Here is a 250,878-nt window from a genome sequence, read left to right on the forward strand (position 1 = left end):
TGTGTGTGTGTGTATAAAAAATATGTATACTAGAATATAAACGCGCGTTACGCGCCATTTATTTTATGTATATGTGTATATAATTACTTACATATTAATTCTAGTTTTCTACTTTTTCAAAATAAATTAAATAAAAATTACACACCCACTTAATATTTAGACTATCAAATGTGTCGCTCATTGTCAGTTATGACAAGCTTTTATTAATATAAAGTAATGTTTAGTGCATCGTCGAGATAACCAATCAGCGAAAAAGAGGTAACAATATTGCCAGTATATAATAAACTCCGTGTATTAATTGATATATTAATTGATAATTTAATAATTGATTTATAATTTAAAATACATGTATAATTTAATATTCCCTTTGTATATACGTCATAGCACGGAAAATATTTCGGCAATGAATAATCAAAACATAACATAGTATACGGCCTTGACGATTAGCGCGCTAGTGTTATGGCTTTATTATTCTCACGGCGACACTCGAACAGTCAGGAACGCGAAACACTCCGCAAAATTTCTCAACGCGATCACGACAAGTATCGGGAAATAATTTGATATCATAAATAATTAATTATCTTTCACACACTTTAAATTTTGAATAATACGTAATTATATCATAATGGATAAATTCCGAAGCGCGTATTTTGCGTGACGTTTTAATCGAGAATCGAAATGATTAGAATCAAAATTGTAAATTATTGTTTTATCGCAATCTTTCTCTCTCTTTCTCTCTTTATAAACAATAATTACTTCTTTAAAAATACTTGATTTTTAATTATATTTCATATTTTCTTCTTATTCGATTTTTTGATAATTTAAATATAATTTGGTTTGAGAACGCGTAATAAAATATTCAAATTGTAGACTCGAATAATGATTAACATAATAATAAGCTCCATGATATATTAATCGTTTATTAAATAATTCGTTTATTAATTAATCTATAATTTAAATAATTCGTTGATTAATCTATAATTTAAAATACTTGTGTTATTTAATATTCGACACCGTATATACGTCATAGCACGCAACATATTTTCGGCCGCGAAAACAATAACATTGTATTCGGCCTTGGCGATGTAAACATTAGCGGCGCTATTGTTAACGTTTTACGATTTATAGCCTTGTTATCAGTCATACAACAACGCTCAAGCAATAAAGTGGTACATGTCGACTCGCAGTACGATTCACGCGTGAAACGGGATTCGGATCGTGCCGAAGTTTGAAAGTGCGGGAGTGTCGTACAAGTGAGGAAGTATCTTTTAATAAAAGTGCGAAAGTGCCGTTTAAAATATCGCGCGTGTGAATCAACCTGAGAGGAGGAGGAGGCCTAGGAAAGGCATCCTGCACCGGCGGAGCAACCCAAGGGTGAGTGAGTTTATATTAATTATTATAAATCCCGCACACGCATTAATTCGATTCGATCATTGTTTGAATAGTTTAAACAAGAGAGACTCATACTATAAAAGTTTTTATTTAAAATAGTTTTCTTTTTTAGAATTTATAAAATTATTTCATATTTGTATACCTTATTATTATACGTATCGGATATAAAATTCGATGCGCACAATAATAATTTTTTGAAATATTAATAATTATTTTAAACGTTGCTATAATTTGGACTTTATATTTATGTGTTGCAGACAACGTAGCCTCAAGACCAAATCTCCGCTGTTGCGCATCAGTGCCGGTGAGTGATAAATTTTATTTTATTTTGAGGTGACGGATCCGTAGATATTGTAGATGCAAATGTAGATTGTAGATTATAAATAAATCCGTTGCCTCAAAATGGATGGGCTAGAATAAATGCAATCAAATAACTTTTAATAGACTTTTTAAATATATATTAAAACACATTAGAAATTTAATTTAAAATATAAATTAAAACAAAAAAATTGAAAAAATATAAAATATTTTTTTCAATAGAAATTTTATTTAATTTTATTTAATGTAGAAGACGCTAATAACTTTATTTCTTATATGAAATATTGATAATTATTGTGATGTTGCGCCAATTTTGTCATAATTTTTCATAGCCCATCCATTTTTATTATCATAGCAATGAAAGCTTAGACAGTTTGTCACGCATCGTTTTAATATAGTTTTACTTTAGTCAATCTAATACCAAGTTATCAATCAAATTTAATCATTGTTTGAAGTAATAATCTTATTTAATCTTATAATAATATATAATATTTATAATATGTAATTTATATTAAAATAAATTAATAAAACATTTATATGTCATATAATTTGAATAATTTGACTGAAAGTCAATTATTCATATGTCAAATTTTGCATATATAAAAATATATCAACTTATATTATATTATTATTTTATATTATATTATATTATTTATTAATTTTATTTTATATATTTTTACAATTTAATTTAATTTTATTTTATTACGATTAAATATTATTACTTCACAATCAATTATTAAATTTGATTGATAATTTGACTTTCAGTCAAATTATTCATATGTCAAATTTTGCAATTTATTGAAACGATGCATGAAAAAACTGTCATGTCATAAATGAGCATAAAATTATGCTCGTACCTGGCGACAATAATTAGTCGGCAACGGAAGGAATTTTTTTTCCTTCATTTCGACCTTTGATAAGAGGTCGAAGCTACATCTCTGGCTAGACGTAGCCAGAATTAATATGGCCAGGATCAACGATAGGTAAGTCCAACTGGCCCAACGCAAACAGCCTACGTGCATTATATTAGGGTCTTTAGGGCTATTAGGGCACGCGGTTAGGGCACGCGATTAGGGCACGCAACTATTATAAAATATATATATAAAATTACTATTATAAACTATTATAAAATTAATTATATGTAATAAAATAATATGTATAATTAATATGTATTATCTGATTTTTCCAAAATCAATTAAATCAAAATTATATATATATATATATATATATATATATATATATATATAATATTTGAATTGTCAAATATGCAGCCATGACAGATTTTTATTAATATAAAGTAATGTACAGCGTAATAACCAATCAACATTGAGGAAAAGAAACAACAATACTTGCGAGTATCGATTTAACATGTCTTTTTTAAGAATGGAAAATTATATGTGTAAAATTTATTTGCGAGAAAAATGTAGAAGCAAATCAAAGATATTTTTCTTTTTTGTAATTATAAAAAAATAATGCCTTTTTTAACTTTTAAATCACAGATAATACCTTTTTTAAGTCGCGCAATTTCTTCATCGTGCGATTATCGCACTCTTATTGTTTTATTATGACGATTCGAAAATTTTTAATTTATGAAATAAGGAAGATGAATTCTTTAAATTCTCAAAATTATCTCGTTTTATAGTCAAAGTGCATCATCGTTTAGCGACAGTTAACTATGCGTCCGTGTAAAATTACGGTGTTTTGAAACAGCGCGAGTTACTCGCCTCTAGGAGCAGCTTTTATGGACAGTTTTGAGTTTAACAACCAAGAGTAGTCGACCCGTGCTCCGTCTGTATCCACTTATAGACGAAATGCGGCTAGACGCGGCGCTTTTGTAGCTTCCCTCATCTCGACTCTATTATGGTAATAATAGCGACGAGGCCGGGGGGGTTAACCGACGCTACAAAATTATCCGGCGACGGAAGCTCGGATAAAGACTTACTTTTGGTTTTTAGCTTTGGAGCTCCAAACCTTTTTCTCAACTAGGTTCACTTTTTAGCCAGCGACGAGCAGATTGAGGGATTTAACTCGCATTCATGACATTTATTGTTTCGCGTTAGGACTTGCTGAAAAATTGAACAAATATGATAAGGGAGAGTTAAATTTTTATTTTACATTTATTATATAAGGATAGACAATACATAAGATGAAAGTGAAATTAATATAATTAAATTAAATTTATTACTAATTATTATTAATAGATTAATTCATTTTTAATTATTACTCTTTATATAATTAAAGGACTTGACGATTGTGAAATAATAGATATTTATTAAGTATAATAATGATAATGACTTATACGTTAAATCGGTATATTTACTTAAAAATTTTGTAATTTAACTCATTTTTTGCGAGCACATTTACTGTTGCACTATGTATGTATATATCTATATTTGGCAATCACTTGAAAGCTCGAACGAATTCGTTTTACTACGGCTTTTTGTTTCACTCCAACAATTTGATTGGGCGATAGAGGAAATTTAGCGTGATTGGGATTCATTCAAACCACTTAAGTGAACAATGGCACGAGTGCCTTTGTGCTCGCCGGCGCTTGTCGAATAAACGTGTAACATATATTTGGCGTATTTTGGCGATGGAATTTACATTGTCGCGTGTATACCATGTTCCGAAATTAATTTGGTCGGAAATTTTATTAATGTCAAGTGCTACGTGATAACAGTGATAGTGACTGAGGTTGTACTCCCGATTATTAAAATCAATTTATACGGTACTTAATATAATTTTATGATAATATTATCATAAAATACGGAGATTAATTGTTTCTTTATTTTATACAAGAATGCATTTGCGATAATTTTAATAATGTCATGACACTTTTATATATGTGTTTGTCTAACTCTTATGTAATTCCCTAACAAATTGGCAGAAATCCTTTAGAAACGTTGAAACGGGAATTCCTCTACGATATTCCGCGGCGATCTTTACATTCCTTCCGCGAAGAATCCGCAATAATCGATGCGATATATCGACATTTCGAACTTATTGACGCGTGGCCTTAAAGAGAACAAGGATATGAGTAAACTTATTTTAGCGTTTTCTCTTCCCAATAAAGTACACTTTGATTTTACGAAAATATATCTTTTAAATAGCAATTCGGATTTAGCAATTCGCAATTCGATACGGATAATTTTTTTTTTTGAAGTGAAAATACATAGAGAGGAAATGTGCGCATATCTCGAACCAGATAATTCCAGTTTAGGTGAAAGATCCGATAAATTATTGCGATGATATTGTAACGCGGTAAATACTCTCAATATCTTAAAAAATTATTAATTGAAATCTCATCTTGGCAGCGATAAATTAATTATGGTAATCGGGAATTAAGTATTAGATCTCTTTCTTCGATCGTTCATACGTACGATTTAGGGAGAAGGGGGATTTTTCATTGCAATTTTCCGTCGTTGATACTAATTGTCCGTTCGCTTCCTCATTCACGTTCCAACGAGCATTAAATCCGGCGGTTTTCAAGCGGAGTCGTGAGCAAAGTTGCGGAAGAAATCCGTTCGCGGACTGTCACGGCCAAGCGCCGGCGATAATCCGGGCGGATTTCGAGTGTAATGATGAAGTTTCGTTCACGGATCCGCGAGAAACTTCATCGCGAGCCGACCGGCGAAAGTTTGGCGAATTTCGCCAGTCTGTGGACGTGCATCGTCGGCCGAAAGGAAGAGCGGTGTAGAGCGAACGCGACGCCTGGAAATTAAAGTAAAATAGAAGCAAGGAGGAGAAGCGAATTGTTTACAACGATGCGACACTCGCGCCGAGCCCGTCCGAGGTAAATCGCGACGGAATAAATACTCGCCGTGCGATTAAATAAAATTAAGTTACAACGGCGCTCAACATGACGCTATTTAATTTCTCGCTGCATTTTAATCCGTTAAACATTCAAGAGACTGGTGCATCGAACAAGCTTACGATTTCTAAAGATTCGCTTGCGAGTTTCTAGGGATTTAAAGTTGCATTTATTGTTTTAATTTGTGATTTAAATGCGAAATCAAGTATTATCGTATTTATAAAAAATTAATTTCTATTGTATATATAAGAGTGGCGGAATGCCATATTAGATTCAATTCTCATAAAGAAAAATTCAATTGTTTTACAAGGAAAAAGTGCTAGTAAATTCATGATATTCCATAGCTGTCATCTGCGATATCGATGTCCGGATCTTGAAACTCTTGCGACACCCGATCGACGCGGTGATTGTAATAAACGCGACAAAAACAAATAGTTATCAGTGATTGAGATTATTTTCGGAAACTTGGCTCAACGAGTGAAGTCTCGAAACAAAATCGTCGATGCAAAGAGCGAAAAATTCTGCTACGAATATGTGGTGGAAGGTACAGTATGAAATTTTAGGTTTTAGGATGGTTTTGGTCGTGCGTTGGTTAAAACAACTTCGGTCGTAATTCTCCGCCATAAAAGGGAAGCCTGTTGGACAAGTTTGATAACGAGATCCATGCTGAATCACGAGCGACAGAAGATTTATGAGCCAACGCGTGGTAGGCTACGTTAGGCTGCGGAGAAAGCTAACGGAGGATTCGGCCGTCACGAGATATCACGTGGAGGCGCTTAAAGGCGCTCCTCTCGGATTAAAGGCGATTTCATTATTTCGGGGTTTGATTAATCCGTCGGACCTTTGTGTCGGTCGTGATGGGGGCGAGATCGGCGATTAACGGAGTATATCGAACGATCGTTTTGCTGGTTTTGCGAATTCCAGATGAATTTTCAATTTCACAGCAACAATCACGAGGAGCACCGACGCTAATGTATATTCCGCGGTTACTCTGCAAATTACAAATAAAGCAAAAATAACGTAAAGCGTATGAAATTAAATTTATGCCGTTACACGCTAACTTTGTGAACACAGAAAATCGGTTTTAAATTCAGTTTCCCGATCATGCTTTTATTGCTTTATTCGCATGCATAATTACTACGACCTATGCTTGAATTCGTTGAATTCTGCAAACTCGCTCTTTTGCACGAGTAAAATACGTACATGGTAATTTGATTATTAATAGAAAGGTAATATGTTTTAAAATTCGCATAATAGGTTTTGAAAATTTTGAAATATTTTTTAGTAGATAATAAAAATCCTCAAAATTAAAAAAAAAGCAGTTGTTTTAAACTCGAACTATATCGAGGTCATTTAAATCGATTGAATCTTCGAAATGAGTTTGACACGACAGCTTGTATTGCGAGAGCTTTTCATAATTGTAATTTCCAGATAGTTTGGATCCAAAGTGACATTTGGATGACAGTTACTAGAAATTTTGTGAAATAACGCGATCGCGTTGATTTTGGGGAGCACACGATAGTGGACCACAATACAAACGTAAAATCGCACGTGAAAGAAATAAAAATGTTACTGCGAATCGAACGATTCGCTCGTCGGATCAACGAGCGAAAATTCACGTCGAATTAATAATTGCTCGCGCTTCAAGAACAGGTGTCTATTGTGTTTAAAACTTTCAAAAAAAAAAAAAAAATTATACGCGCAGAGAGGGAGAGAGAGAAAGAGAGGGAGAGCCGCTTTTTTTCCTCTGGGTGCGAAAATACACGGAAAAAAACGTGCGACAGCAGCGGCCGCGATCAGGTTGCACGTTGACACGATGTGTAATTTCATTATCTTCTTCCGCCTTGAATCTCACGCGGCGCGAAAAAATTTCGAATTGGTTTCCGCTCTCTTTCACAGCAAATTCGTGGCACGCTGGAAGGAATTTAATGAATTTTTGCGAAGTGTCAGCGGAATCACGGGAATTGGCATTCTCTTTGCCCGTCCCCTTTTTTAAACGGCGAAAGTTGTCTGTCCACTTTTTTGCTTGTTCTTTTGCTCTCTAATTGGTGTAAAAGTGATATAAATTTTAATTATGATATCAATTTTAATCGGATAATGCAGCTATCTTTAATCATTGATGGTCGATTTTAAAACGTAACGTAAGTCTATCGCGTTTAATTTTTATTACTCTTTGAATAATTTTGATTGTGCGTGCTGTGAAAAAAAAAAACAATCAAATTTAAAATAAAATTACAAACAATTCTCTCGACGAGAATCTTGATCTCGTTATTATTATTTGTTATTTATCAGCGTTAAAGAATCTATAATTTCGAACGAGTAATAATCGAAGTGGAAGTAGAGTTAGCAAAGTATCATTATACACATACATTGTAATTGTACGAGCGGTCGTTGTTCGTTCGCGAAATAGTAGCAAATTGTTGCAAATACGAGAATTTAATAATTACACGCGCGGTTGGAAAACAAAGCTGCATACGTCATTTAAAAATAACGCCGCGTTACTTCTGCGCCGAGCAAGTATTTTGTAACTTTGTAAAAAAAAAAAAGCTTGTGTTACTTTTTTTTTTCTCATCGAAAGAGCAACGCGAATCAGGCGCGCATGATCGTACCATCGATTTGTAATTCTCCGCAGTATTTTTTGCTTTATCCTTTTTATTAGAGTTATCGTGTGTATCTTTTTGTTCGCAAATTTGAGCAACTATTATGTTTCTGATGCGAAATATTAATCTTTTTTACGATTTAAGTTAATCTCGATAAGCTCTTTACTTTGTCGCGTTAACACGATAGCCTCACGATAGCCACACGTAGTCACACGATAATAATGGATCTCTGAAATGTAAATATTGTTTGTTTACACGGATATGTGCATCTGCTGGTTCATATTTATCCTTATTTAGATTTTTCCACAAACACATGAGCCTCAATATTGATTTTTATTCTTTATATTAAATGTTATTTTAACCTGTTTGTAACTGTATTAATTAATTTTTGTTTCACGCGGATATTTTAATGATCCATCAGCTATGACCATTTCCTGCTCTCGGAAAGAAATGCGCAGATGTTGTTATATACTTTATAAAGTTATATACTTTGGAACTAATTTAAACTTTATCGAGTTCATCTTTCGGTATAAGATCGTAAAGAGTTAATTACATCGTTAATCACACTCGATTTCCGGCAGTACTTCGTATCGTCGATCGTTGTAGGCTTCATTCTTCCTCGCAGTTGGAATTATTCAAACGCGAGAATGGACACTTTTGCACATGCCACGCGGACGAGTTACGTCCTGCCGTTACGTAAAGTTTCATGTTGACATATTTATGGTCCACGTGCGTTCAAACGCGATTTAACGGATGCGAGGCGTGCGACCGTGACTCAGCTGATGCGACGGCACAACAGAAATTTTTATTAGCGACCATGTCGACAATATTCAATTCAACGTTTCATTTTGAACGTTCGCCGCGTATGTGATCTTTATAGATAAAAATACAGAGAGAGAGAGAGAGAGAGAAGGAGATAGTCTGTTTTTTTTTAATTTTTTTTATCGCCCTTTTTTATTGCCCGTAACGCACATGTTTTTAGTTTTTATTACAAGCGTTAAAAAAATGTAAAAAATTAATACACTTTTTCAGATATTTTTTTTTTACATGCAACTTTTTTAAATATAACTTTCTAGTGAATCTATCTATGAAATCTCCCATCTCGCTATTACCATCACTCAAACGAGACCTTGTCTAACGATATGATTTTGCGAATGAGGAAAATTAACTCGTTCGAGGGGATTCGCCGATGGTTGTAAATATGAAACTTACCGATCCAGCGTCGTTAAAAGCGACGGGGTCCATTCATTCTCCGGCTCGCTTGAATAAGAAGAGGAGCAGATCGATGAGAGTTTGCGCGAGAAGGGCCTTTTACCGCTTCGACACGTAAATAATGACGCGCCATGGAGCGAATCCACCACGTTTCTCTAGGATTTCCGTCATTTATCACGCCCGGCGTCTTTCAAAAACCATCAAAAGTGTCAAGAGCTGTGGAGGCGCACCTGTAATCGAATTCCTTTAACGAAGAACCCAGGTGGTTATTCTCGGGCGTCGGCTTAAATTGTATCGCGACCGAAGGAAACAGCGCAGAGAGTTCGTTATTAGTCTCTAAAATCTTCAGGAAACGAGTCTTTCGCATTTTACGAGATTGTAAAGAAATCTCTTTTCCATTGTCGAGGTCAATGAAGTTAGTAGAAGAGGAATAAAAGTAAGATGAGCTCATTTCTACTTGTTTCGAAAATAACCATTAATCAATTTGCCGATAATTGGAACGTTCATAAATTACAAAGAGAACGTAGTATAAATTTTTATATTATATTACATTATCTGTACTAAATATAAAAGAAAATCGAAATTTACTATTGTTTAAACTAGAGATTGCTATATAATATTATAATCGCAATTGAATAATTTTTTTTTTTTATCTCTGCGTCAATATATGTTTCATGTAAGAAAGACAGTGAATAGAAGAGAGAAAGACGTGACTATTCATTGATAGACGTTTGAAATTTTGGATGATGAGATTACGGGGAGCAGTGAGTAATCGGAGGTCATTATGCAATATAGTAGATTACGCGAAAACGAGGAATCATTTCGAGGAGAATGCTCGAGTTTTCGAGTGATGTGTATTTATTACGGTTGCTTATCTCGATCTTGCTGATTGATTGCGCCATAGGCCGTAAATTCCCTCCACGGATTGCAAAATTGCACGGATCGAGGGGCGAGTCCTTTGCGCGGATTATGCGATAGGATGGAAGGAGACGACAGGGAGAAACGACCCGCGCGAGGTGGTTTCTCTTGAATAATTCCTCAATTAGACGAGATTACGGATCTGCAGTCTGGTCGCCGTCATCGGCTTCCATTGGAAGAGCTGACTGACTTTTGCATTCTCCCGATTCTTTCGGCGATTTTATTACATGAATTGAAAAAAAAAAAAAAAGAGGAGAGATGCACGCGGAACGCGCGAGACCAATTGGACAGGAAAAGTTTTCAACTTGTTCATGCTCCCTTCCCCTCCCCCCCCCCTCCTCCCCTCTCATCGCAACTCTCCGGTTTTTCTTCGGTATCCTCGGACCTGATCGTCCTTCTTTCCAGTTTCCTCCACCCTGGACGACTCGATTTTCTCTTTACTTGTTGGCATGAAACTTTCCACTCTTTGAGGATTGAAAGGATTGTCGGTGGCTCGTGAAAGGAGTGGCCGATCGAGTATGCAACTGCAGGCTGTCGATGCAATTTGTATCGAGATGCAATTGTTCGTCGATCGTTTGCGCGCGATGCATTCGAAGTCTTCGTAGAAATTCGTTTCTTTTTTCCCCCTTTTTTTTTTTTTTTTTAGAGATACCAAGACACCCGTGGATGGGTTCTTGTACAACAGAATAAAGATAAGAAAGAGAGAAAAAAATTGATTCTTCTTTCAGATTAATTAATAAATCGCGGATTTAAAAGGACTGCGTTGTTTCCGCAATTTTCGATCTCACGTTCTGCATTTCTCTGAATATTATCGGACTTAAAATGATTTTGCGGTCGTAAAGTCGCGTTAGCCGAGGGAAAACGAGCTCACGTGCAGCCACAAAGTCGTGTAAATTGGTACGTCAAAAGAATTACGCGTTTTTTTAAGCACCAGCATCGTCGTGTCGGGAATATATTTTTCGTTGACAATACTTGAAATTGCTTTTCCGTCTTTATGGCTCTTTGTAAAATTATAGCCTTTACAAAAATTTTTATCAGCAGCCTGCGTCGTCCACTATTATGTGTCGATTGTACGAAGTATTAATGTACGTTCAACGTTCATTTACGAACTCTGACTTGCTCTCCGCGCAAGTCGACGAGAGTGGCGCGCGACTCCCAGCCTGTTTCATTAATTATTTTTCCTAATTGGAATTTCCCTCCCTTTCGTTGCGCAGTAATTATGCCAGAGCGAACGAGCGGCGAGTGTTTGCGCGCGTTTACTGTTAACGCTCGTTCCATCCTCCTCTCCCCTTTTTTTCTCTCCCTTTAGCTGTTTTTTCCCGTTTGCTCGCGCATTTGCTCGCGAATCGTGTTTTACCTGTCACATTTGCTAGATTTTGCTCGCGAAAATGTCGCCGCACGCGGCAGAACGAATCTGTCGCGTAAGCCGTGGCTCACGAAAATTACGTCATGTATTAAGCATCTCGGCGCCGTTTCAAAAATATGTTGTATCCTTTTTTTTTTGACAATACTTGACATTTTATTTTTGTCATTGTACTTTTTGCAAAATTATCGTAATTTATAATCGAAAGTAGCATTCACGAAGGATATTTTTGAAGCGTATCGTAAAATCTCTAGTTTTACTCGAAATGTGATAGGAAAAAAAGGATAAGAATGACTCTATCGTGGTACTCGAAATCCTGCGTCGTGACCCTCGGCTTTAACGTCGGCGAGTTCCGTCACGACGTTGCCGTCGCGACGCGCCTACAAATGAGCTCGCAAAGCGCCGGCCGCTTTAAGGTTAATAACCTCATCTTCGAGCGTTGAGCGAAATTAAATTGGAGCTTTTCTTGCCGCTAAGCTGCGACACGTGCGCATGGTCGAAAGGATCGGCGAATAAGCCTGGCATAAGAGGTAGAGAGAGAAAGGAAGAATCTGTCGCTTCGTCAAGTTCGATCGAGTAACCATCCGTTCTTATTCTATCCAGCCTCTTTCCTTCTCACGAGGCGAAACTTCGACGATACGTGCTTGTGATATTGAGCTTTTCCTAGACGCGATCCGGATTCGCAGGGAATGATTAAATAAATTTTTTTTTCTCATTCGATCCTAGGCTACTTCCAGTAATTAGAATTTCTTTGTTTGGCGTTTCTTCGTTACTCATGGAAAATATCATTTTATTATCTTGCACTCATCATAAGAAAAGAATCTGTGACTCGCGATTTTTGCAAACTAATATACCGAATGTCTTAAATGGCTGGAGAAGAGTTTTCTGCAATTCTGATTTTCCAAGTTTTAAAAAAAAAGTCCAAAAATCATGAAGGAAATATTCCACGCCGTATCGACGTAGTGACACACCGGGGTTAGTGGGACCAATTTTCGTGACACCGATAACAGACTGCGACAACGTGGCGAATGTTGGGAATTCGGTGCGGTTCGTTGTCTAACCGTGTTTTGCCACAGTCCTTTGTCCTCTCCATTTTTCAATCGGCTGTCGTCGGGGCGTCGCTCTGTCCGAGCGAATTTTTTTTTTTTTCTTTTTTTTTTCCCGCGCCCCTTTGCGAGAGCGGAATCCCGACTATCGGCGCCATCCATCCATCGGCGAATGCCACGGGGGATTTGTCTCGTAAGTCCCCGTGGGATTGAGCACGCGTATTCGACGTCTATCGGCGGATCCGTATAACGTGTTACCTGCTAGGTCGTCCCGTGTTACACGGCCGGGGTTACATTACCGCGAAAATGAATTTCCCCGAGCGTCGGATTCACCGGGGACGACTAATCTTAATAATCGCCAGTTGGATTCTTACACATGGCACGTGTGTGCGACCTATTTCTAAAGAGACCGCATATCTCGTGTAATACACGTGAGACTTTTGCTTGACGAAAATGTAACTATAGTTGGGAAAATTATTTAATATAAGCAATTAAAGAGCTTGTACTCTGCTAAAGCTATTACGGGATGAAGATGAAAATTTATACGAGTCGGGCTTTTCTACATGCAGCGTATATCCGAGACAAAATTTTCTTCCTATTTTTGACCACAATTTTCTCACGTTTATGGATTCTAGAGGATAGGTTTAATTTGTATAAGAATTGATTCTATTTTATACTTTAAATAGGTAGAGTAAACGAATAGAGATTCTCGCTTAGAGGTTTAAAAAAGAAACTTTAATAATATTACAGATTAAATAGTTTAAAAAAATGTAAAACCTGATTGTTTAATTATTAAAGCAGATATTAAATTGAAAATTGAAATTGAAAGTAGAAGAAAAATTTTGATTCTATTAGCAACTTGCTGAAAACTTTGCAAGTATTCTCTAAATTTTTTTATTAGAAAACAACATTCAATAAATAAGAAAATAATAAGAGAGTATAAGAAAATATATCAATTATTTTAATATACTTGTATTTTAAGATATTTGTAACTTTTATTTTAAATTAATTCTAAAAGATTTCTTGATTTCTATTTTTCTCTGCCATATATACAGAGAGAAATAAAGTTTTGCGAGGAGTTGTCATTGAGGTGACGATGTGCCGATAAGTAAATTTATCACTGTCGCTTGCAAACGGTAATAACTAGTAAACTATTCGACGTATATCCGCATAGGATATATTGGAATCTATAATTACATTCATTCCACCTGTCAGCTGCCTTCGATACGAATGACGTCTGTTGTCAGGCAACTGTTGTCAGATTTATAGTATTCGGAAATTGACACCGTGGAATTAGCTAAGCGTATAAACTTATAACAACAATATGAATATTACTCTGTCGTGTCGTTATATTCGTGTAATTTTACTAAACAATAGAAGAGAAATAGAGAAAAACGGTTGTCGCAAAATTTTCAGTAATAACGTGACTGAGCACAGAAGGTTTTATAGAACATTATTCCCCACCACAAGCTTCCCATATTCAGTAATTAAGTATCTTGATAATTTAAACAGTTTTTAATTAAGATCCCGTTGAAATAAAGTCCTCGTAAACTTAATTAAAGAACAAAATTTGTGGCCGCCGTATATTTTCTCGCGCGAATGAAAAAAAAAAAAGAAAAGAAACGAGAAGACTGTGACAGCTGTATTAATATATTCGATGCTTACAAATCAGACTGATTATCATTCGATTCATGAATATTTTGATGCGCGTCTCGGGATACATTATAATCACACTGTATGTTTATGTATATCTTGCCACGCCGTTATTATATTTCGGCTTCGCTCGTCGTTCAGCCAAATGCTGTATCTGACTATTACACTTGAATATACTAGAACGCCGAGTGGCACACGCCCCGCGTCTGTCCTAAATGCTAATAACAAAAAGTTGAACCATATGCTCGCAAAGTTTGCCAGGGGATAATGAAACGGATTAATCAGAGAGCGAGAGAAGAGACGGGAGAAGAAGGGGGCGGTGCGCGTGGAAACGAAACAATGGCGAAGGTGTTGCTGAGGAAGAGAGATACTTAGACGACGACGATAAATAGCTTCTGATGCAGAATTATTCGAGTGCCGATAAATTTAACGATGAGAGGCTTATCTCGCGCGCGTACACGCGCTAGAGAAAGTGAGTTGGCGCTTACACACGTGCTTTAGCCAAAGTTCGTCGGAAATTATTTACCGAGTTTAAGTAGCTCGTGATCTCTATGAGGAAAGTTTCGTTTTTGTAAATTTCATTAAAGCCGTACGGAAATACGTAACGCATTTTCTCGTATTTTCGCAGTGTAAAAAGGAGATATAATTCTGCTAACTGTAATGAATGATGCATTTTATAAATAAATATGTTTTACTTTTATATAAATTTCATATAGAAAATATACAAGAATATGTTACATTTTTTTTGATGTGAGATATTTTTCTTAATAATAAATTAAAAAATTCCTAAAGTGTGTCAAAATTATAAGGCACGTATATTTTGCAACTGCCGATAGAAAGAGAATCGCGTTTTTATATATTAATTAAATTAAGCCACGCTAAAATTGCTAGAGGATTATTCTAGATCAATTCTTCAAGATCTTTCTCAAAATATGGAAGTTTTATTTTGCTCCTATTAACGCGCTGTTTCGTATTATCTTCGCGCAATTGCGCGCGAGAAAAAGGGTGAAAAGGGTGGTGTTAAACCAGTCGACCTACCGTCCGACTCGTCATCATACATTTACATACGCAAAGCCGGCTTGTACATTCGCGTGGAGTGGTAGACCCCTGGTGTTTTGAGTGAGTGCAAATGCACGGCTGATGCGCGCGCGAGAGTGCAGAAACAGCAGCGGTTACGCGAATAACATTCTGACCTAACGCCGAGCGTGAATAAATCCGAGGGGATTCGCGTGAACTCGTTCTCTCTCGTGGATTCGCATTCACCTTTCCCCGTGGAAACTAATTACCGAAACAACATTTGCGTACGTTATTTAGGAAAAGCTAGACACGAAGACAATGCGCTGTTTTACATTCGCGGCATAGTTGTTTTCGCAAATAATAATGTAAATTTGAAAATGAAAAGCAGAATGGTAATTTTGAATTTTCCTTTAGCGAAAGTTACATTGTATTACTCTGTGAAAGATGGTAGGAATGGCGGATTATACCAGAGTTTACAACTGTTTAAATTTTGCTTGTGTCGCGATATTGAGAATTGGCATAATATATCTCAAGATTATTTAACAATTTATATTTATTCAATAGTTAATAGCATTCTGCTATTATTTAACAATTTGCTATTTGTTTAAATTGCAAATTATTGGCGACTTATATTATTTATTTTTTGTTAAAATACGATAAATTTGTTTGATATGTTACTTTACATGTTTGCAATACGTTAATAGAAAAATCCGTATTGTACATTGAAGCTTTTTCGCTAATTATAAGATTTATTTTTCTCGTTTTCATTTTTGTCAACATTTCTGGTCGATTGCTTGTATTTTCTATGAGACGCTCGTAATACCGTCTCTTTCCCAAGATAACGGACGATAAAAAGAAAAGCGCGAAGAAGTCCGAGCGTTGTATTTTCCTCCGCAATTTTAGCGGGCTCGCTGCGCGCACTGATGTACTCGGAAATTATTCATGAAATTTTCCATAGGACAATGTAAACTTTCCAAGACTCCCCGGCCGATTCTTCGAAAGGTTTTGAAAATACATGCGCTACGTTTCTATACACGAAAATCAAAAGAAAACTTTTCGCCGTAAATTCACCGTCGACCTATTTATTCGTTTCTTCGTCTTAATATCTTAACGAACCGGTTCATTAATTTTTAATTTGGTACGCATTTTATCATTTATATATTTCAGTCACATTTAATTACTATGAAACGAATGAATTTATGTGGTCTATTGAATGATATGAATTCGGCATTTATATAGATCGAAATTTAATAATAAATTTTATACGACTATTTAATGTAATTACAAAATATAAGTTCAACGCGATGTCAGAATTTAATGGATTAATTCTGATTTTATATACACACACATATCGCATTTTCTTTATGTATTCTTAAATATAGAATTTGCATATTTAATTAAACTTTTCTACAAAGAGAGAAAGAGAAAGAGAAAGAGAGAGCATTATGTATCTCAAACAATGTTTACATTCGAAACTATGTGTGGAACTTCAGCGTCTATTTTCTATTTTGTTTACGTTTTGATGGCTCTTGGCGGAGTGGGGATATATCATAGATTATACTTAAACATCTATGTTTATAGTCGTCTGTGGGATGGAAAGGAGGAAACATTTTGTCCGCGAGCCCGAATCTGGGCAGATCTGTTTTAGATGACACACGCGCATAGTCGACTAAATCATCATCCTCGTTGTCATCCGGTCGCGCTGCTTTCTGCTTTAATATTACAAGGCACCCACGGCTATGGAACTATGTATCTCGAGTTACACTTGTAAGTAGAGCCCATTATTGTACACGGGGTGTCCCGAGAGTCGCCCGCTTTTTTTCTCTTAAAAACTTAGTAAATAATTCGATATCGAGACGTCGGCAACTTTTAGTCGAAAGCGATGAAAGAAATATTCAACAAGATACCGCGTAATTTTCACCAATCATTTTTCTAAAGTTTGAAAGTTAAGATTGATTTAAAGTTAAGATTGAAAATTAAAGAATCACAAGAAAGAATGATGACTAATTAGGTTCTCGTTTTTAAGATTTTTTTTTTTTTTCTTTTTTTAAATTAATTGCGAAAATAGTTTTTTAAAATTTATCAGAAAACCTACAATGGCGACAAAGTGCGCGATTTTCGGGACACCTTGTATTCATATAATTTTCGTTCGTGGGCAAAAGAGAGAAGAGGAGCGAGTTTGCGGAAATCGGGTGAGTTGCTGTCAGCGAGAGCGTACGTGCTCTCGGTGGGAAGGGTTGGTCGTTGTAGTTAGGTTACCGGCCCTCCGGTCTCCGCTCACAGAAGATGAGTCCGAGCGAAGTAGAAAGAGCGCTCTTCGGGGAGAGATTTCAGGTGGAAACTCGGGATTTCTAGTCGGACGGCAGTTACGTTGCTGTCGTATACAAAAGCGTGAGAGCGGCTCATATCAAAGATGATACCAAAATTGTTGGTGAAATAAATATAATCGTAAATAAGCAGAATACTTTTATAAAAACAGGATAAAAACAAAACAGTCGTATATACGAAAATTTATTTATTTCTTTACGAATATAAATCGATAAAATAGATGCGCGTTTATTTATTTGTGAATTTTTTCCATCATTTTTGAGTTAATAGAATAAAAATTGTTGTCAAATTGAATTACTTGAATTAGCGCAACGTGGAGTAAATATAAGCGTAAATAAGGGTGCATGGAAAAGCTTGATTCTCACATCAATCGCGCTTTTATTCGCGAAAGCTAATTACATCGAAATAATATGCGCGATGCACATGACACGATATTTACATTTTACAACAAATTTAATCAAATAAATTTACTCAAATAAAGATACTCGGTAAATGAGAAAGATGAATAAATTATTATATATCTTAAAAAGATGGATTAGGATCGAGTATAATTATATTTTTTGCGAATAGACAAATCGAGAGTGAATTATAGAAACGAAGAGACAAACTGTCACTTTTATTTAATTAACTTTCGCGTCATCTACAGAGAAGCGTCGCCAGACATAACACAAACGATTTTCCTGATTAATTTTGCGATTAAATTTCATGGTAAAAGAGGAAAAGGAGGGGAAGGGGGGTATTTAACGCCTCTATAAAATCGCGAAAGAAATAAAGTCTTGCAAGTCTCCGAAGGAAAGTAATTGAAAGGAAAGAAACGAGGACAATGAGATGGAAGATAGGAAAAGGTGAGAAAGAGATAGGGTCGGACAGAGGCTGGAAAAGGCATGGCACAATCGCTGCAATGAAAACACTGTACGGAGAATATTAAAGAGCTGAGTGCTCGGAACGCGCGACTGAATGCTCTTGTCCTACGAGGATGTTTCCTGTAAAGTTTGCCGAGCGCGAGCAGACAGGAGAGGAAAAGAGCTGGTTTCTACCGGCATACGGAACTCTTCTGAAACGACTGAGAGCAATAAAAGCTGCGGGAGGAACGGCGAGCGGATATAATGAACGTCGGTGAATTTAAGGCTTCGCTTAAAACAAGTTGCCTATTACTAGTCTTGCTGGGATGCGTCGTTGTTTCCGGCGATAAGCCGCAAGCAGCATTCTTTGCGGTGGTCGATTTTATCGGAGGCCGACAAGTAAATTGTAGATTGGCTGATTTCTACGCGAAATACCAAGCGATTCAAACAAGCGGAGATGTTTTAATAGTTGGACATTGATTGACTGATCGCGACGTTAGGATGCTATTTTATTTGACGGAAAGATTTCGAAAAGGAATTCTTTTGAATCAAATTTCTCTATTTAGAATATAGAATTTTACAAATTTATATATATATATATATATATATATATATATATTCGGGATTTTAAAATTATTACTATAATTGCTGTGAGATCAAACACTATTGTTTATTTAAGAAATTGTTAGGAATTATAAGAAAAAATTAGTGAATTGGAAGATAAATTTAAATATTGATAAAACATGCGATAAATAAAAATAATAGTATGCCTGATCAGTTAATTCAGAAATACAAGGCAATAAGCAATAAAGATACTCGTCGCGGAGTGTATTTTCGTTATCATCGGGTGGAATCTAAGGGTGGTAGCATCGCTTGTTGTCCGGATTCCACGCCGGTAGAACAACCGCCGCTATTCTCTGTCCTCGACGAGAGTAATAATGTCTGCAGCGAGGGCGAGGGAGGAAGAGAGAGGTGGCAGGATAGCAAAATTGACAGAGAGCAAGGGCCGGTGGCGAGAGCGCCGACCGAGATGAAAGCTGAAAAGGGATGAGAGAAAGGATGGTAAGAGCTAACGTGGTCTCCTAATGGACGCCAAACAGGACAATGTTATACTAAAGCACAACACACACACATCCATAGTGTATACAAGCTATCTTCGCCAGCCCTTCTCCCTTTTCTCCTTTCGGAGATCAACGTTTCCGCTTCCCTCGTAGAATCTGACGTCACTTTATGATTCTACAAATGATTCGCAAACAAGTGCATAGAAAGATGCGTCCAAAAATCGCTGTATAAGCGAACTCCTAAAGATTTCCGTCGGGATCTGAAAATCCTAAAAGCCAGAACGTGATACGATTAGCGTGCGACACGAATTAATTCGACTACTTTGAAGCAATGATAGTAATAGGATAAGTGAAAAAAAAAAAAATTATAAAGATAAGAAAATATCAACATATAAAAACAAAGAAATTATTAAGAAGAGAATACAAATTAAAAGGAAAAAAAAAGAAATATATATTATGTGGGAAAATATTTTATTTAGAAACAAAAATAAACAAATTTTACAGATATAAATTAAAAACAAACAAAATAAATCGTTAGATGAACTAAATTATTTAAAATTAAAACATGGGAGAAGAAAAATAAAGACCTGCGTAGAAACAAGAAAACGGACTAAATTTGAAGCGATAATTTTCTTTTGAAGGAAATCTTCACAATCGCGAGTACTTGGATACGTTAAATGCTCTTGGACGTGCTTCGAGGGAGGCGAGAGTTTTAATCTCGCGTTGGAAATAAATTTGGCTGATTTCATGGAACGCGAGCCAAAGTCTAGTCTGGTCGTTTCGAGGTAATAATGTCATTTCGAGTAGGTTCTCCTTATCGAGGGTGCAGGACATCCGGCCACTCAAAGTCGAGTTACACGCAGCCCCTTTGCCGACTCTCACAGCCGGCGCCCCGACCCTGAAAAAGACGCCGACGAAGGACTCGGAAATACGTAGGGCGAGAAAGCATTCCCCGAGACGAGGAAACGAGGGAAAGAGCGGACGAGAACGACGCGAGGATTATCGCGCCGGTCGAATTTAAATGGGCGAATTGGGTGCGCGCGCGGAGGTGAGAGAGGGTGAGTTTAATCGAATCAATCGAATCCAATTAAAGACACCCTCGAGTGCGAGACTCCGACTCCGCTGCTTTTCGCCCTGAGCCTCGTAAAGCGTAACGGCCAACCATTCCGACGCTCTCGATCCTAAACGGAGGCGAAGGTATGACGGTACGAGGAAACGTGAGGCGGGCAAAGGGGGCAGAAGACAGAGAGAGGGATGGAGTTTCCTGCTTAGAGGAGAGCTTTCCCTGTCTCGAGAGACACGACGCTCGCACATCCGGGCTTTTCTCTCCAGGATTCGCGATAGAACGTGACGGTGACGGAGAATGGTTCCGCTGCAATAGACGCCGGAATTACAGTCACAATGATGCAATGAAATGACGATATCGACACCGCAAACTAACGGAAAAATTATCCCGATCTTTGTTTCTTTAATTATTGTTAGTGTTTATTTTGCAAATTGTTAATGCTGTGCGCTATCACTTTATCGGAGAACTCTGTGGATAAAAGTCACTATTCCCTTTCATTCCTTTATTTTGTTTCTATCGGAAATTATTTGATTTATATTTTATATTTACTTCTATAAAAATTATTTCATTGTTTTTAATCTTTTTACAAGTTATTTAATTTGCCGCACGAAAAAAGGTTTCCACTTCTCTCTGACGTTCCATCTCTTAAAGTTTCCACCACGCTCTGTTGTGTCTCAACAAATCCTTTCCTTGCCGTATCCTATAGCCACTTAACGTTGTCTGTGATTATCCGCCGTGTGTAGCCGGAATGTGCACTTTCTTAAATTACTTTCGTTTTATCAGAGTTACATTTCATCACCGGCCGTCTGCCGGTTTCTGTTTGCTACCGCCCTTATTTTATCATTTTTTTTACACAACGAGAGAGAACATTTTTTTACCAAATCGTCAACGATTTTCCTGTTGCTTCCATCCCCTGCAATCATAATATTAGAATAAAAATTTTTAACAAAACTCTAATTTTTCTTTCAGTCTCTCTTATTTAATATATTAAATATATTTTCTTTAATTACCTGTTTTTTCTTTTTCTTTCTTTTTTTTTTAAAACAATGATTCAATAAAATTTCAATCTAACGTTTGCTAAAATACACTTGCTTTGCTCAACATCGACTTCTAATAAATCATCATTTATTAATTTTCACGATTAATGTGCGCTTTGCTCTTTGAATCATATAAAATTCTTTTCCTTTTTCTTGCTTGATATGAATGGGGGTAGGCGTAAAACTTAAAGGCGCCGGTGCATTTTTGATTATTAATTAACGCCGCACGGAGAGTAATACCGTGGCTTAAAAGTTTTGCCGCGCGTAAACTCGCGGGAACGCTGTTGGTGCACTTGCGAAAGCACAGGGCCTACTGTAAAGACCTCATTAATCGTACGACGCGCCCGTTTCAACCATTAAGCCCGTTAGACGTATATTTTTTTCTTTCAACTTGCATCTAAAACTTTTTCTACTGTATCGCTCGTTTTCTCGTTGCCTTTGATCTCGGCGTATTCTTTAATTTGTTGTGAGTGATCTAATATTATTATTATTGTTTAATTTAATTTTAGAATGTAAGAGAAGAGATTTTATTTTAAAAAATAATATTTATATCCGCGCGACGTTAGAAAAATTTATGAATACTTATCAAGATTACATGAATGTTATAAAAAAGAACAGATTAAGAATGTTTTAAGTTTAAAGAGAAAAAGAGAGAGAGAGAGAGAGAGAGAAAGAGAGAAAACAAAGTTATATCATTATTAAGATAAGTTGTGATGCTTCTTTCAAACTTCTCATCTTAAATTTGATGATAAAATCTTTGATTTAGTATGTTAATGAGGTAAAAAATATGATTCCTTATAAAATATTTTATTAAGAAGAAATTAAATTAAAAATTTAATTAAATTAATATTTGTAAATAAAATAATAAATGGTAGAGAAAAAGAAAGGTAGTTTCTTCTTTTGAAATAGGCTCTTAAGCATTGTTGCATTGTATCATTACTATTGGCAAATAATTAGATGATAAGAATAATAACGCGGGCGTGTCTAAATAATGTCATCATATCGTCATATCGACGTGTCAAGAATCGAAGTAGAGCTTAATCTCAGATGTAATTCGTGGCTTATTCTCTGCGCGCTCGATCGAGATCACCTGAAGTTGCGACACGGATTAGTCCTCCGTGTGTAATCAGAGGATGAGGGGATGGGGAAAATTACAACATGAGGATTCCGTGACCGCTTCGGTCAGTATGTAAGTGACTTGGTCAGCGGCTATTTCGATCCTTGATGGTGTCGGAGATTCGAGAAATCTGTTCGTGGCAAATGCTTTGTATGAACCGTTTGCACGCTTCCACGCAATTTACATACCTTGATCAGATTAGAGATGAGCCGGATTCAACAATTTGCGATTGCTTGCTTATTTCTGGCGCCACCCTTTCACTTGTCGGAAATTGACAAATTTGTTTGTAATGGAATTGATATCAGTTAAAAGTTTGATGAACGAATGTTTTTGCGATGAAGAAATAGACGTTATTAAGTACAAAAAATACAATTCTATATAAATTAAAATATTAAATAGAAATTGTTAACATAAAATATTGTATATACAAAACACTCGACTATAATAAAAATGTAAAAACTATACAATATTTTTATTTGTATTTGAAACAGTATTAATTTTTATTGACTTGAGATAAATTAAATTTTATGATGAAAAAATGATCGCTCCAGTCGATATTGCAACTTAGAATTTAATAAATATAATAAATATATCGGATATAATAAATTTGTATCGCTTTTAAAGGAACTTTTAAAGGAACTCAAAATGTGACGAAAGCAAAAGTGCAGAGGCTCTCCTCTGATTGCGCTTAGTAAAGAGGAAGCTTTTTAATAACGTGATACGCGGAGAGGAATTTTGTATCAAGAACTTGAAGATCTTTATCGATTCGCGGAGAAAAAAGGATATTAACATTTCATAAAGCGACTAGTAAGTGGATGATGGGTTTTTATTCGTGAAACGAGAAAGCAACAGAACATCGCTTTTAGCATTAGCCGCGCTATGAACGCAAGATAATATTGAAAAAAAATTCTTCGATAATATTATAAGAATTAATATATATATATATATATATATATATATATATATATATATATATATTTTTAATAACGTGAATTCTTTTTTTATTGCTTTAAAATTATTGTTTTAGCTAAAATTATTTTTTTTATTTATTTTATTTTATTTATTTTTTCTTTCTTCGTGTTAATCATATATTTCCTTCTCTTTTTTATTTTTATATTCCTTATTTATTTTTATAATCATTTATTTTGCATGTGACTTATATTCTGGAAGGATTTTCAAAATGCGTCCATGTCTCTTGAGATTCTTAGACATAGTTTCCGAAGTAACCACTATAGTGCGCTGTAAGTAATTTGTTTTTCCGTAATTAAGATTCGTCTAAATAGCTTGAAATACGGTGAAGCTACGAGAGATAAGCATACTTACCTGACGTAGAGGTTACCGTGATCAACAAGACGGTTCCTCCAGGGAGAGGCCTTGTCCATTGCACTAGGGTTTGAGGCTGACCTCTGCGAATGTCCCTAATGTGGACATCTCGAACGTATAATTTTTGGTAGTCGGGACTGCGTACGCGCTTTCCCGTTATAATATAATCACAAAAATAATATATAATTGTAATAAATAAAAATCTATTTTTGAAGGATTTATATATAAAATTTATATTATATGTAAATCCTTCAAAAATAGATTTTTATTAATCAGAGGAGAGCCTCTGCGCTTTTGCTTTCGTCACATTTTGCGTTCAAGTTCCTTTAAAAGCGATACAAATTTATTATATCCGATATATTTATTATATTTATTAAATTCTAAGTTGCAATATCGACTGGAGCGATCATTTTTTCATCATAAAATTTAATTTATCTCAAGTCAATAAAAATTAATACTGTTTCAAATACAAATAAAAATATTGTATAGTTTTTACATTTTTATTATAGTCGAGTGTTTTGTATATACAATATTTTATGTTAACAATTTCTATTTAGTCTATTTAATTTATATAGAATTGTATTTTTTGTACTTAATAACGTCTATTTCTTCATCGCAAAAACATTCGTTCATCAAACTTTTAACTGATATCAATTTCATTACAAACAAATTTGTCAATTTCCGACAATAATATTTTATATGCAATTTGAGAGATAGAAATATATATAATTTTGAATATATAATATGATATGATATATGATAAATATATATGTATCACGATACACGTCATTAATATAATTATAAAGAATGATTCTTTAGTAATATGATATAAATTAGCTATTTTAGCTGTCGCAAAGTTCATAGCCGGGTTATACTTGCAAAATATCAGATATCCATGCCGGAGTACGAGAAAATAACGTTATCAAAAGTACAGGTCTTCAAGAAGTTTCGCATCCAAGTGGAAAGCGAGAGGGTGGGTATGTTTTACACGGAGCGCCCAAAATCTACTTCCGGCACTTTCGACTTTCCACAAAATGTACAACACAAACTTATCCCCCGCTATATACCGCGAGTCACGAAGTGAGATATGGATGACACTGCCTGCGCAATCCTGCGTCTTTCGTGTGCGGTGGAATGTAAACTTGAAAAATCGCATTTTGAAAAGGCAGATGCGAAAGGAGGAAGTTTTCTCCTCCTAAAAATTCTTGAAATTCTTACACCTAGAGTAGATAACATTAACTATGATGATAGGCGCGTAAAGTTAATTAATGCATTGAATCTATTAGTCAAAGAGTCATCTAAATTATGTTCATTATTTTTTTCCATTGTTTTTTCAGCAAAAGTTTTTTTAATTTGTTACATTTATTGAGCGATCTCTCTTTCTTTTCTTCTGATAAATTTCTGATTCATTAAGGATTCTTGAAAAGTTCTTGGAGTTTTTTATAAATCTGATGCTTTATATGATATCGCGAAGGAGGCTTCGCTTAAATAGATACTTGGAGTCGCTCGCGTCAAGCCACTATCGACGCATCGCATCGCCCGTATGTTCCGCGTTCACGCATTAAATTCTCTCGATCCGTCGAGCAGAATCATCCGATAGGCATTGAAGCGTGCAATGTTCAACTTCACGTTCGCGTGTTTTTGCGAAAATATAAAGATTCGTTATTTTTATGCATTGCGTTCCGCGAATCTTAAAAGATCAATGACAAACGGAAAAGCAAAAATATTAGAGGCAACATTATTGAATTTTATAAAAACGTACATTGATTACATTTTGCTATCGTCAAAGTTTGTTGTAAATCATATTGCATGTAAGTATCATTCATTAATAAGAAATGAAAATATGATAAATATATGTTTATAAGTTAACGCAATGCGTTCTCGTTTGCCTTATCACGTGCCTTAAAAACGTGCGGCTTTGGCTTTGCTTGCTGCTTCGTTCTAGTTGCATCGATGCAAGGCAGTTACATTGCCAGAGTTTGGTGCTTGCAAGTTCGCGTATTGCGATGTACGCGTTAAGTTTGTACGCCAACGACATAGTAGTAAGATTGCAGTAAGCTTGCGTAAGAACCATACACAACGGCATCGCACCGACGTTACGACGCTAATCTCCGCGCGGGAAATGGCACTTTACACCTTTCTTACCTGCGGGAGAGAACGGACGTGTCGTAAAGATTTTTTGCTATAAATATCGCGCGAGCGCAGGTGATCGACCTCACCTCTTCCGTTGTCGCGCTCTATTTTTAATTCACGCAGAAACACCTCGATGCTTCATGCTGGGATCTCCGTTGTTGTTATGACATTAGCGCTTTTTAACGTCAACAGCAACGATTCCGCAAACGATTATTATTATTCTCCATTCCGCGAAATGGTTAAGACCGTGCGCGATGCAAATTACTTTTAGGATTACGTCCAATTGAGATAATGCTCTTGTAACGCGACGCATATGTTCTTTATCCGAAAGGAAAGGATCATCTTCCTGTGTTTTTATTATTTCCAATATTTTGAAGAAATAATATTTTCTTCACGTTTGTGAAAAAAGAAATATAATTTTGTGAAAGTAAGCAAACGAAAGAGTGCTAAAAACATTTTATTATAATTTTGTATTATTTTGCCAATATTATTTTAATAATTAATTTTAAAACTGATCAGAATTGCGATATTTTACACAATATTATTATGTTCACAGTATATATAGTACTAATTTTATCCCTCTATAGAGGGATAAAATACTATATATACGTGTAATGATGCGAATTAATCGTATGTTTCAATACATGGCGTCGAGTCTCTGTCAGGAAATTCGCGCGGATTTCATCGATAATATTTACACTGCGTCGACTCGTTGCTTATTTACACGTTTGCCTGCATAATTGATAGCATTTATAAACTACGGGTCTCCGCATAAAATATATCACGCGCGCGGTTGAACTGCCGGGGTTACGTTAAGTATTAATTAACGAGAGACTGTGCAAAACTTGCCACATCGTTTGCCATCGGTCGCGCCGTTGGAAAATGAGATTCTAACGCGATCATTATGCGAAAGGAAAACACAGCACGGCCGTTTTAGCTCCGTCCTTTTCCCTTCTAGTATTATCAGCGGAACATCAAATTTACAACGACTTAAATATTGTAATAAGCGGAAACGAAGGCGCGCGCGCAAGAGCCAGCTAGCGAAGCAATTTCCGTACGTGTTCGGCGCAGACTGCTTTTCATATAGAAACGCCGTTTTCATGTGCTGGCAAAGTTTCGATTTCTCCTCATAGAGGTGCAACATGCAACCCTTTTCCTTTCTCCCGCTCCCGCTCCCCGCATCGATGATTACCTTTTCCTTCTCTTTTCTAAGCTCGAGCTTGGATCGAGAACACGAAGAGTAGCCAACAGGAGTTGTAACGGCGAAAACTTGTACTTAGAAGCTGTACGAGTGTGAAAGAAGATAGTAAAAGGGAAAAAGGGAACAGAGAGAGAGAAACTGTGTTGAAAATAGAGAAGAGCTTGTTATAGAAAAAGTATAACAGGAGTAAGCAAAGATTATAGGAATTCTCGTGAACATAGAGAGCTCGCGACTTTTTGTCGATATCGCAGGAAGCTGGAGAGAGGAAATGTAGCATAAATTTTTAAGTAACAATTTCTTTTAAATATTAAGCCAATTGCTAAAGTGTATTAGAAGCTTGTTTAATTGCACGTTTGTTTCTTAGGATCTTTAGTTCTTTAGAAACATTATCTAAAATTATTTAAAATTATATTAAATTAATAGGAAAGAGTCTGCAAAAATCATTCAAGCCTTTATTTCCGTCGGTCTATAGTTGAGAGTTTGATTAAATCTTCGAAGTGAATAAACAAAAGAAACGGGAAATCAATGAAGGCAGAAAACAAAAAGAATACGATAGCCTCCGCCATCAAGTTACAAAATAAATACACCGCAGGGTGTGTTAGAAGCGAATATCGAGAAAAGTAAGAAGTTGGGGCAGCGATTTCGTCATCGGTACACTTGGCAATTCCTTTGCATTGGATACCCTATAACGGGTATCTGAGTAATGGCGACGTAGGTTGCACCGTTCGCCTCTTTGGCAACAACGAAACGATACGTCAAGTATGCGAAATTTCTTTGTGGATGTGAACTTACTCAGCAATAGAATCGGACAATTGAATGCTCAAAATAAAAGCGCGTTAAGGTCACGTATTCGAGAGTTTCGATATTTCTAAATTTGCATTGAAAATGATTTATATCGCAATATTTTATTTCAAGAATTAATGTTTTTGATTTTTAAACTATCTTTATCTATTTATTGAAAAATACTCAAGAATATTAATTTTTTTGTGGAAAATAATTGTAATTTGTTAATATTGAACGCTCTTTTTCCCTCCGCGAAATTACGATCATGTCTATTAAAAGACATAATATATTTTTATCGAATTAAACTGCAATTAATTGTGAAGAAAGGGACACAAAGAAATATATTTAATAAAATATTTTAATGGTTGAATGCATTTTTTATATTAATAAATAAATTCAATTTAAATTTATTTAAAGCGCTTTTCTTTATGTTGCAATTTTAATTGCAAAAGATAATAGCTTTTATTGTATTATGTTACAAACATATACTGGCGATACCCTCAATATCGTATAATATCGTATTATTTATAGTAGTCACACAAAGGATCGTTTACTTAATTGACCATGTTGAATTTTATGAATTGCGCTATAATTGCGTTCACACGGTACGTTTAAATAGGACGTCCCTTTTCTCTTCGACAAGCTTGCGTGTCTATACGATGCTTTGCGTGTTTCGAAAAACACGCGAAATCGCGATTGTCGTTATTGATGAGAATTATTAAGAAACTTGCTTTTGAGTTCTATCAACGTACTTTTCAAATTAATGCCATTAATAAGTTCATATAAAATTAACACATATTATATCTCGCTTCAAAAATAACTTGCAAACTCTGCCAAATATTGAACTAGAGGATATTCCAGTGAGATGAAATTAATAATTATCATGAAACTTGTAAGCATGGATTTTATTACCGAAAAATTTTTATTATATTTATTTTTTTAATATTTTTAAGGATTATAATATAGTATTAATATATAGTATTAATATATAGTATAGATAATGTAGTATTTTTTTTAACTATATCACAGAATATCGGCATTCCATCCCATTTTTCAGATTTGTATACAAACATAAAAAAAAAAAATCATGTGCCGTGAGTATAATATCGCACTCGAAGCACTCCAATCGTAACTCAGAGCATGTCAGAGGACCTCTCGAGCCTTGTAATTTGCCGGATATATCGTATCTTTCCCGGAGAGTTGCCGCTTGTTTAGTTTGTTTCCTCCCTCGAGTGTCCACTCTGGCGTTCACTGCCTACGTAGTAATTATCCTTTCGATATATCTTCAATTATTGTGCAGCTTGCGATCCGTTCGAAGGCTATCCACTTAACCTTGCGAATAATCTACCCCCAGGTGGATTCCCCTGACTTTGCTCCTTTCAATCTTTTAATTATTGTTCGTTATCGAAACTTCCGACCATATTCGCGGATTAACAATACCGCTAAACGTAAATTTTCTTTGGCTTTTCAATATATTAATTTTTTTATTAATATTCATATTTTTCATCTCTCTAGTCTAATACATCAAGATTCGTGTTTGTATTGTATTCGTCAAAATATTAATAAGAATTGACAGAAAATTTTTCTTCGTTTCGGAATGCGAGGTTCCATCCTCCTGATGGAAAGGTTTTCTCCTGATTTTCGAGAAGCTATGCTCATTGCCGCTACCTTTGTGCAGTCACTTTATAATTGTCCGTCAGGGTCTTCCTCATTTCGCGAGCTCGTCGAAAGCTCTCGACCGACCACCATCGGCTGACATAACGAGCTCGCCAATGTGCACCGGCATCGTTCAGCTCTCCATCTACGACCGCCGAACGATCACGTCGAGGTATGTACCAAATACAATAGTCCATCCACGTGCTTCCACGTGCAAAGAGCGTTCCATCGAGCGTCCACGATACGCGAGTGCGTCAACATTCGTTATCGGCTCGCCTTCTTCGTTCTCGTTTTCGGTCTCTCGCGTGCTTTTTGCGCTACACGGGTAATTGCAGGGCCTGCCTACTACCCTCCGCTCGCTCCCTTCTCTTTTGCAACGGGGCGTTGGATTTTTATCGGTAACGTATCTTTACCCGAGAGACACGACGTGGGTTCCACTCTCGCCCTGTCCCGCTCGCACGCGGTACGTTTAATTAATCCCGGTTTATCTTTGAACCCTTTGGACGCAAGCCGCGGACCGGAGTACGTTCAATTAATGATTTTTGATATAAGCTCTCGGCCGTGCTGCGACCGCAGACGACAGTGCATTATATTGTCGGTGCGGTGGGTGTGCACGGCCCCGATTAATTCGATTGCACCGCGTTCGCGCCGCGAATTTCAAAGCGCCCGTCGCTCTTTTGCGAATGCGTGACAAAAAGCGCGGATCGGGCAAGTTATGAACTCCCTTTTCGATCCCTCTGATTTTTAGTTTCGTTAGACGCGAGCTGAGTTTCTCATACAGATTCGAGCGCAATCAGGGAACCTCTCGTATTTGAAATATATTTTGAATGTAAGGCTATTTTTTTTTTTTTTTTATTTTCTCGCGCTCGGAAGAGAATGCAGTCCATTAGGTATAAAATAAGAATGTGAGAAAATTCTTCGCCCGATGTCTCTTTACACGCTATGGAGTCGACTGTCTAGATTTAATAAAACTCGTAGTCGACTCTTTGTAATTCGGAATTAATGCGGTGACATTCGAGGGCCTGCTATTACGTAACTTTTGCGACGAATCCGTTACGCGATAGTGTGAGTGCATGAATAATTCAATCCTTTTACAAATCGCTTCTTATTCGTAGAATTTTGCGATCGATTTTATTATACCGTGAGTCGCAAGAGCCATCATATTCGTTAAATTACATTCGATTATTTCTCTCAAATATGCAAAAATTATTGAATAGAATAGATACAGTGATAACCAGTGACGATTAACTTTATATTAAATAAAACCTGTGGTATCCTGTCTTCATTTTTGAAAAACATTATATTATATTGCGTAAGAATGTAATGATTAGAAATTTATAGTACAATTAATTGTTTGTTTTTTTTTTTCGAGGCAATGTTTATAATAATATTATCTCATATAATTTTTTTTATAACATGTTTTTAATGATCATAAATAAGGATCAATTTAATGTATACATCCATTGGTGAGTCGCAATTTTTCATCTACGCAAAAATGCACTTACCACTAAGTGTACAAAAAGCGTAAAGTATCACGCTTCGTTGAAGCAACATCTTTACGCCGATCTCCTTCGCGCTCGATAAACAGCGTTAATTTATTTGAACGAGACAGGAAAGGATTACGATCGATCGCGAAGGGACACGTGCGGTAGGGCGAAACGCGGGCGTAACTTTTGTTAAGTATATGCTGCGCAGCCGACTCGAATTCTTTTTTTCTCACACGAGACCCTTGTCTCGTCGTCGCTTATTTACGGTTGCGGCGGTCATTCTCGGTCGTATACGAAATTACGGGGAGCTACGCTCGGCCGTCGCCACGGTATCGTAAATAAATTCGTTTTCGAAGATCGTCGCGAGACATGTGAAAGCACTTCCAGCCCGGAAGTGCGACTCGCGCCACTTAATTTCCCGTTTCTGCGCGCCGCTTTTATTCTAATAAGGTTGAGCCGGTAGCAGAGAAAAGTAGCTCCCGCAAACGCATTTAAACCTCTCGTTTATTTCTGAGCTACTTATGTTTACACTCTGGAATAATTAGTTTAGAATTCTCTGAAGCTTGTTCGGAGACTTAAATCATTAAGATACGTTCTTCATACAATTTGGTTAATAAAAAGATTCTTTGTGCGACAATAATAATGTGTAAAATTTTTGTTTATTTAAAAAATATATAAGTAGGTTATTTATCAAATCTTTTATGAGAGGGAAATCGAGTTTCAATATTTTAATAACGTGTCCGAGAAAGTGTTGTTAAAATACTTTTTGATATATCGATAGAGAGGAAGAAAAGAGACAGATCTATAATATTATTATGAGGAGATTTTTAATCTTCGATGCGAGACATATCAGAATTATTTGCTATATATTATTGCGACAATCCATGATTACGTCTGTCCCGAAGGATGAGAAAAACGCGTAGCATTCTGAAAGAGATTTATTATGCGATGTCCGGTACCGCGGCGTTTTTTTTTTCTTTTTCATAGCGTGGACTCCAATGAGAGTAAAATCTCTTTGACATTCTTCGACATTCATTCGCGTTATCCGCCATACGTAAAATTACACCTTGTTTTTCGCAAAAAGTGCTTGTTTAAACTTGTTTTCTTAAACAAAAATTTACTTTTTTTCATGTGCAATTTTTTTATAAAATTAAAATAAGAACTTTAAAAAATGTTTTCTTTAAAATTAATTATAAACTTATTTGTGTAAATTTGAATGTTATAAAAAATTGGAAAGAAGTATTGAGTTTTTGCTATGAAAAGATTGACTCAAAAAATTCTGTCCTTAAAACTAATGTCGTTAATTTTAGGATCCGATATATGTATATATAAAAACATATCGCATTCTAACGATGTTAGAAAAATTTTTTACAACAACATTTACAATGTTGTTGCAACCGACATTATGATTGTTAATCGCGAGCTCGAATTCGCGGTGAAGCAATGTTAGTTTGTTATTGCTTTCGTTATTGTTCGAAAATCTCCATTTCCTTGCAACTCGTTCGATGTTGTTTCGCCATTTAAAGACGAACGATCACCATGCGAACTTTCAGCCCTCTTTTAAAAGCAGCCGTTTGTCTTGCTGAACTTTGGCGCGACAGCTGGCTCCTCGCGGGTCAGCGAATGACGGAAGTATCTTCATGGCGAACGAGAAGATATCCGCGTCGAATCTCATTGTGTGATACTCGCAGTAAGCATCTGCCGCGCCAAATTCGCATTGGACTTTATGCGACTTTTGCCATTTGTGAAATTCGACGAGCAACTTTGTTCGTCTGAAAAGTCTACGAAAACTCGCTACGAGATTCTTCACGTGGAACGACGGAGTCTAACAGCAACATTGTGAAAGATAAACTTATTTAAACGCTAAATATCTATGTGAGATCTGAGAAATGATATCCACCTGCTCCTGATATAAGACTATGTTTGAATTATTTTTTATGTTGTTATGGCGTTGTAAATAAGTTCCGAAGCTCGCACACGTGTCAAAAAATTATTTTTATTTTATTTTATAATACTTATTGAATTATAAATTCTGATATTTTGTAGAAAATGTATTTTGAACAAAATTATATAAAATTTTTAAAGATATATTTAAATTATAGAGATGTATAATTTAATCAAATCAACGCGCTATCTGCATGCCGATGATGAAAGATCAACGCTTAATTATTACAATATCATAATATATGAGCTCGTTATCAATTAGCAATTTAAAATACGGCCGCTCTAATTACACGCTGATTGCTTGTTGGAAAATTTATTATAATTGCTATTATGTGTGTGCGACCATAATACATCTCGACATGAGCGTTAATGACGATTTCAAAAATCGTTTGATAATATATCCTGTTAATACATAATAAGTTTTGATGCATTTCTTAACATTAAAAAATAAAAATATCAAAGTGGTTGATCTTTTACATCGTTGCAGTACAAGCGAAAAATCTAGGCGAAGGACTTCCACATATATATACACACGCGGTTCTGAAAAATGTATCGCCATTAAAGTTGTAGCAATGTTGCTACGTTGCATGTGAATACGCGTCACGACGAATAAATTCGCACGTGATAAATATATCTAATTCGATCTGATTAAAATAACTGGCAGTATATCTTCAAAAGAGATTGCAATTTGTCGGTTGCCATCTCTTAGATTTGTTGGCTCTGTTTTATAGAAATTTTTAACTAAAATATTTTTAGAACTGGAGAGCTGTAATAAAAAATTTAACAACGCTTTTTTTATATATATATAAAATTTATTGTTATTATTTTTGGATTAAGGAGGAATGAAATAATACACAAATCACCGAATAATTCAAGTAACGGGAAACATTTAAATATAGAACGTAGATAGAATATGTGAAGCATTCGATTGAATAATTTGGATAATGGAATGCTGTTATTAACCAATACGTTTATTAATAATTAATCACGATGATGAGAAAGAGACTATTTGATATGAAATTATTTCATAAAGCGACAACAAATCAGCTGATACGGTCTTTTGTTTATGCGCGATGTAAAATATGTGATATTGCCATTGAATTGTAATTGCTCTATATATTGGTGGCCTATGTATCATGTCTTAAAAAATACTTAAAAAGAATAGGTTTTTTGAGAATTACATAATTATTTCATTTGATATAAAATCTGTTATTATTAATCTGGGATTAATAATATCAGTAAACTATTATTTTCATAGATTTGAAATTTGAAATGCATTATTTTATTCCATTCACAAATTAATCGCAGAATGTAAATCGATGTCGCGCGCGTAGAACTCTTTCGTATTTGTCGAAGTCGATTTCAAGATATAAAGTCGACATAGAAAGACTCGAAAATGCTCTCCTCGTCGCTTTCCGTGAGATGCATAGCGATATGCGCTTTTGAAGGCGGAAGCCATACACTTCTGAAGAGTCACTATAAATTTGCGTTTGGATCACGGTAGAAATCCGTTATTTTCTGAGTGATCTATTGGATTTATATAAATTGCCAATTTTTGCGAAATATACAGCGAAAGACGCATCTTTTTCTCTTGCCATTTTCCATCGTTCATTCATAAAATTTGCCTTTATAAGTAAAACGCATTATTCCTTATGTAATATCGTAAATTAATAATCGGTCTTTCTTTTTCTTTCTCCCTATGCAATTATCAATACATTTAATGATATGACGCTGTGGCATAATTATATATTATTTGTATGAAAAATTCTCGCATTGCGAAATATATTGAGTCAATTCGAAATATTTTCCATTTCCGTACACTTCGCAGAATGACACGTAATTGGCTATTAGCGAGTTGACGAAACTTGTTAAAGAGCGCCTGGCCAAATCAAATATAAAGTAGATAAAAATTGGCGACTTCGTTTCTTCGCCATATCGTAGATCGCGCGCGGAAATAGTTGTTAATTAGCTTTTTATTAGCCACATCGTTGATAGATGTCTCCATTCGAAATAATATTGCCGGCCGGTTATTTGCGGCCATTACTGATGCGTTTTAATTCGCATTAAAATCTTACATGCGCATTATTATTTGTAAATATTATTTACGTGACCATTTGATTAGAAAATAATTGATGCGCGTAATTAAATGCGATATTTACAAATTTTCAGCGATTTACACGCCGCATTGGCCAACGGATGTACGTGATCGTATTAAACGATTAAATTAAATTAACGATAAAATAACCGGACGCAATTAAATTTATTAATGCGCGATTTTATAATTAATGTTAGACATGTGGACATAATATGAAGAGCCTAATAGCATCATGCAATTCAAATATCACGATTTAAGAGTATTTCGAGTCAAAAACTTTGCTAAATTAAAAACACCGAAAGCGTTTCGTCTTCGTTGAAAAATTACTTCGCAAAAATTCCATTATATTCGAATAAAAGAAAAGAAGTGATTCTCGCAACGATAAGCGCGAGAAAGTAGTGTTCGTGAAGCTCACTTTGCGCTCGATTGGCGTTGGTGCGAAGTCTTTTGAAGTTGCAGACAAAACTTGAACGGGGCGCGCGTTCTCCCTTCTTCCCTTGTAAAGGATTCCTGAGAGATCCTTAAGTTATTCAGAATCGATCGTCGCACCTTTCGCAAAGTTATATTGCGCGTTTTTCTCGCCTCGACAGTTGATTATGTCTACGCGAATCGTGCAACGACGTGTAACTTTTGAACTTTTAGCGTCGTGACGCACCTTTCGTCGACCGAGTTTACGCGTCGTATAAAAATCTCATGCGCGCATTTTCTTTCACTTTTGCGAAAAAGGAAGAGAAATTCCTGGGTTTTTACTTTGTGCTCGTTGTTGTTAAAAAAAGTTGAAAAAAAATTATCTATTCTATCATCGTCACACATTTTCTTGACTTTTACAACCGTTGATATTTTAGTTATTTTAGTACATTCAAAATTTAAGGCAAGCACCTAACTTTCGCGCGTCTAATATATTATACAAGATATTCAACAGATTCATCGTTATTTTATTTAATCATAAATTATCCGAGAAATTTGATGAATCAATTAAATTTTTTTTTCTTTTACAAGATAAAAGTACGGACAAGTGAAAACAGAATAAAGTCAGTCATATGATGAATAAAGATATTTGACTAGAAACAAAAAATATTGGCGAAAATATTAGATTAATATTTGACAAATATAGATACTAAAAAGAAAAATCTGACAGCTATAAATATTAATCTGTCCAAAAGAGCGTTTTGCTCTAATACATTAAAAAAAAAATTCATTATAAAGTAAAGAATGTTATATGTATCGATGTGAACGAATTGGATGAGAGAGCGGTGTGTATGCGTGTTTATGACGGCATGCTTTTTCGGCCACGATATTCGTTGTCCGTTCAATCTACGGCCGTAGTTATACTCTCGTATAATGTATTTCATTCCTCTTTTCTATGCTCCGCGGAGACTGCCGCGGCATCTCCACGACAGGTACGACGGCGTGAATTAACGTTTCCCACGGCACGGCGGAAACGGACAACACGCATTAACCTCTAGTAAAGCATACATGTCCCCGAGTTTTGATTTTTCGTGAGATCGGATGTCGTTCCAGGTATATCCCGAAATACAGAGTATTTCAAGAGTCGCACGATATTTCTTTAAAAACTTATTCTCGAATCTTAGTCTTAAAATTTTTCACTTAATAATTTTCCTTTCATTTTCTCTCATCAAATACATTGAAACTTTTGAGATATTTGTTAAAAATATCTTGATAAACTTCAAATATATATCAAAGAATAGTCCTAATTCTAAAATTTTGATTAAAGAATGTAGATTATTTTTTATTACTTATTTTTCCCTTTAAAGTTTTCTGATGACATTTTTTAATCGCTTATAATTAAAAAAAAAAAATAATAATAATAATAATCGTTGACTCAACAATGAAATAGTCGAGTTTTCCTGACTTTAAATTTTGTTTGTTTAATTTAGAGAAATTAGAATATGAAATTTCTGACGCAGCCCGTATGCGCTGTCAGCGTTTGTTCTGTTCTTTCGGTTCTGCGCTCGCGACCGCAATGCTTGTCGCATGCGGACAAAGCTTTAATGCACTGGCCGAGACGGCGGTTTCGCAAGTTCGCGTTACCATTGGACTAATTGGACGCTTTAATATTTGAAATGGTAACAAACGACATGGGAATCATTTTCAATGTTTTCTCGTCCAGAGAGAATTATTAGAGAACTCGTCTTATTTGTTTAGAAATATATTCAGAATTGACAAATATATTTGCGCTGTACGTTAGTAAAATTTTTTTTCCTTGATTCGTCAATGATCTCTCATCTACTCGCTAAAAAAGTAAAGTACTTAATTGAAAAACAAAACAAATTAGAGCTCAACAATTCTCTCACTTTGTCGCCGTTATTTTATGAAAATATTTATATAACAGATACCTAAATAATTAACTTACAGTAAATCTAAGTATTTACATAATTAAATTTATTTTAAAGATAAGAATATATATATATAATATCGGGCTGATAACATTTCAAATCTCTCTTTTTTTTTACAAATTATTGATATACGAAAAATATGGAATACAAATATATTCAAAGAACAAGTCAGTCTATTTAAAAAATGTGTCACACACAGTCGACATTTAACACTTGCGATTGATGTAGCTTATTACGAGACATTCAACTCATGTTCATAATCGCTCATACGAACGTTGTTTACCCATGCTCGAACTCGAGACGCGAATCACGGAGCGAAATTAGTGATCTATCCGCTATCCGTCCGATCCATGTCAACATTGCAGTGTATACACGATGACTACGCGTGAACGTTCGTAGGCAGACGTGATTGTCGATTGAACAGATACCGATAATCCGATTTCGATCGTTCCCTGATTACTCCCTCGTTGCTTTTTCGGTTGACGCTGTGATATCGTTATCACGGATGTCAGTAAAAATTACGCGAGTGCGTAGGCTCTCTCGAACGGCCATCAATAGTTATCGAATCTGTCATGGATGGCGCATCGTCTCATTTTCCACTTTTTGCATCTGTCATGTATTTAATTAGCATTTCTGTTGAGTTTATCAATTCGAATATCATTAATTAAAAATATGGTATTAAAAATAATATTAATCTCTCAACTTTGTTATACGGACAATTCTGTCGCGGAAGGGAAGAGGGACTGTTGTCAATCGCGTTAAAAGGTATCCGATGTAACAATCGTTGCCATCAAATTACTCGGTAATTTTCTATGCGGCTAACATTGTTGTGCATCAATATTGCTCATGTGAGCCGGTTTTCGATCGAAAATTCCGCTCACGAGTGAAAATAATAATATGTGAAACAATCACGGGGCTTGTATGCGCGCGAATGCCATGCATTCTGGCGAATTTACGTAACATTGTTCACAAAACATAAAGCGATCCATCTCTCGATTCGTTAATCCGCTTCTAACCGAATTGTTTGTTTTCAAAGCGTTATACGGTGCACGAATAGGAAAATTTTTTCTAAACGTACAGCGCGTTGCTTTATATCGTTTCGCAAGCGGGAATAAAATAGAGAGCGAAGAGTTTGCTAATTATCCCAGGATCAAATTCCTTAGAAGCAATAAGCAGAGAACAATACGAATGATAACAGGCACGTAACAGAAAGAAGAAAATAGCGAGCAACAAATATATAAGGAAGAACACGAGAACGGAACAAGCCACATGAGTAATATAAATAATTTTACGCATGAAATAAAATAAAATTAAACCCGAGAGAAAATAAAACTCCATATATATATATATATATATATATATATATATATATATATATATAAACAAAGAGGAGAGCGCGGTAAAATAGGCAAAGGAGTGCGAAAGAGAGAGAGAGAGAGAGAGAGAGAGAAAGAGAAGAAAAAAGAGAAAGAGAGAGCAGAACCGGAGAGAGACGAGAGCATCCGATGAGGCGCGCTGTGCTACCATCAGCCCTCTGCGCTGGGTCTTCTCCCACCTCCCATCTACCACCCGACCTCGCATAACGGCAGCAACCCCCGAACGGGCTTACTCCTTCACCTCAGTAGCGCCGGGCGTCTCGACGCGGCAGCACGTTGCGTTGGGAGATTCATCACGCGGCTTCGGTCGCGTTCTCAGAATACAGTATACATTCTCAAACTCATCATCTTTCTTTCTCTTTCTCTCTCTATCCGTATTGTTTGAGCAATTGTCACTCGCATCTCTCGTTTCACCGTTCTCCAATCATCGTTCCAACCACCCCCCCGCGCAGCTCTTATCAACCTTCTCGAGAATTTGCGGTGGGATCCGCCCACGCGCGTGAGTGACTTTTTCCTCCCCCTCCGACGCTGATATCCTCCCCTCCCCACCCTTTCCTTGTCTCCTCCATCGCGCAGGAAAATAGCGTCGCGACGCGTGCAGTCGCGTTCGCCGAAGCCCCGAAACCGGGAGCGCTTTTTGGGGATCAGTGAGACCCGCGAGAGGAAAGCTGATCTTTTTTTCGCTTTTTTTCTCTCTTTTTATCTCTGTTTTTTTCGCACGTCGCACCCTGTTCGATCGCGCGCCAAGGTACGGCGAGACCTGTCGTTATGGGGGAGGACCTGCCCTCCGGAGACGCCCGGCGCGGTTAGTTCCAGGTGGAACCGAGCGGATTTGCGAAGGCGCGCCAGGTATCGCTCCACGCCGCGGGGGATTTGCGAATGTGAGGGTTGAATTTGAGGCGTTTTTTTTCTTTCGACCAACGCACGATCTGTCATCCCTGATCATCGGAATCGGTTTGGAAGACTTATCTGTCTATTCTCTGTACTGCCTGCTGTGTCAGCCGCAGCTTGTCGATTGTGACAGTTGAGGGTGTCGCGCATCCTTTCACAGTGCGGGCTGCAGTGTACATGTGATTTATCCGATTGTGTGACTGTGTCGATGATCGCATCTGTGACGATTGCGAGTCAGCCGATTACTGCGAAGTGTCGTGTGTCGGATTTCTCTGTCGCATCGTTGATTTCCGAGTGATTCCGAGTGACATTGTGCAGTGACGTTGTCTCGAGCGAAACATTCTAATCGGAAAGTAGAATTTTGAAAGCGATCGCGGTTATGGCTGTGACGAGAACGACAGATTGCGATGACGGCCGAGGGCGAAGGTGCAATCCTCGAATGGGAACGAGAGCCGGTGGTCGCCGAGCGTCAAAGGGATCATTTGGCGTCAAAAGTGGATCGGTTGCGGCAAAACGCGGCGGTTCCGGCAAGTTCCTTCTGGTCGGCGCTGTCCTGGCCGTACAATTTGTCGGTGCGGCGGCGATATCCAGCAAGGGTGAGTGTTTTTCCTTTTGAATAAGTGCTTCGATCGAAAGGACATTCATAAATCTCTCGAGTTGCGAATTGTGTGTTCATGTATGTGTGTGTGTGTGTGTGTGTGTGCACGTACGCGTTTATTTTCTTAGTCGGAATTCAATGGATAGAATGGCTTGGGGGGAACAGCGATATGATTGATAAATAGCCTCAGGCTCTGACACGCCGTTTCCACACCAGAAATTTGGAATGTAAATAAGGTATTTTAATATTAGGATTTGGAGATTTTACGTTTAATTCGAAGGATCTCGTTATTTGTTCGTGAAGAGAGAAACTAAGCTCTTACACGATTTGTATGTTGTAGATATAACATTATTATAATAAACATTGACAAAAAATATATAATAGAAGAGATTATCAAAACAAAATTTGACATTAAAATGACAATATAAATTTTTTTTTTAAATTTTTGCGAAAATTCTCGTCATAGTTTTTGATATAAATATACAATTTTTCTATTTTGATAAAACGTTATCTTTTACCAGCTTAATTCAGTGTAAAGGTCGCGCTCTCAATTTTGACGCGAGACAAAGGGTGAAGCTATCTATAGTTTTTGTACTCGGATGCGCGCCTTCAAAGACCGTCTCCTATTTTCTAAATTTTGCCGATACCTCCTAACCCAATATCGCTCCTTCGATTTTCCAACTTTGGTCGTTAATACTCGAGTTGAGAGAGGAACGTGTCCATCGGCGAATTCTCCAAGTTTGATCCGCGAAATATTCCGCCGCGAGTCCCTCGCAGGGGGCTCGTGGGGAGGGAATATTTTAAGGATTCGGTTCTCGCTCTATGAAAAATCGGCTTCCAATTTTTCTGATTATCGAACTGCGCGAAAAGGAGCGACGGATACCCCGTGGCGTATGCGACCCGGTCGATTTCGTATTCGAGATGCCCGACCGCCGTAACTGCGTACGGGATTTAAGAGATCGTCCGAGTAATGGCGAGAGACGGAGACGCATACTAAGCGGCGAGAAGCTACGCGATCCAATCGGTTCTCATCTCCGGAGCTAACTAGCGCGATTCTCGCCTCTCATACCCGAATTGTATCGACGTCAGAACGACGAGCTTCGGGCAATCGTGAAGCGGTGACGGGCGGGAATAACTGCAACCGGAATATTCTATCTCGTTGTGCATATATTCGTAAAATTGTAGCGAGTGGTCACGCTTCGAGATTCGCGATGATCGACGTAATTTCAAAATATACAGGGAATACTTTTTGTATTCTCTCTTTTTCTCACATGTCTTTGAATTCTTTGATAAATATTTTTCATTAATATTGATACGAACCATGTGATTATTTCTTTTTTTAATTTTTTTTTTTATTAATACTGACATGCGTCAAAGAATGAATGCGCATGATCGATAATAAAATCGCAATATTGTTTGAGCGCGCTTCGATTAATAATATTATGCGATGCGTTACGATCATACGTTGTGTGCATACGGAGTAAACTAAAAGATGTTAATGTAAATTTCCTGCACGACGCAATATCGCGGGCAAACTTTTCTCGTGTGCTCATCTCAAGTAGCTGCATTATATAAGACAAAGAACAATATGGTTATCTAATCAATAGACGTAGCTTAATACTTGCGTACTCGTGTAACATGCACAACTCATGATAAAATCATAAACGATTACCGACTTCACCGGAAGTCATTGGTAAATTATTATTCTATAAAATTATTATTCTACATTAAAATTATATCAATAATTATTATTCTATAATTACCTAACATTTTGTTTTATTATTGATATTATGCAGAAAATAATGGAAATGCATTACATCCATTCTCTTCTATTTATATAATGTTGCACGGTGAACATGAATTGTGTAATTTTATAATCGGTATGATATTAAACTAAAAAATTCACATGCAAAAATCCAAATAAAAAATGTCATCGAGCCATATCGGATGTGGGCATATCGAAAATTATAGGATTTACACACGATATGTTTGTCAGCACATACATGTGGAATAATGAAAAAAATTTCTTGATATTTCAAAGCATTCAGTTATATTGAAAAAATGCATACAATTTTTACTATTTTATTTTATACAAGTCATTACTACCTTATTTCACTTGATTGAAACGCAAAAGACTGCAGGACGTATATTTATTTCTGCTCTCGTAACATATGTTCGCAATACTTTTGGACGAGGCGAAGAGAGAGCCTTGCGAGTTCTTTCTTAACGTTCATGGGATGTCGAATTGCGTCAGCGCCGATCGCCATCGTATCGGCGTATCGGTCGACAAGACCGACATTGAATTAATTGAAAGTCGTCGTCATTGAAACGCCGTCGCGCGGGCTTCGCGTCATTTTGATCTGGTTTTAATTAAAACAACGGACGTTGCACGCCGAGAAGAGAGACTCGAGAAGATCGGGCCCGCGCGTGTATGTATTCGATGAACGGAAAGTGTACGAGGAACAGACGAGGGGATAAGCGGGAGAGGGGAAGACTGACATGTGGAAGCTGGATGATTGAGGACAACGATGGTACGTTTAACGCGATTAAAAAACGTCGCATGGTCGATCAAAGGTAACGATCGCTCGTGGCACATGCGAAATTCATCGATTGTCGGCAAAAGGGCGACGATCGTCGCGTACAATGTCGCTCGAAAACGTCGGTTAAATGTTCGCCGTGTCTAAAAGTGCAATGTAACTAACCGAGCGAAAAACTTCTCATCGACTAAATATTTACGTACAAACGAAGCTGAAATGAAGTTTATGTTTTTATTGCGTGAAAAGTAATATCATTTAGTGGATGCGTTTCTCGATTTATGATTTTTATTCATCTTGCGTAATGATGAATAAAAAAGGTGCAATAAATTACTCATTCTGTATATTTTAATAAAAGTTCATATTTACTTTATGAAGGAAAAAGTGCGAGAAGTAATTTACTTTTTAAATTTACTGTTTCTCGTACAAAGAAAAAAAAAAAAATCTTATATTTTATCTGATCATCTATAATAATGAAATCTAATATTTAATCTAGTATATTTATAATATTTAAATTTTAAAATTTTACATTTGTTTCTCCAAAAATTTTTGTTAATTCTATTGAATAATTTACCAAAATTTGGCACGAGCTAGTAATAATAATTAAAATAATTGTTGGTAATATTAGTAAAGCTTCGCACAGTGACCGAAATTTAGGTGAATGACTCGGCAATGGATTAGCGATACACTGCGTCAAGCCGGATATTTGTACGAAGTTCGTCGGTCGGTTATTATAACTAGTTAGCGCTTTTGAAATGTGACGAGCACACGCGTCGTTGAGCCGATGCCATAATATGAATCATGCAAATTGTCGCAGCGGAACAAAGATCAGTGGCAACCAAATTTATGATAATCCTTCTCTTCACAAAATAAAATTATTGTAGATTACGAAATATATAATTAATATTATATTATAATATGTTATTACATCATGTGTTACATTGGAATATAATATTCTTTAATAAATATAATTTAACAAATATATATATAAATCAGTTTATGCAAATTTATATATATTACTCTATATTATTACAAATTAGAGGAAATTGATATGTTTCTATACATGTATTCTACATAAATTTATTGTTATATCGCGATCTCTGACAGAAATAGTAGAAAAATTTGGGAATGAAATATATATATATATACAATTGATATGAAACGATTAATCATGTCTTATATAGTTGATTTTACGATTTTCCCAAAATGTTTATGAATTTACTCTATTAACTTCATTTCTATCATATTATATTATATTACATTATGTATTGTCTCGTAATTTTATGCACGATAGCACGATGTGCGCTACGTGATTATCCTTCGTATGAATCAAGTGTACGCATCATCCTCAGAAATATGATTTAAGGGAAGACTCACGAATTACCGGCGTATATAAACGCGTATTCACGGAGCGGCTTTCATGAGCCGCCAAACTCAGGCATATCATTAAAATTAACACCGCGTCGCGTCTGACGATGAGTGGAGCTTTAGGCGAAAGTGGTTACGGGGATCTCCGAATGCGGAAACTGCAAAAGCAAGCGCGCCGCAAGATTTCCGGGGGAGCGTGTATGGAAGCTGTTATCTGTACGGGAGTCACGTAACGCCACGGGTATACTTTCTTATCCCGCGTGCGAGAAGCGATCTGTGATTCTCGTCGGCGCTTCCGCGGCTAGAATTATACGTGGGCGTTTTATCAATTTTCATTCGCGATCCATACATATATGAGATAAGTCTGTATCGCGACAAAGCTTCGCTCTTTGATAGTAAGGAGATATTGGATGCTTTGGACAGTTCGAGATAGCTATAATTTATTATTTATTATTATTATCGTAGAACTGTCCCGGTATAGATTTATATCTAAGCTTCTCAAAAACTAAACTGATCGACTTAATTTTTTATATAATATTTCTTGATTTTAAAAATATGCCCTTGATTTTAGCATATAATTCATGCTCCGATATTAGAACGAAGAAATTTACGAGAAGTAAATAAAGAAGCAATTGATCAATTTTCCATAGACTCATATATGTTCACTATAGTTCTCTCTCCCATTTCTCACGTCATGGACATTTTGTAGAGGGAAACGACTTGCCATAGCATTATAGGGAAGAGCGTCTGCGGTGGCTCTAAAATTGGGCGGACGGCGCGATGCGGTCGCGTATTGAGTTTCCTGTGTCTAAAGTCTATAACGTCAAGAGCCATTCGGCGATGTACGGGGGATGCGTATCAATAATGCCCGATAGCGTGCGGCGGAGTTCACGGAATTGAAACGCGATACGATCGAGCGAGTGGTCCGGCGGTCTTCCCGATGGGGCTGCGCTTCTGTGCGAGGTATTTTTATGGAAAATTTATTAGCCTGCGGAGAGACGTCACATGAGATATGTCGCGAAACTATAAATTAAAAAGCATCTGTAACGCGATGTATATCTCATCGCGTATGTCATTGGAATAAAGTGGATTACAAAATGGATCGCGAGAAGTGGCTTGCGAAATTTTCGAGTATTATTGACGAAGTTTCTGGGGATATAAGATGAGAATGATTCAGCGTGCTAGACTAATCAAATATAGTTTTATGGTAGTGGACTTTTATGACGTGGATTCAATGACATTTACTTGATGAATAATCTTCTTTTATATATATATATATATATATATATATATATATTTTGTACAACAAAGTTTATAATATTATAAATATTTGTGTTGCTAATTTTTTTCATATATAAAACAAAAAAAATGTACGATATTTTATTAAATTTTATAATATCATATTCTATAATTAAAAATTTATTATTGAAAAATGTGAAATCGAAGAATAATATACAAGTAAAAGATTATAGGAGACCAATTTTTATTAAAAAAATACTCGTCAAGCCAGCACAACAGTCTATAATTAGACAGAGCGGTATACATTTTGTGAACGCGGAATATTGTCTATTTTCGCTGTCTGAATCGGAGAAACTCGCAAGAGAATTGCAAGGGAAAACGCGTCCGTGCGACTCACAATATGTTGCCGTTAATATTACAAACGGCGGACGGGACAATGGCACGGTGTGTTTACTATTTCGCGACGTTCGTGTCTCCGCAGTAATAGTAGTACGATCGCAGTTTGCTCAGACGGCAGGCCGTCGCCGCCGCCGCTTCCTCGCGCGTTGCACAAAGTGACTCGCTAGGATTACACGGGAGATTAAGACGCAACCAAGGCGCGGCGACACCGTGTACGTTACAAGTTCCAAGCATCTCGTCTAAACAGTCTCTTAGCGACAGGCAAACGGACTAAACGCGTCGAAATTATTTCCGTCACGACGGCGACGCCGGATATTGCAAGACGCGCGCTACGATTGAGAGAGTTTACGGCACGGGTGTTGTAATGAACTTCGCGATAACTAACTTATCTTTATACGCGTAATCCTTGCACGCTTTCGCCGTGTGCAATCCCTACTCGCTGTGAATTTAAAGTGAATTTTACTATGGCACGAGCGAAACGGTAGACGTTACATGTCCTGGGAAATACAATCATATATGGATAAAAGAGAAGTCATTTTTTTCACTATACTGATTTTTTTTTACGCTAACAATCTAATATCACGGTTTTATTTTAAGATTTGATAAATTTTAAAAAATTTTTTAAAATGTCCACAATTTTGAAAATTGCAGAATTAAACGCATAGCATACCGATATTATGAAATATCACAACCGTAACCTTGATATGATAGAATACGTAGCAACTTGTACGTCGCTCTCGTGCGCCAATTAAATTGGAATTTAGTTTATTCTCCGCGAAAGCGGATGCTCTTCTTTCTCTTTGTCTGCGAGAATACGATACAATCGTGCAGTACTTTACGCGGTCGGAATTCTTATGAAGTCCGCGTTATTAATATAATAAATTGTTATACCCAGTTTCGCTTGAATCAGCTTATCGATTCTTACGTGCGCGAATGTATATATTGTTTGATATCTTTGCTTTCTTTCGCTCGTATTGCGTTTACAATGATATAATTTTGCGATTCGTAATTCTAGTTGCCGGCCAAACCGGGAAATGTCGATATGCAATTTCCATCGCTTTTTAACGGCCGAGCGATATTTTCTTGCGGCCATCTGGAAGAGTTCGTTAACAGTAACGGCGATTGGGCCCTCACTCTATTCGCGGCGTCGTTAGCTGATTGAACCAGATAACTAACGGACCGCGGCTCGTTAAAATGTCGCCGATCGCAAAAAATGTTAGACAGACCGACCGGCGAAAAGTATCCACCGACCTGTATAAAGTACGGAATTCGAATCTGATGTGTATAATTAAATCCGCGACTTCTCTGCGTCAAGTACATGATCGTTTGAATAATTAATGCATTTTGTCATGATCGTTTTTGCCACTGTATTTTAGTAAATTTACTGCCTGATTTTTTTATTAATTCGCCGATTAAATTTTTATTATTTATTAATATTTATTAATCTTATTAATATTTATTATTTATTAATATTTAATATTTATTAATTTTATTAATAAATATTATTTACAAGCGTATATCAAGCAGATAATATTATTTAATAATTTTAATTGATTTTCTAATTAATTCTGTCTCAATCTTTTAATTTTTTTATTATTGCCTAGATAATTATCTGACCAATTTCCTGGGCAATTTTCTAATCGATCTTACGACTAATGTGCGTCGTAAATCATCTAATTAATTTTTTAATTGCTTTTCCGAGGAATCAATATTTTCTGATAAATTCTCTCATTAATTTTTTAAAAGAAAAAATATGATCGGCATAAGGTGAGATACGATAACAGTTTCAAATGGCGCGACATTGTTTCCATTTAGCGAACAACCTCCATTCGGTTCGAGAGCCAGCTGGAAATCGTTAACACCGCAGAAATGTGCCGGCGTGATTAAACAAGGCGCAAAATAAACCAACGAGCGCGACGAATTGTATGTATACGCGATACGACGCCACGGTCGCATTTACGAGACCGATTAATCACGATTGGCTTATCCGCTTTAATTGCGCACAACGGATCGCGAAGAGTCATGAACGTCCAATGTAAACGGCATTAATATTCGTCACGCAAAGTGGATACGGATCGGGGTGCCAGCGATATACGCCCGCCGATCGGCCATTGTTCCGCGAATTCAAAGTGGCATCTATACATGTGTCTATATATGTGCCTCTGTGTGTATACGCGCGTACCTGTTTACGCTAAACCCCCTGGGCACTCTTGTGTGCCGCAGATAGCATCCAGGAACACGCTACTCATGATATTTGTGCATGTACTCGCTCGCCTATCCAACCATCGCGCTATGAATTTATTTATACGCTCATGAAATTACTCCAAGTCTCCCGCAATTCACACGCTTTTATATGTGTGTGTGTGTGTGTATGTCTATGTATAGTTCAGCCTGGTGTAGCGGGGGGAGGGGAGAAAAGAGGGAAAGGGGAGAGCATGTCGCTCCCTTCGTTCCATTCATAGGCAGGCAGTGTTCTTCTGTCGAAAGCACTCTATGTGCATAAATGAACCAGAATCGTGTTGTAGTCGACGATGTGTTAACGGCCATTTGCATGTGGAATTATCTAATGACACTTGACATCATGACGTTATACGTAAAATCTATCGTTTGGCATGCGAAGGAAATAATTAAAGAGATTGAAAAAAAAAAAAATACGAAAATAGAAAAAAAGATAATATTTTACATCGAATGGCATAGACTCTAAGATTTGTTTCTCCCGTTAAATAAATTGATCAAGAATCGCTGAAAGCTACTCTCACGCAACGTGATGTCTATTTGCGAGCTCGTCGGCGTTTCGGGCGTAATTTTGCTTGGAAGGCAGCACGAAGAACATCATTTGCCCTTGCCCTTTCACCAACGGCGTTATCGCCAGCTAGGATTCACCTCTTCCACATCCACGTACACGCAACATACACCTATACGTAGCCGAGGTCAATATTGAATATACCCAGACCAATATTGAATATAATATAGCTGATTAAATACTGAGACGGACGGTAGCGCGGAGGGGGAAAGGGCGGTGTCTCCCCCTCCCCTGTTCGTACTCTACGTGCGAAATGAATTTAATCCGCGACACATGTAAACCCTCAAAGCACACGTGCGGCCTGTCTATGATATATGCAAATTCGCGGCCCTTCTTCTATTTTGAGAATTTCTCATTGTTTCGCGTCATCGGCACTTTAAATGTCGGCTTATGACAGACTTGGAACGTTCAACGAATGATTCATCCCGCATCGAAGGCCGGAATTTTTGCGATGGGACGAAGTATGTAGTAAAACGATCGCTTGAGACGAGATATTTTAATGGACGCAATAATCCATGGACGGAAGTGTGATAGCCGAAGGCTATAGGCTAAATTTTTTCATCAGAGATATGACACGACACAATTAATTTAATATAAAAAATTACGCAGCATAAATACAATACGAATGATGATTCTCTGAATTCAGTGGCCTTTGTGCGAGAGAGTATAATTATTGGAGCAACACGTAGAAGAATTTTTTTGTTCGCATTATCTCTCATATTTTTATCGGATGGCATTTTATTAGATTCGCGATCATTGATCGAAATTAATAATTGCCTTCATTTTATAATTGTCTCTAACTTTCTTTTTAAATAAGTTTTAATTTAAAAAGACACGCGTGATCTATAATTCTTCTTTGTGTCTTGAGGCGCAGCTATTTTAAAAATTGCTATATTAAATTATCGTGTGATATATTATATAATCTTTATATATTTAAAGAGAGAGATTCTCCTCCAGAATGAATGCGAATTAGAGTATTAAATAATTTGAAATTAATGACAGCAACTCTGTTTTAAGGCAACTATCTTTATTAATCGATTAGCATAATCGTTGACAATGGTATATTTGAGTAGAAAGATATGGGATAAGTATTTTTTTATCGATCGTTAAAGATGCATCGAGCAATATTTGTAGGCTGACGATGTCCGAAGGTAGACTCAACAAGTAGTCAAAGGGATGTCCTAATCCGCGAATAACTAGCAGGTAAATGTTCGACCCGGACGATCCCTCGAGTAATGTCCGCACGTCAATATCAAAAAAAAGTCTCGCATTAGCATCTAACATGTCAGATTAATGTTGGAAAAATTAAGGTTGACCGCGAGCGATTATTCGAGGGTGACTGACTGTGCCTTTAATTGCGACTCGCGGATGTTGAAGAAGAACGGCGTGGGATCGCTTTCCCGATAATAGAGATTTATTTCGCACGCTACACGTCGCGGCGAATTGCCCCTAAATAAAGACGCATCGTTCGAGATGAAATCTTTTTTTTCACAATTGTGCGATTCTGAAATAGTGTTGATAAACGTCAGAAAAGTGGAATAAAAGTGATTGCCGAAAATATTCAAAAGTATTCCATAATAAATTCATTCATTTCGACAATATTCGCGCAAAGAAAGTATTTCTTTGAGAGCAATGCATTTCTCTCTCTTTTCTACAAAGTATTATTTCAAATTTGATCATTTTAAAGAGAAGTTGAAAAGAGAGAGAGAGAGAGAGAGAGAGAGAGAGAGAGAGAGAAAAGTAGAAAAGATAGCGGGAAATATAATTGTATTATTCTTTGAATATCGGATATCTGTCATTTGTAATAAATGATAAGTACAATATTTACCGCTCATATTAAATCCTTAAATAAGTGAAAGACCTCGCGGAGGCGAAATAACGCGGGGATCATACGACAATGGCCGATAAAAGTGGAGTATCACAAGGGATGTATTATATATGCGGGATGTCGGACACATTTTTTTTTCTTCTTTCTCTTTTTCCTTTATTTCAGATATATACGACTTGCCCAGGCGGTTACGTCGCGCGAGACTCTTAAAGCACACGATCCACCAGGGAATCGAGGGAACGAGGAACTCTTTTTCTCTCTCTCTTTCTCACCAGGGCGAAAAAGGGAAAACGTACATATATTGCGTTTAGATCGAAATAGTTCGACAGCCCGTGGTTGAACGTGTTAAAGAGTGGGTCATTCGCCTGCGAAAGTTTGGAAATAAGGTGTGTACCTCGTACTTTTTTCATTTATGAATTTTTTAATTGATTTGGAAAGGATTTTTCTCTTGATGAAAATAAGGAAAATTACTCTTAAGGGAAATTACTTTAAATAAATGAAACAATTTATAAAAAAAATTGATAGAAAAAAAACTTTATAAAGTTTTAAAAATTATCTATGTATTTATATTGCGAAAACAATAACATTAATTCTCTTTACGTTGTTTAAGAAGCTACTCTGAATATTAACAGAGAAAGTGCGTTTCTTATATCTAAATAAAGTACCGCATGTAGGAGAGTTATATTGCTCACATCAGTACAAAGCGAGCGCTTTGCACATGGGAAAGACACATTATCGTCCTATTTACATCGCGCATCATATGACGTGCACAAAGCAAACGAGCTGGCGTAAGCCAGCTCTCGCGAGAGCTTACAAGGCACAGAAACAGTCGACTGCACGAGAGGCATCACGTCTCGTAGCAACCGTAAAACGCATCTCCGACCACATATGTACGAGGACGGTAATCTTGAACGAAGAGATAGAGGAAGAAGCCGAGAGACAACGACGATCTGGTGAGAGTACACCAGATATGGGGCAAAGATAAAGACGGCAGGATACGCAGTGTCGCTGAAATGTGAACGAGCGGAGGGAGGGCGTGTAGATGAACAACCATAACTTCATTTGCGCAATGGTCCTAGCCGAGCATGCTAGGAGGGGGGCGCCTTTCCGACACATAACCACCCCGCGTGAAAGCCCCATAATTCTCCGTGGCGCAGCCGGTCGAGTTTCACCTCTTCGCGCGGGTTAAGTCAATTAGGGTGCGGCGCATATATGAGCGCGATAACGCAGAAGATGAAGAGGGGAAGGGCCTAAAGACGAGAGAGCGAACATCGTCGCCCGGAGATTTTTCACCATCTTCCTTCCTCCTCGGGCGGTTTTTGCTCCTTGCGCGCGCGCTTTTCCGCTACCCTCGCGGGAGGGAAACTTTATTTCTGCTCATCGATCGCGCGTCGTTTGTGAGCGGTGGTCTCCGCGCGCGCGGGGAATACCTTCGTTTTAGTTCCGTCGGCGAGGTCTGTCAATTATACTTAAACTACGCGCATTGATCGGAAATCAAAGTTCTTGACCTCTTGGGGATCGCGCCCTCTTTCTCTTCTTCTCTTCATGTTACCATTGCGGAAATATCGCGAGTTTCTCAATAAACTGAACATTCGACCGATCAGAGTTCTTCCTGGAAAAGATACTTTTGAAATTCTATTTATATTTTAATATTTTGATTATTACATTGTATTCTTTTTCTCGGAAAAAAAGAATTTAAAAAAAGTTTCCATTGTGTTCTCTCTCAAATAAAAATCTCCATTGTCTTGTCACACAGATGTCTCTAAACAAAACGCGGTTCAGTTGTTGTACAATAAAATTGGATCACGCTCTTTTTTTTTGAGGATTAATCGACCATTCTCGCGTTACCAGAGTTTTTAATTCCAGTATTCGGACACGCCCTTGGCAGTGCGGAAGGATTGAAGCCGTTCTACACACACACACACATATAGATTCGGTGAGCACGCGAGCGTGTACATGGGACTTTTGAACAGAAACGTTTACTTTGCGCTTTTCCGTTTTTGGATAAAGACATATACAAACGACTTTTCAATGCCACCGCGCCTTTGTGAGAGAATGTCGTGGATGTTTTACGGTTCGATAAATTTCAGCGGCGCGCAACCGTGTGTATGTAGACCAAGGCATAACAATGTCATCAATGTCTTCCAGTCGACAAGGCACTTGCTGCTCTCGTTTTTCTGATGCAGGCTAAATCGCATGACGGGGTTTCAGAAACGACACCAGCCAAACATACGGCAAACCTTATCGCGCATCGATGTATCGTTTCTCCACATAGTACATTTTTCTTATCGTATTATATTTAAACGTGTAATCGCATTTTTTGGAAAATATTTTAAATGAAAATGCTTGTTATATGTATATATTTTAGCGCTATGAAACAGACGGTTGTGAAAAGTTGATGAAATTGAAAATTAATTTAAATGGAAAAAATATTTCCGGAGAGAAATATAAACCCATTTTAAACATAATTTATATTTATTACTTTATTATTCCATAGAATTTCATATCGAGAACCCCATATTGTTATATACTTAAAATTTATTGCATTGTTTGACGTTGAACAAAATGCAAATTAGCAATCGGGGTTTTAATCTTCAAATTAGATTGCGCGCAACTTTAACATTTAATTTCGCAAATCGGGAGAAAAGGAGGGGCGGAGAAAGGGTAAGGGGTGAGGAATTTCGCTGGAAACGGCAAACCATGCTTTGCAACGACGTAAAAAAAAAACTTGCTACGTTATTTTTTCCGTTTGCAACTCTGACATAGGTGTGTATCCTTATCTTCACCGGTTAAAATACAAAAACCAGGTGACGCCGGAGCGAGAGAACTGTTCTCTCATCTTCCGCACGGATACGACCGCGATTTCTCTTCATTTTTGGCGCTACACACATTATTTACCCGCACTTTATCACCATTTCCGCCGGTCTCTGGTGGTCGCGGCAACAACCGGCGGCCGCCGTTTTATCTCTTGCTTCCTCTCTTTCACGCTATCCCACGCTTCTTCGCCGTTAACTTCGATTTCGCGGTGCGCATATGCACGCTCAGCCGACGACACGCGCTTTGCCAGGCTCAAACTTTTCTTTAAACTTTATGCTTTTAACTTTAATCCCCTTTAATCTTTATCTTTCTTGAATGAAATATTTCTACAAACTGATAATGAGCATATAGTAAATATTTGATGAACTTTTTAATAAAGAATTATTTAAAAATTTGCATTTTATATAGTAGCAATTATTTAAAAATATTGAAGCTTTTAATATATGTGTGTAATCTAGGATTCAATTGTGGAGATATTTAGTAACAAAAATTAAAAATAAATAAAAATTAATTTCATAAACCTACTAAAGAAAAATTTTAAAAATCAAAAATATAGAAGATAAAAATATATGAGAGAATTATGCGAACACATAATTGACTTTTGCCATGTGCATTGGAGAGACTAATTAAATAAATTCTATGCATAGAAAGGTAATCACGATATTGTGGATAATTACAGTGAGCAAACACATTGATGTTACGTAAATGTTATGTAAATTACACGATGCCGCGTCAGACATGTTATTTTGCAGCGCGCGCGCGCTGCGTTTCCATTTACAACCGTAGATTTTTCACGCCAAAATTGCGTTGGAAATTTCGGAGTACACGGAAAATATTCCCTCGGAGTCTCTCGCTCCTCGCTCCTCTACGTTAACGTCGAAAGCGCGTCGAAATTAAACGATTTTACTTCTGTAATGGACGCGCAAAGAGCTTTACTCGACAGGATCCGGCAAGTTGCCTGTGGGTCTTGTACCGTCGCGGAGTACAAAGGATCGAGGAGTACTTGGCCGGGAGTCACACGTGACGGGGCGCAGAAGAGACTAGGGTGCGTGTCTTTGCCAGGATGTTCGTCACGGAATTAATGGCCGGTTTGGGGAGGGGGGAGGGGGGGAGGACCGGTACGGGAAGCATTATTCCGGCGGAAAGGCGACGAGGCAAGAAATTATGGTTTCGCGTTCGTCAGAGGTCGGCCAGAGGGTCCATATCTCCCGAGGATGGGAAGGGCGTCTGGTTTATTGGGGATTATGCCGGGGATATTGGAACATATGCTTTCTGCCTCATACTCGCGGCAAGACCTCGACGAAAGTTATCGACTGCTTGATCATCCCGAAAAATATGAGAATGGCTTTATTGTCCGAGTTACCGTTCAAATAATTGTGCGAGGGAGAAAGTCAATTGTAATAAATTTATCTCTTGACCGATAGACAGAATACTCGCGAAAAGGAATTTACGCAATTTCGCGCAGGAGAAATGGAAACTTGGGAATAGATTTTGACTTGAGGTTTTTAATCAAAATCTCATTTGTCAGTTAACTTAAAATAAACCAAATTTCGAGAGGGAATTTCACATTCTAAGATATTCAACACGGGAAATTAAGAGTCGCGAGTAGTTTGCAAAGTTACCAGGCGGATATCCCACGTGTAATTTTTATCCAGAAAACTTTGACTGCGAAAACTCGTTAAGGAGTAACGCGTGCCGCATCGTTGAGATTTAGAGTTGCCGTTGCATGAAACCGACGATGATCGACTCGTCGCGCCCTGGATACGAGTGTATCCCGGAATAATTAATCGCGTGGCACGAAAATCGCATAATGCATTTCCGTCGCGTCTCCCCGCGACTCTCTCGAGATAGAATGGAAACGCGCATACGTATTCGGGTATCCACGATACCGCGATGAGCGCGATGGCCGTCGAAAGATCGTCGACCGTGTGTCCCGGGTGCGATTTGCTGACTGGCTTCCATACCTGTCTGCGAAGTTAATCGGCCCCGAGATAAGGGATGACGCCTCACTTCCGCGGTAATTAGGTTGTGCGGTTCAGCAACAATGGTGATAGAGCGCGATAACGAGCGGCCTCCGACGTGCCCGCGGAAATGCGCCGGCGAAATGCTGGATTTATTGTTGCGACGTTCTCCGAGCACGATTTCTCCACACCACCCGAGAATTCTTGATGATGTTCGCGCATGGTTGTTCCAGCGCGGCAATGATATTTGCCACGTCGAAACTCTGTTGCATCTAATTAAATTTCATTCTAATCGGCATTTCGCAAAGATACGTGTTCGCTTTGCGATTAACACTGTAACTCTTTTCAGATGCACAATGAGAGATAAATGCGTGTAAAAAATAATTTTCTCTTTTAATTCCGAGAAAAGATAATGTATATATATAAGTGTATTTAATTTATCTATAAAACAAATGTGTCAATTTTATTTTAATTTTATTAAATTTAATACAATTTTTATTATGAAAGTAAGAAGAATATAATTATCAGCGACGATTGTTTTTTTGTTCTACTTTAAGTCGTTATAGCGACGATTCGAACTGACATCGATAACAAGCAGTATTGAAGCGCCATTGAATTGCGGTATCGTTATATCCAATCGATGCATTATACACAGCGACATACACAGTAACCTTATTTCTCGATTTGAGAGTCCTCTGTCTCTCTGTTTAATGCGCCACTTAAAGGGGCATTCGCGTAAGACCGCGTACATATTTCCGGGGAAATAAGATAAAAGTGCGACGCTGCCGCTTTCACTGGAATTGGATCGTGTAACCCAGTAATAATAATGATATAGTGTCTCCGCGGAGCCCTATTATTACCTCATATATATTACGGAGACAGTTCTAAGGTAATAAAACGACGGACGAAACTGCGGAACGCGGCTTTGTCGCTATCAATAATCTGTTAACTCTTAACAAAATAGAAGCCGTCGTCGGCTTAGCGGAAATGATAATTCATCGTATCGGTTTAACTATAAAATTCGCACCTTGCAAGATTGCGTAACATTTTGTCGAATATCGAAATATCGACTTTAAAGTTCTTCATTAATTCTGTTCACTCATTAATATGCTTACTCAAAGATAGGTATTATTGAAGATATCTTCAATTTTGTAAATAAATATCCCAGAGAATATTTATTTTCTCGTCCGGCCGATCTATCCGACGAGTACGGAGGCAATGATCGAATTATGAATAACTTTGAATATCGAAGTGAATGATTCTACAGAAACTTTTATGAAAAGAGGAGGAATCGCTGTTTTGAATTAATTAAATTTCTCAGCTCAATAGCGATGATTACGTAATTAGCGGATAGCTGACAGCTCAATGCGTGCCACTGTATCTTCAGCTTTACTGCGTACGGTTTTGCGATTGTTTTCTAGGTGGAGATATTGGATTGGCTATTCAATGCGTAATCATGCGTAAATCAAAACGTAACAATTTTCAATTATTTACATATTAACGTTTCATACAATTATATCGACGTATTTTTCCATCTTAAACATTTATGTAAGATATAATTGCGAGTTCTCCAGCTTGTCTGACTATATCGCGACCATTTCTACTTATATGTACTACTGAATATGTTCATCATTAATATTCTTGCGCGAAGTATTGTTGTAATTTTTTTTTGTATGCATAATCTTATTAAAATTTTGAGTAGAACAATTAACTCACTCTTTCAAAAAGTTTCAAAAGTCATAAATCATATTTGTTATCTGCGTTGTAAAATACCCGTTACAACATCACGTTCAGCATTCTCGCGCTCGCCAAGGGCAATTTTTCCGGTAGCATGCTTTTTCGCGCAGATTCACGCTGGCAACGGTTTTATTCGGTATATATACACGAAATTCCCTTTTTGTTGCTGACGGATATGCATAATTATGCAATAAAGTTATAATTTAACGCGAACGTCAAAGTATCGATTACAATATCGCATCCGATAGTTTCACGATCGCTCGAGGCGACTCGTCTCGCTGCTATTAAATCAGCGTTATATCAAAAGCGTGTTGAGAAAAAAGGCATACTCAACTTTCTAGCCGAATATCTCGATTTGAGTACCACGATAAAAACCTTAATGAAAGAACGAGTCTTGCGATGAAATCTTTAGCCATAATAAGCAATCCATAATAACGATAACTCTAATTGACGCCTATCTAATTCGCGCGAATTAGAGACAACAATTTATCCGCGATATCCGTGGAATCCGCATCATCGTCGCATCGACAGCCGCATACGAATGAACGACCTTGTTATTCGGCGATATTATAATCGTCGAACGGGATAAGGGCCCGACGGCTGCGTCACGCGGCAATTAGGTTACGTGACGCAATAACGATAACGATGACAATTATAACCGTGTCGACGAGGTGATAATCCCGCGCGTTCCCGCCTGCTTGTCGAGAGAGAGAGAGAGAGAGAGAGAGAGAGGGCGCCGAACTGTTTCACGCCTTCTCGTTCATCGACCCATCGCTCACCGTGATAATCTTGGCCGGACAATGGACTCGATAACTCGTTATCCCATCCGGCGACGACACGACTAGGATGATGACGATATTTGAGCCGTCGAATCTTGCACGCGGTTATTTATTAACGGTCCGTGATGCTCTCGCGCGCGCACGCGTGAGTTATCGCCACGCGCGAATAAAACGAGAGCAATTTTTACTACGTGTCTCTGTTGGCGCGAGCGAATCTCGCAGTTTTCGCTTTTTTCATCGCGGCCGATTGATCGCGTCGCGTCGCACTCGCTTTATTTATTTCCCTCGGTTTCGACCAGCGCGATTTTTCTCGTGACGCTCTACAACGTCGTTTAGATGCCTCGATAGGGAACGTACTATACGATGATATAGGTATTTTTTTCCCAGTACTTTTTTTCTCCAGTTCACTGTACGATATCAAAATAGCTTTTTAAACGCCGCGCTAAATCTAATATTAACAATTTACATTGTATATCGATTGCATTGACGAGTTTACGCTGTAATAATATCTATAACATTGTTGGTGTTTTTGCTTGGCTTTTCTTCACAGATAATAATTACGGTAAAACTAATTTTGTCTAGTGCTTAAAATTTAATTGATTAATTAATCTCAATGTCAAATAGAATTACGTAAAAGTAAAGAAAGCGAGTCACCGACCTTTGAAGCTTATCGCGCGACGTATTTCATAACTTTGTATTCTTATAAATTTTCAAACGAAGCGCGTTGTGCGTAAATATCTACATTGATGCATCCCTCGGGGGCAACAAAAATGTTAATAATGCTTCGTTTCATTATCTTACCCCATCCACGCGGTCAGATCAAAATACAATGAAGATCCCCAAGAAGAATACCCCGTGGGTACAATAAAAATCTCCGGCAAGGCAACATTCTCCTTAATTACTTCATGACGTATATAGTTTGTACGAGAATGCGGGAAAACAACATCGATGCACAATATAATATTTTATTCGCAAAGAAATACAATGTCACTCCTAGTTATTTAGTTATCGTGATTATAATGTCATCACACATCCACACATACATCCAATCATTTTCACAATTAATCTCTTAACGAAGCAATCACTATGATATTGAAACATATTTCTATGTTACTTAATGACATTATAGTGGAATATTTACTTTGTTTGTCATCTCCTCGCTCGAGGCATTTCCGCGCGATTTCACGCGAATTCGAGTCAACACGAGCAATCACGGGACTCGGCCTAATTACTCGCCAAGCTATCAAATACGCGCGCAATACATGCGAATGGTGATCGCGCATTGAATCGAGTTCGCGCTTTTCCATTTAATGCGCGTTTTTTTTTTTTTTTTTTGTTTTATCCCACTCGACATTTTATTCGCGTGTCATATTTGCGTTCGCTATCGCACCGCGCGCTTCGTTCGTTACACATTCCCCGCGAGGGGTGGGGAAATCGCGTTTCATGAATCGCAAATTTTGCGGCGCATTTTTAAACACCATCATCGGTATCCTCGACGCGCTCACGTTCGATTCCAGGGGGGGTTGGGGAGGCGGGGCCGGGAGGATATTTTAGTGCGACGGGGACGAGCGAAATCTATCGCGATGCATGTGACGCTGCGATGGTGATGGTTTGCATCCAAATGCGAGTCTTGCTCTTGCCCCCATCTCCCTTTCCGAATGTTGATTACCGGCGTATCTTTGATTACGTCGACTCGACCCTTTATTTCGGGATCGGGAATTAACGGCCTGAAGTCGGTATTACGAGGCGGTCGAGTTGGTTTATGGCATGCCGTAAGTACATCGCGCGTATACGGGAGCATAAATTCGCCGGTAACAATGCGCCGTGTCCGCGCGAACTTTGGCCGTGTCCAACTTTCGATGTTAACCCTCTGATGCGCGCCGCGCAATTAATGTGTCGCCGCCTGCAAGCTGTGGACAATTTTTTTTCTTCTATCGACATTTTCGAGATATCGGATTTGTGGTTTAAATATAAAATAATGGTGCGTATGTTCAGCGTTCGCATTAAAAAAAAAAAAAAGAAAAATGAAATCTAAATAAAATAAAATTTAATGGCGAGAAAAGTGTATCGCGCGATACTCTCGAAGTACCGCGCGAAATGATTTTAAAGACGTTGAAATTGTTACTTTGTTCTGCACTTAGCAAATTACGCTTGACGAGCGATATGAAAATTTAGCCGACACTTTAAAGTTTATTATGTAAAACTTTAGATAAGGCGCAAATTGAATAGGGCATCGGAGGGTTAATGTCCGCTGCAACTGGGACAGAGTAGATCCACGATAATTAATAAAATTAGGGTCGATCGAGGCGCAACTTGAAAGTTGCTACTCTCGATCGTGTATAGTTCAGATTGATCCAGATATTAATCTACTACGATGTCTGCCGTTATATAAGAGAGATTTATTATATTTGTATTGCATTATTATTTATAATATATATTTGCAATATTATGTTATAATTAATATTGTCTTAATATTACTATATATTTATATATAATATTTATGTGTATAGATAAAGAATTTATTAAATTATATAAGACATTATTTATTGTGAGAATTAATGGCAAGAGAATGAGATAACATTAGAATAACATTAATCGATAGAATAATTGATCATCATTACTAAAAGGAAATTCTAAACGGTCCCTTGAATTGCTAAATCCATTTGTCAATATAGTGAATTTGAAAGATCTTGAATCGGAAAATTTATGCAACGACATTTTTAGATAAATGCGCAAACAACAACACATTTCTTTGGTGTACACAAATATACTGCGAATGAAATAATCGCTCTAATTTGCATGCTCGACGAGCGAACCAATATCATCAGTGCAGTAAACTCGCGCCGTAATCGTGACCATAAACGTGATTACTCGCGGAACAGGCATAAAACTCCATTCACAGCTGAAACTGCGACGCGCATCGACACTCGTCTGACACATAACGGGCTGGCGTTCGCCATTTATACGAGCGTCGTGTCGGTGCGAATGGATTCGAGTGGGGTATCGGCGCATAGAAGTATCGTGTATAGAGGGGTCACCCATCGTGCGCCGTTCGATGGGGGAGGATGGAACGAGGGGGATGAAAGAGGACGGGGAGGAAGGGAGGGGATGTTACGAGGAAGCGGAACGTACGGGTAGGGTGAAATGGAGTGACAGTCGTCGAGTAGTTACGAACCAAAGAGGGGAGTAGATAACGTTAAGTGCATTACGTTGTTGCACCGGCTTCGTGCTTACAAAATGACTGTCTCTGCGTCCTCTATTTCACACATACACACGTGACTAGTCGCGGTGCATGCGTACTTTCGTATTCGTCTCTCTCTCTCTCTTTTTCTCATATGCCTCCATCTCCCTTCTTCCGTTTTTATAGCCTCTCGTCCCGTCTCGTTTATCGCTCTCCATTGGTTTCTGTTTGCCTCTTTTTTTTCCCGGAATCCGCTGGGGCGGTTCTCTGGAGCAGCGTTAACTTTGCTGGGGCCTTTTACGTATCATTACCCGGTCGAATCGACCGAACGGCTCTCTATCGGTCTCTACCTGGATGCTCTCCATTTGCCGGACCGTGTTGAGTTTGAAAACAAACGAGCTACCTAGAGCTACTGACGACGGCGGCTCGTTGTCATTGCTCTATACTCTATCTACTATCTATATACGGCAGTTTCGACGAGTTCTAACGAGATTCTCACACGCGGTGGATTCATCGTCGCTTCTATTTCCTTTCGCTTTTACAGTCGGTTTTCCCAGCTTCCGCGACGAATGTTTGTCTATTCCCCGCATCGTTCGTCTCTTCCGTCAGTTTTTGCCCTCGTGTTCGTACGCCGTTTGTCCGGCAATTTGCGAGTTCATTTATTCTCCAACGTATATAAATGCAAATATTAACATCGGTGAAAAAGAAAGAATAATTAGAAAATAATGTTACATGATAATGAAACGATGTTTCGAAGAGATATATTATTAATGTTTCGATAAAGTATATATAAAATACTAGAATATTATTAATATTAAATAAATGACTCACTTGAGGTGTTTGCAAAATTGATCAAGTGCATCGGATTGAAACGGAGACGTCTTTTATACTGTCTTTTACCGCGAATAAAGGAGCGCGCCGTTTGGCACGTTCCGACGTAGCGAGAAGAGGAGAAAACGAGAGAGAGAGAGAGAGAGGCAGATTTCCGTTTGACTTGATGGCGCGTGAATTATAAAGCAACCAAGATCCGATGGTATCGCCCTTCCCGCGGGAGAGCGAAACTTTGCCGAGGAGGAAGCGAGCGAGACGTGGTCCCAGGTCGGTGATGGCCTGATGGCGAAGCAGCACGTCTCTCGGAGGAAAAGCACGGCGAAAGTTTCGGTATGCTGATAGAGCCACGCTGACGAATTCCTCCGCGAACACGTCCGTGGAAGCGTTTGCGATTTCTGAAGTCGTCGACGGGATTTTGTAACGCGTACTCCGCGGGGATTCGACGAATTTCGTCGACGTCTGCGGAAAGGAATCTCGCGCGTTTCGCCTTTCACGAAAACATCACGCTGTCCGGTGTTATCCCACGGAAAGTCAAAGATACGTTAAAAGTTTTTGACGGCGAGCAGAACCTCGGTAAGGAGGTACGGATCTGCGGGATTTATCAGCGCGAGAGAAACGTCAACCGAACATCCGCGACGATCCCGGAAGCGGCGAGATCGTCTTTATGAAATTTCGACCCTTGTCATTTGCGTTATACTATTATTATCTTTCCCTTATACTTTATTGGGAGCACCTGTGGATCGAAATTTATTCTCGTCGCGAGATTTCGAGGATTCAGCCGGTCGTGAAATAGCGCGCAATTATTCACGCGTGTTCAACCGCGAAACACACACGCTTATCACATTGATAGGGAGAAACATGGCGGTTGGATTTGCCGCGGCTCACATTCGCGAAGCGCATCCATGTATCTATCCGCCATACAAGTTCGAGCGCGGTATTTTAACGACGCATTTGATGCACGTAACCCGACCACCATCCCACTTGAGACTAACGGCGAATGTGTACGTGCGATAACCCGGCCTAGTCGCGAATCGACTGTCGTAAGATGAAATAAACGACGAGGGGAAAGAAGGGCGAGGAAGTATCGGGGAAATTTCCGATTTAACTTCTATGCATACCAATCGACCGCGGATTTCGCCTATCGTTTATTTTTCCCGTCCAGAAACTCGATCAATATTGGATAAACGATCGGTATTGGATTCTACTGATATCGTTGCATGTGTTGTATATTTTTTGCGAGTTATTTATGATTTACGGGGAAAGAGACACAATTATTCGGGCGGCTTTTAGCGACATTAAATTGCATTCTCGTCGCGATATCTATTTATAAATTTTTACATCTCGATTGTGTACGCGCGACGCGAATTTTGTTTGTTCTCTGAAAATCTCGATCGAAAAATTGAATGTGATAGAATTAAATTTTTTTTTTTTAAAGTTATTGATTATGCGATATTGTAATTTCTCGTAATGTCTCATATTTTGAAATGTAAATATGCATTAGTGCAGAGATGCGCGTTCTTCGTCGCAACGAATGCGCGGAACGATAAATCTAATTCCGCGTACGAAATGCATCGGAGAACATTACCCACAATTGAGAACTGGGTGGACTAGTTGCGCGTGGAGTAGTAATCTCTGTATGATAGGGAGATTAAACGGACATGAAGTTCCAACTGTTGCCTCTGGAGATAGATGCATTATCAAAGCGCGGGCGTTCTATCTCTCATAGATCATGCGCGAAGCATACCGCAATAATGACCTCACTTTGTAAATTACAGTTGGATTGATATTTCGAGAGTGAATGCAAGATATTTGGATATAGTTGCAGCCACAATATCCATAATTCGAGATCGATTTGTGGCGCACCACGTTATTCTATCATTAAACATCTCGATTCGATTAATCGATGCAGGTTAAATACAATATTAAACTCCTCATATCTGGAAGGAAAAAAATTTCGTCAAAAAATTACGTTACGACGCGAGAGAAACGAGACTATTCTCGTGCAAATTGTTAGAATTTAATTTCAATTTTGTTCTCTCGTGGTGTGATTTTCAATTATAATAAACGGAGGGAGCGATAAAGGCCAATTAATTCCTTTCACACGTTAGCCGATCGAAAGGATCGCTCACAAAGAGATTGAGACTTTGGTATCTTTGGCAAGGGTTAAAGCTCGCGAAAGTGGTAGGTAACAGCGGTTCCCATGGTGGTGGTGTACAATCTTGCCGCGTCAGATCAAAGCCACGTCGTAAAGTTGAAGCACGCTGCAAAAGTTAGTGAGAGAGTCGGTGAGAGAGGAAGCGCCGGGAAAGGGGAAGGGAGGAATCTGGTAACGGGCGTTATTCATGGCGCGCCGAATACAAAGTAACGAGAGCAATTTGGCGCTCACTTGTCGCCGTTGGCTAGAATAGGACGCCATACTGTTGCCGTACCGTACCGAGTTATGGTCCCCCACATCATCGTGTTTCCCTTCGACCGATGGTGATACCGCCAGAAGATCTAGCCTATCCATGACTTTCTCTCTCTTTCTTTATCTCTCTCTCTCTCTCTCTCTCTCTCTCTCTCTATCTTTCTCTCTTTTACCCAAGCGCGAGAGACGAAGTTTGGCCGGCTTAAGAGCTGAAAGCCATCGAGTATTAGCGAGAAAAGTCTTTCGCTTTCATAACTAGAAAGAGAGTTAAGGAGAGAGAGAGAGAGAGAGACAGAGATGTCCGAAGGAAATTTTCCAACGTCATTCCCGTTCGCACATTGTTGGAACAGGAGATGTAAAAATAGAGAAAGAGAGTGTGCACGTAAGAGGAGGGGTGGAAATGGAGGTCGGGCACAAAACGAGAAAAAAAGTGAAGCGGAAACTAGCGAGAAGCTTGCGGGAAGATCGAGTTGGATCGTCGATCCGTCGTCGCTACCGACGACGAAGAAGACGAAGACGAAGACGACGATGGCGGTGGCGGCGGCTAAAAAGTTGTGCTTGCTCGGCGAACTGCTGAGCAGCCTGTCATTCGCACGCTTCCGCAAACGCCCTGGAACTGATTTAAAGACGAATGAAGGTCCACTCTTCTCGCGCGTCGAGACTCCGGATTAAGGAAACGGCTAGCTGCGCGTCATTAATTGCATGGCGAACGTCGTCCTTTGATCTGGCGAAAAAGCCTGAACCGATCGATGGAAATGAGGGGTGATCGGTAGTTGACTTTTATATACAGAAAATATACGAATAGAGGGTGATAAGTAATTCCAACGTTGCGACAGTATCTGATTTATGAAGAAGGTTCGACAGGACAGATCTTTGATAGGACGACAGAGGCGGCTCATTCTCATTAATAAAAATTGACAAACTCTCTTTGCGGGCTCTTCTTTTTTACGATCTTAATTTTAACGATTGATAAATTTCTTATCTGATGCAGATAATTTCTTATCTAAAATTGCGAAAGTACAAATAATTTAAATTATATAAGCTTTATGTAAACTTGTTAATAAATTTTATTGTTTTTTTTTTTTTCATATTTTTTTGTCGCAGACTAATTCTTCCTTTATTTCCATTTTGCGTAATCCAGTTTTACGTGACAGACGTGCCCGATAACGGCAAGAACTAACCGTATTATCGATATAACGCAAGGCGCCTCGGTTTTATTACAGCAAGACACCCAAATATTTTACGTCTGCAAATTGTGGCATTGCTGAGTGGAAGACTTTCGCGCGAGTGGAATATTACAGTGGCGGGCCAGCGTCGTTATTTGCATAGAATTCCGTGCGAGCTCCTAAAAAGCGGCCGCGCGCGCTCGCGTTTTCGCAAAAACAGTGAAACCGTCGCAAAATGAGAAAACAGAATGAGAAATCGGTTCTACGTTTCCAGACGGCTAAATGACGACCTCGTTGTAAGGAGGAGCCCGTCATTAATGAAGTAAGAGCCTTTCATCCCTCGAGACGACGCGTTCGCCGGGACTAAAGTCTCGAGCGCGCGTGGGCTTTTAATTAAATTCGTTCCTCGCCGAGCGCGAGGCGGTATGCTTAAGCAGCTCGCGAATACAGAGTCCGTATTTGAGATTACAAACAGTGTCCACGCAAGCGCACGCCAATGAATCGCAGCTATGTAAAAATGTTGTGCCAAGAATTCTAAGGGAATGCCGGCTCGTCGCTGAGTACAAGATGTATCGCTGACTCGCGTTAAGAACCACGAATCTGCAACTCATTCCATCTCCTCATTCTTTTCTTGTAAAAAATTTAAATAGTAATCTAACACATCAAACGAAAATCTAATTTATTATTAAGGCTATTTACAACACAATATCTTACATTTCTCAACAAATATTTCGCATAGAATTTACTTGAGCGAAAACTCAATTTATCAAAAAGCACTTTTATTTGACGCTGCCCGTCCAGCAATTTCGAGAAATGCTTCTGCTTCATCGCGCATCGAAAGTCTCGGTTTGTCCCATGTAGGCGACGCGCGAGACGAGAGAGAGAGAGAGACGCAATATTCAAATACCTCGGGAACTCGCGTCGCGACGCGATGCACCAGGTCGAGCAGACGCGGTCGCGTTGCCTGGATGCCCCCTTTCGCTGTCAGAGGTAGGAAGGGGGGGGGGAGGGGAGGGAGGGCACCCTTTCACCCGTTAAATTACGAAATATCCCACGGGAAATTCTTCAGCCCGTGCGCCGGAAGTTCGGGCACTATCCAGGACACGGCCGCCGTTACGTTGCGAACAACGAAGATAGATGACACGGACTTTGGCGGCCGGATACTGTTCCGCATCTCCTTATCAGGCGCATAAATCAACGATTTCACCCTGCGGCGCCTCATCCCGTCTTTCGATTTTTGCCGCTCTTCCTCTTCTTGTCCTTGGGAGAGCGAGAACTTTTTCGTTGCATGTTCGATCTGCCTTCGACGGGACGGTGATGAGCGTCTCGACGCGTTTTACTGCCGTTCTCGTCATGTCTTAATTTAATATCTTGGCCGCACGTATGCACACGCGCGATAACGAGTTAACTTTTCGTCGTCGATAATCGACGCGACGATTAGTAACGATTAGCGACGTGAGTCTGGGTAACTGCATCATATTATCACGCTGAGAGACCCTTATCTTGTACAGTGAATACCGGATGAGAATGAGCTCTGTAGATTTTTATAATTAACATGAAAATAATTTTGAATAATTAAAAAATATTATTTTACGCTTATTTTTTTTTTTATACACGAATACGTACGTCTATTCTCTCTTGAAAAAAAAAGTATTATATAAAAATATTTTATACACGCACGCGCACATAGGGATATATTTATTTCTATACAGTAAAAAAATACATAGACTATAACGAAACTAAACTAATTTTTTTTTTCCTTTTTTTAGGAGAAATATTTTTTATTTAAATTAAAAAAAAATATTTTTTTACGACAACATGTTTAGCTTTGTTTTCAAAGCCATGACAGATGTCTAACGATATCTCGCATAAACGAATTGAATGCCATGAGATTTTTATTATTCGTTGCAGAGAAAGCAGTGAAAATGGTATTTAAAAATGTGATTTATTGTTGCGCGCATTCTCATTAAATGTGTCTCTTTCCCTTTCTCGCGAAATATTAAAATCCCACTTGATTTTGCGATATATCGCAATTTAACGCCATATTTTTCAGCGATACACAAAGATGAAAAGTGCGACTTACACTTATAGTATTGGAAGTGAGAGCGAATTTCTTTCAAAATGATGGACGACGGAGCAGCTTTTTTCCGCAGAACTTTATTATTTTTTTTTTTTTTGACACATTAAATTTGCTCTCTTTCGGGTGACATGTGCGCGTTTCACTTTTTCAGTAGAAACCAGATATTGTTAAGATATGTAATATGTAATGTTCGTAAAATTTGGATAATTTGTTATTTGAGTGAATTTCGTGACAGCGAGATATTCATAACTTTATTTATCCTTTCCCGAAGTCTGATATTTAATTAGTGTTTTCTTATAATGCCGTCAAGACTCGCACAGACGGGAATTAAAGTCTTTGCCTGCTATTAATTGAAATTCCTTTTTTCCTTCCGCGAATTGATTCCTTTACGAAAATAACTCCATGTATATTATTGAATCATAACACATTTCACTATTTGAGATATTTTAATTTACGCGAATTTTCCTTTTAACCTCTCAACTTTAAAAATAATTCTGATGTTCTTAATAACTTTGTTATGACATAAAATACTTTCTTGCATCTATTTTATAGTTTTTTTTATTTTTATTGTATTTTATTATTTTATTTTTATTGTATTTTGTTTTATACTTCTATTAGGATTAACGCAAAAGAATTAATGGCGGATTTTTTTTTCTTTCTTTTTTTGGGCTATGCAACAAGCCCGTGGTACACTCGACGAACATTTCGCTGTTTCTGTCTAAACGTCTCACGGGCGACACTAGTTTTGAATGATCACCTAATCGAGAGGAGGGATTGTCACGCTCGAGATGAGTCCCCGGGTTTCGTTACGCTTTGCCGATTTCAACCGACCGGTCGATTTATCCCCTTGGCTGGTTTAACCCTCGCGGGATTTTCCGCAAATTATCAAAATCTGCCTGCCGACGCTGACTTTCCTCGCGCAACAGATTTCAATTATTCTGATGAAAAGCGGGCGGGGATCGTGCAGGAAATTCATATGGACGGAGTTTAGTTGTATCTGCAGTTTGCAATGTGCGCGCGCGGACGGATTGTCAACCGTAGATTTTACGAAGAACGCATATAAAGATGATCTTAGAAGTTTGCGTTACAATTTCCAAAGCAAACATTGGGTTCGACCTCCTTATTAAATTATCAAAATTTTATTATTCGATTGTGAATAATTATTTTTATACATAACTTTTTATACGATTATATATATATATTCAATTGCTAGATTCGGTACTTTTCCCAGTTAAAATTTACTATCTGTATTATCATCAATATATGCAAGTTAAATACGAGTGTTAAATTGGAATATTAACACGCTCTACTTAGTCATAGGCGCCTTTATTGTCCTAAGAGCTTATTTTGAGAATGATGGATTGTTCACGTAGATGCCATGGTGGCAAACAAACGGCGACGTTAAGGAAGCTCTTTCAAGGAAAACCTTTTCAAGATCTTGGTTAATCCTTCGCTTCTAGTTATTTAGCGAACTTAAAATTATTTGACCGAATGTCTTGCGAAGAAAAGGTTTCTTATCTTGAGAAATGCGTTTGATAATGACGGAAGCGACATTTATTAATTTCACCGTGAGAAAATGGAAAGCTATATCTAGCAGGAGGTGACTCTTTCGTCACGCAGTCGGTTCTTCGCCGTTGGTTGCGCAAATATTTGTGCGACGGAATGGCAATAGGAGGAAGTGCTATTTAAATTGCAGATGAAACGCGCGCCGGCGCCGCGATTAGAGTTATTAAATTTGAGTGGTTAATTAAACGAGCGCGGTCCACATCGCGCCGCCACGCCTTTATACGTCTCTTCGAATGGGCGATAGAGCCGGTTGATGAGTCGGGGGAATCTAAATTTCCGAGGGGACTGGAATCGCGACTTTCGCTATAACGTCCTTATATTCACTTCTCGCGGAAAATTTCCGACAAATCAATCGGGAGAGTTACAAATGCGGATAAAAATCAGCGATACCGATTTTAATCGGTGGCTTTTAATTTGCATGCGATGTCGAGAGATGATAGATATTCCTTCTATATGACGGCACGCCCGGCTCTATTATTTAACGCGGAAATCGTTGAACCGTACGCCACCGTTTATTGACAGCGAGGTGCGTGTGCTGCTCGAGATCGGAAATCACAAACGGCGGAAGGAATTTTTTATCCGTCGTACGTGCAGAGCACAATTGTGTTTCGCCCGGTTCATCGGAGGAAATGCGTTATTGGAAAGCTGCCACGCGATGGAAACTTTGTTGAAAACATCATTTAATATATGTCCTCCTTCTGATATATATATATATATATATATCTCAAGAATACATCGAGAGGACGTGAAACAGCTGCGATAATTCCGTTTACTTTCCTAGCCTGACAAGCGAAGTTTCGCGGAAGCTTAATAAAGGTCAGAGAACTTCGATACTTGATGCACTCGTTCTATAATTTTCAAAATTAGGTAACTGTTGCCAGTGATGAGATATTATTACACGGTAAATAATTACATATTGTTAATATCAATGTATTACGAAAACAAGTAGGTGTAAAAATTTTTGTTCAAATATCATGTAAATTATTGCAGATTAGTTCAAAAGAAATAAATGCGAGGTAATCTTCGTCTGTGATATATAACGGAAATGAAATAATTAGCTACTGAGGCAAATTGTTTTGTGCAAACAAGTTCTTACGTCACACTTGTGCAGAAGTGCCGGATACATACTTGAAGAATAGCTCAAAGTGTCTTGTTTGAAGCGTGCGCTGTTTAGAGGAATCTATGAATTGTTTCGAGGGTGACATTTCTCACAAATAATCGAGAGAGAAAGAGAAAGAGAGAGAGAGAGAGAGAGAGAGAGAGAGAGAGATAGGGAGAGAAACGGATGGGTGATACGGAACGTAATAATTTCATGTCTGTTCTTATCGTTAAGCGCTCTCGTATTGTACGGTTACGCCACGAATATGCTGTTAGAATTTAATATTATATATGCGACAATAATTTAAGCGAGTCTCGCAACCTATATTCGCATTTTAGACCAGGTCATTGTGTTCGGTAGTAGCAAGTTTTCCGTTGGTCCAGCGAGAATTGTGCTCGCGAAAAATCAGTTCTACAAATTTGCATTATAGAAGTTTTAAAAGTGTAATATAACGCGGAAACACGAGTTTTCACACAGTATCTTTCTTCCGATAGAAACTCTTCGATAATCTTCACTAGCCATGTACTTAGCGGAAATCCACTTCTGGATATGCATTATAATTCGCATACATAATGGAACCGAGTGGAATTCGAGTGGAATTTAATTAAACGAATTACCATCTATCCACCGCGTGTCCTTCCAATTAACGTCACCCGCCGTCCGGATACGAGCGAAATTCGATGGACTCGCGGTGGCGAAACGAGTCCTCGGGGGAATCCTCTCTCGGATACTCGCGCGAGAAAATTACTTCTTTGACCGAAGAGGCGGCGCGAGATCGAGTCGAAAGATCGGGTCGAGTCTCACCGAGGGGATTTCGTGTAACAAAGCCGAGTTGTACACTACCCGTTTACGTTTCAACTTATTCGTATACGCGCGCGTGCAGATCCGCCGCGGCAATTCAAAGGGAGCTTGGCGAACGACGTTTCTCCCTCCTCCGCATCTGTAACCCACCCAGGATGAGGCTTGCCTTACGAGGCTGAGTCGCGACGGGATTGTCCCAATGGCCTTGTGAAGTCTCTGGGAATCTTGCACGGAGATCATACGAGAGATAGCGTCACGCTTCACGCATGCCTCTCCTCCGTCAGCGTGATTTCACGCTGTAATCGCGGCTCTGCATAATATCACAAGATCTGAATAGCGACTGAGAGAGTAATATACGACTATGCACGTTATATACTGGCAGAATTATAACACGTTAGTAGACTGCGCGATGTGTATTCAATATTATATCGTTGAAGCTGGAGTAACTAATATTTCGAAGTGTGCAGAAGAAAGAGAATGATATTAAAACTTATTCTCTTTAGTTGTGTTAAATTGCATTATTATTTACGTGATATATCAATAGCTTGAAGGTAAGACTTAAAAAAAAAGTCAATATAATCTTTTTCTTTCACGCAGTAGAATGAAATAAATATGTTATTATACGTATAGATCTTATTATTAAATATTTTCAATAGATCTACAGCTCCAAATTGTAGAACAATATTATTTCACTCTTTAGATATAGAAGGAGCAACAGAATGAGGATTGAAAATATGCGAAAAAAGTGGCGCACAATCAATTTTCTAAAAAAAAAACGCGTTCAAAATCGATAGTGGAAAGTATGATTACGCTTTATCGCCACTTATCGACTTTCAAACTGTATATATCATCTTACACGCGAATACTTTTCACATTTATTTTAATTTTTTCCAAATTCTCCTTTAAATTTTCCCTTATTATCCTCGTACAGTCGACAATATCTTTATTCAACATTCCGAAGCAATAGTGAAAAGTACATTCATGCGCGTTTGTGAGAGACTGAATTATGATTAATTATTAAATATATATCACAGCTGCATTTCTGACACGATTGCATCGTTATCTTTGCGGCAGATCAAAACCATCAACAATCGCGATTATATCGATATACATACGTCACATGGTCGTGTTCGACGTTTTGCGCGTTAATTATAGATTAACTATTCGATGAGCCATTCCTGTCCGATCGTTGTTGCGGTGATGGGCAACGCCCTTTAGCTCCTTTTAACGGGACCATGGTTTGTGTTACGATTGGCGACAAACGGACGCCCGTTTCGACATACAAAGAGACGAGAAACGTCCGTAGCTCTCTAATTATGAAATTTCGCCTGCGCCAAATCTTCAATTATACGCTAATTGGATCGGATCGGGTGATCAGCGACGAACGGATTCCGAATTCGAATTCGACGAATGGTTTGCACGAATCCGTTCGTGCAAAAAAAAAAGAAAAAAAATGCATGGCATCGCCTGGATTAATTTTGATCGGGTGCACGTCGGTGTCGAGTATCGCGCTGCGCATTTTTTTCCCGCCCTTGGGCGGGACGCATAGTTACGCATAGTATGTTGGAATGAAGTTGATTACACATTGATTGACGTGTTGATTAATCTCTCAACAATGTTATATTAACTATCTTTACTGAAAATATAGCCTGTGATAAATTGTGATGAATCCGGTTAGTTTTTACATCAAAATTAATGAAAATAAATTATATATAAATAATATATGAATAATATATAAATAATATATAAATAAAGTGTTATAGAATCATAATTTCAATTTAATATAAAAGTTAAAAAAAAAAAAGAAGTAGGATGCAAATAAGAAGAATTGCTTTCGCGTTGATTGAGAAAATATATGAGACGCGAGGAAAAAAACCTAAAAGTAGCATTAGAAAAACGTTGAAGCACGTGAAAAAAATTGTCTAAAAGACAGCAGCAACCGCAAAAGCCATTCGCTGATGAATCCAAACGGAATAACAATGTTGCAAAAAATCAAATACGAATATCTCTGCCTTTTGAGAAACGGAAAAAAGGATCGAGCCCTTGGTCAAGCCACATGCAATTCGATGGAAGTGCTGGCTCTCGGTCGCAGAAAGGCTAGTCTGTGTAAACAGCACGCGAGAAGAGGGTCGGGTGAGAGGAAAGCAAGAGAGAGAAAGAGAGAGAGAGAGAGAGAGAGAGATAGCAGGGATGAAAACCGCGAAAATAACCCGGAGGTAAATCGAACCTTTGCCTCGAAGGGATTTACCGCGATGAGAAACACGCGCGATTTTCGACTCTCACGTTTCTCGATGCGCAAAATAATAAAAGCCGGTAATGCCGAGTTGGCCGGAGAGTTGGCCGACGAAGAAAAATGGACGGGGAGAATCGTTGGGCGAGTAATTACGCGTTGCCGCGGAGATGGGGACGAAATTCCCGGTAATGAGAAATTCTCGTTTTTCTCGTCGCGGAAACGACGGCTATTTATTTTTATAAATGAAGTCGGCTTGAAAGAGAAAGAGCAAGAAAGAGAAGCGGGGGAAGCAGGAAAGAGTGCGAAAGAATGGCATGCTGATAGAAAATTAGGCACTTTTATGGCATAGTTAAGTGCAAAAATATTATATACGGTCTTTTTATTTTATCTTCCGCTCTCTCGTTTCTTTTGTCAATTCTCGATACTGAGGATTTTGCGTGTCGAATGATTGCGCGTTCGCTTGTGATTTATTCTATTTCGAAACATCGGTCCGCTGTAACTGCGGCCGGGAATGCGAAATCAATTTGCGCACAATTTCTTTTGGAGAGAAAAAAATAATAATAAAGCTTTTTTCCCCAGAGCTTTCAAATCGAATCAACATTTTTCGAGATGAAATATTCTGTATATACTTGTATTCTATTAATAAAAACTTAGCAATAATATATATTTTGTATTAATTTGATAATAGAATTGATAATTGAATTAAAATTAATTAAAATAGTGTATCAATAATGTCGAATATAGAAAATAAGAATATATTTTTATAAAATATACTACTGAAGAGAATAACTTTTGTCTCTTTTCTCGAAATAAAGTCGGATTCTTCTAAGCTCTTTAACTTTCTTCGTTTTGACTGTACTAATAGTGAGTTCGATAATCTACGATTATCACAGATAACTACTATCACTTGTAGATAAATCACCCACTCGCGCAAAATTTTTAACTGGAAGTCCCACAAAAGCAGGATACCTTTATATGCGAGCCAGAGGCGCAATCCGGAAAGCAATCGGAGCTTCGTAAGGATACGCGCTCGACATTCGCGGAGGGGGAATATCCGGGGGGGATTGGCAAGGGGGGAGGATGAGCGAGATGGGGTGGATTGAGCGTCTGCCAAACGGAGGAGCGGCGCGGATACGCTATTACGTCTTAATGTTCTGGCGATGCCAACGGGCGGCCATATCGACGCGTCGTAACTTGCTCGAAACGTGCCAGAACTAGACAGATGCCTTATTAATAAAACCATATACCATAGTCCTCCGTTCGGATCCAATGTCGCGCGGATGAACCACAGGCCCGCGACGAGCAGAATGGGACCCATGAACGGGACGGCTGAATAACGGACCGCTGTTTTTATCGCTTTTCGGGATAAGTGCCAAGAGAGCCATTGATCTTATTTTGCGCACTCGTGATCCAATTGTTACGATAGATATTTGATAATCCTAGGATATAATGTTTTTTAAATAGATTCGCGAGTACAAATTAATTTTAATTCTTCTGTGTATAGCCACAATAACTTTCTCTCTCTTTTTTTCTCTTGAAAAGAATGCATAACTCTGGGAAATTTGACAGTATATATATTTTTATATGATAATACTGTCTAATTTCTGTTAATTTGATTCGACGGATAATTAAAGCAGAAATAGGTGATTTTGAGTCTTTTATTAAATATACAAATAGGATTTATTTCTCTATTATTGATATCGACACGGAAACATTTTAATGAGGATTGAGAAGTGTTATCCGTTGACCGTACCTGTTGCGCTCTTTTTGAGACATTTAGATATATTGCCTTCGCATCTGTTTGCCGTCAATTATCATTATTTGCGAAAAAGCTTGTTTATATTGCGATAATTATACTGGATAATTGTCTTTGGTCCTTGTAAATGTTCCTCCGCAATTATAATATTCTAAATGTGAATATAACTGATATGATAATGAAAATTATATCCATATTTTCGTTAAAATACTGAGAACAAAATCTATAAATTTTTATAAAATATTATTAGGCAGCTGTGAAATATACTTTTGTGGTAATTAATAACTAATTAAAAACTGTGATTTTATTTTTAATAGATTATTATAATAATTTATTAAAGTACGTTTATAAGCCCCGCTGTTTGAGACGTCAAGTTCAAGTGCGCGGCGTCAATGCATATAACAAAGCCTCGTAAAAAGAAATTTGCTTTTTTTTCCAATCCGCTTGTTCCTCCCGCTTCCTTCTTTTTTAAATATCAGGGACCATCAATCCTCTTCTTTAGCGCGGACGGACTCGACCGCGCCGCATGATATTGACAAGCGAAAATTCGCCAGACAAAGAAGACGTAGGGGTGCGGAAAGACGAGAGATTGGAAGGGAGGTGGATATCGAAAAGAGGAGGCAACGGGTTGAGGTTGTCCTCGGCATCCACGATGCCAGTCGTACTTCACTGTCCTGCTAGCCGTCATTCTTGATACGGGACATTAAAATCGCGTAAATTCGCACGGGGATGGAAAATGAGCTGGAAATATGCAGCGTTTGACACGAATCTTTAACCTTTTGAAATACGAGAGAATGCGCAGGAAGATCATATTGAAAAAATGCAAAGTATGGGATTTTAAGGAGCAAAAAGATTTTTTTTTTTTTTTTATTATTATATATATGATATTTATTTTAATTTTATACATCGATAACATTTATGGTACTTATTACTGCAATTGATCGTATTATAGTTTGTGATAAAGTATATTACAAAGTTATCATGTTATAAACTTGGAATATTCAACTTTATATTATTTTTCTTTCATATTGAATAATTATTTTTACGTTTTTCTTTGACACTTTAAAATAGATATACGAATTGAAAATGAGAACATCTTGAGATGTCCAATAGAGACACGGACATTGCCAATAAGAACTTTTGGCAAATAGGTAAACTTCAGTGATGTTGCCATTTCCATCACAAAGAAGAAGGGAAATGAAATGACTGGAATTCTCCGCTTTTATCTCCGTAACCTTTGATTCGGTTGAAACGATTGTTTCACGGTCGCGAACGACCGCAATAACGACGACGGGTCCGTCGATAAAAGTATTTCTCGCCAGCGGTCATTCCCGGCCCTTCCTCAGCCCTTTTTCACAATCGCGACCCGTGGCGATCTCTAGGATTTCCTTCCCTTTTCCCAGATCTCGTTGATGACGCGGCCGATAGTGAGTTATAATCCACGTAGGGGCCGCACACACAAAGTGGATAGTTGCACCAGAGGGAGAAAAGGGAAACAGAGAGAGAGAGAGAGAGAGATAGAGCGGAAACGGAGAGAAAGAGACGCAAAGGGCAACGGATGGGGCAGCGAGTGGCAAGAAAGGTAGAGGCCAGTGTTCAGCGGCCGTTATAATCCGTTCATTGTGATCGACACAATGAACGGTCGAGGCTCAATTCCGCGTGAAGTATGGCTCCATAAACGGCGAACCGCTATAACTGTGTAATAGATATCGCGTATCGAATATATACGACCTCTCTCTTGGTTCCCTCCCACGACTTTCCCCGGCTTGACCGTCTTTCACGCCTTTCTCGATATCGTCGTTCCTCGATCGCGATTGTGGCGGAGACGACAACGATTTAAGGTCCCCAACGCCGGCACCAGAGGAGAGAGAATTTTCTCTGATCTGGGATACATCGAGTATCGCATTGCGAGACGTTAATCGATTGAAATTGCAGATTTTCGCGTCAGCGAAATTTTAATTGGATATTCTTATACAATAATTGATCGAAAAGTAGGATTTCGATCTTCATACATGGATTCTTTTCGACGTACTAATAATTATTTACTTCTGACTCCTCTGCTTTGTTTTAAAATATATTATTTTTTAATAGTTATTTTTTCCTACAAAATTTCGCACTCTGTCGCACTGTATTTCTAAACCACTCAAGATATTTTATGCATAATAAACGTGAAAATGCTGATCGCGCGCGCGATATTATTCCTATAGCTGCGCAGCGATTTAAAACAGCAAAAAGCTTGCCGCTACATTTTTCATGATACTCCCCGTATTTAATACGTCATTATCGAGTTACTGTTTGCGTGGCGTGAAAATGCGAACTTTGTATCACGATAAAAATGCGCCGCGTCTATTAACCGCGGCCTCGGTGAATACAGGAAGGAGCGCGCGTGCATAAAAATTGACGGTTATATGCGTGTCGATAAATTTTTCATACGTCGTCGGAAAATGCGCAGGTGACGTTGCCGGTGTAAGCCCGGGTTACATCCATTTTACGTCGCGCAACTACCGCACCGCATAATTTGAATAATAAGCGGGTCCAGCGTCTTCCCCCTCTCCCCCCTTTCTCCTCTCCGTTCTCGTCGTGTGATACGCGTCCGAGGCTCTCTCATTATACCGATTCGGTGTTTTCTAAACGCAAAGAGGCCAACTGTACGAAGTGTACATGAGATGCGCGCTATTCCGTTTCGCGCCGCGTTCGCATTGTCACGTGTTTTTCGTTTTTTTTTTTTTCCCCTCTCCCGCATTCTCTTTTTTTTCCCCAGGCTGACACATATACCCAAGCGCGGAAAATAAGTTACGGGGTCGCGCAGAATGTGTAGCGCGGAGTTGGACAGAAAAATGTTGCCATATACATGTCGAGACATATTACTTCGCCTATATATGGAGAGGTTGCTCCAGAATTCTCGGTTTGAATTTAAATCACGCTAAATCATTTTGCCGACCGACGTAGAGTCAATTTTTTCCCAAACTAGAATATCTTCGGAGCTGTCGTTTATTTTCAAGTTATGGAGGAATTGAAAATCTTGTTGCGGGGAAAATGGTTGTCCACTCATTTTTGAGCTCTGCCTCAGATATATTTTGAATATTATTATATATATAATTATATTATTAAGTATTATTCGCTGGAATTATGAATATAATTGTATCTCATTTTCCTGTCGGATGTCGTTAAAAATAATTGCAAGAAAAATATATTTTTCCTCTATTTAGAGTGACTCGAAATTTTACATTCATTTAATCTTCAAAGTTTCAAAGTAAGGCAACTTGCGAAGTTCGCTTTATTGTAGATCTTGAAGGAAAAGGTGCGGTCGCGCCGTTAACTACTTAAGACTAATTCAAAATATTCTGCAGCTACCGCAGTTTCAAACTCACAGACTTGTATTGCTTAAAGACTACTGTAAAAGGTATATCGATCAAATTTATAGTCGGTAATATTGTCACGTAAAATATAGTCTGCGACTTCAATAATTTTAAAATGTTTTCGCGCACAAATTTTCGAGTTTTATCAGTGACATTTTGTAGGGCGGCACATAATAAAAGGTATCATCAAAGTCGGTATAAATGAACGTAGCTGAAAAAAAAAAAAAAAAAATATTAATTGCCTATTAAAAAGTTCTCTCCACGCAACGTACGCGAATCCTTTCATTTCGCGTCTTTTATGTTCGCCCACGCTCCTTCCTCCTATTCACATCGTCGTAACATTTACGACGATATACCGCTTTTAAGGCTGGAAAACGCGGTATATCATGGAACGCGACAGAAGGAGGGGATCGGTGAGGAGAGAAAGGAGGAGGTCAGCACGGCGAAGCAACGAGATTTACAAGACTCCCCTTTACTTTATTCCGCCTTACCGTTTATGAATTATGAAATCATTCGAAACGTCGCGCCGCGTGTTTCGCAGGTCGCGCATTAAAATAGAAATATTCCTTCTTCCGCAATTACGCTTCATAAGGTCCCGCGCGCGATAATGTCTCGTAAAGTGCCCTTTCGCGTAATGGGAGTCCGCGTGTAACCGCGGCTTCGCGAGAGAAATTGCTCTCGTGTTCGTTTGAAATTAATTTTCGAAATTAATCACTTTTCTTTATGACACGTTCCGTGACATTCCAAAATTATCTGCATTTCAGAAGCCTGGGAAATATCTAAAATTTCTTAAAGATTCTCTACAACTTACAGTATATCAAACTCGAAACATATGTTCTAAATTTCGATATTAATATTTATCGTTCATGTTAATATTGCTTCAAAGTGTTCGACAATGAATAATTAGAATTAAAGATATATAATGGAGAAAAGATTGGCCATTTCTAAATGATTGTGATTGATTGAACGGAGAAATGACGGGGAATTCGTCGCGGAATCGTTACGGTAAAATTGCACACTTCCTACTTTACTTACTTTACGTCGCTAAATTTTCTCTCTCATCCCTCCGTCGCTATTTCGCGACGAAAGAACGCCGAGAGAAGTGCATTCTCGAGGATATTCGCTATCATTATTCTAACGACAGCATAAATGACACTTGAGGCGTCCGATATAGTTTCGAGTCGTCGATTATCCGATGTTCAGATTTGCGCTTATTTCAGAATCTACGCTTCACCAAAGTCGGAAAAAGGCACTCGCGGCACGGGAGAAAAACTCGAATCATCACGGAATTTCCGTGCAGAGCCGCGGGTAATGAAAGAATAATGACCGGCTCTTGTACGAATGGAAACCGGAGGTGGAAGAAAAACGAGATTGCGAGAAGGGCTGGTCGAAGAGAAAAGCGCAGATCCGCCGAAGGAATAAACGAGAGCGACAGATCGCACGAGATATTTTCGTTGCGAGATAGGTAAACTTCCACAGTTAGCGATAGAAACGGAGAGATCTTTCCGTGTTTCTTTTTTTTACGGCGGGCTCTCGATTGCCGTGTCTGACCCGCACCGTTCTTTTTCCACTGCCGGCTCTTCGTGTCCCTCGTCGTGATCGCCTCGCAGTCACGACATCGACATTAGCTAGCTGTGTAGGTATGTGAAAAAAGATGTGTGCACAGTTTGCATTTGACGCGTTTCACTTAGCAATGTTTGCTTTTGATAAAAAAATAATAATACAGTTAATATTAGAATGTGTATATTTAGTTTAATCGATTAATCGAAGATGTTGAATGGTGAATTAAAATATAGTAATCGATTTTTCTTCTTGTTATATATTTTGTATATTTTGTATTTAAAATATATAACCTTTCAAAAATGTAATAAAATATTGAAATATATATACACATTATAATCCTAATAATCAAGACATTAATATTAAATTGCATAAGTACTTATTTAATATTCAATAGAAATATGCCATTATTATTCTTTGATATCGAGAACAGATTTGTAGTTTTTTATACATTTTTCTAATATTTATTAAAACGTTTAAACGATGGAGAAAAACGTTTATAACAAGATTTTTTATAAAAATTGATTGTTTTACCAAAGACAGAATTTTCTTCGATTTACGTTATCATTTCCGCGAAATATCTTGATAATAAACATGCGTAATAATTTCATTAAATTCAATATTATTATCAAGAATAAATCGTAATATATGAACAAATTATTATAAACAAAATCGAAGATAAATCGTCCGCGGAGCAAACAAATATTAGGCGTATCAGTAAATACATCGCAGTTGGGAATTCCTCATGTTTTGAAACTTGCGTGTTAAGTTCTGACTCCATATTCACATTGAACGATTTCACACGTTTAGGAACACGTTGCGCGCACACGGTCGGCAATTCGTTGATAAACATACATATGTAACAAACTGCATATTGCGCCCGATTAAATTGCAATTAGCGCAAGGCGTTTACCTACGACATGCAAAATGCGGCACCGCATAATATTAGCAATGCTCGGAGCACCTGTCGGAGGTGATCCCGGGCACAAGTGCTACAGACGCGCAGTCAATCTTGCCCTCATCCCTGACTTACGTCAACGTCAACCCCCTCGCCCGTACTCGGGCCCTCTCTCGCGAGCCCCTCCGGGCTGTTTCCCCTGAATAATACCGGTCCGGATGATGGAACAGACTGGGTGAATATCGATGGAGCTTAACCCAGCAATCAGGCGGTAGTTTCCCCCCAACTATCCGAATATCTGACGAGGCAACCAAGAGCTCCATTCGATGATCTAAAGAAGCGTGAAAAGCCGCAATGCCGTATATTTTGGCTCTCAGGATTTATGGTGGAAATGATGAGGTGATTTTCTATTAGGGTCGGTAAGGCGAATGGTAAAAAAATCTCTGAATACAGATACAGTGATATTCTCCGATAAAGTTAATTATTGTCACTTGGAATATATGTATTTTTTTTTTTTTTTTTTTTTAAATCAACGCTTTATCATATTCCTTAATTTTTTATCGCTACAATATTATTGGGTGTTATCTAGATGTAAGTAGATTATTATTTTTCTTTACTGTACTTTACTAAAACTTTTTACGCAATTAAATGTCCGCGAAATAATAATCTGCTTTGTTAATAATTTTATTTTACTACAATTCAACCATCAACGCATTATTGGATGCATCCGAGGATAATTAGTGATAAACATCGAGAATTTACGACAGGTTATATACGATAGGATTTTACGGCTAATGTTCCACAGTTTTGGCAATCTCGAATATACGCTCTCCCTGTGACGTTCATTGCATAACCGATCCTCCAGCGTGTTTACGAATATAATTAATTACTGTCGCATATCTGAACAAATAGCGTTTATAATTATCGCTTGCTGATTCCGCATATAGAAATAGAATTTTAAGCGTTACACACAATCCGTAATAAGAGAGAAAAAGAGAAAGAGAGAGAGGGAGACACTTAATTTAAACGTTTCAAAATCAACGCATCACTGTCCGATCGTGAACAAGCAAATATACACATAAAAAGTAGCACGAATAATTATTGTTTAATTTAATCGATCATATTGATATATTATTTAGAAATTTTCAGCATGTAACCTATTTTATTATTATTATTTGCAAAAGTATATATTTGATGCAGAATTCGACGAAATGTTAGAAAATTGTTACTGCGAAATAATAACGAAAAGTTGAAAGATTCACTTTGGATGTGACGTGAATGACATTTCGTGACGTTTGCAATAATTATTGCATTTCATAACATAGTGCGTTGCATTATCTTTTGCAAAGTCATATTTCATATAATTAAATATTGTTAACTTTTTGAATTTTTTTTTAAGGAATAATCGACCATACGCATTGATAAAAAAATTCGATGTTTGAAAGGAACATCGGTTTGAGGATTCGAGAATCCGTTTTCTAATAAACCGCTTCTGTATTCCGCGCGACTTTCTCGCGCACATTTTTGGCGCGAGCAATTTTTCAGACGGGGATGTAATCGCGATGGAACGGGAGGGAGTGGATAAAATAACACGTGCCAGGAAAATGTTGGAGGAACGTTTGCCATGCGGGAGAGAAGCAACGGCAAGTGTCGAGGGATCGGATATCGGTTGGTAGGCCGAGCGGGGGTGAGGAGAATTGGAGGGATCGAGGTATGTTCGATTTGCGAAAACGAGATTTGCGCGTTTGATTTGCGGGCTGGGGCAGCCGTCGGGTCGATCATGGATACAGCTATGAAAAAGTAAAGCTTATCCAATTCGATGCTTGATCCCCCCTTCACCCCCGACGTGGATTTCGCGCCACGAAACATGTACTCATCCGGATGATTTAATTCTTCTTAGATGGGGTGCGTAATGAAGGATATAGGACGAACGTGATTAGCTATCGTTAGCCGTCATTCGATATTGTTGCTTCATTCATCACCGAAAAAAATATATATACATTTTACTTCTATTAGAAAGAATTTTTCATTGACTGTAAATTGATTTAGAAAAATCCAAGCTTGACAGTCTTGAAAATATTATTTTTATATTTTTATATTTTATATATTGCTTTTGGATATTTTATATATTACTTATTTAAATACACGCTTCTAAATGTGATCGACAATTGAGCATATTACCTCTTGAATTTATGAAATTATATGTATATAAGAAGATTAAATACTCAGATAAAGAATATTAAAAATATATAAATGGAATATAATTCTGCATATGACATTTACATAATATGTTTGATTCTGAGTATAATTATAATTATTCGTATAATATTTGCGCGCACGTTTTATTTAATTTTTTACTTGCGAAATCGTATTTTCACATTCAATCCAACGAAGCAAAAAATATATACTCATACCAGACGGATTATTAAAAAACATGATATCGTTAGTTATGTACGGCGTAAAGTAATATCTATGATGGCTCTATTCGATTGATCTTCGATAATTTAAATACGATAGATGCGAATAATAAATCCAATTTCAGTTGATGCGATACGATTCCAAACCGAATGGCGATTTCGCGAAATGATTTCATTCCATCAAATATTGCATCACGTATATATCGACAGCGACGAGACTGGCGAAAATCGCTACGCGTGAAAAATTCCGCTTTTTTTCTTATACGTCTTTTATTTTTGTCATTTGTATTATTCTTTCCGACAAAGTACACATTTTATTTTGTTTTTTAAATCGTCGCTATTATTAAAATTTATTAGTATTGCGAGCTATTATATAATTTTGTAATTATAATACTACACATAATGATATTACATAATTTATTTCAACAATATAATTTTTTTTTGGTTTAATTTTATTTTTAATTATCTGTCTCTTTATACTCATATAACATTGATTTTATATAATAGCTATCAATAATTGAAAATCATTAAGAACGAGAAATTAAATAGAATTCTTTTGCAGGAAATATGAATTACAAATAATACTCGTGGAATTCGGTGATATTTTGACAAAGTTGTGTAGTGGGATTGTCATGAAACGCCATCAATTGTGTAAGGCCAAATATTGTAATCTTTGCAAATCCATGAAATTGAACGGGGATTACATGGATTGGCGGGCGCGAGGCTTTATTCCGATGATAGACGATGTGTACGTGTGTATATTTGTGTAAAAAGGGAAATGATTATCCTATGCGATTCGATCAGATATCGAATCCAATCGCGATTCCAGGAGATGATTTAATTCCGCCCTAAACAACGCATATCGAATGCAGCGCGGCTGGCGAAAATCGTTTTGCGCGAAAGTCACCTATTTGTAACTGCACACGTTGTTATCGGGAAACGCTGTTACGATATATTAAGATAACGTCGTGCAATTCATGTTGTTGGGTGGCTCGCACATTACGTGCGAGATTGTAAAAGGAGGAACCGACAGAATTTAAAACGCGTATCATCTACTTTTAATAGTAATAAAATCGTAATTAATATAGTTGAATTTTTGTTTAATAAAAGTGTTTAATAATAGTATATAATAGTATATATGCAATTTTTTAATTATTTTAATTTAATTAATTTTTAAATTATAATTCATTAATTGATTAATTTTTAAAATGTAATTTTTGAATTATTAAAAAAAGATACCATAAGAAAGTACCAAGTCTATATACATGATTTAGAAAATATTTTTGTAATTAATTTTAATTTAAATTATAGCAGATTTTTTAAGAACCTTAGGGAATTAAAAATGACTATCTTAAATTAAGACAGTTCTAATACTCCTAACAATCCTACTTTTGCTGGCTAGATCAGCGGGAAGCTAGGGTCACTGAAATTTCAGGGAGTGTGTCCTAATCGCATGTCCTACTCGCGCATCCTAGTCGCGTACTTTAAATAGAATGCACCGTGGGCTTCCGTTGGGCCAGTTGGACCTATCTTTCGTTGATCCTGGCTATATTCTTCTATTATACATGAAATATACATTCTGGCTACATTTAGCCAGAAATGTAGCTTCGATCTCGATCAGAGATTAATGAAAGAGAGCCTTCCGTTGCAGCTAATTATTGGCGGTACATAAGCGTAATTTTACGCTCGTTTATGAAACGCTCGGTTGTGAAACATTACAGCCGTTTGTCATGGATTATTTTAATATAACTTTATTTTAATTAATGTAATGCCAAGTTATTAATTAAAATTAACTGATTAGAGAGAGAGAGAGAGAGAGAGAGAGAAAATTTTTATAATAATATAATATTAATTATAATAATATATAATTTATATTCAAATAAAAATAATAAAACATTTATATTTCAATAGGTCGATATATTTTAAATCGATAATTTGGCTTAACATCAATTAAAAATTTGTTTTAATTTTTAATTGATAGGATAATATGGATGAATGGGCTACAAAATTAGTATAAAATCGGCGCGATACATGAATAAATTATTATTATTTTATTAAATTAATAAAATTATTCTAGCGCCTTCTTCATTAAACAAAATAAAATAAAATTTATTAATTAAAAAAGATATTTTCAAATTTTTCTTTTTAAATTTTTGTTTTAATTCATAATTTATATTATATCTGTAATATGTTGCAATGCAGATTTAAAAAATCTATTTAAAATTATTTGATTTAATTTATTCTAGCCCATCCATTTTGAGGCAACGGATCTATAATTTATAATCTACAATCTACATTTACATTTACGAGAATCTGTTTTGCCTCAAAATAAAATTAATTTAATTAAATTCATCACTCACCAGCACTGATGCGCAACAGCGGAGTTGTTGGCCTTGAGGCTACGTTGTCTGTAACATACAAATATAAGATCCAAATTATAACAGCGTGCGAAATATAATTAATATTTTGTACAGAATATTTTAAATATTAAAAAGCCTTATATGATATGGAACAATTTTAAAAATTATAAAGACTTTGTTTTCAAATAGAAACTTTTATAGGTTTTATGTAAAAGTCTTTCTTTCTAATTTTTTCATGTTTAATTCATTGAAATAAAGTGATCGAATTAATATGGGTACGCGATTTTAAAAACTGATATGCACATAATAAATATTCACCCTAGGGTTGCTCCACTGATTCTCGATGCCCCTCCTAGACCTCCTCCTCTTCTCAGGTTGATTCACACGCGATACTTTAAACTCCCGCACTTTTATTAAAAAATATTACTTCCGCATAATTAAGATAATATTTTACGTATTATGAGATAAACAAAATATTAAATTTTATACAAATATTTTAAATTAATTTTAAATATACATATGTATATTATTTACATGTTTTAATCATAGTTCAGTTTTTTCAAAAAAGCAATTAAATAAAAATTATACAGACACAATATTTTATATATATATATATTGTGTCTGTATAATTTTTATTTAATTGCTTTTTTGAAAAAATAAGCGTGTGTTATGCACACAATAAATAACGCGCGCGTAACACACACGCTTATAATGTTGCAGTGAATTATAAATCGTAACTGCTACACAGTGATGCGTAAATGTTTGCGAATTAACTCGCGAAAAAGATATTTGCGCAACGGCAATAGCATACGCGAATGCAATAACGGTCACTGACATTACCACTGCATTTTCCCGTATGCAAAGAAGGATTTTTTGTCAGCCTTTACCTTGCATTTCTCGCAACGATGTTATGTCCGCACGTAAAGGGAACGCATGCGAATTACACTACGCGGACGCGGTAAAATGCAAGCGGTGTGCGTAATGTTTTTTTTTTCTTTTATTTTATTTTAGTACGCGCGCGCACGACGGACCAAATATACGGGCATTGTTTCCCTTGAGGCGAGATCCACGCTCCGGAAACTATATATATTTTTCTCCAGGCTATAAATCTCTCGTTGAATTTGGAGCGGATTTTTCATTAACAAAAATTTGGCCGGAAACCGCATTTCTCTCTCGAAACACTGCGCATCTTGAGCGATCAATTAAAATACTTGAACTCAAGTACACTTGAAATTAAGGGAAAGAGTAAAGTGAGAGAAATCTTTCCTAATTTATATCTTTAAGACTTATTATTCATCGCAACGCTTTAATGAAAATTATCATAAAATGACGAGAGATTTTGCAATAAAAAGAAAAGTATTTATGAAGGAAATATATAATAATATTTATTAATGCGCCACAAAATTACTTTAATTTTTTCTCAATTGATTCGCTTGCGATGCCAGGAGCGTTATCTGCACAAAGATCTTATACGTAGTTGTAACACGGTACACACGCGAAAAGCCCTTCGGGCTGCAAAATTTCCGAATCTCGAGCTGCTCTGCGAGTTTCGTTTGTCTTTTCCGTTGCGGAGGCGGAAGCTCCGTTAAATTTTCTCAAAGTCTCGCCTTTTACCCGCGCTTCCGTACGCGGAAATATGCGAAGCACACGCGAAAATCGTATAAAACGTCACCGTGAAATTCGCAATCCCCGAGTCATAACGTTCGTTCGTCGACCGATTTATGCGCGTACACTCGAGGTAACAAATTTCCGGGATAAACCTACCCCTGAAACTTATCTCGAAATTCCTCCGAGTTTCGTTTCGCTTCTCGTCGAAGCGTATAACTCCCGCTTCTGCTTTTAACTCACATCGTTCGCTGTTCGTTCTCATCTTCTCGTTCGTGAAAATAATGATTTGTAGAACATGATTTTTCATTAGAATCGAAAATCGAAATATAACGTATATTTCGATCAAAAAGAGAGAGGCTCTCGCATTCTCATTCTCGCACTCTCACATGCTATCGCGATAAATTCTTCTGCTTTAAATCGGTTGAGAGGATTTAAAAATTCACAGCTGATCTTAAAGACGAGAACAGAAAGTGATGATAAGAGGGAGAGAAAATTTTTATTGGCTGTAAATTTCCCGGTACCTGGTACACGTGAAAAATCGCTATAGCGTTGAGATCGTGAGGACGCGATCCGCTATGAGAAAGAGAGAGATAGAGAGAGAGAGAGAGAGGAGAGAGGGCGAGAGAGAGAGAGAGAGAGAAAGTGTGCATGTGTGTGATGTAATGGCGAAAACAACATTTTATTTGCCATAAAATCGATTTCCAATTGCGTTCACGGACTTTCGGTACGCGCGTTTCGATACATAGAAGCGCTGAGTCAAATCGACGCGCGCGGGCGGTAAAACGACGGAATGATGAAACAGTTTATTTGCTATAAATTCAAGTTAGATCAGTGATTCGCATTGCTTCCGCGCCCGATCGCGTTTAAAAAAAGTTCTCGAAACTCGTCCGAGGAAATTTCTCCAAGATAATCAGGAATAAGCCGATCGGAAAAACTCTCGCATCGCGGAAGAAATAAATACCAGGAGTGATAGAAGAATTCGAAACAATAATATGCTAAATATAATAAATAAAAAATATGTAAAAGTGTAATAAATCACAGAGATAGTAATAAAATAAAAAGTTTCTGATTGCTGTCTATTTTCAAAACAGAAAATATAAATTACGTATATATTTATATTCTTAAAAAATAAATAAGTAAATATGTCTTAATTCGTTAATTTATAGATTTATATATTATATATCTTGTTCACGTTGATTTATTATATCGTTAAAATACTAACTGAAAAATATGGATCATAAAATATTCGTTATAAATATCAAAAAGTTTGTATTAAACATATTAATAATTATATAATATATTTTTTTATCTCAAAACTCATCGACGATATATTCTATATTATTTTTAAACTAAAAATGTTAGAGTTTCGAAAATGCGTCTCGGTTAAAAGCATAAGCTTTTTTGTTTCGAAATGGACAGGCTATCACCTTCGTAGCATCACTCTGTCACCGTCTGTTTGTAAACCATTAGCAGCCAGGAGTTGGGGGCTAGTCGTGCTCAGACGGAGGCTTCCTCCATCAACGCGCTTCTATTTTTCTCATCTTTTTCTCTTTTTCTCTCTCTTTCTTTATCCTACTTCCGCCTCTAGTACCCATATTTACTCTTTCCTTCTTCACATCTATTTCCAACCGCCATTTCCGTTCGAGACTTCTCGTAAGGATGCACGCGGCATTCACAAGGTTCGACTTTCAAAAGTTTGCATTTATGTTTTTTCTAATTGCCTCATAACGCGACGGTTTCGCAATCATGTCAGAAAAATAGGAAAGACTTCAAATTTGAAAGAATTTATAGAAATAGATCGATATCTATATCTATACATATACCTAAATTTTTCGTTTAATAGAGATAATATAGTCTCACACTTTTCCTTTGCACATGTACATTAAATTTTTATATTCCTTAACTATTACGTTAACAAAAAAAGTATATATATATATATATATATATATATATATATATATATATATATTATGTACACGATTTATCCTTTCTGTTCGGAAAAGATTGCGATTCCATATTTCCGGTGCTGTCTTATGACTGTCTGGAAAAGACTCGTTTGCGATTTTAATGTTCCTCGTGTCGTCGACGTAGTCGGATCGATGTGTATCCCTTTAAACAGCCGCAGTATCTCTTCGTCGCTCCGCCACAATGCATCTCGCTGCACTTCACCCGGCGCGCCGCAACCCGATCGCACAAATCCCGGCAACCACCGTCCGATTCTGCCGTCGAAAGCTCGGGGATGAATTTCCAAGTCCGATAACATCAATTTTTCATAGGTATCGTCGCTCGTCGTACCGCCTCTCGGAATCTTCGACCAGCTCTCGATGTATTCCCGCGCAGAGAGCCGGACATCTCCAGCTTCGTCGTCGAATCCATCCCCAAGAGCCATTCCTTCGCCGAGAGTTTCGAGACGCGGTGCAAGAGAAGATTCGTATCCTATGAGGTCTGTTCCGCGATAGGCGTGAGGGACACGGAGGGATTAGTGCGCGAGAGGGGTAAATGCAAAGGCGAGAGGGGAGGCCAACGAGAGGGACGGAAGAAGAGAGGAGACGCGAGTAGAGGGTGGTAAAGCTGCCAGAAGTGCATTAACCTCTCTACCGACTAGTTGCAGCGCGAAAGGGAGGGAGGAGGGGGAGGGAAAGGGGGGGTTGGTGGAGGCGGGTCGCGAAAATTTATTATGAACCCCGTCCTTCTTCTTCTTCTACTTTTTTTTTTGCAGTTCCTTTCTCTGTTTTCCGTTCCCCTTTTCGTGTCCGTGTTCTTTCTGGCTGACGTTTTTTCGCATATTTTTTTAAAGAAATAACAGGAATTTGTTCCGCGAAGAGTCTTTCTTTCTTTCCCTTTAAATGATCGCGAATCGCTTGATTCGATTAATTTTAAAGGAGCTCGCGATTTTTGTCTCCCTCGAATCTTTCTCGGTCGCCCTTTCGCTCTCTACCTTTTTCTCCCCGATCGATGAGATCTCGCTTTGACGGACGGTGGTTCATTTTTTTCGGGAGATTTTTCATGCGATTTTTTTTTTGTTTTCTGAAAGTAGAAGGGACAGAGGGGACGAAGGAGAGAGATGAAGGATGCAGGGATGCAGGCATGCAAGCACGACTCATCGCTGTTTTGTTTCCCGCTCATCTTTTGTCGCGCGCCGGTGAGTGAGTTTTTCGGGCGTGAGCTTTTTTGTCGGGCGTGCTAAGCTTTGTCCCGCTTGTTTTCCGGCACACTGCTCGCCGCGTGTGTGTCCACTTTTTTTTTTTCGACAGGCCGAGAGGAAAGCACACTGGTTCTCTCGCTGTCTCTCTCTCTCTCTCTCTCTCTCTCTCTCTCTCTCTCTCTCTATCTTTTTCTGTTTTCGTTTCTATCTCACTCCTTTTTTTCTCGAATGAGATATCGTTCAGTAAATACTTTTCGTCAAGATTTGCGACAAAACTTTTTAATTTTAATAACTTTGTAAGAATATATAATATACATAGTCTGTATTATTGTTAATATAAATGAATAGCTCAATTACAGAACGACTGATTTTATTTTACGACTTTGAAGCAAGACAAAGAAATGTGTGCACAAATAGATTTTATTTTTTTTTTTATCAGTACTCTTTTCTATATTGAATAAAATAATTCTTCTTATTTCAAGATAGTTTATTATTATAAAACATGAAAATATTTCGTATATTTTCTTTTACTATTTCTCAGGAATTTTATTCGTTTGGGATTTAGCGACTTTACGTGCAAGAATTTTACAGACATCGCGAAGCGCTATAAAATTGTCTATAACCGTCCTGAATCTCGGAAGGCCGTGGAACATCTATGAAATCTGCATAAGCCCGTAAAAAGGATCTCTTTTCGCAGAGAGTCTTGGGAGGAATCTTTAACCCCTCGAGAAACCATGTGCGAGTCGAGACAGAGAGAGAGAGAAAGAGAGAGAGAGAGAGAGAGAGAGGCGATTGCCTGCCGCGATCATGTCGCTTGTGAGTTTCGTCGTGAAAATAAGTTTTTCCAAGCTTTTTCCACGAGAACATTTCGTGTCGCCATATAGCCTCTGGCTGAAGTTCTAACGAAATAGATATTTGATTTGTGTTTGAGTATATCGTCAACATTAATCATCCACATTAATATATTTTTTCTATCGTCTCACATTCACGTGACAATTAAAAGTTATATCAAATTTAAAAAATAAATAATGATAAATTTAGAGCCAGCAGAGATTTATCTCCCAGCAGACATTTAATAATGTTAAACAATTTTTTTATTTAATCGTTAATACGACGAGAGATTCAGAGAGATGCAGGATAGTACGTATAAATATTTTGTAACAACTCAGGAATTAATTATCATCGGGATGCTTTATCCACTCGTCAGCGATGAAAAAATGACAAGGAAATAATTCCGTTATCTCTGAATAAAACATTAATCTACTTAACATTGTTTCATGGCTCCGTAAAATAACGGAGAGATGCGCGAGCGATTATTAATTTATTATAACTATTTGCACAGAAATACGCTGAAACGATGCCGTGAACGCGCGGTCCTTTTTTTATATCTGGCACCTTGTAATTAGAACGTCGGCCCGGGGTTAATTACTCGCCGTCCGAGATCGGCGGGCCGATTACGAAATAGTAGATATTTTCTCAAGTACCGTAATGAGCCGGTTACGTAAATTAATATCGGATTATGCGTCGTCCGTGTAGCTGGCGGACCCCAGCCCCGGAAGGAGGGGAAGGGACGTCGACTGGATTATCGATTAATTATGCTCGTTAGGCGGGTACCGGAATCACCGTTGGCCGCAATTAAAGCAATGCACTTCCTGTTCGCGTATTTAGGATTCGCGACGGCATGCGCGACGTCCATTAATATATCGCGAGGCTATATCGACGGCTTAGTTGAATCCCCAACACGCGATTAAAATCCTGTAATTCCGCGCCAAGCGGGCCTCTGTTATTACCGCCGCTACTGCTGCTGTTATTATTGTTGGCGTTGTTGTTGTTGTTGTTGTTGTTGTCGCTGATGCTGTTCCTGCCGCTGTTGTCTCTCGGATTCTGCTTGCGTTAATTTATCGATTATCCCCGGCCAGCCGTTTCCTTTTTTTTTTTCGTTTTCGCGATGCTTTGTTCTCGCTTGGATTATTTTGCGCTATATAGGAGGACGGTCGATCGATAATCGGCGAATGTAATTAGCGCCAACTATCGATGAACTATTTCCTCGCGGTGTAAAGATCTCAAATTTCCGGACGAAACGATGCTTTTGTTCGATGTTGAAGTCTGGCGCGAGAAATTTCGAAGAAACAATGGGCGTTTACGATGACGGCGATAATTTGAAGGAAGCGTTTGTATACCACTCGAAAGTTTCAAATATTTGTCATCGAAAATTAAAGAATAAGAAAATCGTTATACTTAAATTTTTAATTTGTAAAAACAGATATTACATGTACGTATAAAAGAAAAAGAGAAAGACAGAGGAAGAGAAAATAAACTCGAAAATTTGAGAAAATTTTTTGTATCTGGTAAGATATAGACGAAAGATTAATATTTTCACACAATGATACCACGTATTGAGAAAAATGCCAAATAATATTACGAGATCCGGCGAACTGGTGACGAGAATGCTTTCGCTGCTACGACGCGAGACGCTGTTGACGTTCGCTTCCGATCTGTTGCTACCCGCGAGCTTCCCTCGAGAAAGGCGACCACGCTCTATTTCCGGCCGCGCCGGAAGCCAGCCGTTACCCGGGCTCACTGACACCGGAGAAAATCTCCGGTCGACGCAAGCTGTCGTCATATAGCCGCGCGTTCTTTAACGGTTCTATCGCTTGCACCGCCACGCGTGCAACTGACAATCTCGGTAATCTGTGCATAAAAGCGTGCATTTACCTATTTGTGCAACGGTCATTTCGTGCGGATAATTAACCTCGCGGCGTCGATTTCTCTGTAATAAACTCTGCAACAACCGTCTCGATGCTATCCAGCTTTCCTTCATTGAAAATACGTGAGATTCCAAGAAACTCGTTTCGCTTCTCGTAAAACATTGAGTATTGCAAGAATTACATTTTATTTAGAAATCAAGATTTTGAGAGAAAACGCAATAATAAAAATTCAAATTCCTAAAAGAATATTAATCGGTGAAAATTCGACTCCTAATTTGAGAATATTCTGCATATTCGCTTTGACCGATAACTCGCTTTTAACGATAAGGTTTTTCGATAAAGTCTGCCTTTTGACGAGCATCGTGATACCATTAGCATTGAAAGCCGGTCTCTATAGCATCCTGCGCAATGCATAATCGCCGTTATATATATATATATATATATATATATATATATATATATATATGTATATTATAGTATGAAGGTAATAGATGCATAGAGCTCGGGGCACGTAACCGAACGCATTGACATTGACCAAATCCAGACCTTTGCGGAGCGAAAAAAAGAAGTCTTATTAAATCAAATGACATTATTCGTCAACCGTCAAACGACGCAACGACGTCATATAACACGAATTTCTGCATTGCGAGCGCTCGCGAATGAAAATTTTAATAATCTGCTCTCTCTCTCTCTCTTCCTCTCTTAAAAAACATCTCTTTGTTCGGCGACACGCGTTGGCTGTTTGCGCCATGGCTGGACGCACGTTGGAAAACAGCTTTCCGCGCCAGGGAGATTTTCCGTGGCGCGCCCTGCTTTTCTTTTTTTATCCCTTTTACGCGGGATATGCGCGCCGCGTCCGAGCGTGAGCCGGAGCGCGAACACAATGAATCTTATTACGGAGTCCTGACCCCGGGCGGCGCACCGGATTCTATTGTGACTCTCTAATCCTGTTTAGCATAGACCAGCCCGCGGATTATACCGAGGCTACCTATGTCGCGAGTTAACGAGCGAAAAAAGCGGCGCCGCGAAAGCGGGCGTATTATCCGATCTGCTGTAATTCAATCGATCTGCGGAAGCTGCCAATCCATGGTTGATGAATGGAATTTGGAAGCGCGATGCTTCGTTTCATAGAGGAGCAGTTCGACAAAAAGAAAAGAAAAAGAAATGAAAATTGCGAGGCAAGTGAATTAAAAAGGAAATGGAAAAATTTATGATTTCTATATTAATAAGTGAAAATTTTTTTAACATATTAATATAATTTTATCGAAAGTTTTATCTTATTTTGAAATATGTTATTAAATTATGTCGCATAACCCAGATAAGAGTTCAATCATTTAGATATGTTAAATTACATTACATATATTTAGAAAGTATTTTATAGCTTGTTATTGATATTTATATCATTCTCCGTAATTGTAAACTCTTGTTTCATATATATTTTTCACAAAACTTTTACAAATATGTTTACAATACACGTATTGTATTAACATATTGATGTTAATATTTAAATCAAGTAATATTGAACAGCCCATCATGAAGTTAATATTAATGTCACTGTTCTTGATGTGAAGGTAACATAATTTTCTGCTGTCATGGCATGCGAGTGTCGTTGTCGCACTGCATTCCAGTGACAGGACTAAATGGCGCGCGAATTAATGTTCATGCAAATTCACACGATTATCCATATTAATGCCGCTGTTCTGTTAATCTATTTCTTCTCGTTTAATATACGCCGGCTCCGGCAGGATGTGACGCACACTTGGGACTTGCATGAATCCACATAAAACAGCACGGCAGGGTACGGTTAACAAAATGTTTCGTTCTCCAACGAGCGTCACGCGAATCCCTCAGGATAACGGTACAGCAAATATCGTATGCGATCGATGGTTCCGAAGGGACATCAGCGCGTCAAAAAATAAACTGGTTCTTGTAGCAAAAAGCATATTTTCAAGCACACATCTCGCATATTTATTTTATTTTTTGTAGTTTCAATAACATCGACATTTCCCTGTTTTTAGATCGTATGCTAATGTGATATTTATGTTTGAGTCACGATTTTATTATTTATGCTTCGTTTTATTGTCGAGAAGTAAATTTTTATATGAAAAAAAATTAATATTACATGTAAAGAAAATATTCGCAAACTAAAATATCTATAGTTTTCTTTAGAGGACATATTTTTTAACAATCAACCTCGGAAAAAGGAATCGCGGCAAAAATACACGTTTATCGCGGCCACAATGCTAATAAAAATCAACCCTATACATCTCTAGGATGGTAACGCGCGCGAGCGCGCCGTGAGATTAAATAGAGATAAAATATTTCCACCGTCGCTCGCGCGTTTGCGAATCCGGGGATTTAGAAGTGAAGAATAGCGGTTCGTATCTCGACGAAGCGCGTGGCGGTGGCATATAAATTCCATGTACGATTTCGGTCTCGTTGTTATGAGGGCCGAAGCGACCTCACTTTCTTGCCTTGCGAAGAAAAACGAAGAAACGAGCGGAAAGGAACGAATGAAGGAGATGAGAGAAAGAGAGAAAGAGACGGAAGAGAGATCGAAAGGGAAGTAGAAAAAGACGACGACGTGTCAGACGCGCGGAGAAGAACGACGTCGGCGCGACAAAGTAGAAAAGGACGACGTCGGGCCCGACGACACTCGTCATCGTCACATTAAGTCGACTTTATCGAAATATACAATCATCTTTATTACTCCCGCGCGAGATCTCGCTCGCTCGGAATACCAAGCACGGAATACCGTGACGAACAGCGGTTACGCCGCTCCTCGTAGTAAATTTTGACTCGCCTTTTTATTGCGTCCCTTCGTCTTCATCAGTCAGGCTCGACAACGTGCAGCGCGACGATAAAGTTTCGCACTTTTGATGGAATTCGCGCGATGGTTCTCCTTTTGCGTTGATAACAATATCGCCAAGAGAACCGCATATATGCGAAAGCACACATGAAAACTCGTTCAGTTACTCGCTGATCTAGAGAGTTTAGTTGTTAAAGAAAAAAGAAATATATTTAATAAAAGAAAGATATATTTGCAATAAAGATAAGAAGTAATATAAAAGTTTTTCCATTTGTCTACTGTGTTATCTATGCGTGACGCACTTTTTTCCTTTCATTTTTATGGAACATAAATATATTACGTTGTAACTGTCGCGATTTGCAATATTTAATATGTTTTTATATTATTAGATAAAAATTTGAAGTTTACAGAGTGGACATTTTTGCTTTGCATTTTACTGAGAGTATTAAAATCCAATTCAAAGTGGTTAAACTTAGAAATTAGTTTTAAGATGAAAATGTTTCTGATTTTTTTTTTCAGAGCTTTACTTTATCGAAAATTAGAATAAAAAATAATGCGAATCTTATGAAATATTTGTCGCGAAAATTTTATTCGCAAAATGAAATTCTAGTCATCATAAATTATCATGGATTGCGAGGGGAAACGGAAGAAAAATTCGCTTTCTGTACAGAGCGACCTCGCCACCCTCGTTTAGGATCTACTCCCTTTTGCTATAAGATTTGCATGTAATATACGAATTCCCTTAGACTTCTGAGTGTAAAATTCCTTTCCTTGAATTTCGATTTTGCGTGTCGCTGTTTGCATCACAAATTTATGAAATGACATCGAAAGTTGTCGCTTTTGCGACGATGCGAGAAAAAAAACGGCCACAAAATATAATTGCGTGTACATACAATTTATTGCAATATTGAATTTTTTAGATTACAGTGCATATTTTTATAATGCAAATTCAATATAGGTGCTTAATTTTTATGGCTTTGTTAGGAATTTCGTTATTATGTAAATGAGATTTATAATTTAGTCGTTTTAGATAAATTTCTTATCTAAAAAATATACCATATCCTTGTTCTTTTATGTAACAATGTAAAAGAAATATAAGATATACAATATTAATAATACATTAATTATATAAAAATATATAATAATAAATGATTTTTTTAATCACAATGAATTATAATATAATTTCTTAATAATGTGTCTGTATCTCTTCTAGTTTTATTAAGTTTTGTGTTTTAATATTTCTAATTTAATATTTTTAATATTTCTTTACGTTACCTTCCTTCAATTTTTGTTAATTGAATAGTGAAAATTTAGATTATGTACCCGCAGTTATAACATTAATTTGGTGATAGTAATATAACCGGACACACACATGCACTCATTAGTTGAGCAACAAATCGTGAGAATTTTGCCCGTCCGTTGATGCGCCGTTCATGTATTTATAATTGCACGAGACGTTAATTAAGCCGTTATCGATGCCACTGATTATTTTGTCAAATACAGCGGTAAGTGTATTATGATGGACCGAAAATCAATATAAGCCGCTTACAGTAATCGCTCATTAATTACAACAACGCACAATCGCATAACGGAGTGACAATATAATCGTTGTTACATGTCATTCGTTTTCCCGATGACGGAAATTGCGAGCAACTGTTTTCTATACGTGCGATTATGAAACGCAATAAAAGTAATCCATAAAAAAGATTGATTATCCCGTTTTTCAATATTAATATTGTTTTTCAGCAGATTGCGCTCAAAAAATTACAAAAACCATGAAATCTTTTCTCTAATTTGGACAAAAAGATCTTTTGCATTAGAAAACGGAAATTAAGTTGTTGACAACATTTCACAATTACAATTGTTGTTAATTTAAACATAAGAAACTCTCTTACAAGCATGATATCTTTTTAACATAATTTTTTTTTTAATTGTGTTAAGAAAAATAGTCATCTTTAATTTCTTTCTTTCTGCAAAATGCAATATAAAAGGCGATAAAGTATTCAATGCCTGTGACAGATGAAAGTGCGATCGATTGCCCGGAGGGACTTAATCACCCCCTCTTAAATTATTTCTTCTACCGAGACTCCATCCTTTCAGCCGCCATATATCTTAAATATAGTGGCCACTGACATGGCACGTCCACCAAGCGGTAATGGCGGCTCATCACGCTTCACTATACATATAACCGAGAAAAGATCCTGCCAGCAGCCTCCTTTCCTTCCTTCCTTCCTCTCTCTCTCTCTCCCGTCTCTCTCGTCGAAGGAAAGCTGCTTCCAGTACTCCGGCAACACCAGCTCCGTCGTGTAATAATTTCATTTATTTGCTAAATCCCGCCACGTACGTGTCACGAATGATTAACGGCGGTGCGAAGATCTTCGCGCCTCGGCAATATCCCTTCGAATGAAGGGGAACCAGCTACCTACTGCTTTTTCACAAGGTGTGGGCGAGAAAAAGGCAAGCGAAACGGCGGGATATTCCCGGATTGTAATTTGTTGGAATCCGGCTTGCGTACCTAATGGCCTTTCTCCTTTTATTTTAGTTATTCTCAGATTTTTAAAAAGGCATTTATGTAATTTGGATTTTTTTTATTTATTTATTTATTTTTTTTTTTTTTTTGAATATTTAACGCATCGCGGAAGAAGTGTGTTTTTTAGAATTACACTTGTTCAATTTTTGATCAGTTATGCACGTTTAATTTGATTTTAGTTTAGACAAAATCATCTTAAACTTCTCGTCAGCCCTTACGTAGATTTTTTGAAATATCCTAATTTCTCAAATTTTGCTTAATATCTCCAAACACTTTACTTTTTCTTTTATTCAATAGAATCAATTGTTCGGAAAGAGTTAAAAGTACCTGCGAAAATCTCCGGAATGTACCAATTATCTAATACTCGAGTAAATATTGTCCCTTTCCCTCAGGGGACAAATTTGCTCTGAGATTTTCTCGGTAGCGACTATGTCGACTTTCCCGGAAATTCTTAGCGCTTCCTCTTTCTCTTTCTCTCTTGCGTTACCGACGATGGAACCTGCGGAATAACTATCAGCGTTAATCAAGCAATTTAATTACCGACTTCTCGCGGCAGAGTATCCTGTTCGCGCGCGAATAATCGAAAGCAGTACCTTAATGCGGAAACGGATAACTTTCCGACGCGCAAGAGGATCTTAAATATATTAGCCGGTTCCGCGGATAAAAGGAGGAACTTTTAATTTCTTTTAGAGTATCTATCTTTCGATAGCGCGTGCACTTGAAGGTAAGTGCAATTCTTTTTACGTCGCCGACATGCGAGAACAAACTATAAATGGCGAGAGTTCGCGCGGAGATGAAATGGAATCGTAACATCCATTCGACAATGTTTAACGAACCAAAACACGAAACAAACCAATTTTCTCAATGTATATTCTCTAACTACATATAATTATTAATCGATTTGATACAATATAATAATAAATCGGCATAGTTAGTTACAGCAAACTGCTCATATTAATTCAAATATGATTGATGAATATGGTACATTATACAAAACATTAACCTATATGAACTGTTGAATTTTATAATTACTTTATCATTTATTGAATGATGATATTTTTAATTAATTTATTATATATATAAAATAAAATGTATGAATAAACATTTTGTATTGGTTTGGTTCGAAAGTATATTTTCTTTTTTACTGAAAATAAAAAAACAGAATGAACTTTTACACCAACCCAATAGATACGTATTATATTATGCTCTCAATGAGATGTAAGTATAAATGAAATATTAATGTCAAATATTATCGTAGACCAACGCGTCATGTTTTGCGAGAAATTAAATTTTCGAATATATGATAATTGTCCAGAGTAAGCCCTGAGAAAAGTAATTTTTCCTCTAGGTTATATATATATATGTGTGTGTGTGTGTGTGTGTGTATGTGTGACCAACTCAAGACTGATTATGCCAAAATATCGTTAATGATGACTTTTATCATAAATTTAACGTAAATTGATTTAAAATGATGCGTTATAGGCCTCATTATTTTTTCATGTTAATAATAAATTAATAATGAACTATATCACGTTTGAAACTTGTTGATGTAATTGCATAAATAAAAATTACAATAAATTAATAATGAATTATATCACGGTTGAAACTCGTTGATGTAATTGCATGAATAAAAATGTGAATAACAGATATGCGAGAGATTCATTGTTTTTGTAAAATATAGCAGTTTAATTTTTAATTATTTTAACTTTTTTAATATTTTTTATTTTTTATGCCAGATATTCATCTTAATAAGCCGATAAAAAATATAAAGAATAATATAAATTATGTAATAAAATAAATTCAAATATCAAATGCAATTTATAAGACATGTTTGTCATAAATAGAGATTCTTAAATAGAGATTCTTAAATAGAGATTTATAAGACATGTTTGTCATAAATAGAGCAAAAAGGGCAAAGGTTATAATCACAGCAACATAAAGGATTTGCAAAATTACATTCGCTACCAAGAAGGATGAAAAGCAGCTTACCGAACAACAATTAAATTCCGTGTCGCACTTAAATTAATAATATATTAAGCTTGGGATAATTGAAATTTTTTACGCGCCATCTCGATACGTCAGCGGATCAGTTTTGAAAATAATTCTCGATGGAATTGGAGACTCCGGCATCACAAATTTCAAAGAGTAAATTTATCTATCCTATAAAGCAACAATAAGTATCTTATATATATAACTCGTACATGAAGTTTATAAAGACTGATATAGAACTGTAGCGTGATATTATATGTTCGAAATTCTTATTGCTTCGCTAGCTGAATATCCGAAAGAATTATCTGCAGTTCCATCGTCGCGTTATTGCGCAGGATGCGCTCCAGCTATTATCGAAATATTATCGGCTTGCGGATGTATATCCAAAGATGTATATACTCTCGATCCTCGCAGCGGAATACTATACCTGCGATATTCAATAAGCTGTACCAGATGCGTCAGTACAATCATATCCTTTCAACTTTAACTCAGCTTCGGCGAAACTAAATTCGACAGTTAATTTACGAAATATCGACATTGCGATAAGCAGCTTTACCGTCTGTAAGAGATGAGACCATGAATCAGAGATATTTCCCACGCTATTCACGCTATTTCACGTTTCCATTTAAACTGCCAATATAGTTGGCTCTCTCGTATACGGAATATTCCAGAGCCAAATCATTCAATATATTATAAATTAAATAAATCTAAAATTTCTCTTTTTCTATCAAAGTTATAAATATATTGATGCAATATTTGAAAGAGTTTCTTAATTCCAGTTAAATTTTATTCCAACTAACAATAAGATTTAATTATCCTTACTAATTGTAAGTTTTATCAAAATATTTAACTTTATAACAAAAGTTTATAATTAAAATCTCCGCTAAGATCTATTTGAAAGATCGGCTCCTCAATTTTCCGCAGGATTCGAAATGTCAGAATACACATTCTCTACTGAGTACACTTTTATTCAAGCGAAACTCGAATTGCGAAGATTTCGGCGTGAGTTTGACTTTCTAAAGCTCGCTTTTCGGAATTTATATAAAATAGAAACTCAACTCGCATCCACACAGTATCGTTACACATGTACGTGTGCGTGTGTATGTGTGTGTGTATTGTATATATATGTATGTATGTATATATACAGATTCCCATGTTGGAAAATCGTACGATTTACGAGTATTAGGAAAATCCACGGGGCAGCGGCGGCGCGTCTCGCCGAATGAAAGGGAATAAACGTCTGCGTCGTTTCGCGTTCGCGCTCACGCCAATTCGCAAAGTTCGGCCGTCCCTTTTCTAATGCGAAAGGTAATTTCGTGCCGATCCGAAGGCCTTTGAACTACTTATTTACCGGGAATAGAAGCGAGACGTAGCAACGATCGGGGCGGCGACCAGAGAGAACGTTGCTAAAGACGTCTGGGACATTAGCATGGCTCCTGGAAACGTCGTCCTATAAATCGGCGAGATTTCTCCGTTGCCGTAACGTTTATCGAACCACCCTTTCGACGCCAGCAGAAATTGGAGAATCGGAGGTTAAGAAGAAAACGATTCAAGTTCCTTGGAGACGACAGGGTGAGCGAGAGAGGAGCCGATCGATCGATCGATCGAATGCAATTGGTCGGCTCCAGTTTTTATTACGTAATGAAACACTCGGGCTACTCCAATCGAGTTACATCATGAGATATTGTGTGTATCCTATAAATCGTTACATAATTCCCAAACGAGTAGTTGGACTTGCTTCAGATTGTATTCGCTTTCTGAGATTAAAGTTGCGAGAAAATTAATATTTCGAAAATTATCGAAAATGAAAATAGTGGAGAAAAAAATGTAAAAAGTTTTAAAAGAATTAATCTCATTATAAAAAAATAAAATGTTATTAGATTTATTAATAATCTTGACTCATAGATTTATAAAAAAATCTTTAAAAGCAGAGGGTGTTTTGCATACTCTGAAATGTAATATGTTTAACATTATCGAAGTTTATCTTAGATATTTTTCTGCAAGAAACTGAGTAATTGCTGAGTAATTAAAAAAAATATCATTTACCTACGCGACCAGTATACTTTTCCTCATGTTACGCGATATCCTCTTCGCTAACATCGAGAGAAGTTTAATTTTTCAAGCCGATTATACTATTATTCATTTCTACATACCGGAAATAATTCTCAATTTCTCGACGAAAGGTCAAATAAGACAATGATGACTCGCTATTACAAGAGCGATGGTTAGTGCGCTTCTGAGCGATGAATACGCGGTCGGTTTTGCACGGGAAAAGATATGGGACAAGAAATAAAGTCCTTTCTAGCGCTTGATGTCCCGTAATTAGGTCGACGAAGGTTTGTCATTCTTTCTAACAAACCACGCTAGGATGCAGGAGACGAGAGGAAGCATCCTCACTATCCTTCAACGAGATGACGAGAGATTCTCTACCATCATTTTATTCCATTTTTCTCATTACTATATTAGCGATTTATAATATAGTAATGTTTCTAATCACGTAAATTAAAAATCTTGTGTACAAAAATTTTTAATCAAGTTCAATACACATCTAAAGATGATTATTGCGCAATTTTTCTAATTTATTTATCGTTCAAGAGAAAAAGGTTAAAAGTCCAAAAATAATGTTATATTAAAAATTTGTTAAATTTGTCTTCTTTATTTCGCAAAATGTCGTCCATTGTGAATTAATTCCATTCTTAATTTCAATTTCTCGATTCTCATCGTTTTTTCTTCCTCTATCTTTATAGACGCATCATAACATCCGCAATCCGTGAAAATGTCCGTCGTTTGCTCGTAAACAATGGGGGAAAGAACGAGAAGCAGGGAGGGATAATAAGCGACGGTGGAAAACCGCCGCGACATGGGGAAGGGACGTCCGGTTCAATCAAAGGGCGCGAAGGTGCTAAAACGACCGTCGTCACCCGCTCGTGTTTGCTCCCCGTCGTGTGAACGACAACAATCACCGACACCGCCGCATCGTTGGTCCTCCGGCACGTCGGCACCCCATGGCTTTTTTCATTCGACCCACGTCGGCGCATCCCGTGGAAAATAATATCCTGTGTAAATGGACGACTCGTGCTCCACGGGGCTTCTTCGCGCATTTTTCCTTTTTGCCGTCGACCTTCGCCATCCTTCTTCTTCCCGCTCTTTATCGGGCAGCCAGCCACCCATTCGAAGGGTGACTGTTTTTTCTTAATCCTCCCGGTCGTTTTCTGCGGTAGAATAACGACCTCGTTTTGTTTGCAAAATTTTTCTCCACGCTTAAAAGATATTTTCTTATACGGGATAACACGACGCGATATGTACCGAGATAAAAAGCAACGGTAACAAAAACGCGGATATTGGCAGATAACGCGGACGGCTACAGCTTACTTTATTAGCAGAATGTTAATTATAAGTCATATAAAGGCGAAATTTTTTGCGCGCTTGCGACGGTGAATTTAGAATTGCGTAAACATACGCCAATGAACAAACGTAGTGCCTGTGTTTGTTTTGGAAAATATTTTCTTTGTTTTGTTGTTAATGGCGCGGCCCGAAGACGTTGATTTATCGAGACGATAGTATCGGTCGCCGCGCACTTTGTTCTTTCTCTCGCTGTTATTTTTTTTTCTTTTTTTTTTTTGCAACTTCCAATTTGTCTCACGATCGGCCGCCTTATGTCGCAGCTCACTGCGATGATTTATATCCGGCTCGTCGAACGCGACGGATATTTTTCGGCGTTTATTAAGCCGCGAGAGCGCCGGGATTTTGATAAATTGGCGCGAGAATAGCGCGTGTGAAGAGAGCGTGATTTTAAAGCTGCTCGAAATTTCAAGTGTCGTCGAGATCTAATTTACTGCTTAGCAAATAATAATTAATCATTAATTTAATGCGAAATGAGTATTCTCAAATTATATTTTTCTATCATTAAAAGCATCTAATTGATCATACAATTCAGTATGTTTCAGATTTGTCACAATGAGATCCGGCCATAGTATTCATATGTCATAGTATTCATATGTCACAGTACTTTGGTCTTTGTTACGAGAATAAAAGATTTTTCGTGGCGATACAATATCATTCGATTTAAAATCGGCTTGGTACGATTTGCGATGCAGCACGTAACGTTTATTGCCATCGGGGAGCGGGAACCCGATGAGCGGGGAGTCTCTAATCCAGGAAACGAATGTAATTACATACTTCTGTCGCCAAGTCATTAACAATGTATGCATTTAGCCATTTACGAACTTTTCGGCGTTCGGTTGATATCGCACTCTCGCTATCCTCCTCGTTTATTACGCGCTCCATTCGTTTTTTTTACGCATTTGAGAGAAAAAGATATCCACGTAAAATGTTCATTTTCTCTCCTGCAGATTATTACGATATATACGATGCTGCAGCTCGTTTAGAAACGTGCTGTATATTTTTTGTTACCTCTCAGTGTTCAGATGTGTTAACACAGTAGACTAAAGTATAAAGCAAATTTCATTTAAATTGCACAATAAAGACGATGAAAAAATTATAAAAAAAAAAACAAACAATATTTTTCTTATGAAAATTGTTCTGTATCATCTGGAATTAAGAAATAAAACTTGATATGTACTATCTTGCCTAAAAATAATTATTTCTATTACAGATTTTTATTTCTAATATAATAATTTTATTTGCAAAATATTTGATATAAATTATCTGGAAGAAACTTTTATATAAACAATGTCATATGATATTTATTAAAATCAACGACGGAAAATATATATATTTATTGTAGAAATCATAAAATGATTATAAAAATCAATCAAAACAATGTCTTAATTACTAATGGAACGCAATATTCCTTCCAACGGTCACCACATCACCAATGATACACACTCTTCTTAACATCGAGAAAATTAACGTTTTATGAAAAATATTTCCATATGTATAGATAGTCAGTTGATGCGATGAATATATGTAAAATAAAGATTTTATTTAACATATATTTGATTCATCGGGGAAAAAAAGAGGGAGAGATTTTCGCGGGTGAACCAATCCATACGCCAAAGTTTTATACGTGCGGCTAGGATAAAAAATATTTTCGACTTTAGTGCATCCGGTCGGTTTATACGTCCGCGATGTGGAAGGGGGTCATATATATTTCTCTTTTTTATGCCAGTCCCTGAATTTATACGACGGCATCGAAGGACAGAGGAGCGCAAATTCCCGACGCGAAATCATAACGCGTACCGGACACAGATCGTTCATCACTAAAGTATTATTTTTTTATTCGTTGATGTAGAGAGGGAGAAAGAGCAAGCCTGATGCATCGCGCGTCGGATGTAACCCCCATTTTTCCCTGTTATTTTTGTCCTTCTTTCTTCCGGCAGGAGGCAACGATGCGAAAGTCGTGACGCGACGAATTACGCAAATACGCGTTTTGACGTGGCGACATCAATATCGCCGGATCGCAATAATATTTACGACCGTAAAAACTTCAAAAACGAAATAACGGTAGTACATTACGTGACTACGACAAAATGCGATAGTGCTTATCGCGCGATCTTTATATAGTTTATAAAGAAAAATGGCATAAGAATTATGATTATAATTCTTCTTCAATATCATATCCTTTTTTTTTCTGCGAAACATCGAAAGCTCGCGCGAAGCGGCGCTAAAAAAAAATCTCATGACGCAGCTGTAATTAAATATTCTTTTTTCCTTTTGCTCGAAAGTTCAACTTCCTCCTCGCGATCGCCTACGTTCGCAATAATCTACACTGTCCGGTGGTGCGATTGCACGGCATTAAGCTGGAGCACCGTCTGCCTAAGCCGAAAATAATTGTGGTAGAAAATCCCCTGGCACTCTCGGAGTACGTGAGCCGAGTGTTCGCCGGCAAGTTCTTCGGCTCCGTGACGAGATGATGCCATCGTGACCTCCTCTCACTCGGCTCTCAGGAAAAGCGATCGTACGGTGTAAAGGGCGCGTCCTTTTCTCGTTAACGCTCCCGCTTTTGCGGTGGCGGCGAAAGCCGCAATCCTTCTAATAACGACGTCGCTCTCGCCGCTTTTTGAATTCAGGCCAGGTCGCGCGTATGTGGTCGAGCTTTTTATAAAAGTCTCACGATTCGGCCGCAGCCAATCGACCGGCCGGCCGGAAAGTGCGAAGAGTTCGATATGGCGGAACCGCCGATGGAATTATATCGGGGGACGATATCCTAGCGTATCAAACGAGCAAAGGCTACGTATCGGAAAAAGCAAGGACAGGGTGAATCAGGTGTATCGAAAAAAAATAATACCTTTTCTATAAAATTGTACATTTTAAACATGGAACCGTAAAAATAATATCACTTTAACGGAGACTGAGTTTAAGTTGAAAATTATGGAATAAAAAATTTTACATATAATAATGTATTATATTATAAAATAATATAATAATTTTTAATTGATTTAAAATTTTAATTTAAAGAATTTTTTAAGAATTTTTTTTCATTTTTTTTTACATACGAGAAAAGAAAAACGAACAAATTGTCTAAACTAATTATCACGAGAGTTAACGCAGTGTGACTGTCTTATACAATTATATATGCGATATACTATATGAGATTATACATACTAATTGAAAGTACCATATAATTATATAACTATCGATATACTAAAACTACCGGTAATAAAAGTGCAAGATGAAGTAAGATAAAAGCAAACCACATAAAATGAAAAAAAAAAGGATTTCACAATACGTATAAATATTTGCCGCCAATAATATTCGATTTTATCGAGAAAACATGAGAGGCAGCGGGACTCTGGCAACCGAAGAAATTAGAACGCGTGTAGAAAATAACATCTGATTTTTACGGTAGTGCCGGCGCCACTATAATGCCGGGGCGTAACTGTTACCGGGACGATCAATGTTCGAGATATACGTATATATCGGGCGCATTGTCGAGGGCCACACACGCAGATTCATTGCATTTAGCGATGCGTGTACGGGAAGGAGAGAGCGCAGGATTTTTTTATCAGACGCGGAAAGCCAGCGTTCGCGCGAGAGGCGGTATCGAGGAGTATTCTCGCCTGGCTTTTTTCCACGCGGTGCTCTTTTGCGCGGCGCAATCGGATTAATCAGCGGGATAGAGAGCCGAGAGCGATATCGTCAAAGTGCGTTTGGATCGCGATGGACGCGCGCATTGAGCCGATATTATTTGCTCAAATGGGGGATTTCTAAAGCTAACTGCTTTCTGAAGCAGCGTTACTCGTTGCCAGCAGAACCATTTGTAATCGTCGATGCGTTTGTTTCCACTTGGCCGTTCGATTATTAAATTAGCAATCCGACTTGAATCGCTGTCGCATGTAAGATTATTCCGGATGATGAGAGTAAGAATGAATATGTGAACGAAAATTATTAATTATGCAAATGTATTTGCTTGAGATCTTCCCTATCTCGATAAATTTCTTCAAATATCAATGTTTAATATAAACGATAGCTGTCTTTTTTGTTTTCCATTAACATCGCATTGACCGTTTATCCAATAATTTTAATGTTGATTTAAATGTTGTTTCATTAATCCACTTATATTCTATAAAAAAAAAATTTGCTATTTTTGCGTGACATATTTGACAAAATCACCGTCAGTGGGACGGAAAGTACGCTTTATCCCACGCACAATTTTTGCGAAGCAGTGCGGAACAATCGGATAAATGGTGCAGCCCACATTGTTCCAGCGGACCGGTATTGCGAGATCGCAACCGGCTGATACCTTGGCGACGTCGCTGAAGTTTACATCGATGTATCACGCGCCGGGTTGTACAGCTGCCCGCGGACGTCTGTATTGTCGATTTAGCCGAGGTAATTCCTGTAAACATACTGCACCGTGGAATACAGTGCGAGTACGCGGACAATGCTGACGCGTAATAGCCAATCAACGGGTAGCGGCCCGTACCATTTTGACAGCTGAGGTTAGTGCACGCTTCACACTGTATGGAAAGCAAATCGTCACGGTCAGTTGTGTTGGAGCTTTAACGAGAATCGCCCGCCGGGTCTTGTTTAAGCGCGAGCAAGTGGATCAGCCGCGATATTGGTCAGACGGATAAAAAAAAAGAAAAAAATTAGTTTCACACTCCGTATATAATGCGACACACGTCGAATGAGTCTTTTTTAATTTTTCTTAAATTTTTTTCACATCATCATATGTCAATCTTTAATTACTTTTACTTGATTTTGAGCGTAACAGTGTAATTTCTCTATCCAACGAAAAGAATTTAATCTGTGGAAAAATATATTACAAGCGTAACACGCGCGCGATGTAGAATAAATGCAAAATAAATATTGCAGCAAAATTAAAAGTCATTCGAGAATTCATATTCGTCGAGCTATCAAAATTTTTGACAGCAATGTCGATACATTTTTAGTAGTAAATTTTTGCTTAAAATTTCTGTTACACGCGCGTTTCTCCGCGTCTCTATTTGGAGCGCGATGGCAATTTTTATCGAATATTGATCCGCATATACATATTTCGAACTCTCCATTTGCGTTGATTCACTATGATTCGAGAGAAGTATGTTCTGCGATCTCTAACAATATTTAAATGCATTTTTAACACTACAACTCATTGAATTCGCGTTAAATTTAGGTCGCTTCGAATTTGACAAGAAATTATCTATCCGTCATTATCACGTGAGCAATTATTTATCAAACGATATACAAATATAATATAGACGAGAATTTATCTTGATTTATTGTTGAATAAATGCTTTAACACATCCACAGCACATATATGATATACAAGGCATAATCAATATACTGGGTGTCGCGCTGATTTTCAACTTTAATGCATATTTTACTCCGATTATAGTAAGTTTATAATGTGAGCTTGTAATTAAGATTGCGTGGATTAAATATTTGACTTAATGCCCATAGAAATTATTCATTAAGTTTACCCCTTCCGATTTCTTCTTAAATATAACTCATCGCCGATGATCACATTTTTTCCGAGGATAATTATACAACGCGCCACGGAGACGCAGATTTTATCTGAAATGACGCGAGGCATACAATGGAAGCTGGGCGATTAATTTCGCGTTAATCTCTCCGAATGACTCCCGATTGAAAATGCAGCCGGTCGTTATAAAAATGCACTCGACGTTGACATTCATACCGCGCGACTAATTTAGCGTCAATCGACGACGTCACGCTTTCAACCTGAAATCATCTCCTGAAATCATCGGCCATTCGCACGCACGCTATGACATAAATCGTCTTTCCGCTATGAAATCGTACGACGAATGTGACGCTTCGGATTCATATCTCGATCGAGCCATCGTTTGTTTCTCGTCGACTTGCCCGAGAAAAGCCGTCGGCGATATCCATCGCTGGGCCGCGATTTTATCCGGCCTTTCCGGGTCATAAAATGTTTCTCGAGTGGGGAGGGTAGATTACCCTCTAAGAGAGAAACTCCATTGAGCGGCTTTCGTTGGATCTCGCGGAGAGGGAGAAGGAAGGATGTGAGCGGCAAAATATACTCCGTAGCTGAATGCAGATGCATCCTAAAAGGATCATAAAATCCGAGATAAGGATCGCGCTCGACGATAAGGCAGCCGCTTATTCGTAAGGTCGCACAGCCGCTCGTGTGTCCCTCTTATCCCGAGTTACACGGTAAACTGTAATTAGATATACGATCGGATACGTTTTCTCGCGTCAATTCCCATCTTATCGAGAACTTATCAAGATGGATATATATATATATATACGTCCGCCGTACTTTCTCGAAGTAGAGGAGAGAGAATAGGAGGCGATAAAGTCCTCGGCGATACGCTGTGTGTAAAGTTGATATTACCGAGGGAGGGAGCGAATATTATTCGCGTAAGAATGGCGTTATCCAGAATATTCCGACGGAGGAGAGGCGCGATACCGTGCGACGTTCGCACCGACGTGCATCATTTTGCGAGATCTCTCGGACATACTTTTTGTTTAAGCTCGCGCCGGTGTATTTGCGGCACGAGCGCTCGCGAGCCCGCAAGCGCGCGCTTCTATTGCGCGTCACGTTTGCTTTATGTATCATGAAAGCAAAATGGCTCCGTTTATCGGGAAAGAGCGATGGTGAAATGTCGAATATATTACTTTCGCTAGCGTCCGAGAGGATTCCTCGTCCTCCGAATCGCGATTGCAACGGCTTCTTTATCGAGATTGCGTCAACGATCGATAAAGGCACCCTCCAATAGGAAGGTCAAATACGTTTTCGGCATTGCTTTTGAGAAAATGGGCGGAATAATGCGCCATAAATCATATCCCTTTTCCTGCTTATTATGTAGTATTCTTTTTTATGATACTATAAAGAGGAGAATCGGAAAGATTTCGCGTTGAATAATTAACATATATTTTGCGTTAACTTCAAAGTTTTATGTCACGCTGTGAACTCGATTCCGCGTGAAAACTGGTATCTGTCAAAGTTTTATTTTTATTAGCTTGCAGCCCCAAAGGTCCGCGTGTTGCGTATATATCGTATAACGTTCGCAGAAGAACCCTTCTCGTTTCGTGCTTGTAAACTTCTGTGAAAGTCGCGTATTCCCTACGCTGCGCCCTCGGGACAGGGAGAAATGTATTTAAAGTCAGATATTTTGTGCTCTAAAAAGCGCCTTTTACTTAGTACTTTGTATCGTATTATCGAAGTGATGGGAAAATATTGTACATATTTTAGGTCCCCGAATTAATACTTATCGTCAAGAACTTTAATTTAAATGGGACAGACTAATTTCGATGTTATAAATGTCGACACATTATAAATGAAGAGAAAAGTAGATTCCCGTAATTAGAGCTCTTTGCCAGGAATGAAGACTAATGAAAGAAAAAAAGAGGGGCGACAGGGCTAAATTAGACAGCCGTTAACAACTCTGCCGCTGCCTCGAAAGGAGGGAGCAAAGTTGAATTTCCGCCCCCTCCCTCCCGCCCTTCCCACCATGCGATGATCTGTGAGGAAAATAAAAGAGGGAACGGACACGGGTGGTTGCGCGAAAACAGTAGGGCTGTTTGTTAAGATCCCTTTGTAGCATCCAAGGGTCTTCAACCGATCCTGACTCCCCATTTGCCTTAAATCCAAATGTCTTTCTTTCTTTCTCTTGCTCAATGTAGAAACGAGTGAGAGCGTTCTCCTCCTTTTGTCTCGGGGATGGTTGAAAGCTCGGGAAACGCCCTATCGAAGGTCACGCTGTAAGACAAACGTCTGTCTCTTAGCAAAGCTCTACCCGGGACGAACAGGAGGCCGCTCTCCCTTCCTTAGAGAGCAATAGCAAAGTATAATCGCGAGTTCAGTTCTGCATGATTTTCCCTAGTGCGTGATAATGAATTCAAGCATGAAACATAATATAAGTGATAATATGAAGAGAGAAAAGTTAAAGTAAGATAATTAATAAACGCGATAAGTATTGAATATGTCAAATTTTCGTCCAATTTTGCATCTTTTTATTTGTGATTTATACTCATCGATCCCAAGTTGAAATTGAAGAATGATCTGAAAGATAAAAAATAAAAATATTATTCACAAGCATTACCTTAATTTTATTATCAATGTAGCGTTACATGTTGCTGCATATTTGTCAGATTACGGTGCACTACAAGCAATCTAAATATTTCGTCGCCGTTTTGAATATATGTATATACAAAATATCCTTTCGGTAAGCTGAGAGTGGAATATAGTGCATCAGGGGATTAATATACGACCACACGGTCGCGTCCGCACATTCATTCGTCTTTCTCCATGCAAATTCCGCACGCGAGCATCAACAACGAGTGCGGGAGAGTGCGCGGTCGTGTACATACTTCATTATTTCGACATCGTACATTTCAATCCCGCCGGCGATTATGAAGAATTGTTCGCGCGTGCACGAGCGCTATGTGCACGAGTGATCCCTTTCGGCTCGACAATTTCAAAAAGATCGTTTCGCGTCGAAACGTACCACGACGCCAGATCCATCTCGCTGATATCGCGCGTTTCGTGTCGGCCGCATACATGACGAACGATATACTTTCATTAAACGGGCAAAAAAATTGGACGAAGCTCTGTTTGATATGATGTGGAAGGATAATATTTGTATTATTCATTTATTAGCGTTTCTCGCACTATTGCCATCAGTCTTTTTAAATATTATTTTTTTATATTACGCAGAAATTGACTCAAAAATATAGTTAGAGAGAGTGAAAATTTCTAGATGTTAAATTGAAAAAAAATTTTTTTATATTTTTTATTTCCTCTTTATATTACATTATTTATATTACAAAATTTTTATTTCTCATTTGTACCTATTATACTCCCTTTACTTTTATTATCTGTTATTTTTCCATTTTTTTCTGATAATCATCATGGTTTTAGAATAAATTTAATTTTATTCTCTAAAGAAGGTCTCCTTAGGCTAAATGTAAAAATGGAATCGTCATAATTTTTACGATTCACCGTAGAACGGCTACGATCTACGAAATCAATGGCAATCAATTTACGTGCGATATCGCTCTGTCCGTCGCAGAACTTTGCCGAGCAGGAAAGACCAGGCGACACGGAAGAAAACGAGCGAATCTGGACGCGGTCCAGACTCGGAACTCAAATGCATCCCGAACGAGAGTGTCCGCCCCCCATCGTCGGCCGGTGCCGGTACCGCGTCGGAAGTCGACCGAGGAAAATCGTGAAAACTGCGAGCGTTCAATTAAAGGCATGGGGAGGTGTCGCGAGGAGACTGGGAACAGACGGAGGACCGGAGAACGGTGGAACAATTGAAAACGCGTTAATGGCTCGCTGTGAGATTAGTAATTAGCGCCCGGTAATTCACGGTTACCTGTCGTTCGCTTTCCACCGCTCGAGTATATTGCAGAAGGGCGAAAACGACTATTTCGAACGGCGAAATTTCTTCCCAAAATACAAGAGAAAGAGCATCGAGCTTCTCAGCGTTATTAATCTGAAAAATGCAAGAAAATTATAAAACGTTAGAATAATATATTGATATTTTACATTTATATAATTTCTGAATTTCTTAATGAAATCTTTTTTTTCTAAATAATAGAGCGTCAAATTTTAAAAATTAAGCAAGAACAAAATTTATTTCGCTTCTAATATCGTCATTGATAATTTGACTAATCTTTTTTCAATTTTTGCGAAGAGAAAAACTCCAAGCTTTTCTCGATTTTCCGGAAGAGCTACAATTTTAAATTAAATTTTAAGTATAATTATAAGTATAATGATTATTTGCAATTCGTTGTTTTAAACATATATTATAGCTATGGCAATGCTCGAATTTCATCATTTTCGACGCGCTAATATAGTCGGTAATCTCTCTTCATAATATGTGTATAAAGTCGTGCGAGGAGGAATGTCCTGGAGCAATGGACGTGGTCGTCTAAAAATGAGATCCAGAACGAAATAGAACGCGGAGGAGAATCTTCGCGATGGAGATATAAATGAATATCGCGACAGGAGAATCGCCACTGGTGTGGTCGTGGCAATCATCTTCCCCCGTGTTCCCGCATTCCTCCCCTCCATGCTCCGTATAGTTTAGCATTTTTCTACCTTTTCCCTCTAATCCTGCTCCGTTTCTCCCAACTTCCTCAGGGGAAGTGGTTCTCGCCTCATGAATAAAGATGGCGGATTCCGCGAGGAAGAAGAGGACGAGCTAGGAGAAAGTGGGAAAGATCACTGCGAGGGGGTGAACGAAGCGAAAGATTAAGGGGAAACGAGACTTCGTGGTTTGAACAACGGAAGCAGAGGCAGGAATTATCGACGAGTCCTTCAGGAATCTCGACTTCGAGGCGGGGTCGTCTTTGAATAGAATGAATACCAGTCGAACCGTCGTACGCAGGATTTTCGGGGGCTCTGGCTGAGAGGTGTTATCCTCTTGCCCGCGGGAACAAGTTTTCGCAGTATCGATTATCCCCCTGTGTCGCATAGAAAAGAACCTGATGACGACAGCGGAAGAAGGGCCAAATATTTTCGTTTGTTTTAAGTGAATATCGTCGAGGAAGAAAACGGAGAACGAACGGAGATGTCGGGATATTCACGAAGAATCCCTCGGGGACTCGCTGGCTAACGGAAGTACGTGGTTTCGTAACAATATCGGGTACACTACTGCCCATAAGTTCGAAAACATGAAGAAATTTTGCGAGCGAATTTCGAGACGGACATATAAATAAAAGATAATATATATACATTTTTATTTTTATTATTTTAAAATCCGATTCTTTTGTAGAAAATTCAGAATATTTAACTGATTTGTTTTGGCTTTATTTGATTAATCCAGCTTCAATAAAAATTAAATATTAACTAATATGTTGATTAAACCGTTGTAAAATTTTATTTGGAAAAAGCATTTTAAATATTCTGCTTAATTACAATGTTAAATGGAAATGAGAAATGAATGTTGAGAGAACATTAGAGAAAGCAAATAGGATTTATTTAAGTTTCTCGCTTTAAAACATTACACTTTTAATTGAACTTTTAAACATTTTTTAACCAAAAGTCATGATTATTTTAGGAATTTCTAACTAGATTTTAATTAAATTGCAGAAATTAATTTTTTGCGGGTAGTTTTTTAACCGAAAGAAATTTAAAAGATGAAAATATTGATCTATATAAATTCCATTTCTCCCTGGACCTTATTATTTAGGGAACTTATCTTTTTGGTGTCACAGATCATCTTCTCACGTAGGATAAATCGTTTGCAAGAACAATTGTTCGGATTAATGCGATCGCCCACTTCCTTAACCCGGAGCATAATTGTATACCTCCACGGTTCGTTCTACTCGAGAGAATGCTATACGCGCGAATCTTGCACTTTCACTCGTCTGTTTGCCTGCTTCCTTTCTCGCGAGGGGAAGGAGAAGATGGATTTCGCGATTATGCGGAATTTATATACGGCGTGAATGGGACGCCGGTACAGCCGTAACAATATCTCGGATTCGCGCGTCTACGATAAATAAGGATGCCGGTACAGGAAGCGCTTTATAAATTGGATGGCTTTTATATAAAAGGAACCGGACGTTAGTTGCTATTATTTTGGGAGAGATGAAGATACTTTTGAAAATTTTCGTAAAAATTTCTCGGTATAAATGTTATTAATTACTTAAATAAAATCTATAAACTTATATGTGATAAGAATTATATTATTCTAATGAGACGCAACAACACATACTGTAATATTTTTTTCTGTCGAACGCTTTGAATGCCTATTTCTCTCAATTTCGATGTAAAAATATTTCTATAATTGCTTCTACATAAAAATTATCCAATCGACAAGCGGAAATGAAAGTAGAATGGAAGTCAAGTTGCATAAACGTTTACGAGCTTCTTTCAACGCGAGAGAAAGAGAGCGATGTAAATTGTGAGGCACACGAAGAAACATGATGACGTTACGATCCTATCTTCTTCTTCTTTTCACACATGCATTTACAGAGGTGGGGAAAGAGATAAATCATCCGATTACAGGAAATGGATATAGCACTGGAAACGAATGAGACGAAAGAAGGTGAGACGGCACATCGAAATGGATAAAAAATGTCTAAGCAAGATACATCGTCGCATTTAATACAAGTGTAAACTTGGAGCGAGACTTGAATATCGTAGCGATACTAAGATAAGCGATGAAAATTTCCTTCCTCCCGATTCTTCGCTATCTTCGCACGCAAAGAGAAAGATGAGGCTATCGCACGAGCAAAATTTACTTTTTATATATTTCAAATAGAGACTATACAGAGAGGAAGAGAAACAAAATTATTAACGCTCACGAAAAAATGCTATACGATGTCGCGATGATCTCCTTTTCTCTCTCCCCCTATTTCTATCTCTTATTTCCTTCCGTCTCCTCTTTTAACTTTAACCTTATTCTTTCCTCTTAGCAAATGCCCCGTCGAGAAGATGGATCTACCGATTATGGGGGGGAAACGGTATGAAGACGGGGGTTGTTTGTATAGTAACATCTGAGATCTGTGCGCGGGTAAATAGGAATACACCCGCCCACACGGAGAATTATAAAGAGAGGGAAAGAGAGAGAGAGAGACAGCGAGGGGGAGAGGGAAATGTGGATGGTGACGGTAGTACGGATGTGAGATGCGGAATGCGGGGATGGTAGACGGCGTACAAGTTCGCGAACAGTATATATCTGTCACGAAGCGTCGCGTGATAAAGGGTGGTGTTGCCGGTAGGTCCAGGTTAATTTATGGCTGCCCGACGAAATATTGTTCCCACAGCAGAGATTAGTATAGCAGCCACTGTCGTTGACCCATCCTTGTTACTCTACGTTTCTTTCTTCTCTCTCTCTCTCTCTCTCTCTCTCTCTCTCTTTCTTTTTTCTTCTCTCCTTTTTATTACGGAAATGCCGGAATGCGTCTGACGAAAAGCGAAGATTACTCAACGCGCCGAGTGAAAGCGCTAATTGAGCCTGACTAATTAGTCAGGCTACTTTGCAATGCCGAGCGATTTTCAATGTGAAAGACGTCTAGTTTTAACTTTCGCAGCGTCATTAAATTTGGAAAGAGAGAAAGAGAGAGAGAGAGACAGAGAAAGAAAGATGAAGTTCCTATATGTGTGTATTGTGTATATTTAAAAAATTATTAAGCACAGATTACACATTTTAATCCTCATCAACCCAGTGCTTTGATCTTTAAAAAGCGCAATGTTGTGCGTAATCAGTCAAAGCGAAATATTAATGAGGAAATTGTAGCAAAATTCGACCAGCAAAATTTACCAAAAGCACGATAAATTTTCGAATTAAGCTGCATAATCGATCGTTGGTGGTACATTTCCATTTGGCTTTCCGCGAATCGCAGCGCGGTCCCCGAGACGCGCATTAAATTATCAAGAATGGCAGATGAGAGTTTCGCGAAGTGGTCGAAAATTTGTCTTGGACACCGCTGAAAAATAGTCGGCACGTTCCCCGATAACACTGCGGAAATGGCGGGCTCTCTCCACGGTCAATTAACGTGTCGCTGGCTCGGTCAGGAGTAATTGCGGATTTAATTAAGCGACAGGGGAGTTGGTCCTAGGGAATATACATCACACGAAAAATGCAAACAACTCTCGTCGCTATTGCTCATTCCTATGACAGCTCATTCTCAATGGATATACGCATGGAGTGTCCGCAGTTGACACTTCACAATATTGTAAATGATAAAAAGATACAATGTCAAAAATAATTCAAAAATAATTAATTATATGAGGATAAAATTGGCTTTTTTCATGTATATAGTAGGAAAAAAAAATGCGCAATTTTTATGAAAACAATGATCAGATAAGATATAATACGTCGCGAAATTGTATAACAAAAAATATGCTAATAAATGATGATGTATAAAAATACAAGAAACTAAAGAAATCAATTTTTACATTTTAATTGTGTTTAAATTTAATATTGATTAGTGATGTAGAAAGACTATATGTTTAATATATAACCACTCGATGAAAGATGATCGAAACGAATAATGAATTGTATAATTAAATGCACATTTAAAGGTTCTTCGGAGAAAACATGTTGGGAAATTATTAAATACCATAGATGTATTAAAAGATATTTATAATTGAGAATGTTTATGTATTACAGTTGATGCAATTCTAAAGTTTTATTACATTCAGTAATGATTTTGATATCTGACATATATTTTAATAATATTTAAAATATATGTCAGATATCAAAATCATTACTGAATGTAATAAAACTTTAGAATTGCATTAACTGTAATACATAAACATTCTCAATTATAAATATCTTTTAATACATCTATGGTATTTAATAATTTCCCAACATTTTTTCTCCGAAGAACCTTTAAATGTGCATTTAATTATACAATTCATTATTCGTTTCGATCATTTGTATCTCCTGCTACGAGGAAAAGAAACAAACGACTGAAATGTGATGACTCATCGTGACGTAAAACCGATCTCGGGGTGTGAATTCAGTTGAACAATCGAGAGAAGGGACGAAGAACGAGAAAGAAAGAGAAAGAGAGAGAAACGAGTTGAGGAGAAGAATAGAAAGACGCAAACATCAAGTGTGGTTGTACGGAGGCGACTGTACGGTGGTGGACAGTAATGTTTGACGAGGGTGGGCCGGGGGAAGGTTACTACAGCTACAGATAACGCAGGACCAACGGACGATACCCCGGGGAACGTTATCCAGGAGCACATCCGTAGATAGGATCCGGCGACCCGGCTGGCAACCTCATCCTGAGGACGCGTGGCAATCCTGCCAACTGTCGCTCCTTCATGCTCTTCGTGGCTACGGCGGGATATTGTCGAACGTGGTTCTCGTCCCAAATGAACGATAAGCCTCGCTTCAAGACTTCAGAGAACAAAATAAAGAGAGAGAGAGAGAGAGAGAGAGAGAGAGAGAGAGAGGAGAGAGAAAGACAATTTGTGTAGACGAAAAGGTAAACGCTCTGAATGCCCGTCGGCGAATACCTTGCAAATCATTGAGATGACTTTTTTTCGAAAGTTAATTTTGTGTGTGTAAATGTAAGGTATATTATGGATAGAAATTATGTTAATTTAATGATTTAATCCAAATTTAATTTCTAAGTTAATTCTTTTCGTTAGTTTATTTTTTAAGAGTTAAATTCTTTAGTTTACTATTCCTACATTAATTCTGTCTCTTTTCCTTCTTTGCACATAATGCTAGATAAAGAATATTTTTTACAAGTATATCCCTTATAGTTATTTTGAACGATAAAATTATATTGCGTAATAAGAGAAGTGAGATAAAATAATTCCCGTATTTAATACGTTATTCAAAGTTGATGGCATTATGGACTTACTGAAAAAGTTAAGTCGTTTTCGCGACTCAATCTGAAGCTCGATTATCCGAGATTTCATTCCTAATTTTCCACGATATTAAGTAGCGATATCGCGAGAAGAGGCTGTTCTGTTGTGGATCGCGCCGGTGAGCATCGGCATTCTCGAATCTACCCATAAATCCTGCTTCGACGGTTTGAGAGGCGATTCATCCACTTAGAAGCGGAAAGGAACTTTCGAGTACAATGAGTGAAACGATTCATCGGCTTTCAAGCACAACCCGCGTATAACGCACTCGATAATAATTAAACGCTCAATAATCATCAGCAGAAATTTTAATATTTTCAGTAAATATCGTGTTCTCTAAACATTATGAATTGTGAATAATTAATTAATTATTTTTAAAAAAGTCAAACTGTCAAAATCACATTAAGCTATAACAATGCAATTAATCAATGAAGCTTTTAATCTTTTATTTAAATGAATTACGAATTTGAATATAGATTATTTTTTAATCGTCGAGAAATTGTGACAAATAATTTCTGCTATCAAAAATATTCCTTGGAAAAAAAAAAAAAAAATATTTGCTCGATCTACGCGTAAGAATCTATTATTGCAGTTTCACGCAGTAACAGTGGCAAATACTTTACACATGTAGTGTTGCGAGTTATGAATAATTCTACATATATAATGGCCGTCACATAATTAGAGTGCGAGTTTAATCGCGAGCCGGCAAAGCGCGAGATGCACTCGCACGTATTAAATTACACGCAGCTCACAGATTGCATTACCGGCTGCTTTTCGAAATTCAGACGCGCATGTAACTGACGTAACGAAAATATTGATATTTCGAAGATGCCGGAGGGATGTTAGCATGAAAAGCAATCCTGGCAAGACTGGCAAGGTTATCCTCGAATCGCTTTTGACTGACCTTTTGCCGTCGGCTACGATTAGCAACTTTCGAGACACCCTGTGTAAATGAATATATCGTATCGAATTAATGGCATCCAAGTGAATCAATATTTAATTTACAGTGGACATGGAAAGAGAAGATGGGGATTGAAAATTGTGTTTATCATTGATAATGTCGTGCATATAATTTATGATAATTAAATATAGTATATAAATTTATATTTAGATATTTAATGAATATATATATATATATATTGCCCTTTCCCTTCTTTTAAATAGATTATTAATTAATTTTTCATGATGTTAATTTAAGTATGTTCTATAACATTTTTCTTGCCCAATTTCTCTTTCTTCCATATTACCACATTTATATGTAACATTAATGTTTAAAAACATTCAATGAATTTTGTAATAAATGCTTAAAATTTTGATTGCATAAACTTATGAATTTTAGTTATACTTTACAGAACTGCAACGAACCCATAATGCGAAATGTCTTTTTACGTCTGTTCGCTGCAGAATCATAATTGGTGAGCAGCTCGCGCTTGCGACACAAAGTGGCCCACTTCCAAAAGTGGCTCTTCGCAGTAAAGTGAAAAATTACGACTGTCGCTCGCGCAAGCAACGCGCAATTCTGTTGGAATCGTAAAAAATGAGATTTCCCTTCATATGGTCAATAAAAATGGTTATATTCGTACATTGTGATGAATGCGATAACGTGTATTCAAGAAATAAAAAACAAAGTTGTTCCTCTTCTTCGTACATTTAATTAAACTGAGTCATCCTTCTAAACAAAACAAACCACAATTACTAATTTACTAATTACAGTCGATATTTACTTATTCAAATAACTTGTAGCAGAAAATTACACCTAATAATTCTTAATATTAATATTCAGAAAAGTGGATAAAATATAAAAATTCGTTTGCGGATTTAACCTCAAGATAAACGCGCGACAAAGAAGAGTGTCTTTTTTTTACAGATCAGCTTATTTATATTATACAAAAGGGAACAAAGAATTTCGCTTCGAGGGATCCGAATCGTCATTTCCCACGCGGAAGAATTTTCGATATCCCGCGTAAAGCTCGAGAAAATATATAACGGTTCCCATTCCTACAGGTACAGGATGTAAAGTTTTCTTCGAAGAAGGGCTGAGAAAGATCGGGATGATGAAGGACAAGGGCGAGAAAAATTCATAATCTCGCAGCGCCGTGGAATGAGATATAAGCCACGGACGAAGAGAGAGAAGGGTACAAGCGAAGCGCGAATATATACAGGGATCTCTATAGTTAACTGCGAAGAAGGCTGCCACGGTATAAAGCGCGCGGAGAGATGAAATTTGAAATCTAATATTTGCACCGTGAAATTAAATCCGCGACAAATTCTCTCGTCGTGTCGATCCGAAATTTACGCCTACGTCGTCATCCCCATTGTCTTTGCCTTTAACGCTTTCAAATTTATAGGTTTAGAAAATATAATATCTTATCTTTCTATGGAATAATAAATGTGGAAGAGATAAAAATTTATTGAAAAATTATCCGAGAATTTTTTGTATCATTTAATAAAAAATTCACATCCCTCTCTCTCTCTCTCTCTCTCGAAAAAAAAAAGAAATTCAATTTCGGAGGATTCAAAAGGTCGCGAGCTCGCGTTAGCGTTCGCCGATCGATCTCTCGCCTTTAATCGGGATTTATCGGCCATGAGTTCTTCGGGGCCATTGTCGAACGCGCTTGACGCACCAGGCGGTAAATCGTGCGGAAGTTACCGCGGGTGGCGAGACTATCGGGTACACATACTCGGCCAAGTTCCCTCCAGCTCGGGTTCGATGGCGACCACGGTCGATCAGTTCCCGATGCGGTTCGATCCTCGGCCTGCCCGATATCCGTCGTGGCCTTGCATCTCGTTAATTCTTGATGACTACATCGAGGCGGTCGTAAAGTCGATCGAGGAAGGCCCCGCGAGCTCGCAGTTCTCGCTTAATAGTAACACCTATATTACTAATATATCGACCGTGAAACCAACCCAAATTTGTCGATCGGTTTCCGCGTTATCGTGACAGAGGAATAGTTAAATCTGAATCTTCTACAATCATCGATTATTATTTATGAATAACAATTAAATTATTATATACTTGTTTTCGATTTTAATTTTTTTTACACGAGAATTTATTTCACTTGTACTTCTCTCTCATTTCCCGATCCATCTAATATAAATAAATCAATTAAATTTTTACATAGATAAATTCAATATATATTTTATATCCACATTTAATGGATCATGTCTGACAGTTTGCTGAAAATTCCGCGCGATACTAATATTTTTGAAACTTGATGTATCGATATCTTTTAAACTATCATCTGCAAACACAATTTGTTTGCTTGGAGATTGGTTCGAGAGTCATCATTGTTATGGAAGGACGAGATCAACGAAATGGCGATTCGCAAGTAGAAAAAAAAAAAAACCAGAGCGCGATACTGTAACCTCGTGGCAACCCGAATTTACGAGGATCGCGCACAGTAAAAGCTCGGCCGAGAACTCTTTTACCGTTTAGAGCGGGGAGAGGGGAGGGCGGTACACGTTTTTATGGTTTTCGAATTTCGGCTTGCACGCGGCTACGGTTTTACTCTACCATAACCGCAGACTGACTCGACACGGCTACTCGATCGAATGTCGGTGTTATTGCTTCGTGGCGTTCGAGGGGTCTTCTATATCACAAGCAATACGAAAAGGAAGAAGCGGAAATAACGACAATAATAGCGCTGAACTTTGAAAACGCTGCGTCAGCGATTTTGGTCGTGTTGTGCCGGATATATGTTCGTGTTGGAAGATTCTTTGTTTCACGAAATTCTCGTCCTATCACAAAATTTAATTATTATTTTGCACGATCTTTATATTACTTGATAATTATTATTCTTATTATCCGCCGTATCAATATAAGCCTCTCATCAATTCACAAGCGATCAATCTGAAAAAATATCAAAGAGCACAATTTTACTTTCCCTGATTGTCGCAAGGTGATCACAACTCTCGTGTAAGCATTTCGCTTAGTTAAAACATATAAACTTAATAAATTTCCACGAGTCCACGCCTTTGGCAACTTTCCTTCGTTACGGGAGTCGCGTCATCGCGCTAACAAAGGAGGTAACGCGATCAACGCGATCTAATTAATCTGCCGCGCGCGCTTTCAACAAAATTCGATCGCGACTTGCCTCCCTAATTAGCCTTTTCAACGGAAGTTTACGAGATGTTCCTGCCTTCGTGCAACTCTCTTGAACGTTATAAAAATCTATCTACGGAGATATATAAACAGCACAAACTCTTCCATTGAATAATTCCTATTGTTGCTGCCAAAATACTCAACGTATATCATCCCGACCGGAAGTTGATAATTGATTTGACTCAAGAGCACGATAACGCAGGAGAGAAGGCCGCATCGAGGACTCACGAAACTCTCGAAAAGCTGCGGGACAACTTTCGAGAGAGAGAGAGAGAGAGAGATTGCCTTCTCTTCGGCTTCTAGCGATTAAACACGCCGCTATAAAGCGCAACAAACGGGCGCTGGCGGAATACGTAACGCGATTAGCGATGATCCAATTAATCCGTCATTGTGTCATCTATTTGGGCGCTTCGAGAGATCGGGATCTGATCGAGCGTGCGTCCTAATTAGCCTCGTCGTCGGCTAAGTTTGCGAAACGCGGCGATACGGAAAGTGCATCGTCTATGCGAACGATGCTATACGATTACGTCGTACGCACTGTGTGTACACGAGTGTGTCTATATATCTCCCGAGGTAATGTATATGTGGCGCCCGAGATCTCTCCTGGGTCCAACGTCGCGCACATTCACGAACCTCGGAACTTCGATTCATATCCGGCGCGCAGTATTGTAGCCTAGCTTAACATAGCAGCGCGCGCGTCGTTCCATCATCGTGATAACGATATCGCGAGATCTCATCGGCGACGTCGTAATCTCCACGCGCGACGTGAACAAATTTTGCATGGAAATTACGGCTACTTGCCTTGGCTTGAATTTTTATAATATTGTTCTTTATTTTTTTTTTTTTTTTGCAACTCATATCAAATCAAAAACGGAATCATGATTTTCAGATCGCATACGTGTATAGTTGCACAACTAGTCTAGTTTGAAAACATTTTTCTAAGACAGATAAATTTATTATTTATTTATTATTGATTATTGATAACTAATAAATTATATATAATTATATATAACTATATATATATATATATATATATATATATATATATATATATATATATATAAATTATATATAAATAATTACATAAAAAAATTTATTATTTATATAAATAATAAATTTATTATATATATATTATATAATTCTTTTTGAAGAATTATTGTCAAAATTTACGAAAAAATACGGAACATGGAGAAATATTTAGAATCGTAAAAGACGAAAGCTTCGCTTCGTTTGCAGGATCATTATCCAGTGCTACGCATCGAGACGTGTTGCCTTTCTATCCGTCGAGGTTATCGAAGCGCTGAACTCATTAGAAAGTTCCTTCATTAACCTGCTTGTAACGCGAAAGCTCTTAATCCTCGGAGCAGCGGATAAAAACGGCGCGGCCTTACGCAAGTTACACCCGATATCGTTGATGTTATTACGTTCGATATTACCGCGAAATTGCGCGGCCGCGGCTGTAAACTTATTAATCTCGCGGTATATGAACAACGAAGACGGCTCGCAGTCGGCGAAAGCACTGACATGATCAATGCGATCTAATTAAACCACTGTCACGCGGCTTGATTACATCTGGTTTAATTAGATCTAACAGTTCTCTATATAAGTCCTCTATATAACGCCATTCTCTATACTGTGCCAAGAGATTCCATCGATTATGTCGCGCGTGGTTTATATACACTCACGTATCCCGTCGTTCTTCGTCGAGCGCGTATAATAAATCAACGTTTTAACAAACTCGCGACGTGATTAATTTACATTTTGCATTTAATGAACACGCCCGGTATAATTACGCGTAAACATCTGAAAATTGGTACGATTCCCTCGAATAATACCGCGATGTATCGGCGGGGATCAAATTTCCCTACATTATTATTTATATTCACAAATACAAATATTAATTTGTGATTCAGTGAGCTTTCCACATTTGCATGAAAAGGGGAAAGAAAAAAGAGAATTTTATAAATTATTATTAAAATCAGCTTACTGTTGTTATACAACGCCATATATGTATATAATTTATTGTATTCTTCCTTACATTTTTATGTAAGGCTAGAAAATAATTTGCGCGGACGTTGATCCAGCGATTTTTCCCGCGAGGGGGTTAAATTACTGCCGACAAGACGGATGACGGTAATTCCGCAGGAGCGACTTAGGGGCTAACGAGCCCACGGGAAGACGTCAATTATGGACAGCCATTTTTGACCAAGATGCAGATGCACGCATTATACTCGGTCGAATTAAATTACCGTCATGGCAGCACACATCTCTCTCTCTCTCTCTCTCTCTCTCTTTCTCTGTCTCTCCCCGAAGCGGGATTCGTTACAGGCGTCCCATAATTGTCTCATCAGGCGAGTTTGCGGATTACAGATGCCGTGGCGCGTACCTATGCCACGTATTAACTACCGCATACGCTTAATTCCTGTACACGTATGACGTGCATATATACCTTACAGGCATACAGTCGCGACGTATATGCCTGCCGCGAACAACCGTGAACTCCGTTTCCCGTATCCAGACGACGTGTAGTCGGCCGTATAACTCCGCGGCTCTGTATAATTTCTCTAACCTCGTTCTGCCATGGGATACTACTGCCGATTATATTGTACCCGCAGATGCGTTTCTGTGTACTCCCCCGACGGTACAGTCAAGGTACAACCCGCGTAAATCATCCGCCTCTAATTTTCGAGAGGAATTAATATCCGCTGCGCTGGGATTAACAACGCCGATGTTCGCGCTACTACCCCACGAACTCTTAAGTAACACGCTCTCGTTTCCGCGTTTAACTCATGTGGTGCATCCTAGATGTATGTGAAACCTTTCTTCATTGTAAAAGAAACTACTTTATCAAAGTAAAATTATATCTTATTAATTGTGTGTATTTTATTAAGTTGTTCAAAAGTAGGTATAAAGATTTAAAAGATTGATTAAAAACAGATCTAATTTCATTAATTACGTATTTTATGTAAAAATAAAATTAATTACGCAATAAGTCTAAAATATATTTCGTTTTTCAAATATATAAATAAATTCTATTTATATATTATACGACACGAAATGCATCTAAAGTATATACATAACGACTCTATAATCGTGTTTTGTAAGAATCGGGTCTGTAATTTTTTTCTCGAACGAATAGAATCGTGAGTAACAAACTTTACAATATTAATTATTCCATCTTCAACACGAAAATCATTCATTCTAACGCAGTTTTTCGTCGTATCGTGACATAACGTGTAAGTTGATCTCTTCAATGAATACCATTTTCGCGATATCGTCCTTCTCTTTGTCGTATTATAAATTATTCATAGCGCGCCATTTGTTGTTCAGCTATACCGTTACATTAGTCGAGTCTCGTAATTGCTCGCGGCGAACTATCCTGGTGTTCCAGCGTCCTCGATCCAAGTTCTAATTAATCCAGCAGCCAAGTACGAAACACGATCGGCGATCGCGTCCGTCCTTTAATTGGTCATCCAAGTAGGTCTCCCGTTCTCACAGGCGCGTTCTCCATGCAACGAGTAACGAACGATGCATCTCGTCTCTCGCGTAAGCACGAAGTGACGGGTATGTTTCGCCGGATATATCGAATCCGAACTCGCTTCGTCGAGACGTTGCTGCCGTCGCGCTCGGACATAAATCAGCAACGTCTAATTTCCTATCCACGTCGTACTTGTAAGGGGAGAGAGAGAGAGAGAGAGAGAGAGAGAGAGAGAGAGTGTGTGTGTGTGTGTGTGTGTGTGTGTGTGAGGGGGAAAAGGAGAAGAGGATGGCGAGAAGGGGGGTTTTTGCACTGATTCAATTGCAACGCTACGCTGGGACACGTACGCGCGTATTAGAACCGACTCGAGACGTAAATCACCGGCATCTAATTTCCTAAGGATAACGGAGAGCGCTGTAAATGCGCCTTCTGTAAAAGGGCCAATGGCCGAGTGAGGATTCCGCGAATGCAACCGGATTGTAAAACGATATATTGCAGCTAATCAAAGCTGGTCTCGTTGAAAGGAAGCAAAACGATTTATACATTAATAGAGAAACCTAATTAAGTACAGAGATTGATCCTGAAATATCCATTTTAAAATTCTTTTCTAATTATATAATTAATAATTTTAATTGATAACAATTTTATAGTTATTATATACAACAATATCAGCACACACTATTATCATTTTCATTTTGTATCACTGTATAGTTTAAGCCATCTGGAATTTTGTGCTATTAATTAACTGTTAAAGAGCGCGACTATTCATAATAATGAGATAGATATTAATTAATTACATAAAATATGTCATATACATACATATAACAAATGTGCTTTTATGAGCTCTTACTCATAAAATGCAGAGTTGTTATTGCTGCTACGCAACATTCAACAAATGTTATTGTAATTATACTTTGCTTAATGTTACAAACTCAAAGAAAGGAAACGAACAAGATAAAATTAATATCGTAAAATTATTTTTCCGTTTTATTATCATATCACTTTATCTTCCATTGTTATTTATTTCTCCATGAGACAACGAAAATGTTCCGTTTGGTTAAACGTTACTTTTTCATTTACATTTAACAGTGAATTTATCGAGATAACATCGTCGTGTATGCGAATAAAGGTTAATGGTCATGTTTATTTTTGCTAAAGCGGAAAAAGATGATCGATACTGTACTCGTGAGGAAGAAAAAAATAGATCACGCGAGGAAGGTCCGTGAAAGACGATAAAGACGGAGCTGTCTCTTCATTAAAAGCTCGGTAATCGATACCACGAACTCGGAGCGATTTCTCATTTATCAGAATCCGGCTATAGATTCCTCGGCGAGATCATCGTACAAGATCCCTCCTGTGCTAAGGTGGGATCGATTGCAGGCGAGGCAAGAATTTCTCACCGGATGGACGATCGCCTCGTGCCCGGTAACTGACCCCTAAGGAAAGGATAATCCTCACTCGCAGGATAAGGATCACGCTAGTCCGATTCGAGCACCAAGTTTGCGCTAATAAAGCGAGAGACTAGATCCGGAGACTAAAGAAGGATATAGGTGTAGGATAAGAAAAAAAAAGAGAATGTCGAAGGAGCGAAGAGAAAAGCGCAAGTGAAGAAAGACAACGTGGATCGGGCGGTGGGAATGAGAATAAACAGCAAAGCTAACCCGAAGGAAACAAACAGAGAAATAGGAAACCGCAGATAGTAAGGAATGAAGTGAAGGAGAGAATAGGGATTTGTACGTGTGTGTATATGTTTGGAGGAGAGAAAGAGGCTAGGATTGAGATGGATGCGGGCGAGAAAAGGTAGCGGGTGGTTGTTCGAAAGTGGAAGACGACACGGCGGGTGGTCGGCTAGGGAGCCGCTGCTGTGATTTAACCCGGTTTCGTGTCCCAAGCTAAGGCAATGATATCCGCGTGCGCGGAGAAACTGCGAAGTTTCTCTCGCGCTCGAAACTTTTATGATACATCGCGCGCGGCCGGAAACTCTGTAATTAAAACTGGCGTGTCAGCGTGACCGGCGTAACGAAACGGAGACGGCGTCACGAAGACGGTTACGTGTGTGTAACGACGAGACGATAGCGACAAGCCAATTTAAACTTATTCGCGGTGCAATCTCAACAACGAAAAGTACCTCGACAAATGTCTATGCAATTCATTGATACATTGTATGTACGAAAATATATTTAATTTTTTTACTATCGATTTTTTATCTAGATTTCTTTAAAAAATATCTATAATACATCTTAAGAAATCTAGAAACTTATCCTTTATAAAAAAAAGAATTGTCATTTTTGTTTTATAATTTCGTACACGTTAAAGATTTATCAGATTGGTATGAGTTTTTGCTTATCAAGTTCGAGTGATAACAAGAACGATAAAATTCCGCAGCGAGTCAAGAGACAGACGGACGATTTAGTGGAAGAAGAAACCCACACAGTCCCGGAAGCGAGCTGAATCCTGAGGGCGGGGACCTCTCGGTCTCCTTCCTCATAACGCGACGATTCATCGGAACCGCTCGAATCACAGGATTGAATGCGACGTGAGCGCGCGAAAGGAGATCTCGACGAGGAATCCGGAGAGCAGTTCGCGCGTTAGTTTTGGAGCTAATATTTGAAGTTCCTGAAATAGTTACACGCTCGGTCGCATAATGAGCCGAGCACTCCGGCGGCGATAATCATTCCTCGCGAGAGAACAGACGAGAGGGCGCGCCGCTACGCGAATCTTCACGAATCTCTGTGAATCGACGTCGCGATCTTACTGCGGGAAAAGGACAGACTCCGAGAGACAAAGAGCGGCAAGTTTAATAAGCTCGCGTCCCTATGGGTAGAAAGAGAGAGAGAGAGACAGAGGAAGAGAGACGAGGCAGAGCTTTCATTCGTCGAATGCAGCTTGGTGTAGCGACATCCGATAGACGAGCAATGTTACGAGCTATGCATCGTCGTCGTCGTCGTCATCATCCGTCTACTGCTTCTCGCGATGTTCGCTTCATCGTGATTCCACTGGCTATACATTAGACTTCGGGATTTCGGGACGATGTTACCGGGAGTTGACACGAACGTCTCATTGATTTCGCGATCTCCGGAATACTCGGCGCGTCCGTTATGACGTCCCAGTCACGAATTATGCATTAGATCTCGACCGCCAAGTCCTGACGGGGAGGTGGAGGCGAAATCTTCGAGGAAATGTCAGAGAGACGAGCGTAAGAAAGAGAGGGAGAAGATAATGGAATAAGGATGCTGTTAACCATTCATCGTTACATCGAATATCTATTTGAAATTACGCTGAAAAGAATGTGCTGAGATGTGCTTTTATTTCAGTGATGGAAAATAAAATTCTATATCTGTATCTACTAAATTAATTAAAACATATATAAGCCTGCTAAATTTCGCTCGAATTAAAATCAATATTCGATAAAATTTATTTTAATAATAGAAAAATATGAAATAAATTCAATATTACTTTTAATTATACTTATAATATATACTTTTAATAATATTGAAATGACCTGATATTACTTTCATCAACATTATATATGTATATTGAAAATGTTACTTTTATTAATTTATAATTAAATTAACTTTTATATTAAAAGGAACTTATTCTTCTATAAATTGAACTTCGATTTGGAACGTAACTGAAATTGTGCAATTCGACGAAAGTTGTCGGACGTGATGTATCCGAGAATCAGACATCGCGTAACTTTGACGAGGATGTTACAACTGGCGGTGCTTAATTGAAATATTAACTCTCGGCCGTCTTCGGGCACAAAGCTTAACTTAAGGGCAGGTGGTTCTAAGCTCGGGGGACAGCGATTGCTCGACTCAAATCGAACTGTACGAACGGCGGCAAACGACCGGTGACAGGGTAGGAGGAGAGGGGCAAGTTCCGACCAAATTGTAATCCGGTGATCCCCTGCCTGTACAGCCAATCCCGCGGCCGAACTTCGACGGCAACTCCGGACATAACTCCGGGAGAAACTTCCGAGTCCCGGAAACGGGATTAAGAGGCGCAACGTGAAAGCTCATCGCCTCGCCAAAGGAATCGCGCCAGTCTTCGTCGGCGGGCGTTGCTTATTAACTCGCAGCGAACTCATTTATTTCGCCTTACCTCCACTTTGTCCATTAGTGTTCATAACTGCCCCTGATTTCCGCCCGCCAACAATATACACACACACACACACACACACACTTAACGGGAAGAAATTTGCAGTTCTTCGAGAGAACGCCGGTCGCACAACGGTAGCAAGATTAGTTTCACAGACTGTTAACCGCAAAATATTTTTGTTTATTGAATTATTGTTTAAGGAATTTAAACAGAAATTTGATTCTTTTTTTTAATGAGAATTTAATAAATTCCCCTCTTCTCATTTATTCAAACCTTTTGATTATTACTTTAATAAAAGTTTTCTCTGCAGCTGCGTAAATTAAAAATTATTGATAATGAAGGAAAGTTTTAGATAAGAAATACAATATCTTAATAAGTGATTAGATATAGTAATTTTATTCAATTTTTATCACTTGTCTCGTTTTATTTATATTGAGATCCAATTCGTTCGAAAAGTCGTTACTATCGAATAAAAGGATTGAAAGACTCTCGTGAAAGGATCTTGTAATCAGGTAAACTTATTAACCAGTCTCGTTGAACACCCTGCGGTTCGCTGAATCATGCACACACCTATTATCGATTTGACGATATCTATAGCTATAAAGCAGTAACGTAACATTTGTAGAGATGAATAAACATGAGAAATTAATGTTATTATTTGATATCTCAAGTATCAACATCTTCTTATAACTCAGAAAAAAAGTATGCAAACTATTTTTTTATTAAATATTAATATTTATGAAATTCTTTATTCATTTATGAAAGTTTTAAATGTTTGAAGCTTTAAACTTTATATTATTTTATTGCAAAATATAGACTGATTAAAAACATACACAACGTGACCCAAATGTAGCATATGCATGTGATTCACATCATGTTAAAAAGTATGTTAAAAAAATAATCGCATTTCTTTTTTTGTCTGAGAAGTATGATATAAATACTATTAAGAGAAGGTTCTTTTTCTCTATATGTTTTCTATATTCCTCTTTGATATATCTGCGTTACATCTGTTATCAATTCACATTCAAAATGTGTTATGTATCACCCGTTATATATCGCCTTGGCAAAGACACATCAAACTGAAAGCTATGGATTAATTTTGCGAACATCTTACTTACTTTGCGCATAAAGTATCGGTGGTTTCCGAGCACCAAGGCATCGGGAGCTGCATTCCTAATCGCCACCCCATGGCGGGCGCGCCACTTTTGGGACCGGATGAGCCAGCGTCGAGTTCCCTTAGGAAGGGCGCGAATGGAAATTGAATCGTATTATCAGTCTCAGCACGCTCGCCTGCTTGCCTGTCTTCCCCGTGCGAGAAAGAGACGAGGGAGAAAGAGAGAGAGAGAGAGAGAGAGAGAGAGAGAGGGAGGGAGAGACAGGAGATAGAGCGCGTGACAGGCCTCGTGTGTCGTGTCTAGTTATTCCCTGTTACCAGACCGCGCGCACTACGTAGACGCGATGTTCATTATGGGAAGTGTGCGGTGTTTTAGGATGTCTCCTCGTTCTGAAACGCGCCACAACTCTCCTATATTTGGCGATAGCTTAGGCGAACGCGCGCTTTGCTTCCTCGCTTTGTCTCATGTTAGATTTACATCTAATGTAAAGAGATTTTGTCGTTAACTCCTTATTACGTATCGGTTGAGTAGCTTTCACTGGATTATGACTGTTTGCCGTTATCAACGTTAACGAATCGTATTAATTATACACGGCATTAAATATTTCAGAATTTTGCTTTGAAACTTTTCATTACATCGCAGGATCTGCTGAAACTTACTTTCTTTCTGCAATTGTTTCTCTTCTCATAGATTTTTATTTCTAGAATTAACAAGCTTCTCTTCCTCTCTTTTTCCTTCAAAATTAAATTTTCTCGACATTAACTTTATTAATGTAACAGTCATAACGATTTTAAAATAATATCCTTCATTCCATCTTTACCCTCCTACGATATCATGTATTACTGCTTTTCTCCGCTCATAATTATTCGCATATTATAGCTGTCTCGCATCGTTATTATATTTATGCATTGCGAATAGTAGGATTCATCTGTGCATGCACTCGAGTGGAAACATTCTGTCTGAACGCGTAATAAATGCTACTTTCCCTCGCTCTTTCACTCCCGCGCGTATCTAACTTACGCTTCATTTTCCAGTCATGTCGCATATATCTCGCACTCGTACTACTGCCGCGCCCGCCGGGCTGAGTTGCGCCGTACGCTAGCGGCGGCGTAGTCCTCTGCAAATTGTAGGCAAGCTCTCGGCGGGTTGTGTACATATCCCTAGGATTTAACTCACAGCTCCTCTCCAACGTACCCGAGGACTCGGACAGACGTGGCGAAATGGAAATCCGCAAGCCCCGACTATACGCCGCGCGCTCACAATAATTGTTATTGCACCGAGGACGAAGAAGCCGAATACACGACGACGACGACGACGACGACGTCAACGTCGACGACAACGATAACGAAATCCGAATGTGCACGTATACACGGTGCACAGTTGACACATCGCAGTTTCGCCGAATCCACACGAACGCGGAAATGTGATTGAAGTCCGGATTTTAGCTTAGATCAGGTGCCGCGGGCACTTACAGACTGTTATTATACGAATGGCGGAGACCCGACGCGGTTTCCATTCAAAACCGCAAACGGTATATTATTATTTGTTTTCCTTTTGCTGGAGAGAAAAGGACGGATATTTAGAAAGGTCGTTTCTCTTTGCGCAAAGTTTTCACTTGTCGTTAAGTCATCAACCGTTAGATTTTTCGATTCAATAGCGCGAAATTATTTTATTATCAAATATAAATGTAGTATAAAAGCATAAAACTGCTTCTCATATAATTTTACATTTTTGAGATTTTGCAAAAACAGACGGAAATTATCTAAAACTTATTGTAATTATTAAGTTACAGCTGTCTCTATCATATGATATAATTTAATATATTTTAAAAGGTGAAATCATTTAGATAAGATTCCCTTATGAAGATTCCCAATTTTTCTTTATCCATAAAATATTACTTTATATATAATTTAGATAATATATAAGTATTTATAAAATAACTCTTTGAATCTTTGAAACATTCCGGCTCCGACATTGTTGTGACAAACGTAAAAAAGTTCCATTAATCTTTCCGCGATGGAAAATAATCGAACCTCCTCGTTTCTCTCTTCTCGGTCCTTTTCTTCTCGACATTAGACTCTCCCTGGAACACGGGCGGCGCTTTTATTTTCGTGGTAATATGGCGTTGCTCGTCCTAAAATCTTTTCGATTGCGGTACGACCTCAGCATTGTCTTACGCTCGCTTAAAGCTCGCCTCGTGAAAGCGTCCCGTTAGACGGATAGCGGATATCCGGATTCGAATTAATTTGAACTCGATGCGATATTCGCTTGCAAAAACTTGTGATTTCTATACCGTCCAATTTAAATGTCGGGAAAAGAAACGGACGGAAAGTACGTATCGATGCGAAAAATTTTCAGGAATGTGTAAATATGTTTTATCTGAAATACAATATAATACATTCTAACAAGAAAATCATGTTATATGCTCGTTAGAGTTTGATACGTTCGAATGTTTGAGTTATGTTTGATCTATTTTCCGCTACTAATTAGTTGACGAGAGTTACGGATATATATATTGAGTGCTAACTTTGTTCAAAGCTCAAAGCAACCAAACCAGCGAAATGTAAGCGCAATTAAATAAATTACGGAATTGTTATCCGCGTAATTTGTTAAATTTAGTTAAGCTTGTTACTTCGATTGTTTGTGCCAATTTCTTGTATTATAAATTATAAACAAATTATTTTTATTAATATATATAATTTATATTTTTCATTAAAAAATAGAAACATATTTTATATTATTTTCTAATTTTTAAAATATATCTATAAAACGATTAATTGTATTAAAAATAAAAATTATATCATTAATTTAATGAAAACAACTAACATCACTCTGCAAACTGAAGACAGAATGACAAACATTTTACACCCACCAAATGCGATATCATCTCATTTCCATGCCATAAGATTAATCATTATTTTCGAATAAAGATGAACACAAAAGCGCGGTATATCGACGTTTGCCGTTCCAATCATGAAAGTAATAATGTCAAAAAATTTACGCTATTCGCACGCTTTATTAACTGCGAACAATATTGACCAACCTTAATTCCGTCGAGCGTGTAACAGATAGCTGGTGCGCGCTAAACACGCATGAATTCGTGATTAACATGCGACAAAATGTCCAAACGCGTCATGACGTGTCTGTAAAAACGAAATCTGATTATGTAAAATTAAAATCGATTCTATATATGGATGACGGATTCACCAGTTAACTCTCTCACTTGTCATGTTTAATATAAATCAGATTTTAGGAATTTTAGGAAAATGTTTGCAAATTTAAAGATACTTAAATAAAAAATAAGACTTAGAGGATATACTTATATAAAGATGGAGATATTTATAGAAATATTTAATATAAAGGATAAAAATGAAGCAAACTAATATTAGTGATTTAATAAATAAAGCGAGGATGAAAAAAATGAAATAAAACTAGAGGGAGAAAAAGAGGGAAACATCTGCGGTTAATTCGGAAGGTAAATTGTATAAATATTGAAGCAAACGAAGGAGATGTTTGATTCTTTTTACACGGGCTTTCGTTCCTTTTCTTCAATAGAACTTTATCAAAAGGAGCTTTATTACGAAAATAAAATATAAAACATTTCAATTGCACGCATAAATCAAAGGATACATTCCAGTTATTTTACATATACTTTGCATATTAAAAAGATACATTATATTTCAAGAAAAAATTAGCGTAGCCTCTAATAGTATAATTGATGATTTTTAAATAATACAACATTAATTAGAATAAAAATTAATCTAGGTAAAGGAATGAAATTTCATATTGTGAAGAAACCATTTTAAAAATTAATATTATAATAATTTATCAAGAAAATATAAACTAAATATAAATATGTTATTATGTTCATCGTCGAAGCGCCGCCATATTCGTTCGTCGAATTAATTCTGCTGAATTTTGTTTAATTAGTGAGCTCATCTACTGCACCGCTCACAATTCATTGTTTACCACCCGCCCGTATGCGCGCGCGGCCTAACACGGGACATTAATGTCCCGCGGATTATTACCGCGCGATAAATTACGGTTGTCCTGGACTGCGCGACACGACGCGACGGCTTCCCTTTAACGTATGACCAAAGCCGTGCGGTTTAATGGCTATCCGATTCCAGCATGAGCTTATTTATTCGCGCGAGCAATGTTCTTTCTCTTACTACGTCGAGTCCTACATCAGAATTTTCAAGAAAAAATCAATTGAAATTAAAAAAAAAATATTTCACATAAATAAATACGAATTTATGACGGATAGCAACTGTCGAGACAATTTTCACGTAATTTCAAATTGTAACACATTAAAGCTGTAAATAAAAAAGGTAGCTTGGAAAATATAGTCGAGTACTGTGATGAAAAGATGATTACGAGTTTTCAATTATATACATCGCTAAAACTTTGTCGCAGAAATTAATGCATTCTTGGTTCAAATAGTGAGACCGATTCTACATTGACTACTTCCGGTTAGAATTATGCTGAAGGAGAAGTTGGTGAGACTTATCGATCAGAGTTTTGCTTCGGTAACTTCTTAGACAAATTGGCCAACGAGAAGAATTAATGATGCCGCCGGCATAGGGCGGAAACGCGAGACAATAAAGCGGTGCGAAACTTTGTTTGATGTATAAATAATGGAGCGTAGATCCAATTACTTGTTACAGAAACTACTGTAATAAAGTTACGTAGTATTATAAAGGATACTATAAAAATTGTAAGTTGTATCGTGAGATTAAACACGATATGTCTTTCTACTGTCACGCGATTCTTGCCAACTTTTTCACAGATTTATACAGAGTAAATCATTTAATTTTAGACCTCGTCTAATAAGTCTTATCACTTTTCCTCGCAGAGGAAAACTGTGCGGAGTACTTATTTCGTTTTATAGCGTCAAATAAATTTCCATTTTCCATTTGCCTAAAAAGAAGTGTCAAAATTATATTCAAATTTGCACATCATACATTTCTACTTCTCTTTGTCTAAAGTTCTTATCACGCCGATACCTTCGACATATTTCCTCGTTAATTACCCGAGAATCGCGAACACGCGCGTCTACGTGACTCGTGAATTTTCCTGTTTTCTCGCACCGGCCACGTGTACGATGATGCACGGTGGATTATGCGGGCAAGCGATAAATTACGGTAGACGGGAATGGCTTTCGCGAGGGCGCCGCCAATGATACGAAAGGTGGCACACAGTGTATACATATATACGGTCGAAGCACAAGTCAGTCGCGCGTGACTCGCGGCCTGAGCGAAAATGTCACGGAAGCGCGTTAATCTCATCCTGGCGTATAATTCAATTCCGGTTTAACCTCGTTATCCGCCGGCTACGTTTGCTCGTTAAACACGACAGGAACGAGTCCGCGGCTTTCGGAACGAATCATAAACACGCGCCCAGTTCCTCGAATCATTCCCTCATCCTCGCCTCTGGATACACAGTGCGGGTAAACATTTTTTTCGTCCCGCCCGCAGTTGAAATTTTATTCGTTATAAATTTCATTCGTTTTACGCAAAAAAAAAGATATCAGCCATATCGATTCGTTTCAATTAAGTGGGATAGAATCCCTGACGTGAAAATTGCGTGCTTTCCGGCAACGTAGAGAGCAAAATAAATACGAATCGATGAATGAGATTATCGAGAGAAATAATGTAATAAATAATTTAATAAATTTTATAACACACTGCTTTGTCATATTATTTCCCGCAAGTACCCATCAAATTCGCTGCGTTATTAACTTATCGTAAAAGTTTCTCCCCTTAAAAATAATAACGAAAAAAATATGTTGAAGTGAATACGTAATAATTAAAAATAATATTATATATATTTTGAATAAAAATGTAATTAAAAAGATGCACTTTTTAGACACGATTGAACATATTATAGCAGGATCGAGATGTAATCTCTCCCCTTGTATGAATATATTAGAAATTCAATTACATTACTTCATAGAAGTACTTCGCTGGATTAACTGGTGCGCATCTATCTTATCCTTTTTGTAGAGAATGTAAAAAAAAACGTCGGAATTACCATCATTCGCATATTGGAGTATCGCAAATGTGATTGCGAACGATGTTGAACGACAACAACGACGATGACGACAATGAGACCACGAAAAAGCGGCGCGGGATGGGTTTATCAAAAACTTCGATCACCGGCAAATGGAATCGAGAATGAAGGCGCTTGTATATAGCGGGACACACGATAAAGAGGAAAGGGAGACAGAGAAAATAAAGGAGAAAAAAAAAAGAGAGAGAGAAAGAGGAAAGAGAGGGAGATTCCGTGGGTGGAGAAACTGCAATGCAACGACCGCTGAAACTTTTAGCAATCTATCTTAGAAACTCTTCTCTCTTTACGGATCTTTGGCTCTACGCGTTTCTCTATAGGGTGTATCAGAATGTAAAGAATATAATATTCTTCGACGAATTCAAAGTCGTTTTCGTTTTGGAGAAAATTTACAAGCTATAATTTTTTGCACTTTTTAAATTTATTATTTTTGTTATTTCGAGAGAGTTAATATTCACATTTGAATAATTGATGATTTAATATCTGTTTAGAGTACAATATCATCATATATATTTAAAACTTTTAATACGATCTATAAATGTTGTAGTTTTTAATATTAGATAAATTAATTGATTGAGTTTCGATCTTAGGTTGAAAAAATTTGCCCCAAAAATTTACGCTGTTTGCCGAGCACTCTGTATATACGCGCTATGTCTTCGGTGATCATATATACGTGAAAATAAGCAGCCTGTTCTCGCGTTGATGTAAGGGGGACCGTCAGCCTCCTATGCTACGCCGCGCACATAGATTTTAATTATGCGACCACGTCGACCGCGTTTCAACCGCGTTGACACAGTAAATACAGCAGGCTTAAAACTTTATGGATCGCCATTCGTTGGAGCGAGCACTGATTACAGCCGTCGTACGGGATGAAGGCTTTGCACGTAGATTGATTAAAAATTTCTTATATGAAACTTTAATCTCCGATGATATTTGTTCTAAAGAAGCGCGACGTTGCACGCTTTTATTCTCGTAGAATATGTGATGTGGAAGTGATTTAGAGTGTAGTCAGCTAGGAAAACTATGATAAAAAAAAGACGGCATAAAGATTTATAAGTATTAATAATAATAAGCTGAGAAAAAATATATATAATTCAATGTTTAAAAGAGATAAAGAGTTGATTATATTAAAAAAAAAACTCTAATAATAATCTCGAAAGGAAAAAAAAAAGATTTAAGAAAGCTTCAATAAGAGACTGATTTTACTATTCAAATACTGCAGAAAAATTTTACAATATCCCATTTTAATTTCCGCAACAGTTTGAATTTATACATTTAAATGCAGAACACTTTACTTTCCGCGTCAAGATACGACTGTGATGGAAACCTGCTATTGATATTATTTTTCCTGACAGATCGAACGATACTCAATATTCGGGAAATTCGTTTCGTCGGAAATTTTCACACGTCCCGCGTCTCGACGATATGAATATCAAAAATTCACCCGAATAAATTACAAGACTATGTCTTCGGCGTCAGAGGACATGAGAAACTTTCATCACAGGAGAGTCAACTTTCGCATTATCGAAATTAAATCGTGAACTTTAAGCGGTATGTTTTAGCGCGGCTGAAGGCGCGAGAGTTATCGCGAAGGAATTCGTCGGTGCATGCTCGAAAGCGCGAGATCAAAAGCGCAATTTCGCTTTAAGGCGAAACAAGTTTCCTCTCTTATATCCGGCGGAACAATCCGACTCAATGACCAATAAAGGCTCCACGACGAACTTTCATGAACCTGCAACATCAATGAAAGTTGCGACGTAAATATGACTTAACACTGCGGGGCATCTTCTATCTTGCGTGAAAATCGTTTGGCGAAAAAATACAAATTGTGCTATATTATTTAAACATGCTGACGATATAAAACATTCAATTCGGTTTCCTAAATGATAAAGCGATTTATTAAAATATAAAAATATGCTAACAAAAAAAAAAAAGAAAAAATAAATAACAATGAGAGAGGAACATAAAGGGAGAGCATGGTAATAGAATTGAAGAAATACTACAAACGTAATAAGATCGCAAATATTAAATTTTCTGTAATTATTATTATAATCTTGAAAGTTTAATAAATAACGGTCTACTGGAGGCTATGGCGTGATAGCAGTTTTCATCTTCCGATTCCCCTAATCGGATTCGCGTGACCAAGAATGCAGTTACCAACCGCCGACCTAACCGGGGCAGACGTGAAATAAAAAAGGCGGTTAATCCGTTTTAAGCTCTTCCGGTTCTTCGTGGTAATAACAACAAGTTAAATTCACGATCGCCGGTTGGCAACCGGCATGGGATGGAAACCATAATGTAAACCAGAGGTGAACCGCATCGTGAGTTTAGTGTCGCTGCGACAATTATCAAGCTTCCGGTGAAAGCTTCTTGGATTAAAAAAAAAAGGCTCTTTCTCATTTGTTCTCTCTCTCTCTCTCTCTCTCTCTCTCTCTCTCTCTCTCTCTCTCTCTCTCTCTCTCTCTCTCTCTCTCTTTCTCGGAACGGAAAGAAGAATAAAATGTTAGAGGCAACAAAGATGCGAGGCGTAAAAAGATCTTTTACGATCTTCGCTTTTTCTCATCAATTGAAAAATAAATCGGGACGGTAACGCGTGAGAGGAAGTTATAACGCGAGAAAAGAGAGAAGAGAGGAGAAGGGAGGATAACATGGAAATGCGCGGAACGAGCCGCGCTTTTCCGCGGCAATCTCGTTACCTCGGAGCGTCTGAAGTCTTGCTTCTTTCCGATCGCGATACAAACAGGATTACGTAAATCCGATTTACTAATTACGCGCGCACGGCCCGTTCCTCATTACGGTGCACTTTAATGGCACCTCAACGCTTTCCGGATGTTACGCACCGTTGATTTTATTTCTCGCTGCAAATGATGCCGCGCGCGTGCTTTGTCGTGGAAAATTTTTATGACTCATGGAAACATGAAACATATACGTTACGTGTCTCAATTCCGATACTAGCTCTTTTGATAAGGAATTGCGACGAAAAAAAAAAAATTTAATAGGCGAATATATAGGATAAATTTCAAAATAAAATAGTGTAATAATTTTTTCATTGTTACAATAATTTTAATTCGCAAAGAAATTTTCTTAAATTATTGTTCATAAAATTTGTGTGACGCTATGGGATATTTTTTATAAAAATGAAAAATATACCGCACGCTACTTGATTCCATGTTAATCAGGAAAAATGCCATAACTTGATTATACGGGTTTCATCAGAGCGCTATGAAAAATGATGCTGCAGTCTTAATGTATATGCTTGAAAAGAAAACGGGCAAGAAGAATTAAAAGAGACACCCTGCGTCAGTGCAACAGTTTGTGTTTGAGTTAAGCGCTTCATTTATGATTCAAGTTCGCGCGATGACGGATAATAACTAACGCACTTTGAGGTAATGCAACTCTCAAAAGCATGCAACGCTTAGGGAGGATTCCGTTTTGCATGCCGTTATATCCGGTGCACAATGTTCGTCACATACTTTGCGTTGACCCTCCGGAAAAGAGAATTTTATCGTTAACGGATCAAATAAAGGGTGGCGAAACTTCTAGTGGGTAAAAGAGAACTACAAGTTTCATCTTTTACATTATGACGCGAAAGGAGATTGCATATTTCATTCCAGAAGAAGGCTTTATCTACCGTCTTCTCTTCGCGTGGCGACGATATTACTCGGGGGCTCGATCAAAAGGGGAGAAGTAAAGCCGTACCTTCTTGTATAAAGGTGCTTCACTTCTCTACAGAACGTCATATAATATCCGCGAAATAACCACGCTATAGTCGCGGTGCGACGTGAATTTTCGCAAGAACGGGCGCGCGCGTAATAATTCTCACGGATTATTGAATATTCTTGAAAAAAAAAAAAAAATCAGCAAAATTCTCTAAAGAGTTCCCTTCAATCTGTCGTCGATGGAAAACGTTTGCGTATCTTTCCCGAGGATAACACGGAACATTTCTTCGTTGTATTTCTGGGTCAATCAACAAGATTCCTGCGAGTGCAGCCGAACAGAATCGAACGAAATTTACAATGAGAGAACAGCAGGAAAAACATTTTCCGAAGAAGTTTTTTCACGCGCGCGGGCGCGCTCGCTATCTTAAAAAGGACATTCACGTTTACATCCACTTGAAAGAGCAGCTCTTTCGCGAAATTGCAAGAGCGTCTAGAGGCTTCCCGCTGCATCGACCTATCGAAAGAAAGCGATGTTGTCGCGTTTGCATAATCCGGAGACAAAGGGAAACATCCCGAAGTAGCCGTCTTGTGTCTCTGCGAAAAGAACTTAAAAACGACGAAGCGCTTTTATTTATCCCATAATCGCGCGAGAATCCGTCCGTCCCCATCGTCGCTGCCTCTTCGGAGAAAGGGTGTTCAATTCTCGAGCGGTAATGAGGTTTCAACTGGCGGCGAGTTAACCGGAAGTCGTTTTCCCGAATCAGGGGTGTTGCGGGCTTTCGCGAGCGCGCGCGTCAGGCAGAAATTGGTTGCGGGCAACGACTGGCCGAATCGGAAAAACGAGCTCTCGCAATCAGAGCCCCGTAAACTCGTGCTGCCGTCGAGCCGTTCGCGCGCCGTTAACGAGCACCGATTATGAGCAAGGAGAATGCCGGAGAAATGGACGAGCTTGTTATCCCGCGACTTGTTATGCGCCACGTGACCGTACGTTTCCGAATCCGAAAGAATTTGCCGGATACTCAACGCGCTAATGATGATTGCCGAAATAATTCAGCGTCGATTTTTATTTAGCCGAACTGAGTCAACAATCTTCTCTGTGTATATACAAACGCGTAAACACACGTTTTGGAAATTAAATATATTGGAATTTAAAAATTAAATTTCTATTGTGCGATTACATGTTACTGTTGTCAAGTTGATTTGCTTCTTTGTAAAATTTAAATTCAAGGTTTAATTGCGCTGGAATTTCAATGTCGAATATGTTAGAAAATTGCGTACGGAAAGATATAAAGTGGCGCACTTGAATTTGCGTTTAATAAAATAGTGAATATTGAATGAAATATACTTTATACATTCACATGTATGTGTGTGTTGCATATTTTATATACGCAGGTATATTATATATACGATCAAAAAGTCGGAGCAATAATGCTCCAACGTTGGTAAAACGATAAAGCGAAATACACACGAGAACGCTTTTCTCTCTTGTCAGAAATATTATTTCGCTTCGCCAAGCGAGACAAAGAAAAGTTCGCATCGACAAACGTTTTTGATTTGGCGCAAACGTTTCCGCTTCGCGGATGAGATATCGCAAATCTATGCGCGCGGTAAGACGTCTACCTTGTTTAGACGCCTAAATTTCAAGGCAGATGAAGGGAGAGGGGAGAATGAAGAAAAATGGACGCGAGACGAGGGTCATCGCAAAGGCGAGGAGATAACCCCCAGCCATTCGATTTCAATTCGCGGGAAGAAGTCTTGCATGACTTGAATGGAATCCGGTGGAGAGATCAGACACTCTAAAGAAAACGCCTGAAAAGATCTCGGACAGTTTGAAAGACTTAGCTTTAACGTCGGCGATGAGCAAGAAATATTCCCGCCCGTTGCATCGAGAATGCGGAGGGAAGTCTCGACGGCAATAGCGAGAGAGGACTCGTGAGAGCGGTTCCGATCGAGACAATTGGACAAATTCCTTTGCGTGAAGTGCTGTCTTTGTCGCGGGATAGTAACGAATAGTAGAGAGAAACGATAAGATTTATAGGAAAGAACGCGGATAACGGACTGCCGTCACTTTGAGCGTATTTTAAGGAAGCTTTTCTGTCGCCGTTTCTTCTCTCTGGCGACTTTATTTTACGCGGGATTGCGGCAAGATGTCTGCCTAATAAAAATACAATCATAATACATGTATATGTTATGTGAATTAATTTCAAGTAGACTATTTCAATGGATTCTTAATATTATCGACGAGTTTTCCCTTAATGATCTTATGAAGAAAGCAAAATAATTACATAATCAATATTAATATTAAGTTAATATATATATACTTGAGAAAATTGATATAAATTTTTATATTCTTAAGAGAAGATTATCCAAATCTTTTTACTTTTTTACATAATTGTTATAAAAGTAAACGACACTTACATCACGCGTGATTAAAGTTTGTAAAGCTTTGATTGAAATGTATCGTGACTAAAATCGATGGTGGCAAATACTTTCGACGTTTTTTCTTTTCAAACGTCCCATCGCAGCAAAACAGTTTTCAATACGCCAGGTGCCGTTGATAAATGGCACGGAAACGTCCGTAATGCAGTCTCAGCTATGAGATGTCAAACTCCATTGGCAAGTTAACGACTCGGTCGTTGTAACGACGGAAATTGACGACGCGCAGACGAGATACGGAAGGAGAGAGAGAGAGAGAGAGAGAGAAAGAGAAAGCGATGATGGAGAGACGCGTTCGAAAATGCATCGCGAAATGCAAACCGCGGCGTTGGAAGCAACTGCAACTGACATCGACGGTTAGGCCAATTTCGTGGAATGTCAACGCAGTGTTCTAGATTCTACAATAGTCTATACATATATGCATATATTCACATGCATATATATTAGTCATCGAACTAGAGATGAGCTTCTCTAATTGAAACAATTTTTATAAAACATATATTATTTAGCTTTTTCCATTAAAAAAAGTGCGTCCTTCTTTTTTTTATAAAAATATTAATTAAATAATTGCTCTTGGAGAATATTTTTAAGTATCTTGATATCTTATATGCATAATGGAGCGAGACATAATAAACGGTCGTACAATTGTATCGCTTTACAGTGACATTTTAATATTTCGTACGGCTTTCCCGTTTGGGATAAAAAATCGAGACTTTACTTCTCGACTGGTGAATTTATCCCGGGATAAATATCATAATTCACTGACATAAACACTGCGAGAACTTTACGAGAGGCTTTACCCCAGAGTCACCTTGACTCGCAAGCCGAAATTCGCGCGTCATTAAATCTTAACACGCGCGACTGTAAATTGCGGACACTGACCGGGCGATGCGGAGAGCAATCGAGGAGGTCTCCTCCACATTCCGCTCGATGGACCTTTAACGGCAACGACCTGCGCACTTAAACCCAACACGTTTCGTGATCTCTCACCACCGCCTTTTGCCCCCAGCCACCTTCTCCCCCTTCCAAATTAACCCGATACCTGCCGTATTATGAGCCGTCCGGCAGAATTAATGCGTAATGCGCTCGTTACCAGCTTGGAATAAATTCTCTCACCGCACACGGCCGGCATTCCGACATGACTAAACAAGTTCACCTGCTGTGATATAACGTTATGAAATTTACAGAAACGATTTAGACAAAATTGATGGTTAATTACCGGTATACATTACGGCATAATTATTACTATATGAACAAGGTGATTAATTATGTTAGTAAGATATTTAACAATATAACGATATTGCACTAAAAAAAAAATTAAGAATTAAAAATCAATTATTATTGCGTGCTAAGTAGATTGCAATACAATTGTGCAGATTAATCATATATATATTACGTCACTTGTGTCTTTTTTCTCTTCATTAATTATTTTTGACTGCTTATAAATATGTACACGACTTTTTGTACTTCCTCTAACTTTCTATTAAACTTAGAAACTTCAATCCGATCGAGAAACGTTATTCTACAATATCGTAATAACTCGTGCAAGTTCTACTATCTATGTATGCACAGCGAAGTGCGTTCGTTTCGAGTTTCGGAGGAAACTTGGGGCACGAAACTCGCAATGGCATTTGCCCCGAACCCGCCTCCTAACCACCCCTCCGCTAACCGCGTATTTATTCTCGCGCTTAACACACGCCATCCTTTTAACGTCCCGTGCCCGCACGCTCGGCTGACAGACGCGGGCGGTAATTGCGAGACGTCTGCGGATTCTAAACGTCGTCTCTCGCGTCCACGGATTAACGAAATAGGAGTCTGAAATTGCGCGCCGCGCGAGATTAGGAACTCTATTCGTGATCAAGAATTAGAGCGAGCTTGATAACGCGATTCGCGAAAGCTGGATTGCGCTTTCGAAACTTGGGCGGAATCGTTCTCGATCTCGAGATTGGAGAATACCATGACAATGTAACAGACGAAATCATTCTAGTCGAGAAGAAGAAAAACTTGAAAATAAAATTTCTAAAAGAGAATTGCTCTCCGTTATCTTAATTAACAAATCTTTGATGCGCATAAAAATATTTCATAATGTTTAAAATATGCACTGATTCTTGTGATATTAAATTAAAATTTATCTTCTTTGATCGGGATCAATAATATTTCATTAATTATCGAGATTATTAATTATTATTCCTTATTTACGAATACTTAAAGTGGATATGCTTATGTTTCAGCGGGCGGTGATATCCAAGTGGACTTTAAAATGCCAAAAGAGGCTGTGGTGGGTTCCACGATCGATTTGAAATGCGAATGGCGAATATTGGGTGGCAGTGGTCTTTACTCGGTCAAATGGTACAAGGATGATCACGAATTCTTTCGATTTCTGCCAGACAGCAGTCAAAGGATCCAGATATTTCCTCGGCCCGGTGTGAAGGTCGAGGTATGTTTCTATGTTTGCTATGTTGAAATTTGTATTATTATTTGTGTATCATTAATCTTAATGTGTCGCGACGTTAATTAACACTTATCTATCGAAATAATCTATAAATACGTAGATAGGTAAGGAGTTGAAATATTTTTTCGCCTAACATCCATTTTTCTTACAACACACCTCGTAATATTTGCTAAAAAATGTATTGAGAAAAATGGATGATGAATCAGCAGAAGTAGAATAGAAGAGACGGCAAATTTAACGATGATCAGAACGAAGACATTATCGCAAATTCGATTTTCTCCGATTAACGGAGCACTCTCGCAAAATTCTCTCGCTCGGTGGAGCGTCGAAGAGGGAACAAGCGATCGCTCACATCGAGCGTATCCGAAGCGATTCGAAATGTTCATCCCTATTCATGCGTTTCGAGGTCGGAGGAATCCTCCTTTCGCCATGCAAGCGAAATTCCTTAAAACGCTGCTCAGAAACTCCGGGTTCTTTCGTCGTACGCGGGATTCGATGCAATCAATCTTCCCCCATCGCCATTCCCTTTTCCTCCCTCCCTCTCTCTCTCTCTCTTTATTTCCCGCTCCGGAGCATCGAGACACGAAGAACCGGAGGAGCACGCGAGCCCTCGATAAGACGAACGCAAGGTGGAAAGCTCCTGAGGGGTCGGAGAGCTGCCGACGTGTGTCGGGATCTGTATACAAGTTTCCGTGATTCCGATCGGTGGCGCTACCCTGAAGCAGAAGGCACCATCACGTCCCGATGTAATTCATCTTCCCGGGTCTAGCTAGCTCGCTGGCTGGCTAGCTGACTGGCCGGCAAAACGTGCCGTGCAGTAGGTAGTGCATCCAACGTTCTTACGCTGGTACAAACGAGGCGCGAGTTCATCGCCGCCGCGATGCTACATCATCTTTCCCGTAACTCCTCCGCACAAGCTGTCAATCGCTATCTTCACCAGGAGTTGGTAAAAGGAAGGCGAGGCCGTGGTAAACGGTGAATAGTCTTCTGCACGTGTTACACTGATGGTACCGCGTATAATCGAGACCGGATCGATGAAAAGGATTATGTCGGGATATATCGAGGAACGAGAAAAGCAACGTATAGATAAAAATAACTATTAGATGTTTTGTACATGTAATATTTTATATTGAGTAATATTAAATAATATGATAGAATACGAACGCGTTTTTAATTAATTGTATATTAATTTTAATTTCTACTCCCCGTTTTGTCTGACCGTAAATTGATTCTTTTCACTTGCGTTCCCTTTGATCATGTATAACCGCTTCTACGTGCATCCCATGTTGTCTGCTTATACTGTAGTTATTACTACTTACGAAACGCACAAATGCTGTAAGAATTTTAATTAAATTTACAGATAGCTGTGCAACTTTTAATCAAAGTAGAATCTTTTTTAGAAAATGCAATTAACTATGTACTATATTTATTATATTTAGTTTTAAATGTAAATGCAATTCTTAAAGGATTTCTTATACTTATAAATTTGTCGATGACGTTTATCGATTTAATTTATGTTTGGCGAAGAGGCTAGAAGGCGGTCTATAATTTAAAGACGCTTCGAGAGCCGGATTATTCTGCAGAAATGCGCTTGTAATGTAAAATTCAATTACCGGTATATAATTACGGTAGCTTCTATCAACAATGGTTAAGCGCATACTTCTTTCGCCCGTCGTTAACATCCTTGACAGAATCGATTCCGGACGCAATGCATTCACCGCATCTTTCTGCCGATATCAACGAGACAGGAGCTTGTTCGCTGAATCTGAGAATACGTCATTTTCTCTAGAATTCTCGATATATACTGATGGATTCGCCTGTCGGCATTCTCCGCAGGAAACGAGATCTCGCTAGAGTGAGGAAGAGCGTGAAAAGACGTTGAATAGCATATCGACACGATAGCACAGATATTTCCTATATACGTGCGGAATTATGTTTTATTTTTCAGTAAAGTACTTTTGCATGATTTATATCTGTGTGCTTCTTTCAGGGTAGCGATATCTGTCAATTTGCGTTTTGCATGCGTTTGTTTGTTTCCAGAATATCGTGTCCATAAAAAAGATGCAGAGATAAAATTCTTTTTATAATTATAAAACTACTCAATTAAAAATTTAAGAGCTTTGTTTTGAATAACAATCTTCTTGATTAACAAGGCAAATCTTCAACTCTATATTATTGGAAAATGAATAATGTAAGCGCAATATTAATATATATACGATAAATTTATAATTAAATTAACATAATATAATAAATTAATATTTATTTGTGAGTTTTTCTCGACAAAAAATCCTACAATAATTTGATATTAAGTGCTATATCAGAAACACGAACAAGTTTAGAATCCATTTCTGAGTGCCATGGTATGTTATCTTTTCCTGAGAAATCTCCACCGGTCTTCGATTCTCTCTCGCTTTCTCGTATTTCTGGTCCCTTCTCCGACATTGGAGGATCGAATGTTTCAAAGAATGCAATCCACCAGATTGTACTCTAGTATTCTACAAATGACGTTCCCCGATTCACCGTCCTCTTCTCTCAACATCACGTTATAGGTACTATTGTATTTGTGAGACATAACACACACACATATACATATACATACAAAGTCTTTCCGCGAGTAATAAAGGAAATTGTGATGGATATTCCTACAAGGAACGAATTTTACATTTAGATACGACTGAATTGAGTCGTTTATTTTGAAGATACTATATAATTTTAGTTTCAAAAATTTAACTACATGTAAGCAAATATTTTACTAAATTACTTTTAATCACTTATTAATCGTTTGAATTATGTACGTCATTTATTTTTAAAAGTAGCATAAGTCAAATTTTTTAAGTTCTGCTAAAATTCATGCATTAAATTATCTTTGCATTTCATTGAAATTCATAAAAAAATTTTCACGTATATTTTCAAGATAAATGAATCTATTAAACTTTTACGCCATACATACGTGTAAATGCATAAAATCAAAACCCGAATGAGAGAAGATGCAAAAAAGCGTTGTCGACACACGCTATCAATTTTTTGTTAATTTTCGCGGCACACGCTATCATCGATCGGTGGTAATCCGTATCAGCAAAAACGAGCTTGCAGTATTGTGAAATAAAAATGTAAATCCTCACTTTTAAAATATTATCGATATGGTGGCAGCAAATATTTTTTTGACTTACAATTTTTTTTGACTTACAAATAATTGACGAGAATTTTAAGCATCAATTTGTCAAACACTCATCCATGATAATCTAAAGAGAGACATGAAGAGCTAAAATTTTATTATATATTTTGAGGGTCATTCTTAATTTATTTTTTGAAAAATTCAATGTCTCTACTTAATGAAGCAAACCGGGGACAAAGTCGTAGTATTCGACATGATGCAGCAGCTAAAGCAAACAGAACTATTAAAATGGAAATTTCATTGTGCGAATGCACACATTTGCGAGAAGGAAGGACTAACTTCCGCACAAGATTTTCGGCACGTCGTATACTCGAGACGCGGCTCGAAAACAAGGTCAGTAGCAACGATAGTTTGACGATAGTTTAAGGATAGTTTCGGGCGAGATCACCCTCGACGCGAAACTTTTCGACGATTCGCGAGCCGGATAATACCCTTTCCTCGCGCTTTTTTTTTCTTTTTCTCTCTCTCTTTTACCCCACCTCCCCCTCTCTCTAGTCATTTTTTAAACTTTCCTCCGCCGGGAGAGCCGAGTTTTACCCGCGTGCGCGCGCGCGGTCGTTTGCGCAGAAATTTAAATGATTTAGCTCCCATCCCGGGGGAACACGCGAATTTTTGATGTTCCAGCAGAACTTCGCCTCGCGAGATATATCTCTCGATGCGAGGAAATGGCTGGATAATGGTGGCACAGAAATGATGCTTGATACGCTTTACATTACAATCTGATACGTGATTTTAAATTTAGGCATCTAGCCTTTTCAAAGAGGTCTCAATCTCAATTTACAAAGAAATACTCGTGAATTCTTCATCAATCAATTTATATATAATTAATTTATTATATTTCTGAGAAAGTCTACTAAAATGTGAATATTTATATTTTGATACTTAAAAAAGAGATTATAATATATATAAAAATTACAGAATTAAAATTTGATTGTTTTTTTTTTTTTCGTGGATAGATTGCGTGTGAGAGAGAAAGAGGGAAAAATTGTTTTTTTATATATTTTTAGCAACGCGAATCGATGCGATAAATTGTAGATAAAAACATGATTATATAGCGGCTTAAGACTTAAATAAATATGGCGTGTGAAAATGATAAAAATGGATTATTATAATACCGATTCTGTTTTATGTAGCGAGTGCGAGTACATCGCAAACGCATTTAATATCCTTGGATAACATTACATAACCGCAGCTTTATGGTTTTCGCGGATTGAATATCATGGGAAACCGTAACTACATTAATTATCCGTGCGATTCATCTAATGGAAAGCCGTTTTAAGCCGTAACGCATTCCTGCTTTCAAAATTCCTCATTTGTATGCAGTAGCTATTTCGCATTACCGTTCTTTCGACCGTGTCATATATCGAGATACTACCGCGGCCGTTCATCGAGAAAATGAGAAAGAAAAAAAAAAAAGGAGAAGCAAGAGGAGATAGAGAAAGAGAAACGTGGCATTTAATCTTGATAAGATCGCTCGAGATATTTAAGCGCATAAAAATACCGATAGCACAAGGGTGTGTGATAGTAAAAATGAGCGTAATATTTATCAGGCTGTAGCAGAAAATAAAACGTATTTATTTTGCATTTTGTATTGTATTTTTAATCCGTCAAAATCTCAGCATACGTCAATCGCAAAGGAATTTTCCAAGCATGATAAGACAGTCACGCAGATATATCGCCAGCAATTTAAAAGCAATTTAAATTAAAAATTTTATCGTAATTCATTTGCTATAACGTAATGTTGAACGGTGGGCCGTTTATCGTTTCGCTGAAAAATTTAGATCAAATTATAGAAATTAAAATTAAAAGAAATGCCATGGATCTAATTCAAGCAAAATATTATTTGATTAAGCTTGAAATCGCTATGGCTGTTTTTAAACTCGTGAGAGGAAATCAGAGATTGTCTAGACTACATTAGAGCACCCGGTCGAAAAGTATCTCATACAGAAACACACACATACATATCGATACATGGCCCAGGTAAGGAATATAAATCAACGAGGAACAGCGTTGACATGGCGCCACCGTGTTTCTTCGGCTCCTTCTTCATTCGTTCGTTCTTTTATCGCCCGATATTTGCATGTGCTTCGCGTGCGACTCGAAGCGGCTCGTAAATAGAGCTCGACGACTTTTCGAGCAATCGCTACGTGGGCAGGAAGCGACCGAAAGCTCGCTCGTCTAGAGTACAGCTCGGGGGTCGCCGCGACGAGGTCGGTTGGCAGGAAACCAACGAAAATTTCCAAACAATCTGACTAATCTGCCGCGAGCCGCGATCTTCCGCCTCATAAATCGCCGCTCCACTCTCTTCTCGAGGGCCGTAAAATCTAACAACGTGATCGCGCGCGGCCTATATTATTCACGAGCTCCCTACGTCGGGATGCACGATCAACGTGAGACGGCATGTCGCGTATTACGGCATAATAGTATAGCCATCTTACGTTTGTGTCCACGAACAGCACGGCAATATTAGCGATGATAGCACAGCGAAATGAGACGTTACATTAACGAGAAATTACTGATGCTTCTCTGACTGATCGATGAAACGTCAGATTTTTATCTTATTTTAATGGAATATAGCGCGAGACGAGATTACCTACCTATCTACTATCTCTAAAGTGCACAAAGTTTTGCCCGTCGCAATTTTTCTGCTTCGCGAGAAGGGAATGCAAAGGAATGCCGCGCGCGTCGCGTCTCACCGTCTCTCCAATCTCTCCATCGCGAGAACGGATAGAACCAACAACATCCATTACACGTCCGTATCCATCCATTAAGCGACGAGTCTATGGACGTCATTTTGAACGCGCTTAATGGATTCCGCAGGAAGGTTAATTCAACGCAGATGAAAGTGAATGATGGAGGAGGGAGAAGGAGATGAAACATCTCTGGCGGCCGGCACCGCGCACGAATTTCACGAACGTGTTATCTCTCATAACTTTTTACCGATCGCGAATTAAAGGACGAAAGATTACTTATTGTTAGCCGTTTATCATTTTTATCGCCAGTTTTACATAAACATTCTGCTATAAGAATAATTTTAATTAAATTATGTAGTGTAGAATGTTGGATCAGACATTGGATTAATATATTTAACATAATAAACCGATTTCAGAATGGGAGATATGCATATCACTTAATCTCCTTCTTCTACATTTCTCCACTGTGTTTTTTGAAGATTTTACAGAATTGTTGAATCTCTCATTAAATATAAATCGACTTTTCATCCGAACAATCGCGCTCCCGCAACAATCGCGATGCGTTTAACGTCCGTCTATCGCGATCTAACAAGACAATTATACGTTATTGTCGGCCACGGGGTTTTAACGGCCATAATCGTTGTGACGTTTTTTATTCGTGCGCGACTTTTATTCCCGGAAACTCATCGCGTCGAATAAAGATTCTAAGAGAAGGCGGCTTACAGGTTATTCAAAGTTAACGCGCCATATAACCTGGCAGTTTTCGTGGTTCGCCGGATAAGACGGGTAAGTACATTTTAAAAGACAGCCCTTGGAAAAAGAGAGAAAAAGGAGATCTCTCTCTCTCTCTCTCTCTCTCTCCCGTATTAATGCCGGTGGAAAACACATTGGCTACGACAATAAAAAGAATTGAATATAAAGCCGGGTGTATATACGCAGGCATTAGAAGCGCGCAGAAAAGGAATTTGAGTTTACGGTCAACTAACTGTAATTATCCTATGCTGCAATAAGAGTAGGATAGCGTTATGGTATTACAAACGCTAGCTCAAGAACGAGAGATTACTCTGCTGGAGGTAAAATAAAAATATAATGAAAATACTTAATCATACACATTCGCGTATATCAATATAATTTTATGTTTAAAATTTGTCTCTTTTAACTTTTAATTATTTTTAATTTAAAAAAATTGTAATTTAAAGATAGATAATTTTAATGTAAATATCTGAGAAGGATAACTGCAATAGAACAAATGCTAGAGTAGAATCGAAAATAACGACGAATAGCTATTAAAGCGCAATTCCATTCGTCTCGCGTCCGTGTTTACTTCCGCTTTAATAACGTCTTTCTTGCGGCCGAAAGACAAATTACCATGGCACTCGCGTTTTCCGGAAAGTACCTAGGAGAGCGTCTTTCCTGTATCGAATGAACCAAAGTTCCATTCGACGACGTAGATGAGCGAAGACGTCAAGCTACTCGTGCGCGCGTGCAAGGTTTACTCTCTCTCTCTCTCTCTTTCCCTCCCTCTCTTTCGTCCCTTACTCAAGTATTATACTTGCAGTCGCGGTAAGAAGTTGCGAATCAACATCTCGTTATCCGGGATTCGAAAACTTTCGCGTCTGTAGCCAGCTAACTTCCGGACACCGCTTCTCCTCTCATCACTCACCTACGTTTCTACTCTCGCACATTGCCGAGAAGAGTCTGATTGCTACGCGACCTTTTGTATAATTTCCGTCTATCTCTCGATTGAAGTCTCCTCTTTCGAGGTCACAACAAAAGTAAGTAGACGAAGTTGAGAAATCCAATTGGTGAAACAGCGGATTGTTGGCCGATACAAAGAAGAGACTCGCGAGAGATACTCAACAACATCGATAACAAGGCAAACCTCTTTCGCTCCCTCCTGCCTTTCCTGCCCTTTCCCTCTCCTTCTTTTTCTCTCTCTGATTTTCGATTTTTCAAATAATGATTTCGATGACATCGAAAAAATGCCATACGATGCGGTAAATGAAGATGAAATAGAGAAGCTAAGAAATATTTGTTTTTCTAAGACTATAATCTTATTCTTAACTTCTATGAAATATCTGACTTAAGAAAAATAATTAAATAAAATCCTGGCTTTCAAATATGGAGGTAATTAACATAATATAATTGGCTTATTTATAAATGCCGACAGCACATTTTTAATAATAATTTTCATAATCATTTTCAGAAATCTCATTTTCAGATTATTAATTAATCAATGATCATTGACAAGAAGACATAATTGAGACGGGTTGATTATCGCCGGTGATATCTTCGTCATCCACAAAGTATGCCATTAAATCTCGCTCCGCGCGATTAATTTTACAGCTCAGTGTCATCAAGGGAGTCGAAAACTTTGAGAGACACGGGTCTCCTCTTCTCCTCGTATCCTATTTCAGCGAGATCTGGTCTGGCGTAGTTTCCCTCATGCCCTTCCTCTCTCTCTCTCTCTCTCTCTCTCCCCCCCCCCTTCCCACTGGGATCTCTTAATACACGAACGGTGTACAATTTCGAAACTTAAAGGACGAAGTCAAGAAGGGCTCCGAGCGAATTTGCTTAAGTTCCTTGACTTCGCTTCCTCGTTCGTCCCCCGAATTATTTCGAGCTTCTATCCGCCGGTATAAAAGTAATTTTGTTCCCGAGCATAGAGAGAACGAGTGAGATCGGTGCCCTGCCGAAGTCGAGCCGAGCAGGGTCGAGTCGAGCCCGGTCGAGATGGCGGCAGATTCGGTGGAAAGGCAACCGGGGAAAGATGCTTTTAGTTTATTACCTCGAGGAAATTACACCGGCGAGAGAGTCTCCGGTCGGCTGTTATTTTTTTTTCTTCTCTTTTTTGCTGCTCTTACGCCAGAAGGTACCAAGCGTCGCGACGCCGCGCCGACCCCGCGCGGGGCGGATTTAAAATCCGCCGCTCTCCGAAATGTGTAAGCTCCACCGCGCATTTTGAGGAATTACATTGGGTCTTATGTTCGTACTATACCGTGCTATCTCGCTCCGGCCGTGTTTCCATGATGCGTGTAAAATCGCTGCGCTTTTATATCCGAGAGGATTTTATCCTCGGCAAAGTGCGGCGCGATTTCTTCCTCGGAAGAAGAGAGAATTAAACAGAGGACGTATATATTAAAAATGAACTTGATATTTTTGACTCGTGCTTATTAAAGAAACGCAGAATGCATTATTTCTACACTTTTCTAGAAATTTTCTTTTTCTGAAATTTAAAATTTTTCTTTTAGTATTAAATGAATTACTTTCGATTTAGGACCGTCAATCTTCTTTGCGATTATTGAAACAATTCAACAAAACGGAGTTGAAACGACTGATATAAATATTGACGTCATTTTGATAAAATATTCCTCCCTCTTGCGATCATAGTGAGTTCTCCTTCCACGTCGATTTACATGAGCATAATCTATTGCGCCGCGTCATCGGGGCTGCTACATTACTAACTTTAAAACTTAAACTTTTTTACGCGTTAGGCGCTTTTCGTAAATGTGCAAAGCGGAAAGTTCCAAACGAAATTAAACAAGGGCTTGCGTGTACTTCCGCGCTTTCGTAAAACTCACGAAGATTGTAAAAAAATTGCAATTGTTGCGAATCTTGGATATGTGGTCTTTTATTTTCGAGCTATGAAACACTAATTGTTATGTTCCTGCATATATTCCATTAACGCTATAAACTAAAAAAATCTAATCTTTATTATTTTTAGATATTTCTCGCAATGAATATATTAAATAAATATAGATTTATAATTAATATTATGTATAATTAATAAATTGTTTAATAAACTATTATCATTGAGTTTAGTTACAAAATAAAATATGTATCAATTATTTTAATTATACGATTGCGATTGCATATTTCACATGAACACGTTAAATTGATCAAAGTTTCCGCTATCTTCTCTAGCGAGGATAGAACGAACGAAAGTTTCTAATTCACTTTAATTAACCGTCACCGCGACTCATCCGGATCGTCGATTGAGAGAGCGGCACGCCTGTTACTATCAACGGCAATTTTCCTTAGCGTCTGATATCACATGGATTATCAGAATATCGGAAGATCGACGACGCAGCCCGCCGGAGATGCCTTTAATGTAGCCGGAAATTACGAAAGAGACGGCTTTTATCGGATGCGCGGCAACGAGGCCAGATGCGGTGCAGCTTCGCGCGGGCGTCTCGACGCCTCTCGACGACCAAATTGAAAGCGGCCGCGTCAATAATAATCCGCTTTTCCTTCGCGCGTTGCTCTGCGAGAGTTATCTCTAATCCTACGTCGATGAATCTAAAATCTTGATGCAGTTATGACACAACTAAATTAATGTATCGAATCTAAAAATGTATTTATTATTTATATTTAAGAAAATGAAAAGATTTAGAATCCTAAATCAGTCCATATAATTTGTGAAATATTCGATCTTAATTAGATTTGATCCTCAATTATTATAGTCAAATTTGGGTAATATAATTATATTACATTCTCTTGCGATTAGATTGGACCTCGGATCAGAGCGGGCGTCGTGAGGATTAAACAGAGATTTTAGAATTGGGAGTTAATTAGATTTTCGGCCCTTCATACGCCACGATATTAAATATTCATCATCCAACAAACGAAGTCGCGAATCGATCAAAGCCACATCAGGACTCGCAAGTATCGGAATATCGGCGAAAATGTATGCGAAATCTTGAGATCGGTGTTCGGTGATCGATACGGATGCTCGATTTCCCATAAATGTTAACGGCGGGGACCCACCTCGGCTTCCTCGTCGCATACGTGGAAAGCTAATTGGACCGCGGATGTACCTAATCGAACCTAATGCGAGCAGCCGAGGCCATGTCTCGGGCTCCGGTAACGGGCCATGAATTATCGATAAGCCGCAAACGCCCCCCGTACCTTCCACCCCGCTATCAATGAAGTCGCACGTGGAGGATGACGATGCATGCCGCCCCGCGAAGACAATACAATCGCTATTCTGATAGCGGCAACATGACTCTTCGAGTAACGGCGAGCTAACGTGACAGATAGAGACACACGGTAGGCAGGATCTAATTAAACCTAACAAGATGTCGAAATGATGCGACATGCATGACTGCTTGGACAATGGAATGGAACAATGATATAAATTACATCTTCCTATATAAACTTCATTTTTTTTTAATTATAATTTTGATATTGAATATTTGGAAAATGTACGTATATTACAAACTTTATTATAACTATTCTCGATTTGAAAAATTGAATTCTGCGTTATTTCCGGAAATTCCATTACGCTCGCAAATACAATCAAGCGTTGATTGTCTCGGAAATAATATTGGTTGCGCGCAAAATACGTTTATACGTATACAATCGCGTGAGGTAAGCCCTAACTTCGAATGGAATTCGAGTGTAGATCCGTCGCTAGGCGATGACATCACGTCTCTACTCGCTACAAAAATCCTCCATTAGCAAAGCAAATACATTTCTGTTCATTCTTTCTGCCCACAGACAAGATCGAACAACGAAAAGAAATCGATTAAATTGAAAGATCTCATCCTCGAGAGCTCGGGTCAATACAAATGCGAAGTTTCCACCGAGGCGCCATCCTTTGCTACTACTTATGAGACGGCCAATCTGACGGTGATTCGTAAGTATTCTATTTCTATTATATTAATCTATATTAATTTATCTCTATTATATTAATCTATTATGTTTAATTTTAAAAATGTCGCCAGTAAATAAATTAATAAACAAGTGTTAATACGACCAAACTGGCAATTTATTGTTTGATTATTATATCACGACGTTTCGACCATATGGTTTTGGTCCTTATCAAGTGAAACTAAAATTACAATACAACAAATAATGATAGTCATGTTACAAAGAAAAAAATAGGATTAAGCAACTTACGTTATAATTAAAAAGTAGAAAGAGAAAAATCGAAATGTCAAACTGACATTGTGTCAACCACTATGTTTGGAATACTGAGATCAACTAAACGACCTTTATTAATTTATCGTATATGTTGTTTAAATTCTCTGTATCTTTTTTTTTATTTTTTATTTTTTATTAATTCCCAAAAAGATACAGAGAATTTAAACAACATATACGATAAATTAATAAAGGTCGTTTAGTTGATCTCAGTATTCCAAACATAGTGGTTGACACAATGTCAGTTTGACATTTCGATTTTCTCTTTCTACTTTTAATTATAACTTTCACTTGATAAGGACCAAAACCATATGGTCGAAACGTCGTGATATAATAATCAAACAATAAATTGCCAGTTTGGTCGTATTAACACTTGTATATTAATCTATATTAATTTATCTCTATTATATTAATCTATATTATTTATATTAATAATATTGGGTAACTAAAAAGATTTACATTGCGTATTTTCAATATTAAAAATACAAGAAAATTAAGTGATAAAAGCCGTACATAGTCAGCCCAATTTTTCCGCTCCCAGTTATCGTTAAATCTGTACGTTCCAATTAACAGTCTAATTTCTCTTACGTTCCATTGCAGCTTTACCTTTACAAATATACCAATTTGATCTTTTATTTACATGTATAAATTTTCTTTTATATTATTTAAATATATTTTTATCGAAATTTTGCAACAAACTTCGTTGAGTTACTTATTAAGTTTGCACTTGATAGTTTTTAAATTAATTTTATCTCAAATCTTATCTAGATTTTCTAAATTTTTGGCAATAAATTGATAATTATGCGATATTATTGTCTCGTTACACAAAAAAATCCAGGTGTCCCGTTAATTCACAAACATCCAATAGAGAATCTCGTCTGCCTATTCGTGTTACCGCCAACAATATCTGCCATTATGGGATATTTATGTATAGCAGCGTGCGATAAACTATTTCGGTAACGCCCGCGTGGCGTGCTGTTTTATTGTAAAATAGTTGTCCACCGGCAACCATTTCGCACATCCTCGGGCCATTAATTCGTGTCTTGTGGGTGCGCTCTCGAATATACTTTTTAATTATATCCGCATTCAGTTCTATGTTTTATTGTTCTGCGCACATATGAATAATGATATTACATGGCATGTATCTCCAATTATAATATTTTACAATATTTTTCAATATTTTGTTATACGTAAACTAATATGTACGCTCGCAGAAAAAACATGCGAAATTTATTTCTCTAATGAAAATATGTGATCACCGTTTTTAAAATTTATATTTTTTTTTTATTTGTAACAAAAGATATATTCGAAAGATGGATTATATTGAAAATTATATTTCTCAAAGTAATATCTGTTTGAAAAAATTTAATATAATTTATAATTATTATTCTCTGCCTTTTTTGTAATCAATCGACGAATTTCATTATTAATTACAAATATATTTAGAAAAATATATTTAGAAAAGTTAAATATTATTTACGCCAAAAATTACCGCTCATGTATACATTTTTTCGAACAATCTTCATAATTTGTACGTTAATAAGCAATTAAGTGATAAAAACCGCGCTTGGATCAGCCCAACCTTTTACGATAACACACTTGCTGATTTCGTGCACGTTTCTGCCGCTCCTGCCGTCACCATTAAATCTGTATGTTTTAATTAACGGTTTAATTATGTGCATTTTAATCCATACACGAATCACGTAAAATACGCGTTTATCAGGTTTTGCCTCGCTGAAATGGCATGAGCGACACTAATTTGCCCGATTCAGCAATCCCAACAAAATTGTTCGCAATTCGATCGACGATTTTATAAATCGGCAAAATGCTCATGCTTTGTCGGGCCATAAAAGAAAAATAGCATTATTACTGGAGGCATCGTTATTGTATACTGCTGAAAATATATTGACATCGAAACAGCAACTTTCAATAAGCACCTCCGTTTGCGATCCGCGAGATGAATTAAATGGTCATCATATGAATGCGATCTTCTTTCTCTAGCTTTTCCCTTTTTTCGGTGATGGGGAAGCTGGTTTCAGGACGACACACGCCACGATATGAATAGATTCTCCCGAAAAAATAACGCATCCGCAATTCTGGTTATCGCTCGCGGCTTTCGATTCTTGGCCGGAACGTGTGAATCGTTCGCGAGTGACGAGACATGTCCAGAATAAAACACTGCATACCTATCGAAACAGACAAAACTGCCATATCATGGATTGGACGATGAGATCACAAATCTGCGAAACAATAAATGCTCGGGGAATGACTTCGGAAATAACTTTTCTTCTTTATTTAAAAATCAAATTTTGATATATTGATATTACTGCGTCAATTTACCCTCTTTCAAAGATATTTTTAATTATTAAAAATAAATTATGATAGATATATTGATTGAAATTATACAACTTAAGATTGCCAAAACTTAACCGAATCATGTAATGTGATACAGCAGAGCAAGTTATTATTTTAAATAAATATTTTTTAAAAAATTGAGATGCGCGCGAGAACATGGTTGTTTGATCTGTTTGATGTATGTAACGTTTTAAACCAGGAGAACGAGACAAAAGAGGGAAAAAAGAAACTGGAAACTTGTCGGAGAGTAAAAAGGGAAACTGCAAAGAGAATCCCCCGGACTGTCCAGTTTTTCGAGCCCGGCGTGTCGACCACGTGAAATTTGTTTCTGCCGTGGCGAAGGTGCCGCGGGAACTACCTCTTTCCCTCTTCCTCTATCAAAAAAAAATTTACATCGTTTATCACTATACATCATCACAGAAAAAAAAAGAAGCGAGAAAAAACGTATTCGCCTATCCCGTCCAATATTTTCGCGGATGCGAGCCTATCTCCGCTTTCGATTTGTTCGTGTCTGAATTTGCTATCGAAGTGTTACGATCGTCCCGATCAAACGCAAGTTTTGTATAGCCCGTGATCGCATTTACTTGAAAGCTATTTTCTCACAAACATTGTTGTTTCACATTGCACTTGAAGTGGAATTAATCGAATCGTTCATCGAGAGAGATGACGTCTGAATAAAAATAACATCTTTCTCGCGTAAGGCTTGTTTTTTTTTCTTTTTTTTTTTTTTTAATTACAACATTGATTTTTTCAAAATGCAATTCGTTGTGGTTTGATGAAGATAGCAAATGTAGATTGTAACAAGAAAAGAGTTTTCGTAAACACACACGAGAGCGGTTGTGTTGATCGATACGGGCGGAAAATTACGGAATCGCGACGTTTGCATAAAATAATTGAAATTGTTCGCCGAGCGTTCCTGAAATACAATGAAAAAATTCGAGAGCACTGGAACACTTTCGTGTGCCATTCCGCGTCGAATTAATTTCGCGCTGAATGAAAGACGCGTAATTCGTAAATTCCCCGCTGTAGGCTTTTGTGTTCGCACGATATTGAAAAAAAGCGAAGCGTGAAATAAAAATATTATTCGACGATGAATTCCGCGGATACCGTTGAGATGTTGTTGAGAGATTATTGTGTACGTCAGCCCGATTAATGAAATCTGGCGCGAAAAAATCGGGAAAATGGTATCAAAATATCTTTCAGTCTTCAGGGAAAAACACACGTAACGATACGCAATATTGTGGAATTATTGGAGACATGAAAATCGATCGAGTGTTTCATTTTGTTAACAATTGTGGATATGAATTTAATTTCGTAGATGGCAATAAATTTTTATACCGAGGCAAGCGGACACATAATTTATTCAGTTGCGAAAAGCGCAACGCTCGTAAAACTGCGTTGGCGCTTTATATCCTTTTGGTCGCTGATATTTCTCATAATGAAGAGTACATACGGTCACATGTCGTATTTGAACAACGTATGAAAGAGGCGCATTTGGAAAATGCATATAAAACGCTCGGAAATACATATATTCTCGCGAGAGCGAGCGGTTTAATGAAGCGTCTTTCTGTCTGTTTTACTAGCAGCTATTCTACACGTTTCTACGAACATAAAAAGTCATCAGAGCGAAAACATTGCGAGCAAATGTTCTTTTTAGTGCTTTTATTGTTAAATATAGTAAGCAGCGACGACCCACCTCGCCTTATTGTTACAACAGCCATTAATGTCAAGTTAATTAATGACACGAATGGCTTTTTGCGAGATGTATACATATTAGAGAAAAATAAAAGATTAAAAAATTATTGTAATAATCATACGAAAACAAGTTACAACACATTACTTTTTTATCCAAGATAATAAACAACTAAATTGACAAAGTTATATCAATATTTCGTTGCGTTCCGTAACTCAATTTTAAATTCTGTGTGTAACACAATTTTCATCGTACAAGACGCTATCTTGATCGCATTGTTCTAGAAATAGAGCTAGAATATTGCGATGTCAAAGTATCCTACAGATGCAGAAACAAAAATATCTACCTAATCTGGGAAGCTCGGGCAGGACGGCATTCTCGAGAATACAAACTCCTGGATTATGCATAAGAGACGTCGTCGAGGATTTGGTCTCCTCTCGATCGTCCGTCCTGCTACGATATCCTGCTTGTCAGTTCCTTCGCGTCTTTTCGACAATATAAATCGACTGACGAACGAAGCAAGTCAGATAAAAACCAAAACTTCCTTCCGCTCAACTCGAGGCACTTAAATTCATTTACTGATATCAAAATGCGCTATTTTTTCATGTTGTATTTTTTAGTATCACCGTTTTCCGATTAATTTTTATTCAAATATAGTATCAATATTTTATAAAATTTTGTACATTTACAATTATTTTTTTAGATTGAAATAATATTCCGATATTTACAACATTTTTGTCACAAAATTTTTCCTATTATGCAAACGCATAAACATCATTGAAAATTATTATATCGCGTATTCATACATTATATAATAGTATCTAATTAGCGATATATTTCTAAAGCATATGCAGTAATGATGTCAGCCGCTTATAATTATCAAAAATCTTTCGTATTATGCAAAAGAATAAAAATCATTGTAAATTATTATATATTGTGTGTTTATAGATTATGTAACAGTATCTAATTAGCGATATATTCCTGTAGCATACGTAATAATATCAGCACATAATGCGGTCAATCGATAACTCGCAGATACAATCCTGCAAATAGATCACTTTTGTTACAGAACGCAATTCCCCATTATGTCAACAAATCAGTTCTCTATTCTGAAATAATATTATATATTATAATTCAATATATGCAATAAATATTTCAAATTTTCATGCATTTCCGATACAATATAGAGAATTTTGATTATTGGAATTAATTAGATGAATATTGAGAGAGAAAAGAAGAGGGAGGAGAGAATAAAATAAAATAAAATAAATTTTTCTAGAAAAACAAAATTGCTTTAAAAGAAAAATAGTCCACTTTTCGTGGATCAGATTTCAAGATCTCAAAAATAATTGCAGAACGATTTTATTCAAATTCATCGCAATCGAAAGCTTATATCAAAATCAGATCTTCTATTATACACACGACTCTAACTCTAGAAACATCTTAATTAAAAACACATTTTTTAAATTTTGGATAAATTATTAGGATCTCGATGATATGCCGTGAATATAATAGCTTTTATGAATATAGAAGCTTTTTACGAATTTGACGTCGCGACGTTAGTGCTGCTCGATCTGTTATTTTTTAATTTTTATTCATATTTACATGATTATTTCTATTGTTAAAATGTCTATTTTTTTTAACTAAAAAAAAAAATAATAAAATTACACATGTATCGCTATGTATTCGGGTATTTAAGCGTTCTATTAAATAATATTTAGACAATCGAGCTTTTGGTTAAATGACGTTTGGTTATAATCGGAGAATCTGAAAACGTGGACACAATCGATACGGTGGCCGCATCAAAACTATTATTGCACCCAATAACAGACTTACGATAGGCACTTTGATTCAATGGTTTGGTTTTAACTCTATGCGGTTCGGCGTTAAATCTCCGCGTAACAAGCCGACGGTGAACGGAAAATCGGACGAGAATATCGAATATGCACGCTCGCGTCGAACGATATCGAGTATAATTCCGGCAAAGTGTATAATTGGGATGTAACAAACGGTAGCATATGGATCGTGACGAGCCCGCATGCATTTACGAATTGATTACAGGTATACTCGATTGGCGGAGGCTGCACCCTAATGAAAATCAGCCGCGATCAAAAAGGCGGGGGAGCGGAACGAATTGGCGGGAGGGGGGGGGAAATGGAGAACTTGCCCTCGCGGATTGATCATTTGCGGCTGACGCGCGATTGCTTAATTAAACTCGATAGTACTTCTGCGAGAGTACAATGCAGCGAGCGATTTCGTTTCGGTAAATGTCAATTTAACTCTCCCCATAATTTAATCTCGTTGTTTCATCGCCAAAAAGTTATTATTGCGGCACGATAGAGCCATCGAACGTGAATCGTTTACAACAAAAATCACATTACTATCTATAAATTAAAAAATTGGCACACTACGCATCGTCAATTGTAGCGTTTTCATATCGCGTATTGAAATTGTCGAGTTTATTTAATCGGTGTTATGCATAAGTGTAATTATAAAAATGTAACATTCGCCTCCCGAGGACCATCAGCCTTTTTATTTCGTGTAAAAGATCGCGAATATACTGAGGTGTTATGTAAATGTAAAACGCTTCTACTACGCCGGCTGCTTTTTCCATCACGATAAATATCATATAATAATAAAAGATCTTTTTCTCGAATGTTTTGTTTACAAACATACAAGCTACAGCAATAACAACACCAGCATAACAAGAATAATAGTAATGAAACTAATGATTATAATAATTATCGTAATATATTTCTTGTAAAAACGAGATGGGGTGGAGAAAAAAACGCGGACAAGATTCGAGGACGATACTCTGCGCGAGGAGAAATGGGAGAGGAAAAAGAATTTCCCGACTAAACTGCGAGTGAATATCGTCCGTTTAGCCAGGTATGCTTTTATGATCCCGTCGCTATTTTGTAATTATTTCAAACAAGTTAATTTGTGCGGCGTGTGTTCAACCTCTTTTCGGCGTCGTCATACCCGCGCGCGCGCACATACGATCCTCTCGCGCTGTTTACCCAGTTCCCATCCCCTCCCCTCGGCTCTATTCCTAATTGTTAATTACAAAGTAGCTTCCGCCGGTCCTTATTAAACGTTGTGCCGTTGCCGGACCACGTGGCACGCATAACGGTGGCATGAAACAACAACTCCCGGTCTCGTATATATAATTAAGCGTATCTGCGCTACGTGTAAGTAAACGCCGAATTCCGAAAGTCGTGAAACAGCGGGCGCGGAAACACGGGCTTCTGGAATTGAAAATAATTGGTATGGGCGCGCGCGCGCGCGCGCGCGCGCGAGAGAGAGAGAGAGAGAGAGAGAGAGAGAGAGAGAGAACGGGATTCTACTTACCGGATATGCGGCGCGCGATCTACAATATTCGCGAGGATATTGCATTTGCTGTTTCCTCTCTCGTCGTCATCCATTATGAAGATTTTCGCTTCTTGAATACTTGCGGAAAATGTACATGAGCTTTTGCGGACAATCCTATACCTTTTATTCGCGGCATGCAAGACGTGCTTCTTTCAGATTCCATTTATTCGAGAAACGGCATTCGAGCGTTATTTTACTTGATAAATTAGCGAGAGATAAATTGATAATGATAAAATTTTTTTTCATGAAAATATTGCCAATTATTATTGACTATATCTGATCATCAGACAATATTATCTCGTAACAAAGAATCCAACACATTGCACATCACAATTAATTTATAAATGTCACATGATTTTTAGGAGAATTATAAAAGCTTAATGTATATCTAATTTGTTTTTCAGTTTTCGCTACTAATCTTTTTTTATATATATATATAAAAAAAGTGCTCCAAAAAACTTATTGTTATATAAATGTTATGTAAAATATTTTTTTTCCATTATTATATATTGAAAAAAAGATTTATTTTATATCGGAAATGTATGCTTACTTTTTCCAATAGTAATTTTTTTGTACATAGTATGGCTATAGAATTCGAATTAAATAAATGGTATGCTTGGCTATAAAAAATATTTTGAAATTATTACTCTAATATACTATGTTATTTTAAGCATAATCTCTCAACGCAAATATTACGTTTAATTGTTGCATCACAGCAACTTGAAATTTTATAAATAAGTCGCAGGAATAAGTGCCCACTCAAGAACTCGCGTAAAAACATGTGCGCTCGTTTATACAAACGTACACACACACACACACATGATTAAATATTCATCCTGAAAAAGAATATACGCCGTATATACGGGTAGGTACCGAGTGTGCATACCGTAGATTTTTGCCATTTACTTGCAAGCGCATTTACACGATGCCGCGGACGTCTTCCGGGCTTTTCACGGAACTCACGTAGAAACTCCGAGTCGGGCGGATTTATTTAACGAGAGTATAAACGCGGGATACGCTACAATGCCGCGTTCTTTCGCCGCTTTATCCACCGCGTATCACCGCGATAAATTAAACCGGCGTGCGCCATTAATTAGTTTTACGCTCCGACAAATATTGCCCGGCTGTGCCTTCTCGCTGTCTCGAGTGGCTTCGTACTTTCTTCCGGAGGATATTTAAATCCCCGCGATAAATATGAAAACTATACGCAGGGATTAAGAACTGAATTAATTTAGCGACGATTACATGTATCGTGAATGTTACATCAGTTCTGTTCACTAGCGTAATAATTGTTAAATATATATTGAAACGATATTGAATGTAAATCGCGTGTAGTAATGCAGTATCGAAAATGTATCGACGTTGTAATGAGACGTTTGGCTTGTTGCGCGAGCGGCTTTGTATAATTTAATAATCGATACACGATATTGATTCGCAAACGTAACACGCAATTGTTACGTCATTATCCCCGCATAATCAGACCAGATAAACCGGATATTGCATGTAACTTGTAATTATCGTCGGATTAAATCTCTCGTAGGATTAAATCAATAAGGTTGGAGTTATATGTATAAGGACGCTTAATGTAGATACTTCGAGATAATAAGTGACGCAATTAAATTATCGGCGCGACGCGATCGATACGTACATTGCATAATTGCCAACACTTGAATATGCATCGTGAAATTGAAATTTTTTTTTAAAGTCCCAACACAAATGCAGATTTATTATCTGCAATTTTTCTTCATATATCTCTATATTATGAAATTAAATTTTTTGGCAAATTATTTTATTCTTTCTTTATTGACAGTTTGTAACAAATTATTATATTTTAGTACATCATATAATTATTATGGTTAAAAAAGTTTTATCTTAATAATAAACGAACAGAATTCCCTTTTTGTTGATGATAGGGAAGTAATTAATCACGGTTAGCTCCAATCGATTGAACGCAGTATCTTGACGGCATTTCAAGAGAACGCAACCATAAACAAGTTGCGAAAAATGAAGGACGCTAAAGAAACGATAGGAGTTACGCGAAAAGTCTTGACCGTTATCGATGCATCCTGACCGGCAGACTCTGTCAGAGTATCCTTGCGGCTTTGAGCGATGAGTAGAAAAAGTAGATGAGTCTCTAGCACGAGTTCTCTCTTCGTGAGACCATCCACAGACGGCAGTGAAATGTGGGTGGTAAAAGAAATTTAGATCTTAAACAACAAGCTCAAGAAGGATCACCGGCGCCTCGAAGCGGGTTCATTACATCGCTCGGTTTTGATGATAAAACAAGAATTTATTTATTATCCGTATTTTGTATAACGAAGATGAGAACTTCAGCGAAAAACGAAACAAATACATGTTTTAATCCTGCAGTAATATTTATTTTTTATTAATATTTACTTTTTGCTATTTTATAAAAATAAAATTAAATAAAAATAAAAAAGTTATAATATAAATGTCAATTTGAAATCTTCCGAGAATACTCATGAACGAAGAGAACAGCGGATTTGTTCGAACTAAAAGAAATGTAAAGGTTCTCGAGACAAAATTACAAGAGAGGAGAGGAGACAAAGAGAAAAATAAAGAGGGTAGAGGAGAAGAAAGAGCATCAGTCAAATACAGCGCGAGATGACAAAGCGAACGCATCGGAACAACAAAGGAAGAAAAGACACCAGTAATGGCGGTACGTTTAGGATTGTAGGAAGAAACGAGGACGGTGTGTAAAAGGTGTAAGAAATGAAAAAAGAAAATAGAAAGAGACAGATAAAAGGAGACCGCGCGAGGATGGCCGAAAGGATTTGGCGTGATTCCAGAACCGGTCAATCGACACTAGATAACCTCCAGGCTCATCCCGCGCGACGAAAATTCTGCGAGTAAAAAGCTTACGTCGCGGAAGAAAAGAGAACGAGAAGATAGGTCGTGGGAAGGGGTGGAGGGGCAGCGATATCAAAGGCAAGCCAGCTCGCAAGTCACGCTGATCGTGAGCTTCAGCGTCGATTCGTCTTGAGCTGATTTCTAGACGGTTGTATTAAAACCTGGCAAGGAACACTGGCCAAACTTTGCGAAGTGCAAAGTTCCATTTCCGATATCTACGCGACTAATGATATTTTGCAGCGCTGTCATTGTAATTTAATGTCATCGATTAAAAAATATTGTAAATGGCAACGAATATAAGATCGAAAAATGAAATTTAAACGCAGCGAGAAATATTCAATGAAACTTTTTAAGGATTTATATTCAAAGAACAATTATGTTAAAATTAATAATGATTAATCCTATGTTTTAAAAGAGAGCTGAAAAAGCTAAAAAAAGAAAAGCTAGCTCAGACAAGCAGATATAAATTACTGTAAAATAATTTCTGAAAATATTGACGATACGTTATGAAACTATATATAAAATATATAAATATATGTTAAATTGATATGAGATTTAAAATACGTTAAATTAAATTTTCTCGCAATATTCCTTTCATGTAAAATCATATTGTTTTTCTACTTTAATATAATATCCGCGCAAGTTTTCGACGAAGATGGAGAAAAGGCCTTTTGAAGTAGTAAAAATGTCGAACAACACATACAGTCAAAGATTGAATTTTCGACCGGAGGGCTGCAGACTACACATAAGAAAGATATTTCCCTTGGAGCTTCAGTACGTCGGATAAGTAAGTGGATAAATTTCTACCAAGGGAAGCAAGGTCGGCGGAAAGAAAAGTTCGACAAGGTGGAGTCTGAAGAAACCGACTGTATAACCAACTGCGAGAATAAAAACGTAAAATTACAATTTGCACGCCATTAACTCTTGGATTCTTTCCGAGTCTATTGTTTTTCCTTCTTTTATGTTATTCTAACAATAGATAAAGAGAGAGAGAGAGAGAGAGAGGCTTGAAATATTTTTTATGAAATAATATCATATACAGAACATTAAACATCCTTTAAAAAATTATATTATTTAATATTTTAGCATAAAATATACATGTCACAAAATCTGATTAAAAGTAAACGTAAGAGAGCTAAAGATTATATATAAATCATTCACGTTATTTATTATAAATGAAAAGTTTATCATCGTTCAAACGATAAAAAAAGGAGGATCTGTTCGCCGATGCGAGACACACTTTGAGAAAAAAATGCGAAGTGTAATCTAGCGTGCTCGGAACGAGAACAGAGGGAAGGACGTAAAAAAGAAAGCGCGAGCTTCGAATCGCGGCAGCGATCAAGCGTGGAGGAAGCTCTTGAATCTGAAATGTCGACGGTGAAACGGTAGAATCGTAAAGACGGCAAACCGGTCAAAGATCGAACTCTCGAGCCCCTTTGGGGCGAAAGGATAAAGGGGAAGAAAAAGAAAGAGGCACAGACAAAGAGGGGATGGGGACGATAGAGGAAAAGAGAGAGAGAGAGAGAGAGAAAAAAAACGGAAAAGACGGCTGGAAATCCAGGAGTTACGAGGACACGGCCGATATCTGAGTGGATAAATTTCCGACAAAAGAGCCGCCGCCGCCGTTATTATAGAAGAAAAGAGGAGGGGAGAGATGTAAAAAGGTGTTCGAGACACGTAGGGAAAGTCGGCGGGGTTGCGCGAGTGGATGAGGGGTGATATGAGCGTGGAGAAGGATGAAAACGATGAAATCCGGCGAGCGTCTCTCCGGCTTCCTGCTTACTAATACAGCTCGACCATACGGCGCGTAATGTCGCGATTTCTATGATAACGACACCTATTCTCTCTCTCTCTCTCTCTCTCTCTCTCTATCTTTCTCTTTCGCTCTCTCGCGAAGAAGAAACTAGAAGCTCATTCGAATGAGGGAAGAGATTCGGGGAGGAGGGGGGCAGGGGGCAGGGGATCGGAGATTATGTACTCGGCGGCGGATAAGTGTACTCCTGGCACACTTATCTCGATCTAAGGGGGATATTCACTAGTCGCGGTACACTTGTATTTACCTTCGCGCTTATTTATCATGCTGATGAAGAAAGGCGCCTGCCTGGCTTATCGCGCAAGCACGACGGGATTTTGTTGTGTGCAACTCGCGCTTTCGCGGTTCTCCCGATTTTAGCGCTCTAAAATTCCTCAGGATTACGATTGGAATCCTTATTTAGAATTCTACCACTTTAATACGTTAACTAGGATTATGAGAAACGCGTTCATATCGATATCACTATATACGCAAATGTATTATATAACGCATATTCATAAGTAACGCTTCTTTAAATTTCGATAAAACGTGTTATATATAGATGATTAATGCGTAAAAATATGCATCAAGACATGCATATATCTCTCTTTAATTTGAATAGAAAATAGCAGTGTGAATCGAATTTAATTCTGTACACGCGACATTACATAGGAACATAGGTTACATAGATTGAGATGATTGAATTAGGCGCGAAGCGCAGTTTCCCAATATTAATTCGATTTGCAGACACAAGGTGTATTCCGTGAATTTATTGTCATAGAGAAACAATGAGTATTCAGAGGAAAACAAGGCCAAATATGACTATAAATGTGATGAAAAGTATGAATTTCTGCTTTATAAATTATACGACACGTAACACGAGCCCAAATTACTTTTTAATGTCATATTAGCTTAATCTTTGTTAATAATCGTGCTCATTAAATTGGAAATAAAGATTTAGTTTTTTTGTTCGATTATAGTCCAGGTACTGATTGAAAAATAATAAAACAATAATAATTAAATTATATTTTGTTAGTAACACTTGATTTTGATATTTATTTATTGCGCCTTGAAATTTATCATGCCTCTTAATTTGATCGAACAGTTTATTAATGTAACTGCTAATGTTTCGATCTTGTGAATGCAGGCTGTAATTTACCTTTCGCCGAATGCAAAGAGAGATGGAGCGCATACTCGCCCTGTCTTTTTGTAACAGTTCGACGGAGCATTTCGTGAAAATTTAGCCTTCGCCCTCATTCCGCCGCACTTTGCAACTTCCCTTGAAACTGCGGCGGCTCGCGAAAAGACTCCCGAGATATTCGCGCGCCAAAGACTCGTTCGCGACTTCGTCTCTCTTTTTTCTTTCTTTCTTTTTCTCGGACAAATAGTAAAAGGAGATACTCGGAGAATAGCGGAGAGAGATCGGACCGAATCCCTTCGAAGCGTACCACGATTGAACGCGATGTTTCCGCACGAGTAAACCGCAAGGCTGACTCACAATCTTAGATAGAAATCCGTAACTCCGAATACATCGGCGAACGTACTCTCTTTCGCGCGAAAATTTGCGAGAGCTCGAGAATCCTCGCGGACATTTTCGGAAGCAATTTTTACAAATAGACGCAATTAACGTTGTAAAGTCTAGATCTGATCTGGTGAGTTTTACCAATTTTCAAGACCGTTTCTAAAAACCGAGGTAAAAGCATGTGTAACACAGAGATCACAGAATTTTTGAATAAAGCTTTAAGATATAAAAATTGATTGAAATTTAAAAGATTTGTTTAATTCTTTCACACTTAATCACATTAAATAGGCAAAATAAATTATATAAACAAAATTTTCTTTATACGTAATGTGTGTGAATTTGAAATAATTTATTTTTAATAATTTAAAAAATTTTTCAATAATCCCAATGCTTTAGATGTGGCAAATTCAATAGATGATGAACATACGATATTTTCATGAGGAACATTAAGCGGAAATGTATATATGTACGACTGTGTAGATCAAACTATTTAATCGTATATGTAACATTGCTTCCCATGATTAAGAGCGGCTCTCGCAGGGTCAAAGGGACAGTCCGTAACGTAATCAGCAGCTATGTACGCAAAGCTGCATCATTGCCTACTGGAATATTAAGATCCACGATATGAGATAGTCGTTCAATAATCTGTCAGAGTCGATGATTTGAAACGTTCAAAGGGATCAGCGTCAATATTATTTACCGTTCCAAGTTCCGGTAAGTTAATTCACGCATAGCTAATTAACAAATATATCTCACAATGCGATTATTGTAACGAATTAATTCGACTATCTCGAACGTGATACAAAATTTGTTATATAAAATAAAATACGTAAAATATATAATGATAAAATATAAAATGAGTAAAAAATTGTAATGTCAAACGTAATAAAAGTATATTTTTAAAAATCATGGATATAAAGTATAAATTTCTCCGAGTACCTAATATATTTAATAATGTATAGGATGTTGTTATACTGGTTTTCTCGATATGAAGTGGAGTGGGAAAATTAATTTCATCGAAACGTTGCGCGAGAAACGCTTGCCGGGAAATTGAAATGATTGAACAATCAATTGGTACGCTTGAAGTTGCTCTTGAAAGAAAGAAAATGTATCGTGTTCTTCGTAGTTGTAATATTGCGCGTTCTATATTTCTGCGTTATATAAAGCAAGCGTTATATATATATATATGTAAGAGAATATTTCAATTAAAATTAAATATTTCAAGTAAATATCTTATCTTTGCCAAGTTAATAAACTTTGATATAATAAAATTTTGTGATATAATAACGTTCTGATCTTTTTCCTCGAAAAATTTTAAAATTTCTCGATATACGCTTAAAATATTAAATGTAAAGAATAAGGAAGGCGTTAAAATTTTTTATTTACCTTTTTATTATACGTAAAATAAAAATTTTTTTATTTTGATTAGGATCGATTTGGATCTTCATGCTTGTTGATAGAAATCCTAAATTATTATCTTGCGTTATTATCGTTCCGATGAAATACGATTTACTGCGAGTAAAGCAGCGAAGAAGAAAACCAGAACGGTGTAAATGCCAAGCAGCAACTACTTGAAAAGAAAATTTATATGTTTCTCTACTTAGAGCTTGAAAATAGTACGCACACACAGAAACGGTAGACTATCTGAAACATGAGTAAGTAAATCACAGAGATAATAGTACTAACATAAAACATCTCGTACTTTCCCTAGAATTCTCATTTCATTCGAACTATGACTATCGCTGTTCCTGGAAACTTCTGACTGAATTGTGTACTGGTATTAATTAACATATATATGTTGCAATATAATAAATAAATTATTAATTGATATACAAATTAAATTATATTACTTTTTACGTTATAAAGAGCTAAATTTTTTATGCAATAAAATATTCGATATTGTGTTTTCTAATCGGAGTGTCCTATATTTGATCAGAATTGGTAGAATATTATTATTTGATAATTACTGTCCTTAAAATGAAAGTGTCAGGGAAAACATAATTAACAGATATATTTATTCGGATTTAATGGAATAATATAAATGCCTTTTCTTAAAAATTACTTTGTAGTTTTCTATAAATAAAGTACGCACGCGCTCTTTATGAATAAATCGTTTAAATATGTAATACGTTGTGTAATGACGGAAAGAAAAAGTATGAGACGTTTTGCAAACGTAAGACGTGCAATTTCACCGATTGCATCAAACGATACCGCGCCAACACATTAATCTTAGGCATTTTCACAAAACGCCGAAGTATTTCCATTTTCTGGCTAATACGCGTGTACATACGTATCTATGCACATACGTTATAACAGCGTACCAGCATGCACCTACCTTAGAGTATCATAAATATTCATGAGGCCATAAATATTCATGCCAACCCCGCTCAAAGGGAATCGTTTAAAGAAGGAAAAACCGAGAGAGAAACGACATTGGGCTTCTTCCAGGGATATATCTCCCTCTTATCTGATGCCACTCGAGATGGAGAAACTTCTACATCTCGAAGGTGAATCCAGATGATACGATATATTTTTGACGTATTACTACTGTGTGTTGCGATAAAAATCTTATCGCTTGCTCACCGATATGTCATACATTGTTAAATCGTGACAAATTATTTAAATTATTACGATAAGTGCGGGTTATTAATTATACTTGTATAACATCTGAGATAATTTGCTAACAGACTTCTACTATAACTTATTAAAATGTATTTTAAGAAAATATTTTCTTATTTATAAATTTAAAATCAATTATTTTCTTAACCAAAAAATCAGTCTAAATGCCTCATGAATTTTTAATTTATATTATTAAATTAATGTTTTAAATTAATCCTTTAAATTGATCCTTTAAATAAATATTTTATATATATATATATATATATATTATATATATTTATATTAATAAAATTTTTCAAATGTTTCAAAGATTCGGAAAATTAAAAAATTTCTAATAAATGAGCCTAATCATTAGCGATATTTGATAAATATTATAATTTAACTTTATTTAATAAATATTATAATTTAACTTTATTTTTAAGACATAAAATCCGAAAATTACGATAATCGTCGAGCCCTACTGAAGATGTGGTTTTGTGATTTACGATCATTTCTTACATGAGACTCGAGAGGACGATTCTGCGAGGAAAAAATTAAAGGAGAACGAACGTTCTAGATCTTACCAACCATAAACCATGAACTATAAATATACTTCATAAATATACCGTGAAGATTTCATAAAGCTAGAGATTCCTCCATCCATTTACACATCTCATTACTGTCATCGTGATTCTCCTTACTATTTTATCATTGCTTTTTTTATATCGCGTATAATATCGTTTATATCGATCGATCGTGCATCGCGTATCAGATCGATGCCAGTTTGAAAAGCAAGAGAAATATGTTTTTATAATTACATTATGATATAATATATATTAGACGAGCTAATTAATTAGAGAATATTCTTTACTGAAAACATAACAATGAAAGATATAATTCTCTTCGTATTAAAGTTACTCATTACGTTATAATTTCATTATCGATACCATATAACAGTCATCAAAATTACGGAAGATGGCTTTTATACCAAAGGACAAAATTTTATGTTACAATAAAGGTAAACGTTTGCCGCATTACGTTTTTCGTCTCATCGATTATCTCGTTAAGTGGCGCGGTCGTTGTTACGACCGCGCCGAATGTAATAGAAGAAAGTCAAGCTTAGAACCCGGGGGAGGAAGTTCCTCGTCCTTCTTTCGCTGTCCTACACGTTTCATCTAAGAAGCGTAAGGGATCCCTGGAAGACCTTGTTGAAGAAAATTCATTTCCTCGGCAACGATCGTACGAGCATGTTACAACCAAGTTTGCGGAATAGCGGGCCGAATGTTGACGCGAGAAGGAAGGTTGCAAGGAAAACAAGTTGCTGCAACTACTGGCCGCAACATGCAGCATTGGGAATACGAATTTAACCGCCGTTGGCCGCGAATTTCACGAAACAGAAGCCAACTTCGAAACTCGCAAGATAAGATAGATATTTCACGATAGACATTGTCGGGAGAATTCGTAAATAAAAAAAATATTACGCATTTGAAATACGAAAGAAAGAAAGAGAGAAAAGAGTTAGTTTTGATTACAAACATATAGATATGTAAAAATAAAAAAGTATAAATTTAAAACATAAATGAAAAAAGAGAATTTAAGTCCATAGTCTTGAAATTTTTTCGCGTTCTCATTAATAAGAAAAATCATCATCTTTACAGAAATTGTAGATTCATTATTTATATTAAAACAAATACGACAAATACAGATATCGGAATCTCAATTAATAGTACGTCATTGATTGTCATAATATAAATCAGTATTGTATTAATATTGTAATCATCAGGATAATGAGCAAAGCTGCGATTCATTCTAGGATTGGAAACAAGAGGAACGTGTAATCATATACGCGACCCTTTTCTCTTGGTGTTCCCGTAAAGTTTTAATTGCTAATTAAGTCAATGTGTGTCAGTGAGTTATATACTATTGAGAATGCGTCGCTTCGCAGACCTAATTCAACGGCAATTAGTTGCGTGTCACGTATTGTGCGTCCGACATATGATACGCACTTCCTGATTACGACTATTTTGATATATATTTTTTAATTTAATGTTAGTCTTCGATCTTATTTCAGCAAACTAGATATAAGAACGCTGAGAAGCGCTACCTTTATTGTAACATAAAATTTTGTTCTCTGGTATAAAAGCCATCTTCCGTAATTTCGATGACTGTTATATGGTATCGATAATGAAATTATAGCGTAATGAGTAACTTTAATACGAAGAGAATTATATCTTTCATTGTTATGTTTTCAGTAAAGAATATTCTCTAATTAATTAGTTTGTCTAATATATATTATATCATAATGTAATTATAATATTATAATATTATATATATAAGAAAAAAAAATTATTATAATTATACTTTTTTTATGCAAAAATATATTATATGATAAGTATCGTTCAATATCAGCATATCTTCAATATAAGAAATAATTGATATTCAATATTAATTCAATCTTAATTGATATTAAATCTTGACAAATTCGTACTGTCCCGCGTTATACAGATTATATACATATAGAAAATGTGCAAATCAACACGGAATAAATTATCCTCATCGGTAACATTTCCCAATATTTTTCATCATATATGCATTCACACAGATTTACGCTGACAGTAGTGTACGTCAACGAATTAATTGAATTAAATCGCCCGCAGTTTAATATTCATTTCATGCCTTATAGAGATGCCGCGAAGCTCGCAATTCGTATAAATTGCAGTGCCTTCAAAAAGCAATTTCATTTTGTACGTGAAGTTACCGCGGAATATGAAAGCAGGCTATCTTCTCCCGACAACCCTCTCAATTAGGAACCTAACTCTCGCAGAAATTATTACGCCAGAAAATATTTGGAACGATGTAATACCGGAATTACTATGTAAACCGCCACGTAAAAAGCAAATTTTGGCAAAAAGTCAGATTTTTCGACTTACCGCGATGCGTCCAAAAATCCTTGCGTCTCTCATCAGCATAGCTTGTTGCGATTAGAATTTGCCGTTATGTCACTTTACGATGCAATCCAACACATTTTCTGTAAAAGAAAGCAAAATTTGACATGTAAAAATACGCGAAGTCAATTATCTCTCCTTTATTTATTTTATATACAATTTGATTACAGTTTTTTTTATTACATTTAATTAATTATTTATATTATCAAACCATTGCATTGGTTATCTATATCTGTAATCGATCGTAGCTCGTGCGAGGAGAGCGAGTAATTTTTAACGCGGCGCACAAGATTTTTATGCATATTAAATTTCTACAAAAAAAAAAAAAGGGCAGAAGTATAAAGAGCACGCCGCTGTGCTTGCAATAACCCTCGTAATTACGCGCTTAAATCACTGTCGGCGGAGTTATTGCAGTGGAATACTTTCCGCGCGGCCGAATGCGCTAGCATAGCGAATGCTCGAATTCTGGCAGAGCGTCAGGTTATCCAACTTTCCGCAATCCTGACAAATTTCTTCTTCTCTCCCTTCCCCCTCTTTCCCCGCCTTTCTGATTTCACTTCGTGTACCCTGTAGTAAGCGTGTAATTTCTCCACGAAAATCGATGATGCGGTTACTTTCGCGATGTTTGAATGAAGAAAAAAAAAAAATTTAATCCTTCACAGATATACAGTCGAAGAACTCGTTTATCAAGTAAATAATAACAGAATTATTTTTACTTGCATTAATTCTTATAAAATTTTCGATACCAATAGATTTTATAAGTTTTCGAAAAAATAAAACTTTCCTCTTGTATGATTCTTAATATGCTTTCGATTCTATTAAAGTATAATGACCTAGCAGCATATCCGTATCGCTTGTTTTGCTTTAATAACTGCTTCTTGATGTGAAAACGCTATTGATGAGCGTCATTGCGAGAACGAAATTCCACAGAAGGAAATCTCCACAAAATAATCGGCACTATCACAAGCTTAATGTGCGGCAAAATTATCCGCGGCGGCACATGCTCGCAAACGCGTCTCCATTTCGCACAGCATGCTTTTCCGCAATCTCTCGAAAATTTTCCTACACTCGCACGCTTTCTACGTGGTGCTCTCAGATGCTGCGGCTCTTTTACATTTCCCAGTTTCCGTTCGTTCGCGTTTTACTCGAGCAGACGGCGATATCGACGGCGACGCCGATGGCGCCGGTCGGGGATTTCTGGGCGAGAAATTCTGAGTTTTAAATGCACCCAGGATATTTCGAGGGCGGAAGGCATTAATGGACCATATCCCGGGTCGGAGCTGCACCAACGTTGCAATGTGCGACCTCGGACACGAGGGTGAATGTTTAATTGAGCATTTGGTCGCGCCCATCCGAACGCGAATGTCTCTCATAATCCGGCGTGCCAATTAACGCTATTAGAGACATCGAGCGCACCGGCGCACACCGGCCGATAGCGATAAATCCGGTAATTGATTGTGGATCGACACACATGTGCGGCAGTCCATATCGAAAGGGCCGCGACGAAAAATCGGAGGCTTACGATTACGGTGGAAAATCGCTGTTAGCGAATGCGATAAGAATTATTAACAACAATCTTTTTAAAAAGATTATTGTAGAAATAAAAAATTCAACGTTACGATAAAAAAAAAGATTTGTAATATTTAATTAAGTATATATATATCGAATGACGGAAGAGACAAAAGATATTATTAATATTACAATACTTTTTTTTTCAATTTACAGAAAAGATATACATATTTGTTATAGATAATTGTTCCTAAATGTTATTTTGCAAACAAATATAAACAGATAGTGTGCTGTTAAAAATATAGTTTTGATACTCTATAAAATGATATTAAATATTATTTGAATAATAAGCTGTGCAAGCTTTGTTTACAAATCACACGGTACAAATCATGTTACTTGGAAAGCATAACAGTTACCGCACGTTTGATCTAATTATTAGTTCACCGTGCGATTAATTAGCCAGGGAATTATGGCTCTTGGCTATTGTCCCACACATAATCGCAGTATTATATGTCGAATGCGAGTAAAATTTATTAATTCTTCGCTTCGGCGATCGCGAATGCAACCATTTCAATCGATTCTGCCGTAATTGTATTCGTCACGTAAAGTGAATATACAATGTTTTTGTCCCAATTATTGCTCGCGATTTTCCAATCTACATAACTATTGTTCCTAAATATTACTTGATAACATTTACGCTATCCTAAACTATTTTTTTATACCGAAAATACGCAGGTCCTTATATGATTCTCGTAACAAGAAAGAATTCGCGATACCCGCGAAAGAGTCGATATCTTTACGTAGGTCGACGCGCTCCCTCGTTTAATCGCCAACGAAGAGAGTCACGTGCCCGAGCTAATTGAAAATTAATTCTCTTCGTGCTGAAAGCGACGTAGTCGCGACAACGTGCAAAACTTAACCCGGGTTCGTCGCCGATCGGCCGGAAATTGTTTCAGCAAAGTAGATTCAAATCGCACGGATTGCATCGCGCGAAGGAAAAACGCGAATGAGAAAAGATACGAGCGAAACGCTAGTCGAAATTTTCCACTTAAATAATATGAAAAAATAAAATCCGACGCAATGTCATCATTTACTATTTGACACATATATATAGATTCACTAAATTATTTATCTGAATTTGATTTATTTGTCATTTTCTTTTTGCTCTCATTCATCTCATCATTAACAACTCGCAACCTATTACTCAAGAGTTAAGTTTATTGAAGAACTATTTTAATCATTTATAAATTATTAGTAAGTACACCGTTTATCTCACATTATTATTTGCTTCTTAAGTGGCTACATTAAATACATATATTTTATTTATTTTCTTGATTTTTATCTCATTATAATATTAAATTCATTTTATTTACTTAATTTTTTAATATTAATTATCGCTTATGAGTGCACGTTGATAATGTGTGCTTAATGCAACTTGTGATGTAAGAAAACATTTAGTTGGGGAGAAAGCGAGGGGAAAGGTTGATACGCATCCGGAAAATTCATGTCGCGTCGCATTTCCGCGACTCGCGTCTTGCAAAGTGAGAAAACCCACTCTCTCTCCCCTTGTTCCATTTTCTCGACGAGGATAGAACGGACGAACGAACGAACGGGCTCGGGCACGGAGAACTCCGGGTAATAGTCGAAAGTTTATAGAGTCTAACCGGAGGAAAGTAACTGGTTTATGGGGAAACTTTCGCCACGTTCTCACACGGAAAATTTACGTTCGCAGAGCCTCCGACGAACAACCCGGAAATCACAGGCCTGTCCCAGAACTACGCCGTTGGCGAGAACGTGACTGCCACCTGCATCGCCTGGCCGTCCGTGCCTAAGGCCAATCTACATTGGACCATCAACGACGATCCGGTAAAGTAGCCCTTCATTTCCTCCGTACGAACCAACTTCCCCGAGGCTGCATCGCTATATTGCATCGGCCATGCATACGCGTTTGCCCGATCGCGTGAAATGATTTTGTTTATTCTTTCAACTGAGACTCAAAAATAGAGATTTGTCTTCATTTTGAGAAATCGCAAATAGCAATGCAATTATACTCTTAGTTATACTTATTCATCGTTAAACATGAAATTAACATGTATCTACGAAGGCCTTAAATAGAAAAACGTAAAACCCCAATTATAGGAAAGTATAGTTTAAAACATTGCTCTCTTTCACTGAAACTCAATCTATAAAAGCGTACAAACTCGATATCCCAATATTAGAAAAATTATAATTAAAATGAGAAAAAATTTAAAGCATGTAAAAAATAAATTCTGAAATAAAGGAAAACTTAAACAAGATTGTACTATATTTTATTAAATATGAAAAAGTGTTAATTTTTAACGTTGATTAACTGAATGATTGTGTTCCACGATCTATCTTTAAAAAAAGTTTATTTAATTATATGCTCTAAACATTTCGCTAAAATATTTAAAATTCTCACATATTAAACATAGTTCTCTGATAACATAGTTGAATTTCGCGTCACGTTTTTCTTCGGGAAGAATCGGCTTCAGTTTCGCCGACGGATCGATTGTCTAACGAGAAAGCTGAAACATCCTATACACCTATACATGAGATGAAATTGATTTGATAGGTACACGCGTATACACTCCGATCTCTCGCCGATAAGCTGCTTTCACGGCGGAATCTGATTTCGACGTAAAGCGATAGTGTCCGCGCACGAGGACACCGACACGGCAGGGAAAGCGCGTTGTTGAGAGAAAATCTTATTTTCTTCCGTAACGGTGAAGTCAAGCCCGAGGCTAATCCAGGACCTGATTAATATATTTGCCATTTCACGCGACGGATTCAAGAGCGCTCGACTCTCGAGAAAATTTTCACCCCGTCCGGTCTCTGACGAGATGAACGATCTGAGGAGATTCAACCGCCACATGTTCGAAATCCTACGCGAAATTTGCATCGCTCGCAGCGAGCGAGCAGCAGAAATTTAATCCCATGATAATTTAAAATTTTTTTTTTCTTTTCTTAATTTCGATGTATAAATTCAATTCATTTTCACAATTTACACGGACCTAGATTTTTTACTTCACTCAAACACAATCTTTCTAATTATAATACATTTCTTCATATATGAATACGATTACATGCAGACATATTTTTTACGTACATGGAAAACTGTGAAAAATAATCTTTCTGGAATTAAATCGAATTCAAACCTCGCTATGGAGGTTCTTTTCACGAGGAAGATTAAAATTTATGCAAAGTGGATTTAAATTTATTCATTTTTCGGTTGCGTAAAATGTATATGTATATGTACGTATGCTTCATACGTTAGTGATCACAACACAAGGTATGTGTTCTTGTTTTTTAACAAATTTTTCGTAGTGCCACGATAACTTTATGTTCGCGCGCACATTATGATTAGATTTAATTTTTAATTTAAATTCTCCACGAGCGAGCTACGAAATAATACGACAAACGAATATTGCCTATATAGTTGTTATTCATTAAAGTATACTGGATATAACAAGATTAGTGAGCCAAAACGTGCAGTATCCTTTGATCAATTTAGAGTCAATTTCACTTTAACAAAAATTCGATTGATCTCTCGTCGTACCCTTTTTGTTAATTTTTTTTTTTTTTTTTGTAAGTCTCAAGATCAAACATTTCAGTTATTCAGAAAAGCATCTCAAATAAAAATTTTCCTACGCTAAAGTCAATTTGAAATTAAATGAACAAGAAAATTTTATTACACATTTGCGTTTTCTGAAGCCCCCTTTATTTCTTTCTGCTTTCTAAATTTCCAAGTCGCAATTTCAAAGTTGAATTTTTTCACTTTATCGCCACTTGCATATCGTGAGGGAATAGTCGGTGCACGCAATTTCCCGCTTCATTATGTGTTTGCAACTGAAAAATATTAATACCGGGAAGAGGAAACGTTACCGGGAACAACGCGAAGCGTAGTAATATTCGCGGAATACTACGGCGTAAGAGAAAAAAAAAAAAAAACGGACGGTTTGCTGAACGAGCTCGGCGTAACGTAAAAGATTGTCGTGCAATGTGCAAAATGTGTTCCTCAGAAAAGCGTAATTTCGCGCCAAATTGATCGCCGTCGTCGGAGCCAAAGCAAATCTCCGTTGAACCGTCAACAAAGCGGCGGGCAAAGTACATTTCCCTCCTTTCGCCCGGAGCGCTCTCGGTACTTTGATTGTCGCGGGCGTACCTGTAAATTAGAACGAACTGCGCGCCTCGAGAAAAACGGTAAATTGCTCGCAGCATCGTTCACGTTTTGTATGCAGGTTGATTAACCCTCGCGAGACTAACTTCTAGATTGTAATACGACGGATTATAGCTAGTTCAATTATCCTGCAATCGTCCGAAAATATGTTTCTTTGTCAGATATTGGAGATTTTTTTCTTTCTATAATTAAGATATTTCTTTTTTAATATGTTATTTTAAATTGTTAAAGCTTAAATGTAAGCTATTTTAAATTTTTCTTAAAGCTAACGAGATAAAAAAGATATCCGCATTAGTAATTTAGAAAACAGTGCATTTATTAAACAAATATTAATAATAGTTAAGTTAATAATCATTAATAATGATAAGTGACGCCTCCATTTATCAGTGAATAAGATAAGCTATATGTGTCGTGAATAATGATTATAGTTCTATTATGTACAAAATTTTATATTTAATTTAATTATTGGCAACATGTACATATTAATGAATAAACGCAATATATGTACATACATGTTTATGAGTTTATTACAACGGTATTTTATTTTTCAGTAAAAAAAGAACAGTAAAAGAAAACTACATTGCAAGTTTTTATTGCATCTTTTTTTATTTCTTCCTTCCGTCAATCGATGTAAATTTTGTTGAGTCCATTCGCGCAAGTGAATGAGCGAAATATACAAAGTTGGCGACATGCTTCTAATAAGTTTTCTTTTATCTACTCCATTCGTTCTACTTCGTTCGATCTCATTTCGCAATCGTACACGGTATTACTTTGCGAATAATTCGAGTTTACGATTTCGTAGGGATGGAAACGATCTGAACTTTCGTTCTCATTCAATGAAAAAAAAAAAAAAATGCATAAGGAAAATTGAGACTTTTTCATATATCTCACATATACTTATATCGATCGATCGTGAATTACACGCACATCCTGCCGATCTACATTTGTTACGGGAATTTTATTTCACGAGCGCTCGATATAAGTTGGCAAATATTACGAATTTACGATACCTGTATAAAATAGAGGAAAGGTATCGATGTGAACGAACTTTATCGCTCGTCCGAATGCGAAAAAGTGGAAACAAGATTTTTTTGCATCCTGCCGTAGGGCGCGATGGATAGATCGTAAGTCATCCGGCATTGTACGATAAAGCCAGCCGACACAATGGCTGGGTGCGTGCCTTTTTATTAACATACGAGCCGAAACTGCGATCGCGGTCGATATAGTGACATATGGCAGCGCTGAAAACCGCCCAGACGCCACTTTTTACAAGTAATGGCTCGAATCCGACGTCGGTCGCACGTCTTTTTTTTCCCTGATGCAGAGTGATATACGGGCGGCTGGCATCGGCGAGATGGGAATTTAATGCGAGCCCATATTTGAATGATACGACGCTTTTTCAGCGACTAACGCGAGAGATGGTAATAGTCTTTCTTTATTATTACGCTTCTCTCCTACGCGCACAAGTTTCGGCCATTTTTCAAACGAATCGCTCCAAAGTGGCGCGTGAAGTCTCCAACTATCGCGAATAATTTCTCCGCTTCGATTCGGACCAATCCGTAAAATGATCTATTATATTCTTATCTGCGTAACGATGCATGAAATAATTAAATTATTATCCTGCTCCTCATTTTCTTCCAATAACTGCTAATTTTTTATAGTAAGTTCAACATATTTATTGTTAATATTATTTCTTTTAATCAATGCATTAATATTTTTCTGAAATTGTAAAACATGATTACTTTCACGTGCAAGATTTTATATAATATTAAAGAGTGTGGTGCAATATTTATTTTTCTTTATGTTTCTCTTTTTCTTTGCACGTAATCTCTTTGAGGAACAATTTATACTCTTTGCCGAACGTATTTGAACCCGTAATAAAATGGGCGTCTTTATGTGAAAGGGGATCTCTACTTGAACGTGATCCCGAAGAAATCTCGTAAAATCGTTTGCCGCTCGTGAATTCTAGGATTCTCGCGAATTTCATATGAAATCGCCACAGATATAACGTCAGGACAAATTTTGAAGGGACTATAACGAATCATTCGCGAGAGACGTAACAAAAATTGAACAGAGTTAAAGAGTCGTCTCTTTGCCGGGATACGAATGAAGCAAACCCCGCTTTTCGGACAATTTCCCGAATTATTGGAAGAATCCCTCTCGGAAACCTATATCCCATTTTTGGGAAAGGATGCGATCGTAATGCTGCTCGCTCCTCACATTTTTTCCTTTCTCCTCTCCTCCCCCCTGACCTCTTACTCCTCGTCATTGCCGGAGGGCTCACGCACTTTAAGATTCTTGAACAGACTCATCGTAAAGGGACGCCGTCGTTCATGCTCCAAAGTTATCAGGAATTCTCTTAGAACGTCATTAAAATTCACGTGGAATCCGCAACGCTTCGAATTTAAATTATCTCATTCTGGGACATATGTCTAAGAACCTCACGTAGAACGTGCGCGTCGAGAACAGTCTTATCGTATATCAATTCTGCAATATGCTATGAGAATTTTCTTGGTGAATTTTCAGAGCTGTACGTCTCAAAATGAAACAATTTAAATTCTTTGTATATATCTATTTTTTTTTTTTTTTTTTTTTTTTTAAGAGAAGATGTATATCGCGAAAATGTGCCCGATATCATATTTTCCTTTAACAAATAGCAAATTTTTCAAAAATTACCAAAACAATTTTTCAGAATTATGGAAAAGTTAAACACACCAGATCATCGATGAAAACATTACGATTCCTACCATTGCTTCTTGAGAAATAAAGGCTTCTTTAGTACCGGCTCGATTTTTGACGTTAACTCGTAACTCCGCACGCGCTTCTAGGGAAGAGATCCCAGAGGATTCTGCAAGTCTGGCAGACCGACACGATCGCACTGAACGAGCCAGATCGAATTCAGGCATTCAACAGAATTAGATGATCGACCAGCAGCCTATGATACCCGCGGGATCACCGGCAGAAAAAAATGCCCGCGAGTCCGCCCGTCATTTTCGTTATATGTCGAGCCTCATATTAATCTGACAAACGTTAACACACACACACACGCACATTGTCGATTGCTATTAATGGTGCTTATATATAAAATGTTTATGCTATTTTTTAGTAAATAAATCTTTTTCTCTCTTCTTTTTCACATTGTTAATATAAATGAAACAATGAAAATAAATATAAAAATTTTATATAAATTTTTATTTAACTTAATTTCTTTAATTACCCTTAAAATTAACTTTTTTTCTCATAAATTCAATTCATTTCTTATCTAACCCATAAATTTCAACTCCAATATTTAAAAACGGTCGATAAATTCATAAATATATATAATTTAAAAATCATATTGAACTAAAAAAAACTCTATAAAAATATAAATTTATTAAATTTTTAAAATAAACAAAATATCCTAAAATTATTCCTATCAATAATATTGTTATTTACATCACAAGGAAAACTGTAATTTAAAAAGAACCGAATACATATATAAATTTCAGAAATTGCTCATAATAATTCGTTTTTATTAAATTACAGTTTTATTTATGATATAAACTTATGTAATATGCAAAAAAGATTGGCGTACCTAAGCTTACAATTGTAAGCGCGATCTCAATGCAATCCGTCTCATAAGTTGCACACAAAAAAATTCATCACTTACATTAACAAAGTTATCTATCGCGGGAATTGTTCTCTTCTCCAAGAAAAACGATATACGCGGATTCGTGGACTTGGCGAGAAAATTGTCTCCGATATCCCCAAGTTCGATTACTTCGTAGATAACACGAAGTTCGTCTTGGCGCCGGGATCGTCGCACATGTGTGCGCTCCGTGTACATCACCGATCGGACCCACGGGAACTCTGCAATATAGTATATACTATACGTTGACACCACGCCTGTATCTACGTATTACATATATTGTTCCGGCGAGCGCGAGCGGTCGATATTCCGCATTTCATCGAAAGTCCTGACATCAGGATCAAAACACCGCTGGGAGATCTCCCGATAAACAACGGACAAGTCGATTTGTACAAGTTGCACGTATGCAAGGCCATCCGTAGAATCACGCTTTTTGAAACAGCGATTTTTAACCATCGCTGTGTAAAATTCACCGAATATGATATATACGCGCAGAATTTGCATTTGTAGAAGCGGCCTGGAAATCTAGCAGTTTTGCCGTAAAAAAAATATGTACATGAAAATAATATAAATAATAATTATAAAATAACGTAAAAATAAAGTAGAAGAGAAAAAAATATACAACAGATACAGAGAGGATTGGAAGTATGAAATAGCACGGTATTTTTCATTATTTAGAAGTCTTTCCGATCGCCGCTGGGAAATCATCGATAAACATAGTATTCGATACAAGCAAGAAGATAAAATAGTGCAGTTTTACAATCCAGATATCAAGAGAGAGTGCATTTTTATCGATTGTGTCATTGTTTTTATTTCAATTATATGATTTTCATCGTTTTTAGCACTGTCTAGCGACCTGAATTTTTAACGTCAAATATAGCAAAAATATATCTCATATTTTTCGCGAGGACATGATGCAACGTCCAGAAATAGCGACTGACGCATCCAGATATAATTTAAAAGTTTTTTTTTAAATACATCTTTCATTGTACGTTGTTTTTCATGATTTCACCATTATTATTCTGTCTCGGGAAAATTGCGACAGAACTTGTTTCATTACATTACACAAGTGTCTTTCGAATAATCGCGCTCTTAAAAAAAAAAAGAAGAAAAAAGAGATAACCATTCAAAATTCATTATCATCGAGAGCGACGAGAAGAGGTGAGCTCTCGAAGAGAAAGGGCGAAATGAGAATTGTGAATCGGAAAGGGCGCGAGAGGATCGGATAGTAAGGGCGAGGTGCCTCTCGAGGGGCCTCTTTGCCTGGGACAGCTTTGATCGTGTCTTCGTCGATGGGGAAAATTCGAAACGCTTTCGCGAGAAACGCGTTTCGTTTTCCCGCCTAAGCTACGACACATTCCCTTCGTTGCTGGAGAAATAAAGCGAACTGAAAAGATCACACGTGTGCATAGCTCGAGCTATGCAGCTAGTTCCCTCTCGACTCATCCTGTCTCTCCCTTTTATTTTTTCACGCCCGCCCTTTGCCTTTCGCTCCAATTTCTTGTATGTCGAGCAGTTCGTGTCTGTGCGCGATGCGTGTTAGTTTTTTAGGTTCATTAGCAAACGTCAAAGTTAAAACTCGATGTTGTATAAAGTAGTAAAAGTTGTTATTGGTGTTTGCGTAAAAAGTTTCGGGAAAAATGCCCTGCTATTTTTGGACCGCGTACATTTAAACCGCAATACTTTATGCGGGAAAACTCAATTTCAAACTAGTCAAAGAATCTGTAGAAAGAGAAACGCAGCAACGTGGCAACTTGCGAAACGTTTCTTCTGACACAATAATTACATGTTGTGTGATTACATTGTTAGATATTATATATAAAAAATATATACTTAACATTTAGATATCGTATTTAACTCTTCATCCTTTACATTTACATGATATTAATGTAACATTTATATGCACTGATGAAAATTGTGTTCATTAAATTGATATAATCGAATGAAAAATTTGAAAATCTTTATTCTTATTTGTCGCTAATAATGGAATAAGATTTTGAACATTACCGTGTCTCTTTTAGATTATATAAAGACCCAAATTGTAAATTTGTAAAAAGTCACAATTTGTAAATTCTTACAAGACTTAATGAAAGACGAAACGTATGCGTGCTCGATTTGTCATACTTCGCAAATCCAATTTAATGGTGAAGTGAGTGAATATAAAGGACGGCTAATCTTCTTATCAGAAAATACGGCACCCCTCTGCTCAGAGGATAAAAGCAATCTACACGAGGACAACTAGGAAACAATTTATTCGGTATCGAATGGCCGCATTCTCTTGTTTTCCTCGAACTTGATTACGTGTCCGACCGATCGGTCGATCGAATCACTACCATCGTCTGCCTGTAGTAGTCTCGTGTTGCAGTAAGTCTCCCCTCTTTAATTTCTATCACGAGACTCGATGACAAATAGCGCGCTATAGAGAAAGAAAAAGCAATAGGCTCTGCGATTGGACGGCAAATGAAATTATTAATATCTTGCTATCTGCGGAATCGTGACGCCATGAGATTCATCAGAGACGGAAAATCGCGCGAGCAAATATACTTCTTTGATTCATCAAAGATACGGTAAACTAAAATATTTGATTCGTTAATTTGACGACAAAAAAAAACAAATAGTGGTAGAAATCTATGTAATTGAATTATCTAGTCTTCGAAGATTTATAGAAACGTGTTCTATATACGTATCTATATACAGGAGAAATACAATACATAAAAATCGTTATTATTAATGAAACATTACCTATCAGATGTAATTTATGTCCAAATAGAGCATCCATGTAATTGTTATACATTGCAATATTTAACAGTTTTTAATCTAGCTATTGTATTAGATAGATTACAAGTTTCAATGTATATATATATATATATATATATATATATATATATATATATATATAGTACATATTATGGACAATCTAACAATTAAATTCAATATTCTCCTAATAACGATCGATTAACTATAATAAACACTTATTATATACGATGTTTTTTTTTAACAGATATTTCGATGAATAAAAATTTATAGCATCGAGATTTATCGATTATATAATCATATATACAATCAGACATGACAAAAATTAATTTAACATGTAAAATCTAATATAAAAAATTACTGTGAAATTCACACACACAATCTCTCGCTTGTGTTAAGATTTCGCTCATATTTTTTTTCATAATGCTCTATTACATTTGTTGGAATAGGAAACGCTGTATATAGATATATCCTACGTCTTTCGCTTTTCCCATGAGACCACATTGGTCCATCTAAGCGGTAATCCGGTGGGTATAATCTTCATCGCGACACGTTAACGGATTCCTATTAATAGCCCCGGTCACATACATTTGAGCACTGCAGATTATCAACTAATTGGATTAGCGATATTAATGCCGGCATGGGGGCGTACCCCTCATTAGATTCACTCAATATTGCACGGCAATATTACTCATTGCGGACCGTGCACACAAACGCGCATACACCCACATATGTGTTTTGCACACATTGTCGTAAGCCCCGCTGTCATATATAGCCGCCCGTATAATGGCAGCTTACGTAGAGACGCGCAGCGAACAAGAATACACGCGCGAGTAGGCGTGCACGTGCCCGAGACGGCAAATTCGGCGATCCGGCGCACGTGACCGGAAGTAAACACGAAATCATGAATCTCGGACACTCGTTAACGTCGAAGGAAGGATCCGGTCTGATTATTGCATTGATTCGCCTTCGCGCGCGTGCGCTGATTATTATCGTCATTCGTGATACCCGCGCGGGAATGCTAATGATTCCATGTGTGGGTGTTCCGCATGCTAGCATTGTCTTCGACGGATATGATACATATTTGATATAGAGCCACGTGTACTGAATATTACATCGAATTATATCATATCTCTCTCGCCTCGCTATAACATATAATAGATCCCCCTTTAAATGCTGATAATAAAGCATAATCTATGCGCGCGTAGTCGTATAGTGTATGCAACATACGCATCGTATTATTGCTCTAATATATGAATTAATATTCATATAGTAATAAAGAGTAATAATGTACGGAAATTATAATATAAGTGCGGCATTTTTTTTTGCAACAAAAAAATATTATTTAAAAAGACTGAAAATTATGCAACAATTAAAATATTGTTATTATCCCGATCATTGCAACGCATTATGACATGCATTATGGAAGAATGCTGCTGCAAAATTACGTTCCAATCTGAAAGTCGAATAGATTTTGGAAACAAGCTCTTCTCGCGTCTCATTGAACATTTCGATTAAATGTAACTGTCTTTCTCATGGAACATTAGTTCCAGCTGTAAGTCTGTTGGGAAACCGTGCGATAATCAATTCGTGCAAAGAGGGCAAGATTCGTTTTATCTGAATAATGTTGATCTCTTAAGGAATAATATATTTGGGTCGAAGGATAGCATCGAGAAAAAAGATTTACGCGCATTTGAATTGAAAGGATAATAACTTTAATTTATTAATTTTTTTTTGTGAAGAATCTCTCTCTATTTTACTGTATTACATTAAACATTAAATGGTTTTTAGTGAATAGATAAATGGTTAATTTAATGTTTTGGAAAAAAGAAAAATGAGAATATCATACAATTTTCATTATCTAAATGCACTCTAATGCACTCTAATAATTAATTGATTATTCCGAGTTTGTAGTTAATTCGCGTGCAATAAAAAGATATTAAACTTGAGAGTAGTAACAATGGGATCAAGTAACGTTTCACGTCAAGCAACTTTGCGCTTATTTAATATTGCGGAGGGATGCTCTGTAGCCTCTCTGGAAAATTTCCTCGACACTCAATTCCAAAAGTTCTTGTTATGCAAATATACTTTCCGCGGCTCGCAGCGAGTATTTATGTTAACTTCATTGCAACTGACCTCGTAACTTCGGCTATGCCGTACTTACAGCCGCGCGACTTTGCTTCTGGGAATAAGCAATCTGCCGCGAAAGGAAAGAAAACATTGATTGTGCAGAGGATCTGGCGGAAGAGTTTAATAAAGTTTCTCGAATCATTCCGCTCTAATTCCCCCGTATAAAATATCTCGACGCGGTTACAAGAAAGCTACATTTGAATAGCGGTCACACAGTTAAGTAAATACGATAAATTAAGTACGAAATATGCTGAGGCGAACGTATGCAGTTCCAAATATAATTTTAGAATAACTTTCTGGAAGAAACACGGCCATATGCGATAACTTTATGCAATCGCAATCTCGAAGAATAGCTCTTCTTCATTTTTCTGTTATTCCAAAACTGGTTTCGCAGGGAACTGCTTGTGCTCTGTTCGCTGAATACCTAATGGCTAAAGGATACCATTCGCGAATTTTAAAAGCAGAACGAGAAACGCTAAACGACCATCGCATTCCGTATGCGATAGCGCGATCGCTTCAGAGACGACAACAATCCGTTTCCGATATTCACCAAGCTTCAAAATTGGCAATTGCAGTCGAAATTATTTCGCAAAACCTGATAATACGCGACATAAAAAAAAAATAGCTCGATGCAGCGATTCGATAGTAAAAAAAAAAGTTCCAGCGGTTCGCAAAGTATCCTTGACCCCGCGTCTGTTTATCCCGCAGTTCGAACGAGCAATGAATTTTTACGCGGAACGTCGATAAGGCCTCGCGCGCACTGCATGGGAAGCGGAAAATCTCCGATAGGAAACGCGCAACCGGTGGGTTGGCGCGAAAAAAAAAAAAAAGAAAGAAGAGAAGGAAAAAAACGGCGCGCGAAAGATTTATTCCGCTCGTATCCGCGCGGCCGATACCGGTCATCGATTTTCCGACCGCGTGCCTATCGCGCGCTGATTTCGCCCGCCACAAGAACGTGTCGCTTTTGTACAAAACGAGCTCATCTCTCTCTCTCTCTCTCTCTCTCTCTCTCTCTCTCTCGATTGTATTGTATTTTATCTTCGGTGTGCAACGGTGCAACGGATACAATCGCGAAGCGACGAGGATTGCCGCTCCCGACGCTTAATCTCGCTTTCCTCGTTAGAACGACAGGTTCGAAACCTGACACGCCTCCGTTTCAATAAATGACATGCCATTTTATTGCGAATGTCACACCGGAAATCTTGAGATATGTATCCGCATCATACATCGTTACGTCATCGTTTGACAAGGTTGTTATGTTGTCAAAAAAATGTCATGTATATTTTTACGCAAGAAGATTTATTTAATGAATTTATTTTGATTGTCTCGCATTAAATTCTCGATGAATTTAATTATTAAGAATATTATATATATATATCGGTTTATGTATAAAATAAAATTTATTTTACCGAGATGGCAATGTTTTTATACGGGTCACGTAAATACGCATCACAAATACCTTATAATCTCTCGGGCAAATATATTGCATAAAATGAATTATTCATTAGCGAGATTTAACCGCAATTTCTCGCAGTTCGGTAAAATCATTCATTCCTTTTTTTTTATGTGCTTTACAAAAAATATGACGTTTTTCACTCTTCCGATGCATCGCAGGTATGTAATAAACGTTCCCTTCGTTATATAGCCTGACAAAATTTAAATCTCGAATATTCCATTATTCCTCCATCATGATATTCGTGCATGTATGTGTGCGCGTATATATATATATATATATATATATATATATATATATGTATTGCAGAATGCACGGGTCAGCACGACATATCATTCTAAAGCTCAAAGAAGGATCCATTTAACGATCTCGTCGTCTCGTTAGAACCGCTTCATACGGACGTATAATTCACTAACGATGCGATAAGCCTGTCCACTTGCGACATCGATCTCGTGTTAAGTGAAATATAAAATCACACAATTTAATATATAATTCCAGAGAAGCATGAATTGAATAAAAGAAGAAATAAAAAGGTCAAAGTTAAAAAGAGTATCGTCAATTCACTCTACATATCCATATTTACTTTACGCTTTAAAATTTTTTTGAATATTATTAATTAATAAATACATTTATTAGTCATAATATTAATAATAATAGTATTGATATTATTAATAATAATACTAATTACTATTATATAATATAAATACGTTTTTTTTTTAAATATGACTAATAAATATCAATAATTCAAGTAAAGGATATTTTTTGCAAAGGAAAATCTGATTTTTTGTCAGTTTCATTTCCGATAAATAATTTCTCAATTTGCATTGTACATATATTATTGTATTACACTTATTATATCGCTTATCGTGTCTCTATATTCTTTTTCCGCCGAAGAAACAATATGAGAAAGAAGAAATGCCGAAGAATGATCGACGAGACGCGGTTCAATCATTAATCCGATCCTCTCAGAATGAAGCAGGATGCCGAAAGGGAGGAAGGGACGGAATCGGGGAAAAGGGAAAGCTTGAGGAGAATCTCGTCCCAGTGTATGTGGCATCCGAGGGATACGTGACGCGCCGTACGTGGTGCTCCCACGGGAGATTTTCTTCTCTTCGAGTTCTCTCGCGCGACTCCCTCTGTTCATCGCGATATCCACTTATCGACATCCCTCGTCAGGAGATGCGTTACCGCGGAAATGATACGTACGTGTCAGAACGGCGATGCCGCTCTTCGATGGCTAACCCGCCATTGCCGACCAATGGATCACGCACGGATCTATTTCCTCGAGATTCCCCACACGAATTTCGAGGTAAGAATGCGCGTGTACCAGATTTTTCTGGCGGAATGTATCGAAACGTGTTTGACATTATATATTTTCAATGATTAAGGAAAAAGTTTTTTGAGAATTACAGACTACGGGACTATAAGAGAGAAAAGGGAGTTGCAAGTTTTACGAGAGTTGAATATTAACATAATTGAGAGCTGCAAACTTAAAAGTTAAAAAAATTCAAATTATATATATGCAGGTACATCCGAAATTATTGTATTTATATCATTTGCATTAAAGACGTTTAAAAGTTTGTTCTCTCTCGCGAGAAAATGTCAACGTCTATGTTGAAAATAAATATCTCAGAGTATACTACAGAGAGTTGAATAGCATCAAAAACTGGCTCCAATATAAGATCCAGAGAATAACAAGTCAGAAAAATGTTTTCAACGTCGCAGAATCTATTATTCAAAGCTTGTTTCGACTTTTCTGTAATGATATATACAGTGCGCGCCGCCAAAGTAAAACTCTATAGCGCTTATCCACGGACATTTTCATAAATTTCCTATAGACTTTCTTATAGACTTTTCCTATATCATGTGCGCGTAGAAAGTTGCAACAACGATCTCGTAGAAATATCAGGACAAGCGGCTAGGAATAGCACTTCATCTCCATGCAAATATGTAAACACATAAACATACATATATGTAAATACTAATAATATCCACAGCATACGCTTCAAACAATATGCATTTTTTCAACAATTTCTATTGTCCTTGTAAAAGAAAACTTGGACATGCTCAATCGACACGGAGCAATTTTTTTGAATTTCAAATTTTCTCTAAGACCTCAAATAAATTCGAAAAAAATGAGATTTCTTAAAATTCCTATCTTAAAAAAAAAAACAGTATTTTTGAATTGATTTGTATCCACATACGTGGGTTTTACCAATTAATCTCTCTCTGCCAAAAATACAAACGAGTTACATTTATATACGAGCTTACCAGCGGGTGCAAGTTAAATATTTAATTAGGTACCGGGACAACTTTCGTGCCGAGTACGTACGTACCCGTGCGATTATCCGAGTGTCCACTCGAGATAATGGCGAAGGAGAAGCACGTGCGGGCATATGTAATTTATGGTACGAACTTCGTGTATTTATTTTAGTCCCGTTGTAAAATTAACAGATATCACAGACCGGTAATTTTCGAGCAGCATATGTTTCGTTCCAACTTACCATGATGGGTTTCCGCTTCGATCTACGCCAGATGGCTCCTGAAACATACAACGAATATATAAATATCTAAAGTCTATTTCATATTGAGTATCAAATATATTAAATATTACATTTTAGTCGGCCTCTCCTTTTAATCTTATTATATAAAAAATTTATGTAAAACGATTACAAAATCAAATAGACTGAAATAAAATATAAGATTGATATAAAGTATATTACTTTCTACTACTAATTTTCTCTCTATTATGGCAACTATCCAAATTAAACTATAGTCAAGAATGAATAACCGAGATATATACTCGATAATCTGTTCAAAGATGTCGGTGCTATTGTCGCTTCCATCGAGTGAGCAAACAACCGCATGTTTCACAATATTGTGTCACCAAATGTTTCATTTGCATTCGAGAGAGAGAGAGAGAGAGAGAGGGAGAAAGCCAGCACCACGTACATAGTTCGTCAAATATTCGTAAACGTCGCGGAAACCCCATGTTTTCGCCATAACGCAAGATGGTTGGCATCGATCGAAGATGGTTATAGTATCCTTCGGTTGTTTTCATACGAACAGAATTTTTTTTTTGCCCTCCGACGTAGAGATGCTCGAAAGTTTTAACGAGGGCACATGGCACAAGAGGCCGAAGAGTTGTGTTTGTGAATGGACCGTATTAATGGCCCGAAGCCAGTTTCACGACGTTCCCATGAAAATTCATTAACTTCATGAAATATTTTCTGTCCCCGCTTTCTCTCCCTGTGCGGTACGCTCAACTCTTTACGCGTCGCGGTAGCTTATGATTGCCCGCTGAAATGTTAATTACGGTTTCCCTTTTGCAACTATTATATATTTGCGCCGATGGAAACACACTTTATTAGTGTACCCATAATGTAATCAAAACAAAATTATTTCTCGTTGATGATATGTATACGGCGATAGTAAATATCGCGAAATGAAAATCGTAACGTTTCAATTTAGGAATTATTTAATGATGCTAAAATAAAGGGAGGGGGGAGGTTTATATGAAAATTATTCTACATCATTAAATCATAACATTTTCGAAAGCACTTCCGTGGCAGAATTAATCTCGTTGGCAACAGTGTAAACTCTCATGAAATAATAATGAAAATTAATAATATTGATATTTATAATAAATACCTATTTTAGTCTATCAATCTCTATATTTTATGTCTCTCTTTTGGAAGGTAAAAAGATCGTCATCACTTTACACAGTTGCTTTTCAATCTCGATATTCCATATTTCCATCGTACAATTTTATTAAGATTGCAAATCCACCACTCGCGTAAGTTGATACAACAATTGCATTTTGACTTTGATCTGCGAATTAAAAATGCCATAAAGGCCCGAGGAAGTATACGCGATACACGTTAACGGTCCAATTATGGTCTGCTAAAAGGCAACGCGGATTGAGATTTGGATGCGATAATGACCGGCCGCGCTGTAATAACGATTACCAGCATGCAATTTGATAAATTACCCTAGGGCCAGCTAGGGTCGGCCAAGTTCATCCCAGTACGCGAAGTAGCGCCGGTACCTCAAGCCCGTTTACGGCGTCCGGCGATATACCGTATCGTAAAACAAATGGCACGGTGATAACGCGGAGATAAATCAAATTACGAACTCTATAATCAGAATTGTGCAACTGAATCTGATTAATTTCAGAATGCCAAGTAGCGCCGCTATGAAATTCAAAATAGTGTTTTGCAATTCTCCAGCTCTAACTTCCCTCCTCTTTCTCTCTTCCTTTTTTCCTCCCTTTTTCTCTCTCTCTCTCTCTCTCTTCGAATTTTCGACTATACAAGGCAAATTTTCACGGATTGTAAATGCGGTAAAGTTTCCGCGTTGTTTCTGTAACTTTCAATCTTCAATAATATTTCAATATGTACAAAAAAAAAAATGGAACGGATTTATGCATGCCGCCGTGCATTGTGCATTGCAGTCACATTAATTCTTTCAACCGCTAGACGTATGTTTACGACATGTGCGACCGATTCTAAAAAATCGCGATAATATTTTTATCTGTCAACAGCACGACTATAAATCATGGGAATCATATCGGATATTATAAATATAAATCATTACTTTTGCGCAACTTTTTAGTAACAACAACCATTTATCTATCTATTTAATTAATGACAAAAAAATAACAATGAACGATAACGATCAACAAATACATGAAGAGAAATCAAAATTTGAAGAAACATCACTTGGCATTTGTGTGAATTTTTTTAATAGCATTGAAATTAAATTAATAAAAATTGTTAATTAGTACACGAGAGATGCGAGTCGATAAATCCGCCTCTGTTGGCGCGTAAATTAGTAGTATAAACCGCCCGTTTTTCTGTCGCATACAAGAAACGCAAGGAAAAAGAGTGGGAGACGGATCGATGTTGCGCGATCGTTTACATTCTTGCACACGAGTAGCGGCTGAATGTAAACGTGGCTCGACGGTCCTGAATATTCATTTAACTTTTCCCTCGGGATATACTCGCCGATGGAGGACGAGTAGGTCCCGAAGATAAAAGAGAGACTCGCGCGCTCGTGAGGAAAAAGGAGAAGAAGCAGAAAAAGAACTACCGAGCGTTCCATCGTAACGTTTTTTCTTGAGCTCGAAAAGTTTTGACGTTGAAAAGAGGAATTATCACGCGCAAAGAGAGAACCAGCGCATTATCAAGTTATTGCTGATACAAAATACGGACGATAAATTGTTTCATATATACACAACACGCACGTGCATACAATTATAAAATGTGTAATAAGTTTATTTAATTATTGCACGAGCTTGATTAATGTAAAAAATATCTGCTGAATATATTATCGGATTATATAATATGTTACGTTGCGTATCTCACGAATCGATCCTACACAAATTATGTCACATTATTATATAGAGACTATAAAAACGAAATACTATATATTTTTACAATAATTTGAAATTTACACTGTAGCAGAATTATATATAAATATATTTCGCTTTAAATCTATATATAATGATCTGTGAATATAAAATTATTGAGTCATTAAATAAAATATTTCCAAATGAAATGATATAATAAGGACGTTACACAAACATTTTAATAAAATTTAATTAAATAAAATACTGAATTTTATGCCGTGTAATAATTATAATAAAGATAGTCTGTATTTAGTAATTTAAATACATAATATTAACTGACGTAGTAAAATACAATCACGCTCACTGAAAAATTCATTTTGACTGCAAAGGTACGAGAAGTAATCAGATGTGATTTTCAGCGATGCGAAATACATTCGTGATTACTATGGCGTGTCAAAAGACGAAAAGGACTGCCACAAAGCAGTGAAATATATGTATCGCTGCTGATTGATCGTCTGGTCTTCGCAGTCGTCGACTACCGCGAACGGAAAGACAGGAGGAGGAAGTGCTAAACGACGTGGCGATTAGCACGTCGTGGAAACGGTTAAGGTCGATCGAGCGTGAAAGGGAGACGGCACGCTTTTTGCTAACCGATAAATGGCGGAAAGCATTCGCGACCAATTACGGAACGGATACTTCTTCCTGCGGTCCGAGTCGACCGATATTCGCCTTCCACCGCAGCGGCCGTCTGAGCCGGAAGCAGCTGTTACTACTGCCGGCCTTTCTATCTGCCGGTGATCCCTTGTTCAATTGCTTCATATTTTCACAGAATATTAAATAAAAATAAAAATTACATTTTCACACGCATCATATTTCATTAAATGAAATCTCGCAAACTCATTTATTTTCTTCTATTAATTTTTTTTTTTTTAATAGATATAGATATGTAATATAATCGTAAAAATAAAAATTTTATACACAATCGTTATATCAAAAATGATTTTTTTTCAAATATAAGATTTATACATTTAAAAATAATTGAATAATAATTTTTTTTTTTTTTTGCATTTTAAGGTACAAATGATACGTCTGCGTTTCTCTATATTTTAGAAACGCTATAAACAATTCGAGTTTAATTTTAACGAATATATCTTTGGGGAAAAAAATTTAATTGTGTTTGAAAATAGAACCGTTATAAAAGAGTGAGGTTTAACGTTCCGAAATTCGTCGATACGCTTGACAGAATTTCGCCTCGCTCGTGGACGGATTATCGAAGCAAAATTTCATCCGCGACGTTATCATGTATTTTCAATGACAAAACACGGGTTGGATTACGGTCGCATCGGCACATTATTTTTGTCTGCGACAAAAAGAGGATAAAAAAACGCGTATTTGCGTTCGGAATATTGCCTCTTTTAATATACATACTCGCTACACGTATCCGATACCGAAACCATCGCGCGATTCGAGCGCTACTGTCAATCGATTCAGTTGAAATCGTAAAGAGAGATAGCACGAAATATAATTCCGTCTGGAAACCGTCAGTTTGTCGAGTTTAATTTATAATAGTTTATCGCGTCGATACGCATTAATTCGCATTTAACAATCCGCATATCTCTAAGAATGAGGAAAATGCCTACTAGCTAATGCACCGAAAAAAATGAGAGAGAAATATAATTATACAAACACAATTTATCGCGTAGCACTGATAAACGATAATCTATGTTCAAACACGCTACGAAATGTCTTCGCGATTCGAATAATGTCGCATAAAGGTTTAATGACATTTCGATATGTCATAAGATCGTAGTCGCGCGCGATAAATGTCATAATTATGATTTTAATCGCGCTCGCGTTAATTCGCGTGCTGAACAATTATCGCACACGTCATACTGCACGCGGATCCGATAGATCACGAAAGAAACACGCGTTGCGTTCGAGAGATTCCAGGTAAAGATTTCAAGCGAGATCAAGAGATCGACGAGCGACGTTCAGCCTCGAGATAGACGAGACTCATGTTTGTGTGAAACGCATACGACAGACACTTAAGTCAAATCGACGATAAAATGAAGCTGGCCGACTGCCGCCGCGGATTTATAAGCTTTAAAGCACCATCGATCGAGCACAAGCTCGCAAAGTACCATAAACCCCCTCGCCCGCGCTCACCTTTCTCCATTCGCCCCTATCCATACTTTAGTTCTCCCGATTCTCTGTGCATCTCCTCTTCGAATAAAAATTGATCTCCCTCGACGCGATCGCAAAGGATCGAATAAATTTGCTGATCTCGAACGTACGATCGCGAGACGCATCGAGATTTTATTGGGCTCAAAAATTTCGCCTCCGACTGATTTACGTATCTGGCATCGCGTCAAAAATACATTGTCGTCTATTGGCGGAAAAATCCAATCTTATATATATATATATATATATGATAGCCGCCAATATATTACAAATATTCTTTCTCATTAAAAATTTATTTATGATTAGACAAAATTAGGAAGTTAATAAAATTATAAAATTATTTAATTTGTTTATATTCTCTATATTTTTTTTCACAAAATAATAGCAATTACGTGACAATAATTCTGTCACAGTTTACGACATATGACGCTTTTATTGTAATGATAGACATTTCGGCAAATGTCGCTCGAACGATGGCGAGCCAAGTCCCTAAATCCGGCGACACGGTTTGCAGGATTAGATATCGGGTTTCATCCGGCGACATCGCCATGAAGTGTCTCTCACATCAAGTCTCTAGTCTCTGTGAATCAAAATTCAACCAGTATGTCAAGCCGTCTGACCATCGCGCAAATGGCGCATGCGGATGAATTATGCAGTGTGTCATGTCGTGGCAAGCGACTCATCAAACATATACGCGTGTTCGCACATCGCAGGAGGCGTATCTACAGCGGGCGCGTGTTACAGAGAGAGGAAATGAACATGCAGAAATGCCGAGATAGACAGGAGGAATGACATAATGATTGAAAAGGAAAATGCGTAAGAAAGTGCGAGAGAGGGAGAAAATGCGAGATACAACTATTAATACGACAGAAAGTCAGAAAACGGAACGAAACACGCGTGGCGTGATTGATTGGTCGGTATCGAGTTTCTCTCTAATCAATGTCAGTTTTGAGTTTTGCAATTGAGTTTGTAAGGCTGCGCTGACGCGCGCCGCGATTAATAACAGAGTACGTTGCGAGACGCGATTAACGCGTCTGGCCAATCAAAACGAGAAGACTAGAGAAGGAAAGAGAGAGAGAGAGAGAGAGAGAGAGAGAGAGAGAGAGAGAAAGAGATAGCGAGACATACATGAGCATTATTCAAATATGGCATGCCTTTGAAATCTGGGCGATGCTATCTGTTGTTTCATTGTAATTAATATTGTCAACGTTATATAATCGCGATGAAATGCGATCGCTTCGCTGTGGATGTACAAATTAGTCGCTGCACAAACTAATACAAAAGGTATTCCGAATTATCTCGTTCGCAGACAAAGACTGAACTGAAAAGCTTAACAGAGATGTTCCAACATCAAGCTATCGATATATCGACAGAATTAAAGGATTGTGAATCAATCCTCGGTATATATTAATATAAGCGGCATTTTCGAATGAAAAGTATCGCGTATACAATAGATTATTATGAGAGTTTTAATAAAGAGTTGTAATATAAAACAAACATAGTTAACCAATATTGCATAGAACGCGAAATAGAACGCGAAGATAATAACGGCAACAACCAAGCGAAGTAGAAGAGATGCGGGCGTGAGAAATGCATCTCGCATTTGGGAAATCCGACTCCCTCATAACGAGTCTACAAAGTTTCCAAAATTGTGCTTTGTCAGGCTTTGAGTTCGCGTGCGAGACGAAAATCCGGAGTGTAGCAAGCGAGCGAGAGAAATCGCGCATGCCTATCGCGTTCCCCGCTAGGAGATTCCGGCCGATTCTTCCGGCGTTAAAGAATAAGGCAGAGGGGGGATAAAAGCCGATGCTAAGAAAGTAAAAAATAAAAGGAAAGATATAAAAAGAAGGTAGAAAAGGGGGAGAGAGAGAGAGCAAAGAGAATGCGGAAGAGCCTGGTAATGCACAAAGTACGGATCGTCGCCGCCGTTCTGCCACTTAATCTTCGCCACGGCAATAAAAACCGTGAACAGGTGAAAGAGAACGGCCAAAGTTGTACGGACACTTTGGCCATTTGCGAAATAAGCGCGGAAAAACGGCCAGAAAAATTTACTCGATCCGAGTGGATATCGTTCAATTCTTTTTTATCGAAAAGCACAATGTTAAAAGATAAACACGCAATAGTTGTATGATATATAAGCATCCTTATATACGTAGATTCATTACTTTATAAAAGAGCATTCATCACAGGATTTGGCAAAATTAAGAAAAAATTATTACAAGCAATTGCAAAGTTTAAATTTAAAATTCGTTTTAGAGGAGAAAATTGTCTAAGTTTTTCCAATATTGATAACACGAACGATACTATAATAATTATAATTCTCATGTTCGTGCTACGATTAATATAAATGCATGTATGTCGCAAGAAAAATAGACGACGGATAGGCACTGTTATTTTTTCTATGGCGACTCAATAACATGTAACAAAAGCAATTGCGAGAACGGAGGAAATGAAAGCCAAGAGAAAAGAAGAGAAAAAAAAAGAGAGAGGAGAAGAGAAGCGAAAACGAAGACTCAATAACGCACGAGACCCGGCGGATTGTCCGCATAGCCGCTTCACCACTTAATCTCTGTTCCTGGAATGAAAATCTTAAGGAAAAGAGAAGCAGGAGAATCGTCTTGTGCCGGAATGGACGACAACGAGAGAGGATCCGACAATGTTGAGGAGATTAGATATAAAGGCAGGGTCAATATTATCGCCACAAAAATATTGGCGCACCATGATTACGAAGGAAGTAAAGAAACAATGATCTTTTGTACAATGTAACAAAGACACGAAATAATATCATTAAGTATAAATCTCGACGGAAGAGAAAATCGGAGGAGAAAAAGTATAGATAATTAACACGTTTGCTCGTCTTAATTTTTCTCGAAAACCAAATCACAATTTTGCTTTTAAATAATTTTATCATTATAATATTAGCGCGCTATTATTTTTCTTTTAAAATTTAATTTTTCATATTCACTCTGAAACCTCCCATTCTGATCAAGTTTGAGCTAATAGTATCCTTGATGGTCCTCTCGATAATCTAGATTGAGTTCGGACTGAATCCAGGTTGGGTTTAGGCCAACTCGACCACTTAATCTCTGCCGATGTGATGAGAGCCAAAGAAAAGAAAGAAGCAAACACAAAAAAGAGAAAGCGAGATAGACAGATAGATAGAGAGAGAGAGAGAGAGAGAGAGAGAGAGAGAGACAGAGAGAGAGAGAGAGAGAGAGAGAGAGAGAGAGAGAGAGAGAGAGAGAGAGAGAAGAGACTGTCGAGAAACTGCAAGGATACTGAGATCAAACGTATGGGATAGAACGATCGCACGACAAAAGATCGTTTGAGACGGAGAAGACGAGACTCGCCAAACTCGAGAGACAAATCTTTAGCGGAAACCACAGTGCGCTACCGCCAGCGACTATTCAAGAGAAGAGAGAAAATTAAATCTCAACGTAGGATATCAGAGGTGAGAGTCGGGAAGAGAATCACGGTAAGTTTTAGCGAGTAATCAACGAGACACGACGGTGAAGAGTCACTTCGATTCGCGACGTCGGCGTCGTTTAATAACCGGACGACAGAGTTGAGAAAGTTGCGTTGCATTTCCGCGATGAGGTAAATAAAGACTAGAAGTGTGCGAAACTGAAGTCAAGCCGGAAGAAAGTCGAGAGACAAGCGTAAAAGTTGGAAGGAAATGAAAACGGATGCGATCATATGCGAAAAAACGATGAATCCGCATAGTGGATTTTATGAAAAGTTAGTGAGTTGAGTTTATTAAAGGGGAAATATAATCTTGTAGAGCAACCATGTTGAAAGGAAGAAATGTAACAAAGTAAAACAATGTAAGATATAAGAATGTAAGATATAACTAAAAAAAAAATATTAAAAATAAAATAAAAATCTCATGCACCGCATATAATAATCTCTATAAAGTAATAAAATGTATATAAAATAATAATTTCTATGTGAGAGACTTATAAATAATTTATAAATAATTAATCTGAGAGAGAATTGCTATATGACTTGAATAAAAAAGAAAATTTATGACAAAATTTGCAACTTGTACAAAAATAGCTGAAGGTAATGTATATGTGGGAACAAGATAATATTTTGACTGCGGGAATACACTGAAATAGATTGAAGTGCACAAGTAAATACGATACGAAGAGATAAAAAGTTCGTATAAAAAGAGGAATTTGCAAATAACGAATATACGTTGCAAAGTGGATAATCAAAGAGACTATTCGGAGGGAACGGAAAAAATGGCGGAGGCGACGATATACATAGCTGGCGTATATTTTACCGGTGAACCTGCGAATTCGCGAGCGGTACTAAACGAGCGAAAAATGATTCGCATTTTTATTCACGAGCGGAAGACGGATATAAAGCGAGGCAAATACATTTTTCGTATGCAGATACATCTGAGAAAGAACGGAAATGGGCTAGAAAGATTTGAAAAGATATGCTCCATAGTCGTTAAAATTGATCATCGTAAAGGGCCATTCGAGAAATAAGATAATATGTTCTCGATACACACGTGCGTCTGCGATGCGTTATGTCCTTATTCGGTTGAATTTCAATGCGTTAATATATATGCAAAATATATTCTACATCTTTCATGAATGCATATAATGCATGAAAATGCGTATATCTAATGGAGACAAAATGTACAAATGACAGAATGAAAAATGATACAGAATAAAAAAAAAAGATACATTTAATGATCAAATGGAATGAAAAACGAAATTGCATTTTTACTTACGTCGAAAATGTTATCCTACTGTCTCGATCAACATTCATCGCGATATACAGAAAACTCGATTATAACAAAAGCAAACATTATTTGCTCAACGATATCCTCAACGTTTTTTTTTTTCTATCCGTTACATTTTCACCGTGTTAACAACGGCTTAAAAGAACGAATGTAATATTTCTTGGGTATATAATTTCAGGACAAAAAAGAAAACAGGGAAAAAACATTAAGCATAACACTCGATATGATGGAACGGGAAGCAGGTAACGGAACAGAATAACGCGTACGAAAGATGAAAGTTTGGCATTAAAGAAGAAAGACAGAACGGTAAAAGATATAAGAGAGACATTCTGGGCAAAGCCCGCAGGCCTGCAGGCAAATCCTACGGCAGGACGCGTTGTCGCCGGCAAATTGCGCGGGAGAAAAAGTTTCGTGGGAAAACACGCCGATAACAAAGCACCAGCGCCGATTTGAGAAACGCGTCGCGTAAGGCAGGAGAGGAAATCCGAAGGATAGAGCGGACGAATATCTTATGCATTCGCGGGACGCTCGCGCGCAACTTTGTAAACGCCACGAGATTTATCTCGCGCGGCCGCGACATTCTCTACGTTTCTTCCACTTGCCTGCCCGAGTGCGAATTTTCTCCGAGACACTGATGAATCTCTCGCGGTAAAGCAAACGCAATTTTTTGTATTAATGGATATTTATTCATCCGTTGTATTATTCTCTTTTGTTTATTTCTAGTAGTAGAGATTATCAATTGCAGAGAAAAAAAAAAGTACAAGTGATATATATATACAATATTTAATCCTCTTTTAATGTCTTAAATAAAAAGAAATTTCGAAACCAGTATAATACTTAATCTTCAAGTATTTTAATGATTAAGTAGAAACAAGAGACTGAAAAGTAAATTAATCTTGCTTTTCTTGCATAATCCAGAAGATAAACTATTAATCGGTTGTTGACAACGACGAAAGGTCTAATTTCATGCAAAATAGTTTAAGAATCGTGGACTCCGGGGCTATTGGATGCGCAAAATTAGAATGCGGTATTAAGGCGAAAAATCGTCGGCGTTTAATTAGAACACGAAACAGCCGCAGGCGGCGAAACGAGACTTTCGAGGATGAGACTTTATCCCGTCTATTCGCGACGAAGGTAATTTCAATCGCGGGACGCAATTGCTGCTCTCGTGATTAATGCGCGCTGTATCACGCTTTCGTAATACAATTTCTTTCCCATAACTACGTTATATGTTTCAAAATGGCATAAAGTCTTGTTATGAAATCGGTACACAGAATTATAGTTCTATTTCAGAGTACAAAACGGGGATACGGTTTGAAAACTGGATTTATATTTGGAAATTAAGCGGCTCAGTTTCTAATCATTGCAATTTAGCGAATCTTTCAAATGATATTTTCTACGACGCTTTCGAGCTTTGGAAACAAAAGTACTTTTTCTTCGATGACAAAAACCTATATTGGATTTTGTGTGCAATTCCAGCTCTCCGGGAAGCCAGTAAGTGAATTTGCCACCAGCTAGCTTAACGAGAACGGACGTTTCATTACTAGCTTCTTACGAATGGGGTTTGCGGCTCAAAGAACTTCTGAAAGGTTTGCGCGCTTAATCTTATCCATATCAGTGGCCTAAAAAGATGTCTCGTAAAATTTCAAAAGGAGCTTTATCTTATCATTCAAATATCTACAAATTCTGTCACTAATATTCTTATACATATATCGAGTTGCGAGTGAAACGATATCGCATTAATAATCAGCCGAAAAATTATTTTATTATAATTATTTCGAAATAACTTTAAATTCTCCATTTTACTAATATTAATTAATTTTAACTATTTTTTTTTTTTTGCTCTTGCCGCAAATATTAATATTAAAAGAAAAAGAGAGATATGAGAAACTTTATTTATATAGAGCTCAACGTGTTAGTAAATTCATCTATCATGGCTGTCAATGGGGCATTTCTCCAATCAGAAAATTTCTAAGCTTATCGAAATGGATCATCGATATGTTTGCCGTTCCATAAAAATCTATCGATGTCCCATTAGAATGACAAAGCCCTAGGGGGTGCCAGTCGGCATGTATAATTCATCAAACGCTGAGAGAAGAGCAGCGTGCTCGTTATGACGATGGTGCCGGCGCCGCAAGATGACATTCGCGGATTTAGAAGGCACGAGTCTCCGTGGTTCTCGTTACTCGTAAATTCAGTTCAATATCGCGCGTCGACCATAACGCCCATCCCCCGCGTAAATCAGCGATATCGGAGCATCCACGAATTACCATTCAGAAGCGATTGTTATTCGCTTCTGCGAGACAAATGTCTCGAGCGACCCGATACCGCGTCCTCTCCTCCTCGCGCGCCGTTCGTTCACGCCCGAGTAATGAATGCCGGCTTTAATGAAAACGGCGAAACGCAGCCATTATCCTGCGAAGATCAATCTCAGATAATCCTTTTAACACGACACACAATTGTAGTCTGCTATTCGTGTAGATGGGAATTGAATATTTATGAGAAAAATATTGTTCGATTTTATTTTATTTTTTTTTTTTTTTTTGTAAAAAATACAAGTCGGAAAAATGTAATTATCTTTTTCTTCCTAAAGATTGTTCGAAGAATTAATCGAAGCTCGATTTTGACAATTAATTTAACGTGAGTCTTTTCGTGCAGGTTTGGCGTGCGAGGCGTTTCAAATTTTGATTTTCTCTCGGCAATGTACGCGATCTTTGTTACTCGCGCCCATAAGTCCCATCGGGCATATGCTCATATAAAGTCTAGATTATTCTCGCAAACGCCACGTTGGCATTAAGAAATGCGAGCGCACACAAAAGCAAACGAAAGAAAACTGTGCGCTGTTGCAATTCATGCAACGCAACCCGGAGGCGCCGTTAAAGCAGATATTACGGAAACGTTGTTTTAACGTTGGCTATGAACGCCAAGCTGTATCCCAAGGCGCAGCCTTTTCCACCGTTGTTTTGAATTCTACCTTTGCCTTCCTCGTAACATGTAAGCCGTCCAAAACGGTGGAGTTATATTATTTTCTTGGAGCCTCGCGAGGTAAGGCAGGGCCTCTTAAAGTGATATGACGAGAAATCTTCGTTTACGAGAAGTGAGAAGTTTATGCTAATATTATTTTCATAAGTGTTACACAAGCGTAATTCCGTAAATAAAGATTAAGATTCAAGGAGCAACGGAAATGGTTAATTTCATTTAGAATAATTTCTAACACTAAATGTTTACAACTACACTGCGTATATCTCGTTGTAACATTTTGCAATGTTGTAGAATTACGATACATAATTAAATTGCAAAATATTTCTCTAGATGTAATTTGCAAAAAGAACTTTATTTAAAAAATATACGCGCTTACGCGTGCAGTATGCGTACCAATGTTCGCGTGGGAAATGAGAATTTATACTGTTCTTAATCAGCCGGCGAGTAGAAAGGATTATTTTAAAAAATATAATTACACGCGTACGGTCCGTAGTACCGCAAGCTTCATTATTCTCGTGTACCTTCATTGTATATTACTGAAAGTTGCCATTTACACAAGCCAGAAATATCGAGAATTTGGTACAAATGACATTTTTCTTTTATGTCACGCAGCACTTGATAATATATATGTACATGATCATGCATATAAAATATTTTTAATAATAAAGTATTATTTCGCCATATTAAATTTTCTAATTAAAAAAATGACGTCAATTTTAATTAGGAGAATGTATTTAATTTTGCTATTTAATCAAAGTATTTGATATTGTTTGAAAAAATGTGCAATAGAAATTGTTAGTAAAAAAAATTAATTATACATTCTTCAATCTCAGCAGCTGTATATGCATACATAAAATGTAACAATGAAAAATGAAAATTTTTTTTAAAATTATCCGTTTTCAGTCTCCCCGTATAATAATTCCTGATGGCGGCGATTCTTCAGTCGCGCCTGAAGAACCGCGATCTAAAAATTCTCCGCATACGAGAGTGTTTTCTCTCGCAACGCGGGAATGCATTACACACACGTACGGTTTCCCAATCGTTTCCCATTGTCGCGAACGCGGCCGGCCGCGCGAAATTCCGATCACGATCGACGATCGAACAATGGATCCTTCAGAAATTGCGGGCAAATGGCTGTTACGGCCGGGCCCCGCGGCAAACATTGTTCATGCGGGGACGAACTGTTCGCGGGATGAAAAGACAGAGTACTATGCGCGAGACGAAGGACGGTGGGTGCGCGGGAGGGGCCAAACGACGAACAATGATCTTCCGGTATATCCGTACGGACGTGCGTAAATCACATGGATATGACGTCGGCCAATCGTCGGCCGATGCGGCCTCGACGACGGCCTTGAAATATCGCCAACCAGCATACCCCGACGATTATATAACTGCCGTCGCCGATAATATAACTGCCTTCTGAAGGTTTATGGAGGCCACCGCCGAAAATCTATTGCCAATTACATTATTGGCGTCTTCGTTCGAGCGCGGAAGTTCCAACGTCCGATAATCGACGGCATAGTCGGCGATGCGCGATTCGCTGAAATAATCGCATCCTTCCGAAATTAAGCTCAGTTTCCGCGATGAAAGGATCCGGGTAATTAGCGCGGCACACTTTTCCGCGATACGTCGCGCGCGTAAATTATGTCGGTGAAATTTTAACGCGCTCCAGATGCGAATTTAATTAAACGATACTATATTTAACGCGGTAATTAGCACTCAAAAGAAAAAAAAAAGAGAGATAGAACTTTCACATATAAAACAAAATGTGAAACTGTAAATAAGGTATAATCAGAATGCTTATTATTAATCTGTTTATTATATATGTACTATTAATTTATTATAGAGGTGACAAATATTTGCAAAACTATTGTACTTTCAGAATATGAAAGCACATATAAAAAAGAGTTAATGAGAATAAAATTTACAACTGCATATTACATACTATATTTTACACATATATAGTCCGCGAAATGCAACGCATTCTTCCCTTAAAAAACTTCGAGAGCTAGATATAGCAAAATAAAAACGTGATAACGAATAAATCAAAACACTACCGACCAATAAATACGATTGAACTAGCTTTGCTACGCATTTGTTAAAATCCTCACCATATCACGCATTAGATTCGCGGACGCGCGAATCGTTGCGCAAAGTGCAAAACACAAAACGCTGTAATGCATCAATAAATCCAATACGAGCAGTATGAACACGAGCGACAAATTGCATTAGATTGCACCTAACGCAACTGACATTTCGAGGAAACAGTAGTTATGCTTTTACAGTGCAGCATGTTTCGATAAATTTTTTTTTCTTTTCGTTACTATCAATCTCGACGGATGTATACAATACTCTAGCTATTTTGAAAATACCGTGTCCGTCAGGCATAATTTTCTTTCATTCTATTTATGGCGGATATTGCGCGGGCTAATAATGCGACGCGATTGTTTGCTCGGCAACCGTCCGCCAACGCTTCATACGGAAATTTCGAGTCACGCGGCGTTCATTATTCTCGGCTTCAGTATGCGGAAGTTATTGGTAAGTAAGACGGTTCAAACCCAAGCATTATCTACCCACAGTAGTTCTCCATGGACTGGGGCTTTAACTTCGGAGTCGGCGATCCTCGCCACAAAGCGAGGACGATAGTTTGGCTCGGTCCAGTGTGTTAGTTCGATTAGTTACATGACTCGTAGTACGGCTTATGGTTAACGTCGAACGCTTAAAGCTCGCCGATCTCCGCTGCATATGTATGCGGGTCCCGTGCTACTCGAACGATCCTATGATCTGTCCGCAAGTTCTTCCCAAACTCCCCTCTCTAAACAATATCGTTCGTTGTATTGAAACAACGAACCGCGAAAAGCCATCTTCTAGAATTATGAAAGTTTGTTCATCTCTCTCTCTCTCTCTCTCTCTCTCTCTCTCTCTCTCTCTCTCTCTCTCTCTCTCTCTCTCTCTCTCTCTCTCTCTCTCTCTCTCTCTCTCTCTCTCTCTCTCTCTTGACAGAGCTTAAAGAAAATTATAGATAGGAAGAGGAAATTTTGGAATTTTTTTCTATTTGGGTACCAAGATACTCGACGTTAATTATTACGAAATTAAGATATGAGATTTTCCGCGACACTATGCGCGTTGGAAAACGCGAGACAAAACGAAATTTTCGAACAATCATTTTTTTCGCGTCGCACAATGGTTCGCTACGAGGAACAATGCGCCATATAAAATAGGAAGTCGCAAATAATGGCCGAAAAAATTCGGTTAACGGAACGGAGAAATGATCTGACGCGCGAATTTTATTCCCGCCGTCAGAAATTAAAGCGGACGTAGCTCGATTTTTCTCACCCTCCCGCATCGTCTCGGCCTGAGGCTCGCCTTTAATAGCGCGCGAGCTGAAAAAAATTTCAGCGAGCTCGTTTCTCATCCGTGGCTACACCACTGCCCACAGCCGCGACATTTCTTTTCTTGTAATCCGGCGCGTAACAAACGATTTGCAGTGTGTCGACTTTCAACGAAATTTTCCTCTTATTACCATCACGTATGTTTAAGGTCACATGGTCTCTAATACACAAAACGAAGGAGAATATTTGAATTGAAAACTATCGTTATATATATGACTACTTTCGCTAAATAAAGTTAAAGCTATTGTGAGAGAGAAAAATAATAGCTTTGCGCTCTGAATTATTTCGCAGAATTAATATTCACGTGCTTTTCATACAAGAGCGTTCAATTATCTTTTAATTATTTAAAATCATCTGTCTACGTTATTTATGCAGTGAAAAAGTTTCAAGTTTCTTCGAGTCATTTAATTTTTATAAATATCGCCATAATAACTCGCTTCGTATTCGTTGCAGGTACCAAACGAGAATATTGTTCAGCTTCAGGCGCCGATGGCGCCCACGAACAGCCAGGGCATCCCGAACAGTCTGGGGCTAAGATTGGAGACCGAACACCGACACTTCGTCGACGGCAAACTAATAAAGATCAAATGCATCGCCGAGGTGGGCTCACGCAAGTACGAGACCGAGCGCACAGTGCAAATAGCCTACGTAAACAATCAGAGGCTGAGCGCCGGTGATATGCATGCGTCCGCGCGCAGCATCCGCACCGATCTCCTAGCCAAATTACTGACGGCGATCCTCGCCCTCGTTCTACTCACGACGTGACCTACCGGTTTTCTCCTCGCGTGAGTCCGCCTCCACGAACGGAAATCATGTTGCAACGCGCGCGCGCAATTGCGCTAGGAGCGCGCGGCGGGTTCAGTGTCAGTTGTCCGATCCTTACGTATATAAAAGTTAGGCTTAGTTATTAAGCGACGATACACACGACGATCGGCGATTAATCGATCAACCGGTTCGCTCTCGACCTAAACGCGCTCTGCGATGATACACCATTATCGATAAGTTCTTTAGAAGCAACACATGGAAGATGAAAATCTTGTGGAGTAAAGACGATCGCAATGGAAGAATAAGTTCATACTAATTAAATTATTTAGTTGGTGTTTGAAAATATTATATTAATTATTATTATTATATTAATTATTATTTTCGATATTATCGCGACGTTAATTTTGTAGCCAGAAAATTTGTTGCACGAGTATTTTAACATATTTTAAGCGACTTCCTAGATCAGTATTTCCCATTAGGCCGATACTCAACCGAAAGTTTGCCCATAATTTTCACGGCGGTTCCTCCTCTCTCTTCGATTTCTCCTTATCATATTTAACTCTCAATCCTTTTAACGAGTTCCAGATCTGGAAGACTCTTTAAAGTTCTCATCGATTACGGCCCATAGTCGTCATTAACTTTTCATTCGAGTTTTAAGTTTTATTGCTAATAGCAAATGTCGCGAGTCAGATAGAGCGAGCGCAAAGTTGTCGAATAATAATAACTATCAATTGATACCTCGACAATTTCAGTTTCCAGATTTATATAATTCTTATCCTCCTATACTTTCTCTCTCTCTACATTCATTTGAAGTTCTCGACATTTATAAATAAAATTTAATGGAAAGTTACGCTTAATTCGTATTTTATTGTATTTTCGTAATAGAGTTTATTCTACTTTACTCTGACAATTATCGTCATGGGGTTTAGACAGAACTACTAACTGTACTTCATACAGCATACACGTTGTACCGCGGAGATATAAATTCTAGTGCAGCGCGTGCAAATTCCGTTTTACGACACGCGTGAGATTAACTATCGAAACGCATATAAGTCGCCCACAACTACGAAACACGCCTGCGAATTACGTATAAATCAATAAATGGATTTACTGCGCAGAGATACTAACAAAAACGAGATTAATAATTCGGATATCTCGCATTGCAAAATTGCGAGCGCGCGGTTGCATTTGTAGAGATACGAATAATCATTTTATTGAAAAAGGGGATCTCTCTGTTATACGGGATCGTGTAAAAGTTTAAATTCTCGATTATTTCAACAAAAACACGTGAATTTGCACGTGAATAATGATTTAATAGCAACGAAAATTCAACCGTAGTTCCGCCGTAATGAAAACATATAATGTCGAATTTAAAATGAGTACATCAATATTTTAGTGCCAGCGCGAAATTCATTCAGCAAAAGATTTTTAATTGGCAAGTCAATGTAATTTTTCTCTTTGGAACTTTTGGAAAAATTTTATCAGCAGCGCAAATACTATATTTTCCATATTCGCAAATGAGATTACTTTTCAATGCACGTGATCATTGTTTCAAAGAAACAATATTTTTATACAATCGTAAAGTTACATTTTTCATGAATAACCGATTAGGCGAAATATTCGACGATCTCTGAGCGATCTCTCTTCGTGTCACGTACGATCGTCCGACGAATCCGATGGATTTTCACTTCGCCGGATCTAGCCTGACAGTTGCAGTTTCATGTGCAGTTTCGTCGCTGAAAGCGTTTGGTCGCGAGAAGCGAGCTCGAGCGTACGAGCACGAAGAAAAGAAGAAAATCTTAAGAGAGGATTCTGCGAGAGAGGCGGTCTATTCGACCGCCCTTCAGAGGGGATGCAACAAAAAGACGAGCAAGCGTGACAGGAAAGTAAGAGAATGTTAGTGAAAGAGCAAGTGCGATACAGAGAAAATGAAACAAAGTTCGCGCGAAGAAGCAAAGGAAAAAATGCAACAGGACGAACATTGGGGAGAAACATTGTGTGTGATCCAGGCGGAGATGCGAAGTTTGACTTCAAGAATGAAAGTAGGTGTGATATTATAGTATCTAAGATACGAGACTCGTCTGTCTTCCAAAGTGGCTATCTCCGTCGTATATCTTTGATTTCTCTCTGCTGCTTTTCGAAAGTATTAACTGTATAAATTCTTCGTCTCGCTGCGAATGATTTTCTTTTCCAGCAAATTTATAGAATTGTGTAACGAAATCTATTCATTGTCTCATCTAAATTCGTATAAAGGTTAATAATAAAATGAGTTGAGGGTACATTTAATTTTTCTTCATTATTGAATCAATAATTCGTTCGCTCATGTTTACTAAGTCATGTTTGATAAATGTAAATTACTATCGTGGATTCCGAAGATGGCCGATTTTCGAAGAAAGCGAGTAACTATAATGGAAATAAATAGACGCTGAAGCGCGTGCACGAGTGAAAACGTGAGAATTAACGCGACTGGCTTCGCCGCACATATCACAACAACATACACGTTAACACGTGCTTAACACATACACACATATGACAACATCACATACACATACGACGCGCGCATGTACAGCTGGATTAAGAGATGGAAGGAGCAACCAACCCCTGCAGGGTGCACAGGATACGCATATATCACGAGACGGTTTCCTTTTGATCGCTATCGCTCATCGACCCGAGCGTTATTTATTGGCTGTAATAATTTACGAGTTTGTGAGAGAGAGAGAGAGAGAGAGAGAGAGAGACACGTCCTACCGCGCGCATAAACGTCGCTTCCGGCGACGATATTCAACCGTATCATTGTACCTATATGCGTAACGTCTATGTGGAATTCATCCGCAAAACATTTTGACGCACATACCCAAGATCCATCCATTCCCGAAAGTGTCAACAATACTTTTCCAGCGTATCGATTTTTCCACATATCGGACGTATTTATGCGCGCAACGAAAGAATTGTAAAAAATGATGATACAGCATACTTATGACGTGAGAAAATAGAAAAGAAATTTTCGAAAAATGTGTTCGTGTATATAATTTTAAAGCACATTTTTCATGATTCTTCATGGAGATATTCAGCCGTTTGATCATTGTTCAAACTTGTGCTATCCTTAACAAGATTATCTTAGAGAATTAGATGTTTAATACCTAGCGAGTCCTTTAACAATAATAGATGATATTGTCACGTATCATTGTTAGATATCAGATATATAATTCTCTAAAATAATCCTATTAAGTGACACAATTTGAAATAATAAATGATCGGCCCAAAATCTCAATGGAATAAGAATTATGAAAAATGCTTTTCCTATTTTGAAATTATTCACATTTTTCGAAGATATCGTCTATTTTCTAGCATATTTGCAGTAACTATATACCTGGGTTTCACAGATTTATAAAATTCATGCGAGACCAAAACTTGCGGAGAACAATTTATCCTCTCAAATAAACCGAGTAAATATATATTGAAGATGGAATAGATTCTTTCATTAATGATAAACCATTTATCATACAGTTCAACTTTGTAATAAAAATTTTAAAAGCTAAAACAATTCAAAAAGCTCGGATTGGCGCATCTCAATTAAGAATCATTTAATTTCACACCCATTATTGTATTTATGTAATTATTTTTTTTGCAATTTTGACATATCAGAGAAAATTTGCTACTAACTTGATATTGATGCTACGGTTAATTTCTCTAATTAAGCAATTTATATAATCTCATGAATTATTTTACGCAATTTATATGCACATATATCAAAACAAATGTTAAGTGTTATATTATCATGAAATTTATTTTCCTAATTAAATAATTTCATTGCAACGTTATTTTCTCCTTTATAAAACATTAATATCGTTTTCTATTTCCAACAAATAATTCCTTATGCATTAATCTTTATTTGGCAAATGCAAATAATTCAAGCGTAATAATATTCCAGAAAAACATCCAAATTGTATCAATAAAATTATATGATACCGTTTAAACAGTACCAACCGATCGTGAGCATAAGTTACATTGTCGAAAGTTACCTATATTTGACTAAAGTTATTGGTATCGCAAAGTGCAGCTGGTCCCAGGTAAATACCTAAATCGACAGTGGTAAGAATTTTCTTCGTCCGTCGGTCGAACGATATCCCAATTTTACGATCTGTCGAATCGCGAAAGCCGGAGGCAGATTCGAGGATCCCCTTTGCTCGGTTAAATCCTTCGTATCCTTTAGAAAAATTCCTAATAAACTTAAACACGGTAAACGGTTTCCATTTTGACAATAAAAGCTATTCTCTTTGAAATTTTCGTGTGAAAGTTTTTTTATTTTTGTGACAAAATTCGACTTTCTTTTGATCAGGAGAGTTTGTTGTTTATATACACATAAAATTTATCATAGATGTATCTCTCGACGTGCTTTAAAATTATATGTGAATTAGTACAATATAAATTCAAAACTAGCGCTAATTAAAAATTGAAAAAATAAAAATTTAATAAAAAAGGTGTAATTTTTTAAAAATTCTGTGATTGGAAAGGAAACTTTAAAATACAGATAATAAAAAACTGCAAGATTTATCTACGAAGGTATTTTGATAGCACAGATCGATATTTCAATTTTACAGTCTGCCGAGCACCAAAATTCGAAGACGCGCGAGACTTCAACCGAAGAATGTCCTCGAGATCCCGCTCAGATCCCGCTCAGATCCCGCAAATTTGCGTCTCGTAGAATCCTTTACTGGATTCCTCGAGGAAACTTTATCTCTCTTCGTGTGTTTTTGAATCTTATTTTTACAGATGAAGCAAAGCTCAGAACAATATTTCCCAAGAAATTTACGATACATTTTCTTTGTTTGTCCTCAATTAAATATATAAACTCGTGCAAAATTCATATCTCGAACACGGAAAACCGCGATCTCAGTTCAAGATATTCTAACATTTTCCAATTTCTCATGTTTCTCAATTTATTCTTTTCAATGTAAAGAATAAAAAAAAATGTGCGTAGCTAAAATCTATAATTATAAAATAATGAATAAAAATAATTATAAAATAATCATTACAAAATAATCATGATCAAGAAAACTGCCATCCAAGTAAGCACTGCCACTGCCATTAATCGGAAACATATATTTCAAAAATATTTCGTATAAATGTTTAAAATGATTGTAACAAAAAAAATCCGAAAATTAAAATTCTCTATAAGCAGCTCACAGAAAGATGACATTAACGTCTAGGAAAAAAAGAAGACTAGATCTTATTAAAATCAATCTCCTTTGAGGAAAGGAGAGAATAAGTGCGAAACTATTTTTACAGATCTACATATGTTCGTACACGCAGTCTGGGGGTCAACAGTCGTAAACATTTTCTCTATTCGCCGAGCTTCATCCGAGAGTGTCGGTGAATCCGATAAAATCGTGGATCGAAAAGCAAAGCGATAGCCCTTTGTATGGGCGCGATCAATACCTCGATTTTATGGGCCGATGAGCTCCGAAAGCCTGCGAAAAGCTCCCGTATTCTGAATGCGTTCTCTCTCTCTCTCTCTCTACTTTACATGTTTTCTCATTTCTTTTCTTTACTCGATTGCACACAAATCCCACGATCGCGGTACAAAGTCCGACGGCCTTAAGAAATCCAAGAATAAGGGGCACATATTTTTGCAACATTGCGCGTTTAAATTGCATCAGCTTAGTTTTGATAACGATCGAATTATCGATTATGTCTGCAAATCATAATTTTATACATATAAGCACCCTGCGGACATGCACAATGTAACCGTAATTACGCGCGCGCACCAACACAGGTATACATAGTACACGCAAAACATACGCTGCCGATCTACGAGAGCGTTAGATAGGAAACAAAGAGCCCCTCTAGCGTTTAACATGTAAATCGATAAAGTATTAATTTAATTAATTCAAGTGTTAATCTCCCTGTAATTATAAGAGAGCACCCTCGCGAGCCACAATCGAATCTCGTTAGTACGTGTAGCGTATTCATTCGATGTAATCGTGGATCGCGAAGGTTCGCTAGGAAGGGCCGCGGGATTACGATCGAGTTGGATTAAACTTTCCTGAAAACTCGAGATCCCCAATTATCCTCCATTGCGTTAAGAATTGTCAGCTTTCCGAAGAAGCGAGGCGACCTTCTCTCTCTCTCTCTCTCTCCTTCTCTCTCTCTCTCTTCTCTAATAAAATTAAATTAACGTTTCTCTCTCTACTTTCTTCCAGATAATCAAAACTACATCAATTTGTACTAACTTGTTCTCCGTGGTAAGTTTAAATCGATCGAACAATTTCGATCGACTACGTAAAATTATTGAAGCCATAAAGAGAATATGAACTACGTAAAATCTGTCAAATTTATCGAATAGAATAGTAAAATCCAACGCGAACGAATCCACCTTCTACTTGTCGCATTTCGTATTTTCAAGCTCACGGATGCACATATTGAGATTTATGGCAACTCTAAGTAAAAATTGTGCTAGGAATATTATATAGCGTGATCACACGATGAAAGATTAAAGTAATACTACTTAAGATACACGATGCACAAGATGTGCACAAGATGTTCCATCGTATGTATTTAAAAAAAAAAAAAAAAAAAATTAATTAAATTTGTGAAGGATATTTCTCTCTCAGGAAAAATTGGATGAAAAAGTTTGATTAAAAATTGATTTTATATCAAAAAATAATATCTATTTCGAGAGAAAATTTCTCTAAATTCAATATCGCATACAAAACATTGTTAATAATTTTAAATATTCTATGAAACATATTGTATCGAAAAGATACGGAATAGAAAAAAGATAGCGATGGGACATCCTGTAATGCATGTACACATATTAAGAGAGGCGATCTCGCGATGCGGAGAGAATTCTCAATTAAATATTTCGATTAAGCGCGTTCGGCGACTAGGATAATTGACCATACACCATAGTGCGAGACATGGCAAGAACGGTAAATATTCTTTGTGCGATGTAAACATACATAATATGATGATCCCCCGGGAAGGGTGAGGAGAGAAAATTCGACCGCGTGTGTAAACACGCGAGCATTATATGCGTGCCGGCGTGCCTGCGAGGCAATTAGATGTTTAAAATGTAATGCACAGAAACGCGTGGACGTTTATATACGTTTATGTAAGTAACATTAATTGTAAGATGAATATATTGACGAAAAAAAGAGAAAATTCAAAGATTATATATATATATATATATATATATATATATATATATATAAATATGAAAAAAATATATAGATATATATATATATATATATATTATATATATATATTGCAATAATTGCCACTGTAAGTTGTCGGAGTGTTTCATGCGTACATATATATATATATATATATATATATATATATATATATATATATATATATATTGTATATCATTGGATATATTTTATAGGTTAGACCATACGTTTTTGCTAAGCCGACGAAATTCAGCGATGAAGTTAATACACGACACCATATATCGATATTATGATTATAAGAAACAGCACTTTTCTTTTTAGCTTCTTCTTGACACATCTAAGTAAGTATCTACCCATTACTGTGTTTACTGTGATAACATATATTACTTTTGTCGACACATTCATACGATTTATATGCGCATACATATTTCTCCGATAAATTACATCATTCGCTCATGTCTACATAGATACACCTAGATTTATGTCACGTCGAAATAGCTGTGATTTACCGATTGATTTATAATCCTTATTCTCTTAGGAAGATTATTACGATATAATATATTAAATAAATTGGACGAATTAAACACGACATCGAATATCATGTAAATGCACCAATCTCATATTTCTTCGTCCCTTATCCAAGACCTTACTTAACTTCACACTTGCAGCTTTAATGAGATTTAAAGTAACTCTGTTCTATTTATTTTTTAATTTAATTATATAAAATGCATGATATAAATATTCATATTTCTTTTTTTTTTCTAATTTGCAGAAATTTATATAATTTGAGCACAATATCAGAAAATACATAAAAAAAAAAGATTAATTTTTTTACTCATAAATATTTTATAAAAATTTAAGCAAATGCAATTTCTGGGAGATTACAAGTGTTCGTAAAAACCGCCATAAATGAGATCGAAACCGATAAAAATTCACGTGTAATCATGCGTACGTGATGATGTTACTAAACTCGGTTACGGTCTCTATTATCTGCCGCATTAAGTTAAAAAAGGATCTTTTATGGCGAGATTTCTTTTGGATGTTTCATTTTATGTTCCAATTTTCGTTGGGACAACATCTCGATAAAAAATAAAATATCACCGATGCACGAGATTCAAAAGACAACATGCTTCGATATATACTTACATGTCAATTTATCGACATAACAAATTAAACAAAAAATTGAATTGAATATGTTTTTCGTAACAAATTATCTTGTAAAATATAAGAATTCTGAAAAAGGAGCTTATTTTTTTAATATAAATATATTTTTTTATTTAAAATACAAGAGATTGTTATTAGACGTAAAATCTAAATTTATATAATCGCAGAGATTGAGTTAAGCTTCTAGAGATTATTCAAAAATGAAAATGACATTGCATATTATTTGGCACGTTGTAAAAAAATCATCTCGACTTATCGCGGACGTTGATGTGGACCTTCGTTACACTATGTGCGAGTATGCGCTTATATTGCGATTGTTTCTTGTGTGAGAAACCGAAATACGCTACTTGAGCAAAACGCAAAACGCCGCAGTCGTAAAAACGGCGGACGTGACTGGAGCGTTACGCGCGACGAAGATTACGAGAAGAAAACGGAAGTGGATTCGGCATAATGCGGGCTGGCGCAGGCGCATTCCGGCGTGTGCATATTATTGTTGCGCTCACCGGGACGGTATGTCGGAGAAAAGAATGTGCATCTGCATGCGATTCCGCGCGCGAGAATATCGCAACGCGCAAAGAACGGCACTTGCATCTTAGGTGCATTATACATACGAATGCGATGCGATAAAAATATGCCAGCCTTTATCCGCACATATGCGAGTTATACCGCAGATCCATCAGCTCGGCCATTAACCGATGAAGCAAAGTCAAGGGAATAGTTAATTGTTCAGTTATTTATAAATGTTAACAATTATTTATAACATTGTTTTAAAGCAGATAGATAGAAAAAGGGAGAGAGAGAGAGAGAGAGAGACATCATTTAATTAAGATTTTTTCAAATTAAAATAATGCAATCTCCACCCAAAATCTCCAAAAATTTTAGCGAAAAATCTAAGGCTCGACAAATATATTTACGACTATGTGCACCACAAAATTATTCGTAATCTTTTGTATCGGTGTGCACACATTTTCTTACTGCTTAGCACATTCTTTGCATTCTTTGCGCCGGTCTTGAATACGCAATCTTCTAGTTTGCACACCGCAGGAAAAATCCAGTCGTGATACCGATTGCCAGAGCCAACCCGACAAATTTCTATCGTTTATACGTGCCACGGAATCTCGATACCGGAAAGCATTATTGGTGATGACATTAAAGGTGTACTATCGGAGTCTCGCAGCAAATGACACTCGATATCTCTCTCACTCGAAATCGTAACTCACTCTTTTCAATTGCCCCTACAATTTGCGCATGATTAAGCATTGTAATGCTTGTCTTATATAGTATATCAAAGAATTTTATCAATAAATATAAGCCAATTAAATATAAGCTATAATTATTGCCTTTTTTATAAACATAATCGTGTGTTATCTTTGATATCGTAAATATTAACTCATTATTTTATGAAATATCTATCGACATCAAGAAACTACAAATAAAATTGAATATAAAAATATAAACTAGAATAATACATTACAGATTAGAAGAAGTAAAAGATTTTAGTATGGGTTAAAAAAATTAAATAGAGGCAAAAAGTAAGTCATAAAATAGAATTCAAGACTTACTAACAAATCATGAGAAATTATACAGTAATATTTGACGAGATTCAAGATTTGATGTAAAAATGGTACAAATTTCAAATATTATCCAACGACAATGATGCACGGAAATAAAGATGAAGAACAACAAAGAGTTGCCAACTTTGGCGATACGGCAAAATTCGTAAACTGCAGCGAACCTACTGGTTAAATAAAGGCACGAAAAAGTTTGTACCTTAAACTCAGCGAGAGAGCGAGCGAATAAAAAAGCCTCCGTACGAACGAAACTTGGAATTTTAAGGGCAAACTGTGAAGATTTACATAACCATATAAACGCTCGCGCACGTTTCGGTTGGATCGGTTAGAGACTTGGCGCGTAAAAATACAAGTCTTGCCGTAAGTTTACCGAACCGTATAAAATCTATGCTGATCAACCGTGGTATTTATATGGGAATATCGGTTTTTTAAATTATTACATCACTATATTAAATAATATTGATTTAAAATTATTATTTAATCTCCATGAAGAATTGAGAATTTGATTCAATAAGCTTTATATATATCTTTTCTGAATTTATGTATGACGTTAAAATTGCTGCGCGCTTCAATATTGAAGTAAGAAATAAACTGATCGATCGTAATATATTATACGTTCGTAGAATGCACATTGCGCGAATCCGGCAAACAAATAAGAGAGATGAATGTGTACGACTAATGAGGTGTAACAAGTACGACCGGGTAACAAGTGAAATTGAGCGCCTCGATATGTGCATGTGGTTTTGTATATCGCGCGTCGATTCTATGTCATATATTATATTACAGCATGTAACGCAATCGAGTTTGCGACAGCAAGAGATTAATGACCAAGTTCTGCATCGAACAATCGTTTCTTTAGATGACGCGTGCGCGGATGCACTCTTCTCATTCTCAATAATATTTGCATTCTTTCCAACATTATCCTGTAGGTCAAATTAACTAAACATTACATCGCAAAATTACTCTTTCTCCTGCACGATTAAAGAGAAAACAGTTGTTTAAAGATATTTACGGAAGGTATTTCGAATCAAATTTATATAAAATTAAAAAATTGTTATACCAGTTTTCCAGAATTGCGCGATTTTTAGGACAAGTTAATAAATATAATTCCTGATTTTTTTTTTTTTTTAAAGTCGTGTATATAAGATTAAATGTTTCGGAAAGAACTTGCATAATACACGTTGCCACAATACTGTATTTCTTCGAAGGAATCCCGATTAAATACCGATGAAGCGCAGACCGGAGATAATTCGCGCATTACTCGGACGTCGCAATCACGCGTGACGCTATTAAGGCTGATTTCGCGCGTCAGTATTAATTTAACCGGATGAGTAGCACGACGGGGTAGCATCGGAAATTCCACGCGTTTCCCACGTTGACGCGATTAGGGTTGTTTTGTCATGCATTTTCTCGCAGCTGCATTTGCACGTTTCATCGTGCTCCTGCAAACCGCATAATAAATAATGCCAGCGCATTAAGCAATCTACAATTCACGTTATTTCGTAGCTGTACAACTACCTTTAAATAGTTGGATAAACAGAAAAAAAATAATTTCGATTATTCTAATAATTATATTACATTTATCTAAAATTTTATATATTCCTAAGTAAAAACGATGCATTTTATTATTTATGAATAATTAAATAATAAAACAATAGCTAAATTGATTATATAATTGTAATTTCTATTTTCGTTTTTTAAATTCGACAATTTGTAATCATTAATTAATAAATAACTTTTTATTTATGAAAATCTCCATAATACGCGACCATAAATAATTTAACTGATGGCTATAATTTTAACACAAAATATTTTCTTATTATTTTTTAATCTAATATATTCATTAATTTCTCAAATCGTTAATTCTTTCGTTACAAATTAATGCTGAACTGTTGAAACAGTCAATATCTCTAAACTAGGCATAATTCACGAATAATAAAATTATAATAAATGCTGGGACTTACGGTTTTCAGCGTGCGTTGCTATTTTCTCGACGTGAATTCTTCAAAATATTTTTCACTAGTCGCACTATGCACACACAGTCACGACACGACATTCTCATCACGACGCAGATGAAAAATTTACGACTGAAAAACATCTGCCCGATTTCCACGATTTCATAATTTAAATATCGCATGTAATTGCAAGATAAAAACAAAAATTAGATAACGAACACACGAAAAATGTAAGATAAATGTTCATTTTAACATCCCAAGTGAGCGGATCAAACATTTAATTAATAAAATTACGATCGCAATGACTATCCACGCGAGCAAATTCAATCGACATATTTCCAATATTTAACACTATCACTTGCGAGACATTATTACACGCGAATGAACTCTTATTATCGTCTAATCCAATATCAACTTAACGCGCGGAGACGCAAACATCAACTGCGACTAACACGTATCAAGTACGTACGTTTCCACGCGCCTTCTACACCTACGACCTTCCTAAGTCAAACTGATTACATACTCAGACTCGCTCGCGTCGGAATTTGTATGTATACACAATAACATATTATTAAGAAATATTTAATTCACGTAAAGCAAATATTCCCTGTGAGTTATAAAAATTGCTTACAATAATTTTTACATTGTGTATAGCATACATATAGGTATATCTCTTGCAAAATAATATAAAATAATAAAAAGTTTATATATTAAGTTAATATAAAATTATCAAAAATATTCAATGTGTAACATATTTTTTGCCGGATTATTTAAATAGAATTATAAGTAATATAATTGTCGAAATTTATCGTAAATTAAATAATTAGAGATTCTATATCAAAAATTGCCACTTGTCTATTTTTCTATTAACATTGTCGCGACTTTTATTCTCTACTCGCTTATCGCATAATGTTATACAAAATACGAAATATTCGAAACTGGTAAAGGGAAGAGAAGAGGGTCGAGAATAATAGCGCGATAGCGAGCACGCAAATCCTGATGTCGCAGGGGAGGCATGACTGCACACTTTTCCGCGTTGGATTTCGCGGCTGTGTCATTTAACAACGAATTAGCGACGCGGTATGCGGGATTTGTCGGGTGTATTTGATAGCGTCACGCGAGATTAAACGATGTTGGCAAACACCTGGGATTATTTGTCCCAGTGAATATTGGATACGTGCCAGCTTTTCCGCGAAACCCCTTAGGTCTTATAATCAAGATAAACGCTGTATCCACAATATCCGGCGAATCGGCTCCAAGAGCAGACGGCTTTTTTTCGAAATAACGAATTTTCCCGAGTAAACATTAATCTCGACGTAATATCGTTGTAACGGATACGCGATCGCACGTATCACAATCCCCGTTGTAGAAATAAAAAGTTTATATACATATACATAAACGAGTCTCAAAATGAAAGATATACATATACATATGTATACCTAAAAGTGCGCGATAAAAAATAAACGCTTGCGCTCACACACAACGCAGAGTAAAAATTGATTGAAGCGCATGGAATTTGATTAAGCCTCGCTGCTTCCGTAAAATGCCATGCAAATCGAAAAATTTTCTAGTAAGTAAATATTTTTGTAATTTGTGAACATGTGTGTTTAACGAGCAGCGGTGTCGATACGATTAACCATGCTTTATATCCATAAAATATGTTTACATTTGCTGAAATATTTTATATATGTACAGAGATTTATACAGTTTCATCCAAATTTCCATTTAATAAAGTCATGAAAAATACGTCACACAGAAATAAAAACGTATAAAATTAAACGATGCGTTAAAATCAATATCCTAAGTCACTGTATATACAACAGATAAAACGAAAATTGCTGTTTTTTTTTTTTTTTTATTTCAATTGAATATACATGATTCTGATAATTTACTGAAATATCAAATTATAATTTTCCTCCCTTATATAATCCTGTGAAAATTTTTTGATTAAAGGAAAATTCGTGTTAAATATCAATTATAAAAATATTTGGCTCTACGCACCCGCGGGTATAGCAATAATTTGTGGTGCGAATGCAGTTTTGATTTCGGCATTGCAGAGTTTAATAAATGCCGCCGCCGCCGCCCCCTCCACCCCCCTCCTCCTACTCCCCAACGGCCTCTCGCACAACGCGCGTAATTTAACGCGAAAGTGGAATATATTCGACGCTGATTAAAGCCGTTAAAAACAATTGCAATGGCAGGATTACGCGGGTCGCGCGATAACGCGGGGGCGATACGCGCATAATAACGTCTATAATCTCTATGTTATATTCGCGTACGCAGAAATATCACCGTTACGATGTTCAAATAACCGGTTACACGACCCCGTCGCGAAAATTTGTTCACCAGTCCCGGCAAAGTGTCGTATTACACACAGAGCACTCGAAATCTGACGATCGCGCAATAACGTTGTATAATTCCCGTCTCTCCGATTACATCGGATTTGATCTTACACGAGGGCCGATCAAATCGAACGATGTGTTTTTCATTTGTAGATTAATCGACAAAACCTACGATTATACTCGATCGTTGTGCCTGGTGAATTAATGTTGTTGTATGATTGAGCGCTCTTATTAAAGAAACACAAATAATACGCGTGAATTTGATCAATGACGACGGAATAACAAAATCCGACTTAATAATAAGATAATTAAGAAGCGTGATTATAACATACAGAGAGACAGAGGAAATTTGCCTCAATTGAGGAGAACAACAAACGACAATGTAAATTAGTGACTAATTATTATAATTGAGGTAGGCGAAAGAATTTAAAACTATATTGAGTACGCAGAAAATGATAAATCAGTTTTATATCCAACCGTTACAAAATGCGCGCACCCATGACGAGTATCCGCCGGATTTCAGATTAAATCCAAAAATACGCTTGATGAGGCCAATGCGATACAAGTCGCGTATGCAGATACGAAAAATAAAAATGCCTGCGTTGATGGAATCCGCCATGCTTTCATTTGCAATGTTCGTCAATTAAACTGGCTGATTTAATTTCTTCTTTCCGCATTCTCATTTCGCAGCTATTACGCGAATATTATATTCGATTGTCTCCGACTGGTTACTAATTTCACAGAAAATTTCATTTTATCTAAAAATAACGTTTTTTAATTTTTTGCATCGACTTCTCAATTGTGCTTCATCAAAATGTGAAACTGAAACAATTTTATCGCGATCGCTAAATACACCGTACATCCAAACAAAATTGCTTGCAATTTACGTAGAACAATAGAGCAAAAACTGCAGTAATTACAAACGTTTACGCTAAAACGTGAATAGTGTTTTTCACGAGCGTTTTTCACGAGCCTCATTTTCTGCGTCTATAATTATGCGAAAAGAATAATGATACGCGCCAGTGCGTAAGCCTATCTCTATCACGTGTCTGACAACGCGTCTACTTTTTCTACTGCAACTACACGTAACGTCAATTGTCATTTATTCAAAATTCTAATAATATATCATATTATTATTTAATATTGAAATTTTTATTTTGCATCTTTCTATAAAGAATCTATTGTTAATAAGACGTTCTCCTGAAATATTGTGCTAGTCGGCGAAAATTTCGCCAAAAGTGAGCGATGCTTAGAAAAACACGCAATCGGGACGATATATCGTAAGTTAGACGACTCTAAGAAGAAACTTATCGGTGCAACAAAACTGGAGTGAAGCTGGCAAAAAAGAACAGGCCGAAGACGAGAGAGAAAGATAAGAGAAACAGGGTGATGAGGCGACGCGAGAGGAGGAGCAAGAAGTGATAGAATGAAGTGAATAACATCGGCTACGTGACTTTCTCGAACATATCGAAAGATTGATACACTCCTTTCGTCACTGTTGCCATCCCCGGCGGGACGAACATACCGTAGACCCTAACCCGATGGATACAGAATTTACAGGGGGAACGCGTAGATAGCCAACTCGCTCTTTATCAGCTTCATGCGCTTCGTAACCTACCACATTGCTCTTCCGACGCAGCCCATCGATCAGCATCGACACACCGAATATTTGCGATAACTCAAAGCGAGAAGATTAAATCGGTATGCTTGCTTGTGATCATCGTTTAATATATTGAACGTACAAAAATAATTCTTACAAATATTATATGTAGCTAAATAAATATTTTTAAAAAATTTAATTATTTTTAATATAAAATATTGTTTCTATATTTTGTAGCATTAAAAATGCAATGATTTTTGTTGAATATTGTAAATTCTAGATCTTTATTGAGAATATTTTATGTGAAAATTAATGCAATATTAAATAAATATAATTAATCAGATAATCATTATTAATATTACTCGTATAATAATATTTCTATTACTTTTTTATAGAATTAATTTTAGCAAATGAAAAATATAATCTTGCGTTTACTGTTCCACGTTTCAATTTTCTTATTTGCATCGAGAAACAATGCTCGCCCGCGCTTTTATTCTTTGATTCACGACTGCGCATATTTTTACACGAGGAAACATTGTCTTGCGCGTACAGAGACAAGCGCGACGCCTAGTTCTTACATCTCAAATAGAAAAATAAGCTTCATTTTTCGCAGGAAGCGTCGCGAAACGTCACGCGAACGCCCAGAATTCCGCTTATTTTAAAGCCGTTGTTCTCGCGCTTTACCGGAAGTACGTGTCACTTGCTACAAAGTGAGACCATTTCCTGTCACGTATATTTTAGTTGATAGCTTTAAAAGAGACAATCATTGTTCAACAATTTTATCGATATCATTTTCACGGAGAGCAATGTTCCTAAAATTTAAAAGAAAGAAGAGCAAAATTAGAAATAAAAATATAAAAGAAATTTTTATGTAAATTACTGTCATAAATACTAAAAAATTTTTCTTTTGAAAAATTAGAATTATATATTCCTCGATAAATTTCAAGACATAAAAAATCTTAATTTTTTTTTAATGTTATATTGTATCGAAAAGTTTTATTACTCTTGCAAATTTAAAATATAAAAGTTAACGTGACGCGCTTCAGAACTTTTATTGTATATTCTCGTATTTGTAAGTCACTTGGTATAAATTCTTTGGCACAAGCTGCCAAGGTACAGAATGACAGTCGATATTTTTAACGCGCTCTTAAATATTCATAATATCGATTCACTTGCATAAAGAAATGCTATATTTCATATAGCATGTCCTTTACTTGATACGTCAAAAGTAATAACTTAATCGCCATATTTCACTCGCATTTGACACTCCTATACATTTTAAAGAATTTCATTCAAACACTTTAAGTTTACAAATGCAATTCAATGTTATAGGAAACTGTTATCAGACTAACCACTAGAGATCCATAGTAATAGTTCCGCGAAATCGCTCTTTTGACATTAAATTCCATTCGAAAATTACATTTGACCGTTTTCAGTACTTCTTCGAGGAACAGTGTTTAAACAGCGATTCTCCACAAGCTACCCTAGATTTTTTTTATCGATTGCCAAACACTTATAAAAGTACGTGACAGTCTTCACGAGCAGCAGCTATTCGTACAAAGAGTGCTCGCTCCTGCGAACCGGATAACGATCTCTTTTCACTGTACGCGTTTTACATCATCGCACCGAGCGGGATACATTGGAAATTCCCGCAAGGATTCCGCAGTGCATAACCTCCGCTATTCTTTAGTATAAATCTTGATAATATCCTCGAGCTATACGAAACGCGAGCGAATAAAATACAATGCGTAATGTGCGGGAAAAAGCGCGGGTCGTATCTCTTCTAAGGACGATGAATAAAAGTGTCGGACAAATGGCGACGTCGTCGACTAATTCGCCGGATTGTGCTTCCGCATCGGCTAAGAAAATTGTTCGCAAATTATAGGACGAATGGAGAGAATCCTTCTCGTCTTGTTGCGCTTAATTTATGCGGTGTTTGTCGCGCATTCGCGAATAAACGTTTGCTGTTTGAATCAAAATCGCATTAAAATTCAGATTACACCATTACGTTTTCAGAATGACACGACGTCTCGCCATCCCCGGGTATCGCCGCGTCTCGCATCCGTTTTACATCGCGATTCTGCGAAGAATCAATTAACTGCATTCGTTACGAGCGTGGCGCAATCGCGATTTCTCCTCGTCACTTTGCTAAGGGCGCTTTAAGTGCTACACGCTATACAACTTCATCTTAACGAGGATCTTTCGAGTGTTTGTTTTTACAACGGGACGAATGAATTATTTATTTACAAATGTCTGGTGATTCTTCTGATTGCAGAATAATTCCGATATGTTGTTCTTTTCCTCTTTTTTTCATTATGTAATAAAATATGTATTTTTATTTAATAAAAATAAAAATATTTTCTTTGCCCTTCAGTACTTTTAATTTTAAAAAATCACATGTTTTCAAAAATGAATTATTTCCAAATATTAAAAATTAAATCAAGATGATAGACTGGGAATTATTTAATTCAATAATATTTCTTCACAGAATAATTTACGAAATAAGCAGCTTTATATCTCATACTTTTTATATATATCTTAATATTCCAAAATTCTGCAGTATTAAATGTTACCAAAAGAAAAGATACCGTCCGAAAAAAAAGTGCATCTAGGTATTCTTTCGCGGATTCGTTGCCATTGTCTTAGATGAGGGTCCATGGAGCGGAGATAACGCGAATGCTCTGAAGCATTTATTTAGGAACGTCTGAATTATTTATTTATAAATGCCTAACGAGCCGTCGCCGGCTCGCTTCTCTCTTTCTTCTTCTGTCTCGACTTCTCTCTCTCTCTCTCTTTCCTTCTCTTGTCAAGTAATTTACGCGCGACCTGGGTATACCGCTGTCGGTGTAGCAAGCGCAAAAGAGGATGAGTAAGGCGGAGAAGGGCGATAGGACGAAAGTGCAAAGGAAGGAAGCCGAGAGGACGAACTTTCGCGTTGCCCGTCCAACGAGCCGTTGCCGTTGCAACATAACCGTTGTTATACGAAAAAGGAAGAAACTCATGACATCCGCAAGCAGAAAAAAAGAAAAGAGAAAAAGTGGAAAAGAAAGCCGAAAGAGACTTCGTTGAGTTAACCGTCAGTTATTGTGCTGAGGTCAAATCTGACCACACAATGCGGATGCTTTAGAAAGATATCTGCGAAAGAATGTAACCATGAGCACGTTCGCGTAATCTATATTCTATTCCATTTCTCTTGGTCTTAATCTTCATGGTTGATTTCTCGCCTTCGGCCATCTCTGTAATTTCCATCCCTACTATTTTAGATTTATCTGAGAAAATGTTGGAAAAAAACTATAATACAATCTTATTTTTTATAATACATTTACAAACTGCCAATATTTAAGTAATCAATGATAAAAAATAATAATGACATTAATAATAAATATAATTTTATACACTAGATGTACAAAATATTTTATTTCATAGTAAAAATATTCTGATTCAAAAATTTCGCCAGGTACATCTTGTAGCATTTACCACTATTCTATCGCGAACTGTAGAATTATCGGACAGGATAAGCAACGACTAACTTTCGCGGTAACTTCCCAGTAGCGTGTCGGCGCAACCGTTACGATAAGCCGACAATAGGAGAAAAATCGTCGACCCGGTTTAACGTGATTAACGATCCACATTCCGCATTCGTCCGATGGCGAAATCGCGTATCCGCACAATCCGTCTACTAAACACGAGCAGCGAGCGGAAGCGGAAGTGGCAGCGACGTAAATTACCAGGCTTTACACAACGATGCTATTTAAATAATACCACTGGCGGAGATTTCGTAACGTCTCGGGTAATATTTGTCTGTTTTGGCCGCAAATCGCCAAGAAAATAGATATTGTATAAGGATAATAATATTATGTAAGGAATAATATGACCTTAAGCGGAATAATATGACTAAATTATTATAACAATTATTCTCCTTCATGTGTATAATTCTATTAGAGATAAAATTTTCTCTTTTATATTCCACATTTTACGTCTCTTCTCTTTGAAATTATAAAACGAAGCACTAGAATGAAAAGCAAATATTACATTAAGTAAGTATATTCACAGACTCTTTGTCTTTCGAAATGAGAGAAAGACGATCACTGTTTTACACAGCTCATATGTTGATAATATTTCGGTCCATTTAAGTTAAATAGCTTTGGAAATAAGGACATTATCCCTAGATGAGTAACGTGCAGAATATAATGGAACTCATGATAACCAACTCCACGATAACCAAAACCTCCTGTGGGACAATAGCATTAATCTTCCATTATCTTTCATAAATGACAGATAATGTAGATACTTTATTTACAATAAAACTTTTATATTTTATTACTCTCTCTATAAAAAATATTTATAAAATAATTATAATACAATGTCATATAATGCACAAATGTGTAGTAAAAAAAATATTAGCAATTATTATATTCTCCTATAAAATAAATTTTTCTCTAAACTCTTGCGTGTATAAACAAATTATATAAAATCACGAATTACATACATAATTTGTGCTGTCTGCAAGATATTAATATATACGATTGTTTCTGTAAATATGACAAAAATTCGAAACCAAATTGCAGATAGAGAAGTTCACACTAAAATCTAAAGTGACAGGTGGTAGCAGCTAACTATGACATGATGGTATATTTAAAAATTTAATAATATTAACAGCGTCGCTATGTCACTTTTGCCGCCAGTTCTATTAGATAACACAATGTCTCCCCTAAATGAGATCGTATCGATTGTTACATCACCTGTTATCCATCACTTGTCGAGTTCTCTGCGGTGCGCTTATAACAGCTTGTGCATTTGCGGCACAATATTTCGACGCTCATAAGCGCGCTCATAACTTAGATGATTATCGAACGTATCGATACTTCGAACTTTAAGTTTGATACTACTGAGGGCTTCGATAGCAAGTTGCCAACGGGATTTTGTCTTACTTACATATGTTTTACGATATGCAAAGCGAGAGGACAAGATGGGTCCCGTCTCGGTAGACATACTTCCCTTTTTTATCTCTACGTGCAACTTCAGGTGCACGATAGCATCCTATACAAATGTCAAAGTCTCTAATGGACTTTTCCGGACACAACCTACAGAGACAATTAACGTGTAAAGTGAGCTTAATGGCGTGAGTAATCGTTATATCGAGATAACGTGTATGTTATAACTGGATACAGAGAGGAAAAGGTTGCAACCAGAATGCGCAACAAATTATCTCGTTTTTATTGCGAATACTCGCATTTCTCTCCGAGCGATAGATTTAATTGCGTCATCGATCGTCTACAAAGCTTCGATAGAATCACGACTTTTTACTTTCAATCTCTCATTTTTTTTTATCTTCTTTTATAATACTGCCCTTTTCTCTCCTCTCTTTTCCCTTATCCGAGGAATATCCTCCCACGCTCGCGGACTAATGTCGATAACGACATTGAGCGAATAACCGGATTGCAGTATAAGTGAAAACTTTTCCGAATGCAACGCAGTCTCTGAATTCATTTGCTCCAACTAATTCCGTGAAAAAACTTTGGCCTTGTAGATCGACAAAGCGGACGGCCGCGTTCTACCTCTTAAACTTCGTCGTCTTCCTTCATTTTCTTTCGTCATTTGAGCCGACTTTCCTTTTGGAATTCTATCCAAAGAAGTTTAGAATCTTGTCCGAGGAGAGCAAATATCCCAACTCTAGCCATTCAATGTTTCTCGTTATTCCCGATAATATGAAATGATAGGGCCACTAATTAGCAAAATTTTGAAGTTTTTAATATAGTCTACATAAAACGTACTGAAAAACGGCCACAAGAAAATAAATTCTAATAAATTTTTTTCTTTGAATACTGATTGAAACTTTTTCCCAAATAATAAGGCATAATTTATTATTCTATAGTGATTTATAGATTTACTTCTTATTTTAGCACATAAACGCCTTCGAAGCTTTCTTCGAATCCTTTTCGAAATTATCAGAATAGGAATTTTCCATGAGAACATTCAGCGATCGTGCGTCGGAAACATTTTTTCTGAAATATTCCGATGGATCTTGTTGAAAAATGGAGAAAAGAGAATAGCGGGTAGCATGGAAATACGTATTTCTTGTATTCCCCGGTGAATAGCTCGTGTATATATACGCGACTACGCGACGGGAAGCTTAAAATAATCCATGCTCCGGGAACAAGTAGATTTTTCACACGGCGACGCCGAAGCCGATCCTCCTCGAACAACCGATACTTTGAATAGAACACCAATCGATCGCGATTATTTCCGTTGCATTGGTCTGTGATAATACATACATGACCTATAAAGCGATAAGATGCATTCTTCAAAAACGATGTCGCTAGTGGAAATAATTATTTTTTGTGATATAAAATAATTAATTTTTTGTAATAATAAAAAAATAAATTATATATATTATACAGAGAGAAACTTAAACTTTAATTCAAAGTTATTTTAAAGTCATAATTAAAAACAAAATATATATGCATATATTAATTATAATTAAATATGTATATACCGATTAAAAATTAGTGTTTTTAGAAAGTTTGTCAGCATAAAAATATAGACTCTAAATTCCTTGAATTTGACGATTTTAATTCCCAGATTGCGAAACATAAACAGACAAAGTAAAAATAAAATATTATATTCTGTAAAGTTGTGCAGAAGTCGAGGAAACTTCCGTGACAGGAGTGAGTCGGTTTACTTTAAACCTTATATTCGTCAGGAAAATGTAGCTGACGAGTGCCGCGAATCACGGACGTGTCAAGGTGCATCCGCGTGAAAATCAACCTTAAACATTTTGGCATTAAGTTGGCGGCGCATTTTCTCGCTTGCTCAAGCTGCTTCTGTCTTCCAGTTTGTGAAGTAGTCGCAAGGACTGGACGGACAAACAAAGGATGCTTTCCGGCAGTGATTCTACCAGTCGGATCTACATTTAGCAAGAACTTTTTTTATTTAAATAAAAAGACTGTCAATCTTTTATTATAAAAAAAATCTGATTTAATTCTTATTAAATTATTTAAGAATATTAAATATATTTATATTCAATATTTAATAATATTAAATAGTAGCAGATATAATGCTAAGTATCTCAAAATTTAAACATGTCTATCCATTATTTCTATGTAATATAAATCATAGAAGAAATCCCCAGCTTATAAAAAACTCTTAAATCAAGAGAGCTAACTTTACACTTGATAGAGCCATACAAAAGACAAGAGCTTAACGATCTATGCCGGAATCATATAGCTCTCTTTCCAGCATCGAGATTTATCGATCGATCGGACGGTTTAAGCAAGTAACTACGCCGCTTCCGCACCTTCGATTCAATTTCCCGCCCGCGAAGGCGGTTTATGATTTGTGGCACATATTTCCGAGGCATCGTGTACGCCCGCTTCGCGACGCGAGATCCGCGCGACGATGGAATTAACAGAACAGCACTACCTGCGCCATGAATATGAAATAGCTTGCGATGTGCACAGAAAGCGAGGGAAGCGGAGAGAAAGAGAGAAGAGAGCTGCCTCCCTCGTCGCGAAATTAAAATCCTCGCTCGCTTAGCTAGCTCGTACAGTTCTCTCTCGCAGCTGCCGGAAATAGCGCGTCTTAGATTAATCTTTCAATTATCGAATCAAGACGTTTGCCTCGCGCTCTCTTTTCCTCGCGTTTCCATTTCTTGTTCCTGCTCGACCGCGCCCTAAATCAAGCACGTAATAACTGTGCACGCGATAGCGCCGAGTTCCTAATAACGGTGGTGGTGGGCCTCGCGATAAAAATGAGGATCACGTTCGCCGGGTTAAAGTTCTATAGTCGCCGCGCGGCGCTCCCGTAATTTATCAGACGGAAAATATGCTTCGCCGCAAGCCGACGTTCTTTATTTCCCCGAGATAATTTGTTTCTGTTATATGCACTTTATCGAGACGATTTTTTGTTATCTCTCATACTCTTGTCTTATATCTTTCTAGATTCTAGAGATTTAATTTGTTTTATAAGATGCAAACATCTTAAAACAGCATATTTCAAAAGTAAATTCCCTAAAAAGGAATAGTCTTTGTCCTCACATCTATCGTCCACTTTAGCAGTATTTTCTAAAGGATTAATCGAAGTCAAAAATCTTCGTGCGAGATTCTCGAGATTACAACAGTTTACAAGTTACAAGCAAAAATTACAAAAAGCTTTGCCAAATAAAACTTTCAAACTTCACGGTACACAACTATCGAAAATCAGAAAAAGACATTTCCGAGTTTACTGAATAAATGGAAGAATATCTTATCCACCGATCGCGCGTTCCGCATCATCCAACTTTATATTGACACGAGATGCTTAAACATTGTCTCCTTGCTGGATAGATAAAATCGCATGGGAACTTGTTGAGAATGATGGAGAGAATAGCAAGTTTGCGAAAGAATGAAGACCCTGTTCTTCGTCGAAAGAATGCTTGCTTTTGCATCTTACGATTTTATATTTTGCTGTTCTGTATCGAATATATTTTACGAGAGATTCGGAAGAAAGCTTAAAAGCTTTCGTATGTTAGACGCTTTTGACATCTCCAAAATGTTTTCCCTATTTTAGATATTTTTACACCTTCTTTCTTGCAACGCGCAATCCGTTCGATTAATCGATATCATCTTCTCGATTACATATATATGTTTCTAATAATAATGCAAGAGCAAAATCCAAAACCATTAAATTATACGAGATCATCGATGCGAGGTAAGCATTGTTCGTATAAAATGCAGCCGCATTGTGCATTAGAATATAAATGCCGCATTGCCGCGAGAAAAACACTTCACATCTATGCGCTTTATTTTTATCCGCTGATATCTAAATAAAGAAGAATCGTTATAGACGTTTTTTTCACTCTTGCAGATTAATATTGATCATAATTTATCATAAATCTTGTCTAGTATGCCCTGTTCATTCTTCCACGCCCTTTAAAGCAATCCTCCGCATGAAGTTTACGTCCTTGAACCTCTATTGTTCCTAAGTTTTCCGCCCATCGATCATCTGTCCGAGCATAGCACCTCTCTCGAATCCATTACTGCCTAAGATGTATGTAGCCAGTGCAAAGATGGATTAGACAAATTAGTAGTTATCTTCTCCCGGAGCCGCGTACCTTCAAAATACATCAATTTTCCGCGGTGCATTTTCAGATGCGCGAGATAATTCCTTCCTCTCTAATGTCGAAAGAAAACAAAGGTATCGCTATATTCGTATTATCCTAAGATCGTAAAATCATAAACAGATTTTACCCCTTTGATTACGCTACCTTAAACATATTTTCCCATCCATATACATTCTAGATTCAAAACGCATCAATATTTTAAACGTCGCTCTTAAATTGTAAATATAATTCGGATATATTTATGCCATTTTCAATAGATAATTAAAAAAAAAACATACATCATCGACATTAAAGATTTCATCTCCGCAAGGAAGAAGCTTTCTGATGTTACTTTGAGAGTTGATTTTATTTCTAATAAAATTTTAACACCTTTTAAATTTTAGATGACCGCAGGAATCTTATAAGTTGTGGTCGGTCTCATTCTCGTCTCACCAACTGATGTCGCACAAATTTAAGATGTCCGACAAGGAGAAGCGACTCGTTGATGTATGGGAATGAAGCATCTCCTGATGCGCGTACTGCTCTACAGGGAAATCAAGGCGGACCACGTTGCGCGACTTATCCTTCTTCCCTTGGAGTTACGCACTGACATAACACGTCACTTGATGTTTCGTTTTAACACATTTTATATTGCGAGAAGTTATACTCAAAATACTGACAAAATAATAGTTCTTTTTTCTAAAAATACATCATCTTACATGCAGCCCATAATTTTTTATAAATTCTCATAATGAAAATACGCAGAAGCAGGTATCCATAATTTAAATCAATAATTAATATACAATATAAAATAATCACATACTTATTATGACTCTAACTATAAAATTAATATAGAATAAAAAATAGGGCAAAAAATAAGTTAATTAAATAATTAAATAAGAAAAATTAAAAATAAATTCATTTATTGGAATTTTTTTTATAAAATTCAATGGTACTGGTATAACTGATCTTAAAAGACAAAAATCATAATTTTAACCAATTTAGTTTCTTATAAATAGTGATCATCTCGTCAAATTGATCAATTTTAATCGTGTTGACCTTTCAATGGATTTCGAAACAAAATTGATTCGTTGCAAGCAAGTTGTAGAGTTCTTCGACCCTAAGGGTATCCTAATTAAGTTTCTATCTTAATGAAAGTGTTTCGTCGCAAAGTCTACCGGCAAAATGTTCGACCGTGCTCAACCTTCCAAACAGTGCAAATCTTTTCTTAGGACTTCTTGAAACTTGGAATGAGACGTCTGCGAGAAAACGATTAAGGCCAGCCAGAACTTACTCAACCGAAATATCAAAGCCGACCGACCTCAATCGCGTTTTAAAATCACTTATCTTACTTAATCACTTTTTTTGTTAAATTGTCAATGTCTTGTCTTGGTATTCAAGCCGTATATTTAAATTTTCATATTAAAAAAATCAGAATTATCGTAACGTAATATTATATTATATTTAAAATTATATAATAAAATTATATAATTAAAATATATAATTAATATATAATTAATATATATAAATCTTGCTTGATAATAAGAAGTAATAAAAAAATTCCCTTCATATCTTCAATGTTCTCATTGTTCCAACTGTTATCATTTGACGTATTTGCTGCTTAATTTTAATCCTCTAAAATTCTTAATTTCTAACAATGAGTTAAACTGAAACTTGTGACGCATGGGAAACGCATGTGTAAGAAATGGAAAAATAAAAAGTTCAAAACGGAGAATGCATGTGAAAACCTAGTGAATGGAGGAATTCGATGACCGGCAGAAGCTGATATATAATCTTTTCCGCAGCGGGCCAGCAGTTCCGTATGTCAGAGGAAGGAAAGGAGAGAGTGAGAAGTTACGATAAGACGGTACCAGGCACGCGGGGTAAGCCGGAAGGATCAAGGACGAAGGCGCAAAGACGGAAACCTCCGTCGGCCAAAGCTCTCGAATCTGAGGGTTGCTGATCCTTGAGCAAACTGGATTACTATTTACATAGAATGCGCCCGAGCGGGACGAGGCGCGCGCGCGAGCGCGTTTTGGGGAACGTCAGCGTTGATTTTCCTGGGGAAGGCTTGCTCCTCCTTGATCTTACTTGCTCGAATCAAAGGTCCGGATCCACATTATGCCAGCGCGACCCTTCAAGCGCACACATTGTCCCCGGAATTCCGTATGCACGGTTAATTATAGATTGGGTCAACGAACTTCATCGTGCTCGCGTCTCCGACTTCCTCAAGCGCACTGGGATGCGCCTTACGACTTAATGCGAGAAACTAAACGAGAGATTGAATCGTAATTCCTAACGAAGCTAAGCTAACTTTGTGGATGTTCAATAGTCGCAACTTTGTGGGAGAATGTATCATTAACGTTTATAAAAAATGTAAAATGTATAATGAAACTTTTAAAAGCTAGTAATTGTGTGGAAATGTGGAAAGTAAAAATATGTACGTGTTTGTGTATGTTATCATGGAGAATTGAAAAATGGACGAGCTGAAAAGGATAAGTTATATTATAGAGAATTCGGAGCATGAAAACTGTGGAAAGTAAAAATTCTGTCATCAAAATGTACTATAAATTTTTAAAACACAATATTGCGTCGTTAATATGCTATTGAAATATCGCCAACATTTTCCACACAGACACATAATAGGCGAAACAATAATAAATAACACACTCCGAACCAGCCAATAGATTACCATAAATCCTACAACGGAATAAATTGTAAAATGTGTTCGCTATTATTATACGCATACGCGACACACGCAGTCCGGGTTAATAACTGCAACGCGAAATACTTCATCCTTTCCCCTCTCGAGCTCGCAATAAATCTGTCACACGCGTCACTACCGCGCGTTTCATCGCCGGCAAAAAAAAAATGATTACTGCAAGCAAAGCATTTTCGTGATAAATCCCACCCCTCGATCCTTCGCACGGGATACACTCGACTCGATGGCCAAAGCTGTCTACTTTCCTGCGCAATGACCTCGGTTCCAGACTGCTGTATCAAAACAATCCGGATTCGCATCGCTCGGAAATCCGAATACTCGGATATCCGGTTTGCGAGCACACATATTTTTGTATCGCAACAAAAATCTGTACGCGAGACTAAGAATTGCTAGCCGACGTCATCGAGCTCTTTTCGTTTGACGTTTGTTGCATCCGAAATATCCTTCGCGAAGAGAGTCCATCGTACAAAAATTATACAAAATATCTCAGGAAATTAAAATAAATTAATTTCGAAATATCAAAGGTATAAGCAGAATCAATCAATCAATCAATTAAATTTTAGTGAAAAATTTGGCATAAATGAAACTTCGAGATTAATTCAAACGTCACATAAATGATATTCGATTCGTCGTGATATCACAATATGAAATTTTGTTGCGATTTATCGATGGTGATTTATGGCAAAACTTGACGCGTCGAATGATATATCGTGACACAGGAAACAGATTTTATGTTAATGTCACTTATCGTACTCTTATACATCACTGAAGATGAACTGTAAGACGCGCGCTTAATTAGCGCTTACACGAGATTGCCTGAAAAGAAGGAAGACGTAGAAATCACGAGCATTTGCATATTGTCGAGGACGATGGGCAATTATGGTAATCCCATCTCGGCAAGACGTTTAATTCTATGGACGATCAATTTTGTAGACTCGGTAATCCCGCGGTTTCGGATCCGTTCATCCTCGCGTATCCGCGTATTCTTTTATCCTATTTTCTTTTCTGTTCTCTCTTTACGTAGAGATTGCCTCTTCCACGGTACGAGAGAGCTTTAAGCACTCGCGGAGTTGCTGTTGGAACCGTGAAAAAGAAACATTACTTGAAATGGTCCGATGGCACGGCACACTCAGGTATCTCCTATAATAAATTTTCCACCTAACGAATCTACCATACGATTTTACCATTAATTTTTCGAAAGTTTCGACAGCATCAATCGTACTTTGATCGGTTATATCCAACTTGACAAAAATTGAATTTTTGTATATAGTATATATTGCTCATTTCATTAACTGTTCTATATATAAAACACACCATAAACACGCCAGTCATTTATAATGTTTATATTTACTTACGCCAGATAATTCTTTTTAAAGTAATATTCGAGCGTTCAGTTGTGAGGGACGTTTGCGCACTTTAATATTTAAAGCATTTACCGGAAAAAAAAAATATCACAACGTCGGATTAATTATAAATTAATCGGAAACGAGCTGCAATTTAGTATATTCGAATCAACAAGTGAAATAAATCGCTTTATTGTACGTAATAAATATCAACGTGTATACAGAAAAATACATATGTCAGTGAATGTGTTATTACGAATCCTAGACATAATACGTTGCATAGCAACCATTCTGCTAAAAGGTATATAAGCGATTTCCCTTCGGAAACGCTATTGACCAACGCTTTTCTATGCCAAGAGAAAAGCTTCACGGTCAAAAGTTTGATTTTTCAAAGGGCGATGGCTCCTCACTTTCTCTCTCTCTCTCTCTCTCTCTCTCTCTCTCTTTCCCTCTTTTTCACGTGTAGCAAGCTTTCAGGATATACTTGAAACGGCCATTACGTGACCTTTGAACCTTGTACGAAGCAGGAGTTATAGGTCACGCGTAGACCAAGGACTTGAAGGATCTTCCTCACCGCTACATCAACCTCGATTACTCCTGCTTCCGCTCTTATCCTCCCACTCTTACCACCAAGACCACGTCGTAGTCCTTTCGGAATTACGATCAGAGAGCTTTATGTCTCGATTCTCACGACAAAATAACAGATCGCACTCTACTGACTACATCGCGACTTTTGTCGATCTATGCCCGAATCATCGAAACAAAGTCGATCTTTTCAGTCATCTATTCCCTCATCTCATGATAATTCTTAAAATACTAACCAGATTTTTGTAGGATCTTTACTGCGCAGATAAAATATAAAGAAAATAATTAGATTTAAAGCAAAAAAGATCCCTATTTTATTTTGATTTTCTTTACCTAATAGAATCGATTATTTTTGTAGTAAAAAATACTATTATGGCAAAAAGTACTATTCTTGCTTCAAGAAAACAATTTATATATAAATTTATAAATATATTTTTTTTAAACATTAACTTATAAAGCATTATCTTATTCAAAAAAAATTTATCTTATTCAATAAAAAATTAATTTTGAATAATCTGTTGATATAGATTCACATATAAAATTTTTCCATCTGTCGTTTTCCATAAAGCAAAGCGTTTGACAAAAAGAAAATCGGGAATTGGAAACGAGAAGGAACATTCTTTGCCGATATATCCAGCCGATAATACCCGACTTTTCCGCGATTCGACATCGCTTCGAGTTATTCTGATCCATTAATAGTAACGATAATTATTATAGCCGCTTTCGTCCTTTCGCAAAATGATCGATTATTCCCGTGACGTTAATTTCAGCTTTTTTTCCACGTCGTTTTTTAATATCGATTATCGCCAGCCAACCAACTCGATCGAGAGAAAGATAAAATTTTAAATGGTAGTACTAACTGGATTATTCGATATAATCGAATCGTCCCGCGAGCTTTGTCAATTTGGGATCTAACAACTTTAGCATACTCCGTGAAAAACGCGGTTAGCTCATACTCTAAGTTCGTTTCGCTACAAATTTTTTGACAGAATGGGTAAAAATATCGGCGAAAAACGCGGACAAAGAGAGCATAACGAATTACAATACAAATTACATTAAATGGCAGAACATAAAGTAGAACCGAAGTGTACGTAATCTTTTATAAGAAAAATTACATGTGTTTGGCGCGCGTGTGTGATAGAAATTTATTTTGTTATCGCATATTAGGATGTATAATTCCGCAAGATCAAAGATAAACATTTATCTAAGGAAATATTATTTTTTTTTAATTCTTATAATTTCTTGTAAACATATATCGCGCGTACAACATTTGACAGTATATAAAAATCATTATTCCAACATTACATAGCAATCAGAGTTTATGAAGCCAATCAAAAATAACATCTTGTGATAATGATATAATTAAATGGATTTTTTTTTATATGAATGCAGTTTAATAGGCTGCGTGCATTTATACGTGTAGTAGTGATGATCACGATAGAGGTCCGAAATGTATGTTCGATTTTATGTCCGCATCGGATTTATGAGTACAGCATGCCGAATAAAACGCGAGATTTACCTCGTTCCACCATTAATGGATCTGTTAGACGCCATGAACATTGCTCGCGCCTGTAGCCATTGCGGTCACAAAAAATTATCGAAATGTGGTATACATTTCAATAAAAAGAACGACGTTGTCACGCGCGCCCACATCTATCAAATGCAGATACGCAAACAAAAAATAATCTCGCGGGAATAATAAAGCCCGGAAAAAAAGCGGAGAATAACAGATGTAAATTATCATCTATCTCTGCGATGAAGAGAACAGCTTGTTAACATTGATGTTTTTACGAAAGATAAAAACAAATGCAAAGAAAACACAGGAAAGATAAGAATATTAATGTCATTTTAGAAGATATTTAAAGAATACCGATTTTAAGTTTCTCTATTTTAGTTGCATCGAATGCACGCATTGTTATTTATTCAGTTAGATATTAAATTTCTATGCAAATATTCTGGAATATTCTAGCTGTTGTCCTTAGATTCATGTACCTAACACGAATGCACGAAGGTAATTTCACATTTTAGTGCTAATACGGTATATCTTACCGCATAGTAAACAAAGAATAATTCTAAATTACGAGTTTCTGCAACCGCTGTGTTAGTTGCGTTTCATTATCACGTACAGGGTAAAGATGGTAAAGAAAGAACAAACGCCGCGTATAACTTTTAATCGATATAGTCGTTAATTCCGCACGACCATCCATGGTTTGTGAAGAATAACATTAGCCATACATAATACGCTCGCGCGCGTATAGACGACTCCCACTATGCGTCAGAATTCTTAATCACGATATCACGGTGGTGGCGGCCCCGGGTCCGCGGTTAATTAAAACAGCGAGCGTCTCGGTTCTACCCAAGCCCGGCCTTGAAATTAACACGGCAGTTTACGGTCTGTGTTTACTTCGCGTACCAAGTTTGCATATTCCCCATTACATAGCCTGTGTACGTACGCCTGTAACTCGTGATATCCGCAAGTGTGCGTGCGTGCACGTACGTCGCGTGGTCTTTCCACGTGTGAACGGCAGCCCGGAGATCCCGCAGGACCCGGGATATTGGTCTGACGTAGCGGTGTGTAACTGTATGAGGTCGAATTGCTGAAGGAGATGGTTCACTAAAAGAGCCAGTTCGCCGCAAAGGGAGAGAGAGAGAGAGAGAGAGAGAGAGAGAAAATCCGGTTTACAATCCGGGCTTAAGGGTGAATTAATTACGAATAAAATGCCGGCAACACGAGACACACATTATACTTTGCGCGAAAGTAGCCTCGTTCTACTTTCTAAATACCGGCTTCAAAGTGTCGGATGGATGTTCGTATGTATGCAAATATAGTAAATGTTATGTATCAAGCAAAAGGAAGAAGTGTAACAGTTGCACTTTATAACGCGTATTTTTATAAAATATAATTTCTAAATATCTCCATATCAATCATGATAAAAAATTAATTCTTTGTTCACTTTTATGTATATATAATGTTATGTGATATTGTCTCTTTTTAAGCGACATTTCGTAAGAGATATTAAACGAAGGATATTCAAATATATATGAAATTTATTATAAGCTACTCGCCAGAAGCTCGAAGTGAGTTGTACTCTAATCTTTCGACGACTTTAGTGAGAGAAGCTGCAAAGTTTCTTATCAGCACGCGCAAGATATATCCCTGAATATTCGTCCATTGGACCCCCTTCCAACGTAGTGGTGGATAAAACAATATTCCTTATCAAGAATTCGTAGTCGTGCAAAGTTTGTAAAAGAAAATCATGGTAGTTGTCTGCGAGATAACATCGTGATTAAGATAACTTGGTGAGTGTACAAACTCTTAATATTTTTATATCTCTAAATTATATTTACTCTGTAACGTGGTATATGAGGTAATACATGAGTTCCAAAGGAATTAAATTTTATTTTTATATTTGATAATCTAATTTCTTCTATGATAAATTTTAAAAAATACAAAGACATTATATTTCAAATAATTAATTTTAACCAGAGCGTAATAATTGCTCGCATAATCTAATTTAAATATTTTCTTTATGGTCTACGCAGATCAAATTTATCCAAGACAAACGGAAATACTAATTAATCGCGTCATAACCAAATTTAAATATTTAGAGAATTTTAATTCACGCGTAAGTGCAGCTTCATTACCTTCTTCATGGCGCGAGAATCTCCGTATATATCTCGCGCGGCCGCTCTCATTCAAAGCGCGTGGAGGGCGAGAGAGGCGAGATTCAACACGAAAGTTTCATGACGTGGTTTTTAGCCTTTTACGCAGTGAAATCCACTCACGCGTTGACATTGCGATATGTACATGTGTGACGTATGCACGAAGCGCGAAACTAAGTTGTCGCCCCGTGGAAAATCCGTACGCGCGCGACACAACAGAGGGTGGCGGGCTCACCTCGCGCAAAACAATTGTTTGCTTTAGCAATTAACGCTCGGTCGCCTACGCTGCGTGCAGTTTTACGCATATCTGCATTGTGGATCTAGTCGACACCGCGATATGCATATGTAGCAACACAGCATCATAGAAATAGTACCGAAACTTCCAAGCGGGCGGTCGCACCGCGTGAAACGACTCGACTATTTTTCGATGGAAATCGAACCGCGAACTCTTTCACGCGTTTCTCGTATTTTGCATAGCGAACGACGAATTTAGATTCTACAATTTGCGCAATACCACTTCTACCTGGCGAGTAATAATTGCATTTATACGTAAAGCAAAAGTCGTAGAAGTTATTTTGTTGGAGAGCCTTTTCGTTGTATAATTTCAGAAATTTTAGTTAAAGGTTTAGTCTCACGGTTACAAGATTTTTAATTACATTTCCTGCTCTTTTTTTCACGAAATCTCATTACTAAACTAAAAAAACGGGAAACTATAAAAATATTATCTAGAGTTTTAAATTTATGAGTATGCAACATAGGAAAATGAGAACGTTCTTTCTCTTTATATATTTTTTTCTACAATTATTTTATTTATAATAATTATTATTATTTAAAACAGAGATAAAAGCAAAGAATCACGTGTGGAAAAGGTTTATAAATGCTTTGTGATATACTCAAAAAGACACTGAGTAATCTGTCAATCTAGAAAATAAATAATTTGTTTTTTAATAAAAATTCGAGACAATCATCATTGTGATTTTGAGCTGCATATGTAAAAATCTACGGTTTGTGCGCACAGTTGTAAACGCGGCTCTGCGTATTACATTGCCGTTTGAATCGAAAAGCTTTTGATAACGAGATCTCGTTGCAGACGAGGCGAGACGAGGTGCAGCATCTCGCAGCCACTATCATGGATATCTTGTATCCCGGCTTCGCGTCACCGAGATTCTTGCATAATGCTGTAGCTGAGCATAACACATTTGGCTGTTATGCAGTCCATCCCGTAACAGAAAACGACTCCCACACATTTCTCGGATATACAACTTTTCTCTCTCTCTCTCTCTCTCTCTCTCTCTCTCTCCTTTCTCTCTCTTTTTCTCTCTGCTACCCTCTCTTGTAGCAATTATTCCTCACAAAGAAGATGATGCATAAAATGCAATAACAAGCAGGTATATTTATAAATATTGACAATATAAAATAATATTTAAAAATATTATTAGCCGAAATGAAAATCTTTCAGCAGCGGATACATCTTTTTTAAAGCAGAACCGTATATATTTTCAGCATGCATAATTCCATATTAAGATAAATACACGGATATAGTCATTCGATATTAATCAATGTTACGAATAGCAAAAAATCGATTGTATTTTTAATTTTAAAAAATTTCTTGATGTCATATAGAAGAAAATAAAAATAGAAGTAAGAAAGATATTTATGTATCCTAGAATATATTACATTTTTGTCTACTAAAATATTTTTTATATTATCTATATTTTAAGTAAAAACGCATTTTACTTATTAACGTCAGATAATTAGATAAAAAAAAAATACAATGTCAAATAATATATGCTTTGCATGAATAGATTGTAAGCGCTGTGTAATATTAAAAAAAGGAACTTAAATAAAAATTTGATATAAAAAAATATATTTAAAACAAACTTTAATAATAGTTAAATATTTAATTCTTTTCTACTTTTTTAATTGTTTCCTCTTTTCATAAAATGATTTGCATACTCAGATTTCTTTATTATCGACTGTAACGATAAATTCCTTCTTGGCTGCAAGTAAATTATTCTCTTATCATCTACTGTTATTCATATCTTGTTATCTCGTACAGATAAAATAGTTAATTAAAACTTTAACTAATAAAAATTTTATATTTTCCATAAATAATTTTATGACCAAACAGCTTTTTTAGAAACATCAGTATACTGTATTACTAATTTAAAAGAATCTTAACACTTTTTCTATAACTTTTAAATATTTGATAGAAATATGATGATTTTATTTTCTGGTTATTTATATCGATATGTTTACACTAAAGTTTGTGATAAGATAAAATATCGGAATTTACGCGGCACTCTTATAAAGAAAAGATTCACTGATAATCAGGGATTTTTACCACTTTTTGTTTTTGATAAAGTTTTGTCTTTAACGCAATTTTTTTCAGACGCGCTCGCACTTATAGTAAAGAAACTTCTTGTTTCAGATTGAGCTCTAATGATAGCAAAATACATTTAAGATAACGTGAAATTAGTATTTGCGTTTCTCATTTTTATATGCGATTTATCTAAACACCTTTTGTCTCGTAAAGTTTCTGAAATTCTTTACAAAATTAAAAAAATAAATTCAATATTTTTAAATAAATTCTGTAATTTACAGAGTAACAATTCTTACTTTTAAAACTTTTTTTAGTAAAAAAAGAAAATTAAAATTCATAAAACATGCAAAAGTATACTTATATAAAAATATAATTAAGTAAAAAAAAGTAAATCAAAAAGAGTGGTTAATTAGATCAAATTAATTAATTTTTTCACTATAAATATTTTTCTTTACAAAATTGTTACGTGATTATTAATTGTATATAATTATACATATCTCGTTTACAAAGTAATTTTTAAATTAAAAAAAGAAGTTACTTTTACATTAAGTTTACGAGACGACATCAAAAGCTGTGAAAATCTTTAGCAATTTTTATGCCTTCAATATTTCCTAAGTTCTACAAACATAGTATCTGGTAAGACAGATTAAGAGATATAATGTTTCATTATTGCTTATCACTATTGTGATAACGAATGAAAATTGTGGAGATACTACTGGCGAGCGTGATAATCAGCCAGTGATCACGGCAGCATTATCACAGAAACGTGCTTTCCCGTATTATCACGTGCCCTACTCGCGCGATCCACGATCGAGGGACACGCAAGACTCTTACCTGTCTCACGTGTTGATAACCAGCGCCAATCGCAAGACAGAAACCTTGATTCACACCTCTCAGAACTTAAGATCGACTACAAATTTAGTCAGCGTTCTCTTCGCACCATTCTCGTTTCTCAAACACCATAAATTCGATATCGCCCGAATTACTGATCTCATAGAGCTTTAATTACTTGCTTACACAAGACTTTCTTATTTCCAAAATCTGCTGATCATTGCACAATCTAAAAATATCGTGTATCAATCGTGCAATACATTGCCTCAAAATACCGCTGAAGCATCAATCGAGTTTCACAATTCAAAAACTGAAACTTACACATATTTTTTTTATTCCTGTTTTTTCATTTTTCTTATCAAAAAATGTCACTTAACGTCATCATCTCCAAATTCTTGTATTTGATATATTGTCATATGTTAACAAGAAATATGCATCGAATTTTTAAATGCGCAGTAAAGGAAAACAGATCTTCCTCGACGATAAATATGAAAATATAGCCTGCAAAGCAATTATCTTAAATCAATAAGTGCATCTGCAAACTGAATTAATCTGATATTACAACTTACTCATGAATAAATTATGCGCAAATTTACGTGTTAACATTAATTTTTTTTATCATTGATCGTACGTGCGCGAACACACACACACACAATGTAGTTTAATGCGCTAATCACGAATACTGAATACATTTGTTCTGACAATGAGTGAAGCAATTGTCGCACAATGAATTCGTAGGCCCTGTAATAATTTTTATATAAAGGTGAAGATCATCGCGCAAAGAAATTTTTATAATTTCGCGTAAGTAGTTGGTATAGAATAAAAAAAAAATTTCTAAATTTATTAATAATTTATATTAGTAATATTAATAATTTATATTAATAATTGAAAAAATAAGAATATGTGTAGTGGTAACAAATAAGATTATTGTCATGATTTAATAAATATGTTTTCTTAAACAATCATGATGCATATTTTGATATCAAATCTTAATTAGTATAAAAAAAGTATATGTTCACTCCCCAAAAGCATGATATGAAAATGTCAGTAATCAATCTGATTAATATCTTTCTTCAATCTTATATAAAAGCTATCCATGTTAATTGCTAAAGCAAAATAAAATTGTGTATAATAATCAAATTTAATCAGTTAAACAATCAAAATAAAATTTGATTTGATATTATTATCAAGATTTAAAAAGTACGAGTATTAATCATGAGATACTAATATTTTATGTCACATTTCAAAAAATAATAAAACAATTTTTAAAACTGATAGAATTTTGTCTCTCTTTTTTAAATAAAAAATAAATTTAATACACATATAAATTATTAAAAATAATAAAAAAATTAGTGTCCATATTATTGTATGTGCAAATGAACAAATTATTAAAAATGATATATGATAAAGAAATAATGCGCGGATGAATAATGAAGAAATAATGCGAGAATAAATACTACATATGTATCTTTTAACATGGCAATCTCACTGATATAGAAAATTGAGAAATGCAAATACAAAATTTTGTTGCAATGCCTATAGATTCTTTTTAAACTATAAAATTTTCTTGTGTTTTAATGCTTTAAATTCTTTAGTTTTCTTTAATTTTCTAAATTTCTTATATACTTTAATTGTCAAAAAAATTTTTTTAAATGTGTAACTAGAAGGTTAATTATATTTACGTCAATTTTAAGAAAATGAGAAAAAATTTTAGTATTACAAGAAAATATCCAAAGAAATATTAAATAAACAAC

At 37.1% G+C, this 250,878-nt stretch overlaps 1 protein-coding gene and 1 non-coding gene across 2 annotated transcripts; both read left to right on the top strand.

Moving 5' to 3' along the window:
* The first annotated feature begins 24,096 nt into the window (after positions 1–24,096).
* Positions 24,097–24,261, top strand: LOC126851261 (U1 spliceosomal RNA). Its single transcript, XR_007687651.1, has one exon. It is a non-coding gene; the product is annotated as a U1 spliceosomal RNA (small nuclear RNA).
* Positions 24,262–39,977: 15,716 nt separating this feature from the next.
* LOC126850846 (uncharacterized) lies at positions 39,978–213,107 on the top strand. Its single transcript, XM_050594238.1, has 5 exons — positions 39,978–40,623; positions 146,515–146,720; positions 158,103–158,241; positions 180,915–181,048; positions 212,460–213,107. Exons 1-5 carry the CDS (start codon positions 40,407–40,409, stop codon positions 212,769–212,771), a joined length of 1,008 nt encoding a protein of 335 aa, XP_050450195.1. The 5' UTR covers positions 39,978–40,406; the 3' UTR covers positions 212,772–213,107.
* Positions 213,108–250,878: the final 37,771 nt, after the last annotated feature.

This window comes from Cataglyphis hispanica, chromosome 7, assembly GCF_021464435.1.
Source record: "Cataglyphis hispanica isolate Lineage 1 chromosome 7, ULB_Chis1_1.0, whole genome shotgun sequence".
NCBI classification, from domain to species: Eukaryota; Metazoa; Arthropoda; class Insecta; order Hymenoptera; family Formicidae; genus Cataglyphis; species Cataglyphis hispanica.

What these genes read in the sequence shown, in the direction of transcription:
- LOC126850846 (XM_050594238.1), top strand. Translation starts at nt 40,407, where the DNA reads ATGGCTGTGACGAGAACGACAGATTGCGATGACGGCCGAGGGCGAAGG. An exon ending in GGCCCGGTGTGAAGGTCGAG is followed by an intron (nt 146,721 to 158,102) that starts GTATGTTTCTAT and finishes TTCTGCCCACAG; the next exon opens with ACAAGATCGAACAACGAAAA. An exon ending in GGCCAATCTGACGGTGATTC is followed by an intron (nt 158,242 to 180,914) that starts GTAAGTATTCTA and finishes TTACGTTCGCAG; the next exon opens with AGCCTCCGACGAACAACCCG.